This window comes from Falco peregrinus, chromosome 7, assembly GCF_023634155.1.
Source record: "Falco peregrinus isolate bFalPer1 chromosome 7, bFalPer1.pri, whole genome shotgun sequence".
NCBI lineage: Eukaryota > Metazoa > Chordata > Aves > Falconiformes > Falconidae > Falco > Falco peregrinus.
The window spans coordinates 57,564,219-57,852,576 of record NC_073727.1 but is presented as its reverse complement, the minus strand read 5'-3'; the positions used below and the strand labels follow the sequence as shown (position 1 = coordinate 57,852,576).

The 288,358-nt window shown below is 42.2% G+C and overlaps 5 protein-coding genes and 1 long non-coding RNA gene across 13 annotated transcripts; all 6 read right to left on the bottom strand.

Moving 5' to 3' along the window:
• Positions 1-90,010: 90,010 nt before the first annotated feature.
• TTC32 (tetratricopeptide repeat domain 32) lies at positions 90,011-92,650 on the bottom strand. Its single transcript, XM_055810695.1, has 3 exons — positions 92,493-92,650; positions 92,256-92,416; positions 90,011-91,177 (listed from the first exon to the last, which is right to left on the bottom strand). Exons 1-3 carry the CDS (start codon positions 92,612-92,614, stop codon positions 91,050-91,052), a joined length of 411 nt encoding a protein of 136 aa, XP_055666670.1. The 5' UTR covers positions 92,615-92,650; the 3' UTR covers positions 90,011-91,049.
• Positions 92,651-92,684: 34 nt separating this feature from the next.
• On the bottom strand, positions 92,685-141,886 carry WDR35 (WD repeat domain 35). Of its 6 annotated transcripts, none has more exons than XM_027790925.2 (28): positions 141,685-141,885; positions 140,933-141,050; positions 140,114-140,185; positions 137,925-138,017; positions 136,366-136,494; positions 136,016-136,149; positions 134,411-134,576; positions 134,170-134,315; positions 132,102-132,227; positions 128,749-128,934; positions 128,139-128,171; positions 126,340-126,400; positions 117,091-117,235; positions 112,640-112,709; positions 111,856-111,909; positions 109,968-110,077; positions 108,184-108,394; positions 107,527-107,607; positions 107,257-107,393; positions 104,348-104,551; positions 102,295-102,441; positions 101,045-101,177; positions 99,961-100,071; positions 98,739-98,903; positions 97,609-97,749; positions 96,674-96,830; positions 95,007-95,247; positions 92,687-93,882 (listed from the first exon to the last, which is right to left on the bottom strand). In XM_027790925.2, the coding sequence occupies exons 1-28, from the start codon at positions 141,706-141,708 to the stop codon at positions 93,732-93,734; spliced, it is 3,546 nt and encodes a 1,181-aa protein (XP_027646726.2). In that variant the 5' UTR covers positions 141,709-141,885; the 3' UTR covers positions 92,687-93,731. The 6 variants fall into 6 exon arrangements, with proteins under 6 accessions (XP_027646729.2, XP_027646730.2, XP_027646726.2 ...); XM_005240381.4 differs by having other exon boundaries at positions 92,687-93,879; XM_027790928.2 differs by lacking the exon at positions 95,007-95,247 and having other exon boundaries at positions 92,685-93,882; positions 141,685-141,886.
• A 2,950-nt stretch (positions 141,887-144,836) lies between these two features.
• Positions 144,837-161,866, bottom strand: MATN3 (matrilin 3). Of its 2 annotated transcripts, XM_055811015.1 has the most exons (8): positions 161,672-161,859; positions 159,151-159,720; positions 155,398-155,520; positions 154,877-154,999; positions 153,538-153,660; positions 151,594-151,716; positions 147,226-147,333; positions 144,837-145,358 (listed from the first exon to the last, which is right to left on the bottom strand). In XM_055811015.1, exons 1-8 carry the CDS (start codon positions 161,808-161,810, stop codon positions 145,303-145,305), a joined length of 1,365 nt encoding a protein of 454 aa, XP_055666990.1. In that variant the 5' UTR covers positions 161,811-161,859; the 3' UTR covers positions 144,837-145,302. The 2 variants fall into 2 exon arrangements, with proteins under 2 accessions (XP_055666990.1, XP_055666991.1); XM_055811016.1 differs by lacking the exon at positions 155,398-155,520 and having other exon boundaries at positions 161,672-161,866.
• A 1,474-nt stretch (positions 161,867-163,340) lies between these two features.
• Positions 163,341-177,177, bottom strand: LAPTM4A (lysosomal protein transmembrane 4 alpha). The gene is made up of 7 exons (XM_027790909.2): positions 176,989-177,177; positions 169,896-170,016; positions 167,613-167,689; positions 167,399-167,521; positions 166,067-166,162; positions 164,617-164,715; positions 163,341-164,122 (listed from the first exon to the last, which is right to left on the bottom strand). The coding sequence occupies exons 1-7, from the start codon at positions 177,085-177,087 to the stop codon at positions 164,048-164,050; spliced, it is 690 nt and encodes a 229-aa protein (XP_027646710.2). The 5' UTR covers positions 177,088-177,177; the 3' UTR covers positions 163,341-164,047.
• Positions 177,178-184,447: 7,270 nt separating this feature from the next.
• Positions 184,448-215,239, bottom strand: LOC114012958 (protein LYRIC-like). Of its 2 annotated transcripts, XM_027790904.2 has the most exons (11): positions 214,726-215,239; positions 204,521-204,580; positions 203,402-203,492; positions 201,913-201,981; positions 200,044-200,259; positions 198,374-198,448; positions 196,700-196,798; positions 189,220-189,329; positions 188,388-188,507; positions 186,841-186,970; positions 184,448-186,367 (listed from the first exon to the last, which is right to left on the bottom strand). In XM_027790904.2, exons 1-11 carry the CDS (start codon positions 215,041-215,043, stop codon positions 186,312-186,314), a joined length of 1,344 nt encoding a protein of 447 aa, XP_027646705.2. In that variant the 5' UTR covers positions 215,044-215,239; the 3' UTR covers positions 184,448-186,311. The 2 variants fall into 2 exon arrangements, with proteins under 2 accessions (XP_027646705.2, XP_055666830.1); XM_055810855.1 differs by lacking the exon at positions 196,700-196,798.
• Positions 215,240-227,110: 11,871 nt separating this feature from the next.
• Positions 227,111-232,206, bottom strand: LOC114012963 (uncharacterized). Its single transcript, XR_003555765.2, has 3 exons — positions 232,028-232,206; positions 231,751-231,905; positions 227,111-229,834 (listed from the first exon to the last, which is right to left on the bottom strand). It is a non-coding gene; the product is annotated as an uncharacterized LOC114012963 (long non-coding RNA).
• Between the last annotated feature and the right edge of the window lie 56,152 nt (positions 232,207-288,358).

Here is a 288,358-nt window from a genome sequence, read left to right as displayed (position 1 = left end):
TGTCCCTTGACTGTACTAGCAGCTCTTGCACAGCTGAGGTAGCAAACTGCACTGGCTGTACCAGAAACATCCCTTATCTGAACGATGGCAAAACCTGCTAGCCTTGGAGCATTCCTCATCTGGAACATAACATCCCTAACAAGCCTGGTAACACTTTTTATTGTGACTCTGAGTGGTATGGTACCACTGTCACTGGAATTCTGAGGGAAAATTCCATTAACTATCACCTAGGATTGTGGCCAGCACAGAAAATTACCAATGACTAAAGTCAATCACATCTGAAGCTATAAATGAAGGTCCTAAGTGAGACCCTTAGAGCTACCCTAGACTGAAGCGGGCTGTGAACAGCATCTCCCTCTGAGTGGGACACCTCTCACAGCTCAGGAACTCCCAAGTCTGCGATACTAAGGGGACCACCACCAAAAGCTGATGATGGGCCCTGAGCTGATTCGCCTGCTTCTCAAGGCTCAGCCTTTCACTCATTGAGATATGCAAAGGCATCTGCCATATTTCACTGAACTCGAGGCAAATTTCTAACAGGTATACCTTTGTACATACATCCCTTTAATTTTAATCCTTTGTGTCTGTGTGTGTATTGATTTAGTAACTTCATAGTAAGTATAGTACAAGTATTGCCATTTTTTTAATCCATCGTTAACCCACTTTTATAAATTAAGTCAATCCCATCTGATTCACTTTGTAAACGATAAATTAGTCAAAGATTTAAGTGCTGCTAAAATTCTATGATCAACCTTAAACTGTGAATATTCCTTATATCCTTTAGACATATACTGTTGATCAGGTCTGAGCTTAAGATTGGACCTAGCTGCACCCGAGCTCTGTTAAGAGTTTAGAAAGCAAGGGGGTTCACTCTGAACTTCATGACTCAGTGGGAGGGTCCCCCTTAATCTCTTACATTTTTTCGTCTCTGTGTAAATCATTCCAACTTAATTTTAATTTGATTCTTCTTTGTGTGATTTATCTATGGGGTAAGTAATAGAATGAACCTTGCCATCGAACTTTGTGAAGTCACACTCCCACAAATTCCTATTAAAACTTTTTCGCTCATACCTTTGATGGCAGTTCTTTAAGCAACTTAACCTAAACCACTCATTCACGAGAATACTGCCATACACAAGGCTGAATTCTGCAATAAAACAGACACAGGGTATCTCAAGCATGGCATTTAAATTTTGGTATATGTTTTACCTTGGTGCCTCCAAGATTTTGTGATACTGCTGCCCTGTACCTGAAAGGGACATGGGAAGACGATTAACTCTCCTAAAGTTTGGATTATATGAAGCCCCAGATTTTAAAGTCATGGTCAGGATAGAAAATACCATGAGGAAATTAATAATTCTGACTTCATGGTTTGAACAGATATTTAGTTATATGATAAGGAATAATTGTTCCCTAAGTCAGTAACATCCATTCCTTCCCCTAAAAGTGGCAACGGTCCCACTGAAAGAAAACATACTGGACCATGCAATTAGTGACTGTATCATATGCACATGAGATTTTAATTCACATTGCATGGATGAGCAATTTCCGAACATTTGAGTATTTGACATCACAACCGGAGTAATATCTTTTTCATATACCTTTGGGCAGTTAATTTGCATTTGAAGACTCTGGAGCATTTGGGAAAATGATCGATTGACACATTGGTTAGGCTTTTCCTTTGATGAGTGGAATTTTATTTTCTAGTACCTACAGATTTAGTACTATGCTAGCATTTATTTTTCATTTCTCCATACTTACACTTTCATGTCAAGCCACTTTTAAATTTATTTCCAGAGGAAAGCAGCCCAAAGTTCAACCAGAGCAAGCTTTATGAAAAAATTGTGGAAAGCAGAAATTAATTCTGACACATCTGATCAGCAATTTGTGGCATCATTCATCTCAAACTCCCCAGACAACTGAAACCAACAAAAGATGATAATCATTTTTAAGTACAATCTTCAACTGGAAATAATTTTCTATCTTCCCCAGCTCCTCTACTTCCCGCCCCCAAAATACAAAGCATTTTACACAGTAACATCTTTAATCTTTTCTTTTGTCTCCCTAGCACATAACACAGATGGGCTGTGATAGGAAAACCTGGCCACGGTCCACTTCTCTCATAAAGAATGAGAAACAAAAACCGATTGAAACTAACCCAACCTGTTCAGTCCTAGTTTCAAAAGAAAAGAATACAAAATATTACCTTTCTATTTTTTGGCTGTCTTTGTTTATGTGTTATTTTTACTTTTGCTATTCACATTATAATAATTTAGGGCCCTGAAACAGATCACAACGGCTTCAGGCTAGTCACTGTGGGAGAGAGGCTGCCCTCCCCTCAAAGAAATGTGATATACTATAGTCCAGCCAAAGACATCTTGTAATCACATTCACATTATGGAAATGGAGAGCGTGCAGGTGAGAGCGGTGGAGGAGGGGGAGGAGGAGGAGAGGGTAAGGAGGGGTGATGCAGGGGAAAAGTACCTATTTCTTTCCCTTCAGGTTAAATGGATGGAGGGTGACAAACTGGACATAGCTATATACTGCTAAATTCTGAAAACAAGTGGGATTCACAGTGCCTTCTCAATATTTTGTAAAGGATATGTGATGAAATTACAAATTAAAACAAGTAAATCAACCACTTGGCAACAATAAGTGAATTTCAGAAAGGGCACAATCCCTGATGAATATAACAAAGTACATTGGTTTTATCTACATTTAAATTTATCTGCATTCTGATAAAGGGCTCTTTTTATACTGAGCTATTCTTTTCCTCTTGATAGATAGCACAACGATTAACATTCCTTGGCAGATCTTAGAGAAGTTCTGGTGTCAATAAAGTCTTGCTAAATTGAGTTGCGTTCAGTTGATAAATGTCTCATTCTTTTGTACCCCAGCTCCATTATCAATCAGGCAAAACTACAGTTGGCAAACAACTTATCTCAGGTTAAAACACCCACTTCTCCAGCTCCTTTCCCGTCAGAACAGACTGCATGGTAATGTAAGTGAACTTACCCCAAAACATTGGGATACCTGGTTACTACACACAACCTCCAAGTTTTAATGTGGCTTACGTAGCATAGCCCAGTTGTACAAACAAGCAAGTAAGATTTAAAACATATTCTATTTTGAATACCACGGTTTCCTTAAGGGCAGTTTAATGCAGCATATTTTTCAGATTTCCTGTGTGTTGCATGCCACTGTGATGTAATCTAGTGAGATGCTCCAAACTGTGACAGACATTTTCAAATGTGAAAAACATGTTTCAAAAAAAAAAGGTTGCTATCACATCAGGCTTCAACAACCAAGAAAAGCTGGGCTGACAGGTTTGAACTACACGTTATTCCATCTCAAACCTCTAAGGGCATGTAACTCTGGTAATATGTGTGATATAAGAACTTAAATGTAGTCCAACAGAGACAAATGAACATTCTGAAGAGATCATACTCTCTATTTTTAAAAACAGCGGTCACTATCTAAATGAACACCTTCTGAAAGGTCAGGTATCAAAAGGAATACATTTAAAATTTAAGCAATACTTCATTCAGCCTTAACAAGACTTTAGCTAGTGCACTACTTTGGAGCACTCTGAGGAAAGCCAAGCCTATTGAAAAGGACTGAGCAGAGGTCAAGGAGCCATCATCTAGAAGGGAAGATTGCCAGAACTATCATGGCTTAGTAGAGGAAAGTTTGAAGAAGTGACCAACTTAAGATATTGGAAAGGCTCAGACAAAAAGGACAATAATAATCTGCTCTCCCTGTCTTCAAGGATGAGAAGTAATGGACTTAACTGCATTGAGGAAGACTCACACCAGATATTACGGAAAATTCTCTAATGGTAGCACTAGAATAGATTTTCTAGGGAAGCTATAGGATCTCTGGAGGATTTTAACAGCAGGTTAGGTAAACGTCTGGCAGGTATGACATAAGATTAGTTGATTCTGCCCTGAGTTGCAGGACAAGATGACCCCTGGAGGTTCATCCTTTTATTTTCTATGTATCTGTGTTTTGGAGACCTGCAACAGAAGGCATCCAATATACCAGGTTTCAAATAACATTTCTCTTCATGCAGAACCTGGTCTTGGGTCTTTGGGTTATCCATAACGTTTTCATTTCAGTTTTCATTGCCTCTTTGAGTTGCATGGCTAAAAGGGGCAACTTGACTATGATACATAAAAAACATGGTGAAGAAAACCAGCAGGTTTTAAAAAACTACTTTAACATAAGAATTTCATAAGAGTCAACAGTTGGATGCAAGAGGCAGATCTTTGCGAAGTGGAAGAAAAATCTATCTTACTAAAAGTGTGAATCAATGGTCATTGAAATTATCTGTTAAGGAAAATTAAAGGATTAGTCCCTCTTGAAGACATTGACTTAAAACTGACTATATTTCCAGAAGCTAAACTTTAGTTATATATACTATTGATTTCAATATAGAAATAATAAGTAAAATTACTATGGCTGTGTTGTACAAAAATTCAGCTTTTTGTCATGTAAATAATTCTTTTCATCTTTCTCTCCCTGTACTTTATTCTTGTTTGATATTATTCATATTCCACAATCAAGTCATATCTCTCTTACATAATAGAACAATGTTTTTCTGATCTACAAGGTTTTTGTAAAAACAGTTATCTTTCCCATCTAAGCTATTCAAAATACTCACAAGTAAAATTCTGAGAACACTAAGATTTTCATAATTCTTTGGACTTTTGGATTCTTAGATGGGAAGAATATACCACTTTCTGTTTTTATAACTGCCTATTACTAGAATTAGCTTACATTTCAGAACATTTAAAAACAGTTATCTTTCCCATCTAAGCTATTCAAAATACTCACAAGTAAAATTCTGAGAACACTAAGATTTTCATAATTCTTTGGACTTTTGGATTCTTAGATGGGAAGAATATACCACTTTCTGTTTTTATAACTGCCTATTACTAGAATTAGCTTACATTTCAGAACAATGAGCCATTTTAAAGAATAAAAATGGCCTTTAAGGTTTCAAAAATGTTAATATGAATTATATCAACATGTTCAAAATACCTTTCTGAAGATTCTGCCAAATAAAAGAAATCAGTCAAGTAAAAGAAAAATTAACAGAGCTTTGATTCCACAAAGCAGCTTTTTCCAATAAATTATCTATTGTTAAATGTTCCCATCCCACTTCAACTTTAATCTATTTTAAAAATCAAATAAACTGTTCTTTTACTTAAATTCTGTCACCAAAAGTCTTTTTCTCCACCGTGCTTATGGCTTGGGGATTTTGGTGTTTTTTTCAAAATCTCCAACTCATTATTTTCCTTTTCAGAAACAACAGGCTGGTACTAAGCAGAACAAAAAGAACAAAACACTTAGAATGCTAAGAACAAAAAGAAAAAATATATTCCTGTCTCTGAGTCAATTAAACATATTATTTTTTATTGGACCAAAGGATCTGGATTACCCTTTGTGATTTACATAAGAAATCACTTCAACAGTATTTGTGTCTTTCACAAACATTGGCAGCAATAGGTCCATGCTTACCTCCACAGCGTTGAGGGAGATTTTACATGGCTTTGGAGCCAGAAGCCACCATTGTGGAGTTCTACTGAAAGCATTTCTATGTAGTGAAGGTATCCACTGACAGGTCTTCCAAAGTTTGTCAGATGGATCATAATAGACTCAAAGTTCACCTGATTGACACCATGCAGTGCTGATTCTGTAGTCAGCACTTGGTACAGATTAACACACTAACACACACTCTGTCTGTGCTGTTACCAAAATCAGTTTAATTTGTCATTTCAAAAAGTAAAACCCAGCTTATTTCCCTAAACCTTTTGTTCAGACTTTGGTTACATTCATGTCAAAATTAATTTCTTATTAATTGAATTCAGTACCAGACTGTCCATTATTTGACTGGAAGGTGATGCCAGGTAAACCAGCCTACAACTGGCTAGATCAGCTCACTTCTGCTATTTGATTGCTGGCACAATATTGCAGTTCTTCCTCTGTTCTGGAGATTCCCCAAGATTTCAGGACTTAGTAAAAATGAACATCTGTGAAACAGAGATGTCCTCAGCCAACTCTTTCAGGATTCGTAAGTGCAAGTTCGCCAAGACAGATGATATAAAAATGTTTACCTCTAGCAGATCTCTATTGTTTTCCTTTGGTACTGATGAGCTAGGAAGAAGATAAAGTATGTCACAATATACATTTCCAAATGGAGATGAGAAATCCTTATTACTCCTGTCTTTTTTACTTCATCACTGTCAGTTTTGTCTAGCTCCTCCAGCATTAAGCTTATGTCTTCCTGAAGGTTTCCTCTGTTCCTCATATCCCTATCCTGTCACTAGGGATTCTATAATAGGTTTAATTTCTCTTAAGAATGAGGTTTAATGTTTTTTAACAATTTCACAATTTCTACTTTATATGAGATGTTTTCAACTTTCTCTCTTTTTTTCCTATATGTCAGATATTTGGGGATGATTATAGCCTCGTTTCTCCACTGGACTAGAATTTATTTTAGCAAATTACATCCTCTGAATGCGAAATCAAGACTTACTAGCCAAACAATAAACTCTTGCTGAGGAATTCCCTGTTTTCATTCAGATTTTTCCATCTCCAGTTTTCCTCTGAGGCAAATTTATTCATCACTTCTCCCTAACTTCCACAAAATTTATTCATCGCTTCTCCCTAACTTCCACAAATGCGCTAGTTGTTGGGACTGTTCTTTTTTAATATATTAGGTATAAGTTACATATTACTTGCAATCAGATCATGATCATCAGACCCATAGCCACTAAAGGCTGCTGCACAGCGTTTAATTCATCTATATCCATCAGAACAAGATCCAGCATAAAATTACTCATTGTCAAACTCAGTATGTTTTGCGTTAGAAAACCATCATCTATCATCTATCATTTTTAGGAGCTTTACTACCTTTTGCATGAAGTAGAGCTTCCATCGCTGCATCCTGGACTCAAGTCTCTCATGACAATTATTCTTTATATATATTAAAGACAGGTGTTGCTTTGGCTGGATTCAGTGGGCTGTAACTAACTTGCATTAGTGCATGGTCCTGGCCATTGTTAATTAGTTTGTAGATTCATAGGCATTCGAGACCACATATTTCAGGTTTCCCTGTAGCCTCCCAGATTTCAGAACTTCAACTCACCACTTTTAGCCTTTTTACTATTTACATTTTTTCCTATATTTTTCATGTAGTGCTATAGACAGCTTTAATCTGAGAGAAAGGAAGATAACTTTTTCTTGCATTAATGAAAAACATACACGGAAATTAGCCTTTAACTATGAAAATACACCTTTTACACCTTTGAATGGGTTACTTTTAACACACTTCCATTTATAATCTTTGAGACCTTGAAGAACTTTTAAGATTCTCCATCCAACCTGCTGAATAACACAGCCTGTTAAACTCCACTACCTATTCTTCTTTGGATGAAGTTCATTCCTGACTGAAATATTATAAAGGTACTGATGATCCTGGTATTGGTAATGAATGTATTGTACCAACTTTATCTCCATTCTGACATGAAATCAGACAAGAGATCATGTTGTGGAAGCTTGGCATCCTTGTTTTAACATTATATCAACTAAAAGCCTACCTGATTATTGTAGTCCAGAGTTTCCCCTCTAAGAAGCCTCTGTAACTAGTTTAGATTAAAGTTATCTGTCATCCATACATGATTCTAAGTGTGAACCATAAATTCTACCTACATTATGCTGAGGAATTCATCTGCTAATACTATGATGATGGACAGCAAAGGAGTTCCTTTGTAAATGAGTAATACTATCAAATACAACTTATGAGAATAATTTCTCATAAAATCCCTTTAGTGTTTCTTAACTGGAATTACCATAATTCACGTGAGTATTATTTTAATCATAATGTAATTGTGAAGTGAAAACCTTATATCCCTACATTCAAAAGAACTTATTTTTTTAAATGCCATGGATTTGTACATTGGAACAGCATACATCTTTGACAGCCTTTTAATTAAAAAAGCCTGCAAGGCTCCACCATTTCACAAGCCGAAGAGCAATTTTCATAATTATAATTACACAGAAGCATGAACATAAACTTGGCAATCCCCAATCTAAGCAACTAGCTCAGACTAAACTCTAAATTGTTAATGCTCCTTTGCATTGAACCAAGCCAAAGAGAGCTGCGAGACCCAGTTTTGCTAACAAAGGTGATTATCTGAGGTAACACCCGCTAAACTGCCAACTTTTGTTGCAGCTACAACATTCATTACGGGCAAGAATATATGAAACAAATCTGTAGAAACAGCATTGCTTACAACCATTTTCCCTGTTGGAAACTGTTATGCCTCCTCTGCAGACAACGTACCCAGACCCTTTAAGCCCAAGTTAGTACCACCGATGAAGCAGCAAGAAGTCATCTTGCTCTTGCTGACAGCAAGCAGTGGGGCTGAACCAACCACCATGAGCTGGAGCAACGTTAAGGTGTTCATGTCATGAACACATGCCCAACTTGTGCTGGCCAAGAACAGGGAAAAGAATGACACTGGACACTCCACGCCAGCGCTCCGTGTCTGAAAGCATGGACTATGCTGAGATGGGCCCAGATACGCTGGCTTGAGAGCCAGACTGTACTACAGGTTCAGCACAAAACATCCAGAGCACCCCAGGGAGTCTGGCTGCAGTTATCCTGTTATGGGACTGAATCCAAGCCCTAATGCTATCCACACTCGTGCTGAGGGTAGAAGCACGCACTCCCTGCCCACTCCTCCCTGCTAGAATAGGTCAAGTCAAAACCTAAACATTTGCAAAGCTCCAAAGCTCTTTAAAGCTCCAAAGTTTTGGTGTAAATTAAGTTTAAACTGTTGCTTCTGCATAATGACATGAGGCAGAAGTTTTTGGTAGTGATAGACTTCAGGTCTGACCCTCTGCTCTAGCACCAGTTCATGTTACTCCCATCATCTATGTGGTATCAATGAAACGTGAAAGCCCCTAGTACCAAGAGGTCACAAGATATGCAGGTACAAGGCTATCACAATATGTCAAATATGCTGTTCACCCTGAATAATTACATTTTAATTTCCCTTCTCACCCATGCAAGGAGTCTGACTTGGCTCCCTTAGTCTCTAAATTTCCAGTGAACTGAAAAAAAAAAAAAACCTAAGTTAGATTTTCAGAAAAAAAATCACAGCTCTCATTTGTACCCTGCAAGCAGAGCAAATCAAGGTCATGGAGCACTGCCAAATGACATTTTTTCCTTTTTCAAGTTAGAATGGGTTTCAGCACTGATCTTGGGAGGAAAAAGGCTACCAATGAACCAAACTGATGCCAGAACTCAAATATGAAAGCAAAAGATCCTAAACTACAGTACATGAACTGTACTACCACAGAGGATGTCCCAGCCAGATTCTCTCCATAATAGGACAATCCTCCTAGATGCTTTTCTGACCCATATCCATGACACACCATATCTACTCCTTTGCTTTGCATTGTCTTACTTCTGGAGCAGACAGCCCACCTTTCAAGCAGCTAAATTATATTTAAAAAAACCCAACCAACACTTGTGTATGCTGTTTAGTTTTATGGTTGCAGGGTGGTATGGGGCTCGTTTCTAACTTGTAAGTCTTCAGATGCTTTGCAGTGTGAGTAACCACTGACGAAACGGATTATCTTAGAATACTGGTGTTAGTATATTTCTTACACAAATATATAGGAGTTAACATATTTTAATGACTTGTATGGTTTTCAATACCTGGAATATTTGCATAATACCTCAGTTAAAGCTGTACAGTAAACTTTTTGAAGCAGATTGTCAAGGGATTTTTTTGACTTGAAGTAATCAAGTCAATCAAGAAAAGAGTCATTTGGATTTCTGAAACACTAGCTATTATCAATAGCTCAGCAAGAGCTCGCTCATTTTTAAGGCATTCCCCAAAGACTGAATCATTCTGCAAGAATCTCTCCGCTCTCAGACATGCAGTTCTGCTCAGTGGGGTCAGATCTTCTAGGCTAGCAAGGAGTCATCATGCTGGTTAACATGCAGCTGTGCTGCAGAAAGGCTGGAGTGGAATAAAAAGAAAACCTATCATATGTTCACCTATCACAAACATGCAACAGTGTCATGGGAACCCAAAGCTGGGTGCAGCTGGTGCTGCTTGACCTATCCAAGACTCCCCTGCATTTCACTGGACTGTTCTGAAGGATGCATGGGTCAAGATCTGGCTTATAAAGTGGTAAAATTCTCGAGAATCTTTCAAAATGGACCATGCACCTGAAACGCAGCAGCAGCATCCTAATCCTACACATGACCTAGCTGAGTGATTTCTATTTGTGGTGATTTAAATTAAATTCAGAGCAACTGTAATTTGTATTTTTTGCAGCAGGTTTATGGGGATTGCAGAAATAAGCCTTCCAAAATTGGATAAAACAATTCTGAAATCTGTTTCTAGTAAATTAATGTGTCTCATTGCATGAAAAAGACGTTTTAGAAGTTCATGAAGACAGAACTCATTGCAATGCACTGTTGGCTGACCTTCATATGCTTCTTCTATCCTGTGCCCCAAAAGGCATTATACGCATGTAATTTCCAATATGGGAACAATTTGAGTTGTAATTAGGCAAATCTCAGAAGGTTCCGCCACTGATTTGTTCATTCTTTCAATATTATTCTATAGGACACACCAAAAACATTACATTAGGTTCAAGCAGGGGACAATTAAGAAAACTTTAATCCTGTTACAAGGGTATGTAAACATATCATCACTTCATAATGGTGTTATTATACTTTACATATTGGGCAGATGAGTTGTATTGGTGTTCTGGCATTTAGTATTGCACATGCTGTCTCCAAATATAACTTGCTATATTAACAGACACATTTCCTATTATCAGACCTGTAGGATGATAGTTTTCTGCTAGAAACTGTAATAACAAATATGTATCTGTCAAAAGAAGTAGTGACAAAGTTAAAGATTGGGACAACTTATTTTCAATATGCCTTTTGTTATGATGAAAAAAGGCAACAGAGTAATACTATATTGAGAACACTAGAAAATTTTTATTTTAAACATCCTTTCTATGATGAGGGGAAAGTGTCATTTGCCTCCTTTGATATGCAATTTTTTTTTCATTTTCTTTTCACATTTGCAATTTATATAGGATTTCTGTACCACTCAAATACATACAGTGTGTGTATAAAAAATATGTTCATGTGCTTACACACCTGAATGTCATATGTGTGCATAAGTTGAAGGATATATAGGATACATTACTATATGTACTGGTTGAAGACTAGTTGCAAGTCAGATCTTTTGTATATTGGTTAACATAGTTGAATTTAGCTTAAAGATATTGTGAAGTCTTACAACATTTACTCAACATCCATTATGGTAGAATGTTTTCTCCAAACTCAACAAGACAATTTCTTCTTCAAATGACATTGGCAATGTTAGGTGAAGCAGTACTCCAAACTGGAGTCCGAAATGTTCTACTTGATGTAACTTCAATGCCAATTTACATTCACTGTTGTGCTCATGGTCTTCATTTTGCAAGAAGAGCACAAACATTCATCTGGGTCTGTGACTGGCAGAGGGTGACTAGGCAAGTGCAGAACAACAGGGGAAACGAATCTTGATGACTCTTGGCATTTCTGTCCTGCTGACAGTAATCAGAGGCATTAAGGATTTCCTAAACCAGAGATTATTTCTTCATGTTATTAGACTTTTTTTCCATGGATTCATCAAATTGCTTTTTTAAATTCACATACATTTCTAGGATTATAAGCGCCACAGTTTAACTATGCACTGTTTATTTTGAACTTGCCATCCCATAACCTTCTTATAAACCCTTCATGCTTTGCTTTTTGATAAGCAGTGAATAGTCATTCCCTGTTCACTAAAATCATGCCACTTCTGATTCCTAACGTCTTCTACTCTCCTCAGTCAACCAGCACACTAAATTAGAAAAACTGTGCGCTAAGAGGACTTGAATACATTAAAGTCTTAAAATTAACATTCACTGACTACTTAATTAGATCATCATTTGAAGTGAAAAGTATTTATCCTTCTTTGAAAGAAATACATGTTTTTTCTAGGTTGTTGTCTAAAAAGACGTGACTTTTCTTGGGGCTGTGCTTGAGGATCAAACTTCTGAGCAAACTGACAGCAAAGACAATTAATAGCACCACAGTGTGGTTATAATTCAAAGTTTATAAGGCAAACTTCAGCTCATTTATACGGCACAGGTGTGTGTGTGACAACTGTCAAAAACGCTTCTTTAGAAAGACAAGAGGTTGTGTAGATTTAGCAGGTGAAACCTCCTCTGTAACAGGCATCCTTCAGGCATAAACCAGGCAGCAATTTGAACAAACCATTCTCCTCCTCCGCAAAGTGAATCATATCACATAGCTGGTATTTGGGCACCACTAGTTAAAATGCGTCTGTTTTTCCAGCTGAACCTGTCAAAGTGAACGCGATGGTAGCATTCAGAGACTGGAGCCAGCACAAAATGGTGAGAACAAAAGAACATGTCCTCCTTACCAACCAAAGCAAAACACAAACAAACAAACAAAAACCTGTTACTCATTAGGCTGGTGCATGATTCCCAGCTTGGAAAAAAAAAAACCAACCTCCAATTTTCATTGCTAAACTCTGACATGGACTGTCATGTACAATTACACTCTGTAGGTGTTTGACTGAGCATTATTGCTTTCTGCAAAAAGAAAACACTTACTAGCTTTGCCAGCCAGCCTTTGAACGGGCTTCATGGCTTCCCACTTTTTTTCTCTTTAACACAAACTCCAACTTAAATGTATTTAAGAGAAAAGTCATCTGTTGCATTGATTTATTTTCAAATGAGCTCAGGCTAAACCCTTGACTGGAGCAGACACAGTATGGAAGTGATTAAACTTTCGCTCTTATTCAGGTCTGTGGCAGAACGCTATGTTGAATTACCATCTTTGAAGAGCAGAAGCAGAAGGGAAAACCGTTATTCCCTGAACTGATCAGGACCGGGGCCCCATGGGTGTCATGGAAAAGATGTGCTCTGAACTCTGGAATAGCAGTAGCTTCCTTTGGGCTCTGCTTTGAGTCAGCTGGTGTGAGCAGAGAATGTGGACGCATGAGATGAACTCTCCCAGAGAAGACATTTGCTGGGGGTCACCCATGCGTTCCTGCAGCCCAGACAGCACCTCAGACATGTCTCCTTTCTCCTTCTGTGGCTCCACGTGCCAGAGGTGCTTCCTGGCCTGAAACTTCATAAACCAACCAGCATCTCCTAGCCACTTGGGAGCCACTCTGTCCCAAGAGTGTGCAATGTAATAAATCTCAAGCCCAGGAAGGTGATCCCTCCATAGATGCAATATAATGATGTCAACCCTGTCTTCTCAGCAGTCTCAACACCCACAGTGTGGCCCCCACAAAAACACACAGGATCCATTGCATAAGTTTTCACACACACTGGAAGAAAAGCAGTCTCAGTCAAATGAGTAGGGAATGCTGGTGGGAAGAAGGACAAGTTCTGGCAAACCAGACTGCAGCCTGCTCAGGAACTGCTGTCCAGGGCAAGAAGATGTGGGAAGGAAAGGGAGGGCTTAGAAGCACCATCCAAAGTTTCAAACTCTGAGAAACTATTATAACTTCTACCTGCCTTCCAGTCTTTAAAAAAAAAAGAGAAGAGGCTTTGTTTTATGTTATTTAAATGTGAAAGCACAAAGTGACCTTAGAATCATAGAATCATAGAATCATTTTTCAAAAGACCATTGAGATCATCGGGTCTAACTGTTAATCCAGAACTGCCAAGTCCATCCATCACTAAACCATGTCCCTAAGCACCACATCTATGTGTTTTTCAAACACCTCCAGGCATAGTGATTCCACCACCTCCCTGGGCAGCTTGTTCCAGTGCTTCACCACCATTTCAATGAAGACATTTTTCCTACTATCCAATCTAAACCTCCCCTGGTGTAACTTGAGGATGTTTCATCTTGTCCTCTTGATAGTTATCTGGAAGAACAAACCTACCCCTGCCTGCCTACAACCTCCTTTCAGGTAGTTGTACAGCGCAGTAAGGTCTCCCCTGAATCTCCTCCAGACTAAACAACTCCAGTTCCCTCAGCTGCTCCTCATAAGGCTTGTACTCTAGACCTTTCACCAGCTTCATTGCCCTTCTCTGGACACGCTCCAGCACCTCTGTGTCCCTCTTGCAGCGAGGAGCCCAAAGCCGAAGACAGTATTCGAGGTGCGGCATCACCAGTGTCAAGCACAGGGGAATGATCACCGCCCTAGTCTTGCTGGCCACACTGTTTCTGATACAAGCCAGGATGCTGTTGGCCTTCTTGGCCACCTGGACACACTGCTGGATCATGTTCAGCGGGCCGCCAGCCAGCACCCCCAGGTCCTTTTCCACTAAGCAGCTTTCCAGCCACTCTACCCCAAGCCTGTAGTGTTCTGTGGGGTTGTTGTGGTCCAAGTGCAGGACCTGGCACTCAGTCTTGATGAACATCACACAACTGGCCTTGGCCCACCAATCCAGCCTATCCAGATCCCTCTGCAGAGCCTTCCAACCCTCAAGCAGATCAACACTCCCACGCAGCTTGGTGTCATCTGCAAACTTACCGAGGGGGCACTCAATCCCTTTTTCTAGGTTGTCAGTAAAGATATTGAACAGAACTGGTCCCAACACTGAGCCCTGGGGAACACCACCCGTGACCAGCCGCTAGTGGGATTTAAGTCCATTCTCCACCACTCTTTGGGCTCAGCGGCCAGCCTGAGTTCTAGCTGGGCTTTTGCTTCTCTAATCTTCACCCTGCATAGCCCTGCAACATCCTTATAGTCCTCCAGAGCTGCCTGCCCCTTCTTCCAAAGGTGGTAAAGTCTCCTTTTTTCCCTGAGTTCCAGCCAAAGATCTTTGACATGTATAGACCCCACACCCAGCCTGACAGAGATCCCACAGTCCAAAACCAAGGTCATATCCAGTTCCCAACACTCCGCTATTGTCACAGAAGAAAAAATGTATAAATCAGAGATACTTCTCTGCCAGTTACCCATTTAATGTCCAAATTCTCAGTAACTGACCTTATGATGGCTATACCTTTGACACTGTCAGAGTAACACAGTGGTCAAGTTTTACAACAAAAGTTGAGCTATACAGCAATGACCTAGTTACTAGAGTATTTTGGTCAACACAAATGTTCTTCCACCAATAGTCACAGGCAGCTGCAAAAGCACTGTTTTCTCAGGGCACAGAAGTGAAGTCATTTTGGGTTTTTTTCAGATAACTGAGTATAAAACTATGTGTTATATACACATAGAGCTTGAGGAACAGAGGCATACACTGGATACAGTTCTTAATTAGGATTATGCAGAGTGTGAGATTAAAAAATGCAGAGGATTTAATGAAACTGTAATATCAAAATGCTACTCATTTAATCTTCAAAGAGTTAAAAATTACCTGGAGTGCCACAACAAATATAAGAACAGTCCTTAAACATGTACTGGGCCCAGTTCAGCAGTGTGTCCCATCAATACGATATTAGATGAACTCTGAATTAGTGGCTTTACTGGCGGAAGACAGTACACAAACAGTGAAACCCAGGAATGAATAAATTTTGGATTAACACTTTTAGGCAGGTTCACATGAATATGGGCAACACATTAATTTGTAAAACTGACCTGAAACTGCAGAAGATGTTCCAGATCTAGTTTATTGAACATGTAGACATTCATACATGGACTTTCTGTTGTTTCTAATTCTCTGCAGCTTTCTTAATTTTTTCTACACATGCAAAATTTAAAATGTCTAATATATTATGTCTGCCTTTCTTTTGAGTTGCTCTAACCTCTAAATGTCTCTGCATTGCTTGCTAGTTAGCAGAAATGTAACTTTTAAAGAACCGTCCTTTTAAAAAATGTTGTCAGGGCCTGGCTTGATCTTATTTCATCTGCTCTTTGCATCACAGTAGAAGAAACAAGAGCCTCACAATTGCAGGAGGATCTCAGACACAATGATTGCATCCCCACCAATATATCAGGCAGCTCCAGGCCCCGTTCTCTGGCCCTGGGAGCAGAAGCATGCTGTCATAACATGGCCACATGCATTTATTAAACTCTCGTGGCCTCTAAAATAGGGCAACCACATTCAAACTGCCTTTTTGATGGTCCCTGGCCCAGGCTAACTCATGCACCATGACCAGGAATAGTACAAGAGGCTTTCAGTAAGCCCAAGCCAAAACCATGCCAAGGATGGCTTTAACAATTTAATGACAGGAACAACAAAATTCAGGGCCGAGGCAAGACTGCTGGCACTGCTAATTTGTTACTATAGAGACCACAAAGGTATGGCTAATTGCCCAAGAAAGATAGGTGATTCTTGGCCATACCCTGCAGCCAACACTAACACAAGCAGCCTCTTGAGCATGGTGCAGGCTCCCCTGGGAGCACTGTACTGGGGACCCAGGGATTCCTCTGCCCTCAGCGTGCTGCACCCTTATTCCCGCCTCAAGTGTGCTGTTATGCACTCTTTTAAGGAGTTTATAACAGCACCACAACCTCGCTACTGTCTTGTTTTATCTCTTGGTGGGACCTGCTGCTGCTCCCCCTTTTCTCCACAGTGCGCCCCAGCCCATGCTATTACCTGCAGTGCTTTTCCAGCATCTCTGAGCCTAAAAATGCAAGCTAATGGAGACCTAGCACTGTACAAAGATTAACAAGGCTGAGGATATTCACAGCATGTGGGCACGTGTCCCACTGAAGCCAAGAAGAACTACAGGAAAACAACCAAAGAAAGAATTCACTCCAGCAAGATTTGGATCTGCAGCATACTCTATTATGGCAACATCATGAGATTATGTTACTAACAGTGCCTGAAATATCTGCTGCTGAAAGATAGATTCATATTAACAGCATGTGCCGTTTGTTGGGAGCATTGTGATAAAAACAGCTATCATATTGCTAGAAGTTTGATGCTTTAAAAAGGCTATGTATCATGCAGTGGTCTTGTATCATCAGTGAGAGAGACTGAAATGATACTTCTTGGCTTCAGAGAGGAAAGTCTAGCACTTAAACTGGAAAAGATACAAAGTCCCAGCACTTCACAATGCAATATCTACATTTTTGACTTTATTCTCCTGTCTTCCCCTGTCTGCTGGTGACACTTGTCCTTTACCAGATCACAAGGCCACTCCTGATGAGGTTGAGGTGGACAAACTCGTCATTACTGTCACTTAGGGGTATCACAAGTCTTGCCAAGTGTCTGATGTATATGTATAGCCTCACCCCCACTCCTTCCACCTGGGGGCCATCACCACTTGTGCTAACATGACAACTGACTTGAGTCCTACAGCCCAATTCACACCCAGGCATCTCAGAGAGGCAGTACTTCATTTTGGGGCAACTGCCTATGTGGACTAATGTGTGTGACTCTCCAGCTCTGTAAGCAGGGCATTTGTGCAAAAGACAAGTGAGTTCTAGGTCCTGTCCACTGCTTGTGAACTTCAGCACAAACCACTGCAACAGCCCATGGAAGAGCAGGGTGCACCACCTGCTTTCTCTAACCCTCTTTAAGCTTTTCATGTTCAGTCCTGCATTATTTTTTTTTTGCCTCTAGGAGCAATCTCAAAACCAGGGAGAAGTATGACTTTCTTCTCTTTTTCTCCTTTTGCAAGCAGCCTGACAGGCAAGACATTTTCAAGGAATGGAGATGTAGGATCCTTCTGAAGGAAGAGGTCATGAATCCCCAGTCACCCACAGCCTGGATAACTGCTCTCATTGCTCATAAATAAGGAGTAATAGACAGCATCACTTGTATTGTGTATTCTTCAGTTGAACAACTGTAAGGTTTTTCTGGCAGCTTATGCCCAGACTGTTTTGAGCATGCCTACAGGAACAAGCATGGCCAGAGAATCTGGGCTGAACTTAGGCTTCACTGGGCTACTCTGGCATCTGCAGGATGAGAAATGTAGGTGCATATGAGCTTTACTTTTCAAAGCCAGGTCAGGTACCCACCCACAAACATTAGACACCCATCTATTTCAGTAGCGGCTTTGAGGCTCACACTTCTAAACTGGGATCCATACTTTCTGGCAAGTCCCACTCTCTGTGCCCAAGGTCATTGGTACTTCTGGCCAAATTTAGACAAAGAGGGCAGCAGTTCATTTACTTATTTTTAAATAAAGTATTGCTCAGGTGAGGAATTGGATATTTACCTAACAAAATCTTTCAGACAAGTCTAATTTTGGCTGCTAAAATATTTCCCCACATTAAAGGAAATCTTCCTCTTTTCTACTAAGACATCATATTCATATTTATTTTGCTAGTAATAAATAATAATTCCAGCCTCATCGCTAAATTATTTTGTTTGCTATTCTAGCAGATTGCTCACAGGATTATTAAGTAGCACTGTAGGTTTTTTCATACAGCAAATCACTTCTCCAGGAGTGACCATTTTAGGACTATGTTCTCCATAAGAACAGGGCAGATATAAAGCTTAACTCACTACAATGACTCCAGCTGGGTTTGGATGAAGAACAAACAACCCTCACAGCAGTGTGATCGGGGAGGCAATCTACTGAGATAAGTGCTTTCAAATTAAGTGTCCTCCCAAGAACTGAAAAGAAGTGCCCAGCAAGTTTCTCCAGAGCTACCAAAAAGCTACTATTGGCAATGAAAAGCAGTAAGATGGAGCACTTATCCAGAATAAACCAGAACTGCCTAATCCCTAAAAGCCCTTAAATTTTTGGTTCCGTTCGTCAGGTCAGATATTTTCCTGTTCTTCTGTTTGGCACATCTCAGAACCTCAGTTCTGATTGTTGTTCTTTGCCATGCCACAGCTCTGTGCCATACACGATTTCACGGTCCTTTTCCCGTAATTAACATAATACCAAAGGGCAAGGAGGGGTTGTGGCTGAAAATTAATATTATAAGCAAAGGCCCATTAATCATGGCTTTCTGCAAGCCAAATTAACTACAGAAGGTAGTGCTGATAACATGACAAAAACTGACTACAGAAAGCTGCTAAAAATATGTAAATACAGCCTAAGCCTTTGGAATTTTTGCCTTAAAAAAAGATTTTTAAAGAACAAAACAATTATTTTAGTTATAGAAACCAACTTGTCAACTTTTTTTTCTATGCAGTATTAGAAACAGAAGATCAGCTCAACAGTATTTTAGGGGATTTTATTTTCTGTTTATTGGTTTCTAACCAGGATCTAATCTGTGAAAGAAAAAAAATGCTTTCATTTCTAATATAATCCTGTTGCCTACATATGTGCATTTATTAATGAAAAATTATTGACTGATAGATATATGAAGCCAGAGGAGGGAAAAAAAACTTTCCCAATATAATTAACTGCACCACTTTTCAGTTAAAAATCACAATGTCCTTAACATTTGACAACAGCTTTTATCTTCTGAATAATGGAAAAATTTACTTTTGAGTTTTCATGACAAAAAAAAAAATGCTAAACACTTTTGACCGTAATTCAGAAGTCATTGAAGTCAATGGAAAGACTTGGACTTTGGATGATGTTGCAACTTCTCCCGGGAGAGGTATACCTCCTCCTGAGGTGGAAGAAAGTAACCACCATGTTTAAAATTCACTTGTGGAGTAGGCATAAAGAGAGTGTTCTTATCTCTGAAAAGAAACCACATGAGGCACAAAGGATCTTTAGTTTGCAATTTTGTGTTTGCAAGAATTTCATATAGTAAATAAATAAACCAACTCATTTTGTCAGGTGGAATATATAAGCTGATTCTCCCAGGAAGCCAATTAACAGTTCCAAGAACTTTGTGTAGGACTCATCTGCCATAGCTTACACATCTGACATTTAGATCTCTAAGCATGAACTAATCCCCAGGTTCCCTTCAGGGTCAGTGAAGCAGCCACCTCTGAGAACCTATTTATCTTACCCTATGGTAGACGCAGCAGTCAGGGCTATATGCTGGAGATGCCTAATTCTCTGTCTAGGAGCTGCAGGTGAATATTTTAATTTTCAGATACAACTTGGGCTGGGCTTGATGACTTTCACTGTTAAGAGCACTGATGCTTAGATCAATAAACCATACAAGAATATATCAGCCAACATATAACAGACCTGTGCTTGTCATCAGCACACAAAGTGAATAAGAAACTCTGCTTTAGCTCAAAACCTAAAAAATCCCACTGGGATGCTCACTATTTTAATAGACTACTGCAGGGAAAACTATGGTGAAAAATGTAGAGAGGAAAGGGAAAAAAATCGAGAAAAAGGCAAGATTTTCTACAGAACATTTTTACTTTCAGAGTGAAACTCAGTAAAAGTCAATTCTCCACTGAAATTAATTTCATTAGGCAAAAAAACAAACCAACTGGAGACATTTAATCAAAAAAAGTGTTCCTTCAACTCTTCAGACACATTAACTTAAAGCTAATTTCTTAAGTGGACCAAAACATTTTTTATAAAATTTCTTCAAATTTAAAAAAAGTTTTGACATAAAAGTTTCTGAAATCCAAAGCAGATATTCTCTGCCTATGTACGTGTGTGAGAGAGAGAGGAAGAGAGAGACAGTCCATCAGTCTTATCAAAAATTATGTGAGAAATTCAAATCAGGCTCTGACATGTGAGGCAAAAACAGATGTTTCAACTCACAAAAAGCTTTTCATAAAATGCTTGAGGTTTTGTTTTTCTTCCAAAGCAAAAATGAAAATAAATAGTCATATCTTGAGATTTTTGGGAGGTAAACAGAATCCACCAGAAAGGGGTTTTTTAGCCTGAATTGTTCTGGTTATATCACAGGCACTTAGATCCTCACAACCACAGGAACGGCGAATGGTGGAGACAAGTGACCGTCACTAGAACCAGTACATCATTTAACACTTTTTTCCCAAAGTTTTCAAATGCAAACAGTGAAAGAAGGAAGAGGAAGCGGGAAAGAGCCTGGCAGAGCCTGCCGCCACTGACCCTGGTGCGAATGCAGAACAGCTCTTCTGCCCTCGGAAACATTCCTCTGGATTTACACTGGAGTAAATTAAAGAAGAATTCACTGCAATAATATAAAACTGTTTACAGTTTTAATAGGAAAGAAGGTTAAAAATACAAAGGGAACAGTGAAGCATCTTTTTCACATTACCAGTGTTTTTAAAACTTTATCAGACTCAAATTTAGCTTTTAAATGTAGGTCAGAATCAGAACCAGGTTTCCAGTTCACCAACCCACCCATGTTTTGTGCTTTCTGTTACAAAGAGGGGTAAGTTTATTAAATCAAAGTTCATGGAACTGGAATCTATAAACCCAAACTTACATATCCTGGTCATTGTTCAGTGTTGATGTTTTGTGATGATTTAGAATCACCACAAGGCAAAACAGTGTCTGAAAAGAAGCACTGGGGAAAAGAAAGAAAAAGGAAAGAACTTCTTAGTACACCCAAATGCTTCAGGAGAAGAAATGTGCAGAAATGTATCTAACTCTGAGAAAGCTTATTAGTCCTTAGAGAAGGGAACACAAGTGCTATATTCCTGTAAAATTTGGAGGTGACTGAATAACCTCATGCTGGACCAAATACAGGCCCATTAAAATCACTGGGAATCTCTCCATTGACTACAATAGGCTTTGGATCAGGTCTCTTTTCCTTTTTTAGGCAAGGCAACACAAGATGGGGTGAAATCCTATCCCCACTGAAGTCAATGGGAGTTTTGCCACTGACTTCATTTGGACCAGGATTTCACTCCTCCTCTGTTATCAGAATATAAAGTGTGTTTTCCGGATCTAATCTGCCGGTTGTAAAAGAAGACAGGAACAAAAAAAAAAAAGCAACACCATCCAAAACACAGCATACATCATGAAATGACAGCATTACCATGTTTCCAAGTGGTGTGAGATACTCAAAAGAAAAATGGCAATAGAACATGAAGCAGCACGAGCGCATACTAGAGGCTAAATTACACAAATTACCTGTCAATATTTCTTCATATTGCAAACTGTGACACAGAAATTTTGCAGCAAGCAAAAAAATCAGGAGTCGCATTTCTAAAAAGACTGACTTACCTACCCAGTCCTTCTGGCATTTCTGTGGTTGGTTACCTTGTTAAAGTTACACAAAAGATCTCAGAAACAAAATGTTTGTGTTTGACTTTCCATGCTTGATCTTCACTCTCCATGCCCAAATGAAAAAAACATAATCTTCCACCCAAATCCTTTTTCTTTAAGCTGTTCTTAGGTGGGGATACATAAAAAAGAAAAACACTGAGTGGATGCCCATCCAGTTTTGCTGGTTGTTAGGTCTAGTGCTTTTGCGGAGTAACTGTAGGGTTTTGTTTCTTTCAGAGCAGCCTTTGAACTGGCTTATCATAGGGTCACATAGCTATCGGTCTGGGATGAGGGATGCAGGGATTGTGAGTGCATCTTTTGGAGCTCACCCCCATCAGTGTAATGCTCTTGTGAAAACACGGCTCCAGGTTGGATCCAAGCGCTGTTATGAAGAGCTGAGGTGAAGCAGTGCCTGCCCCAGAGGACACCTCTCTTGATCTCCCAAATGAGTTTGAACCTGCTCTGCTCATTCACTAGGAGCCTACCTGAGAAACACACTGGAAAGTGGAAAAGGCATGTAGCAAAATGAAACATCTGAAACCTCTCGTGGTCCAGAGGCAGGCACACAAAAAAGGAAACAATAAGGAGTGCTGTCTTTTTCAGCACAGATTGCAGATCAGAGCCTCAAGACTGGGCCCCAGATGAGAGCGGCAGGATGCAGCTGACAATGTACTGACTCATGTATCCACTGACAAGTAGCAGTATTAAAACAGGGCGTAAAGATGCCACAACTCTGCATGAGTGATTCGTCAGCCAAGACAGACACAAGTGAGAGCGTTAGCAAAGCCAGCGGTTCCCAACTGGTAAGGCACGAGCCTAGAGCAGATGCAGGGTTGTGTTGAGACCAGGGCTATCTCTGTACCAGTAAAATAAATCAGGGCTTTGGCTGTCCCCACCAAACTGTGCCTAGGAGAGAGGGCTGACATGTGCCAGGAATCACGCTGGCAGTTTCACAGAAGGGGTTCACCATGAACCAGATGGTCACAGTCCCCTGAAGCCCTCCTGACTCCCTCCCAGGCCACCACCTCACTGCTACGATCACCAAATTGAATGGTAATTCCTCAGGCTAAGGGCAAAAGCAGCATAAACAGGGACAGTGGTAAAGCTCCCTGAGATGCAGGACACAGAGACTTTCTGAAAGGACAGTTGATTGCAGCAAGTCTGGGAAACACTGAGCAAAATCAGGAGAGCAGAGTGGAGAGGCCAAAACAAGACACTAGGCAAGAGGATGAGGAGGGATGTGAAGTCCAAGAGGTAGCTTGGGGGCACCTGCAATGTGTCCTGAAAACAGAGTCATTTTGAAGTGATTTCAGGAGTCGAGCACAAAGCCAGAGAGTCCCCAGGGTGTGGTGGTGACTTCAGTTGCTTTGCTGTGACATCTGGACCCTCAGGGCTCACAGCAAACACAGACTGAAAAAAAATCTGTAGGGGAAAAAGTATGAAATATTTCAACTTGAGATGGCACGTGGTACTAGGACAGGACACGTCAAAATGAAAAAGGGGACAAACCATACTGTTTGTCAGAGTTATGTCTTCACAGAAAAACAGCCAATGGTTTAAATACTGAGGGCCAGAATATCAAGGGCAAGTTTCAGACACCACCAGCAGCCACGTGACAGCAGGCACAGTTTTGCAAGTGCTTTAAACTGCATCAGGCACTTAAGTCCCCAGGCTTAAGCATGATACCCTGTAGCACCTCAGTTAGGAACAAGACAGGCATAAAGCAGACCTGGCTGGAACAGGAACACAGGCAGGCAGTACAGGGGACAGCTGAGAAAGCTGCCAGCACCTCATCCCATCACCGCCACACCAGCAGACGCACTGCAGAGCCCTCAGCTAACTGTGGCAGCACTGCATTTCAGCAGCTCCCAAGCTGGGTAAGATGTAGGCAGCCAGGTCGCAGCGCTGGGCTGTGCCTCCCACCTGTCCCACATCCCGGGCTCTGACAAGGGGAATGCGAGCCGATGCACAAGTGTCTGAGGGACACAGAGGGCTGCAGAAGTCCATCCAAGGATGAACAGCAGTTTGCCAGTATCCGTGATTGTGGATTGACAAATGTTCAGGCCAGTCTGAAAGCTTTTTCCCCCACACACACTTTTTTCCTGGATGTGATTTTGGCAGCTAGTTCCCTGGTAATCAGATCTCTTAGTCACTGTCTGTCACTATTCAGCCAGTGTTCTTACATGCTGTAATTGCATCCCATATGTAAAGTTACTCCTAAAAGCTGCCTTTGATAATTGCTTTTTCTTCTTTGTATCAGGCAATCATTAAAGATGCAGGCACAAGTGAAACAATACTGTTAGGATTTCTTTCTGACGCACTCATGTGGATGGGATCCAGTTGGCCATTCACAGTACTTTAAAGACAGTGTATATTTACCCACCCAGCTCAGCTCCAAGGTAAGCACCTAAGCTCATTGCTAGAGTGGTGACAGGCTTTGTTTATTTTTGCTGTAATGAAGTGAATTCTGCCACAAAAACGACCTTTGTTAACTGCAGGGGTATGCACAGGAGAAAGATTGACATTGCAGAAGTGGACTGTGGATCACAAGGATCATGATATGGCAGAAAAATGCAGGGGAAAAATCACTTTAATTCCATGCTAAAAATAGTAATGCTTTGGGTTAAACATAGCAGTATTGCCTCCACACATGGTTTGGTAAGAACCCTCTGCAATGTGTCCAGCTCTGCAATTCACATTTTAAAAGAGACTAAAAGTTGGAAAGGTTCTGGAAAACACATCTTCTAACAAGTAATGCAAAAAGTTCGAACAGTTTAGGGCCCAAAGAAACAGAAACCAGTTTTTAAAGCTTCTGAAGTAGAGAGGCTTGATATAAGCAACTCCTGAACTGTATCAAAGAAAGGCCCTACAAGATCAGTTGGCTGAAAGTGCAAAGTAGAAAAATGTAAACTGAAAATAGGGCACAAGTTCCTTACAGTGAGAGAGTAATCAATCACTGGAACATATTACCCAGGAAAGTGGTAAATTCATTATCTGCTGGAGCCTTTAAATGCAGATTGGACGTTTAAGTGATGTGCTCTGGTAGTTCAACAGCAAGTTAGCAGCCACAGTATCACTCACTTGTCTAAGTGTAAAATAATTCCAGTTCCTTGCACTGCAAAACCTGCTGCCTGGAATTAGGTAGCCCTTGTCACACAGTAGATCAGAAATGGACAGTGGCCCTTTTCAGCCCCAAAATCTCTGAACCCCATATCTCATTAATCTGTGAGCATTTAAATGGTTTTGTTTGTCCATTGATCTCTAACTTGGTTACGTTACACATCATGCACCTTTATTATGTTACAGCGATGCTGCAAGTACAGTTTGCAGGTAAAGAGAAACTTGAAAAGAAAATACACATGTGCAGGCAACAGAGTTAATTTGCAACAACAATTTGAACTCTGGAATGTCTTACCTTCTGAGCACCAGCTGCTCAGTCTTAGCACTTTAGTAATTAATTACAGGAAGTTTTTGTTTACCTTATTTTTTAAACCTATGAATCATTTGTTAGTGAATTCATAAATCTCACTGTTTCAGCCAGTAAAATATAAAGGTTTCTGTACTTTGTTAATCAGAAAGACCCAACAGGCTTAACAGAGACATCTTAAATTTAGCTTTCCCTAGTTGACTGAGTACATTGCCTTAAATGGGAATTTTCAATCTGTGGAGCTGCAGTCCCTATTGACCACACCAGAATAAAGTCATTTTATAATGGAAGTATTGCTGATAATATTATAAAATAAATCAGAAAATATTATAAAATAAATTAGATAAATAGTTAACTCAGATCTCTGATAGCTCATGATTGAGTTTTGGTATGTCAGAAGTGCAGGATCCTGAACATTGATGGGTCAATGAAATGAGCAAGATCCAAAAGAAGTTTTTGAGGACAGAGGGCAGAATGCTGTGAGCCATCAGAAATGTCAAAGGAAAAAAGGGAATGATGAAGCAGCTGCCTGTCAAAAGGAAAAAAATCCATGAGGTATTCACATGTGGTAACTCTTTATGAAGGATAAAGGTGAATTGAATTCTGAACAGCAAAACCGTACTTGATCAGGAATTGCAGATCATGATCAGTTTCTATTTATTTCTTATAGGGAAACACGGTACAGTCCAAACAACAAAAATATTTGGGCATTACCAAATAGTTACATTCTGACATTGGGAAAATATAAGAGAAATTTGCTAATAGGAAGAAAGTAGACAAAAAATATGAAAGACAGTGGAGAAAGCTTGCCTCAGTTCAGTGATATACTGAATGCTTGGAATTTCAGAAATGCTGTTCAAAAAATGACAAAAGATATCAAACACAAGCCAAACTGTACAGATTAGCAGTTGTAAAGGCTAGAAGGTGTATAAAAAGGGCAAAATATCCTAAAGGAAAAAGTCATGGTTGGCAAAACTGGTTATCAGAAGTTTAAATGTACTGAGACCTAAGAAAATGAAGGCAGATTTTTCAGTGCCAAAGGCGAAATTCTTAATGAAGACAAATAAAAATTAAATAAATAACTGTTTTCTGTTTGACCATGTTGTATTTTAATGACCTAAGTATGATTAGACATTTTTTTTTATTTCAAAGAGGGAAAAAAAGAGTCCAGAAGAGGGCATTAGGTAATAACTACTAAGGATGTGCATTTTAAAGCCGTCAGCCTGGACAACTTGAACTCGGGAGTCCTAAAGGACTTGCCTAAAGAAATCACTGCTCACTTGTTGCTTACTTTTACTACATCCCAGAATACCAAAGAAGTCTGAAAACAGCAGATGAATGATCACTTTGTGCAAACATTTAAGAGGGGCAAACTGTACCTACCAGAGTTACAATACTGATTATCTTGACATCAACCTCAAACAAAAGAAAAAAAAAAACACATATGGAATTTAACTGATAACAAAATAAAGGAGAATAATATAATGAATACCAGACAACATTAAATGCTTTATGGAAAATAGTGTTGCTTAAACAAACTTGAGTTCATTCTCTAAGAAGTTTTTTTTGGATAAATGTAACTGCGTAGCTGTAATAAAATTTTATAGGGTGTTTGACTTGGTACCACACAACATTCTGATACAAAAATCAGCAGTATATGGTACTAAGAAACTGCATACAAAATATATTGAGAATTAGCTAACTGATATACCCCAAAGTATTTGTGAGTAATGTCAATAAATAGGGCTGTTTCTAGGATGGTCACAAAAATGATGGCTATAAACCTGAGACTTACACCATACTGTCCTCAAATATTTGAAAGGAAATACAAGATTACTGCTGATAATTCTTGTGGATGATGTAAAGACAGTTGGAATGGCAGACGAAAGTGGGGAGAGGACAACCAGAGTGAACTGAACTGCTAGGTAATCTGGGTCTACTGAAAGAAAAGGCTTTTCATAAATTCATATGTCTAAGGAGAAAAAAATGGGCTGTTCCTATAAAACAGGAATGGTCTTCTGAAAAGTAGCACTTCTGAGATGGATTTTAAACCTGGCATGGGCCATGCTGAGGTCCCAGCATCAAGCTGTGGCAAAAAAAAAGAAATGCTGCAGCCCTGAGAAACCTGTTAAGGAGATGTTTTCTAAGAAGATTAAATTCCTCCTGTATCTTTGGTGGAGCCAAAGCCACTACACTGAATAAAACTCACATTTTTGGACAACATTGCACTACCCTTTTCCCCACGCCTCCCACATCCAACAAGCACAGGCAGAGACTGAAGAACTCTGCTGCATAGACCATCAATATAGTATTAATGATCATTATAGTGTTGGTTATTTGATGATGGTATACCACAACTACCGCCAATAGCTATAGCAAAACAGATTTTCAGTTAAATACTTAATTAATTTTAATGTCTCATAGATTGAACAAGAGAAGAAACACCACATGACAAAGATAAACTGCCTGACAGCAAAGTTTAGGTGCTTTAGTGCTATCTGCGATTCAGCCAATCGTCACTTTTCAGCTCGCAAAGGGGTTAACTGAGTTGTACGTAGAGGCCAAACTAGATGATCTCATGGTCTCTGCTGACTTTAAACACTATGGAAAAGGGCTTTGCAGTTGGAATGAGATGTTCTCAGATGGGCAATCCCAAACTGAGGCATTAAAAACACATCACTGGAGAGGTTCTAATAAGTACATGAAAAGCTGTTGAATTTAAACTTTTGTAACTTCAAAATTACCGATCCAAATTTCTTAGATTTTTGTCAGTTTATATTATATTCCCTTTGAGGCAGGATTATTTCTTGCCTATCTATAAAATACCTCATGCTGAAGCTACTTGGAATTTTCCTTTCTCACCACGGAAAATTCTGACTTTTTATCAAAAAAATGAAAAATGAAAAAAAATCCATTTTCAGCCAAAACGTTATTTTTCAGGGGAAACTTTTTTCCAAGAGTGATCATTTTTTCACCAAAATAAATTGCTCTGTCAAAAGCAAAACTTTCATCCAAAACCAATTTTGACAGAACATTTTCAACCCACCATATCTACAATACTGGTGGTGCTATAAATAAACAGACCAAAACCACATTCACTTTAATCAGTTACATGCCAGATAATATTAATTATTCCTTCACTTTACTCTCAAAATTATTAAGTTTGAGTTGTGTGGGATGGTTTAAAAAAAATAAAGGTTATCGCTGGTTTGTAGTCTGTAGCTATGAAACTGAATCACCTTTTTATCTCCTGTCTGTCTACAATGGTGATTGATATCAGGACTTTAGGTTAATCTAAAAAAAAAGTAAATGTGATTCATGGCCTACACAGAGAAAAACTAAATAATCTAAGTGTCCAGATCTCAGCTGTGATATCTTACCGCTATTGATGGAGCAGTGGGTTTCCTGGGGAGCAGCAAAGGGATTTGAGGATGTATTCCATATCATGTGGATGACCACACAACTCGGTGCCAACCAGAGGTTACCCTTGCCGGCACTGACATCAAACGCATTCACTGAGCCAGTCTGTTGTGAAATACATTGCAGGTTAAAAGTATCTGTAGTCACCTCCAGTTTGGAAAGAACTGGATTAAATTCCTCTACACCAATTTCCAACTTCGATTTCTAATTATCTTGCTCTGACTAATTTGCGTCAGAACTCATGTTGTTTACTCTATGGTCAGTCTTTCTTTTCAGTTGCTGCTGAATGAGTAACACCTTTATTCTGCCAATTATCTGGTGACTGCACAGTGTATTTCCAGCTCATTGTGTTTATAATCATAACTTTACTCCTGCTAAACAACACAAGTTGCCTCATGACCTTTTTTAATATGTAACAAAAGCCTTTTCAACTGAAGAGTGGCAAGAATTTTCTAGGACAGCAGCTCCTTATCTTAAGGTCATACATTTTAGCCATGCAAGTGAAAATAAAATAAGCACACATGTCACATGTAGCATAGTGCAGTGCACACAACTGTCACCTGTTAGAAGTCACTTGACCATCATCCCTCCAAAGCAGTCTGCATCCCACTTTTTGTTCCTGCAGCGCAAAATTCAGTGCCGGTCTAAGAGTGATGGTTCCAGGCTCCAAGAAAAACCTACAGAAAAAAGAATGAGAACCACGTGTAGACATTTCTGAGAGAACATGCAGAAAGAAAAAGTGCTGTTAGGTCTCGTTCAATAAGACTATTACAGTTGGCTGGCAGAAAGAAGAAATTAGGTTTTGCCACTCCTGTAACTAAAAGTAAATAACAACACTGGTGGAAACACAGCTCTTTTTCTAAAGTTAGTCATACCAGAGCACAGTTTGTCCTTCAGTGACATGTAATGTCAGGTTATTTAAAATAAATTTCTAATTGGCCAGGAGGAAATAGGTCTGGGCCCAGGATTTTCAGAGTCTAGTGTGGAGAGGTGGAGGACCAAACCCTACCTCGGAGGTAAGTCAGTCCTACAGATGAAGGTCATGGATCCTGTGATGGATGACAGCAGGCAAGCTCAAAGGGACTCTGGGACAACTGTGCTCCCTGAATAGGTGGCTCTGAGCTCTGTCTTTTTCTTTTTTATCCTCCTTCTCTGTCTTTTCTACACTATTTCCAAACATCTCATATTTTCCAATAGGTGTCCATTGCAGGGGATCCATAAGCCGGCATGTTACGCTGCAGAAATTATTGATATTCCAGACCAGGCTCTTGTTGGCAGCATTGGTTTTAAAAGTTAGCTACCCATAGCTACAGCTATACATGCAGCACTCCATGAAGGCAGAGTCCACATCCCACCCACAAATTTAAGCATCCCTGAAAGGGAAAAGTTTTGGAGAAGCAGCAGAGAAAGGGTTTCTGAAAGGAGGAGAAAGTATGAAGGGTGAAATCTTGGCTTTTTCATAGTGGGAGCTTTGCTACTAGTTTCAGCTCTTTCCTGGGCTGCAGTGAGTAATGCTTGCTGAGCCTTTGTTCTTTTGAAGAAGCAGCTGCTCGCAGATGAGTGTTGAAGACCTCAGAAAATCTGGTCGCACTGCTCGTCCTGACTGTTTTTCCAGGTGGTAATTTATTCTTCATGAAAGACAAGATCCTGAGGACACAGACATCCAAGGGCTCCAAACAGTGCACAGGACAGTGACAAGCGACACAGGAAGGTGAAGAGTGTATGGCAATAAGTAACTGAAGTGTTTAGGACATGGGATGGCAAAGCAAGAAGCCACACTTGCAGTGATGCAGCTGGTCAACCTCACTCCATGTGCACTCCTTGGCCATCACCATCTGGCTATAGGCCCACCATACTCCCCTGAAATTCAGACTTTCAGTGTAAATTCAGAGAACAAAGCATTCCCCGTCACCAACCATGAGAATTCAACAGCTAGGATAGAAACCTCAGCGTTACCACTGATGGCTGTGCAAAGGCTCGGATAGGTGTTTTCAAACCAACCCACATCTGTCCTTCACAAGTAACTTTCACTGACAGCCCAGACTCTCTGAAACAACACTCTTCTTGGCTTCTGTCAGGGATTTCTTTGCCTGGAGAAACCAGGGTAAACTCCTCAAAGTTTTCTCTGTAGTTACTCATTCTACTGCCAGTTCATGCTCAGTACAAATTGCAGACCTCAAAATTCTGGATGAATCCTACTACAAAGTCAAAGGGGGAAAAATAAAGTTCTGGCAACCATCCAGTCACCAATGGAACTGGAGGAAACCCTATCATATGAATCATTTAAAAATAAGATCAGTCTGGACACGGCACTGGAAAATGTACCGTGGGGAACAGACTTGTATTGGCGGGGGAATGAACAGGATGAGCTAATCCTGTAGGTCTCTTCCATCTCTAGTTTCTGAGGGCCCAGTCCTCAAGGGACCTTGCAGGTTGGGCTCATGCCACATCAGACTGCCTCAAAGAGCACCAATACAAGAGCTATGATAATGCTAGGGCCGCATTATCACAGATTTACTGTTTAACTTGACGCAGTAAGCACCTCTGCAAAGGTCTCCCAGGCAATAAGACCTGGTCTAAAAGGTCAGAGTAATTTTGAAAACACTTGATGAAGGGTATTTGAGAAAGCATCTCTTCTTTGACCAGACAGAGATCCAAGGCTCAAAATCCGTATCTGATACTGCGCCTTTTTGGAGCTGGGATTTTGGTCCAAGGTATCATTATAGACAAGGCCCAGCTGTGAAGCTTGGAGCTGGAGTCAGTCTACTATAGTATCTGTTTACATCCAGAAATTTGGTTTGGGACATTATCTAGTCAGAATATACTGGCAACCTGCCTCATCCTATTCAAAACAAATGCCCTGGATATTGCTAAGTCCAAACATCAATAAGATATCTTTTGGGGAGAAAACGATGGAGTAGAAAAAGAATCGGCCTTCTTCCCAGTCACCCACTTCAATAAACTGAAGTGTCAACAGATTGCTGTGATCAGTATCAAAACCTCAGATCTGCCCTTCTCTTCTCTGCTCGTTTTCAGCTCCCTGTGTATAAATTTGAGTGGAGAGGTGAGAAGAGGCTTTTATCTACAAAGGCCATGAAATGAGTTAGGAGATGTGAGTTTTGTGTCTGGTTCTAGTCATCACTTGCTTTCGCTCCCAGCTCCCTAACTTCTTTTTGCAATGGTTGTAAAGTACGCAATAGTGTCTACTTTTTGCAAAATGCTTTTGAATTCTCAGCTGACTGGTGCTTTAGCAGTACGGAGTGCTAGTGTTGCTAGTGAGGAGGTAAGAGAGGAACTGTTGAGGGTGGTGCAAGTAATGGGACAAAATTAGCAAAGGGATATTTTAGGCTGGAAATCAGGAAAAAATTAACAATGAAGCCCATTAGACTGTGGAATAGGCTCCCAGAGGGAACTGCTGGCAGATCCACCATTTGAGTCATTTCAAATAAGACTGGACAAAGCACTAGAAAATACACTGTAGGGAACAGCCCTGGGCTGACCTTCAGGGAGTGGAGGGGGGGCAGGAGGGAATGGACTGCATGACCTAACAGGTCTTTTCCATCCCTAACTTCTATGAATCTGTTACTGGCTAGTGAAAAATGTGATGTAAGGGCAGCCTGCAGTGATTGGCAGACTAAATGAAGGTCAGGAGTAATTTTTTGGATGCCTTGAGCACAGTGCGTGTCCCAAGCACTGACCACACTCACTCGGCATGTTTAGCCACCTGGCAGCTCCGCTGTAGCCAACCCAAATAGTTCATATAAAACTGAAGCGAAATAGCAAACAACCATCATTCTCAGAAATGTTCACTTTTCCTGGGATTTCTTTTTCTCTCTTTTTTTTTTTCCCCCAGACAAACCAAAAACAAGTGATTGAGTTGAGGTACTTGCTGAGTGAACTCAACCTGGTCAAGGCTGACTGGTGTCTGGTGGAACCGTTGTTGGAAACAAATAAGCATTTACAAGAGGGAAGTCCACCTTCTGTATTTGGATACCATGTCAGGCTATTCCTGGGGCAGCAGACTGATCCTTGAACGTGATCGATAGTCCATTGTAAACATGGGCTAGAAATCACACTTGCCCCCCTGTAGACACACGTGCATCACCCTAGGCTGCCCGTGTTCCCTCCTCAGTGTCTTCTTTTCACAGAGCCCTTGGAAATAAGCACATGGAAAGCCCTGATTAGATCTCATTTCCCTACACTGCCAAAACCACTCTGTCTCCCAAGATTATGAGTTGTCTTCTGTTCCTGGGGCCAGACTTTGGTGGCAAAACCGTTTACTGATTCACATCCGCTAGTTTTGTGTGCTTCACCGGTGGTTTTGGATTGCCATTCCTGATCTTGCCTTGGCCTCTTCCAGGCTAGTCTGCTTGAAGGAGGCAAGATGGCTGTTGGTCGTTGCCAATGAAGAGAGCAATCTAACTGGCAAAGGACCTTGGTAAGGCACCGGTGGAAAGATGGGATGAAAAAAATTGGGCAAGAGGAGGTGGGGGAAGCAGAATCAGCCAATAGAAGAAAAGGAGGCATGACTAACTGGGGTAAGTAGAGAGGAAAGAGCAGAAAATTGCCAATGAAAGGAGAATCTAGTGAAGCAGTGAAAAAGCCAGAGGTGTAGAGTTAATGCACCAGTGGTCACACGCAGCTGAAATGCAGCTCTTCAGCTCAGGAGGATTTGCTCTGCCCTTACTTTGGAAGGTTGCCCAAATTTTGTGCCAATTTTTATGAAGGCATTTTTATTGACTCCAAGCAGTAAAAAGCTCACCGTACTGGAAGCACTCAGCATTGAGGGCATGACCTGAGGGACCTGCATGACCCCTGTGTATAGCCTGTCAGGCCCTTGGCGTGTGCTGGAGCCACTGTGCATGGAGAGCAACTTCAGGAAGAAGCATCAACCCTAAGGACAATCAGGAATGCAGCCCCCACTCCGCTCCCCACCAAAAGCAAACATCACAGCTGGCTCCACATCATCTCGGGAAGCTGAGGTCCCTCTCTTTGATAGAACCTTTCTATGGTCCTCGAATATAGGCAGGGCAGTGAATGTTGCCCCCTTTGACTATATGTCATAAGGTGCTTCACTGGATTACAGCCCTCTGAAAGTTTCCTTTTCAGTTACAAGAACAGGAAAGCAGGGAACAGGGCAGCTTTACTTTCCTCCTTTGCTTACCTGGCAAAGTATCCACAGGTTTATTTTTCTTACCTGTGGTTTTATTTGTCAGTCCAAGCATATCAAATCAAACATAGGTTTTGGTCAGGATGGATCTTGAAGGAAAAATGATACTTTCTCTCAATATTTTTTAGACCGGAGGAAATTAAACAATGGCTGTAATTTCAGTGGTATAAGCAGCAAGTGATGTGGGAAGAGGGATTAGATGATGACAGACAAAATTAATTATGTGCAACAAGACCAATAGATGAGAGGCTGCTATGGGAAAGAATGAGCCAATTTGCACTGCAACCTACATGAAACAGAAAGCATACTCTAAAAATTTAGCAGTGGGAAAAAGCAACATTGCCTTTTCATAGATGGATTCTTCAGAAAAAATACATAGAGGGGCAGTGTGTCTGAGTCTTGTCCACCACCTGCCAATGTTTTTGTTTTAACTATTTGCTTGTCAGAGAGGAGCCAAAACAACTCAAGTCCACAGGAAGTCATGACCTAAAGTATATTTAGTCATTGCCTAATATTAAAAATGCCAGGGTAGATTCATGCTGTTAGTCTGTTCAATTTACCGAAAAAGACTTTTTACCATTACTCACAGGGACAGAGGATGAAGATTCCTGTTTCCATTTGGGTCTGTCTTTTATACTTATGCTTCTGAAGTACAAAAGGAGAAGTCTACAACAACACTGGTGGTTTTCAAGCTGTTGTGTCTTGGAGATCCCTAAAACTTTCCCAGCAAAGGAATCGATCTCATCTAGAAAATATATACTTAATGTGTCACCTGTTGCAATCTGCAGAGAGGATGCTGAAAACCACTGTGCTTTACAGTTGAGAAAGGCAGGAGCTGTCTCCTCACCAAAGTGTGTTTCCTGGGTGAGAACATCCAAATACTGCAGTCAGGTTTATTGCTATTCCCAAGCTTCATCTTTTTGTCAGACAATGTCAACATCTTCGGCCCATACCTCAGAAAGCAGCTTACACCTGCTTTCACGGCAGACATGGTTGGACCATCTGAGCTCAGGGCTCCAGGGAGCTCATTTGGCACCAGCCTCGGCCCTGCTATTAACTTTCCACATAGTTCCAGTCAAATCACATCATCTCAATATCCCCCTCTGCAGAAACAAGGATATGATTTCTCCTGTTGTTCATATCTCTCATCAGCATCTCTAACAAACTCCTCTTCACAAAAAACCCTCCCTGGACCAAGGCTTCTCAAAAAAAGGCCAGCTTTCAGTGGAGAAGCCCTTGGGTCCTTTTCCCACTGGTCAGCATGCCCTCCCTTTGCACACACCTGCAGTTTGCTGCTCCTGAGCAGTTTCCAAGCAAGAATCAAATGCTGTTTCTGTCAGGCCAAGTGCAGGATATGAGACGAAACATGATTCGTCTGCCCAAGATTTAACAAGCAATTCAGTTTAAAATTTATTGAATATCAAAAGGGCAGAGGAAGAGGTTGCTAAGCTTTTTCCCATGGTGTTCTCTCTCTACCTGAAGACAAGGCTCATAGACATTTTGATAGCAAAACTCCTCTTTTTCTTTTTCAGTCAACTAAATGTAAGTCTCTTGCTCATCAGTGAACTATGTCGGAGCAGGCTGTTTTGCATTTGATAATGAATTGCATACCATCTTTAGATAGAGATCTTTTGGACTCATTTTTGGCATCTCTGAGGAAATATGCTCTCCACCTGCTGCTCTGTCCCATGCAAACACCATCCCCACGGCGCGTTTCGCTGCTGCGGGCAGACCCTGCCACCTAGTGCATCCAGATGTGTACTGGCCCCACGGCACACCCCAAACAGCTGGTCGCACCCCTGCTCCTCACCTGGGATGACCTGACTTCACAACGGCTTTTCCTTTAGTCGCTGAAGGAAACACACCACCAGCAGCAGCGGTTTTCCTGGGAGATGGAGCTGTGCAAATATTCTCCCAGGACCTGGATCAGTTCTCAAAAAAAAGCCATTTTGATCTTCATTTCCATTTAGAAAATGACATGTCTGCATTTCTCTGCTAGTAATAAACCAGGTAAGCAGACACAGGGGCATCCTATTTTGTTCTATACTTCTTAGGTTATACCCTTTTGCTCTGGCTGGCTCAGACCAGCATCCAACAAGCAATAGTGCTGTCTAGCTTCAGTCTCTTCTTGCCCTCCTGTTCTGTGGGGTTTGCTCTGTCATGGAATGAATGGTCCTTCAGAAAGCCCTCAATGCACTTTGCTTCCAGTCATAGGTGGAGCAGCATGGCTAGTGAAAAAGGAGGGTACCCAGCCAATGACTGTATTAGAGGTTGTCAGCAAACAAAATTGGACCTAGGTGTCCATGTGTGACCTGACTCCCCTCCACAAGACTGAGATGCTCCCCATGTGTGCTACGCACAACATACCGACTTTCTCTGAAAAATCAGGTCTGGGTCAGTGTCAGGGAGGGAATACCAAGCTGGACACAAAAGATATGATATTTGACAGATTCTGTTTATCAAAACAAAATTCTCCTTTCTTTTGACAAGAATATTTTATAAATATTCATTCCAGGTGTGAAAGTCTTAACTCTTCCATACTTTCCCCCTCACAGAGCCAACGATCCTGTTTTCCAACAGGACAACCATCAACTTTTTGTACTCTGCACTGAACAAATATCCACTTCTTTCCTCATCTCTTCATCTCTGGGAGGAAGGTATTAATTTTTCTCTACAATAGCAATATAATAAATTGCTAAAATCCTTCGTTAGCTGCCTAATCCAATTCATGTCAGCTTTTTCTCTTTTCTGCTGCCCTGTGTTTCTAACCTTCTGTCTACAGAAAAGCCCTCTTCGCCATCCATTTTTCCAGCAGTTGACCAGCCTTGCCAAAATTTGCACTTTTCTGCTGCTCCACTTCTTTCGCTCCCATGCTTCTGACGGTGAACAGATTCAAAATAGTAAAGTGGTGTACGTTTTTCACAGCACTCACTGGAATTACTTAAGAGCCTTGGTAGACTCTCCACCACTTTTGTGACTTTCATTTAATATCAGAGCCATATCACAGCAGCAGATGAGCAGGGTTAAGCCCCAAGCAGTAGGAAGGGGGGGATCCACAAGCCGCCTTCTCATACAGTGCCAGACAAGGTGTGGGGGGGCGGGGGTCCCTGCAAGCCACAGCACAGCTCAGTCAGATGCCAGGGTAATGCTCTGATCCAGACCCAAAGGATGGATTGGGGTTGGTGGTGGGACACAGCTGGAGGGGGAAGCAGCTTATGCCTCATCCTGAAGCTCCCAGCAGCAGAAGCAGAAAGGACCACTCCCAAGGTGTCCCCTCCAGCCCCACACCTGCCTGCAGCCCTCCCCCCGTCCATTTGCTTTAGTCCCCTGAGGCACAGTAGGACAAATAGGAATTGCACAAATAGGGGTATGTTTCTCACCTGGGAGGGGTCGGCTGCTGTGTGAAGCATAGTTGGGGCTGTGGGGCTCCTACCCCTCCAAAGTGGGGGAGCTGTAAGGGAAGTCCAGAGGGAAAGGAGTCAGATGGGGTAAGGAGGGAATCAGAGGGATCCCTACCTCAAAAGACAGTCCCCTCAAATTTCCCATGTCTCTCAAATCCCTTCTGCTCCCAACTCAGACCTCTCCCAAAATTTTCACCTCTTTCAACCCCTCTCTGGAAACCATGACCTTTCTTCTCCATCTCCTACCTGAGAAGCTTCTACCTCAAACCACCTGGCCCTGTGACCTCTTCCTGAACCACACGCCTGCCAAAAAATAACCTTAATTGCCTCCATACCTTCTCTGCAGTCCTCCATGATTTTTCCTAAGCCTGTTTGACACTTATGATCTCCAAAAGCTCGTTGATCTCACACTTGCTTACTGGAGTTCTCCTGACCAGTTATAGCTTCCTCACCCCTATCTCCTGAAATCCCCTGGCCCCTTCCAGCCCTTCTCTTGCAACCCATCCTGCTGCTGCCCTGAAAAAAAAAAAATTGCCTACACTGCCAAAAAGCCTTCAGCCATCTCTGGTCATGATGGAAAACTTTCTTCAAGTACTTTCTCTCCCAGCTGCAGGAAACCCTGTGGGAGCTATTCAGTGACCTCCATAATGAAATAGGTCAGATTAGATAACCACAATAAGCTTTCTGGCCCTGAAGGCTTCTTGCAAAACAAATGGCGTGATCCAGCACATGTAAGAACATGGAACAACGGGGAGGTCAAGCCCCATGTTCCTATAGCCTCTGAAACTACAGATGCCAACAGCAGTCTAAATCTATAGGTCTAAAGAGAGAGGCAAACAAGTGTAAATGCAAAGGAACGATCTTTGTAGTCCTGATAATACCAGTATTACACCGATATCATTTGTTTTGTGTTAGACAAGTTACACAGACATCCCGTATTCCCCAGTTTGAACTAGCAAAATGCCAATGGACAAGGAAAAAAACCTCAAAAGTTTATTTTTGTAGGAATAATGCGATGACACATTTTCAGCAATATATACTATATCGTCAAGACCTCATTAGACAAGCCAAATATTTTTGTGTAATTTCTGCAATAAAATATGAAAGCAGCAACATTCAGACAGAGAGGCTGGCTTTTGTTAAAGTGGGGCTCCAAGAATAACAGCTTGTGAATTATCGACACCATTGTTTGGAGGAAGAAAGTCGCTTGATATTAACAAATTCATTAAGCTAAAACTGACATGCCTGTTAAACCAGCCATTAGCAGTTGCAATCTTTATGGACTTGTGTCCCAAACATACCAAACAACACCAGTCGTGGGTGTTGTGTCAAGTGCTCTGACAGAGTAACCTACAACTGCTGGGGCACAGATATGTTTTCCAGCAGATGTTAATGATGATTTATGAGTCACATTTCTTCCATGTGCTATGGCATTCATACAACTCATTTGTGTTACATGCTTGCAAGAGTCATTTCACCCAATCATAATACTAGTGAAATGCAACTGCCTCTGAGGAAAAAGGCACGCGAGGGTTGGAGCTATTACAGTAGTAACACACAGGTGTCTAGAACAGGGGATGAGGAAGACTTTCGTCTGCTAAGGTCCAACTTACCAAAGAGTCTTTGAGCTTCTTTGTAATCAATTCCCTGATCACCGATCCCAAGTTACCAGCCCGGTGGACAGCCAACCTGCAGAGCATGTCAATGCAGCCTTTCTCAGACAGGGACCACGCACAGAGACAGGGGATGAGCCCAGACCTAAGTGCAGTAAGGGCCTCAGAACATGGTAAATCTTTTTTCTTTCTCCAGTAGAAACTGCCAAGAGGATTTAGGAAGAAGGATAACAATTTGCCCAGGAGAAATTTGGCATGGATGTCAGCGTGTTCCAACCCCTCTGATAAATTTTTATGATATTACAGCTTTAGGTACACAGTATCAGTGTCTGACTACGTGAGTGCAAAGTTTATTTATTTATTGCTATATCTATTGTTTTTTCTAATCTGCCTCCTTTTCTCCATATCTTTGAGAGATCTGATGCCGAATAACATGAGGAAAAAATGGCTTCTTCAGAATTATCAAGGCAAATTACAGCAAAACACGTGGGAATCTGTATCTGAAACACTTACATTGCTGAACATCAATTTTCTTTTTTATTCACTCCTTTTTCAAAGGAAATGCTTTGGTCTTCAGCCTCAGTTGAAACTCCCATTAGCACAGGACACTTCAGAAATCTCGGTTTTGCTGCATAAGGCTATTATATTAAACAGTCAGATTTGGATCTGGAAGGTCACAAACTTGAGCGAACATCAAAATATGACACTATTATGGTGGAAATGCTCTTCCCATTCCTTAAAATTGTAGGAACTTCAATAGATACAAAACCATTAACAGATCAAAGCTTTTACAGATGCCTCTAATGGAAGTAAACCATTTAAGGTTCAGGTTAGCCCAGGTTTAGCCCAGTTAACCAAGAAATCTTTCTTGAATCCCAGATAAATTTGTTTTAAACAAGGATCATCCTAATTTTCACCTTCTTACCTGTCCACACACATTTCATTTCTGTCAGAAATAACACTTCATTGTCAACAGAAATCCCATGAGTAATGTGGAGATTTGCAACTCCCATCGTAGATAACTGGCATCCCACAACACCATTTATGGAGCACTGTCATCTAGAAGCGCTCCAGTTCCCTGCAGTAGTTTATGGCTTATATAGAAGAAAAATGTCAAGTCTAGAGTGACAGACACTTTTAAGTAAGAAAAAAACTCAGGGTTTAATCCCTAGGTCGCTGGGAAACTCAGCTGCCAAATATCTGTCCTACCCAACAAAGAAAACCAAAGAAGTTTTACTCCTACATGTCACTGTCTTTTACCAGTCAAACAGAGCTAAGCTTTAGATGGATTAAAGCAAAACTGTACAAAGCACCAGAGACACATTATCAAACAAACCCTTAGACAGCATGGAGACTACCATGGCAGGATCAGATAGGAAAGACAGATCAGTGCATTACATTTTTGTGTAACCAAAGAGTAGTACGAAGTAGTAGCAAATCTTCTGTGTTATTCCTCCGCCCTCCTGAGGGAATGCATGTCCTGATGAATCTAAATCCACTTCTTCTGCAAATCTTTCAAACAGCCAGCAGAAAACCTGTTTCCCTTGTGCTCTGTCATCAGTGACATAACCTGACAGCCAAGCTCCACTCCCCCCGCAGCTTGCGGTAACAGCAGTAGACAAGAAACAGGAACAGGACACCGATATCTGTCATATTAAGCCCGCCCTATACCAATACTGATTGATAACCCATGTGATGTGCTTGTGATCTGTATACAGATCCCAGTGCCCACAAAAAATCAGCACTGTAATTACAACTTCTGCTGTCACTGTCAAAAGAACGCCATGGGACCAATGACCAAACCACAGTAGCCACTGTTAAAATATGATTACATTTTTTCAAGAAATGGTCTGTTGCAACTGAGAACAGAAGAGTGAGTAGATAACAAGTCGCAGTTCCTTATGCTAAGTTACACAGACAAACACAGGAAAATATTGGCATGGAAGGAAGCTCAGGCTACCACCATCCCTTTATTGCACTTGTTCTGTGTGTTTATTAAAGCTTATGGCACACAGGATGCTTGCTTTAGCATACCTCACCAACATAAAATCCTGCAAAATAACACTATCAGTTACAGTCATACCAGAAAACAAATGAGCAAATTAATTGCATAATAGGGAAGCTTGTTATGAAAGGACTGAAGACGATGCTCTAGAACTTCTCAAGGGCATAGGCTTTGTGGCACTGAGCTGAAACAACCCCAGAAATCTTTGCTATTTGCAAATGTGGGTAGAGTTCCTCGTTTGTCTCCCGCTTTACTGATTCCCTCCATTTACTCACTCTCTCTGGTTTTGGTCCCATGTGTAGCTGCTGAGTTCTGGCACCTCCTCCAAGTCTCCCCATCCTGGGAATACCGAACCCATTGGTTCTGGAATCAGAATGACCACACGACTCTTATAACATTTCCAGACAGACATAAATACACAGATTAGTCTTTTCTGCATTTTTCCTCATAAAAACAACAGCAGCTTCGAAGCACATTGGCACAAGCACTGAAATTAAGTATTGCAACCTGCTATTGTTGGCAGGGTTGCTCTGGCTTCTTCTGCTTTCCCCACCTCCTTGTAATCCTCTCTCCTCTTGGAGAGCAGTTAAATGCTATGTCCATTCATGTCACCACGGAGTAGTCTTGGCAGATGCATGCCCCAAGGCTGGGATGTTTTTACGAGAACCGTTTTCATATTTCACTGTTTGCCTGGCTGATCCTTTATCTGTTCTAGCAGTTATACAACTAAACATACTGAACCTTCTGTCAGATGATTACATATTCCATGCTGAATTGCAGGATATGGAAATACTGCCAAACACAGTCCTGGTCTAACTCTTGTTGACTTCAGTGCACAGCTAAGACTGAATTCAGCCCTTAAACTCCTTCACGTTGGTCTTTGAGAATAAATAGAAGCAAATAATCAGTAATATGTCTTGTATTTTGTGCACCTATGCCTTTCTAAACCCGAAAGCCTCTGTGGATACCCTCTAGGTATGAGTGATGGGTTTGTATACACTACCCCTCTGCTCAGAGGGATGTCTTTAGGATGTTAGAACACACCAATTTAAAGCTGAAGGCATTTGAGTCTAGAAGCAATGGTTGTCAGGCTCCTAACAAAAAAAAAAAAGAAAGATGATGGCGGATGGAGCTCTTCCCTCCACTCCCCACTGTTGACCTGGCAGGGCTGGGAGGGAGGTGGAGGTGAGGGAGGCATGAGCAGAGGGAAGCTCCTTTCCCTCCTCCACTCAACAGCAGCTTCCCTGCGCTGCCTGCTCCCGGCTACACAGCAAGAGCTCTCCGTCCTGGCAGCAGCTGCCTGCAAGCAGTCATTTTGCTTTTGCAGAAAAATTCAGGGGATTTTTCAGGTTGCTTTTAAACATCCCCAAGCCCAAGGAAAACATGGGGTGTTTTCTTCTGCAGAAGTTTTCGTTACTTTTTAAACTCCTGATTCCCTAGAGAACTGTTTCAGGAGAAAAATCTTGATCTGATCTATTCCCATATCATCCAGCTATTGCTACTGTATCAAGCTATTAATATAGCTCGAGGGTCTGGTTTGCACATGATCAGAAGTGAAGCAGAAAACAGATTATTATAGCAAGAGTTCAGGAAGGGATTTTCTCCACAGGAGAATCCTAAAAGAGAATAGACACATGGAAAGAAGGAAAAGCAAATGCACTCTTCATATGTTTCAAAAATAGCTATCAAAATGTTCTATACCTTGGGTTTCAAGGTGTTTTCAAAGAGTCTCTGAGTCCTCCTACTAATATTGCCACCTGGACACCTCCAAGCCATTTTAGCCAGTTTTATCATGCATTTACCTGCTGTTTTCAGTGCTGTTACTCTGATCACAGCTGCCCACATGCAACTAGCATTCTTTTGTATTAAACGCCTGGAAGTTTTATTTATTTAATCATGTGTTTTGACAAGAGTGGCAGCCCCACCTCCTACTAGTGAACAAAACAACATAAAAGAGGCCAAAGCAAAGGAAAACACAACCATAAAAAGGTAGGAAGGAAAGTTTTCAGCAGGAAAGCACTTCACAAGTGTCAAGAAGAGCGGCTGAATATCGTCCTTAGCATCCCTGGGTCACTCACAAACTGAATTGCTAAAAAAAAGAAAGGCAGGTGCTTCTGATATTAGGGTTTCAGTTCCTCAGTCCCCAAAGATGTGGACCACGGAACAGTTCCTCTCCTCAAATAATTTTTACCCTGTCTGACTTCTGTCCAGCCCCTCACTATCCTGGCTTCTCTGGACCCTAACAATAATTTCTGTGCGCAGCAGATTTAATGAGGACTGCATGTTTCTGGCCATTTAGTCGGCTGTAGCTATAATTAGACAGCTGACACAGACTAGCTTGTTGTGTGCTCTTTTTTTCTCTGATTACATATCATATTTGGTCTATGTGCAAGAAGGAAAATTATTTTTCTTCTTTGTCACTCTCCAAACTCCTCAAGGGAGTTGATAACTGTATTGGCTGCTTTTTGCCACTTACCTCACTACTAGCAATAAGACATTGTCATCATTTCTAAGCTGATGTGTTGAAGTGACATGTTGTGGAATTCAGTCAGCCTCCTACCTACACCAGTGTTTTTCCCCCTTTTTGCTAAGTGTTGCTTTTTTTTTGGGGGGTGGGGGGGGGCGGAACTGATAAACAAATATGTTAGTTTGGAAATGTTATGCTGCTTGTTTCATGATAATAGTTGGTTGAATTGCACCTCCTGAGTGATGCCCTCACAGCAAACAGAAGCAGTGCGAGGTGGGAATCCTGTGACTACAGCAAGACACAGAGGGGGTCAGGCCCATATAAGAAAGTGAGGGCATGAGGGTGGCCCAACATGGCACTTTCATGAGGTTTTTCACCTGCAATATTTCCTGGGTTTACTCAAATCTTTGCATTTTTCATGTGGAATACCCAATTTTTCTATTAAATTAGAGTCTTTTAAGGAAAAAGTCAATGAAAATGTTTTCAAACAGACCATGCCATTAAAACATTTGTTAGTTCACTAAAATAAACACATTGTCTTTAGTAATCACTGACAGTAATAACTTAGACTCAAAACCATCCCAGAGCAGATATTTTGAGTGAGAAGACAGTATTTCCAAGACCATTACTTTTCTGACCATTGTTCAGGACCATACCAACAACAGGCTCTGAAAACTATCCATAGAAGTACGTAAAGCCATTCTTCATCTTCAGTTCACTGAGAAGGGCTAGCAGAGTATTGTTAACAAGATAAATGAGTAAAATGCCTGAAAAATAAAGCTCAATTTAAAGGAAAAAAATAAGCTAGAAAAGACTTTTAATCCCTAGCCAGTGAAATCTTTCAATGAAAGCAATGGAAATTATACTCATTTTAGCACAAGGTTTCTACCCTACCACAAAGGGCCATAAATAAAGAAAAAGATCAGGTGACAGATGCTTGCACTCCTCACAACCTGGAGCTGCTGCAGATCACACCACACCTCTCCAACCAGAACCTGCCCAGGAAATGGTGGAAGGACTTTTTCTCGCGAGAGAAGCAAATAAAACCTCTATAAGCTTCCCACCCAGATGTATGGAATTAAAAGGTAACATCCCTGTGGACACTAGCCGGAAACTGCACCATTGACACTAGGTTTTATTTCGTGGCATCAGAGGGTTAGTGGAGGAATGGCAGACAAGCCTAGAAGGTTGCAAGAAAAGCTGCATCATAATTTCGCTCTGACAAACCAAACTTAAGTTGTGACATATTTTCTATCAGGTTGCTGCTGGCAAGCAAGCAACAGCAGGTAACGGTCATTCTAGCAGCTGCCACCGGTTTCTACCTTTCTTCCTCTGGCTATAGCTTCGATAGCATGTGGAAAGCTTTCCCACTGTCTCTCCTGCGTCCTTCCCCTTTTCTGTAATTCAGCACAGCCCAAGCACCTTGTAACACTCAGAAATTATACCCTAGAGTATAATTCCTAGCACCTTCCCAGCCCTCCCACCAGCTGCCCCCACTTGCCTTTTGGGCAGACGTCCTCGCAAGTCAAGCGGGTTGGTAAAAATAGTTCTCCCTGTCTGCCCCACTTCTGATTCATGGTCCACTTAGGTAACGTCTCTTTCAGTTACATGGAATGGCTGGGGCCTCCTGGACCCCAGGGACATTACATCTTCATAAATAAGGAGATTTATTTACAGCTATAAATCAAGACACAACGTTTAGAACATGCTACAGGGAAACAGTAAAATACAAGGAGAAGGAAAAAAGAATAATCAAAAGTCAAGGATTCTGGCCAAATTCTTCTTAAAATAGCTCTTCCAAGACATAGTGAACATTGTATCAAACTCACAGAGGATCTCTAGCCAGCATCTTGGCTTCTTTCATGACTCATTTTGCTCAGGCTGGGGAGTAACAATTTCCTCCCTAGCCACTGACTAACATGGCTAAGACTAGGTAGAAGAGAGCTCAACCCATTGTGATTGATCAGGTCCCTCTTTAGGGGAAACGATGCATTTCATCAAACGCTACTGTACATCAAAATGTCAGCATCAAGGAAATCATCCTCTTTCACACACAGCCCCACACACCCACACACACACATCCGTGCACACTCAGCCCGGTGGTCAGATCATCACCTGCTAGTGTTAACATGCACGCAAGCAATTACAGAGCAGACATCTGTTCAGGATGTTGCTCATTGGATTAGTATCTTTGCGCTGAGATGTCTGCAAGTGTTTGAAGCATTTATATTCTAAGTCTGTGCTGTCTACTAGCGCACGATGGTTTGTCTGTAAACGTTCCTCGTCCTGGCGCAGCATTCATTGGCATGAATTATTCTGGTTCAGCGCTAAAGCAATGATGCTAATAAGGAAAAGTCAGCCTTGTGCAGACAGACGAGATGAAGCCCGCTTCTTTCAATTATTGCTAAGTGGAATTATGGGGTCCTACATGGGTCCCCTGCATGAGAGAAGGTTTTCCAGATTTTCCTATAAACAATAAGTAAACAACGTATGTACCACATTCTGTTTGGCAAGGTGGTCACCATTTCAGAGAAATCAAATAATGATTTGGAAATTACAAAAGCCCCACAAGTCAGTTACAGGGTCTCATCTCAATTATCCTAAAGTTTTAAAATGTTCCTCAGAACAAATGCCAAAGCAAAGTTTGAATTTTCACTGTGATTTCTGAATACAGGCTGATGCAACTCCCTTTGAGGGCATTGGTAATATCTTGAGATTGGCCTCAGTGGTAATTAAAAATTAAACTGGACAGTGGTTGCCAAGAGGTGGTAAATGCCCTGGCCAAGTCCCTGGTCCTCTGTTCCCATGCGCTGGTAGCACAGGAACGCAGGCGTGGCCAGGACACTGCAGAGGTCATCATGTCCGGATGTCTGCGACTGCGCACCATCACACTCACAGATGCCAATTCTCCCTGTGCCCATCAGCTTTAAAAAAAAATGGAAAGAAACACATTTGAAATACATGTGAGCTAGATGTTTCTCTGGACTTCACAACACCACACCTCTGGTGGGCATGAATAACCCACAGGGATCACAGCATCTTCATATGTTCAGCCTGGTGGCCCCGTCTCATGTAAGCTGAGCCAGGCAGATTCCTGTGATTTTCAGGACAGCGTGTGCTATATGTCAGACTTGGACCCCTTCTCCGCGCCACTGCCACTGTGCTGCCTGGGTGCCTTTGGGGATGTCTCTTTGGGTGCACAGAAGATGTCGCAAAGAAGGGAGACAGATTGGGAGAGAGGAAAGGAAGAAGGGGGTGGTGGTGCAGGGCAGAAGGAGAGAGAGAACAGATACACATATCTAATACACACACAACAGATTTTATACCTACTGCTCTGTCTAACGCTGCCCATGCCAGGGGCTGCAGTGTGCGCTGGCGCTGGACACAGCAGGGGGCTGCTCACCCCTGCAGCACAGCCCCTGGTGGCACAGCTGGCAGCGGCGCCTGTGCCAGGCAGACCGGGCAGCACCACGTCCAGCCAGCTGGCAAGGGACCCACCGGAGGACCCAGACGTCCCCAGGCTACCCCAAGGGAAAGCCTGATCGCCGCAAATTCTTGAAGCCATTGAGCCCATGCATGGGAGGCCATACAGCACAGCGTGTGATTAGCACACGTGTTTGCTCCACGTTGAGACGGAGGCAAGATCTGCAGAAAGCACGAGGGCAGCTGAGACAGCTGCTGCTTATTGTCCATGCTGGATTTTTATGCTGAGCAGATACCTCGTGCTTCCTAGCCACGGCCCTTGCACTGTGGTGGCTGTGGTTTGCAGGTCGCTGGGCTGCCGCGGAGCCGGCAGCGCGGTGGGAGGAGGGAGGGATGGCCAACGCTTCATTCAGTGATTGCAGGCCTCCTCCAAGGCTCAGACTTTGAAACAAGACATTGGCAGGCCTGTTTAGAAAAATGATTTCATCCATGTATGAATTAAGCCAAAGAACACAGTACTTGTCCCTTTGGTGTTTATTTTAAAATAATTATTACATGTTCCCTTTTCTTTCAGGAACATTAAACACAATGCTGCACATGATTTTTTTCAGGAGGGTTGCAGATGGCTGTGATGAGGGAAAGTCAGTGGCAAATACTGACATATGCACGATGGCTAGCACTCAAAAATGAACTTGTCATTCCCTTCAGCCTGAGGAATGCTGAAGTCCAATACCATTTTTGGGGAAGTTAAGATCAATAACAGCTAGTTGATTTATTTGGTTGTTGATTTTTCTAGTGCTGGGCCACCAGTCCTGTTGCATTTCTACTCTTTAAATCGAGTGCAGACCTTCACAACAAAGTGCCAGCATTTGGTAGCAAGAGAGGCTTCCCTGAAGCAGCTGTCCTCTGTAAAACATGCAGTGGTTTGAAAATGTGGTTGCAAAATGTGGACAATGTGCACAGGAGTTACTAATGTTCGCAGGAAAATGTGCTGCTTCATCTCCATTACAGTCATTAACCACAGCTGTGGTTTTGCAAGTGAGGAAATCTGCTCTCATTCTCAGGGCTCAGATTTGGACATTCACAAGCAGAGACACAGGTAGTCGCTAGAATTCCTTTCCCAGCTACAGTAAGAACATACACAGACACTGGAAAAAGACTTCCCTTTATGTTAATAGACCTAGCACACAAACTGCAGAAGGAATTTAAAACAAGGCTTTACTGTCAGATGTTTCATATGGACGACATTTCTCACAGTGAAAAGGGAATAAAAAAATATATATATTTAAAAAAAAAAAAAAAAAAAAAAAGACAATACACTGTCCAGGAAAACAAAGCAAGCCAGCCAGCTCTACAACCATTTGACTAGGAGACAGCTCCAGAGACGTTCCAGTACTGGCAGTACAGCTAAGCCAGAGTTCTCCTATAAGCCAGATGACACAGTTGGAAAAATATATTCTAGAGCTTGTTATCCATCCTCCGGACCTGCCAAATTTGCCCATGTGGGACCACAGGTGATGGCTCAACCCATGGAGGAAAAGGATGGAAAAAGGCAGCAAGATGAAGAATATCAAGAACTTAAGCAGTATCATCAAGCCAGAGCTGAAGTTGCTACAAGTGCCAATTGCTGGTGAGAGGACTGTGGTCTTCATAAAGTCCAGTCCAGGTAAGAGGGTGCTTTTAGACACATACATGGGCAGGTATTTAAAATTCCAACATGTAACTTGCAAATCCTGCCTGGGACACTGAATTTTTGGACATGTATGAAAGCAGCAGTTGTCAAACATTTGCGGGCACAGCTTGCTAGAAAGCACAGCCGTCAGCTTCAGTTGCAAAGGGCCACTTTTTGGCAGTTAACAATGAAGAACAAATTCCCCAAGCACCATTAAGATACGCCTGCTTACAGTGGTGCAGACAGGCCAACACACCCTACCCCAAATTCCAAGCTGGCCAGATGCAACCCAGCTCCTGTCTGGAAGTGTATATCTGTGTTAGTGTAGCAGAGCACCCAAACTACCAAGCTGAAAAGCAAGATATATAAACCAGAGAGCATTGCTGTGTTAACATGGCTGTGTGGCTTCTGGAGCTGAAACCAAAGAAGCTGATGTTTCTCCAGATCACACCGATGTAACCAGGGAGGAATTTGCTTAGCACCTGCACAAGTCAGATCTTCCTTCCAAGTGAACACACTAGAGCAGAGTTGTCCTTGACTCAGTGCAACATACCTGGACTGCAATTCCACAGGCTGGCCTGAGGCTGCTGGCTGCAGATTAGACAAATCCCAAGCAGTGCACAGATCAGCACTGTATTTGTCATTGGGAACCAAGCATGGGAACTTCAGCATCAAAAGTACAAAAGCCCAGCACTTGAACAGGAACAGCATCTCTCACGTTGCCAGCTTGAGCCATCCAAAAGTTACAGACAGGTTCCCATACTCATGAACTTGGCCTTAAATAAAAATCACACCACAAGATATGATTTTAGTAACACTTTTGGGGTTGATTGCACTTACTGTCTAGGGTTTTAATCACTGGGGTCCACTTCCAAACACTTTCACAACAGGAAGGCTCAGGATATGTTATTTTATATTGTTTTTTCAAGTGAAAGCTGAGGTTCTTATGCATTCATCTTTAATCCAGGAGCTGTGTTTTTTAAGGCACACACCAAATGTCAAGGGACTCACAATAAAATCACAAGAATTGGCAAGACTGCCTTCGTTGGCTTTGGGGAATGAGCAGGTTGTTGTTGGAGCCACACATTAGAGGGAGACATACTCGCATGTTTTTAACCAGTGAATTATGCACAGAGGTATAATGGCAATCTGCCCAGCACTGACATACAGCAACAAGAACAGGATGCACAATATTCCCAGGCCTCTTAAGCTAATGGAGAAGCTTTGTTAGTTTCCCTAACAAGGGAACCAATGACATAACCTGTCATAAACATGTTGGGACCATTATATACAGAGATATGAGATATATTTAAACTATAAAAATCCATTTAATAACCAAAAAGACAGCTGTGTAATCTGCACATTACACTCACAAAAAGGAAATAAAAGTAAAATGAACCGGAACACGTGTGTCTGGAGAGAAAAGGGGTGAGAGAGGCCTAAAAACTTCTCAGAGAAATCTTCTAGGATCTGCTTCAGCAGGAAGGCACTCTTATCCTCCATCCTCTGCGACGCCCTATAGGAGACGTACTTTTACAGCTTTTCTTAAAAAAATAATAATAATAATAATTTAATTACCCATACACGCTAACAATGGGACAATTTTCAAGTAAGGGGACGAAGCTGGGAGCAGGACATCATCTTCTCCATCGACAGGGGAAACTGAATGCATGTGCATCTCTGTGTTCGAACTAGCTTGGTACCATCACCTGAGATCAAGACAAAATACAATGAAGCCAGTGGACTGGTCCTTATTTTTCTTGCATTGAAGTGCAAACACTGAAGTGGCAGGTACCATATGGCAGAAAAGAGGACTCTGCAGTCTTCATCTCTCTCTGCCTATGGTCTTAAAGACATTGTAGATTTATGTGCGACGTGAAAACTGACTCAAACCTATTTAACTAGGACTATGCTCACAATGTATTTGGGGAGGGAGTACTATGGGGTACGGAGGTTTTTATAAATCATATCACTTACGTTTTGCCATTTCTATGGAGGACATGTTCAGCTGCATAATAACTCATTGAGGTTTTGTCAGGATCAATTCACATTTGTCAGATGCTCTGCAGTCTTCAAACAAAAGCCATAAATTATGGCACTGCACCAGTATTTCATCTTTTTAAATGTTATGATTTATACCCCATAGAACAGGAAGAACAGGCAATGGAGTGATGTATTTCTCTTCCAGCTGCAAGCACTGATCTTCTCAAGAGAGGAACCAATGTACAAAACTCAGCAACATCTATCCCTAATACCAAAATAGAGATTGAAAAACCCCTCCAAGGTGCCTAAATGTCTGTATCTAATTTATGGGTAATTTACAATGGAAATAGACTATATAAAAATGTATACAAATTTGTAGGCTTGCACATCAGGGCAGATAGTTTAACTACAAAATAATGAACATGAAGTGTCTCTTGTGAGCTGCCAGGTAGACATTTTGATTGCCCAGATTTCATTAAACTCAAACCAGAGAGAGCTTGAAGTCTTCCAAACATTCTTTAACTCTATCAAGTGTGTCGGTGCTCTACAGCCGATGACAATATATTTCACCAGAGTTGCCAAAAAATTGTTTAATTTTAAGCGATGCCTGCATTGCATTACTTTTTACAAGTTGAGCCAGCAAGTAGGGCACGATCAACTTTGTAGAAGAATAAGCCCATTGCCAATGCTTCCTTTGCATCTGAAAAAACAATTTCACATAACCATTCCTTAAAACAAGGAGAAAGGCAACAGAAACAACAATAAATGCCCTGTTGTGTCCTTCTGTCCTCTAGCCCTCAAGTCAGGTTTGCTTTTCCCAACTTTGCCAATCAGGCTCAAGTGAGTGAAGAGTTACAGAGAACGTCTGTGCTGCCAAGAGCTATTTCCAGTGGACTTTGATCAAATGATGCTGTAATCCCTAATGGGAAGCATACTTCATTTATAAGGTATTCTTTGGTGTCATTCCCAAGGAGCAGGCATAAAGTTTTTGAGCAGAAAAGCTCTTTCTCTACAGAAAGCGCAACATTTGTGAGAGGGTAGCACTACCATGTTTGAGGTGGGTGTACAGGCCTGCCTAGACAAGTGGGCTTTCAGCCTTAGTCATTGCTACGGTCAGAAAAGGCAGAGGTGGCCAGAGACTAAATCTTAGCACTAGAATTTCTTCGGCCACAGTCCTTTGCCCAACAGCAACGACTAACACACAGCAGTGCTTTTTGATTTTGTCATGTCCAGTGAGGAACACAACAGCAGGCTGTTCTGACATTTGCACTTTGCTGCAACTTTGTTGAACTTGAGAGGCTCGGGTTGTTCAGAACAGTATTTTATTTTGACTGAAGTTTTATTCCAAGACCAAGGACAATTAGCTCACATTTTAACAAGGAAGCAATTAAAGAGTATGACGTTCATAAAAATGATTTATTGTGCTATTAAATTAGGATGAAAATCATCAAAGTTCATAATAGCCAAAGAAAAACAAATATAAATTATCTTCATACTCAGTGTGTACCCCGATGCTTATCAGCACGAAACGCGTGTATTTATTCTCCAGTGCTGCTGTGCAATTTCTGTCATTGTATCTTGCTGTTTGGAAAACTCATCATTTTCATTCCGTGCTGAATAGCAGCCTTTTGAACTGAAAAGGTTTAAACAGTGCTTATCTGCTTAAAACTTCCTCCAAAAATAGGGTGAGCTTCCAGAGTAAAGGCACTTTGGGCACCTCCAGGCAGACCTGCTGGAGGCAAATGTCCCACTGGACACAAGGAGAACCCCTTGTCCTCCAAAACCCTCTGCTTCTTCCATCTCTCAGTTGCCTATGCATTTATAGAATCATAGATCGATAGAATCATTTAGGTTGGAAAAGACCTTTAAGGTCATCAAGCCCAACTGTTAACCCAGGACTGCCAAGTTGTCTGCTCTCATAAATACTAAAAACTTTATTATTTGTTGTGCTTTCACTTTTTTCATTAACCTTACCACTGTTTTTACACACAAACCAAAAAGATTAAGATGCTTTTACTGAAACAGCAGTTTCAAACTGACATGCTCTGCTCCCATTTTCTACCCTAGTATATCACAAAATAATATAGGTATCTATTTATTATGAGATATAAATATGTTAATAACACCACAAGAAAAGAAGAAGCAATGAGAACATGTCCCAGTGGTAGCAGTATAGAACCAGAGATCAGGAGTCGTTCTATCACTGGCTGCCTCTGTGATACTAGGAAAAAAAACGTAGTTTTATTAGTGAAATAACAACACATTAACTCCTTCATAGGACTCTCATCTGCAAACATTTGGGTACTATGTCCTAAAAGGAATTATGTCCTCTTAGGCAAGTTTTCCAAATAATCAGGGTTTTCCTTTCACACGAACACACAGAAGCCCCTTTTAGCAGCCTTCTGTTCCTCACTAGCATCTTTCATAAAAATCCTTCCTGCATCTCGCTGCCAGCCCCTCAGATAAAGAGCAGCCTTCAAGGTCTGGCAAAAGCTGCATCCCTGCAAAAGGTCCAGTTTCATGAAGTTCAGGGACACTGCCATGCCATCAGAGGTTGCAAGCCTGCTAGCCTTCCTTGATTTTACAAGGTGATATGAAGATCCACCTGACTGAGAATTGCAAATAAGGCCTCCTGAGCAGTAAAGCATCAGGTAAAATCTATCCCTCAAGTTAATAGGTAAGAGCCAGTTGAGATAACCTGCACTCCTATCCAGGACCTAAATTGGAAGCATGTGGGAAAGCAGGTCTCTGAAAGTGAGTGCCTTACTTATTAATCGCTGGAAAGATTCCTGTTTTAGATGTCTGAACTTCATGGCAGCGATGGAGTTCGTTATACATTTAATTTAAGGGAATTGTTCATCTACTAACTACATGTTAAATTGATTTGCTGAACTGGGACCTGTGTTTTAAAGTCATAATAGATCTCTGTTATCCCGGACACTGTTTCTTTTACTGTAACTTGGTAAACATTTATTTATTAAAAATTTGAACTTTACAATTTGCAAGTAATCTTAAAAGGTTCCTTCATGACTTGGAAAGCATCATGCATTATCACATCAGTGCAATGAAAGTATAGACTAGTACATCTGTTTTTTAGAAAATAAAATTAAAAAAAAGAAAAACTGTTTCAATTTCCCATTTCCTTAGTAAATCATCCTTACTTATTTGAAAAAGGAAAGCATTAAATTTTCTGCCTCTATGATGAGTTTTAAATAGATATTTTCAATGAATTATCCTAATTGAGCTGCCTGTCAAGATAATGGAATAAATTGCTCCTTCAATCTACATTTACAAACTGATTTGAACAGCTTCAGTAAAGACCCAGAAAAAAGTTAAAGGAAACTGATGTAAATCAACAATGAGATTAGTGTTCAGATTGCCCTTAACAGGACAGGCTGTGCTGCAGCTGAACAGACTCATGTTTCAGTTTCTTTTCTGTTTTGCTATGATTTCCCTATTTCAACTCTGTTTAAATTTTAAAAGTATGAATGACAGTCTAGAAAGAGTGCTCTGAAACAGATAATGAAACATTTCCAGAACCTCAGGTACTGTGTCTTAAAAACTTGCATTCACTGAATGAAGGACTGAACCGTACATGCAGAAATATGTTCAAATGTTGAAAAGCCCGAAAAATCAGGATTTTAAAGAATGGGGATTTTTGAATACTTTACAAGTGATACAGACTTAAAAAGCAAAAGTATTATTGATCTTATTAACAAACCTCAATCTCATATAGAAAATGTTATTTTTAGCTTTTCACCTCCCTGCTATAAAAAAATATTTTTCTTGCTGTGTTTAGTTTACTTTTTAAATCACTTGGTCATTATAGTACTCACCTTTTTACTTTGTAGTTAAGAGGATTTAGGTGTTCTAGTACCTTTTAACAGCATGTTTCAATACTGGTTTACCTTTCAATTACTTTACAGTCATTTTTAGAAGAAAAAGGAACAATGATAATTGGATATAAATTTGCAGTATTCATGTTCTGAAAAATTATTAGAAGCTTTGAAAAATGTTGACATACCTCACTATTCTGTTTTGCTCTGGTTTAAATATCAGTGTATTTATTAAAGCTGGTTGGAAAATTTAATCATATATAATATTTTTGGTTTTCATCAGATTTGAATTCTTTCCAGGTTTTTCAGGACTCTCATTTTTCTACACGTCTCAGAAAATCTGTATTAAATGAGGTAGGATTTATTCCAAGTTATCCAGTGCATATCTTCAAAGAAATATGTTATGTATATATCTTTTACAATAACTTATTATGTAAATAGTTATTAATACAGAATAGTTGGGAAAAGATTACTTTAAAAAATGTTAGTGTCTTAAAATGCTGCGTGAGAAAGACTCCAATGAATGTAGTTAATATCTTGAGTTACAGTTCATGCAGTATTTTGTATTCATCAAATTTAACTCTTGGGGTTATTTTCTACTGTTTTGTTGTGGATACATATTATCTGTTATTTTCCAGAGCTAGAAATTATTTCCTGAAGGGCAAGATTTTTGCCTTTTTAACTTGCTGCGTGATACATGATTCTTCACTGAAAATAATCTGGTTCGTACGTGTAGTGCAAAACCATCCGCGTGGAGAATGTGGATGCTCAGACTCTGATCTCACAGCTCTGGGCACAGAGGACAGACGGCTGCAGTCACCCGGCTGCAGTCACCCACAGCCCTGCTTGAGCCCGTGGCTCTGGTTCAGGATCCATGCAAGGAGCTGCAGCAGGAGTAAGACCAGTTCGGTAACCTTGAACAACCAGCTGAAAGGCAGGGGGAGTGTTGGGTACAGGTGCTTTAGTGATAACTTTATAGGTGGTTCTTAGACATTAAGACCTGAAGGCATCTCCTTCTGCTCCCAGCTTTAGGGACTTAAACAAGGCTAGTTTTGGAGCCCAGTCACTGTAAATTCCCAGTATGGTCCCGGAAGAAAGGCAAGCTTCATCTCCACTTCCAGAGCAAAACTGAGCTGAGATGGGACACGATGTCTGGAGGAGCTGATCGCTCTCTGCTGACTGCTGTGGGTGTGTGACCTGAGGAGGTGCTTACTTAGGCACTTCAAGAAATTTCCTACAGCTCGGCAGAACTGATGCAGGAATAGAAGCACTGCAAGAAAAGTGGCACAGCTGGTCATGGGTTTTGCCAAAGATGCTTATTATAAGAGTGTTTATATAATTTAAGCCTGGAATGAAACCCTGCTAGACATATGCTTCATGCTTATTTTTTACCCTCTGAACAGATTTCCCATTAATCTCCGCAGTGGTAACCCACAGTATAGCGTGGTTAAGCACTGCATGTAAACACACATAAGCTGAGGCACACAAGCAGCCCTTCTGGAGTCAGTGGGCTTGGCTTGTTCAAGTGGGAAGATCTGGCAGGTGCTTAATGAGCAGAACTTCAAAATGGTGATGCACAAAGGCCAAAGGCTTTGAAAGGTACAAGGCAGGAGACAGTAGCAGTTTGGATCCTCTAGGTGAGAGTGAGTAACAGTTGTAATTACTGCTTGAAACTGTTCTTTCTAACCATGGAGCTGCTAACTACCTGTCACTGCCCAAAACTGCCCAAATCCCAGAGATAAGGGAGACCATGGCCAGTAATTATAGTGATTTCTCACTTGCCAAGGGAACTCAGCTGCTGCAGCTTCACATGGGCTCACTCCAGCAGAGAGAATATTCTCAAACTTGTCAAAAAATTGCTTTGAAATTTTGGTTTATCCTGGTTTGGGGGGGATTAGTGGGGGATAGGGCAAATTGTGCAAGAGCAAAGAAAAACAGCCTCAAACAACAAGCCAGTTCCAGAGGTGCAAAGAAGGAAGCAATGATTATCAAGGTCTCAAAGTCTGGCCAGCACAGATGAAACAGTTTTGATGCAGATCTTGGATTCAACGTGATATTAAGTGCAAGTAAGGGCAGCCTTGACCGAGCTAGTGTTAATTCCAGCTTTAGGCACTGCTGCTTCCAAATCCATTTTCCCCAGGTTGTGCCACATCACCAGTTCCTAGGGTGGTTTATCCCTGAGTGTAGACTAGGCTCATCCTAGTAAAGCCTGCCTCCTTTTTTTTCCTATGTTTTAGTATTTAGATTACAGTATACTGAATATTCCACTTCACATCTATTTATTGGTCTCTTTTCTTCATGTATGTCACCTTTGCCCTTTCAGCAGCACAACTGTCTGGGACACAACAACAACAGGAAAAACACTGCTGACAGATTGCTGTTTTCATCTGTGATTTAACATCAGTCCTGACTAGGCTCTGAACCATTTCACATTGCTCAGGAGCCTAAATCAACTCACTAGGCGATCCCGCCTCGCCCAGCAGCAGGCAGCCTCCTTGCTCGGGGCAACAGGAGAACGTGCTTAAGCACACCAAGGGGGACATACTGAAGTGTTTCTCTGATTTGCAGCCTGAGGAAAATAACTTTACTGTAGCAACACTGTTCTGCCTACTACTTTGGTCAGTCCAGAATCAGTGGTGAAAATGAGGTCAGACACGGCAGGAGTAATGAGTGTGTTAAGAGGTGAAGCAAGGTGATGACTGAAGAATACAGGGAAAGCCTGTAAGTTGAGGACATGATCTAAACCCCATCCAAGGGACAGGTTGGGGCAAAGCCAAGTACCAGAGAGAAAGTGGGATCAATGCGGAATGCATTGGGCAGGGACCCACTGCGGGATGGGAGCAGGCAGGGCTGAAACCAGCTGGTGAGAAAGCAGAGGTCAAGGAAGACATGATCAAAGCTGAGGATGAGATCTAAGGCACAGGGACAAGTAGGGCTAGAAGCCAAGCGCAGGAATGTATTTACAGTAGTAAACTTAAGCTTTCTCTGGTTGTATCCATACTATTAAACACTCTTAGCTCTCACTGCAGATCTCCTACCTGCCTTTACTAACTCTCAGGCTGTACCTGGGAAATGTGAAGCGCACAAATTTGCCTGTGCTAGAAGTGTGCAAGTGACCTCCCTGTGCTCTAGCACAGTTCAAAACACCAATATAGATGTACTCAGAGACCCCTTACCCAAGCACCTGTTCACTAACCATTTGCTGTGGTACCAGATTTATCCAGACCAGGCTCCATTTCCCATGTACACAGGAGTCAATGACAGTTAGGCATGTCCTTGTTCATACTAATGAGAGAACATAGTTAATATTCCATCACTGTCAGAGTTTTACTTTGCAGCCTATGCCTTTATTCTGCATTTGCAGAATATTATTCTTCTAATACAAAAATCTTCAGGCCATATAGAAATCACCTCATCAATGCACTTTTCTGGCAGCAGCACTTGACAAGCTGCACTTGTTTGCAGCACCTCGGTACTGAAACGTGAGTTGGGGTCACGGGGGCGGAAGCCCATCAGGGACAGATCCCATCTCAAGGCTACCATCACCTTTTAGCAGTAATTACAGTTTCCTAACTCCACCTTTCTCAAGCCTGAGGAAGGAAACTCAGCTTGACAAGTATGTTTCTCATCAAGCCATTGGGGTGTTTGCGAAGTAACAAAACCAAACAATCCTTTTTCATGGAGGGCTGTGTTGAAAAGGGACTTTCCTTTTATAAACTGGTCCGAGTCTCTCTCAGTCATGTCTGTTTTCTATGTGTGATCATTGTAGGGGAGGGAGGGGAGTCAAAGTGATTCAGCGCTTGGAGCTTCATCCAGGACTCTGCACAGCTTGGATCACCATCATGTTGGGAAGCAGGAGGATGACAGGAGACTCTGCTAGCAGAATGCCTCAGATTGTTTGTCCTTGCACTTAATCCACTTTATGCTTCCTTTCATGCCAACACTAGCAGCAACCAGCCACTTTGAGACACTGGAGGTTTTGTGTAGCTCTTGCACATTATTGTGCTTCAATTTTTCCTCTCAGAGTTGGACTTTTTTTTTCTCTTTTGTGATATATGTGGTGGTTATAAAAGGTGTGCCTGTGAAAACAATACTGACAAAGGATTCAGTTCAGTTCGCTGGGGAACACAGCAGGAATTATATCGAAGGTATCCAGCTATTGTAGGGTTATGGAATAAATTAGGTTGGAAGAGACCTCTGGAAGTCATCTGGTCAAAACTTGTGCTCAGAGCTTCAAAGTTAGATCAGGTTGCTCAGGGCTATGTTCAGTCATGTTTTGAAAACCTTCAGGGATGGAGATTGCACAGCCTCTCTGGGCAATTATGTCAGTGGTTAACCACTGATTGTGAAATTTTTTTGCCTTATATTCAGTCAGGATTCCCCTTGCTGCAGATTGTGACTATTGCCTCCTGTCCTTTTGCTACAAACATCTGAGAAGAGTCCAGTTCTACCTGCTCTGCAACCCTCCTTTAGGCAGCTGGACAAAACAGTGAGATATCCCTTCTGCCCGTTCCTCGGGCTGGGCAAACCCAGGTCTCTCAGCCTCTCCCTCTACCTCATCATGTGCTCCACCCCCAGCCAGCTTGGTGCCCTTGGTTGAACTCATTTGAGTTTGTCCATGTCTTTCATGTACCAAGGGGCCAAAACAGGACACTGTACTACAGCCAGCAACAACCAGAAAGGAATAATCATTTCCCTCAACTATGCTTTGGCTGATGCAGCCTAGTGCACAGTAGCCTCATTTCCACAGGGGCACACTGTGGACTTCTGTACCATTCAATGTCCACCAGGACCCCTAGGTCCTTTTCTGCAAAGCTTCTTCCTAGCAGTCAGTCCCCAGCCGGGACCAGTGCATGGACTACTCCATCCCAGATGCAGGATTTTGCATTCTTTTTTGTTAAACCTCTGGAGGTTCCCATAGGCCAACTTCTTCAGCTTGCTGCATCTCTCTGGACAGCAGTCAAATCTCCAGTGCACTCAGTGCTCCCCTCAGCTTGGTATCATCCACAGAGGTGCCTGCCATGCCATCACCCGGGGCACTGGTGGAGATGTTGAACACTACCCATCACAGCACCAGCAGCTGAGGGATGCCACTCACCACGGACCACCAGCCAGACATCAGCTCATTAACCACTCTCCTCCAAGCCCAGCAGTCCAGCCGGCTTTTCAGCCACCTTGTATTTCACATCTCCTGGGCTTGGCTATGGCTATGTTACCTCTCTTGTCTGTGGACTTTAATGTTACTCTGTGGTGGAGGAAGCAATTGCAAAAATTTGAGCACAGAGATCAGAGGCAGGAGAGCTGGGCTGTTTCCCAGTCTCTGCTGTGTGACCTCTGGTAAGTCACCCAAGCCACTGAGACCAGATGCTACATGTTGTTTAAATAAGTCAACCTATCCCAAAGTTTATAGATGCAGCTGCATCTGGGGCAGAACTCCGCTTGTGTGACAGCTGAACTAACAGCACAGCCAACAGCAGGAGCCCGTGCCCAGAATTAGTATATAAATATAAATGAAAATAAAGGTTTTTAAAAGACTTCTGTAAAGATTTTCCACTCCAGCACCTAAATCTTAGCACAGTGACTCGGTTTCAAGCCTAAGTCCTCCTCTCTACAACATGGTGACAAGGTGACCTGAATTTGTATGCTGCAGGAGTGCCAGTGGTGCCACTTCAGCACTGCATGTGACTTAAGAATAAAATAATGTAATCAGCTAGAAAAATTCTAGTGCCATAAAAATTCCATGCAAGGTGATGTGCAGCTGAGGAGCAAGCCACCGCAGTGACTGGGTGAGCTCTCTGAATGATGCAGCATGCAGGGTGCTGCATTGCCACTGCCTTCATGACCTGCTGTATTTTGAGCACCAAAGGATATTGGGTCAGCAGAAACTTGTGTCCAGTGTCAAGACGTGCAAAACTTGAATAGTTTTAAATAGCTGCATGGAATGTCACAGAGGCTGCACATGGGCCAAACCGATTAGAGCAGAAGCAGGATCAGAAATCAGCTGAAGAAAGAGAAGCAAAAGCCTTGCAGCCATGCCATTCGTGAAAGAGCCTTTTTCTCTCCACATAAAGGTTCAGGAATACCACTCCCAGAGGTTCACATTAGGATTCGGGGAGGTGGGCAGCCACCTTTGTGCATAGCTTTCTGCCAGGTGCCCCTCTTCACATGTGTTTTCTTCAGGTATTTGTAACATAGGGGGAAATCCTAGGTCCAAACAGGGATCGCGTATGGTACCTGCGGCAAGGCAGCAGCCCTTTTCCCACGGTACCGGCCCGCTTTCCCACCACCAGGAAAGCTGGGCTCAGCCTGAAACTGCACGGGGGTGGGTTTGATGGAGCTGCGGAGCAAGTTATATGACTTCTCAGCAGTCTGCCACTGGCTGCACCCAGATGTGCCTCCCCCTGGGCAGGGATGCTGCGTGCCCGACGGGCGGCGAGCCCCGCGGGGCGCGCTGCGGCGGCCGGGGGCGGGGACGGCGGGACGGGGGCACACAGCCCTGCACGGAGCCGCCGCCGGCGGGGTCCCGCTCCCTCGCCCCGCCAAGGAAATTTCCTGCGCAGAGATTTCGAAGCAAAATCCGGGAAGGTGGCCCGAGCCAGGCGTTCCGTCCCAAAGGCGAAGGAGGGACGCGGCTGCGCGCCCCGGCTCAGGGCAGCGCGGGAGCGAGCAGCGCGGGGGCGCGCCCGGCGCCGGGCGCTCCGTGCGGAGGCCAAGGGGGACACCTAATGGGAACGGGCGGGAAAAGCACCCACGGCACAAGGGCGGCAGGGCCGGGAAGGCGCGGGTGGGGGCGAAGGAGCTGCTGCGTGGCCTGCGGTGGCGCGGGGAGGTGCGATGGCACCGGGGCCGGAGCGCAGCGCCGCACAGGCTGTGTGCCGGCAGCCGGCGCCCACCCTGCCGCTGCAGCCGCGCTCCGCCGGCAGCCCAGCTGCTGTTTCCAGGGCAGAGGCGCCCCTCGCCCGCTGCAGACGTGGAGCCCAGCCCTGCGTGCCGCCCTCCCCACACCCAGCTCCTTGGCACGGCTCCGGGGAGCAGCCCAGGGCCCGCGGGCAGGGGGCTTGTCGGCAGCCGGAGCCCACGCCGTGGATGGCCGCCCCGGCCGGCTGGGGGGCAGCACTGCTGCTGGGGCACTGCCGCCCCGCTCGGGGGTCCCAGCCACGCCGTGGCTGCGCTGCCAGGAGAGCAAAGAGCGGGTAAAGGACTCTCAAAGTCGTGGGGAGCTATTGCTCGTAATCTACTCCCTGAAATACGGCCAGCCGAGGCAGCTGTTGTCCTACCACTACACCAAAAAGGTCACAGCTGCCGGTGACAGCAGCACTATGCTTCAGGTCAGCCTGGAAGGCTGGGGACAATTGGCATCAAAATTGTTTCCGACAGCAACCAGACTCTCAAGGGAACAAAAGAGGACACTGCGCCTTGCTCTCCCCCTCGCTAGGCCCTACTGAGAGGAAGGCAAGCCTGACAAGTCCCATGAAACACAGGCAAAGACGCAATTTCTCTAGTGCAGCACCAATTCAATTCACCAGTTTCTGCCTGTAGAAAGGGCACATAAGCTGCTGGTAATATGAGGCAGTGACTCCACAGATCATCTCCCCAAACAGAGCTCTACTCACAGGGAGACTGAGTTACAGCTCCTCTCAAGTCACCCTGCATATATTCACTGCTAATCCTTCATAGCCATCCCGGGAATCAAGCACTGTTCCCATTTTACAGATTTTACATCCCCCGAGGGGGTATGTGGGGGGCTACAGCTCATGACACTGATGGAAACAACACATTCGCCCCCCAAGAGCGAAATGCCGACAACAATTAACCAGTGAAGCCGAGTAGTAGATCACCTCCACAGCCAAACAGGCAAGTGTGGAGATCTCACCAAAGAGAGCAGCCGTGCAAACCACCAAGTGAAACTGGGAAGAAACCTCACAGATCACTGTTAATGACAGCTGCTCAGCAAGGAACAAAGTGCTTCATACTGGTCATGGGTCGAAGCCCATGGTTGTCCACGCTGGCCGTCATCTGTACAGACAGATGTACAGTATTAGCTTGCCAGGGATTTCAAGCTTTTGTAGTCCTAACCCGTGTTGCGGTAACCCGAGATAGGAAATAAAAAGCAACTTCTTGCCAGCATTCCTGGATGCGCTTCAGGGTGAAAGCTGTCTGCTCCTCTCCGGCCAAGCAGTGCCTATAACTGCGCAACTCTCAGGAAGCACATGAGCGTTTTTGTGGTGAAAATGTGACTCAGCAAGTTCTGCACTCAGCTGGATCTTGGAGGCAGCCGTTGGTGTCTGAGACGGAGGTGAAATACCACCAACCGGCTGATGATAGCTGGGCTCCGTGGGAGGCAGCCGCCCGGGGTTGCAGCCAGCGCCAGTGTGGGTACCTGTCAGGAGCAGGATGGGGGATGCTGCTGTGCAAAGCAGTGACAGAGCAGAGATGCTGTGGAAAGAAGTGGAGATGAATAATATGAGTATTACAGGCTAGTCAGGGAAAAGGGTACAAGAAAGGAAAGAGCACAGGGTTCCTCTGCAGGAGAAAAGGAGAGGGAAAGGACACATTACGATGGGGCACCTTAAGAGGGAGCAGGAAAGTTACACTGATAATAGGTCAATATCTGTTGTGGCACAGACCGCAATAAGCGTATCAACAAAATATCTATTTTTTTAACAGCCAAGCTTTTTATCTTGGTTCTTGCCAGTGAAACACCTGGCATCCTTGGCACAGGGCACCAGAGGTAGGAGGAAAGGGAGAAGCAGGTCTGGGCTCTGCATGCCCAGGGTCTGGAAAGGGTTTACTTGTGTTTAAATCTTACTGAAATAAATAAGATTTAAGCAAAGACTTAACTGCTGCGCTCAATAGAGGTGCTTCCTTGAATCAGGTCCTTCATCAAGAAATGTTAGTTAGATGTATTTCCTCCCTAAGACATCTGCCTGTGAGGACAATTTCATCATCTCTGAAGTGCTCAAGTATGTTAGTGACAAGGCTACGTAACCATCTGGGCAGGGGGAGCACTGAACCTCTCAGACCCCCTTTCTGCCACTGGTGCTCATGACAAATAGTATATTTTTTTTCTCTGAAATAACCTCCAGCTACTTCAGCAAAACTGCTGCCGGATGCAGGACTGCTCATCACAAGAAAGCCAGTCGACTCCCATCTACTGCCAAATCCCTCATAGCAGGACTTTACAGATAACTCTGAAGACCACCATCGTGTGAGCATCAAGGGCACTACAGAAACATGCAGTGGGTGCTCCACCTCTTCCACCTGCCCAAAAAGAAAGTCATGTGCCTTTGGCAGAAAATAAACCCATGCAGTCAAATACCAGAGCGAGGTGGGGGAAGAGTCAGGCAAATTAAATAGATGGATCAGATTCCAGCATGCCCCAAAGGTCACTCCATGCAGGGTCTGCTGGGGGAAGGTGAGAGCAGTGTCACTCCTCCAGGGAGGGTGCTAAGCTACCAGCCTCTTGTCAATTAATCCTAGGGAGCAGGAGGCAGTGGAGAACACCCTGCCAATTGTAAATGTGGTGATGGGGCATTGGGGGCATATATATGCATCATTAGTCATCCACAAGAATTTTGTTTTTGTAACCTCTGCATTTTTATCTGTCACTTCGAGCAATAAATATGCACTCCTGCCAGTGATTTGACATTACACTTGCTTTGGATGGTTGCCTTTCCCAAATATTAATAGTAACTCATTGTGGACACAGCATTGGTATTTAGTTAGATCAGACCAGCTTCTTTTAAAAAACAACTTCTCGTATAAAGAGAACAGATGTTTTTAATTTACACAAAGAACAAAAACAAAGTTCTATTGTTCGGTTACAGTGAACACAAACATTACATACACACAGAAATTAACACCAATAGCACGTTAAAAAAAATTAAAAGCCCATCATTATACAGGTCTGCTTATTTGCACCTTTTCCACCACTTTAACGATTTAGTGGCATGCAATGATAGCAAGTGTCGCTTTTGGGGATCCATACGTATTTAATTGTGGGACATTTTAAAGAAAAAAATGGCATAAACACGAGGACACTTTCTAAACACATATTATACAGACAATAATAATAACAATAATAATAATAGATTTATAATAACAAACAAGGAATGTAAACTCACAGTCCAGGGCATAAGCCAACTACTAGCTCAGGGGATAGGAAGAAATTGCCTCTTTGAGCGATTATTCTATAGTTGTTCCTTACAGAGTATATTTTCCCCTGCACCCTCTGCACACAACCGTAAGGCCTCAGCCCTCTGAAACACAATGCGTAAATGGGCAGAGCATTTTAGTTGCATCAGTGAGGTTATCTTCTGGTATAGTACAAAGTTAAACCAGAACTATCGCTATATGCTATTTGTCCCTGAGTATTTAAAACCCCTTTGAATGCACTTACAAGCTCCGGGTGCATGCAGGTGGGAGGAGAGCTCAGGCACGCATCCATGCCAGGGTGATCAAGCCCTCTCCAGAACTGGAGTGCTGCCCTGCAGGTGGAGGTCACTTGCACCTCTCTGCATCTCACAGACACACAGTCTGAGAAAACATTTCTCAGAGATAAAGCTTGACTTCATTCCCACATCTCACCCACTGGACCCACAACTTGGATATCTAATTCCCATCTTACTCCAAGGCATAGCTCTTCCCATGGAGAAGCATCTCCTCTAGCATATCCTTCCTGAAGATTTCCTAGTAGCTCTCTCTAGTTGGTTGTCACGTCTTCAGCCACCTCCTTGAGCAGCTATTTCTAGGTTTAGAAATACTGACATACCAATATTTCTATCACCTCTATTTCAGATTTGCTAGTCCTGCAGCTGCAAAAGGTCAAGGAGGGCAGGGATCCCTTATCTTGGCTTATCCCAAATGTATATAAGCAAAGAGTCTGCTTTTGGTACATTTAAACCAGACTTCACCCCATTTCCTTTCCCACTGTTCATTAGTAGCGGGGGAGTTGTCCAAGAATGGGTGCCATTTTACTCTATCCCACACTTGGACTAAGCATCAAACTATGAGGCTTACTTAAGATCATCACGTGAGACCTAGTGGAAAAAAACCCCACCAAACAAAACGTTCCTTGCATTTTAACCAGTTAGATAAATGAAATTATAAGTAAAAGACTCGGGACAGAAAAACGGGAAAATCTTTTGCTGTAGCATTCAGGTAACCTGGGGATTTCAGTGCCACAGAACAACAGAAAGGCAAACACCATGACTCAAAGGGCTGGAGCCTTTTTCCACCACTAAAAGCAAGCCTCGCTGGAAGAGGTGCTGTATGCATGCTGCTCCAAGTGGCCGGTTTTAAACTTTCAATCACATTATGTAACACAAACCCCAGTTCCAGACCCATTTAGGAAAAAAAGAGAAACCAAAACATTACATTCATACAGTACCTTTCAGCTTGGAAGAACCCAAGCCATGAATCATCTTATCCACCATAGAATGCCATCACCTCAACGTCGAAACACGGCAGCTGTTTATCACCCTACAAGAACATTAAGATGGGTGCTCTTACGCAGCCAAAACAGCAAGGAAAACCGAGCAGACAAATATAATAATCTGGAATGTACAAGCTTATCCTCCCTACCTTTATAATGAGTACCAGAGGGACTTTAGGGACCACAAACAGCCAATGCTTCCAGCCGCTCAATGCTAACAGTGCTTTCTATAGCACTTAAGCGATCCTTGGAAGCCAAAGGCATTTGACCTGGACTTGCTTTGCTTTGCTTGGTTGACTGCAAGGCCAAGAGCTGGCTATTGCACACTGACCACAATTGCTATGTCACATCCAAAGTCGTTTCTGCCACATTTAGAACCACAATTGATGCCAGAAACAGTAATCGCGATGCTCTGAGTTGTCCAAAGATTGGAAATACATCTCCTCGCTGCTTGTGCAAAGAAAGCAGCTAACTGCAGTCATGTACCTGTCGGGATGGTTGGCTGTTCATTAATAAATTGCAATCACGCTCTCTCAAACATGGCTCCCTTGGACCTTGACTCTCAGTATCTCGGAGAGATGCTGCATGGCTCTTGGAAGTGGCTTATCAAAATTGGAACCGTTTGCTATCCAAATATACTGAAGTTTTCACTCAAAATTCAAAATCTCGTTACACCACACTCATCACTGTGGTATCTGAGTACCGCCATTTCCAGCCGAATTCCAGCCCCAGCTGGATTCAATGAAGAGTCACTCTGAGTCCGGGGAGGCAGAGTTAACACAGGCCAGGATCATGCAATGAGTCCTGCGTGGGCTCATGAGAGGTTTGTTGCAGAATTTGGACTTCGGCTCCGCTGAATGAGAAAGGGTCTTGTGGCCAAACAACGTTAATTAGGAGATTGCTCAAGCCCCAGGGCTCCACTCCAGAGTGCTCCCACAAGCGTGCCACCAGCTCCCTGCTGCATAAAGGGAGCATGTCAGGCAGGGCAGTGGTGTGGGTTCTTCTGCTGTTACTGCAGAGGTCCTCTGGGAGAGGAGGACAGAGGAGGAGATGACACTGATTGCACTGTGTCCTGTGAGTGGACGTGCCCACTAGCTTTTGTTTACCCCAAAGCAGTGTGAAGCATACTGTAAAAACCATCTAATTTCTATAGCAGAGCTCTGCTCATGCACGTGAACAAAAGTAAGGTTAAGAATGGCTGAGTAACGCCCCAAAACGGGGACTAAAAGGAGATTGAGACCTGGGCTTCAATGGCTAAAATGTCAACCTAAATGTCCTGTACTTCTCACCCCACCATAGCTCATCCATGTCACACCAGCTGTGTTTTTAGCTCACCAAAACTCTCAGCCTTTCTGCTTCCCCAGGCACTTGCAGTCCCAGAGCCACAGCTCCCACCCACCAGGCGCAATGACTTTCTTTTCCCAGGCAGTATGTTTGGCCATTTTCAGACCTGCACATGGTCTGACTGATCCAGAGATATCAGAGCACTTCTAAATACAAGATGTTTTCACCAAAACACTCTCCGATAATCAAACAAATCAAAGGGCAACCTAACTGGATCCACACAAGCAAAACGTGTAGCTGCCAAAGAACTGCTGTTATCTCTGGCATGGCTGGGTCACTGGGACATTTCACAGAAACAAAAATTTATTTCCTGTATAGACCCAATTAAAATACCTCCGGGGAAATGTTTCATGTGCTTGTAAGACCTGCAGCCAAAGCTACCCAACTGGCTTGTAAGGAATAAGACTACTTCCCAGGGGCTGATGGAAAGCACCGAGCACCCTCTGCTGCACTCATTAAAATCAGGCTCAGCAGCAGCATTTGACCTTGTAAACACCTGGCAGAAGGGTGCTCTGCCCTCCCAGCGAGAGGGAGGCTGCCTCCCACTGCCAGCAGCTCCGATAACGTCAGAGGGCACTGCAGAATTTAGCCCAGGTGTCTCCCCATGACAGAAGCCACCAGCCTCTCTTGATTCACACGCACAGTTTGGAGAAGACAGCACGATCTCTGTTGTAAAAGGTCAGCTGCGCTTTTCCTCCTGGGTCTGACCAAGTTCCCTCTCTGCAGCTGGGTCAGCTTTCTTCAAAGGGAGGAGGACTTTGCTGCCCATGCACAGGTCTCTGGGGGCAGATGGAGGCTGTGGGTTACTCGCTGTGCAGGTAATGAGACTTTGGTTGCTGCCTCATTCATCTTCCATCTTGATCTTTGTTCTCTGTTCACCCCATCATTTGTTCATGTACTTGTACTGCAGGATTTGGCTGCTTTTCTCACTGTTCTGGCTGGGACAAGGGAGGCAGATGGCTCCCCCAGGTCGGTGAAACATCGTAGAAGGATAGTGGGGAGAGGCAAGGATGAGAACTTGACTATTTTGCTTTTAACAAGATGTGCCTTTTCTCTACCCTCCAGTCCCACTGGCTCATCTGCTCTGTATATGTTCCCACCAGATTTTGTAGAGAGCAGTTGCCGCTCCAGGATTTTTTGGATGAAACTGAATAAACTCTTACTCCAGGGAAAGTTCTTTCAGCTGGAAATCAATGGTGAGTCACAAGTGGCTGCCCTGAGTACCATGAGGCTGGGGAATCACCTAAGCAATCAGGATGCTGCTGCCATCTACGTGAAAATTGGTAACTGACCCCAAAGAACTTGCAGAACATCCTTACCGCCTAGACCTGGCCTCTTGCATCTTAATTTGGCCAACATCCCTACAGATGAGCAAAGCTTGTGTCTACAGCCACAGTCCCCCTTGCCCCTTACAACTAACATGCTGGGGAAAGGAGAAAGGATGGTCTGAGGAGGAAAGACTGACATTTGGCTTTCATTCTTTCCTCTGCTAAGCCATTACACACATCTAGCAAGGAAAACAAAGGCGGTATTGCAGCCTGGATACATCCTGGGCAGCACAAGTGACAACAGCAGTGTAGGCTGGTAATACCCAGAAATTACACTCACGAGTGCTGAGTGAGTTCTGCAGCAAATAAAGGCTTTTCTTTCAAATTTCCTTTTTATTCAACATGACAATGGCAGTTAAGTGCCCTATTTCAGATTGAACAAAGGGTTTCCATTTTGCTGAGAAAAACAAAAATCTACTTAACCAAAATGAAAACCAGAAAATGTTCACATCAGATTGAAAAGAGTATGTGATTTCACCCCAAACCAGATTTCTTTCAGTTGAGATCAGTCCCCTTTTTTCTGGGTTTTGGGTTTTTTCAATTGATTTGGAGGCAGAACTGAAAAAGCCAAGTACAGCAAGGGTGTGGGGAGAAGTGATAGCATTTATGAGAGCAACTGATATCACTGGAAAAAACAGACCAACCTTCAGGCACAAAAAGGTTGTTTGTTTCTTCCAGCTCTATCAGTTGGTCTCATAAAAGCTATTCCCACTTCTTCCAAAATTCTTCTCACTTATCTCCTTAGTCTATCCTGGCTGCAAGAACACATCTACTGAAACAGCAGTTATTAGTACCGTTCGACATATAAAGATGACAGACAAATCTAGAAATTACAATGACTGCTAGTTAAACCCTATCTATTTGTACAAATTCTTGTGTCTAACCCAAGACTAAAATAGTTCCATAATCAGAGGGCAGATAATTAACAAAATATGGCTTTATTAACTCTACCAGCATCAAAAGCTGAGCGCAGCCAGCTCCCATTGTGCCTGTTACTTGGCTCCCCTGCAGGTTTCACGGCACGCAGTGCCTTGCCGAGCAGAGATGAGCAGCAAGCTTGACCAATCTGTAGAAGTGCCCATCCAAAATAGGTCTGTGATAGCATCCTTTTACCAGAATGAGCAGCAGATTGTCACAGCTTCAGGACTTTTAGAAATGGATGAGCTTTGCAGCCCATAACTCTTTTCCAGAGAGTAAAATCAGGGAGAGAGAAATGTCTGTGATATGCCTCAGAGAAACTCTCCATAATAATACTTCAAGGTGGCTGTGGCACCAGCTTTTGGACACAAAGAAACAGGCATTAAAGTGAACATAATGTGTGTGAGCTTGAGACATGCCAGACTCTCATGCACTCTAACATGTATCTGCACAGCTTCACCAACTCCTTAACAGCACAAATCCCTGGAAAGCTCCCAGCCCAGCTGGACCTCTTTTCAGAGGAGAGCTGCGGGAGGAGGCTTCAGCACCACTCTGCCCCGTGACTTGCCCTGAGCTTTCCATCCCACATGTTGTTCCCTTTTTCTGCAGATCCTTATGCTGGCCCTGTTCTGCTGGATGAGAAACTAGCCTCTCGCTGTGGCTATGTCCTTTCAGAAGATGTGTGGGGCAACCCCGTGTTCCGCGCGTCAGTGCTTGGTTGTCATGTGGTCAACAAGGTAAGACCCAGAGACAGGCTTGAAAACAACTCGGACAGTAACAGTATATCCTCTCCAAAAAGACAAGACTGAGATATTATATGGCATTCTAATGGCACGTTTTGCAAACTCAAGAAATAGTGAACTCAAGGAGTTAGTGCTGGTGGTGCATAGCAATGAATAGGCAATGGCTCTCCAGTATGAGGTTTGCTCAGTGTGACTGACATGGGATTTCCTCTCTTCACAAAATGACACTTAGCCTAATGCTGCTGACTAGCTGCCAGTTCTCAAGCATATCTTTGTAGCTGCTGATTTGCCAGAGAGTTTCTTGAAAGCCTCTCTGGAAAGAAGTAGGCATCTGCTTGAAAAAGCAACATTTGCAGTGTGATTCTGGCAGACCATTTCCTGGCTTAATTTGTGTGGTAATGTGCCTGTTAGCACATGCCTAGGAACGTAGATCACACACATCTATTAGACCCAGATTCATCTCACGTAACTTTAGCCATCTAAAAGATAATGTCTAGTCTAAACTAGTTGTTTATGCTTCCACAATAGTCAATGGAGAGGAATGGGCATCTCGGGAAGGTTATTCACCCCTTCCTAAAATATGTGTGAAAGTCTAGCCTGGGTTTCTAATTTCTAAACCTTAGTTGAGATGAAATGTACCTAGAAACAGAACATATCAGAGTGGAAACTTCATTGCTTGTCCGTGTTTAGTCTGGTTGGTCCTGGAAGCCCCACAGAAAAAATAAGGTAAAACTTTATGGGCAGAGGTTATGCTAACAGGAACCGGGGGTGTACAGTGTGCTGTGCAATGACCAGGATTTCCAGAATGGAAATTTCTCTGGAAAGGTTCTGCCTTTTTCTGCAAAAAAATACACATCCATGTCAGATACAAGCACAGTCCATGGCTTCATGCATGGCTCCTGCAGAGCAGGAGGACCAAAAGGAGCTCTTATTGAAGCTAGTTAGGATAGACACTAAACAGCATTTGTAAGATAGACCTGAACTACCTAACCAAACGGAAAGCTCCAGTACTTTCTCTCCATGAGGAAGCACATAGCAGTCATGAATGGGGGGAATGTGAACCCACGGCAAGGTAGGTCAGGTTTTCCTCTGACTGGCTGCTCTGTAATACTGTGGCAAGAATAGTGCTGAGATGTGATCTGAGGCAAAGGCTGTAAGTACTGAAGTGATGTCTCTGGCTCAGAAAGCCCCTGCACACAAAGCACTGAAGGCAGAGTGGCATGTTGGAGGAACTGTATCTACAGCTCTCAGCCTGTTCTTATCTTTACCAAACACTCAGAAACAGGACACTGGGCTGGATGGTCCCATGCTCCTGGGACCTTCCACATTATCCGCTGAATTGCCTGTTTTTCTTCCCAGGCAGATGAGCTGTTTTCACTGACTGTGAACATCAAGGTCTCCTCCTTTTCAAGCATGAGGGCAGCTGTGACCTACACGTACCCTATGTACTGCTCATACTCTTCCTGGGCATCAAGAGAAATTGTGTGTGAAGAAAACTACATGGAGGTAAAAGCTTTCCCACAGAAGGCGAAGCTACATCCAAGCTCCCTGCCAGGCACAACAGCCTCCACAAATTCCAGTCAGAAGTCAATTTTACACTGTGCACCAGAAGTAATAGCAACCTGCTGATACTCAGCAGAGGATGTAACTATAGATGCTTATTAGTAACACATTTACATGTCATAGGTATTTTGAATGCAGCAAAAATTCAGTTAACTGTACAGATAATGTAAGTCAAGCCGCTGGAAGTGAATCAGCAGCCAGGCAGGCCACCCGGTTTAGCTCAGGATAGTAACACCTTTGTGTTACAAAGTGCTGCAGCATCTGTGAGAATGTCATCCCCACATGTGAAATAGTAGAACCCAGAGTTTGCAGAGCTGCACCCCTGCTGCATCACACAGTCCTCGGGACATTATTGTGAGACAGAACCTGTCTCCTGCTGGGTGATAACGATTTGGTTGTCCAGCCTGCTACCAGCATCTGCACACCAAGGTAGAAATAAGGCACTGAACAAAAACTTCACTGCCTTTTGTACGCACCTATTGTAGGCAGGACAAAGCATATTTCTCCTGTTAGGACATGAATCTGTGCAGTGATGTCTGGGTGCTGCAACACACTTAAATCATGGTACAGATGTCTGAGGCAAACACCGACTCCTAACTCAGTGTCCAGAAGTTGCTTCCCTCTGCAGCACATGCTGGCAAGATTCACACCCTAGCATTTAGTTACGTATTAGGGATCCTGCATTTTCAGGTGTTCAGCCTGCATGGGAAGAGGGAACAAGTCCTGCTAAAGCAAATAGCCTGCTTCCCTACATCACAAGTGCCCCTGAAAGTCTCCAGAGCGGGATCTGGTTTACAGTTTACCAGATATTAAACAGGACTTTTGCTTTACCTGGTTATACACAAAGTATTCCCTCTGCTGGACATGCACCACCATAAATAACTTTAACTTTCATTTTAAGGCCACAGAAATTACCGCCATCAAGAACCTCTTTGGAAACACTTTAATTACTTCCAGTGAATGTAAATTGCTAAATACCAACAGACACTGGAGAAGAAATCTGAAAGCCTTCCCTCTGCTCCCCATGCCTGTAATAATGCTGAAGATTTGTTTGTTCCCAAAGAATCTCCTCTCTGTCCCCAGGTATCAGTGAAGACTGATGTCCCTGCAGTTTCAAATGACTACACCGTAGCATGGATGTCGGCACTGCCAGAGGTAGGAAGGGGAGACTTACCTAACCGTTCCTAGCCTGTCTCGTCTCACTAGTCTCATGAGTCATTCTTGGGACATAGCTCCATCTCTGTCAAAAAAAAAAAAGGAGATGGCAAAGATGCCATGAAGTACTGAAAAATCTCTCAAGTTTTCTTAGCGCTCTAGACTGCAAAAAGACATTTAGGTGGGAGAGAGAGCCATATGCTTGTTACGTTAGTGGAAACTGAGTTCAAGACAAACAAAGGTAGGTGATTCTTCACACAATGGGTAGTGAATCTGTCAAACTCCTTGCCAAAAGATGTTGTGGCTGCTAAAAGCTTGCTTGATCTCAAGGAGAGTCTGGAAAAGCTGACTGAAGAGAAATGCAATAAGACACACAAAATACAAAAAAGCTACAGATAGCTCAGGAGTCCCGGAGCTGAAAATTATTTGAGGCTGTAAAGTGTTAAGGGGAAATGTATACATTTATCTGATTTTTCTCTTGTCTTACTGGCTCCTTCTGCCCATTTTTCCTTTTGACTATCCTCTCATATGCTTATCATTTCAGGATACTCTGTTCTAGACCAGTACACACATTCCTCTCTTCTTATGTTTGGCACAGCATGGCTACACACTATAAAAGGTAGTCTGTCATTTGGCCTCTGCACTGCTCCAGCAATCTACAGAGATGAAGGCAATCAGTTTTTAACAGCACAGGCATTTTGTCCAAGGGGATTTGTTCTAGGCCACCAGCCTATGCTTCTTCCAGGGCTGCCATAAGACTATCTCTAAAGATGGCTTAAAGAGCTATAGAATGCCTTATCTTTATATATATCGAGGGTATTTCTTGGGGTGAACTAGTAGTGTCCAGTGTCATTCCTGTTTCTTCAGCTTCTAACAGGAAAATAGGTGCCACAATATCGCAGGTTTTTAAGAGATTTTGGTAGACTTAGATCTGATGCAGCTCATCTCTCTCTTGCAGACTCAGAATGTTGCATACCAGCTATGGCAACTGATGTTTGTTTCTCCATCAGGGAGAAAGAGAATAACAGTAAGCGATGCAACAAAACTGGGCTACAGCTTCAATAATACGCTGTCCCGAGTGTACCTCCGTGCTCCCTATCACAGCAACGAGTCTGACACCAGCATGGTGAGTGGTTGCCCTCCATCAGACACAAAACTGTGATGTTCCCGCTGCCTCTCTAGAACACCAGTTCGCTTTTTCTGCCTGCATCCCAACAGGTCAGTGGTGTAAATATGAATATGGTCACTTCCACTTCCATGTACAGGCAGCGGTGGCTGCTTTTGCTGATTGACACGACTGTCTCCTGTCCTGTTGGTAAGGATTTCTTCCTTCTTCACCAAAAATAACCACCTAAGCAGCTAGTAGAAAACATGGTCTCCCCATTTCCTCGTGGCCTACTCTGTAAGAGAAGTTTACAAGCTGCCCTCGGAGCAACATGAGCTAAGAGTCCATGGCTTTAGTCCCAGACAAACACGTTCCCTGCTGTGACGCTACATTACTTGTGTTTCCAGTGCACTGTTGTGCTTTGCCTGTCATTTCTCCAACCCCCATGTTAGATGCAGGGAACTGGAGACAAGTAAAACTGCTGCAGAAGGGCCAGGGAGCATCCCCTGGACTAATCCCACAGCCTTGACTCTCCCCTGTCATATAACTCCACACAGGGGATGCTCTTCTGCATCCTTGGGACTCACCTAGTCCTTTTCTCTGGAAAGGCAGAACTAGCCCAGCTTTTTGCAAAACAGTTGTGGCTGCACCTTCTGTCCCTCACAGAATGGTATTAACATGAACAATTGATGGGGAAGCAGGAGGTTTTGAGTTGTCATGATCTCAAAGCAAATACTTCAAGGAGAAGGTCCAAACAGGAGCCTCTTTGCCCCATTCCTTTTGCCAGTAAGGCAAAACTCCTGGGACCAGAAGGACAACAGAGTGGGTAGGATAACTGTCATTTCTTCTGAATTAATTAATTAGTCACCTGAAACCAGTGGTTCAAGTCTACTTGGAGCACCAGGGTTTCTGTGACAAAATAGCCATCTGTTGCCAAATATCCTACAAGGTGTTTTATCAGTGAAAGTTGTAAAGGTACCCTGGTGAAAAGGAAAAGACAGCTGTTGCAGAGTGAAGACTGACTGGTAACTCCGAACCACCCAGTCTTCTGAGACCTTCTATCTAACTCAACAGATGGCATCAGTTTCACTGATACTGCGCTAACATGGACTGTGCCGAGGGTTATCCCCACATTAGTGGTTCAAGAATCCACCTTTCTGTCTAAAACCATTTTAATGGGAGTTGATGATCAAGTCATAGTAAACCTCAAGGAGAAGAACTACTTATTGGAGTACAACGAGACACACATCAGAGTAACTGTCCCTATTGGAGCAGAAGGAGGCAGGCTAAAGGTTAGTACAAACCTGTCACACACTAACACATTTGAGGGCCTGCACCATGGAAGATGTTTCTAAATCATGATAATACCAAATCATTCCAGACAGTGATTGATTGATGCTTAAAATCCTTAGATACAAGAAATATCTGAAGACCTAGATTCTCCTTCTCTGTGTTCTGAAAGCACTTACTCAGAAACTAAGTATCCATGATTACAAAACATGATTGAAGCATAATAATCTGTAAGGCATACTGTTCAATTAAGAGTGAAAGGATTCCTGGGCACTGGAGTTCAATCGTCTATGTTATTACATTATGAAACTGGTCCTGGTAAACTTTTGGCCTGGATCAAGGAGTAATTTCTCAGACATTTTCCATTCAGACAGCTTGAGTTAGCATGGAACGAGTTCCCAGCACGTAGTGTGAGTGCAGCCACCTGCTTTGGATATACTATATTCCTTATTGTCCTGGTTTCAGCTGGGATAGAGTTAATTTTCTTCCTAGCAGCTGGTACAGTGCCATGTTTTGGACTGAATATGAGAACCATGTTGATAGTACACTGATGTTTTAGTTGTTGCTAAGTAGTCCTTACCCTAAATCAAGGACTTCTTAGTTCTCCATGCTCTGCCAGTGAGGAGGTGCACAAGAAGCCAGGAGGGAGCAGAGCCTGAACAGCTGACTCAGACTAGCCAAAGGGGTATTCCATACCATAGACCAGGGGTCCTCAAACTATGGCCCACAGACCAGATACGCCCCCCCCGGGGTCCTCAATCCGGCCCCCGGTATTTACAGACCCCCCTGCTCCCCCCCTGCCGGGGGTTGGGGGGGGGGGAAACCAAGCAGCCGCAGATGGCCTCTGCCACTTCATCCGCGCGCCGGCCCCCTGGTTACAAAGTTTGAGGACCCCTGCCATAGAACAACATTCTCAGCGTATAAACCCGGGGCGGGGGGTGGGGCTGGCCAGGAGGGGCCGGTCGCTGCTTGGGGACTGGCTGAGCATGGGTCAGCAGGTGGTGAGCAATTGCATTGTGCATCACTTGCCTGTCTCGGGTTTTATTCCTCTCTCTTTTTTTTATCTCCCTTTTCATCATCATCGTCATAATCATTATTGTTATTATTATTATTATTTACTTTATGTTAATTATTAAACTGTTCTTATCTCAGCCCATGGGTTCTACCTTTTTCCAATTCTCCCCATCCCACCGCGAGGGTGGGGGAGGGGGGGACAGTGAGCAAGTGGCTGTGTGGTACTTAGTTGCCAGCTGAGGTTAAACTATGACACTTGTCAATCTATAGTTTACAGGTACAGAGGCGAGGTCAAAAGAAATGTTCAGTAGAACAGAATAGAATGGTTTGGGTGTGACGGCATCTTTAAAGATTACCTAGTCCACCCCCCCTGCATGGGCAGGAACATCTTTCACTAGATCAGATTGCTCAAAACTCCATCCAACCTGACCTTGAAGACTTAGAAAGGAGCTGGTCTTTACCAGTACTATTTGTGAAGATGACAGCGGTGTGATTTTGACCTGTCCCCTTCAGAAATTCACTTTTTCTGTGTATCAGTGGACACTTAGATCAGTATATGTATTGTAACACCAGACAGGCTTGGTCTGAAGAACTGTGGGAACCACTGACAAACTTTCAGAATGAACTGGGAAGAAAGAGAGACATGACTGGTAATCCAGAGATTGTAAAAAAATAAATGCAAATATGTTTACTTACTAAACTTAATGAGGACACACACACACCCTCAAAACCTGATACTTCCTTATTGAGAATCCTGGCAGTATCTGAGCCAAACAGGGACCAGACAAATGGGCCAAGCAAACAAAGAAACAAACTCCCTACAAAATCCATCCCAAACTGTACTAGAATACCATTTGCTCTTCCTAGTGTAAGAATTTTAACTATATTCAGTTGTTCCTCTATTAAACTGTTGAGAATTGAAACTTAATCACAAATTTTACCTCCTAGAGCTCCATATCTGGTGGTGTATATGGAGTCATTTACAGTATTGACTTGTTTTTGGAGCACACGTGGACAGATGCAGATTGGCAAACCACGAAGTACACTGTCATCAAATCCATCACCACACCTTTCATGCCACAGATACCAACTGTTATCAACAGTAAGTCATTTCTCTCATTGACTTTTACCAATCTCTTGCTTTTGTTGTGTTATACATTGCTCATTTGACCTCTGCCACACACCTACACTCACCAGAATGTTCTCCGCTCCCACTTCCAATTTGCTAGCTAAAGTCAAGATTCAGAGCATTACAAAAAAACCCAAAACTTTAGCCTTAATGGATGTACCATTTATGCCCATCACTAAGGGATGAGAAATGAAAATTATACGCTGCTGTAAGAAGGTAAACATTTCTTTCACACTAACATCCAGATTTTTCCAGTGAGCACTGGGACCCTAGAATAAAGATGTTGTGTTGCACAATTATCACATAAGGACAGCGTTCATTGATGATGTTTCCTCACCCAGACTGCCTGCATTTGTTATCTTGGGAACATACTGAAATCCCCGTGCCATCCAGTGGTGCAGTAATTTTGTTTTAATTAGATTTTCCAGTGCATTAAGACACTAAGCATCTTTAGAGCTGTCTGAATAACTGATATAGAAAGAAAAAAGCCTCTTAGCATACATTATGATAGTTTTTCTTTTATGTGGCTAAACTGGATTCTAGATTTCTTTATAGGAAAGTCATTGCACATCTTAGTGCACCTCTAGAAAGTTACTAAACCCACTTTCTATAAAGTTGTATGTATTTGTTGTTAATCTCCTGCAGCTTGAAGCAATTCTCATGTACTCAGAGTATTTCAGATCTGACTAGAACACAAACACTCATTAATCAGAGCCATTAAAGAGATGGCTGTTGGCTAAATTTCCTGGAACTTGAATGGGAGGCCACCCCAACTGTCTTCATTACTTGATCCACTTCAGCAGTAATTTGATGTTCTCTCCCTACAGATACTCTGCCAGAGGAAAGGCTATTTAATGTTGCATTTGGACACTTTCTTCCTGATGTCTCTCTGGTGGCAATCACAATAGGAAATGTGCCATTTACCCTGAGGGAAGCACAGTACCATGGGTTTAAGATTTATGAAACTCCTTTTCCTAATAGAACGAAAGGATTTATCTTGGAAATATCTTTTGATGATCCGTATGTTCTAAAGGAGGTAAGATACAGCAGGTCGCTTCAGCAGCTGAGTGGGGGAGGTAGGGCAGTCCCTTTTCAGAACATAGCCTGGCTTTTATTAACCAACAACTGTTCCTTGACCATCAAGGTGCCAATGAGTCTGAGCTCATTCAAATTAGGATGAGAGGCTTGTACATCCCCACCTTGCCCTCCCTAGCTCTCTGGGAGACATGCAGCATCAGGTGTGATTAGCTGGTATGAAATATGACTTCCTTTAGTGTCTGTCAGCATGGCTAATGTCCAAGCACATGCCCAGCAGGAAGAGGTTTGTCAAATCTCTGTTAAATGTTGTCCCTTGAAACAGGGGTGCTTTGGAAAAATAAATCAGTTATTGCAATCCTGCAAACACCAGTTACCAACATCCAGTAATTCTTGAACCTACTGTTTATGCAGAGCCATCTGACTGCTGGCACAGGCCATGTACCATACGAGCATCTACAGGCAGGCCCAGACTATTCTAAATGTGATTTTGTTAAGCTTCAGACCATTTGTAATCTAAATATTTGTAAAAAGTATAAACTCACAGAGGGAATTCAACCTCTCATTTCAGTGGGAAGGATGCATAACTGCAAGTCCTCTACCCCTGTTTCAACCAGATCCCACGGATCTGTGGTGCTATTTTCTGTTACAAGGAACATCATCGTGAACGCACAGGATCAGGATTTGCACAAATATTTTCAGGCTGCAGTCAAACTACAGTTAAATTGCATTAATGATCAAAGCAACCAAAAAAATTTCAGAAGTATGTCTTTCAGGGTGAACAGCAGGTTTTGCTTTGGGAGCGCTTTTAGTGAAGTAAATGAGGATATTGAGAGGGATCTCTTATAGCATCTCCTCACACCTTCTGTTTTACTGATGACCTACTCTCCTGGGTCAGCCCACACTCTGAGTAAAGAAGAATGAGGATCTGGACCCAGATCTTCCTGCACGAGCTCTTTCACCAGTGGGCTACAGAGGAAACACCGCTGTGTTCACTTCTGCCTCCATTTTCTGAGCAGGCCCTACATTCTCCACATTTACATTTGGCTGAAAGAGCTTTTGAATCCAGTCCAGATTTCTGAATAGTTTTAGGCCAACTGAAGCGATGTTTTGGAGACTGAGCTATTTGCAGGGGAGAGAAGGGTGTTGGAATAATTATTTAGTGCTGCTCGGGATATACATGCCTGTCTGTACTGGAAGCCATTGCTACTGCAGCCTTACGCTTCTCTCTCTTTCAGTATGTGAACAGAAATGAAACAAAATACACTCTCCTCGTTAACTACACTGTAAGCGTAGGTATGGAGATGACACTCTATCATCATTCGGCAGAGGTGGAGTGTGTGATCGCCGATATCAGTAAGCTTCCCCGTGATATTAACTGGTTTGCATCAACAGCATGGATGAGATTTTCATTGAATTCAGTGAGAATGGCATTAGACTGAGGATGAGAGCTTTTGGGAAAACCCCACCCTTCAATAGCTCATTATTGGTAACACAGCCAACTTGCTGCTTTTCTGATGGCAGCTCTTCTGCATACTGGCAAGACAGTCTGCCCTCGAGACACTGAGAGCAATAAAAACGTGTGTAGAAGTTGGCTTGCAAACTCAGCGAACAAGATGCCTCATAACTTGAACATACATCTACTGGCAAAACTTTCAGACATTGCTACAAGTTTCAGTTTGTCCTCAAATGCAATTCTGCCTCTGCGTCCAGGGCAGAACTCAACAGACTCAAATAAATTGCTGTGAACTCTAAAGACAGCACTTCCGTAAGGAGACAGTCGTCCCCTAAGAGCTGTACTTAGCAGGTTATTGAAACAGTCAGGAGGTCTGGTATTTGCTCAGATCTTACGTTTTGGATGCCACAAAGATGACTGTCTCCTCACTGTCCTTTTTATTTTTGAAATAGCTCTTGGTTCATCCCTAGAGAAGGCTGACCAGAAAAATCTATTTACATATACAGCTCGGCTTGCCTTACTGAAGCAGGGAGTAGCCCTGGAAGCAAGCTGGCAGGCCATCACTAAAGCGTGAGGATTCCCAATCCCACTGATTGTGAGCTGCTAGACCCATAGCACAGCCAAAGCCCTGCAGACGATGCCAGTATGCACAGCACTGCTGCTGCAGTGCCAGTGCAAAACTTACCCGTGCTAGAAATCCCTGCCTGGGCCAAACATCATTGCTCAAACCTTCCTTCATTGCTAGCTCTTCATCCCACCTTCTTCCTGCAGAACTACCAGAAGCAGCTGGTTACTGTGATGAAGAAAACCTGTATCTAGCCATCTCTGCTTTTGGCTTGCACCAGTATTGGAACCTGTATCTTGGTAATAAGCTGCTGAACCAGCACGTTGTGCTTACCAATGGGTATCTTGCAGCTACCAATTCTACACACCTGGTCTTGCAAATACCTCTGTTTGCTGTGGGAGTTATCTACGAGGTACGTGAACTGTAGAGCAATACCTTCTTTAAAACATGTAGAACTGGTCTTACAGCCACAGCCCTACGGTCACAGTTTGTAGTGCTGTGGTATTACACATATTGGAAAACCTCCAGAGGGAGCGACTCTAAGCCAGTACAAGTAGGACAAGAGGTATTGGACATGGACCCTTCTGGTAATGCCATGTATTATGTAGTCTGCAGTGCTAAGTTGCCTCTAAAAGATAGGCAGCAAGTCTTCAAAAACAAACTCCTCAGTATTTTTAGTAAGATGAGGCAAAATGTCCCATCCGCACTGAGCCAGAAACAATATTTCAATATTGCTTTTATGAAAGAAGCTCTTTTAAAGTAATATTTTGTAGAAATGGTAAGACATAGCAGGGGAAAACTGATGCTGTAATAAACATCTGAACTATTCTACAATAATCAGCCAAAATTTATCTCTGTGACAGTGACCAATTGATTTGTGCGAGAAAACTTCTGCCCCTATGTTGCATCAGGCTCGAGTCTTCACACTGATTTAACCCTTGTGACTTGTTAGTATTCAAGAGGCACAAGCTAAAGAGCAGAACTTTGTACATATGGATCACGTGCCTTAACGGGAGACCTCTTCCATCACCTCCTTCACAGGAAGTGTTCTTTCAGAAAATTAAAGCAAGGTTTGATGTTGCCCTAAGGAAAGTGAGAACTATGGAGACCTTACAGATGTTCTCCGTTAGCTGCAGTTTTAATCCTTCAGCATTTATGAGTAAGTTATACAACTGATCAATCCATAAAAAGATCTGTGATTCTTTCCTTGTGTTTATAACCAACTCTGATTTTCTCAGTATGCCACCCAGACGGTACCATAACGGTATCTGCCCAAATGAAGACAGTTCCTGCCATTGATATGAGTAAAACCAGACTAAGGGATAGCTCTTGCAAGCCTAGAGAATATAATGAAGGACATGCCTTCTTCAAGTTCCATGTCACTACTTGTGGCACTTCAGTAAGGGTAAGCCCATGGCTGAAGCAGATACATCTGCTGGAAGTCTCTGTCTCTCTTGCATTTTCTCTTTTGTTCCCCTGCCCCAGCTCCAGGCAAGATTTAATTTTTAATGAACTTCCCATATGCACAGTTTGAAGGTGACCACATTATTTACGAAAATGAAATTTCTTATGAGAAAGAAACTCTTTCAGGACAGAGCACAGTGACAATCACAAGAGATCCAGACTACAGGTAGGAGCTACTGCTCACAGATACTGCTCACTTTGGGACAGCTGCTGAAAAGTGAAAGTGAACATAAAAATTACCCTTTCTCCTATTACAGACTAACACTCTTGTGCTACTATCGAGCAAAAGAGACCCTAGTACTTGGTGCCTTCACTAGTGATCCAGCCACATCACCTCCCTTTGGCTCCGGCACAATGGTACCAAGATCAAATATTGCAGGTAGGCAATTCTCTTCCTCCATTTGTAATCTTCTGTGGCTCTTTCAGCTGTAAGTTCCTTTGTTAAGACATGCTCTGCTTTCTGCTAAAGAACCTCACTAACATTTCCTTTTCCGCAGTATACAGAAGGATAAGACAAGCTCTGAATGTAGTTTCAAGAGTGTCCAAAGGTAAGTCTCCTCCTAAGAAAATCAGAAAAATTTTAATGTTTTAATTTAAATAAAATTCAGCAAGAACAACATCCCCTGATGTTTTCTTGAGATGAATCTTTCATGGAATTCTATGAGTCCAACATGGCAATACTCAAGCGACCTGTGGAGCCTGTGTTTCTTGAGGTGGAGCTGAAAGACGAGAGCCCCGATGCTAAGTTATACCTGGAAAACTGCTGGGTAACCAGGTCTCCAGACTTTAACAGCATCCCAAGATGGAACATCACTGTGAATGGGCAAGTAGTTATTGAATGACCAATGTGCTCATCAGCAAAACCCTAATTTCTTCAAGGTCTGTTGTTCTGTTTTCTCAAATAGGTGTGAGATCAATGGCAGTGAGTACGCTGCAGAGTTCTGTCCTGTAGCTGTTAGCCCCAGGGTAAGGCACCCATCTCATTTTAAAAGGCTAGCAGTAAGGACCCTGGCACGTCGACCGGAACAGGTAAGATCAAGTGAAAGGCTCACCTCCCACTCGTGAACCCTGTCGTCTGAACTTCTTAAGACCATTTAAAAAATAGCTGATTGAAACACCTCACAAATTTAAGACCTAGCCAGCATTCAACCCAAGTAGCCTGACTGGTGCACAGATTTAATTCAGTTCTCTTCTCAAATCTGCCTGCAACACAGTTTCAGTGAATTGAGATGGGACTGGCTGGAGTAAACAAAATAGTTTGGTATGTAAATATGACTTTTATATGGTGTTTCTGACTTTTTATAGAGTCAGATTCATAGCACCAGCTCAAACAGTCTAGAAGAGAAAAGTAATTTTATACACCATGACATCTACATGAAGTTCAGCTCTGTTGTCTCCCATATGTCCCAGCCAGTCAACCCTCTCCTCGGAAGCTAGCCCAACGGGCAGGGAAGCAGAGGCATGTGGGTTTAGCCTTACATTTTGAGGTTCTGTCCTCTAACAGTTCTAAGAAAAGCAAAGAAAACCCCAGGACAGTCACCGGAGGGTGTTTTGCTCCTAGTGCACCCAGTTGAGTGGACATTAGCACAGGTACTGATATGAGCCCTGGCAGTACCTCTGCCTGGGCAGCCTAAGTAGCCACATAATTTTTCGGCTTGGCCTTGCATAAGCAGTTCAACTCGTGAACTTCCTAGAAATGAACACGATGCCATTCTGGCCTGTGCTGCTTCCTAAGTGTGCAGCTGCATCTAGCACTAGATTAAGTTTCTGTCTAGCTTTTAAACGTAGCCTCACTGCAGCTCATGAGGTTTTAACTTCTCCTGCCTCAGCCTCTCAGTTACCAAACTGCCTGAGGGCTCCTTTGACACCAAATTTGAAATTCAAGGCAGGTTCAGCTACAAAGTGCCGCATGCAAGCGTTCAGGCAAGACTAAGTATAGAAGGGGGACAAAAGACAAAACGATGCTCTGCAAAGCAGGATTTGATATGGACCAAGTGGTACTTTTTCTTCTTGTCAGGTGTATGTGCACTGTTTGGTGGCTGTGTGCTCTCCTACCCACATCCTACCTGGCGGCCCCTGCAGAGGACAGCACACCTCAAGCAGGGAGAGGAAAGGTAGGTGTTCAGCAGAAAAAGAGCCATTGCAAAGCACTCCTGCCCTGATGTTTTTAAGGGATCTCGGACCTCCAGTGTTGGCATCTCGAGTGCCTCAAATGCGAACTATGTAACACTACCTTTAGTTCATACCTTAATACATCAGCACTTCACGTGCAGCAGGTACGTATTCTTTAAAAACTACACAAATACACTGTGTATTGTTCTCAACCTTTCCAGGTCCCTGTTCAGCCAATCTCCAGGGCTACATACTTGCTGGGCCAGTCTGGATTGTTGATTCAGATCTAAGATGAAGCATGTAAACTGAATTTGGTAAGAACACCAGGCCCTGCATCCTCACCTAGAGAGGTCACCATGCTTTGCGGCACAAGTGACGCATAGCCTAAGGTCTTTCAAGACCTTAGAACTCTTAAGTGCTGGGACAAGAACAAGGGAACAGGCAGGGTTTGCCAGTCTCCTGGTCTAAGCTTGAGCCCATAACAGAGGGAAGAAAGAGAGCTACCTGCCAAGCCCAATACAGGTGGCATAGCTCTGGTGAAGATGCCAGCAGTAGAGCAGGGCACATTGGCGCTGGGTTGTAGCAGTTTGGGAACCAGGTGTTATTTCAACAGGTTTTCACCTGGATCATCCCAGTTTGAAGGAAAATGGACCTGAAATTTTAGAAACAAACACTAAGGCACAAATCACTACCATACTCCAATTTCTTCTGAAGGGTCCAAATCCTCCAAACTGTTAGGATTTACCTTATAGCTTCATCTGCCCTTGGAGAACCAAATCATCTGTGTGCTCCAGCCTCATTCCTTGCTTCACTGTGTATGTGTCTCCAACAGCACCTGAAGGCTCTGCTGTGCTGGCTGCTTTCTAAACGGTGCAACTAGACACGGGAGCTACCTCTTTCAGTGACCACCAGCACCATCTTGCTTGAAGCGAACAGATCAGGCAGTGGGACTCAGAACAGTACCACAACACTGGAAAGTGCTAGGATCAGCTAACAGGATTAGTAAATGTTGCCGCTCTATTGCCTCTCTGAAGTGGCTAGAAAACCAGAAAACAACCCAAGGTTGCAAAACTACACCTTGTTTCTTCCAGCTGTCGAAACAGGCATTTGCAGGCCACTAAAATTATTCCAGCCCTGATTACAGCCACTTCTTGTACTATTTCATAAAGCAAATGCCAATCCTCCCATGTGAATGTAAAATGCAGATCTGAAAAGTCAAATAAAAATACATATGAAGTAGTGTAAGTGCAGAACATCTCCTTGCTGATGTACACCAGTAACCAGCTGGTGTACCAACATTGGCTTCAAAGGGCCAAGCGTTCAGCTACTTAGGGCCTCTTCCACATGCAACACAATGGCATACTTTTTTTTCCCATTAACGCAGATTTTTGTCTGTAACATTGCATTGACCTGAGCATCTTGGAAACCTGTTAGTTCCTTACTTTCCTCTCACCTGCCCTAGTAAGGAAAAGGCTAAATCTACAAAATGGGATGAGATGGATGCTCTAACATGAGTAAAAAGGACAACTTACCTGGTATTTTGTTTTCCATGCCCACAGAAAACACTTTTTTTATTATTATTTTCCAGAGATCGAGGACAAACCAGACATGTGACCACCTGTAATCACTCTCGGGATGTGCCTACACTATAACTGAAGGTGTGCCTGCAGCACGAGTAGGTGTTCAACCACAGCGAGGAGGGGGCAATCGCACCGATGCCAATGCAGGCTAACATCCGCGCGTGTGCAGCCTCCAGTGGGTTTGCGCAGCTCCGGGCAGCCTCGATCCTCACAGGGTGGCTGGTTACACACGCTGGTTAGTGCACGTCCGTGGCACGCTTCCCAAAAGCTGCAGTCATGCCTGTAATGATTGCTGAATAAATGTGGTCTTAAAGCTGTATCTACCGAAGGACTAAGTTTTGTTAAAAGGAATCGGAGGGTACTGGGATCCCGAGACCCCCTTCAGCCGCAGCCTGGGACACCTTCCCCTCTGCTGTATCAGCAGCGCACTCTACTGTCCGGAGCGAGCACTGCAGAGTCAAGCAACCTCGCTACATCCACACGTTCTCCAGGAGAGTTACGTTCCCCATTTTTAACGTTAACAGTAACAGACTCATCAGTTCAGGTTAACTCTTAATCTAAAAAATAGTCCTTTTGAAATACGTCAGATGAGAAGGTGGCTAAATAACGATGACTAAATGCTAGCTCTTCTTTTCCCACTGCTCACGGGACACTGTCAAGTTCCACGCAGATGAGCATCAGCTCTGGTGGTGCATCACTAAAGTTTGCTCACTGCAGTCTTGCGGAGTAGGTTCAGCTAAACTCATCTGCAGCCAGTGGGATATCCCAGATCCTTCCCTTTTGCCCTGGAAAGCCAGGAAAGGGTCCACCAGTGCTCCATACCCATCCACCCACTACCTGGCAGATGGGGAAACCTTCCTCTTCCACATATGTTGGGAGGGAAAGGGAGAAGGTGAGACAAACCCGCTTTCCCATTTCAACAGGATTTCAGGTTCCCATATTCTCACCGACAAGCCAGAGAAATTCCACATCCTTGGTTTCCTCCTCCTACCTTGGTTGCTGTTCACGGCAGATAAGGGTTTTTTTACACTGAATCACACAAGCCTGTTAGGGTTAGGCATTCACTGTTCAGCTTTGAGGGTGTCTTTCCAAAGATAAAATTCAGGCATGCTATTTCATAATGTATTGCTCTGCATCTAGGCTCCCCTGGGCTTACTGCCCCCCTCTCAGGTGCTGCAGGTGGAACTTCAGCACCTAACTCATGTCCTAGATGGCAGTTTTCAGGCCTATGGGATCAAACTCTTCCTTGGATTAGGCTTTCCACACCACTCCGGTCATACCGCCATAGGTGAACAAGCCTTCACGCAACAGCCAGTGTGGGGAAAATGAACTGGGAAGGTGCAAGAGAGAGGTTAAATGGACAGATACAGGCACACAGGAGTCCCCATACAGGTCTGGAAAGCACTGAACTTCAGATCAGCCTCTTCCATAATAATAGGAGTTAGGTTGAAACCTGCTGTTGTGATGTCTATGCCAGGGTTGTTCCAGCTGTCCCTTGCTGGGAGACGAAGGTATTCTTCAGGTGCATTTCGCAACCTTACCGTACAACAGAGACACGAGTGATGAAAAACCTGATGGTCATGGGCTGTAGGAAGCCATGCTGTGGACTCCATCCAATCCCCCCCTGCTCATGGACTAAAGGGATCCTACAAGTCTTGGAATCAGTTAATCTTCAGAAGCAGATGGGAGTTCAACTCAAATGATCACAACATGCTACTATGTGGGCCTCCACCTTGACCAGATCTCGAAGCACATTTTTTTCATAAAAAGCAACCAGTCCTTCCATCATGCATGACAGCCACAGGCTGAGGTTGAATCCGTTCTACTGATCCAATCTCGCCTCTAATAAAAGAATTAGGTAGACCAACAATAATCTGCTAACATCTAAGAACACAGGGTATTATCCTTCTGCTAGCAATCCTCAGTTTCAAACACAGTTTTTGCCTGTTTCTGAATGCTTCCCTTGCTGATAGTCAGGGGAGAGCACAACCTGCATATCTGAGCTTGATTGTTAAAGGTATTCATTCCCCACAAAATTTGAATAGTGCACAGTTCACTATTAATTTACTTTTTAACAAGGTTACCTACTAAATGGGACAGTGCACAGCGCAGTTCTGTTTAACAGCAAAAGATTTTTGGGGTTTTAATACTGACTTACCTCTGTTGTCCACTTGGAGGGAAAGCACATGGAAGAGGAACATATTCTGGCCACTTGATGACCTAGCCCTTTCCTCTCCATGTGCTGCAGCTTTCCCTTCAGAATGGCCCTCCTTGTTCCCCACACTGCATCTCACATTAAACGTATATGAAACACTTCTCATACTGCGCTGTGCCCTGCTAACCTGGGATTTTGTCATCTTTTCCGACCCTTCTGCAAAAGCAAGCAAAAGGCCTTCCAACACTGCAAGGTGTGTGACAACTCCTCCTCCTGTGTTTCAGTAGAAGGACAAATAAGAGCACTAGGGGAAAGCATCGGGTGGTGTCACCCTTTGCCTTGTTTTCTGAGGAAGTAAGACCTAAAAGATGTTGTTCCAGATACTGAAGGAAAAAAAACCCAAACATTCTATAACATATGAGGAAACCAAGTATTTTTTGTAAGTTTAGAGGTAAATCACCAGGTGAGAAAACTGTTACTTTATCCAAATTAATCCCAGCTACGGGAAACAAACTGAACAGAGGGGCTGCCAGTGAAGGCTGCGTCAAGAGTCAAGGGCTTTTGGAGAGTAGGTTTATAGGTAGGAAACCCCGGGAAAGCGGCTGTGAATTATTCACGTCTGAAACATTTCTGGCCAGCGTAAAGACACAAGTCAACGCACATTAGCAGCAACCACCTGTTGGACTTACTGGTCCAGTGCCATTACTTTGACTAGCAACTGCTTCGCAAGGGTGATGGAGTAGGCAGACAGGATTGGCCCGGACGCTCTACAGAGGTTTTTAATTTTCAAGCAGAGGCAACCCCTAAAGCCCGGGAAAGGCATGAAGCCACAGTACTCCGCATTGTGAAGCATCCAAAGCACACAAGCCCTGCCCTTTTTACAAGCTGAAAGGTTGTCTGAATTTCACGTGGAAACACTACATAAAAAGAATTTTACTGCTCTCCATTAGACTTTTAATTCTTAAAGGATTATGAACAGGAAACCTTGCAGGACAAGGGCAGTTACTAAAAGCACATCCTTCTTTTCAAGATTTTAATTATTTTTTTTAATATCGATAATGGTGGTTTATACCCTTTCAAGCAGCCCGAGTAAAACACCACACACTACTTAATAATTTCAGACTAAAAATCCCAGTTAGTCTTGTGATGTAAAGCCAGAGAACTAAGTGACTCATGTGTGCATGTGAAAGGGGAAAATATGAGAACCTTACTGGCAAAAACGACTTGAAAGAACTCCAAATTATGCTGAAATGCATCATGACGGTTCATCCTTTTACAGGAGAGAGAAGGAAATTTTGTGGAGAATCTGCAACAAAATTGCTCCCGGTCCAGTGAAACATTTCTGTGCCAATAACTAATGCATTAATAGTAATTAAGCCACATTCACAAAACAAGCTGGGAAGTATAAGGGATATTACCACTAGCATCTTTGTTTTCCAAGATACTTTTCTGCTGTTAATCTTTATTTTTATCTGTATTCTGTCACTTAGAGTGTTCTGTGCATAACTGCATCTGTGATCTCTCTCAAAGTAAAGTTCATAGGTCAAATTCAACTGTTCATACTGCCTCTTTAATTTCCTTGGTATGGCAAGTCAGGAACAGGTTTAGTTCTAGCTCACCTTCTCAACATCAATGAACAGTTGGTATGATTTTTCAATTTTTGAGACTGAGGTGGCATGAAACATGCCAAGTCCTTAAATTGCCAATGTTTTGGAGATCACAAAGATATAAAAATGGAAGCAAAGCACATGCCTAGTATATCCAGAAAAGTCAAAAATTAAACTTTTGCAAAAAATGGTCAGTTATGACATCACAGCCTGCTTTCCAAAGCCTAAATGGTTACATCCTGCTAACACACATTGTATTTATAAAACTTCAAAATGGCTGCTGTCAAGTGCACGAGGGGTAAATACAGCATTTTCTCAGCCCCGTACTTGAAATTTGCTCATTGGGTCTGTTTCAGTTTCATCCCAAAGCTGAAAACAATCTCAGTAAGGCTGCTGAGGAAGATGGTCAGAGCATCAAGTCTTCTCATGAGCCACCCAAAGACTGCCACCATCTTCAGTGAGCCCAGCACTTCTGCAGGCTCCAGGATCATCCATGGAGAAACACCATAAGAAGCAGAACTGTCATTAGCATAACATAGAAAAAAAAAATCCTCATACTCTTTTGATTGCCCACATGAGCATTTCTTTTATTAGAACTTGTATTGCTACGAACATGCAAGGATGTTTCTTGTGATGATTTACAGATTTCAGTAATAGTCCTTGCCCTCGTTTGAGAAACAAAACTGCCTGGGTATTTCAGACAGTTCAATCAGAGAGATGTCACATATTTTTCAAGCAATTGACAAGGAGAAAGCCACAATTCCTACTGTGAATAGCCAAACTACATTCTCTATGACAAGATCTTTATCTCATGACTGTCTGTAAGAACTACATCTTCACTTTTATTCGTTCAATTATTAATGTCTCAAATACTTTCACAATAGGATTATTAAAAATAGGTATGCTCTGTTCCTACCTGTTCAGGTAACGTAAAACTACCCCTAAGAATAAGCGAACATACAAAAGTGACTGCATACTTATACCACATTCCTCATGCAAGGTACAGATGGTGTTACCTAAAAAGATCTCATTGTTTCTGTTAAGTGTTTCTTAATACAGAAAACACTCTAAGAAGAAAATCAGTTATCATAGCATCTCAATGACAACACCTCGTAACTGTTGTAACAATTGCACTTTTAGCATAAATCACGCTGACATTTAAAAGTGGACAAACACTATCAGTATTAAACCACTGTACTTCTCACAAGCTCCAATCTCAAGTATTTAAATGTTTTATATAGTTTGATTTTTCCTCCCCATGAACGACTATTTAAAACCATCTGTGAAAGAGTACAGGAACACAGTTTTAATAAAACTACAGATTTCATTTGCTGTTACTGAGCTTTCAACCTCTTTATGAAGTACTTCTATACAAAGTCTGTACAAGCATCTCACAGCCTTCCAGCATTATGCTTTTCCTCAACACTAACAATAGCCAAAAATAGTTTATTTCACAACCGTTACCCATTTTTAACTTATTTACCAAAGAATGAGGTTTCTTCAGTAGGTCATAACAGATGCAAGTGATCTTGTGTTTCATCCATTAATGAGAAAAATAACGTCTAGAAAAACATTTTCATACCACTAGCCACATTTTCAATAACCTCGCTTTTGTTTTTCTTCTTTATCAAGAATAGCCTGTTTTAGACTCAATGCAGCATCTTCAAACTGGGGGTTTAATTCTAATGCTTTCCTGAAATCTTTCATGGCCTCATCAAAGCATCCTGTCCCAAAAAAAAAAAAAAGGAAGAAGAATTATCTTTCTGTAACTGCTCAAAGTCACAAACCACAACTGAATACCTCCTAATACTTTCACTAACAAAAAGTAGCAGCTGAACTTACTAGACCCACAATTGGATTCTCCAGAGGCCTAAGTGGGAGTCAGCGGTCTTCAGAGCAAGTAGCAGTGTGGTTCTGAACCTACAACAGGCTTAAGGCTCAAATCAGCCAGCTTATTCCCAGAGAAGCCCAAAGGCCCACATCACTAGCCAGATTGCCTTAAACCTGGAATACAGGCATACAGCTTCCCAGCTGATGCCTTGGTCAGGCTCCACTCTCCTAGTGTTCTCGCTAGTCCCTCACCTTCTGGATCTTAACTTTGCGCAGCCAAGCTCCAAGAAAAGGCACAATTTTCTTACGGTATATTCAAAACTTGGGCAGCAAACTCCCCAGAAATGGCTGACAGCCCACTGCAAGTTGAGAAGGCTGCGCTCACTATGGCTGCACCTGCTTCAGAGATGCTTCATTTGGTTTAACGACATTGTTTGGAATTGGCTAGTTTTACCCCCAATGCAAATTTTTCCAAAACTGAAACTGCACCTTTCCCTCTTGGTTTTCCCAGAATAGCAGCATTTCAAATGACACAGCCGCACACCCGCAAGCTGGGATATCTAACTGCATACACAGGGCAGACTCACAGCTGAAACGTCCTGTGATTACTTGACAAAAACATTTTCCTGTCTGCACCCCCTGTTCCTGGTGTCACCTCTTACCCTCTCCCCCCCCACCCCCCATGCCAGGCAGGTGCCTCCATCTGCAAAACCGAGGGAATTACTCTCGGGCTCCCGGTGAACCCTGGGATAAACCAGCGCTCCGGGCTGCTCCCCGCCTCCGGGAGGGCTCCCTGCGGGGCGGGCGGCCCAGGCGGGAGGTGCGGGGGGCAGGCGGCGGACAGGCCGCGCCGGGCGAAGGGCCGCCGCTCGGCCAGCGGGGCCGCCCGGGTCGCTCTGCCCCGCCCCGGGTCAGCCGGGCCAAGGGCCCCGGGCCGCACGGCGCTGGCGTGCCCGACTGCGCGGCCCGTACCCAGCCGGTAGAGCACCAGGCCGCGGTTGTAGTAGGGCACTTCGAAGCCGGGCTGGCACTCGATGGCGGCCGTGTAGTCCTCGATGGCGGCGCCGAACTCCACCCGCAAGTACTTGATCTGGCCGCGGTCGTTGAGGGCCGTGGCGAGGTGGCGGCCGGCGCTGCGCGGGGACAGAGGGAGAGCGGCCGTTAGGGCGGGGCGGGCGCCAGCCTCGCGCCCCCCGCCCCGGCACGTACCCGGCGGCGGGCCCCGCGCAGCGGGCAATGAGGCAGCTGTAGAGCTCCTCCGCCGCCGCCAGCCGCCGCGCCGCCAGCTGCGCCTGCGCCGCCGCCAGCAGCTCCGCCGCCTCCCGCTCCATGGCGGCGCGGCGGCGGCGTCACGCGGGGCGGGCGCGGCCTCACGTCACGGCGTCACGTCACGGCGGCGGCCGGAAGGGCAGCGCGGGGGGACGGAGGGCCGCGGCGGGCCTGCCAGGGAGCGCGAAGCGCGCGGGGCGCACGGCGCGCCAGCGGACACGGCTGGGAAGGAGAAAGCAGCTCAAATACTGGGGGGAAAACCCCTTTAGTGATATTAAACCTTTTCTTCACAGAACGGGGCTCACTGGTACCTGGGCCACGCGTAGCCGGGGCCCGGCGCCAGGGCAGAGACTCGGCTCCAGTAGTGCCACGGGACAGCGCAGCTCTAAGCGAAACATTCCTTAAACCTCCGTGTGTAGCAAGGAGACAGTTCAGCTCCTGAAATCTGCTGAACAGATGGCAGCTGCTCTCTTCGAGCTACTTGGGGGAAAAAAAAAACCCCACCCACACACAACAGCTTAATACCACATTCCAGCGCAAAGGCTCGTAGATGTTGTTAGTTGCAGTCCTCACCGGAGCTGAGGGACCCACAGGCAGACGGCGGCAAGGATGGGTAGATGTTTGCAAGCCCTTTATTGCTTGGCAAAAGAAAACTGCACAAATGTATGCCTAAACTAGTGTTACCACTCAATAGTACAAAACCATATACAACAATATTACCAGAAACACCGTGGCATTATTTCAACTTACAAATTACTTCCTTCAGAAAACATGGAATTTTGAGAAAACCCAGTAATTTCCTATGGACTTACCTTTTACTTTGAGCAAGCTCCACCTTTTTTGTATTAAGATTAACCTACATTCAATTTGCATGGTTTTGAAACTAGGCTCAATTTACAGTTAGAAGACAATGCTTTTACCTTAAGCCCTTGTAAAAAAAATTAACAAAAAGATCAAATTCATTAACACAGTCCTTTCTTCGCATAAAGGGAACCACTGAAGGTTTTCACTTGTGGCCTTTTCTGTTTTGTTTTTTTAAATGTTTCTCTAATAGTGGTACTGCCTGTTAGCATACACCACACTTGTGATGTATTTTAAAATACAAGTACATTGGTAACATTGTATTTTTAGGAGGCATAACAGATAACGAAGATAATCAGTCCTTTATCCTGTGCTATATTATATTGTGCTGTGGCACAGAGGACAGAAGTTATAATTGCTTGCTTCTTTGGCTTTCATACAGTGCTTACACACACTGCACATCCAGAATCGATACTCCAGGATAGGGTCTCCCGTTGCAACACATATAGGAAGTTTCCCATCACCACTGCTGGGGGGGGGCGGGGGCAGAGAAAAGAAAAGAAAGACACAGAAGAGTAAATAAAGCTGAAAGAATAAAAACACAGTCTTAAAACAGCAACAAACACTTGTTTTGTAGAAATTTGCAAAACAGCATAAATAGCAAATTGTGTGTCTACAGCTAGTTACACAACTTGTGGTGCTCTTTTGTAAAAGACTGGTTCACTATTCAAATGTGTGCCACTTTTTGCTTAGTAGTTATTAAATCACTTAACACCCCACTTAACACAGCCACATATGTAAATCTTCACACAATAAAATGTACACCCCCAGAACCACAGGGTTAACAAATCAGGACCAGCAGAACCAAAAGATAAGTGAAAAGAAGCTGTGAAGGTCATATTAAGGTCCAATTAGATGCCTGCACTATGATTACATTTACTCCTCTGAAGAGTCAACATGAAAACTGCTAGTGAGACTCTATACACCTGCACAGTAAAATCAAACAATACTGGTTAAAACCCTATTCATTAAAAAGAAAATTAATTACAAAGAAAATTTCATAATAAATTTCCATACAAATTCCGTGCTGTTAGCAGGAAACATGTCAGACGCTATTATAGGCACAGCCAACACAAGGACTTAAAGCGTGCCCTTCATATTCTGATTCTTTCACTTCACAAATCTGTATGGTGTGGAAAGATTAGTATGTGTAATTCAGAAAACAGTGGAGACTTAGTGGTTAATGATAGTTAAACATTCACTTGTTGATATTTGCATCATATCAGGATGGTGATGCAAACGGCAACATCATTATTTTAACGGCATGGGACACCTTATCAGAAGTCTTAAAACTCCTGTGCTCTGTCTGCATGCATTTCAGATTAAGATGAAGTTATATCTTTACGGCAGTTCCTCAAATACATTCAGTGTCTATTCTCCCAAATAAAAACAGTCACTGTCTATTCTCCCAAATAAAATTGTGGTGTATTTCTGCACACTGGCTAATACCTGCATCATTCTGGCCTAGTATCTGGGTTGAGCAACAAAGCACCTTATTAACGTGGTCACACAGAACTTGCTAAAACGCAAAATACACACAATAGCAGAAAAAACTGCTAGTATTAGTACAGTATCACATAAATACAAACCCACCTCTCAAGCACATCATCCAGATCAGATTTTTTGTTATACTTTGAACTATGTCTCGTGAATATCTCTAGAGCAAGGTCTTCAAACTGTTGCCGCTGCTCTGGCCTAAGAGTTTCCAAGGATTCTAGTTTAACAAAGGCTTTTGAACAAATATCAAATGCTCTGTTTGCACATGCACAGAGTGCCAAAAGGGAATAGATTTCAACTGCAGGGATAATGTCTTCATAATCCTGCAAATGAAGAGCTAAGAAATAAAGGGGGGGGGGGGGGGGGGGGGGGAAGAAAAAGAGTCCAAGGAAGTTATTGCATATCTTCCAAGAAGTGCAGACATGTGTATGAAATATTTACTACTAGCTGAATCATAGGATGGCTTGGGTTGGAAGGGACCTTCTAGATCACCTACAGTTCCAATCCCCCTGCCATGAACAGGGTCACCTTCCACTAGACCAGGTTGCTCAAAGCCCCATCCAGCCTGGCCTTGAGCACTGCCAGGGATGGGGCACCCACAGCTTCGCTGGGCAACATGTGCCACTGCCCTTGCCACCCTTGGAATTTCTTCCTAATACCTAATCTAAATCTGCCCTCTTTCATCTTAAAACCGTTATGCCCCTTGTCTTATCACTACATGCCCTTCTAAAAAGTCCCTCTCCAGCTTTCTTGCAGGCCCCCTTTAGGTACTGGAAGGCTGCTATAAGGTGTCCCTGGAGCCTTCTTTTCTCCGCAGTGAACAACCCCAACTCTCTCAGCCTGTCTTCATAGGAGAAGTGCCCAGCCCTCTGATTGTCTTTCTGGCCCCACTGTGAACTCACTCCAACAGGTCCATATCCTTCTTATGTTGGGGGCCCTAGAGCTGGATGCAGTACTCTAGGCGGGGTGTCGTGAGAGCAGAGTCAAGGGGAAGATTCACCTCCCTCAACCTGCTGGCCCTGTTTCTTTTGATGCAGCCCAGGGTACGGTTGGCTGTCTGGGCTGCAAGCACACATTGCCGGCTCATGCTAAGCTTCTCATCCACCAACACCCCCAAGTAATTCTCCCCAGAGCTGCTCTCAACCCTTTCTCCACCCAGCCTGTATTTGTGCTTGGGATTGCCACAACCCATGTGCACAACCTTGCATTTGGGAGACAGTATTAATCTTACAAATTGGACACAATGAACAAAAGTCTTTTCATTGACATGACTACAAATCATGCATGGTTCAACACTTTTCAAAAATAAATAAAAATAAGGAGATATGACTGGGAAATTCAAGTGTCTTTTTGAGACACTTTTTTTAAAAAAATATGTTAGAAGTATTTGAAATGGACCTTCATTACTTGGACAAAGAATTATTTGCTTCTCTGACTCCCACAAGTTTTTTTATGAAGCTCTCCAGGGAGCCCTTATGTGAATTCAGGCATGCATGCCTTATGATTTAAAGACAAACGAAACAGTCAGCAGAACATCTACAGATATTGCCCAGTTTAACCTAACTAATAAGTTAGATTTGCATTGTACTCCAAGACCTTCCAGGTATCTTGACTGCAGCCATATTTAATGCATTATATGGTTGTTTTGAATTCCATGGATCTAGCAAGAATAGAATAATGTACCAACTATAAATGAAATTATGTGCTGTGCAGGTCTGTAAAATTAGAACACTTTCTTTACAAGGTTAAAAATTAAGCCCTACCTGTTTTAAGTGCTGCATCTACAGAACCTTTATAGAGCTGTCTTTGTGCAAGTATGAAAAAATGGTAAGCCTCAGCTCCTCGCCAAGCATTGTCTGCAAAGCGATTAGTTGAAGAAAGAACATCTTCTTCCAGCAAACCAGCCAAAGCTGAAGCAGTCTGAAAACAAAGTGGTATCACAAGTAATTTTTATATGAAACAGATTCAGCAGGAAATGGGGATATATGAAAAGAACTTTTCTGTACTTGGTGATTACACCACTGTGTGTGTTAACTAGGGAAAATATAAATACAGGGACCTAAAGTGAACATTGTTAGACATTTTATACAATGCATAGGCAGAACATATGGTGCAGATTGTCAAAGATAAATATCATATACATGTGTACAAATATATTCTGTGCACATCTGCAGACTCGTTCATAGTTTGGATTAATATTGCATTTCAACACCAGGTTTCTTAAAACTTTGTTTAAACTATTTAATTTGTACATAAGAACATAAAAGTGTGACCAGGAAAAAAAAAAATATCTTCCATTCGCTTTCCCCATATCTGAGCCATCTCCCCTGCTAAATTAGAGCCAACATAATCTCATCACAGATCTCTCTTTGGGATTGATACTTCTAAATGGGGGGAGGGGGGGAATATCTGGAGTTTTAGTATGATTTTCACTGTTTAGTGAAAATATTAAGAACACCACATTAAACTTAGGAAGAAAAAAATATGTAAATACATATTATTTAAATCTCTTAAAACAATACTTCAAACATGATGTTTTCATGGAAAACTTGCTTTAATGAAAGCTTTGTTCTTAGCAGGAAAAAGGGTTATTAAAAAAACATAATAGCCGCACATGAAGATAGCTTTATTTATTCTGATTAGGTAGCACATAACAGAATTCAGAAAGAAAAAAAAAAAAAAAAAAAGACACTCTTACCTCTGAACTTTTTTCTTTAACTCTTCCCCTTTGTGCATTTTGCATTTGTTCATGACACTGTTCTATAAGTAAGGCTGATAATACGTAAAGCTTTTTAACTCGTAAAGGCTTTGTCCTTTTCTTTGATTCTTCATCTGCAATCTTAAAAACAAAACCAAGGAATTTAATGTAGATTTAAAAACCGAAAAAAATATTAAAAGAGCTGCTTCATTTTCTTGGACAATTGCATGTTGGTACAGACCTAGGAAATCATGCCAAAAGCGATTCTGCATTTGAATGTAATAATTTAGACTGCGAGCAAAACTATAAATGAAAACGTCAAAGTGAAGTATGCACATTATTCTATATTTATTTAGCTAACAAGTATATAGAGCCATATTCTTGGGAAGGATAAATCAGTGTAACCACGTATAAAGTCTATTGACTTAATATAAAAATAAACTAAAAAATAGCAATTTTGAAACACTGAAGTTTCAGAAATACATAGCTTTCAATAAGGTCTGGTGGTTTTCCTGGAAAAAATGGCTTTTGAAAGCAATATATATAATTTACTATAAAAATTACATACCAGTTACAGACTTCAAGTGCTACGTATAGAAATCTCTGTAGCCAAACCAAACCTGAGCAACTTCTTTATCTTAAAAGCGTATCACAGCAGTTTGTTGAAGGTATCAATTGAAGAAATACAAAAATTTAACTTCTAGTTAATGACGCTGCAATTTTTAAAAATAAAGGAGATAAAACTAATCCACACAACATATAAAATAATGTGGACATTGCACCCAGGCCAGTCTACGTTACTTGTTTACTAGGCAATGGAGGGCAACAGGACATTTTCTGTGGTCCAGTTCATCTCATTCTGAAGTGAAAGTCTCAAAATTAATCAGAGGGCTTGTGTCCTGAAAGTCTCCTCTCCCCTGCCCACACAGTACATCCAGGGTAGCTATTTAAGATAGAGATACCTGAATTTAGGAGTTGGATTAATCTTTGCAGTATCCTGTATAATGGCATCTGCTTATTGCCTGGACTTTGTTAACACTAAAATAACCCCAGGAAAATAAAAGTAGCATGGAAATAATAAGAGCTAGTCCAAAAACCCAGTTTTAACACAAAAATAAAACCTGCAATACCTTGAACATGAGTTTAGCAGCTTCAAAGAAATAATTGGCTTTACGATAGAGTTCTATAGCATCAAGGATTTTATTCTTTTCCAATAAATGACTTGCATATCTGGCTAACAAGGATCCAATCTCTTTCATATTGTGATTTTTAGCCAGCTCCACAGCTTTATTCCACTAGAAACAAAAGCAGACAATTATCAACCTCATTTTTTCAAATACATTCTCAGAACAAGCTGGTTATCTGTGAATAGGTTGCAACATTTGTTTGCAATACTTCATCACCATTTAGAACCAGGCTACTAAAAAATGAAAAGTAAAAAGCAGGAGAATACAAATGCTAACATCATTGCCAGTCATGTGATACAGCAGGCCTGTGAGACAAATGCTGAACCTCTGTCCAAAACCACATATAAAGCAGTTGCTTCTGCTTTGGTAAAAGCTTTGCAAAATCACTTCACAGCTGCTCGTAAGTGGACACGTGGATTTCAATACTTCTGGTATTCCCAAAACCCAGACTCTCAAAAGCATGTCTAAAAGAGGACTTCAGCCCATAAGCTTAAGGCAAAAACAGTAACAATTTACTTACCCTTCTATACACCTCATTTTGTCTGTGAGTTTTCCTGATCTTCAACAGTTTGGCTACTGTGTTTGCCCCAATCAGAAGTCTGTCAGGACTGAGAAACTTGGCTGAATCTGACACCTAATAGCCCTTCAGATCCATAAACTAGGAAACTGTTCACATAAATCCAGCACCAGGCAGACCTGCCATTCCCATACATCAAGTTCCTCATAGCCATCCTCATTTCTCTCTTATTCGTGTTGACACAGTTGCACAGGTGAGTCACACTGGGGAACAGCTCTAGCCGTAAACATACCGATTGTTTTTCAGATTGGTTCTTTTCCAGCTACATCCTAATGCAGCCACAAATGTATTTGCATCAGTACAAGGAAAGAGGGGGATGTGGAAAATGAACAGCCAGAAGCTCTCCAGTCTTCCTCCCATTCCATCAGGAGGCAGCACGGCCTGGCTCTACAAAGGCCACAAATATCTGTATGCTGAGCATGCTTACCACACACAGACATACTGGCTTAAGCCCTGAAGTATGTGTTTTCCAGAAATCACAACAAATCATCAGACACTTAACAAGGGCTTCTATTTAACCAGGCACCAGGATAGAAATGTCACTATTAAATTGGTATCAGTAAAGCAGATTATCTATTGCTGTTTTACCTGGTTGAGATGTACACAGGTATCCACCGCATCCTTTGGTCGATTACATTTCAGAAAGGCTGACACAGCTTGTTCACACATCCCCACTCTTACAAACATATAAGCTATATCCTGCAAAAAGCATCAGCACCATGTTAAATTCACTTCCAGATTTTTAGTACTTTGTGTAGCAACTGCAATACTATTAAATTCTCGTTTAATTTAATTCCATGAAGTTGGGGGAAAAGGGTTGTTTGCTTCATGGATTCTGTGACAACACCACACACAGTTGTAAATCTTAGAACAGTGTGCTACTTTCACACACTGCCTCTAAACATAAAAAAACCCAAAAGATACTTAAGTTGGGGTTTTTTTCAAATCAAATCATACCAGAAGGACTGTGCTCTTATTATTTAGAATATTTTAAGAAATTTCACTATTATAAAGAGGTTTAAAAGAAAGTGCCATGTCTTGCTTTGTTCAAACAACTGGAAATGGCTTTAAGTAAGCATGTTTTGCATCCTTCAAGCATTTTGGAATAATCGTATCATAGTTTTAAATTAGCTACTACTTAGTAGGTCATTTCAGGCTATACCACCTACTTTCCCTCCTTTCAGCAGAGTATCTTCTATTTTCCTTGTACATTAGCATTCCCACCAGAGCTACCATGTAAGAAATTAAACCAGAAATAGCAACCAGGAAGAATTTGGGGAAAACAAACCCCAGTGCAGACAAGAGGACAAAAGCAAATCTAAAGTAAGTATCCAGCCATAAGGAGTGACTTCTCAGTAAAGCATAGCTATTAGAGAGAAATGCCACAATTTGGGGAGGAAAGCAGTAAATTATGACTTAGCCATGTGGCCATAAACTGTGATGAATAATCAGGTCTTTCTGGGAACCTGGACAATTGGGGAAAGGAAGAATGGTGGAATATGAAAACAACAGTAATACTGGTGATCAATACCAAAGTAACACCATTATGCTTAAGTGAGTATGTCTTATATTGCATTCTTTTTCTCCTTCTTTCTTAACCCTCCCAAGACGGGAAATTTTAAATAAATAGTTGAACATAAGACAATGAAAAATAAAGGTACTTTTTGCTTACAGGGAGCAATTTATTATTCTCTGGAAGCGAGTTAGCTAGATTCTCCAGTCCTTGGTAGTCCTCTAGCATGTAGTAACATTCAGCTAAACGTTCCTGGTTTCGTCCTTGCACATAGTACTGTACAGCATTTAACCTAATAAGAAAAAAAATAATAATATGGCAGCTTGTGATATATAAAAACATAGGTAACTTTGCTTGAAAAAGCTTTCGTAGCTAGACTTTCACTTTTTCTGAAATGGACTAAAATTTTCAGAGATCATTATATTGGAGTGATAACAAGATTGATTCTCTGACTAGCATAAGGTTAGGAAATCAAGGAATCTTAAAATGGTATTCCCACATCTGCACAGATCATAGCTGATAATGGACAACAACTTACAACTAAACTTTCACAAAAGGGCTTTAATGTCATGCCTCCATATTTTAAAAATGCAAGCACTAAGATCTCCAAGACCATTCTCCAAAGTTACCTAAAGCATCTAAAAATCAACTTTCAAAATCTAATCACAAGTTTGCAACCGCTTTCGGACCCAAGTTCTTTGTGTTAATATAGTCTGGGTAATTGCAATTCATAGGAGAGCTATGGAACTCTATAAGGCAGAGCATTCCGGATGTTAAAAGTTTACATGGGCGTAGAAGGAAACAAGAAAGGGTCATGAAAGAAACTTTCTCTGCAAGTTGTTAACTATGAAGATGTCACTTCTGGCTCAGTCAGTACCTGACTGCAAGATGCATTCTTGAGAAATAATGTTACATGTGTGCACTGTTCTTAAAACCTTCCTTGGGTGCCTGGAGACAGATCCAGGTCAGAGAGAACTCCGGACCTTTCCAAATATTTGTAGGTTTAAGCATTCTAGAAAGCTTGTGGTTAGTTTTGAAATTCATTGATGTTTAATAATTCTCTCCTGCTCTTAATTGATTATTTTTTCTTTAATACTTTCTATAAACAGTCCAATACAACTGTATAGGTATTTCTTTTCCCCTCCTCTCCTTTGAAGAAGACAGACTTCTGGCAAAACTGAGATTAATCACATTCATTCTTTAGAGAGTTGATCAACAGCTATCTGTTTAAAGGTACATGCAGTGATAGAACCATAAAGGTCTGAGCTAAATCTCACAATTCCAAAGTTATCCCATATATTGCATCTTGACTTTCCTGATGTCTGTCCCTCATCATAATTTAAGGCTTGTCGTCATTTTTATGATTTCCTTTGTAATTTCCTTCTTACTAGTTCCCCTACAGAACATACCATTTCTGACGGTCTGCAAAATAATCTCCAATAGCATTGTGTGCTTGTTCAAGAAGGGCATCATCTGAATCACCTGAGCCAGTTTTCAATAGCTGCAGTACTCGAAACCAATCTCCCAGTTTTATCCGAAGTCCAATGGCAAGATCTCTAGTATAAACAGAACATAGCAGGAAAGTCAGACAGCAAAATAGCTAACAAAATCTTGAGAAAAGCATCCAAAAGTATTTTCATGTTCATAACCTACATTGCAGGTATCACAGTGATCATTGTTTACAATTTAAACAGTATTCCATAAAAGCAAATACTCAGAGAGCTCACAGGTTATACTATATGCATGCACTTCCCTATTAGCCATACTCCTGTATGAGCAGTTAAATGAACAGCCAGCAAGACAATGGGGCTGATGTTACTTCAGGTTTCCTCTTAATTTGGTATACCCTTTATCTTTCACTGCTGACCGCTACAATAGATGGCAGCAGCTACAGGAGGCTAAAAGTAGAAGGGAGATTGATGGAAAAGGCCAAGGAGCAAGGAATATAAATAATAAAGCTAAATCTGAGATGTAACAGAATGGATTTTAGAGACTTCTTTCAGATTCAAGATGACTTTGGATGACAGAGAAAGGACTCTGAAAAGTCTTTCCTTTTTATTATTCACGCATATATATGACCCACCATTTGTCTAGCATGGATTTTTTCACTATATAGAATAATTCTATAGTACTTCATAAAGAACTAATTTGCAGATGCATAAAAAATAAATGGGAGAGATCTATACACTTCTTTTAAAAATGCCCTAAACTTACAACTGAGTTAAGGAAGGCAGCAGCAAGACAGTGCAGTCAGCTAAGTAAGAGTATCTATGTAAAAAAATCTAAAATTGTATTTGAAAAATAAATCTATTTCAGCCTGATTTATGATATGTCATTATGAAGATTTTTCTAGTGGTGAGGAGACAGGTCAATACAGAATTCCCATATTCTTGTAGCTGGAGGATAACATGCTCTACTGTTCAAGAAACCAGTAAAAAATAAAATAGGAACTCTGACTTCGGCAACCCTACAGTGGTCAAATTTCTCTTCAGCATGTGGAAAAGAATATGCCATATCTACCAAAAAAAAAAAAAAATAAAATCAGTGTTGCAGTGTGACTGAAGCACTTACAAGGCAGTCCACCTCTACAAACTGGCATAATCCCATTGGCTAGTTAATTATGTGCAAGAAAGTTTTCCATTACCAAGCACTAACAGGCATCCTTCCCCAGCTCCTGCCTTCCCCCACCCCCCCTTACTGAGGAAGAGGAAGGTTCGTGATTCTTACAGCATGAAAGAGGAAATATTTTTTTCTCCATCACTCCGTACTTTTTTTCATGGCTTCTTTAATCAAAGCTTAGAAGTTTCACATGTGCGTAAGTGATACACGCTTCTCTATGTTTGACCACCACCTACAGGCCACATCGTACAACTGCCGCTTAGTATTTCTCGTCCTTTTTCAGTAGACAGTGCTCTAGCTAATTACTTAGTATTAATTTATATTTCCCAGTAATACTGTTAATTTTACTTTTAATTTTTTTTAATTTTTACTTTTTTTAATTCCTGAACAAAAATTGGTCCAGAATTTAAGCCAGAGTCCTTTCTGTTTCTCCAGAGATCACCATTCATTAAACACACTGTTGTTTGTATATGTAATTGGAAAGAACACATACTTGGCTACGAGCTAAAAGCAACAGTACATAAATTAAACGCTTGTTAAGATTATTTGTATTTTTGGAATCTCAGTTGAAATACTGACAAAATACTTGCAAGAAAAATATTTATGAAACACAGCACTACCTAGAGCAGCTGAGGTGTTGCAATCAGTATGGAATGCACTGATTTACATACAGAATTGGTTATCTATGGATATAACAAAATTCTCTCTATATGATGTTCTTCTGTCTTCCAGAAACTGATAAAAAGTCTTCAGTGCTAAAACAGCCACTCTTTATTAAGGCAAGCAGGGTTTTTTTCAGACTTTTTTCTTTTATTTGCTGCTGAGATAACTACATGCAATTACCTTCTGTCCATATCCAGATACATTCTTTCAGCTTCTTCGAATCTGCTAAAATAGGCTGCCACTTCTGCTTGCTTCATTGACTTGCTCTGCAGGTTGCCTAGACGCTTCACAAATTTAATACCTTGATAATCTTTGCATCGTACAAAAGCTTGTTCAGCAGTCTGCAGATCCAGCTTCTGAAGAGCAGCTTCAGCCAGGAGACGCCTGTATGAAAAACAAACATAACAGATGGAAAAGTAGCTATAAATTAAATTAAATTAGGATCCATTTAACTAGTAATTATTTAAAGAAGACATTCAAGTTACTGTGATTGTATTTTTTACTAACTAATCTTAATTCAGTTGTATGTTTATCCACAGTATGTTCTGTGATCTATCCAGTACAGGCTCAGTGACAGATGTTCAAATAACTGATAATATTATTTTGTTCAGCTGTAAAAATGGACACTGGCTTGGAAGGAACTGGCAGGGCTTGAGTATTACCATTGTCCTACATAAAATGTCTGGCTGGCCTCAATGCAATCCCATTTAGGTATTTCTACCTATACATATATCATAACTTTAAGCCTTGATGGCAACCTCAGTCTGAAGGCCTCCAACTAAACTGGCCATGAAGAATAAATTATCCTTCTCATGCATCTGGATGTTCCTTGTCCAGTTAGGACAGCAGACTGGGAAACCTTGTACTGGTACTGCCCCAGTGGCTAGTTCTGCAAACAGAATTTCAACCTTCAGGCCAACCTATGTCGATCAGGTGCTTGAATGTACTCTAGAATTTTATGCAAAAATAAGGCTAGGTAAATGTAGACTGGCTGATTGACACTGTGAAACAAAGTCAGCGCAGTAGAGCTCTGACAAAACCAATAATATTATCACTGTATTCAGTGCCCTAAGCCATACTTAGGCAGTATCAACTCAGTATTTTTTGAATCAGTTTGAGGTTAGTATCACTTCAACTCAGGTGCTCGTCACTGACATCAATGAAACCAAGAGAAAAACAGTACGGTAAATTCAATTGATCTGCAACATACATCATCCTCTTTGTTGCATTCTAGCAGTAAGGGCACTGTCCTGTTCTGATCTAGAATATATTTGCTTTATATCCAACACTTTTAATCCATCTCTTCTGTATCAATGTGACACATCATATATTTCCTTGCATAATGAAAATTAAGTTCATGGCAATTTTGGAGCAAGGTGAACATTTGATACATATTTTGTGATTTTACAATATAAAACTTTTCCAAGGTGCAGACTTTCAAAACTAATAGTCATTTTGTATTTAATAGATGGTATTAGTAAAAAGCATGAACAACTTCAACACTCCAAAACCCTTCAGATAGTTCAGGACATAGTAAAAATGAAGACTTGCAAAATTAACATTTTACTCTACATACTCAAACTAATAAAACTACAGTACTATTACAGAAACTTTCAACATGTAGCTATCACATCCCGGGTTTCAGAATGTACGTTCTGGAGACAAAAGCACAACTCGATAGGAAGGAATGCTTTTTGGCACAAACTTTTAAAGCAAGTTGTGTTGGCCAGTCTTTCAGCAATTCTAAATTCCCCTTTGAACTGTCAGAATTAACAGAGAACTCTCACCACACCTTGATGCAAGCCAAACGTCTAACACAAAGAAATCCATTAGCTTCAAAACAGCCAAAATTACTAAAGAAAGGTACAGATAAAGAAATAATCTCCAGAGAGTTAAAGAGAATTGGCATCATTCAACAAGTAACTTGTCAATGGAGTTTTAGTTTCTGCTACTGACTTCTCATTAAATTGTCTACTGAGGCATTTACTCTTCCAGCCCTTACAACACAGGATATTAAATAGATTTCCAGAACTCCTGTTTTCACAGGTTTACTCTTGCATGTTTGCTGTGCAGGCTTTTCAGGTTTAGTTTAATAGCTGAGTGCATGTTATGTTTAGTTTAACCAAACCAACATCTCCTTTTCTCAGATTACTTCTAAGAGGCTGCATCATAACATGATTGACATACCCAGACCTTCTCATTCCTGTCCTCCATAGCCTGTCCAAAATGCTACAAGGTTAATCAGCTGCTCTTATTATCATTCTAATGCATTCCCTTTACTGGGTTTTAAGCTCTTCATTATTAAGGTTCAATATAAAATACCTAAATAAATAAACACCTTCTCAACTTCTGACTATTTGAATTTTGATTTACACCAAAAGTTAGCTTTCTGCCAGCTTTTTAATTTCCTTTAGATTCACCCTAAAAGCATGGAGATTTGTTTTGGGGCTCATATAGCATAGAGCAAAAAGGTATCCTGAGTCTGCACCTTATACCAAATTACCATGGCACACAGCAAGTTTACATTCTAGGTAGTACAACATTTATAAAATTATAAGAGTTCCAATTTAAGAGCAGCCCACTTTTTTGGGTTCAAGAACTAGAAGCCTGGGGAAGAACTGGTCCCAAGTTCTTTTTTTCAGATGGCTGCTGAGGAGTCTTGAACACTTGCTCAGCATCTCCTGAAACATGAATTCTCAAATGCTTAGGAACAAAACCCACATCATCTTGCATTCGGGAAATCGTACTGCCACACAGCTTGAAACTGCCCAAACACACCAATTGAAAAAGAGGTGGGGAGCCAGGCTAGCCGGGGACTGCAAGGCTCTTTGGGCCTTCCCTCAACACTGTAAACTCCTTTGGATGTGATTCAGTCCAGTGAAGAGACATGCTCAGTTAGAACAGCAGCCCTTCAGACTGCAGTTGAGCATGGTTACCTTTTTTTTTTTTCTCTTTCCTGAATGATTCTGTTTAAAGCGTATCCTGCTTTTAATTTGAGGTTTTGTACTTTAATACTAGGTCTATCTGAACAGGAAAAGAATACAAAAGAACACAGATTTAAACAAAGTTGGCTTATAAAGAGATCTTACCAGAGTCTGGGATGTGGATTGTCTTCTATGAACTGGGAAGATTCCTCAATGCCAACTTTTTCAATCAGTGCTCGACTGTCTCGTAATGACCGAATCTCAAAATTGAGGATGTAATCTTTGTTAGGATGTTCAGGATTCTAACATAATGGATAAAGAAACATAATTTTATTCCACGTCACCTTTATTTTTACTCAACATAATAAATATCTACATTCAAATCATTAAGACTGACACCAACTTTTCCTACAAAAAAAAATTAGTTATACTTACCTTTAATATTTCATCCAGAAGAACAGATTTGATTTCTAAATCTTCAAAATTGCAAATATATCCAGAAGTTTGTATAGGTTCCTTGAAGTTAAATAAGTTACAAAGGAATTAACTTGTATTCTGCCTGATTAAATCCTAACAAAATCTGTTAGGTATACATAAAAAGACTTTCTTCTTCTCCAAACTAGACTTTAATTGCATTTCCAACAGGAAACAAATATTAAAAATCATTAACATTGCCAATTCCATATACACAGTCATAACTAAAAAATTTCATGTTTTCTGTAACTAAATTATGAGAGATAAAAGGAACACTGGCCAATATTTAGATTCAGCTGAACTGTTTTACAAATACCTTTACTGAAACTGTGTCTCTGTTTTCCAAAGTATACAAAAAAATATGCTCCTGAAAATATATCACATATTTAAGAAAAATACGACAGCACTTTTATCTTTCCAGGACTGATAGTTCATTTTACTTATTTGTTCCTAAACAACATTCCCACACTAGAGTTGACAAAATTTTGAGATTTCCAGAAGCAGATTTATTCATATAAAGACCTACCTAACTGAACAAAAAGCACAAGAATAATACTATTCAACATTAACTTATGAGCAAATTTGTAAAATTACTAATTTACATATGTTAATATTTACCTCTGGATCCAAGTTTCTGAAAACATACATTCTTGTTTTCTCCATCATTGCAAACAAATCTGGGTTATCTTTGGCCCATTTCATATCCCAGACATCTTTGCGTTCCAGTTTCAGCTGCTCACCTATCACTTGCTGTCCTGTACTGTCCACTACCCGTGCATCCAAGTCAAAGAAAGTCAAAACACCTGAAAGGTCTATGACAGCAACACGACTACAAAAAAAAAAAAAAAAAAAAAAAAAAGAAGAAAAAATAAGACAGCTAAGTAATATTATTCAAGGTTGTAAACCTGAAATCGTTCCCTAAATTGGCACACTCAGGACAAATTTCCCCTCTCATCTAATACTAGTATAATTCCATAGATGCAGTGAGATGCATGTGATTTTCATTTATCTGCACAGCAAAAAGAGACCAGAGACATGGAAATAAGTTTTTTATCTGCTCATACAGGACTTGGCCCTGGCAAAGGGTCTGAACTATGCCCATTTTTCATCCATCATTTTGAAGATCCTTAGTACTTCAAATATCAAGCTGAGTAAATTGCAGGTTCTGCCCCTCATCAAACTTTTCTTGACAGAGCCTAAAATTACCAATCAAACAGAATTGTTTTTTATTATTTACTAGAGGAAAATAAAGCAGATTCTTGAATTAAAGAGGCAGTGCAGTGGATGCAGGCTGTTAATATCTAAAACAGGATATCCTGTTTTTCTGCAAAGGGTATTCTTTAGGTTTTTTCCAGACAATATGAAGTATAATCCAATTACTCTTTGAAGTAATTGAAAACATGGGAAAAATATAATTTCTAAAGGTTTACATCTGAAAATTTTGAGTTACATTGGTGGTCAGTGAATCACAGTAGCCTGTATTTACTACGATGCCATTTTAAAAGCATTTCTAAATATTGAAAGGTATTTAAACACCCTTAATCCCTATTAAATTTTCAAAAGCAATTTATAAAATTAACTTCAAAATGCTTAGGGATCTGAGCCTTTTTCACTAGCACAAAGTCATTTAGGAAGGAAACAGCTTGGATTCAAAACCAAATTAATGTGGCTCTGACTAAACCACACTAAAGTGAAGCAATCTATTTTGGTATATACCTAAAAAGGTGAGTGATCTACACATGCATTATGAATTTCATTTGACATTTTTGATCACTTCAAAATAATTTTATAATGCCTTAGAAATCCTCTTTAATCAGTATATTTTTGCATTTTCTGCCAAGACTCTTGTGCTTTTTCTTGAAAAAAAAAAAAGAGCTGTTGAGTAGAAAACAACTTCAGTATTGGCACAGCTGAAGCTTAGGGAAACCAGTCTTGCCAGAAGCATTGCCACCAGCTACAGCTTGTAACAATGGAAAAGTAACATGGGATGAACAAAGGCATTAGAAGGTCACAGGAATAGAAAGAAGGCTTAGAGATGTTATGACATAATTTTTTGGTTCATGTCACAGCCACAGGAAGCTTACGTTTGGTTCACGTAATAAAACAAAGATACTTTCATATATATGTTTCCTTAAACTTCCCATACAGACTCTGAAGAGTTTAAAACATAAAGAGGGCTTTACTAACACAGTCTCTCAGAGCAATCTGATGACTGGCCAGATTTAATTAATTAGTAACAAATAAATAGTTAAGCAACCATTAACAACAACTAGAATAAATAGTTTATATTAAAATTAGTACAAAATTATTATAGAATCATAGAATTCATCGAATTAGTATTGTCACAAATTGTAGTGGTTTAAAAATCTGATACTTGCATTAAAAGCAAATCCATAACTTACCTGGAGTTGCAGTTCAAAGACAGCTGATATGCACGACAGTTTAGGGTATACTTCTGTACTATACTAACGCTAGGAAGACTGTATCTCTGAATCGTGCCAGATTCTCTTGCCTAGAGAAAAAGCAATGCTTGCTTTAGAAAGGTTTTATGTCTATGCTGTTCTAGACAAAGAAGTTTTTGCGTAAGTGACAGAGCAGGAGTGGAAAGAAGGAATGTCATCACCCTAAAAGTTCCAAATTCAACTGTTTACACAAGATACTTTAAGATGCTACAATTAAAATCCCTGATTTGAGCAGATTTGTAAAAATGAGCAGCCATAGTCCACATACAGCCCACAGAACAGTTTCAGAAGCCAAACAACTCCCCATGAACCTTCAGACATAATCTACATAACAAAAACAGATCAGTAAAAAGATCCTTGTCCCACACTGGTAAAACTGCTCAAACAGTTCCATATGACAGTATCAGCTCAGGTCTGAAAGCAGTACAGCTGTGTTCATGTAGTGTTGTCTGTGTGCTACAAACTCTCACCAATTACTTCAAGACCTGAGCTAGCTTTAAAAGTAAATGCTGTAAAATATACTGGTTATTCAAAGGCTTCAGCAACAGCAAACAGATCTAAGTACCAATGTGGTTTATTTTGCCGAATGGCACACTCCTGCCTTATGCTCAAGACACTATCAAGACACAGTCTAAAATTAGTTTGACGTCCCTGGACTGAAATGATCACTGCCACTATTTTCTCATGGTGTTTCTGTAGACCAAACAACAGATCCAGTTTGCTTTACCTACTGTTTAACCCTTATCCTGGAAATGAGTTCATATTAAACTTTAAGGTAATCCAAACTCTGTTGCTTTTTTTTTTCCTCCCCAAGGCCATCCCTAAGATCCTCAGCATAAATCACACCTTTCATCTTTGGCTTTTTCACAACTGTATACCCTATAAACTGAAAAGCAGATTTGGTCAGAAGTGTTAGAAAATCTGTAATATGCATTCAGCTTCAGCACATTTACCCAGATCTGGTCCCAAAGGCGTTTCCTCTCATTCCTTTCCTTTTAACCAAACTCACTGATTAATTATTCTCTTAACTTCATTTTTCTGATTTTTCAAGCACAAAGAGAATTCTATAGTCACCTACTAACCATCACACTTTTTTCTTTCATATTTTCTCCCCATGACCCACTGATTTCGTAAAACCCAGCCAAAAGATGTTAAAAAAAAAAAAAAAGTCACTGGAGCAGAAACATGGGAAAACAAACGTTCAAGATCTTTCTTGGGAAGGTGGATGAAATGAATACACAGTGCTCTTTTTCCATCTTTGTTCTGCTCTGCTAGTTTGTTTTAAAGCTGACCCATATTCATCTAGTTCATCTAGTGAGATCACTTTTCAGATTGGAAAAAAAAAATGCACCTGGTCTTTGGCATGATACGATACCTCATACATAATACGTATGTATAATCCATACATTTTTTATATATATATATATCATACTACAAACATGATATTATCTATCACCATATGTTATACCATTAATATGTAAATAGACAAACTTTGTAAATCTGTGTGCACTTACATACAGCCCAGAAAAGAATTCTGTAATCTGAGTTCTGGGAAGTAAGTCCTGACCTGGACTTCATTAAACCCTACGTCTAAGTATTAACTCAGGCAACTAGTCTGTACTTAAATTGTAAGCACTTGGTGAACCAGGTCTCCTAAAAAAGAGTCCAAGTTAATGGAAGTTCTTTGAGGACGTGTAGAAAGAGATTTCATCTGTGTAAGGTCTGAATTTAGACATGCTTTGAAATTATGACTACTTATGAATATATTGCAGAAAAATCTCCTGCCTACAAGCACAAGAGGCAGTTAGGAGTTAATCATGTAACTTACCACAAGTAGTATCTTATCAGATGCTGTTATTGCACAAATTGGATCTCTTGTTCCCTGAAAGTATACAAGTGATATCAGTATCAGTTTTAATGCAACAGTAAGAATGTACTGCTAAAAAAAGAAGTTTTATTTAAATATACAAGAATGTTGCCAAGCATCCACATGAAAAGGGGCTATATAACCTTGTCAGTATACAGTATATGGATGGTTTATGATATTAGTAGCCTTTGTTATGGGAATCATGATGACAGCAACTTTCTTCTCCTGCTCCTCCTCCAGAAAAATAAGAAACCCAAAATATAACAGGTGTTTAACAGAAAACACAAGGTAGCAACTATCCCTGACTCGTGAGGCTTGCAATTGATTTCAGGTACAGTGGTAAGCACAAAAGCAAGCACACACACACTCAAAAGTGAAAAAGGCTGATAATACTAGAAAAGATTATAAGGGTTACTGAGTTTCAACAGGCTTATACTTTGTTGAAGTAATGGGAGCTGCTTCTCACCAAGATAGCAGGTATCTACATACTGGACCCCAGCATATACTTTTTCTATGTTCCCTGCGGTTTGGTGTGTACTTCCAGTAATACATAATGACACAGTAACAACGCACTAACAAAAGGGAAGAAAAATAACACTTATGTCCAAAAGGTAGAACTAAAGGAAAGTTTAACTATGACCACTTCTACTAATGAAAATCTATGAACATAAATAAACCAATGCTAACTACTTTTCTTTCAAGCTACTAGGGATGCCACAATAAACTAGTTCAAAACATCACTCACTTCAATAGCTCTGCTGTAATCAAGGCGTCCATCTGCGGATCCTGAAGAGGCATCATCAATATGATAAATCCTGTAGAAAAGGAAAGTTAGAATGAAAAGCGAGTCCAAAGAAAGGATCATTTTTGATAGAATATAGGTATTTTCAATCCTTGGAGAAGAAAACATTGCAATTGGAAAAGAGAATAAAAGCTATGTCTGTTCTTATGTTCCAGTAGTATCCCCTTTGACAACCCTGGTTTATACTGATATATAGTACCTTCTTTTACTGTTACAGCCCGTATGCCAAGTCCACCACTAAACCATGTCCCTAACCACTGCATTTTTTTTAAACACCTCCAGGGATGGCGATTCCACCACCTCCCTGGGCAGCCTGTGGGCAGCCTGTTCCAATGTTTGACAACCCTTTTGGTGAAGACATTTTTCCTACTATCCAATCTATGCCATGATCAGCCAGAGTCTCCAGGAGAATGCTGTGGGAGATGGTGTCAAAGGCTTTACTAAGATCCAGGAAGACAACATCCACAGCCTTTCCCTCATCCACTAAGTGGGTCATCTTGTCATAGAAGGAGATCAGGTTCATCAAGCAGGACCTGTCTCTCACAAACCCAGGCTGGCTGGGCCTGATCACCCAGTTATCCCACACAAGCTGCATTGATGGTGCTCGGGATGAGCTGCTCCATAACCTTCCCTGGCACTGAGGTCAGGCTGACAGGCCTGTAGTTCCCTGGATCCTCCATCCTGCCCTTCTTGTAGGTGGGCATCACACTGGCTAACCTCCAGTCTGCTGGGACCTCCCCAGTTTGCCAGGACTATTGATAAATGATGGAGAGTGTCTTGGCAAGCTCCTCTGCCAACTCCCTCAGCACCCTCGGGTGGATCCCATCCAGCCCCATAGACTTGTGCATGTCTAAGTGGAGCAGCAGGTCACTGACCGTTTCCTCCTGGGCTGTGGGGACTTTATTCTGCTCCTCCTCATCCCTGTCTTCCAGCTCAGGGGGCTGAGTACCCAGAGGGAAGCTGGTCTTGCTATCAAAGACCGAGGCAAAGGAAGCATTGAGTACCTCAGCCTTTTCCTCATCCTTTGTGGCAATGTTCCCCATCACATCCAATAAAGGATGTGGATTATCCTTGGCCCTCCTTTTGTTTCTAATGCATTTGTAAAAACATTTTTTGTTATCTTTCATGGCAGTGGCCAGCCTGAGTCCTAGCTGGGCTTTCACCTCTCTAATTTTCACCCTGCATAACCTTGTGACATCTTTATAGTCCTCCAGAGTTGGCTGCCCCTTCTTCCAAAGGTGGTAAACTCTCCTTTTTTACCCCAAGTTCCAGCCAAATCTCTCTGTTCGGCCAGGCCAGCCTTCTCCCCCACTGGCTCATTTTCCAGCACATGGGGACAGCCTGCTCCTGTACCTTTAAGACTTCCTTCTTGAAGAAGGTCCAGCCTTCCTGGTCCTCTTGGCCCTTCAGAATTGTCTCCCAAGGCACTGTCAACCAGGCTCTCAAACAGGCCAAAGTCAGCCCTCCACAATTCCAACGCAGTGGTTCTGCAGACCCCCGTCCTTCCTTCCGAGAGCTGAAAAATCTGTTATCTCATGATTGCCATGCCCAAGATGTCCTCCAACCACCACATCACCCACCAGTCCTTCCCTGTTTGCAAACAGCAGGTCCAGCGGGGCATCTCCCCAGGTTGGCTCACTGACCAGCTGTGTCAGGCTGCTATCTTATGCTCCAGCAACTTCCTAGACCGTTTCCTCTCTGCTGTGTTATATTTCCAGTAGACATCTGGTAGGCTGAAGTCCCCCAGGAGAACAAGGGTTAGTGATCTTGAGACTTCTCCCAGCTGCTTGTAGAATGTTTCATCTGCCTTGTTGTCCTGGCTGGGTGGTCTATAACTGACTTCCACCAGGATACCCACCTTGTGGGCCCTCCCCCCGGTTCTTACCCTTAAACACTCAACCCTACTGTCACCATCATTGAGCTCTGGGCAGTTGAAACACTCCCTGACATACAGAGATACTCCACCGCCTCTCCCTCCTTGCCTATCCCTTCCAAAGAGTTTGTAGCCATCCATTGCATTACTCCAGTCATGCGAGTTATCCCACCATGTTTCCGTGATGGCAATCATGTCACAGCCTTCCTGCTGTATTATGGCTTCCAGCTCCTCCTGTTTGTTGTCCATGCTTCAGGCATTAGCACAGATGCACTTCAGCTGTGCTATTGATCTCACCTCCAACCCTGGCATGCTGCCCCCAGGCTCATCTCTAACAAGCTTGGTTTTATTCCCTTCCCCCTCAAATTTAGTGTAAAGCTCTCTGTGAGCCCTGCTAACTCCTGACCTAGAATGTTTTCCCACTTTAAGACATGTAAACCCCACTTGTTGCCATGTAAATTGACTCACGATCAAAAAGACTAAATTTAGCCATTGACAACAAGCCTGGAGCCAGGTATTGATCTGTGTGATCTTCTGATTACACACCCCATTGTTCCCTGCAACTGCCAGGATAGAGGAAAACACTGCTTGTGCTCCTGATCTCTCAACCAGTCATCCCAAAACCCTGACATCTATCTTGATTGCCCTCAGACTTGTTGTTTGGACTTCACTGCCAACTTGAAAGACCCATGATGGGTAGTAATCAGAGGGCCACACCAGACAAGGGAGTTTTCTAGTGACAGTCCTTACCCGCCCCGAGGAGGCAGCAGGCTTCCCTATGGGTTGGATCTGGTTGGCATATTGGGCTCCCCTTCCTCTCAGAGCAGTTGCCAATGACAACCACCACTCTCTTCTTTCTAGCAGAGCTGGTCATGGTGTGTGGGGTTGACTGTCCCTAGGTAATTCCTCCTACGTGGACAGGCTTTCATCCACATTATCATTTTCCTGGCCTTCAGCTTCCAGAGCCACTGGTATGGGAAGGTGAATCAGGCCAGGGGGGGTGATCCACCTGCTGCCCCAAGCAGGGGCCTGTTTCCATTCTCCCCATCACTTTAGACCCCTCCCATCTGCCTGGTGGTGAGCAGGTAAGGAAGCCTCCCCTTCTTGTGATGTGTCCATATGGTGCATTTGGCTCAGTGACAGCAGAGAGTGGCTCCACTAGTCTCTCCCTCTCACACTCCCTGATACTCCTTAACCTTTCTATTTCCCCTTTCAGCTCTGCCACCAGGCTGAGCAGACCTTCGTCCCCCCTGGTTGCACCTCACACAGGTGTTATCTCTGCTGCCCTCTGGTAGCAGTGACAGCCTGAGGCCCCCCTGCAGCCCATGACCTGGGCTGCTGCATGGTTACATGGGAGCTCCCGTCTGGGTCATCACATGCCTTCTGGCACTGGCTTTTGGCCGAGTGGAAACCATGGCTGGGTTTCTTCTGCAGGGGTGATGACCACTTCTGAAGCTCACCTTTTTGAGCAGTTAGAGGGATAGCACCCTTCCTGCAAACTGCCCTACGACATAACCTATAAAATTTTATTCTGCAACAAAAAGTTCCTGCAAACCATCAGCTGCCCCAACTGTCTCTTTTCAAACATGCACCTCCATAATTCCTCAGGCCCTTCTCCATACTTATGGAGAGCTTCACCTTGACATCCACAAAACTTACATATTACTGTATTCAATACTTCATCATACCTTCTCTTTTGCCTTAAAAAGCAGCATTAGGAAAGATTTTAGAATACTAAAACCCCCTAGTTTATGTTGAATTACAAGTATTTACTTTTTCAGTATTTCTGTCTAATTTACAATCTTGGCAAAGGCTGGGACATTGTAAGTTATTACACCACGTACATATATTTACTCATTATTACGGATATATGGTGGCAGAAGATGGTAGATTCATAGAGAAGCTATAGCATCTTTCTATAAAAGAAAACAAAATAAACAAAAGAAAATTATAACAAAGTTGCAAGCTTGTGGAGGTGACAGGAAAATTAATGCCACTAATGAGTGCCTGGGAAGGAAGTATTTTGGAGGCAAGATGATGTTGACTTTGGCCTGTTTAGTTTGAGAGGATAAAACACCATACAGGATTAGATGTCAAAGATACAATCAGACACAAGTGTACGTAGCAAACTAGCTAGGATTGACTATATCCTTATAGCCATTGACACACAAGAAGCAGTTAAAGTTATCAGAGGGAATATAGCTGCCTAGAAATTAAAAGTACAGAGGAAAAAAAGGAGGGGGCGGGGGAAGCTTCAAGACATACAGCTCTAAGGGAAGCAGGCAGCGAGTAAATGCAGACACTTAACAGGAACTAATCAAAAAAAGTCTACAAGACTTGGATCACACACACATTTGTTATGGAAAAACTATTCTTTAGTATTTAATCTTACAGGCCTAAAAGTCAACAAATCTAAATAAAAAAATGAAAAGACAGAGTTCACATTTTAAGCATAGGAGAATCCATCATTATCAATGACACCAATGCAAAGGAAGAAAAATGACAAAGCCTGAAGACAAACCTTTCCCTGCCTTCTTTTCTGGTCCGTGCTACCTGATTAATTTCCATGGCTGTGAGCTTCTTGGCCACACGGTACTGCCAGATGTAAAACGCTTCTTTTGAAGCTGCTATCACATGTGTTTTGGTCATTGTGACAAACAACGGCCCTGTTATGAAACCCAAATGGTTGTAAAATTAGAGCAGCAAGTATTGGACTGGATGCTGATTTATAAACTTTTTCCCAGGTGCATGAAACCACACCTCTATAGGTTAAAAGCAAAAATCAAACGAGAACAAAAAACACACCACACAACCTAGCAGCAGTTTTCATTAATTGCTAAGAAATTTCACTGGGGCCTTGTTCAGAAGAACAGAGAAATCCTGTAAAGAGTCCTGATTTTAAAATTAACACTTTTGTTCCTATTATTTCAGCAAGTTTCCGTGTGCTAATGCAGAAGACATCAAATACATATAGAAAAATTTTCAAGTTAATGACCAATTCAGGGATATCTCAAATCTCAAGATGATCTATAAAGTACCCCCATATCTGACATATTTGTAATTATTCAAATACAAGGAAGAACTCAAAAGTTGACGGTCTAGAAGAGTTTCTCTGATTGGTGCCACTTAGGAACAGTTAAGAAATTTTGAGTTAGAGAAGACCTAGACATGCTGTTGGTATCTTAAGGAATTGTTATTTGGCCCAGCTATTATCTGCATGGCAGCAAATTAAATACATAGCAAAGCATGCACTTAGTCTTACTTCTTTGCATCCAAAGATCAGTGTAGGAAGGCAGGAAATTGTCTTTACTTTAGCCCTAAGTCAATTTAGAATACGCAGGTAAATTGGGTATCTTGTTCCAGCTGTCAATGTTCGGTGAACAAAGGAAAAAAAGTGTGTATATATATATATGCACTCAAACCATTACATTATTCTTTGTGATACACTCTCTTGAATGTATTATGGCCTTTTGACAATTCTTTGTTTCAACTTTCTGAAAACCAGTGAACACATAAAAAGGCATAGAAAAATGTAGAAACCTATCAATTAAATCCCTCAATATCTTCAAATTCTACAAGTAAACCAGTACACTACCAGACAAAACAGGGAAATTCAAAAGAATTGTGTATCTCAGCCTGTTAGTGAAACATTGAGTCATACATATAACATGCTGTGCGCACAAAATCTAATTATTTTACAGTGAATCTCAATTTTTTCTGTATTTTAACACAGAACAGAACTCTGGAGGGAGCTATAAGCCTGCCATAAAGAAGAGCAGGGCTACGAGAGACAGACGGGAAGATTGGTTGAACAGATTTCATTTCTTTGAAACCAAGAGGATTACATAAGCTACCCAATGGCTGTATTATAATTTTTAGTATAAATGTAAATACCCTGTAAGAAGGCTTCGTGATGATGCTTAACATGTAAACAACTGTATTGCTCACATTATATACAACTCAGTATATTTTATATAATCACATTCATTTCAATAATTAGTCACATAGAACTGAAGGATACAGTCTCCCATTTCATTAACAGCATTAAACAAATCTATGTATTTCCTGTTTCTTTTATTACCTTGCAGCTGTACATGCCATAATAATCCACCCTTTTATCCTTTAAAAATGAAACATGAGAATCTCCTGACCTGTGAGGGAATAAGATTTCCTCTTGCTCAAATCACTCGATTTTAGTACTAAGCCTCACATTTGGACTCAGCTTAGTCAGCGTTTAAACCCTTTAGTCCAAGACAATGCTAAAGCAAGGCCATATCTGAAAGCCATGGGCATTCCTCAGACTCATTAGGTGACTTCCTTTTTGACCTACAGCTTCCATGAAGCCTAAACTTAGTCATTTGTGCACACACTGAAGTACCCCAATCTGGGAAAAAAAGGATGTTCATATAACTTCTGTTGTGATCCAGAAACAAGATGGCAACACATCTATGCTTTATCCAGAGGAATACAATCAATTAGGCATTTTATGAACATGCCTAAGACTTAAACTGATTGTTGCTGTCAAAAAAATCCCACACACCAACCCCTGATACATTTCCTTGGCACTTCTTCTATACCAGCTCTAGCAGTAGCTTGACCACAGAGTAAGTTGGAACAGGTCATTCATTTAACTGGCCTCAAAATTAAATAAATAAAAGATTAGTTTTAGTTGGATTAAAGAGAAAAATCACAAATGCTGGAGAGGGCAGGAATGAGCAGCCAGCATGGAGGGCAGGGCTAAATGATGATTGGATTTAAGCCAAATGTGAAATCGCATGGAAGGGGACACAGAGCATGCAGACACAGTCACCAGGATCAGATCCATTCAAAAACACATCTGGAAGAGCAGCAAGTATATGTGGGAACTGATGCTTTTACAAAATTGCCTATATAGCTTAAACAGTTGCATGAAAGTAGGACATACAGGATTTTTTCTAGAATTGCTTTAGCATTTTATACTGGACAGTTATTAAACAAGCAAACAAAAAATACAAACAAAAAAAATCTGTGGAAAAATAAACTAAAATCCAAGTCTAGACTGGAAATTAGGAAGCATTTCTTTACCAAGAGGGTGGTCAGACACTGGAACAGAGAGGTGGTGGATGCCCCAAGCCTGTCAGTGTTTAAGAAGCATTTGAAAAATACGCTTAACTATTGGTCAGCCCTGGCGTGGTCAGGCAGTTGAACTAGATGATCATTGTTAGCTCCCTTCCAACAAAGTATTCTGTTCTATTCCCCTTTCATCTCAGAGCCTTATTCACTGGGCTACACTCTGCTCCTAAAATGCTTTCCTTTTTGACTGTGTAACAGCATAGATTCAACATGAGGACAGGATGCCCCAGCCACTCCAAGTCTGGGCTGTTACTGAGGCAGAGAAGGAAGGAACAGGATTTGTCCTTTCTTGGGAAAGGAAAGGCTCCTTTCAATACCTTCAAGCTAAGATCTAGAATACCTTTCTAGGCAGCTGGTTTAGCTACTTAGTTTCCTTCAGTAAAGGGAGGTACTGTCATCTTATACAGTGGCCTTGATTGTAGCAGCAAGTGCAACTCGCTCGGGCATCTGTGCTTTTCCAAGAATTCATGTTCTGACTATTAAGCAAGCAGAAAAAAACGCACCTTAAGTGAGAAGGAGGCAAGAGATTTGGACACTCCTCTGCTCAGCATTTCTACTGCACAGCAGCTTTCTATGCTAAATACTGACTTCTTAGATTGCCTAGCTCTTCCCACTTATTTTGCAGCTAGCTACCTTCAGTATTAATGTCTTAATACTCAGTTTTCAGACCTTGAAAATATGTTAAACAGGTGACCTTTTAGCAATTACATACTGAAAAAGATTAAACATACCATCCCATCAAAACACCAACAACATGTGAAACAACTGCGCCTTCTAAGTTTTCCCTGGCCTTTTTTTTCTCTTCTCACCTCATTTCTCTTCACTGCTGCTTCATAAAACCTCCTCCCTTAAGGAGAGAAACTTAATTTCTTAAATATCCAGGAATCTCTAATAGCTTTCTGCAGTGTCTGCATTTCATCCACACTCACTCCATCTCACTCCAAAACAGACAGAACACACCTGCTTTCATGTCTAATCTTTACAAAATAGCAGATGGAAAACAAAATCCATGACTATTTTACTTAGCTGCATGAAAAAGCTGAGACACTTTCTAGTATATGAAACAGGATATACAAACACAAGAGAGAAAAGTAATCCCACCTAAATCTGATGGAGAGAAAGCAATCTGACAGACACAAGACTAAACTGTTACTAACAGTCTGTTACAGGGTGTTCCTGAGAAACTGGGACAAACTTTGTCTGATCAATAACATCTACCTCATTTTAGGGCTTGATTCAAATGGCTTTAGAATTGTTAGCTTATAAATAGAGGAGAACATCAGACAGCAGCAGGGACAACTGAACTGCACATGGGACAACTCGGGAATGACCACAGTTTACAGAAGAACAAATACTAAAAAATTATCAACTTTAAGTAACAGGAACAACTTTAAGTGCTGTTTCACAGGTAGGTCAGTCATTCTTGTTGGCATCCAGGAGGGAGGCAAGACACCTAGGCATGACTCCAGCACTCTGCCTTTAACCCACATGCACGCTGATCAGGCTGTTGTATTCCTTTCACTGGGCACGAACACACATGTGAAAGATAACTCAACACTTCATTATGTCAGCGCTCCTAAGCACATGTAAGAAGATGATATAATCCAGCCTAAGTGACATTTTCTTAGCAGATACCATCTGTTGTGTTTCCATTAAAAAGATATTATATAACAAGATATTTAACCTTCTGTAATTTATGTTTAGTTATTCATGAAAGAACTTTTGACAAAAAGCCTGTGAAACAAGCACAGAAGAAACTGTGTTGCTTCATTTTTGTACCTTAGTAGGATGGAACATAATAATGCTAGACAATGGAGAAAAGACTAATTTATGCACTAGCAAACACTAGCTATTGTAAAGGACCCTAAACACAAGGCACAGGAAGAAAAATGCCCTTGGACAAAAAAAGCAACATGAGGAAGAGCTTTAAGATGTTACCATCCATCAATGTCTAAAGAAAGTTGAAGTGATGGCCCTTCACCACATAATGACTGATTAATCCTCTTTGCCATCATAGCAGAGGCAAGTATTAGAAAGCTAATGACATAATTAAAAATTCAACAGAATAAAGGTAATAATCACTTTTTTTGAGAGAGAGACCTTGAACTATTGGCTTAGAGCCCAACAACATGAGATTTGCATCTTCTGGGGGCAAATCAAACATTGTGCACCATCCCAATTACTTTGTTGTTAGAACATTAATAGCACTTTGCTGAAACATTTTTATAAAATTATATAAACTGACAATTTGTACAAATTGTGCCCTAACACATTCTCAGATGCATTATTCAAAGGCTCCACCAGCTACTTTGCATCCCTAGATTAGCAGTCTTTTTTTTCCCCCCACTATCAATTTTCTACCAGGTCAGAGCCCAAGAGACCTGCAGGGCACCAGAGTCTCAAGGAGGAGTAAAATCTTTATGTTAAGTAGAGCACCAGGTGATTACAATTCCAACAAGGGGCAGTCTGGTAAAAAAAAAAAAAAGATGATGTGTGTTCAATTTGCAGTAATTACAGCCAGTCAAAAAAAAATTTAGTTTAAATTCATGGCAGTCATGAACACCCACTTAAGAATAGACAGAAGTACACAGATACCAAGCGGTCTGTTGAGGAACATCCTACTATACAAGGAGGCATTTTTCATAAGCACTTATGAAAATCAAATAAACTAACCATCTAAGTGTTTTTAAACCATTCTGAAAGATGGTACTTGGAAGTCTGAAACAAAAACAAGAGCTCAAAACAAAAATTACCTAAGTAAATTATTTCTGGAGAGAACTCAATGCAACAATTTATCACTTTACTAAAAGAATAGCCTGAAAAACTGTTTCAGTAGAAAGAAGAAAAAGAATTCCACATATATGACTATGTTTTTCATAAATCAGTAGCACTCCTCCAATTATTCTAAGAGATATGTTGATTTTACTTTTATATTGGTGCTATCTTAAACTATTAATGATTACTCTCAGCAGATAAATGAAAAATCAATTATAAACAGGACAAAGGGATCATGATTTTGTTAGAAATGGTGCACCAACTGGAATTTTTAAACAACTTACAGAAAGGTCTTCTGCCTTTAAGGTTTTACAAGGTCTTCTCTCTCTATTGACCTCAGCAAGGCCAGCCAGCTGCTTAAGCTCAGCACCCTGTCAAACTGGAACAATTATATTTTCTACTGCCAAGAAGCTCCAACTGTGATAATAAGCATGATATACTGTATATTAAGACCTTGAATGTGTACAGCTGTCTACACCTCGCACAAACTGACCTCACATTAGAAACATTTCAAGTTGTTCTATAAATCTGTATCTTCAAAAGTTACAAAAGAGGAAAGCAGCTATGATAAAACCAGCCCAGTATGTTCCAAAAGCATTTCATTTATAGGCGTTTGCTTTTCACTTTCACCCTCAATCTCATCCGTAAGTTTGGTGGGCTAACTTTAGTCTTATAGGACGCATATATTAAAAAAGGGTTGACTCTTTGGCTGTCTTTACTACACAGCAGCAATGAAAGACTTGCTTGTTATGTTTGAACTACTGAGACTACAGAAATTTTTCAGGACTAAAAAATGCAAATATTCCTAGCCTCAAGTATTTGCCTGTCTATGAGGCTGAAGGTTGCCTAGCATTTTCACAAATTAACTCACACTAGGAAAAAGCATGGTAAATCTATGCACTAAACTGAACCTCTGACACTGGAGGGAACCGCAGCAGAATTCAGAAAGCTTAGTTAAGCTAAAGGAAGAGAAGCTTCTTCCAGATTGTTTAATCTCTTCAACACAATTCAAATGCATTTGGAACAATAGCAGCATTTTCAGTTAAATAGCATTTCTCTTTAACTGTTTTCAGTCACTGAAGAAGATCCTTTTTTTGCGTAGACAGCTGTAGGGAGATGGGTCGTAATGGGGGAATTGTAAAGATACTGATAAATTTGCTTATAATGTAAATAAATAAAAATTCACAAATAGATTTAGAAAGCTCACACGTACAGAGCACTAGAAAAATGCAAAGGGAAGAGTTTAAATGTGGAGTTAGATGTGTACCCTATTTTTAGGCATCTCTGACAAAGACAAGCTGGTTGCCCTGGGCTTCTTTCTACCCAATGGAGAGCAAAAAGATCTCTTTCAGGAATGATTCATTGAACTTGTTTTAGATGTCAACTGTAGAAATAGATGAACTACTCCCTGTAAATCCCTGAATCCTCCTCCCACTGCCCCAAACCCACCTGTCAAGTAAATCCAGGAGACCAGTAGGCACACATAGTACAGACATCTGATCAGATGTGGGGACAGGACAGGGGGACACAACAGACACCCCACCCACACCACAACCACCCACCACATCTTACTTCAGTGCTCAGTTTTGGGTTGTTTTTGTTTGTTTTTTTCTCCATCCATTGTAAAATTCTTGGTATTGAATTTCCTGGGCACTTTATTCCTTAAGATTCTGATGTGCCATCCCTATTGTAAAAGGTGGCAAGAGGGTATCAAATTGACATAGACAGAAATTATGGGACTAAAAATGTACCACAATATTTCATACACATTCCATACAACAAAAGTCAAACTGATTCATCAGAGCAGGATACCCTTCATTTTAATTATGATCTACAATATAGGGCACGAATTTCATAATATATATTTGACTTACAGCTGATTTTCTCCTGCTATCACTGAAAAAATGAACAGTGTTATGACAGTTACAAACTCAGTTAATATATAAAAAAAACTGTTTAGTAGTATTGGTTGAGGAAAATAATAATATTTATGATCTCAACTAATCTGTTCTGGGGTGGGGGGTGAGGGAATCCTGCCTATATTCTGCTGTGAATTGTTGTTACTTCCTTGGTTTATAGTTCTTCACATTACTTTCCTCATCATTTCTATCTTACCAAAACTTTGCTAGTCACTTTCCCCATCTATTTTATCAGATAGAATGGCTGTTTGTTTATTGTTCAATTCTAACACCAAGTATTAGTACTACAGCTTGGAACTAACTTCTCTAGTAAGATTAATTTAGACAGAACAACTGGTTTTTGCAGAGAGGATGAAACAATGGCTCTAGGAGGCAATTTACATTGAAACAAGTTCATGAGGTTTCTTGTCAGGATAGCTACATCTCTTTTTGGCAAGGACAGGGAAAAGATTTTGGTTTGGTTTATTTAAAAATTAAACCCATCCAAAGCTACATACTACATATTAAATAGACACCTGTACATTAATAAAATAAGAGGAGAGGAATTTTTCCAGGTTTACAGTAAGCAATCTGGTTTTATCCATAACTTGTTCCAATATGGCTACGCTCCTCTGCTGTATCAACCATGCACAGAATTATCTCTTTTCAGAAGTATTTTAGTATGGTCACAGAGTGTTATACCACTGAGCACAGCAGTGCTATAGTGTATCCCACCTTTCTAATGTAGCCAAATCACATTAGATGTCTACTGCCAAATATACCTTCTAACAGGTAACTAAACTAAAGAAATTCTAAAAATAAGTACATACTTTTCATTTAAGTAACGATACTCTCTCATTCAAAAGCAAGTAATTATTTGTTAAAACTTCATTACAAATGACTTAGCCTTTCAACAAAACAGAAAAGTTAATCAAAGAATCGAGCTTCAAAAAGAAAATGCAAATGGGGTTCACAGTATCTACTTTGAATCCAAATCCAGATTCATTTGGATAACAAACCAAAAATAAAGCAAAAACCAGAATAAACAAAAGTGGATTAATTAATCAAAATGCTGATTAATTCGTCAGTTTACCTGCACTTCTTTCATCTGTGTGTGGGTGTGTGTGTGGAATCAATGACCTTTATTCTCCAGCAAAACTCCCAGAAAACAGTGGTTTGCAATTACTTGTCAATGTCCTGTTCCACACTTGCACCAAACAAGCAGTAGGGAAAGCCTGGAACTCAGATCTATTTAGGATTTGAGGGCATTTTTGTACTTCTATGATAATCCACCGATTTTTATAATTTTTTTATTTTTCGTTTATAATCTGAAACTATTTCGATAAAGCAATCATGAGGAAGGAAAATATATTATCAACACAAATATGATAAGTTGATCTTTAAGATATTTGGGAAGCAGCAACACATTATTTTCAAATGAAAGTCTAAATTAAACTATTTCAGTTGCTCTGAGCAACTAGACCCCCTTCCAGAAAGTATATTTTCTTAAAAAGGAGATTACGACTGTTGTGAATGAAAATCTGAATCACCAAGAACATCCATTAAAAAAAAAAAAAAAGGAAAAGTAATGATTTTTAAGAATTCTATTGTAAATAGTTTGCATGAACTACAAGAATCAGTTTAAATTTAGCCATTTCTAATAAGGAATAGGACTGGTTTTATAAGCCACTATTTTTATTAACAGAGTAATTAATGAGTCATTTCCAACACAAATTACAGTTCACAACATCGGAATCCCTGACTACGGAATCCCTAAATGTTTATTACATTCAGGGAGAGTCCAAGTAGAAGTGAGAAGCCAAGATAAAATCATAGTTACAACCACACATACAATACAAGATCACAACATTTAGATGCAAGGGCTGTTACCAGTGATTGCTCATTGAACGACAGACTTGCATAAGAAATTCATTATAAAGACGAGAAAAAAACCCAACAGAATAAGACTATTGCAGATTGCTTACCAATATCAATATATTTTGGGTCCAAGGGAGTGCCAATAGAATTGCAGAGAACCAGCACATACTGTACGGAAATAAAAACAAGTGTCGTTATTATCACGTTTTCTGTAAATTAGTAAACAGTACAAGGTTTTCTGTGAAGGTATATCTCATAACCCACGTTTCACACAATCCGATGCTGATCACCAACAGAAAACAGAGGGACCGTGACTGCAGTAAATATAAAGCACCATAAACATGAGAGTAATGAGATGTTTGCCAATTAGCACTATAACCAAAGCCAAGCATGAAACAGGAAAACGATCAGCTGTTTTAAGCGAAGGAGCAAATCTACCAGGCAAAATTACAATACGTAGGATGTACTGCCACAGGGTCTGCAGGTAACGTGGGCAAGACAGACTGTGTCTCACCCCTGCTACGTAAGGCACACACTGTACTGCGATTATTTACTAGTGTGATACACCAGCAATTTCTCAGTGACTCAACTCTCACCTAGCTGTTCGTGCAAAAGATAATCTAATAAACTGCATCAGACCCCCTGGCTAGCTCCCAGAAGTTAGGGCCCTTGTGTACCCTAGGACCTTTGCAGACGTCAATTTCCTTGAACCTCCAAGAGGGGTACAATGCGGGGAGGACTGTGAATAAAGGCTATCCCTCCGCCCTGCAGTACGACAGACACTACAAAATGAGTTTTGTTAGTTTTGCCCTTCTTGTGATCCTGCTCAGGAAGGCTTTGATAGCATAGATACCTCGGATTGGTCTGCTAAATTCAGGAAGATGCAAAAAAATAAAAATCGACCTAGACATCAATGCTTCATTCTTGTTGCTGATGTATGCTTTTTTCCAGACCCAAATCAAGAATTACATAGCTTTATGATGATTGCACAGGGAAATAAGAATGTCTTGAATGAGAAGTGTGGAAATCAAGTAGGAACTTTACAGTAAAAGTATTTAGGCTAAAAAAAAAAAGCCAGGGCTGCCAAAACTCAAAACTGGTTATCCTGACTCTCCAGGAAATGGAATATAATTAGTTCTTCATACCTCTTTTATCTCCAGAACAACTCATGTAATTGTGGTAGTAGACTACAGCAAGTGTACAGATTACCCCTTTCAACTGACAGACTGATAACTTATTAATCATGTGGGAATGGTATAATTTAGTTTTTTGTATGAACTTCATTCTTTCAAAGAAAAAGATCTGAACAAGGATTTATTTTAATTAATTTATTTATTTTTCTGGTTCTGCCACCGATAAACACCTCTCAAAAGTATTTTTCATAACTTCCTGACATTCACATCCACTTGCAATACCTTTAAATAGTTCCTGCTGAAATTAGTCTTTTTTGCCCCATCAGCTATTGCTGTACATTTTGCCATCTTGAAATCACAATTCTAATGAACAAAAGTATTGCAAAACAAACCTGTTTTTCAGAAAGCAACTGTAATGAACTGCTACCCAAAGGATAAGTTTGTTCATTTCCTAAAAGCTGACCCCCCACAGTGTTAATAATTACGCTGGAGTCATTTCAAAAGAATTGAAAGATGCTTATTATCTGTAATTTTCAGATTTAAAATTTAAAATTAAATTTAAAATAAAATTTCATTTTTGCTCAAGAAAGTTACACCAAGTCCCTCCACTGTTTGTTTCCTGCTTTAAAAATACAGCACAGAAAAATCTCATTTTATTGCACTCAATTTCACCAAATCATTTTGATCATGTATACCATATTTGCCATCTATATAACAGTACACCATTTATTGCACAATCAAGCAAAGCAGCACTAAAGAATTTTTTTCTTTACCGTTGCACCATTTGACTCCATCTCATGCTCTTCCTTTGTAAGCAATATACAAGCAATATAAGAAATAATTCACAGTGAACTCAGTAAGAAAAACCGTGTGTAACAGTTAACATCACACTAACAGAAAGTACATTAACCAAAGAATATATTTATCATATCATTTGTCACTACCTTTAAAATAAACAAACAAATGGAGCAGTTTGTGGTAACGTAATTTATACCACCTAAAAAATTCCCCCCTCCCTTTTTTCCCCCACTTCTGACTAATTAAATATTTGTTACCATTCTGATGCTCTCCTGCTTTTAACTTGTCTTTAGAAATACTTAGAACAAGTCTCTAGAAACATTAGTCTGGAAGGCTGCGGTTTCATTAAGTGACTAATGGCTACAAGGAGTTAAAAGCACACAGGCAGTTAATCAGTCTGCACATTTTCATTATTATGTTTGTTGAGGCTCTTTGTTTTTAAGCACCAAGCCCATTCAAGTGCCATTCTGTCAAATGACAACTGAATGACACACTCAGAATTTTACATTTCATCTTGTTCCAGCTATAAAGCACTGGCATGTGGAACAGAGCGTTTCAAATGAAAATTTAAGAAAAAGACTTTACCTGAGGTTGATTTTCATCTGCTTTAGTGGCTAGAACACAGAAGTCTCCATAAGTCGTTATGGAAATCAAGCTCTTGACATATTTCACATACTTCTCATTGTTTTTTGTGTCCCAAAAGACTACACAGTATTCTGGACGATCAGGTCGGGTATACGCGTAAACAACCGTATTGGAGCAGTAACCCCACTGCCAAGAGAGACAATTTTGATAAAACCTATCAGAAATTATAAAAATTTGATAATACATTTTTCACAGCTACAAAAGAAAGTGTTTATTTCATATACACAATCAGTATTCAATATACTTTATCTGTCAAGTGATGAACTGATACATTGAAAGTATGTGAACACAGCTCTGGTAATAAATTAGTTTCATACTATTAAACTGGCAAAAGAAGCCTTCCCATCACACAGAATAACATGTCACAATCAGACCTGGAGGATCAACCTCAAAATGTGACAAGATCTCACTTCTCCTTATTTCTTCCTTGTTCGGCAGGTACACAGGAAAACCCACTGTGATGATGGGGTTTGCCATGAAAATTCTTGCTCTATGACTACTGATTTGGAAACTCTAAGTTTGTTTCCAAGAATAAACACCTCAAACAGTGCAACTGCTGAAGCAGACAAAAAATAAGCAATTATATTAGAGCACTATATCAACTCACATCACCTTTTCCATATTAGTAACATGAGAAAAACCCTCCCTTCCCTGCCAGAACAATATAATTATTCATTAACGGGTGGGAGAAAAGGCAAAAAGGCAAAAGAAGAAATGGGATATCCAAACACTGCAAAAATCATGATGTATTTTATTGCAGTCCACTGATTTTAATTATAGAAATTAACAATGAAAACCCTCTCTAACACAGCAGAATCCAAAAATATCTCAGAAAGGAGGTGAAGCTGACAAATAAACAAGATATAAAGCAAACCACTTAAAGATGGTGATGCAACTGTAGAAAAAAATAACAGAATTCTCTGCATCAGCATTTAGTAGAAGGAGAAGAGAGAGCTTGTGAGAGAGCTGGCCAGAAGGGTTCCCACACTCCACAGGGAATGAAACCAAGATGATCAAGCATCAGCAAGAGAACTTTTAGAATAGATCTACAAACTGAATGGTAATAAATTGGCAGAACCCAAAGGTTTTCACTCAAGTACAGTTCTATGGGAATTCAAACACAATGCTGTGGAATATAGCCAGAGGAACAAGAGTGGGGAGATGTAAAAAGCATTATGGTTCTGGGAATCACAAATCAGTAAATCTAGCTTTCACACAAGGTAGAGATGTAAAAAAAAAAGAAGTAATAAATAATAGAATTAGAATGACATTGATATTAGACAGTCATGTTTTTAGCTCTGGAAGTTGTACCTCACTCATTTACTCTTATTTATTATCTTTCAGAGAAGCAACAGTCATGTGAACAGAGATGACCCAACTGATAAGACCTACTTGGATTTTCAAGAAAATCAAGCTCATTTTGGATACAGGAAGACAATAAAACGATTGGAATAAAGGTAGTTTTTGACAGCTGAGAGCACTACCCACAGGATCCTTTTCAGAGATGCAAACTGGAACTTACACTATTCTGAATATTCAAAATTTATACGAGAGGAATAAGTTACAAGGTAACAAGCCAGTAAACTGTAAACTGTTTGTCAAACCTAGAACTGATTTCAAGAAGTGGCAAAGGACCCCAGAATACTGTATGATAAGGATATAAAGTGAAATCAAATGTAGATTTGAACAATACAGCAGAAGAAATGCAACTAGCACTATAGACTCTAAATTGGTATTACAACTCCAAAAAGACACCATGTAAACTATGAATAGTTTAAAAAAGATCAGCTCAATTCATAGTTTTTACTGTCACATTAACTTTAAAACCCCTTTCTCTTAACACTTGAAAAATACACAAAACCGGATTATTCAGTGGATTGGTAATGTGATACTAACACTTCATCTCCAGGTCATTAATTCCAATCCAGTTTAAGTTAATGACAGTTTTGAATCACTACCATTTAATGACTGACACCTTTTACAGTATCTAGTTCCTAAAATGGAGTTACAGATATAATCACAAAGAACATAGTGGTAGCAATGTGTATTATTTATGGAAGGACAACACACCATAAAAATATTTGACATTGAAACAAGTATACTACTAACAGGTTAAGTGTTTATTTACTGCATAAATAAACAAATTTGAGCACATATTTTTCCACTATAAATATACAAAAAGGAGAGGGGAAAAAGTAACAAAGAGCAGTTTCTAAAACTAAAGTTTCAAAATCTTATTCATTTGCAAACTGTGCCAGATCCTGAAATACACATGGTCTTATAGATACTGATGAGTTTAAGAAACAGCAACAGGCCTCTCTTACAGCTGTTACATGTTTCCCAGAATAAACATTAGGTAGCATTTCCTGCAAGACTAATTACCAGCTCTAATTTCCAAAGTCTTTTCCAGCAGATTTACAACAAACAATTTGAGACTGCTTCTAACAGATTCGTGATTTTAACTCCCTGACCAATGACTTTTCACAACCAAGAGGAAGAATACATTTCAATATAGCAGCAGTATGTTCCTCATGTTACACACTCACTCTCTTTAATCACAGTAGTTACACACTGATGATTAAAAAACATACCTTGTGTTGGAAAAAAAAGGTACACAATACTGTACACTTAACAGTAATCGCTATTTTTTTTAAACTGTAAATTTACAGTTAAATAGTCCTAACTAAAAAAAAACAAAACAAAACACAAAAAACACCCATACAGTAGACAAGATCATTATTTAGAATTAGCTCAATACATATTTGTAAAAGGTATGTTGGAAACTGAAATATAAGTAGGAAGAACAGTTATCAGGTTGCATTCATTACTGCTGCTCAAGGTTCTACACAAACACTCCTGCTTTAAACTAGTAATTCACTACCAAAAAAAAAAAAAAAGGCAGTAAAAGTAAGGCTCAAGCAATTCCCATTGTATTGCTTAGCCCACTCAGTATAACCAAACAGCAATGAAAACACTGGAGCCTTACCTACATGACAGCCTCAATTACTACCAAATTTAGAATCATGCCCAATTCTGTTAATATTAACAAAGCTCACATTTCCCTATTACGAAAATAAAATCACAAATTCATATAAAAGCAATGGCTAAGTCATTCCATCACCAGAACAGACACACATATTCTACTAAAACTTCAGCTCAGTAGTGTTAGTCAAGTAGCAACCATAAGTTAAGCACTGATTTATGTATTAGAGAAAGCTACTTTTTCAACTCATTCAGAAAGAGAGTAAGAGGAAACCTGTATTAATACAGTTAGGTGCCACATTACTACATACCTTGTAATCTGGACGAATGTTTGCAAAATATATGTAAGAATCAACAGCTAGTGCAATTTTCAGTCCACTTCCCTCCCAAGACAGGGCAGATACCTGTTTGCCAGGAACTTTCAGTGTGCGCAAATGCTTGTTTAAAACAAGGAAAGAAAGAGTTCTGAATTTATCATAGGAAAACCACCCTAAAAATACATAAACAGTTCCAATAGTTGATAAAAACCAAACATAGAACTTCTTTACAGTACCCCATAATGACTCCAAATTACAATACACGTACAAACAAACAGGGATCTATTTAACACGCATTACCATAAAACTGCTTTTGCCTCAATTCTTTTTTTGTCAGACAGAAAAAACTAAACCACCTCAGCGACAGCTTAGAAAAATAACAGATGAAGAATGACAGTACAAGCATTTTTTCCTTTGGTTGACAATTTGAATCACCTTTTTAATTTCAGTAGCTACTAAAATAAACACAGTAATAGTACTGATATCTGACATGCCTCAGAAGTTTCATTTATGTTGGAAGTGTATTAGTCAGTTGATGTATAACACCCTTAACTACAGCTGTTAGTTTAAACAAAAGCATATAGCTAATCTATGCCAAGAGCATACAATGAATTAACCGCATAGGTACACAAATTGCAGTGAGGCAACAGACATTTTCCTCTTCTCTATTCCCTTTCATAAAAAAGTCTACAAAAGGCAGTTACATGTCTATTTACAATTAACAGCTAGCAAAGAAATAAGCTTTCCCTCTTTCTTGTATCTTTATTTTGCTGTAGAATTTGAACGCAACAATTGGAAAAAATGTTTTCAAAAACTATAACCTTAGTCCCACAGAGCACTTGTTTGCGGGAAACTTTTTGTTTGCCAATAATATAGACATATGTAATAAAGGATACATTAATCTACTATTTACTGCAAAATTTTGAATAATCTTAGGCTTTAAAAGAATACAATATTTTACTCAACAGAACACCAATACTTATGCTTAAGTCTAACTTTCCTTTTGAGGGCATAACTTTGTGCCTAAACAAAGTTTAGTTTGTGCCTAAACTACCTTTTTCATGCCTTTGATCTGATGTAAATATTAAGTCCCAATGCTGGTCACACATTTGTCAAAAGATACCATCTTCCAAAAAGTTAAGCCTGTACCTGAATATCAGAACTAGTACAAAACAACTCTAAACACTGAAGAATTTACTTCTAAACACTAGATACAGAGTCTGGAACCCCTATTTCAGTTGATCTGAAGCAGCAACCAGAGACATAACTATTGCCCAAAGTCTTCAGTTCCATTTAATTCTTTCAACTAAGGGAAAATCTACAGATGATGTTGCATCTTAACCCCTTTCGCAGCACAGGTCACAGCAATATGCTTACCACAGATACCCCCAGAGCCAACCAGTACTTCCTCTGTACAAGGGACAAACTTTCTCACACTCAGATACGTAAAACTAACTTACTGATTTCCTGATATATGCCTAGGAGGGAAAGTGAAATTATCTGAAATTACCTTGCAAGGCAAGAGTAGCACCATGAACAGAAATGTATAGGAAAGCGGTCTTTTAACATTTACAAGACAATATGCCCAACAGACAAATGAAGATTAGAAACAGTATTTTCTGAGGTTTCTGAGCCATTGCTTTTACTGGTACCAGAAGCTGTTTCTCAGTTTTACTGATGCCATAAAAATAGAGGGGAACATTCACTGTATTTGATACCCAGAGGTTAAGTTAGCATCTTACCTGCTGCCTAAGCATTCCAAATCGCTTACTGACTATAGTCTGAACTGAGGTATCCGAGTTAGATGTTCCAAGTTAGACACTATACATATCCCATCACTTTGCAATTGGGTTCTCGCACTGGCCACTAACTTGCGGTTCTAAAAGGGTACCTGGTCCCGTGTCATCTTTCCAGATCCAGGTAGATATCCTAGATACCTTAGAGCACATTAAACACACTAAACACCTACATTTTGGCATCCAAACTCCACCAGTAATGACCATACAGACAAAACATTCTAAGATTAAAAAAAACATTTAATATATATATTGAATATTTTTACCTCACCAAACGGAGTATAGAACTGCACAATGTTTACATCTTTTTCTTGAGAAGTTGCTTTTAGGGACCCTGCCACCGCCAATACGCTTCCACAGTGGTTCCACTGAATACATACTATATTCATACCAGTGTCAATCAAAACAGGATCTAGTTTTTAAGAAATAAACATCAAGAATATAAACACAAGTAGATGTTTTGGATCAAGAGCAGTTCAGTAATTAGCACACACATTTTGTACCTACTCTGGTCATTCTCATCTCTCATTATCTGGCATCTTCCATTGTCATAACAGACAGCAAGACAAGGACAATCTGGTTCAATGTAGCCTTCTGTACCATGATACCAGTGTATTCCAGCAATACTGAATGCTCCAGTTAAGTTCACCAAACAACTCAGTTTCATTTTCACCTAGACAAGAATGGTTAATCATTTAAAGTCATATACAAAATGTTATTTAGAAGAACAATTTATCTCTCTACTGATACCTTGCAGAAGACAAGATGTCTATGGAAAAAATTTTTCCTGTCCCAAGAAAAAATCTTCACACTTTCAAAATTTTAAGAGTTTGAAAGAATTCCTTATTCACAGACAGATCAGACAAATGAAGACATGTATTTTAACTACTAAGAAGTACTTTAATGTTGGTGTTTTCATTCTTTGAAAAGTAACTTAAAACCACAGAAAACGAAACAAACCCAAACAAACAAGAAGTCCCCACCACATGCACATACACATAAGGAACCCCACTGGCACTTTGCAAAAAACAAAAATAATTTCAAACCATTCCTGGCCAAAAGATTTAAAAAAAAAAAAACAAAACTTTGTCAGCTTTTTCTTGATAGAAGTGTCTTAAAAAAATATATAAAAATAATTGTAAAAAATAAGTGTCTGAACTAGAACACCAATTAAGGTAAGTTTACTTTTTTAATAATTAGCCCTGTACATCTGGTAACACAGGTAAGGGCTTTTTCTGAAAGAGTGCACCTGGATCACTTCTAGAAGGGCTACCAGGTAAATTATGGAAGGGGGGTGGGAGCACGGTGGGGCAGAGCACAACCATATATATTGTTGATAAAGGGGGATGGGGGGGGGGGGGCGGGCAGGGAAGTGACAACTTACTTAAAGAATTTCACTGATTTACAGCACATGCTGGAAATGCCATGACTCACACAGTGGTAAGAAAGATAGATACAGTGGGGAAGGTAAAGAAAAGAAAACAGGAAGGCAAAGGGACACAGGGAAAGAAAATTCACCATAATAGGCATCTAAAAAGTTAAGAATATGGTTCCAATTATGTTGCTCTTTTCAAAGATAGTGGTTTAGTTCTGTTTAGCATTTTGTCATAGTCATAGTCCAATACTCCAAGTAAGCAGATAAAAATAAATAACTAAACCAAAGTTGTAGGAATGCAGCAATATTATAATCACTTCCTTTCATTTTTCCACTTATCAGGTTTTCTCTGAAGCACGTAACATTCCTTATGGAATAAAGAATGACAGAGGCAATAAGAAAATAAACTATTGCTTTAGTCTAAAAAGCATGCTAGTCCTTTTAACGTGAATTTAATTTAATTAGTATCACCAAATGTATTTTTACAATTTCAGTAACTATTGCAAGGCAAAAAGGCATTAGTTGATGCAATATTCATTTAGCTCCCAAGAAAGAAATAACTATATTAAAAAGTTGCAGCTGCATAAAACTTGAGCAACAACTTCATGCACAAGACCCTGTCCAGTTCTCAGTACTGAAATCCACCAACTAAACAAACAAACATGAAATAAATTAAGAGGAAGTAAGGATTTATGCTTGCTGAAGTTAATACCTTTATTATACCACCATGAACTTACAATAAAATTTCCCTGATTGTCATAAATGTGAATCTCTCCATTTGCCATTCCAAAGAGTAAGACTTTGCTATCAGAGGACCAGGCCACGTGGCACAGGTGAGTACCTTTCAAGTCTTTTCCCCAAATGCGATTGCCTGTAATAGAACACCGACTGTACTTAATAAACATACTACAAAATCAAAAATAGGATGCAAGTTACCAATGTAAAAAATAAAACAGCTTAAGCAAGTCAAAGCAACAATTAAAAAGTAACTATCAATTGTATTTATCTAGAGAAACAGAGCCACTATGTACATAATACTGAAAACAAAAGCTATGTAACACCACAATTAGTAGAGCTTAAATTTTACCATCCACTGATCCAACAATCACAGCTCCATCTTCATATACAATACAAATCTTTTGTCCATCAGCATTCCAGCTCATACTTCGAACAACAGATTTATTTCTATTGTTAATCATCTCTTCATACCAAGCACCTATTAGTAGTGAATGAAAAACTGAGTTATACTTCTGATTTGATAATCCTCTAGTGGAGTCAAGGTACATGCTAATCACTGAACTCAAAGAGAAAAATTACTCTCTAATTAGAAAGAGACGCAAATAGGACTGTAATGAGATTTCTTAGCAATATGAATTCCTGACGTTGTTTTAAAAAAGCCCAAATACAGCACACAAAGTTTATGAGTTACCAAGCAATCAAATTTGGTCTTCAATGAAACAAGAGAAACCTGGGCTGCTTATAAGTAAACGTGAGACAGTAGGTTACATACGACTCTGCAGTGTCATATACAACAAAGAGCTACAGTAGCAGTAAGTTTTGGAAAGGAATTAAAAACAACATTCTGCCCTTCCCATAAAACTCTAGCAAGACTATGCTACAGTGTCCCCCAGACTACACAGATGTAATTGTTGTGAAACCTAGTGTTCAGGTGTGAGCTACTTTCAGAGACAGGAGCCAAAGACAGGAGAGACCCTACAGGAAGAGATCTGTGCTTGCGTAATCTCAGAACTGGCAAGAATACACTAGGAAACATAAATGGAGGGAAGAACAGTCTTTGATAGGAATACATATTAAATAATTTACTGGTTCTTTTCCAAAATTAAGAGATTATTTCTGTGACAGTAGCCACCACATATCAGGCAGAAAGATCAATCAAGTGATATTCTTTATTCTTGAAATGAGAATCTGAGCTGAGATTTTATTTCTTTCCATTTTTCATTAAACAAAAATCCCCAAGAGAAAAAGAAAACCCTTTACTTTCATTCCCATATGTTGGAAAGTGTGTAATTTCCCTGTGAGGTTTGCTGGCTTTCAAATGAATTTAAACATACCAGAGAAGTATACGGATGTGTGAAAAGGTCAAGAACAATAAAAGCCAATTACAGCAATACACTGGTTAGTCGTAATGGTTCACTGCCTTAATTAAACATTTCTAGAGATTGTTTTTATGAAAGTATTTAATTGATGTTCTAAGCAGGGTTGCTAAGTTCTTGTAGTTTTACAAACATGTCTATGCTTCATGTACTTTGCAGAAGTATTTAAATATTACAAAGATATCCAGAACAGAACCTACACAAAGAAGCACTGCTTCCTGGGTATTTTTTGTTCAATATACTATATTCTTCCAAGGGAGGAACACAGATAATAAATTTAGAGCAGTTTACCAAGCATATGGCTAAGGTAGCTCTGGAGGACAAATGTCTTTTCATATGTAACTACACTATGAAAAATGTAGACAAGTATTACAATAAAAACTTGGAAATTGTTTTAAATCTATTTTGAGCCTTACAGTCTGCAAACTAAGAAGTCTGAAAAACAGTTAAAAAATTGCTGAAAAGGAAAATAGGAAAATGTTTTTTACAAGATGGAATATTATCCCCATCTCAAATTTAATCTGTAGAATACCTTTATACAGCATCCACACAATGATGAGTCCATTTTGATCACTAGTAGTCAGTTTTTGATACTGTTCATTCCATGTCACCACTTGCACGGAACCTAGAAAATGATATAACTTTTTTTTTTATTTACATCATTTAAATACATTAATAAAAACCACCACATCCAGCTTAATCAACCTGGAGCCTATCAGAAATCTGCACTGCTGACTTTGATTTAGTTTTAGGCATTCTTCCTGTATCACTCATTTCTTCTTTCAAAATTCAGCTAATGGGCTCCTTTTGCTTCCGTATTCACCCACTTGAGTAACATCCTCTCCAAATTCTGTTCAGAATGTTCCTTCAGTACATAAACCCCAAATCACAGTTTTGCGGTTTCTGACGGCCTCTGACACATTAATCTGGGAAGCTGACAAAACTTCTCGTTAAGTTTTGTTTCTTCCTTCCTCTTACTAACTTGATCTTCAGTAGGGTTGCACTTCTAAAACAAAATCTCCCAATCACCAAGAACAGCACTCTACAATCAATTCCTTCAGACCATGAAGTCTCATATGGGATCCTACTCATACATATTTGACTTGAAACATCCAAACTGTTTCTATGCAGCATCTTATTTAATCAGTTCAACACTGAATTGCCAACTTCAAGCATCACATTCTTTCATGCCCTCACCACTAGCCATCCATTTCCTCTGAGTTTTTTCCATTTTTTCAGCATTTCCATCATTTATCAACAGATGCGATCGAAGATATCCTGAATGAATTTTTCAAAGTAACAGTAATCTACTTCAGAATTGAAGACGTCTGTTCAAAGTATCCACTAAATCAACTTGTCACAATTAATTTTTTAGATCATTTTTAACCAGGTCCCTAAAAATAACCTGACTGTTGGCAGGTTTCAACTGCAAATCCTCAGTAAAAAAACATTTTGTCAAATAGCATAAGGATTTTACCATTCTCTTCATATCCCATTATCCATAGATGGTGACAACATTTCTCACATGAGAGTTTAATTCCTCCCCATCCAATTTCCCTGCATTCAATTTTTACTTTCACACACTATCCTTCTCTAGCCTGTTTTCTAACCTCTCTAAACTTTGTCTGTATACTATACTGCAGTCTATGTATATACACATTCTGTAATTTGTCAATAAATGGAAAATGAAGATATATTTAAGACAGAAATCAGGTTTACTGAACTACCTTTGATTTCTTCAGAAGGGAATGTAAAGCTACCATAACATATAAGCAAATCTTACAGACACTATAAAAAAAAAGGCTTATCCACATGTATCACTAGAAAAAACAAGGCTTTTAGTCTCATTTCTGATTTAACCTATTGTACAGAGTTTAAAACTTTGTATATACAGTGTATACAGTGTAAAAGAAAATTGTTCTTTTTTTTTAAACCACAGTAGAACATCATTGTTTAACTCAGCAATTCCAGCATCAACTGCTCATTAGTTTAGCTTTTCTCTTCTGCTATAAAGCACTCTTTATCTGTCATCTACCAAAGCAGTATGTGAACAAATGTATAATGATCTTTTATGTAAATACCTAAAAATATATTCTAGTCCCATGCAACTAAGTAGCATTTCCAGATTAACCATGCTGAAGTCTGAGATAACAATTACTATACCAGTAGCACTGCCTGATTTTTTTTTTTTAAAAAAAGGTCCCTCTGTAATATAACACATACAATAGCATCATCCACTGAAACAGAAACCAGTATTTCCTTCTCAGGATAATAATTGGGAAGCAAATAATTTGGAAAAAGCAAGGCCTGATGTAAATACAAAACAAGTTACACTGTAATTTCAAAGTTCACAGACTTAATCTTGCAAAATACATAAGCAAACTTTAAATTGTAACAGGCAGAGCAGAGCTTGGTTTATGCAGCTTCCATTCCATGTCACACATACAGTATCAGCCAGGAGAACTGAGGTAAGGCTAGGTAAGTTTCATTCTCAACCCAGTAATTCACTGTCAAATCATGAAAGATTTACTGTAGGTCTTTCATCAGATAACTTCGTAAAAATAGATAGCCAAGCTGTTATATACCTGAGTTGAATATTGATAATCTTTATTTCAAGCTTATAATAAAAAGATACAGCAAAATTATTCTATCAACTTCACAAAATCTTGTATTTTTTCTTTATTCTAATCAAAAGTATTTTAAATGCTCAAATACACTTACCACTATGACCTTCAAGAGTTTGATTCACAGAAAGATTGCTGGGAGCTGCAAGTCCCTTTATTTTTGCTTCATCTAAAAATAACAAAAATAGCTACAAAATAATTCTAATAAAGCATACATACTACTGTGCCTCTATCAATACTGCCCATCTAATCACTATTTACACAGATAAAATTATTCACCTATAAGTAAATTCTAACCACAGGATTAATTTTCCACCCCTCAATTCAACATGTTTGCTAGTCATACCATACTCAACCAAGTTCATATGTTCTTTATGGCCTAGCGTTTTTTCAAGAAAAAAACAACAAAACAAACAAAAAACCCACAACAACTATGGCTATCACATTTTGTTACCTTCAGAATAAGGTTTAAAAGGTTTTGAAAATATACTGGATTTTACTTTTCTTGGAACATATTTATATAAAAGTAAAAAACCCCAGAGCTTACTCCCTAAAATAATGAAGATGGTAGAGAACATCCAAACAAAATCAAGAAATAACAAAATCAGTTCAAAAATAAACTGGAAGCCTATACAAACAAGAAAGAAATATGCCCTGAAAAGAAGCAGCACTGAAGAATACTTCAGGAGATACAACAGGTTGACAAACTACATGTGTGCCATGTAAGACAAGCTGGAAGAAAAGTGTTCAAAAGAAAGTGACAGCACATTTGATGTTTATACAAATGTATGTACAGATTTAAATATACACAATATAAAATATTGTCAAGTAACTTGTGGAAGTACTTATGCTTTCTGAAGTATGGTGGGTTTTGTTCTTAAAAAAACCAAAACAAAACAAAACAACCCTCATTTACCTGTCTGTGTTTCCAATTTTAAAACTTTGAGTAATCCATCCTCTCCACCACAGGCTATGAAGCCTTGATCCTTATTCCAGGAAATACATCTTAATCGAACATTACCAGGAATTGCAATCTATAAAAGAAATATTTTGTTTCCCTACACAGTTGTAAGAATCATGTTTTAAAATACTCTATTAGAAACACCTCAAAGACACCTATGATAGCACACAAGATAAAATTATTTCTTCAGCACATGCAAAAAGGGACAGAAGACAATTAAAGCTACAAGCACTAGTGACACCGTGCAACACAACACTTGCAAAAATGGAAATTAACGCATGCAGTAAGTAATAAGAGGGCATCTTCAAAGGCGTGCACGGAAGGTGCAACAAAACAGGTGAGAGGTATCACGCAGCGCGCAGGGCTTTGCCACGAGCTGGTCTCCAGTTGGAATTATGTCCAAGGTCTCCTGGGGGGTGCAGTTGCTCAGGAGCCAGCTGAAGACCAACGAAACCCCAAGCCCCAAACCCAGGCCGAGAGGGAGCGAGAAGGGCAGAGCAGGGCACGCTCCGGGCAGGGACCAAGCCCACGGCCGCCACCAGCGCTAGCGGAGCCGCAGCAGCCGCAGGCAGCGGGAGGGAGCCCCCAGGGTTCCCCCAGCGCCCCGAGGCCCCGGCCGAAGCGGGCAGGGGGAGCGGGGATCTCCGCCTGCCCTAGGGCTGCCTGCCCCCCCACCACCGCGACTTTCCGCCGTGCCCCGGGAGCACCTTCTTGCAGAGGTAGATGAACATCCCGGCGGAGCGAGGCGGGACGCACACGGCGCCTCACGGCAGCGCGGCGCAGCGGGCCCAGCGCGGCCTCCTCGCTAACCGCGTCACCCTGGCAACCGCCGCCGGAAGCCCGCCCGGGCCGCGCGCTCCGCTGTTTCCGGCAGCGGGAGACGAGAGACGCCATTAACGCGCCGCCACCCGCCCCACGACATCAGGCGCTAGCGCTGCCGCTGCTTTGGGCCGGGGCCGAGCCCTGCCCCCACCCCCTGAGGCGCCGGCTGAGGCGGCGGCAGCGCCGGGGGCACCGTGGCGGCCTGCGCAGGCCGCTGCCAGCCGCCGGCGGGTGGGCCCCTGAGCTGGGAGGTGGGCTGGGGGCTTGCCCGCCCCGCCACAGCCATTGACGGTCGTACTCCAGTTGGGTAGAAGGCACTTGGTAATTCGTTAATAAAGCGCACTCTGCTTTTACATGTAGGAAAACCTTGAAGCTTGCGAATCCCAAAGTGTTTGCACATAGTGTTTTCAGTGGTGTAGCTCACATCAAAACGTCCACAGAGTTATCCCAGCCGCAGGGCTGCCCCAGGCCTTGCTGTTACCTGAGGTAACTGGTGGCTGTGGCTGAGGCCACAGGTGTTGGATACCATTCCCGATCCTGGGAAGGTGCTGCCTGCACCCACTGCCAGGTCTGGTCAGTCAGTTCCTCACGTACACAGATGAATAATGCCTTGGTTCAGGGGGTTAGAGAGGGTGGGCAAGCCCCATGGCTACTCTTACAAAGCTCTTGGACACTGAGCAGTGTAGGAAGCAGGGGAAGGATCAAGCCTGGATTTGTGCCCACATGAGGGGTGCGGAGGGCTTCAGGAGCAGCCTGGCTCTGCAGCACTGACTCCGGGCTAGGTTGGACCCAGCTGCAAAAGAAATATTTTCCATACCCAAGCTGTTTTGTAGCTGATTGACAGAAAAGGGGAACATGGGAGATGTACAGAAGACAGTCGGTCCCGTGTCTTCTGCATCATGCTGTAAAAACTCACCTGCCTGACATGGGAGAAATAGAAGTGCCATGTCTCCCAGGCCATCCTCCTCATTTTCCTACTGGCTAAGCACTCTACAGTGCAATTATCCACAACACAAACACTGAAATATAAGCAATTTGTTCAATATCAAAGGAGGATCATGACAAACCCAAGTTGTGAAACCTGCATCTTGTCAAGTTTAGTGCTGTTCCCCTCTTCTCAGAGAGGCTATCTGGAAACACAGAGAAATAGAATCAGCCACAGGTTATCATCACATCATTTTTTTGAAGTTACTGAACATGCAACAGTGAGGAGCACTGGACATCCAGCTTTTTGACTGATGCCAACTTAGAAGCACATACATGAGATAGACCCATAACACAAAGCTGGTTGAACCCCTGTAAGCATTTTAGAGCTGAATAAGACAGCTAAAAGTAATTTGGCAAATGCCTGTGGCCAGGCACTTGGACTAGTTGATCATTGTAGGTCCCTTCCAACTGAAATATTCCACTCTATTCTATTCTATTCTACTCTATTCAGAATAAAAATAAATCTAAAATACCGTGCAAAAGACGAAATTTTGGGTTTTTTTCATAACCATTCTCTACATTAAAGTTCTACTGCCCCAATAATTAAAACAGCATAATTACTCATTCCATATCAACAAGTACATAAAATGTTCAGTGAATAGGACATACTGGTATGTTCTATTTTAAAGAAATCGCTTATATGACCTTGGAATTTTGCCTGGTGCTCACAAACAGAAAGTGAGACAAGATAATTGCTCAGAGGAATTGAACACTATCATTTGCAACATAAAATGGAGCTATGACTACTAATGCATGAAACAAAGCCTGGCCAGCTAACAGCTTGCAAGACACATCTGGCCTGCAGGACAATTTTCCACTATCATATAAAATCATACTTCTTATCTGACAGCTGGCTTTAATGTAAATGGGACTGTTGTCATCCACTCCCAATTGCCAAGAAGTTGAAAAGTCTTGCATTAGATATACAACTTGTTTATTCTTACCAATTATGGAGGCCAAGGCATACTTCTGGCCCTATAAATCCTGGTATAATACCCGTGTCTAAGCAGAGGATGTGAAAGTAAGCAAAGTGCTGAATATAAAACTCCATGACTTACAGAAAAAATATGCATACATAGCACTTTGAGGAAGCAAGTGTAGCATAGCTAGGTTGGCCCATGCTAACTTTAATTGAACTACAGCAAATTAATATCAGTGCGGTCACATCACAAAATATCAACCATAGACCAATCCAGCAGTCTTGGAGAGTTTATAGTCACATTTTTAGCCCTTGATGAAGCTGTGCCCCATGTTCAACTGTGCTAGCTAGTGTTATATTATAACTTAACATTACTATATAGACATACCTAAAGTCTCACTCGCATGTGCAATGAACATGATAACTGAACTTCTGCCCACCAATTTTCCTTGCAATTATTGGTATCAAATACATGCAGGGCATGAAGCAAGCACAGGTGGTGTTATAATATGTCCTCAGCATACTAGCTACTGATAGAATACTTTGTGTAATTAAATTGCAAAGCTTTACAAATACGTTGGATTTTTCAATTCTAAATAAATAAATAAATAAATAAATCATAGTTTTGACTCCATCTTCAAATTTATCTAAATACAGTTTCTAAAACATTTGGCTGATTATAAATGCCAAGTGTGCAAAATGAGTGGATTCCTTCAATAATTAAATGTTTGAATTGTTAGCTTTTGTGTTTATCCTACAAGTCCAACTGACATAAGTAGTCTCAGTAAAGTCTGTGGTATGACAGCAGGAATGACTGACTAATCACATAAGGAAATCTTGCAAGATAAAAACCTTAAACTGGAGGACATCTTTCATCCTTTGGAGTATTAAACAACATTATTAATACTTGAAATTACTATCAAACCTTTTATTTATATTAACAAGGACTTCTAGGTTTTAAAATCAAACGGTTCTTTTTCCAAGTATGTGACTTGGGGGTAGTATCCTGTTTATTTCTGTGGATTTCCTCCATTTTTGCCTCCTTTATCTCTGAGGTTTTGTTTCCTTGTTTTCATTAAACTTTTTTTCATAACACATATTCCTGAAGTTGTATAGAATAAAACTTCCAACATCAGTGTGCATATCATACTTTATTTTATTGAAACAAGTTAGAAGACCCCAATTTACTTTCTCATTAATGGACAGAAGATATGGTCACATTTTTAGTCTGCCTTGCCATTTCACAGTTTTATATAATGTGATATACTGTGTCTATTCATTTTTTCTGTACTTACTTTTAAATAAGAGAATAAAAATGCAGTTACTGCAGAAAAGCAGTACCTGCTGTACTACTTGTAGTACAAAAGTGAAGCCACAGCAGGTATAGGTAGCCTTATGGTTATAAAGTGACTGTACATGAAAATCCTCAGGGTCACTATATTTTCAAGACTGTGGTCTTCCTGGAGTCTTCCTGGCATTTGCCAATAGTAACAAACCAACTGCTGTTTTGTAAGCTGTGCAACAAAATAAAGCTTGCTGAATGCAGTAAAAAGGATTGATTCTGAAAGATTATTTTAAAACTAAGTAGAATGATAGCTCAGACAACCTGCTGTCTGCCTTGATATGCCTGCAGCTTCTCAGACACTTCATCTAGTGGTCAGTTGTTAAGGGCAATAAGATAGATGGCTATAAGGTTTGTTTTATTCACAATCTTTCCCATTGCTGCATTTTCAACAAACAATCTCTCTTCTAGATGAGGTCAATACATGCTTGAACCAGAGGTTGCAAAACATGTTAGAGATCTGTCAAGGTCTGGCAATTTCCAAAATGGTCTCAACAACTTTAATTTCTTGGAAGTTGGACCAAGTGACACTCAGGGCTCAGGAGCAGCACAGGTCATTGTCTCTTCCTTCTTTTTCCAGGTTGCCTTGAAAGGATGCTAGGGATACAAATTGCCCACCAAAGAACAACTTTGAAAGAAAGCCTCAGTTCTTTGTAACAAAGTATATTCCTAACTTGAAACCACTGCATTTTCTGGCTTAACATTAGCTCTCTGGGGCAGAAAGACTGATCTCTGAAGGACATGCTACTATTGAGACGTCATTACAGGTTTAATTATCTTGGTGTTCAGTTTTAACTACTTAGATTCCCTGGAATTACATATTATAATCCAAGGAAAATCAGTCTTCCCTTCACCTTTCCCAGGCAGATAAACTGAACTCCAAGGACACTACAGGAAGAGGGATTCGCAATTAGAGCTTACAAAAATCACTTTGTATTTATACAAGAACTGTGAAAGTCTTGTGCCCTTGGCAGAAATTTTCATTTGACTTTCAGAAGCTTTGGGAAACTGAAAAAATCATTTATCTGTATAAATGACAAGTTCATGTTTAAAACTCTACTAGTTTTCTCTCCTCCTTTGATTAATCCTAAATACCCCACTCTTCCTTGATTTTGAAGCCCCAGGGGTCAGGATGAAAACCACAGTGCTCCTCTAAATCAAATCCTATTTGAACAAGAGCACCTTTTACAGAAAAAAAAAAGTATGCAGTCTCAAAAATTTCCACTGATGAAAATCTACCACAATCCTTGGTAAATTGTAAGAGTGATCAACCACTGTAACTTCTAAAAATTGTGCCTTATGATGAATCACAGCTTGCCCAACTTTATCTTCCAGTTATTAGTTCCTGCTGTGCCATCTGAGGGCATTTATTCCAGCATTCAGGTTTGCTGGGGTACCACAGAGTTCACCACTTTCTCTTTTTTTTGGGGGGTGGGGGTATTTTTGTTGGTTTTTTGTTTTTTCTCTCCCACATGTTTGTGAAATGTCTAATCTGGGGGCTGACTACATTTCTTTTCACTGCCACAGGCGCCGCACTGCAGCAAATGAAGCCAGCAAATTCCAGCACAGCATAGCTGGCACCCACCAGCCTGCACTTCAGATACTGCGTGGACCCAAATCTTGCCTAGTGGCTTCAGCCTCAGCACCCTACCTTGCAGCTCTCCCATGCTTGTATACCCTGGCAGCTGGATATTCATACGCTAGCACATTTTCATGGAAAAGAAAGTGGTGGTTGAAAATTGCTTGTGACAGCACCTGCCTGTGGAGGGATGCAGAGGAATACCACAGCGAATGGGACTGTTGTTGCACTGCCTCTGAAGTTGTCTTGAAAATTTGGGGACATAAGAGGAGGGCTCAAAACTGAGCATTTGCTATTCAGTAAAAGTCATCTGGAAGAATTATGAATAGAGCAGTGCTTGATGTTCCACACAGCATATATAGTGTAGGACATGTGGCATATGCATTTTATCTGCATCTTGATAATAAAGCCCCTCAGTGAAATGTGAAAACATAGTGGTATTTGCAACAACCAAGATTTTGCTCCATAACATTTCTAAAATCACCACGAAAATGCTTTCTATTTTGAGCAATGTTCCTTCCCTAGCTTATATCAAAACAGCTGCCTCTAAAATAACAGTAAAGAGATGAATGTATAAGATCATGTAAGAAAAAGGATATATTTTGTGGACAGAGCTTCAAGGCGTGAAGTGACTGAGTCTTGCAGGGCAGCTATGGCTTCACACTTACAGGACTCTTCAGTTGTTACGAGACTGCTTGTTATGGCTCCTAAGAAAGAAAACAGCATTTAGAATATTTATGACTATTATCAAACACTTATATCCCAGGAAAATCCTTGATTTTTCAACAGGAGTTGAACTCATGCTGTGAGACTACAGCAAGCACCAGGGCAGCCAGGAAGGAGGGACAGCAGTGAACAGGGACCAGTGTGTAGCCAGAGACAAGTGTCATAGTTCAGAAATGGGACAGGCAAGAGAGAGCTTGACTCTAACCAAGGAGGAGGCAGAACAGGGCGTTCCTCGCCTGCCTACCTGGATCCTCCGCACTCATTAAATTTGACGATTATTGAGCAAAATATAAGAAGAGGTCTGAGTGCAGGGGCCAACCAGCCTCCCCCATCAACTCTAATTGCTGGAAAGAACCTTCCCTTCACCTGTTACCTGTCCCTCTCATCCAGAATATCTCCCATCCCAAAAGGTAGGGCACCCTGGGAAAGAGGAGGAGGGTGTTCAGGTGATGCAGACTGAACCTGCGGTCCAGGTCTTCATCTTGTGAGTAGTACTTTGACCATCAGACTATCCATACAGGAAGGCCACTGGCATCACTGTAAACAGAATCTATTCAATTAGATGTATTTAAGGCCATGACTAACTTGTTGGGCTTCTCTTCAGAAGAATGATAGAATCATAAAATGGTTTGTGTTGGGAGGGACCTTCAAAGATCATCTTGTCCAAAACCCCTGCCATGGGCAGGGACACCTTCCACTAGACCAGGCTGCTCAAAGCCCCATCCACCCTGGCCTTCAACACTTCCACAACTTCTCTGGGCAACCTGTTCCATTGTCTTGCCATCCTCACTGTGAAAAATTTATTCCTCATATCTAAATGTATCTAAATAGAATCTAAATTCTACTTATCTATACAAAATCAGGGTTGCTGTCCTGTCAAAGCTGGATTGTAATGACATTTGGGGTACCCATCACTCCCAATCACAGAACTTCTGAGAATGCATTAGTCCCAAGTTAAGCCTCCAGGAGTTTTGCAAGCCAAGGAGGAAGGCACATAGTGATTTTCGGGACATAAAACCAGCCAGTGTCAGAAGTTCATCTGTTTGCATCGGTTTCTGAGATGTGGGTGGAATTTAGATACCTAAGTCTCAGCCTGGGAAGAAATTAGAAGAATTTAATTTACCACTTGGTAAATAACACAAAAATGAAAGCAGGAACACATGTATTAATTTTAAATATGAAGCAATAGAGGTTCAGCTAAATCATCAATGTGTATCACCCCACAAGTATTCTTCACCTGTAACACTGGCAATATGCATACATAGGGATTATAATTTTTTATTCAAGAGGTGTGAACATGAGTCCATCCCAATGTCACATGAATATGGATGGAGGGAATAACAATATGCAAATAGGCCCAAACGAATTTAAAATGTAGTAGAAAGGTACAGCAATATATTAATGGAGGTGCTGGTTAGTATGACAGAGAAGTCATCAATCTCAAACATCGCCATACTCCACAGTGGTTCCATTGGATCTGTTCCTAGGGCTTGCCCTCAGTCTTCCAGACTCACAGGGGACCAGCCTCAGCTGTTCCTAAAAATTCCTTTTTTTCCATAATCTACCACAAAACCAGGGATGATCACAAAGGGCTCAGAAAGATCATAATTTCATTGTGTTATAATAACATCAGGCATCAGCTGATGGTTCTGAGTTCTCAGCTACATGAAAGGCAATTTAATCTCACCTACTAGAAAGTAAGAGTTATGGCAAGCTGTACCACTTGTTGCAGGCCAAGAACAAACATATCAACAAGTTTTCTAGAGGTATTACTTGTATGTAATACCTGTCTCTTTGTACATGTTTTTTTACATTGCTTGCAAAGGTGTTGACTGCAGATTATTCAATTATTTTTTCCATAGATATATAAACACATAGCTAATGAATGCCAACAAATTATGTGAGCATTGTAACAGAAAAACAATAGAAATATTATACCTGGATACAAATTTTCTTTTTTTTCTGAATTGTTTTGGTTTCTTTTTTTGTTTATCAATCATGCCATTGATATATCCATATTACAGGGAAACTGCAAAAACTATGAACAGATTCAGTTCTAGCAGTGCAGAAATTTGTTTGTCTTACAGCCAATGTTGAAACTGGTGTCTCCTTGATTCCACTGAGCCTGTATTTGTTCAGCTCCCTCCTTTGGAACATTCCACCAGCTTTATGGTCAACGTAGAAAAAAGAGCTGTTCAAAAGTCAGCTGGAGGAAGGCCAGTTCAAAATATCACACCAACACAGTTGGTTTCCAACCAACTGCCAGTTAATTTTTTATGTTTGCATTTAAATTCTCCAATGACAGATACAGATCCTCCTTGGATTATGACTATTTTAACAAAATTACTTTTCCAACCAGCTTTGGCAACTTCCCAAGTGTACCCTGAAGTTTTCTAGTCCTTCTGTGAAATCTAGAGTCTTCCAGTATCTGATATTCAAAATCCTGGACACTCACGTTGCCACTGGGATGCCCAACAATTCATACAAAACATGCTAGAGCTGTGTTTTTGCACTGCATTTATATTTATGTCCAGACCTACAAAAAAATTACTATTTTTGCTGATGGTGTTTGGCTATATCCACCAGTTTCATAACTTTGCTCTTACACAGGGTCCTTAGCCACTTGATGAAATGGCAAATTATTCCTGCTCTGAATCAGAGATAGGATTACGTACCTCTTGAGGTCCCTTCCAACCCAATTTTACTTTGATTCTACATCAAATGGTGCAGAGGTTCTGCCAAGAGTTGATGCCATTATTGCCCATCTGAAGGCGAGTCAGCTGGTGAGCTCACATCTGCCCCACTCAGCTTGGAGGAGCGGACAAGAACATATGGTTTAGCATTGCTGTGGTTCTTCTAGTACCAGTTCTGTTCCCCTCTGGCTCCCCACCATCCTCCAAGTGGTGGTACACAATTAAGTCCCATGCTCTGGAGACATATGCCCCAGAACCCTGTCTTGCTAATCCTCCCAATTACTCCCATTTGATAAAGAAATGCAGATTATAACAGATTTATTTTTTTTTTTAAAACCAGTGAAGCCCTTAAATGTGTCATGATAAGTAAGAGTCAACTGCAGTTTTAAATACAGTAACTGCTATAATTAAACAAGAAGGACCAAAATAGCTCAAAATGTAGTGGAAACAGGAAGGAAAGAATGGAAAAGGATGATATTTACAGGGAGTCTGTGAGCTGATGGAATGTTTCTCAAACAGATTAAAAGGATTTAACATATTAAAGAGAGGCACTTCATTAAATAAATTCAGTAAAAAACACAATAAATTATTACTTGAGCATGTTTTCTCATCTGGATTTAAGGTGAAGCCTTCATAGCAGTCACAGGTGTATGACCCACCATTACTCACACAGACCTGCTCACAGCCAGGGGCTCCTGGTGCAAACACATCAGTTCCTACAGAACGCATTTTGGAGACACAGTTACCCGAAAACAAGGTAACTTTTTTTTAATGCTTCCCAACAGCAATGCTTTTCCATGCTGGGAGCCTCTCTTATGTGAATTTTTCCAGGAACTACTGAGATGTGTAACTGGTCTTGCCTTGGAGCAGCAAGACAAACTAATTGCCTTACTGGCGTCTCCCTCAGTCCGTACTTTGTACAGTCTGTGCTCACTCTGACTGCAGCTGCCTGACCTCACCAGCCGTGAGGTTCCAGACCACCTCCAAACGTATGCTAGGAAAAGTTTCCAGTACACAATAGCTTTACAGTTTGGAGGCCGGGAAAGAAAGAAACACTTCTAAAATTATTACATTTTCACTATAACGCAAAGTCAATGGGAAGCTAAAGAAGCAAACAGCAATATGAAATTCAGCCCGAGGGGAGGACATCACCTCAAACTGTCTCCTGCATGGTAGTATGCAGATTCCACAGTATTGCAAAGTGTGTGACTAGCCCCAGCTCTTCTCTCTTCAATTATTTCTCAGTTTGGGTTTGCTGAATATTGCATGATTTTTTAAAATGCAGTGAAGGCCTTAGTTATAACATAATAAAGAAAGACCAAATGGTAAGCAGTTACTAGCATTGTTGCATATAAAGTGCTTTGTATCTCTGAATGTTGCTCGAAGTGGAAAAGGCAGAGTGGCATAGAACTGTCTTGTAACACTTGCACGCATGTGAAAGTTTCTCAAAGAGATCTAAATAAATTAACCTGCTAATGAGAGCTATTTCAATACATGTACTTAGCTGGGGAGGGTGTGGGGGAACAGGGAACAGCAAGCTGCTCTTACTTGAGCAAGTCTTCTTGTCTGGATTCAGGGTGTAGCCTTGGTAGCAGTCACAAGTATAGAACAGATCATCTCTCACGCAGACCTGCTCGCAGTCATGCCTTCCAGGTGCACACATATCGACAGCTGAGGAAGGCATTTGAGAAGAGAAGAATATTAATCAATACCCAAACTTCAGCCTTTTTAGTTGGTGTTGGTAATTTCCACTTGCAAACATATCTTCATTTGGATTCAAACCAGGATGTTTTTATTGCATGTCAGCATGCTATTAGCTATAGTAGGGTATACACAGTCCGCTGTAGTGTGGCTATCAACATCACAAAAATAATACAATTTTTGGAATACTGGTAACACTTTTTTTGCAGTTGTAACAGATTGCAAAAGGAACTGAACTAGCAGTGGCCCAGTTACAAATGAATTATCCAAAGGAATATCAGAGAATAAATAACTGGATTTTAAGAGACTATTTGGCCTTATTTCAGCTGTAATTGAGTTGGATAAGACACTGTTTTATGGAATGAAAAGACCATAAACAGAAGAGTATAAATGGCTGCTAAAAAAAAAGAGAGATGTGGCACCTGCTGCCGGTTACAAAGTGAGGTGCGAGGTTGATGTTTTCTGCCAAATTTAACACATCACCTCTGAAAGGACAAGCTGAGAAGGAGTTCCTATGTTTGGATATCTTTGCAGGAAGGGAAGGGAAGGGAAGGGAGGGGAGGGGAGGGGAGGGGAGGGGAGGGGAGGGGAGGGGAGGGGAGGGGAGGGGAGGGGAGGGGAGGGGAGGGGAGGACCCCCATTTGGACCTAGATGATTTTTATTAAATCACAAAGACCTGGATGGCTGAGAACTCATTAGCAGCATACTGCAAAATGAGATTCAAAAGGAAAAATAAGCAAGCATATTGGGGAAATAATCTGGAATTTGACTATGCAGGGGGAGAATCAGTGTTATGAAAGGAGGTTTAGAATTGGACGCCCAAAGGAAGATGCCTAGCTGTATTCACATTGCCTCACAGATATTTATGGTCTTTATATAATGCCAGGTAAAAGTCCATTTTAGGAACTATATTTACAAAATCAGCTCCTAAACTAGGCAAGAAGAAATACTGAGGCCCTCTAGCTTCACTTCTTCGAGATGCGAGACCTGTAACTTAGTTGGAGAGATTTGCCTAGGAACTCCTGGAATTGAAAGCCTTGGTTCAGCACTTTGTCACACAAAATGTAGTAAGGAAAGGGATTATGAAGGAAGTGGAAAAAAGGATTTTACATAACTAAGTCATTAATGAGACAATCAAAGAGATGAACAGTGAAGTTCAAATCCCAATCAAGGAAAATTAATATAGAATACATATTAATTTGTAGGTACTATACTTACACATACATGTTTAACTACCAACTAAATCTACACTCCTACCCTCTCAGACATCAGCACTGGGGAATAACACTTCCCTTCACCCTCTAGAGCTCTAAGGCTGGAGTATTTTTTAAGATTCAAACACACCCACCAGAGTGATCATACTTATGATGATACAGAATGTAATCTCTCTCCCAGCACAGTCCTTGCTCTTCTTCATCTTTCCCTTGTGCTGCTTGGCTGAAGAGTTTTCTGACACAGGTAGTACCCACCACATCTTCCCAGCAAATATATTATCCTTCTCTCTCAGGTGGATATGGCAATTCATGCTTCATGGATGTGAAAATACTGTGAAGTCCTCAGGGAAATGCCATATGGTATTTTAATTATACCAATTACAAGCTTCACACAACTGAAGAAAGCCATGGATCTCAAATTATTACAGGACATAGGAAAAAATAAAAGTTGTACTGTGTTTTCAGGAGTAGTACAGAAATTCTTGGACAGCTTATCAGAAAAATAACATAAATTAACCTGATTTTTAAAACCTACTTGCTTGTAGCTGAACACCGTATTTCCTTAATCAGGTCTTACCTGAGCAAGTCTTCTTATCTGGATTCAGAGTGTATCCTTCATAGCAGTTACAGCTGTAGGATCCACCATTACTCAGACAGACTTGTGCACAATCATGCCTTCCAGGTGCACATATGTCCGTGGCTGTGGTGAACCACATTTTGAAAAAGAAACCAATTAATGCCTCCAAGACAGTCAAATGTTTAAAATGCTTCAACATTTATAATTACATTTTAATTAGGATTCAGCCGGTGCCCTACTGTATCATTATATTATGCTGCAGACAACTGAATTCAATTACTAATTATTTAATGGAGGAGGCAGATACTGGGACTGCAAGACATTACTATGCCACATCTCACGTAATTCTGATTTTCGTCAGCAATTCTAACAGTCCTGAATATCCCCAGGAGGACTGAAGCTAAAACACCATACTGAAATGAGCCATAACCCACCACGTGTCAAGGCAGAGTTGTTTCTTGCAATATTAGCAGTACCTATGGTGAATTCAAATTTAAATTCATATTTTCATCCATGAGCTGAAGACAGGCACAAAAAGCCAGACATGATATCTAGAAATGCTATTAAATGGCAAAGAGATATAAAGCCTAGTGAGAAAAAACCCAACAAACAAACAAGCAGGAGCACTGGAATGTTATGTTCTCTCTTCAGAAATGAGTAGAAACTTCAGTGAGAAGAATGTTTATGTGCTCTCAGAGGGAGGAATGCACTTACCAGTTATAAAATAGCTACCCTAAGGTTGGTGCTGCTCAAAACTTCCCATTTAAAGAAATAACTCCAGAGAAGTATTTGGGGGGAAAAGTGTTTATAGTAGGCTCACTTTTCAGGATGCCAGTGCAAGGAATAGGAAAGAAAGAAGCTGCTGCCAGTGTAAGACCGGGGTCGCTATATAGCACAGCCCTGCACAACTTCGGAAGCAGAAGCAGTAAGCTGCAAAACCCCCTGCATTTCAACAGGAGAGATGGAGACCACGTGGAATAATCATCGGGTTTTAAGATCTCTATGGACTAGTGCCACCACTCTCCAGTGGAGATACAGTGCTGGTGGGCATCTCCAAAATAGGTTCATCCTCCCCCAGGGACTAAGTGATGTTTATGAAGTATAGTGAGGACCACAAAATGGTTAGGTAAGTGCCAAACTGCAGTTTTTTAATCAACACATTTAAAGAAAAATGTAATTTTATTGTTATTGGAACCAAGTGGAAAGGCTACAGGTAAATTATATTTTAAGAGTTGATGTCTGTAAGTGATTTTTCAACTAGAAATAATGAGGGTAACTCACAGAAAACATGTCCATGTCTCCATGAGTTTCATATATTAAAGTAGCCTTTAGTTCTTACCTGAGCAAGTCTTCTTATCTGGATTCAGGGTGTAGCCTTCATAGCATTCACAGACATAGGATGTGTTGTTACTCACACAGATCTGATCACACTCATGCCTTCCAGGTGCACACACGTCCACAGCTGCAAGATGCATGTTAGAGAAACAACTCATTATTAATAAAAAGTAGTTTGGGATGGAGTGCATATTTACATTTTTAAATGTATTTCTATTTGGAATCAGCTCAGAAATGGCAATAGTAACTGAAGGCATTAGAATAAGTGGTAGGAGAAAATGTCTATACAGTGTCTAGATCTGAAGACTTTGTTTTGGCATCTGGCCCTAATGAAGGATGGTGATGGAAACAAACTACTTCTCACCAGTACTTGCAGCAGACTTTGATTTATTATTGGAGTTATTATTGAAGAAGATACAGATGTTCACTGTTTCAACAGAAGTACACAAGTAGCTTCTCAGATCCAGTTATGGTATTAAAAAGTGATTTTTTTCTAGCTGAACACATTTACCAAAGGAGTAATACCTGAGCAGGTTCTCTTATCTGGATTCAGAGTGTAGCCTTCATAGCAATCACAAAGGTAGGTTCCGCCGTTACTCACACAGACCTGCTCGCAGTCATGGGTCCCAAGTGCACACACATTCACAGCTAAAAAGGGCATTTACAGCAAAGGTATTTCAGTCATCCCAAAGGAAAGAAAAAGTAATTAATGCTTACAAAAGTACATCTTGCACTGTTTGCTGGATCAGTAGTAGTAAATGTCACTGCTATGTCACTCACAGAAGGTTACAGGCAGCTTTTGCACCATTCTGTAGCCAGAAGAAAGAAGTCATAAATGACACCGGAACAACTACAGTGAAATAATTCACCACCTGAGGTGGCAGAAAGACAAGATGAATTGAAAAGTGTGCAAGGGAAAGATTGTAAGCATTTAGTAACATTACACTGGAGACAAGAACTTGGCAATGAAAATGACCTTCTGGCTTTTTGTATCCAGTCCCTTTCTATCACAGACAACCAGTTGAAATAATCTCAAAATCTGTCAGTCACATTCTCTGGCAGTTTACTAACTTCTGCTCACTGGCATACAATTTATGGATTCCTGCTGCACTGTAAAAAAAACTCCCATATAAACTGAAAAGCAACAGACGCAAAATGAAATTAAATAAAATAAACCAAACCAAACCAAAATAAAATAAAATCAAAGTGCAACAGAAACAGCGTCAAGACCAGGAGGAAGAGAAAAATTACTCAGAGGCACTGGGATAACACACTGCCTTCTCAGGGATGAAAAGAGTTATCTGTGTAACTATGGTCCAGATGTATCAGCCAGCAAAGAAACCCATCACTGCAAGATGAGTATGTGAGCACTGCAGCTGCCTTGATCTATTGGATTTAAAAAGTCAAGACCAAGAGAGGATATGGAGGAAGTTCCTACAGTGGGGTGGCTTTACAGACACATGAACTGCCTAATGGAAGGACAGTACAGAAATAATGTCCAAACCTCAGAGAACTGAGAAGCTGAAAACGTAAACTACAAATTGAGATTCAATTTTCAGGGACCGACTAATGCCTGAGCAAACAGTAAGGCTAGCTCATCAGACTGAGAAAACAGAAAACAGTGATAGGAAAAGCAGCATGATGGATGGCAGCTGACAGAAGTGTGTTGTGGTGACAGGGCAAATAAAATGACTGTTGTAATGCTGGGCTGTCTCTGAAATGCACTATATGTGCTGACAGTGTCTCCCTTCACATATGATCTAACTACATAACTAATTAACTTCCGACCAATTTTTCTCAAGTTTATTTAGCTTTGGATATGCTGCTTCTCTGGTTACCTCAAGATGCCCACTTCTCTCCACAGACTGTAAAGATACTCAATGAAGCTTAGATGATTTTTGGATGACTAAATTTAGATGAAGGAGAAAAGGGAAGGGGAGAGGGAATGAGGAAGAAAAAATGGTAGAGGAAAAAAGTGAGAAGGGGGAAAAGAAGAGGGAAAGGAAGGAAAGAAAGAAGGAGAAAATTAAAGGGAAAAGGAGAAAAATGAGAAGACAAGTCTGATATTACCTAAGATTTTACTTAGATGAGTAGTCACAATATGGATATGAAGTACCGGTAAAATCAAACTCCAAAGCAATAGTGGTGAGGTAAGAAATGAGAAGCAAGAGTGCTTGAATCTTCTCATGTATTTCTGAATGCAAGGCAACATTTCTCATTTTCTAAAACATGGGAGATTTAAATGTCCTCTAATAAGGTTGACAGAAAGGATGTCTTTTCTTTCCATTGGCAAAAACAAATCTCAAACTAAGGGAGTGTCTTTTCATTCTGCTGCACCCTTGGGAATAAGACAGAGAATACACCTCCATGGCTTATGAACAAAATCTGTGGGTGATATTTTCAAGCATAAGTGAGAAGCTCAAGACTCAAATGGTCAGATTTTTGTGGTAGGAAAGTCAGCCCTCCACCAACTTGGACACCAATCCAAGGCTAAGATTTTCCATCTCCAGGATGGTCTCATGTTGAATGATGCCCTCAATGCATCAAGAACTTGATCTTAGCCAACTATTTTGCCCCTGAACATTAGTATTCCTGTTTTCAGTTCACCCTACAAACACAGTTATTTGCCTTGGCCCAAAAAGAATCCTAATTGTTACTGGTGAGTCTAGATTTCTAACCAAAAAGCTGTAAAAGACCCAGTTTACCCACACTGTCTTACAAGACCCTTTTAGACTAATTTAGTTTGTAGGAACCTTTTTAAAAACCATTCCTTGTACCATGTTCTTGTTCCCACAGATTTCATAAATTCATAAACACCACAGATTCAGGCTAATTGCATGCAGGCAACTCGGAGTTACACTGGAAGTGTGTATACGTGAGCTCTTTTTTGGTTTATCCTCCAGCTTAGCAGGGTCGTAATTTCTATGATTCAGCACAATAAACAGTAGGGTTACTCTTATGAACAAGAGATTTTTCTTTGGTGCTATGAAAGGGCTTGCTTTGGTGAGAACATAGGTGGAAAATCCGTGCTGTGTTCACAGCAAACATACCAGTCCAGCTAGGTGGGCACTTGTACCCACCACCAGGTACCAGAGAGAGGATCTGGTCGCATCAGCAACACATCGTGATGTCAAGCCAAACCTCAAGGCATTTCCTGTGTTAATTACTGGGCAAAGTGTCCTGTTTGCAGATAGTCCTACACATTTATTTCATACCTAGAAAAAGAGGTCTATTCACTTTAAACATATTCAACAGTTATTATGGTAATTTTTACTAAGGCCGTGAAGTAACAAAGTAACACGTTGCCAACCAAGTTCCCAAGGCAATGGCTGTTATTTTAATTCTCTTACAATGTTCTTTACACCTGATTTTACCCATTATTTGCTGGAGATTTATTTTACAAGTAATTTCCTTAGAATCTTACTAGAAAAATCTACTTCAAGCTTTTTGATTGTCAAAAAGTTGTCATCTAATTTTTGTGGGTAGGCCTGTGTCATAGCTATCTATAGGCAGCTCTAAATACTCCAGATACATGAAGTTTTTTCCTCTAAATGACAGTAACAACCCATGCTGGCCTAGCATCATTAGTGGAGTTCTAGCCCAAAACGAATATACATCCAGCATTTTTCCAAGACCAGCCCCGAAAGACAAGCTAATTCAACCCATCCCACAGTTCCCTGTCTAAATCAAGTTGCAAGGAAAAAGAAAAGTGTGAGTCTGGCACACTGAAAAAGCCCAGCAGTGCCTGCAGAGTGAAAACCCATCCCGAGATGACCTGCTGTTATGCTTGGGCACTTCATCCTGCACCAAATTTCTCAAGCTAGCGTAGTGGTTCACCTGCCACACTGGTTTTCCTACTCTGAATCTACAAGGAGCCCTTCAGCGCCACACTTCCACCCTCCTTGCCTCCCAGTGAGATGGGAAAAAAATGAGCAGACTGCACATCTCCGGTGTACACTCTCAGTAAGTCAGTAAATATACGCCGCCGACTCCCAGCCAGACTGCCATGCTTTCTCTTGCACTGAATCAGACCAACTGCACAAGGAGGTCCACTGAAATCAGGTCTGTTACCTGCATGGTAAGGTCGCTATTCAAAATGGAAGGTCATTACTTGGCCTCCACTGAATAAAAGGGTTGCTTGTTTGCACAACCGATGGCAAAGGAAATATTGAGATGTGGTACATAACACTTCTGAAAAACTTCTTTCTTAGGGAGTGGAACCACAGTAGGAGCCAAAAGGAGCCAAATTACACTACTGTCTTGAACTGACCACCTTACCACAGAAAGTCTCTCTGAATTTGGATGTCAGCTTTTCAATCACACCATAGGTCTCCACATAGAAGACGTGTTCATCCAGTGGTTCGCTGGCCATTACCCTCAGGGACTGCATGTCTGCCCGGTCTACCCCAACGGCATAGATCTCAATGCCAGCTGTCCGGGCACTTGCTGCCACACCTTGAACCTGGTCTTGCGGCCGTCCGTCTGTCACAACAATGACCACCTTGGGGATATTGAAGGTTGCTGGCCGGGTGCCCATTTCCTCAGTGAAGACTTCATCCATGGCAGTTTGGATGGCAAGGCCGGTCATTGTGCCAGCAGACAAGGGCTTGATGTGAGATATCGCCTCCTTCATAGATGCTTTATCAAAGTAGGTCCGGAGGGGAAACTCTACCTTGACAGTGCTAGCATAATTCATGACTGCCACACGGGTTGTTCTTTCACCAACATCCAGAGTATCAATCATTTCTGACAAAAAGATTTTCACTTTCTCAAATTCTTCAGGTCGGACACTACGGGAACTGTCTATGATGAAGACAAGGTCCAGGGGCCGGTTCTTGCAGGCAGTGTCTGTCAAGAAGGAAGGAAAACATTTCAGTCATCTCCTACACAGGACTGCAGCTCTCCCCCTAAGGGCAATGAGAGCTGTCGTGGCAAACTACTACCAGTTAAATGTTGGCACTCTTGATTCTTTAGAAAGAGACTTAAAATTGTAGGAGTAACACATTAGAAATTCTTAAATACTAATTTTGACAAGTAATAAATAATTGAACTTTTCTAAGCATTAACAGATAGATCCACATGTGAGCTCACAAAAATCTGTAACTATCCTTGAAAAAAAAGGTTGTAGTTTGCATGTAACAGCCAACACAGAAATGTAGCAATGATGTATAAATGTACTTCCTTTTTATTTTTGTAAAGATAAACCCTGAATTACATTTTTATAAGTTACAGAAATAAAATGGTAAAACAACTGGATAGATTACATAGTGAACAGATCCTAACTATTTTTTAGGATAGTAACAATGCTGATTAGGAATTGTTTCTTGTTTGTAATTCGCAATCCAAAGCGCACAACAAGAAGAAATAAAGGCCAACAGGAAAAAGATGCAAATGATGCTGTTATAAAGGCTTCTTACAGTAGGGAAAGCCTACTTTAGTAGAGAAAAGTAGAGTAGAGAGTACTTTAGAGTACTGCACAGTAGAGAAAAAAATGAACTTAATTATGAAGTAATTTTACATGTGAAAATGAGTATTTACACACATATTTCTAGCTTCCAAAATTCCTCACTGACATATGAATCTAGACAGAAACAGAAAAGCCATTGCTCAGATCAAAGAGAAGCATCACTTCTAGGAAGACAAAAAATAATCAATACAGCAACAGCAGGGAAGCTGAATCTTACACTCTCTGTCCTGGTACCTTGACCTGACATTGATGATACCATGTACTTGGTTTACACCATCAAGGCATGGATTTGTGTAGTTGGTTTATGAAAAACAAGACAAGCCAAAAGAAAGCTCTTGTATAGAAGAGACATTCTGGCTCAACAGTGCATTAAATAACAAAATATGAGGTGTTCATTTTGATTATGCTCCCCAAGAGGTGTTTTGGGAACCTGACACACCTCTCCTGGCTATCAAGTTCACTTTTATTATTCCATTCCAATTGAAATAAAAAAAATATCCACAAATCTCTTAAAAGTAGAGGTGAAAACAGCACCTTTTTTTTTGTTTCAATGCGTTACTTTTTTTTTCTCTTGCGCAAGTGAAAAAACCAAATTGCATAGCTAGATCTTACTTCCATCAGGATACACAGTAGCAGAGTTGATTTTGCCTTTGAACAGAGTAACCCACCAGATGAATCTAGGACCCCATTCAGGTACATTACACATAATTCTACAGGTATCCCTTAACTCAGATTTTGCGAAAGGATTTAGAAGAATAGCTTTGTGCCCTTCGGGAAGTTGAGAAAACATGAAGAAATGTTTGCGTGTGCATGCGTAGCTTAAGGTATGAAAGACAAAACACACAAGTGTTTGTCCTCAAAAAAACCCCCAAAAAAACCCAAAAAACCCACACAACCAAATCCAGGATTTGTAAGCAGAACAATTCCCTTTTATAGATTAGGGAGAAAAAAAAACAAAAAACCACCCACCAACAAAACAAAACTTTTCAGCAACCTGATCCTTCTGTGCGTCTGAAAAGATGTTTCCAGAAAGGAACACACGTAGGGAAGTGATGCAAGTTTTAGAGATTAGCAAGGCCGGCTTTGCATAAAAAAAAGTAGCCGGTGCTCCTGCCTGGGAGCGGACGGCCGGCGGAGCGCTGCCGCTGGAGCCGGACGCCCCCGGGGCACAGCCCTCCCGCAGCCGTCAGTGGGACACCCTGCGAGCAGAGCGGCAGGCGGCAGCGGCGCGGCCGGGCAGCGGCGAGCGAAGCGGGCAGGGAGCGAGGCGGCGGGCACGGCCCCTGGAAAGGCCGCCCGGGGGGCGCGCAGCCGGCCGCGGGTGTACGGTACCTGCCGCGGCGAGGCTCCCGGAGCGGCCGCCGGGCTGCAGGCGCGGGCGGTGCGGGGAGGCCCCCGCCGCGGGCAGCAGCAGCGGCGGCAGCAGCAGCAGCGCCCAGCAGCAGCCCCAGGTGCCGAGCGCCCGCCGCATGGTGCCGCCGCATGCCCCGCCGCCCACCCCACCGCCTTTAAAGCCGCCGGCCGCGCTCGGAGGCGGAGGGAGGGGGGTACGGGGGATGCCCGGGGTGGTATCGGCCCCCGCGCCGCCTCCCCGCGGGGGCTGGCGGCCCGCCCTCGCAGCCTGGCAAAGAGGGAAGGGCTGCAAGGGCTGGGGCTGAATTCGAGGAACTTAGGGCACAGTCAGACAGGGTTCCAGCGTGGAGGCAGGGGGAGTTGGAACAGAAACTCACCCTTTCTCCCTCCCCTGGAATGATTTGATCCACATCTGGTACCTTTGCACTTCCAGTCTCAGGGCTTTATCTCCAGTGCAGTATTTGCAAAGAACGGGAGAAAAAGCTGGCACAAGCAGCTGCCTTCCGCGCTGCCAGAGCTCGCAGAGGGTGTTTTGCCTGGTGCCCACCACTGCAAATCCTGCCGGCTCCTATGGGAAGCTGCAGCAGGCTTTAAGGGCAAGCCCGGTGTAGAACACATCCGCTACCATCTCCAGCACAGTGTTCTAGAAGACACCTTTGCCGAAGCTGCAGTTGGTGTGTTGGACTGCAGGCCCATCTTTTTTCCCCCTTCACCTCCGTAAGGGAAACATGAAGCCCAGATTTAGAACAGGAACCACGACACCCCCTCGCAAAACACCAGCAGTGTAGTCTCAGGCAGGTATTGACTCACTCAGAAAGTACCAGGTTAACTGCACAATGAGGCCACCATCACAGTCACAAAGCCTGCCAATAAAATCAGGGAAGAGGGAACACCACCCTCTGTAAAGAGGAAAGCCACAGGACAGGGGTGAAGGGGAGTACAATGGCTTTCATCTAGATTGGGCTGCAGCTCCGAGCTATGACAACACATGCACACACCCCCCACGCAAACCTACAGCAGTGCCTGCTGCTGCCTAACACCACACACCCCTACGATCACCCACCCATATTTCAGGAAGCCTCAACACCCACCCCCGGGGCCAGGGCGCTCTGCCCGTATCCACCACTTCCAAGTTCCTCCAATGCCCACTCACAACGGTCATACAACTAATGAAGGACCAGGTTTTTGGCTTTGTTTTGTAACACAGCCTGAATCTCCCTCAGTGTAGATGGATCCAGGCCAGATCTGTGCTCTGGGGTCAGTATTTTCGGATGTAAATTTTCCAATGTAAATAATGTTGCAGTCCTACTGAGTGTCTGTCCTACTCTTAATACCTGAGCTCATCAGGCATCAAGTTTGCCCTGAAAGCTAGAAGCTTCAAGCTTCCAGTACAATTCCCTTTACCCAGCGTATACACGAGTAGCAATCAGAGAAGTAGAAGACAACCAAGTGCTTCAACTGCAAAGGCTGCAACACAAGCTTATTATACGTTAAAGGAAATTCATTTTCTCCACCAACAGGAGGCCTTTTGCTGAAGAACACAGATCAACCACTAAACAACCTGTAGGAAGCTGGTGTCCACTAAAATGCATGTACATGGGACTATCTGCAGTACACTTAGAAAAGCAACAAACAAATCAACCGCGGCTACTAGTAAACATTTCGTAAAAGATTTATTTAAGTATCATTTATCACAAAGAAGAAAATACATTTAAGATTAGAAGCATGCAACCATCTTCCACATTTCTATTTACTTTTCTTGCATTTGCAGCACATTGTAATAGAACACCTGTGCCACCCTCAGTTCTTGAAACTTATGTTTCAAGACATAGGATAACCAAAAAAACACAATAAAAGGTAAGATAACATGAGAAAAGTGCAAAGTAAAAAAAAAGTCACGTATATACCACATTCAAACCCCCTCCCCCTCCAAAAAATGGATAAAGGCAAACCATCATTTTGCTGCATGATCAGATTGTCTTTATGAACTACTTTACAAAAAAATTAATATAAATTAAGGGCACGATCCTGCAGACACTTATAATTGTAGCTAACTTCAATCATAGATTGGCTCAGTAGTTATTATTAAAAGCCACAAGTTAGTCACATGCATAAGTTCTTGCAGTACAAGGCCCTAAGGCAATAAAATGTTTTAGAGCATTAAGGAGAACAAAAATTAAAGCAAACGAAATCACTCCCAGATGTGTTTTGCTTAGTAAGTTTATATCAAACATTTTAAACAGAACAGTTTGCTCCTAAAGCCCTGAATATTTTTATTACTTAAGCAGTTTTGCAAGATTAAAAGACAAAACCCCCAGGAAGCTGGTACAGATGTTAATCAACATAAAAATTGCTTCAGGCAGGTATGTAGGGAGGTGGAGGTTCCTTCTCAGGCATCTTCACTGCCATTTCATATGTTGGCAGAACATACTAAAGAGAAGACATTTTGAGGAGATTAATGCACAAGGTTTAGAAAAAAAAAAAACAGAACAAAAACATACATGCCCCATCAGCATCTTAATCCTCCATTGCAGGCAAATGTTTTTTTAAGAACTTACTACTGTTTCTAGTAAGCTAGCAAGAAGTGCAACAGCAGTATACTGCTCTGCTGAACCTAACCCTAGAACATTCATGCCACCCCACTGTCTCCTGGTTTTGCAAAATGGCATGGAAGGTTTTGACTGGTGCAATCCAAAAGCTTCAGCCTTTGAATGTTTTTCTTGTAGTAGACTTTTTGCTCTATAAAACCTCCTATTCTATGCACTAAAAGAGTATAACTAAGAAATAACCCACTGTAAAGTTAGTTGCTTTAATCTTCCCAGTCTTTTAGAAAGCTGGACAAGGCTTGTAAACATACATGATACGGTGGTTTTCTACTTCAAAATTAAGCTATGCTGGTTCCTTTTATTTTAAAGAGGCTTTACCTGTGGAGGAGCTTCAAAAGCAGGGTACACAGCTATCTCTGGCAAATTTCTGTTACTGATGTATTTATAGCAGTTCCATACACAGTTAATAAGATATGCCTGAAAGAAGAGAGATTTCTCTTTTTACAGACCTCATATGCATTAGTGATTCAGAAATTAGATGCTGAATTACATTCATATGACACATAAATCACATAAATCAACTTAGTTGATACCTATCTGTGGAATGGTTGCTACTTCACAGATTTAGCCACATGCCTATGCTGTTCCCCGTTTAGCTTTGCTATCATAGTGACTCAGAGGATGAACCACACAGGTTTTACCAAAAGAATTCACAGATCCATTCAACTAATGTCTCTATCTGCCTCAGCAGTGCTAATCAAATTAATCCCCAACCAGTTTATGGATCTCAGCCCAAACTTGCCAGCAAGAGGAGGAGGACAGGCCAAGAGCACAGTCTCACTCATCCCTGAGTTAGGATTACTATTTGTCCAACCACCAGCGCGAAGGAGAGGGCACAAGGACACAACTGGGGTGGCAAGGAGAATATGGTAGAGCAAAGTAGCCTGGACTTTAAGTCAACATTAACTGCTGTAGAAAGACATATTATGATCTGATAAGGATTAGATTTTTTATTATTAATCTGTACAACATTAATCTCTCAGATTTTTTTGTTGGCAAGTTAGCACATGATTATACATAAGGATTTCCCAATCAATAAAAAAATTTAATCTACTGTATTAGGCTTTCACTCTCCCCTGCCAGAAAGCATAGAAAATTAGTAAAATTCTTTCTCATTATTTCATTTTTTCTTAAATTCAATCTGAATGCAACAAAGGAATATTGTCATGGCCAATGTTATCAACTCATTTCTCCAATATGCTTTGTCTGCAGAACAGTTTTTGTAATTCAAAACGAATGCCTCTCTATTTAGATCTCCAAAAAGAAAATAAATGGTAATAAAACCCTTCAGCAGGAAGAAAGATGCAGCTCTGAATTAACCTATGCACTTCCATCTTTCATCATCTTCCTTCCAAAACATGCACCCTGGTTTGTTAGGCACAGCGAGAGATTTTAAAAGTTCTGTTTAGAAAACTTGTATGCAGTAAACTCAACTTTGCTGCAAGCTTAATTACAAATATCAAATTTATCTCCACATATGCAAAAAGGTGGTATTTGGTCTTTATGCATTCCCACTTCCTACTCAGGAAGGACAGAGCTGCATAAATATGCCCCACTGCATACAAACAAGTTAGTTGAAGACTCCACTGCACCAAATGACTTAAGTCATACTGTCATTGAACACCCTAACAATTCTGCCCAAGTAAGTTCTTAACTCAGCATTAAGAAGGCAGCTGAGTTCTTACTTCAGCATTGAAAATTAACTCACATTGATACTATCTCAATATAGTAACTCATGAAACAGACATACACTTCAGTTTTAACTTACCTTTAGAATGATAAATAAAGCAAAGAACACCAGAACAATAAACAAAAGACAGCTGGAGTCCAAGGCAAGGAGATCATCTTTGTAAGGGAAATCCGGCTATTTAAGAAAATTAAGGAAGGGAGAGAAAAGGAGGAGATAAGCATGAACACTGCACAGTCACAAATACGACAGAAGGACATCCAAACTTCACACCAAATGAAATGAACTCTTGCATGCATAAACAACTCTCCCAGAAACAACAAGTTCTATTTCTCACTAGTTTCTTCTTTATTCTCCCACAAAGTACAGTATTTATCCTGCCTCTGTCCTGCAAGAGCAGGTCACCACAGGAAACTGCTACATAGACAGAAGCCTTGTACTGTCCATGTCCCTAGTCACTTCCTCAATCTCATGCTAATACAGATATCCATGAAATTTCGTTTTTAACAGCTGCAGCAGAGCATTTGTATTTACGGTCCTCTACAATTCTTTAATGACTTAGTATTAATTACCTCCTATCAGTCCAACCAGTAATATAAATGTGGGCAGAGAAGAACAGAAGAACAAAGTTGCCCCAAGCTTCTGAAGAGCCAAAACTAAGAGCCTCTGGTAATTTCACTCTTCTCTTTCCCTGATCACAGCAACAAAGCTTCTTTCCAATACCAATCAAATTTTCTCTCCAATTTCAAAAGGATTTTATTTTTTTAAAAACATCTATTTTAACAGATCTAAAGACCAGAGAGAAAGAGCTTGTGATCCCCATTAACTGACAGTGAATTCTATCCACTAAGTCTTGCAGTTAAAACACAGGCAGTGTTAATAAAAATTCCATTAGTAGTCTTAGAAGGTATTGTTGAAAATGAGAAAAGCCATACAGAACACAAAAAGAACCCTCAGAATCTCAGATCCCATTCCATAATACTGTAAGACCTCATATCACATCAATCCCTTCCTGTAATCTTCCTCCCCCTCCCCACCAAATAAGGGTCAACACATTTTTAACCTGTCTGAACCTCACAACTAGCAAACCTGCCACAGAACCACATTGTTTAAAGGGTTAAAAACAACTTTGTTTCGAGTACAAATGTAGCTAAGAGTTGTAACCAACTATTCCCATCAGAATTCTTTCATTCCTCTTCCTGGCTTTCCTTTCAGGCAGCAATGACACCTTTGGTCCTTCCACCTCTGAAGAGTTCTCATTCCTAGAACCACTCTAGCAGTCACTCCCTGTGGCTGCTGCAACTTGAGTTCCTCTCTCCCAGGTACAGGAAGATAACTATAGCTCAGTCACTTACCCAATTAAACAAAAGTTTAATTTCAAATGTAAAACACCAACTTGAGCTGAACACTTACCAACTGATCCAGGTAATCCTTGATTCTGGGCAAGTAGGTTAGAGAACTGATGGCAACCAGACAACTGAGCACAAAGTCAAAGAGCTGATAACAGAAAAATGGGATCAACCAGCCCACACGATGCTAAGAAGAAAAAGAAAAGCAGCAGCCTGTAAGGTATTTAGTTAAAAATTCAAGTAGCAAGTTTAAAATCATGGACTATAAATATACTTACAGCAATTGCACCATACACCATCATTGCACTGATCGTGAACATGAGAAGGGAGATAGCAAACAGAACACAGGCATTTTCTGCATTAAAAGAAAAAAAAAAAAAAGCATCACTTTTCCTGAAGTTGTCACACTGTAGCTGACAGGTACCCCAGCTCTACCCACTACTATGAACTTTTCTCAACTGTTTCATACGTGCAAACTAGCAGCATCAGAATTAACTCTGATTTCTCCTAATGGAAAGGGATCTGGTTCAAGAATGCCAGCAGGCATTTTGAAAAAACCCTCTCACTTAAGAGCCTGAATAAAGCTCAGACACACCAATTAGAAGCCTGACATAGTTTGATAGTAATGCAACATAATCATGCTGATTTGCAATATATGTCAGTGCTAGAAGTATGTGGATGATGAACTTTACAACTAGAAAGAATTTTAAGTGAAGCTAGCACAGTATCAACCTTTACACTTCAAAATGGTTTTATTATATAATTTGGTCATTGGCACTGTGAGCAACATTGCTCCTTCAGCATAGCACTAAGGAAAACAGGAAATCACTCTGTGGAAGGTATCCCATTATTTACAAACAAAAGCCAAGTTGAACAGGAGCCAAATGGTAGCAGAATCCAGGATGCTCATGGAAACTGAATGATAAAGATTCTCCTTGTGCATCACTGTTGACACTGGTGACAGAAGCACAGCTGCTTTCCATGAGTTGGATTATACTCGTTCTCCTACAGCAAGCACAATTTACATTTTTAAACACAGAAAAAGAAAACAGCTTCAGAGTTTATAGATGTGGTAAGTTAATGTTTTTAGCAATACTGAAGCCAAAATTTTGTGGTTCCTGTGCTTGAAAGAGATGATCTGAGAATCGTAACTTTCTAGTCTGCAACTGATTTGAAAGGATACACTCTAGAAGCACTTACATACCCAATTCAGTACAAGATAGTATCTAGATACACAGATGGCATCAAGGAGGCAGCCCTCCCAGGACTGAAATGCTTTGCATTGTTCTGAGAGCCCTAAGTACTCAGCAATAACCAACATGTGTTGTTTTCTTCTGAGAATCTGTTACTCAATATCCACAAGCACAATCAAAATTGTTGTATCTTTTCATGTACACAAAACCTCTCTAGCCTGTATCCCAACATGGGAAATGAAAATCTTCAAGTCAAAAGCATGTAACAGCCATTTTACACTGAAAGGGGGAGAAAGCACCTTCAGCTTGAGAAGCATCTCTCAGTCACATAAACTTAAGGCTACCAAGTACATTAACACTTATTACAAAACATATGACTTTTTACTGATATCTGCTGTAATTTTACTTAGTATCTCTGCTTCATGAAGATCTGTTCCTTATTCTCACGCTCATTTCATTACTAACAAACACAAATTACAGTGAGAGGTCAGACTTGACAGATCCTCAATTTGGGTCATGAACAATTAACAGGAAGACCCCAAACCAGAACTCTTCAAACCCCAGATCTGTGCTGCACTATTTATCTTTGCTCCAGACTGGATCTGACCCTAAATTTTAGTGTAATACAAACTGATACAAGTCACATTAGAAATGCCACGCTGAACATGTTTCTGCACATTTAAAAACAAGAAAAAGAAAGCATGCACACAAGTTTCAAGTCATATGACAATTGAAAAGCTTGGTCATTACAGATGGAAGTCTAACACCAATTACACTTGCACACATCATGCACTTAATCTTTAACACAAGAGTGGAAAATAGGTTTAATTCTGCTCATGATGCTTTCTCTTCTGTTTCTTCTGCACATCAAACTGTGTAGACAAATACATTCACCCAAGTACTTGGTATCCCAATTCTTCCCCTCTTCTTAGATGACATGATTTTCCTCTTAGAAAACTCATATACAATAGCTGAAAGCTCTTTCCTTAAATCTATGAGGATCACTAAAAATTCCCAAAGAAGTCTTTAAAAATAGTTTTCTGCTTTTTGTTTTACTGACACAGCAAGGATAGTAAATGTTTATGGAGAAAGTGAATTGGAGATGTTCCACACATACTTCAGCACTCAAAGTATTAGAATGCCAAGAAATCTTTAGAAATCTTATCATTTAAGATGCTTAGAAGTAAACATAGTATTCCATAAAAGTTTTTTTTTATTCTTGTAGAACAACTCAATCCTAGAATAATTAAAGAGAAATCCAGAAAACAAGACAATATGCATGTATTACATACACACTAGTGGTAAGGCAAATACACCATGATACTGCATGCTTTAAATTCTAATCAGACAGCAGAGTAAAACACCTACCAGCCATTCTCTCAGAAGCATAGTAATTGCCGATGACTTCATACTGGATATCAACAGTTGGCACTATATTTGGATGAGTCACTTCTACTGTCAACAAGATGCCCATCAGCAAGTTCACCACCTGAGAAAGATGACAGTTACCTAAAGGTTATTTACACTGCAACAGCTATGATCTTTTTAAGGACACACTAATAAATCTTTTATTTCAGTTCAAAACAAACTCTGCTTTGCCTATAGCTTGGGGGGGGTGGGGGGTGTAGAACCCAAGTTATGATTAAATTTCAAGCTGATTTAGTTAAGCTACTACCAAAACAACCAGAAAAGCACTGGCCACTTGCTCGTTTTAATGAATCACAACTAAGTAACACTGCAAATTAAGAGGATAGATAGGGTTTGTAGGGATTCAAACGACAATTAAATAGATGCTGTGTGATGAACAAACAGATTTGTGAACCAGAAAACTAAACTGGAAACAGCTAAAAGAGGTCAAGAAGGAAGAGGTACAACAACCGACACGAGAAACATTTGGGAAGAGTTCCCGCTTACTACAACAAATTGAAAGGCAGTGTTAATTTAATGCAGAAATAAGGTACTGCACCCTCCTCAAAGAGTGCTGGGAGCCAAGCAGTACAAGGGGATGTGCAAGCATCACACAGTAAATACTGAGCATATGAAAGAAAACTTCCACTACAGCTCTAATCCTCAGATGTAGCTTACTTCTTGGTTTCTCCCATGTTACAGCTTTCATACAAGCAGGGAAGAAGACACTCTCCCTTTCCTCACTTATTAAAACCTCATCAGTCCTTATCAGAAAGGCTACATAAACACAGGTGCAGTTAAAAATTACCACACAAAGACTGAACCCCTACATTTGTAATCATTCAGCATTGGCTATGTGCTTAACAGCCCTTCTCACTTAACACTGCCATTGAAGACTACTTCTGTTTCCCCATTTTGGTACATACCAGAAATGCTTTCAGTAACAGTAAGAGCTCAAAGAGTCAGAAAGTAGCTTAAGCCTTTGCAAAACTGCCTTCACAGCATTTATATCCTATTCAAGATTTACAGGGGCATAGTTTCTGTTAGTAGTATCTGGAGAGGTGCCACAAAAAAAAAAAAGGGGGGTGGGGGTAGAGGGGTGCGTTGTGTAACAAAGAAAGTCACGATGGTATTTTCAAGCTGCAGTCGTTTTCCAATCAGTATTCAGTACGGGCACCACCACCAGGCAGGATCTTTTACAATTAGCCTCAAAAGAAAGAAACAAACTTGTCTGTAGTTCTCACAACAACGACATTTGCCAGATATTTCTTCTTTTACTAGTCTTGTCCCAGGAGTGAATGATAATAATAATAGTGCAAATCTATGCACATTTACTGAAGGTTTCAAGCAAGAAAAAACGCTTTTGAACATTTAAAAGGAGTTCTACATTTTAAGGGTCAGTTCCTGCAAGCTTTTTTTGTTTGTTTTGTTACTAGTTTTGTTGAGTTTTTTCTCCACCCCCACCCCACCCCCCAGGGTTCAGACATACCATGGCGATAAGCTCGATTACACTTTCTGCTAAAAAGAACCCTTTAGTGAAAACAAAGCTGATCTTTTTGTGGAAGTGCTATCACATCACAATGTATTATACAAACGTATTAGAAATGCCAGCTACTTTCAGCCGACTGCATCTTCCATTTTATGCCTTGGAATGTAAAATATAATAACTAGTACAGCTGGCAGTAAAGAACTAAGTTTAGCTACCAATATCTTTAGCCTTGAAATGAATAGATTTTCCCCCTTGCCAGACATTTCCAACAGGGCAAACAGTCACGTTGCTCATCTACCACTTGTCCAAATCTTACTTTGCTTCACCATGGTTCAAATGTATAGAATACTATATTCCTCACCACTCCCATTTCATCCTTCTCCGCTCTAGCTTTCTGTTCTCAATGTATTTTCAAGCCTTGTACTTCCTCCTCTTTGAGTGAGCCCAGAGTATCAACTTGTACTTTGGAAAATAACTACCTGCCCTATACTTGTTTTAAAAACCCTGTGTCAGGGTTCATATCTCTAGCAGTTGAAGCATTGATTTCTACTTCAGAAAATAGAGACAGAGACATATTTGATTATAGCTATACCATTTACTGTTTAAACACAGTCATAATTTCAGTTTAAATAGTGATAAACTAGTATTTTTCTTTTGTCCTGAACTTTAATACTGAGTCTAGCTGCTATGACAGGCTATCTACCTCAGGATAAAGAGGCAAGCAGCACTTGAATTAATATAAAAATACTGAAGAACTTGAATGCCTTGGAATTGTGAGACTGTGATCCTACATCTGTCACTTTTATTTTCATCCTATCCATGGTCCTAATTTAGCATACAGAAGTCCTCAGTAATTTCACTAGTTACTAAGCACAGTTCAAGGTATCAAAGCTTTATTTTCTCAACCTGAAATGGCATGCAAGGAAAATAGGAAGTTAAGAGTCATTCAAACTCCAATCTGTTAGGATCAGTGAGACAAAAACCCCAGAACCATAGTAATTTAAAAAAACCAAACAACAACAAACGCAAACCTCTGCCAGTTAAGACCCCAGGGTTTCCAGTACTCCATTACTGCTATTTGTGAATTATATCGCAGCACCGAGCAATTCATTATATTCAACATATGGATTTCAATTAAGAGTTATCAACAACTCCACAAACTAGGAGTCCTTTTAAGCACAAAGCCAGAGTCTGCGTTTTAGCTATTCTTCTTTCACATAAGCTTGATAACAGCAAGACCACAAGGCTTGTTTGAACTTGATAGTCAATGTGACTGGCAGCAAGAATATGGTTTAGATTGCAAGGCATCATCAGAGTTTGAAAGAATATACTCACAGCAAATAAAATATATGTTCACAAATGGTCTACATGAAGAATTAGTCAGAAAAAGCATAGCACAGGTGAGTCTTGGTGTTATTAGAAGATTAAAACCACTCGATACCCAAAAAACACCCTACCAACCCTGACAAGCCAGCACCCAATGGATAGTGCACCATTCTGAGGTAATACCTCAGAAACTCCAGCAGTCCCCATCCTAGTCTTTTTTTGTTAGGAAATCAAAAAATTACAAAATGCAGTTCAAATTCTTATTCAAAAGATGGTTCCATTAAGATAAACTAACACAAAACTAAACTAAGGGTTTGTTGTTTGTTGTTTTTTTTTTAAGTAATGTATTTTACTCTTATAATGGGGATAACTTGAGCTTAATGGAAGTCTGGTGTAGCTTATATCAAAATTTAAAAAAAAAATCCAACAGCTGGTATTCAAGTAAAAAGTTAGTACTTATTACAAACTGGTAAGAGGAAGTATTAGTTCCCCATATGATCAAAACTCAAAAGACTGTGGGACCATAACAAGCATTAGCTTTTTAATTAGTTAATTTTTACCTCCTTTAGTGCCTAATCATGCAAGTGCTTCATCTCTCTGGAGGCCTGCATCTAAGTTTCCCCAAGCACTTTAAGTAACTAGAAGTCCTGGACATAAACAAGAATTCTTACTTATCATTTACTTAGTTCCTTTTATGTGTGGGAAAAAGAGAGGGAAACTCCCTTGCACTACTACACTTTCTCATCCTCCTCTCACTTTTCCAGTATTTTTCCTTAAACATGTTCCTGGAAAAAAAAGAAAAAAAAAAAAAGATGGGTTTTTTTGTTTGAAATTTTTATTACTATACTGAAATAATAACCACCCCAAAAATAATAATTTTAAATAGGTTATTTCAGAGCTTCTAGCACTGTTAAGGTTAGATTGAGACCAGTTATACACCTTCATTTCTGGAAATCGTGAACAAACTACTCCAGAGATCATCCTCACCCTCCTGCTAACCAGTAGCAATTGCATCATTTTGACTCCATCGCTGAAGTCTGCTGCCAGAATGAAACAGTCACTCCCTCCAAAACAATGCTATTACTTTTAGACTGTTTATTGAACTCTGATCTGATTTTTGCTAGTGCAGTGCTCATGCTTCCGGTTTCTGGAAAGCACTGTGCCTAATAAACTTTACAGGAAGAAACAAACTTCAAAGCCACACATTTGCAATTATGGGGCTAGGAATAGAAGGTTTCTTTTTCCTTCCTACACAGAGCAGTAGTGGGTGTTGCAGAGTAAACCAAACTGTATTAGTCCCGCAGCTCAAGTACGAGTCCGCTAGAAACGTTCTTAACTCATCTTTTTGCAAATACAGTTTTATCTATTTATCAGAAACGGTAGCAGCATACTGAGTGAAGCATGCTTAGAAGTTTGATCTTACAGTAGACATTTTAGAAGATAACATCCTTGCTCTCTCTAGACTCACAGAAGTACACGAGGACAGCGATGTAACTGTCTTAGTCAGGACAAAAGTTAATTAGATGCAAGATTTAAGAGTATACATACAAATAAGCAAGGAATAGGAAAAATACTAAAGAAATGTACATAAGAGTAATGCACATTTATTAAATAGCCAAAACTCTTATCTTACTGAAACATCTGGAGTACATTGCTATGAGACTCCATTTTATACTTCGTATCAAATTCCTTCAGGACTGCACAGCATGAGAACACAGTCTATCCAGTAAATACAGACCGACCAAGACTTTCAGTAACACAAAGCTATTGCTGAACTAAGCATTCTCCCCCACCAAAAAGCTACCTCCCTTGCAAAATAAAATAAAAGAAAAACCCCAAAACCCAAACAACAAAAAAACTCACCCCTCACAGGAAGTTACTACTATTTATCCTACTGTAACTTACAAGCACAGGTAACTAAATTGACTTAGAAATACTTATCAAAAGCTAGTGTCTGAAAGACTGGTGTTATCGATATACTTAAACAGTGCATTAATTAACATGTCTAAACAACCTGACATACCCTAGGCTATTTAATTTTTTTTTTAAGTTTGTCAGCAGAAAGGTAAGTTTAATTTTCACTGACTAAATTGTACTTTACCATCAAAAGTTACAAAGTATAGTTGAATTCTGATTTGAAGCATTAGGCAAGACCACCTAAGACTTCATGGTAAGACTATTTCAGCTCAAACAGTTAACAAAGTTGTCAAACTTATCACCTTTTGCCAGCTGTCAGCTGGGAAGAACTGGATAAAAGTCTTCAATGCATAGCTTAACAATGCGTTTCATACAGTTTATAGAAAAACACAACTATGAAGTACTTTGCAGGCACCCTGCTACCCTGAGCTCTACCACATTCTCCCCCCTCTAGCAGCCTGACTCCGTTGCAGTTACACAAGATCAAAGCAACACTTTGCTTCAGACACCACTCCACCTCTGAAGCCATCAGACTCATTAATGACCAGCATACTTTCCACCATCCATAAGCACTACGGATATTTGCACACAGATTCAGAAAGGATGAAGATGCACTGCATCCAGGGCAACAAGGTGAAACAGAACGACAGCAAGACAGGTAGAAGCTGGAAGTGGTCCGTGGCCAACCCTGCTCACCAACCCCCACCAAGTTCCTGAGTTTCTAGATACTCCAGTGAACAGGAAACGAAAGTGGTGAAAGCAGTAAGGTGCTTTTGTTTCATAACAAAGATTAGCAGCCTCTTTAGCGTTAACAATGTATACTTTTACTTGAGGTACCAGAAGCATATTCTTGATCTCCTGTCAGCACAAGCTAAAAGTTCTGGAGGTTTTGCAGGTTTCCAGAACAAGTCCAGTGTTCAATACTGCAATGGACCTCACTTTTCTATTTTACATGAACAGTAAAGCTTAAACAGCAGCAAGACATTTTTTCCAAATTATTTTTTAAAAAGAAAAAAATCTATTTCCTAGAGTCTTGTTACACTTCCCAGTCCCCTGTATTGCTTCTTCATTCCTTTCTCCTCCTATTTTATTGTCTGCCTATTTTGTCAACGGAAGAGGCAAGGAAAAAAAAAGAAAACCTAAAAAAACCCTCCCCATACTTGCTGAAAATAAGCCATAACTCTCCAAACTTAAATCCTCATGCCTGTAAAAGCAGTTTCTGTGCACAGCTCCTTTGCACCAAGACATAAAAACTCAGCACTCTCTATTTTTACAGTCTGCGGAAGGGTAAAGGAGAATACAGGCTTTGGTTAGAGCTTCAGGAGAAGAGCTATGAAGTAACGTTTTTAAACTATTCTCACATTTTTACTGCCCATGAGGGTAAGGGGAAGGAAAGTGAGGAAATGACTTCAACAAAAGGGGAATGCAGTTCCCTTTTGAAGAGAACTAAGGGAAGTTAAGGCTCCAGGCCTTAACTTGCTGGTATTGTTTTCACATTTCTACTTCACTGTAGTTCAAAACTATCCCTAACATTTCAGCTTCACCACCACAACTTGCTCTCAGAGAAAAGGCACCCACCAGTCAGAAAACAGAGTGCTTCGGGAACTAAAATCTGTATGCATTGTTCCTAAACCGTTGTGTTGAGAACAGAGTACTAAACAACTGGGAACTATCCTTTCCACAAAGTTCTTCAACAAGAAGCCATACTCATTTTGAAGTCCCTCAACTTCCTCTCAGACGTTACACACTACGCAGCAGAACACACCTTATCCTGTTCTCAACAGGCCCCAAATTCCAGGCTCCCCAAACGTTACTTCTCCTCGCTTACCAAGGACACACCGAGTACTGTTCAGTCTCTAACCTTCCAAGAAACGAAGTAGTAACTGTACCCCTCAAAGACCCAGATTAAAATGCCCTGAACTTTTGCCTCATTTTCTTTTTCGGGAAGCCGCCGAGGGGCAACTGGGTTTGGGAAACCTGCGCCAGACCCCGAGAAGGACGAGGGGCCCGACTCACGCCGGGTGACTCCAGGGAAGCCTTCCCCTGCACGCAGCAGCACAGGGGACAGTCGCGATAGCTGGCACAACGACAGCTGACTCCGCACGGGGAGCGGGCGCCCAAGCGAAGGAAGAGGGAAGCCCGCTGCACCCACCACTGCCGGGGCCCCCTCAGAGCCCCCGCCCGGGCCCGCCAGCCACGCATGCGCGCAGCCCACCCCGCGCCCCGGCTGGGCCCCGGCCAAACCCCGCGCATGCGCGCCGCGCATAACCCCAATCACCGCCCCCTCAGAGCCGCCGGCCGCCCCCCGCACCGCACTCTCACCATGTACCAGGTACCCAGGATGATGGTGCCCGTCCGCACATGGCAGCAGCCGCAGCAACGGGTACTGTAGAAGCGGTCTCGGCTCCGCTTGAACGTCATGGCGGTGGCAGCAGCGACGCCAACCTCCCGCCTCCCAGCCCGCCGCTCGCCCTCTCCAGCCACTTCCCCTCCAGCTGAGGGCCGCTAAACCCCCGCGCGCGCGTCACTGCCGCTCTGCCCAATCAGCCGCCGACAGCGGGGGCGCGGGGGTGTGCCTGCGGGAGGGCGTACGCATTGCCACGGGAACAGGCGATTGGCGGCGCCGCGGGCCAATCACAGCACCCCTGGGTGCGACGCCCTGTCGTTTACCTGCGGCGGCGGGCTGGCACTTACCTAAGGCGAGGGGTGCCCGCGGCACGGGGTGTCCCCTCTGTCCGCCATGTTGGAGCGGGGCCCCTGCCCTCTGCCGCAGTCTTATCAGGGCTGGTGCTACTCCGCATGGTGGATCCCGCAGCAGCAGGCCCCTAGCCGAGCTCGCCTGGTGTTTGGGGAGCAGGTCGTGGTGCCTCCCAGCACAGTGTCGGTGAACGTTGACTCGGCCTCTGAGGCAGGCAACTAAAACCCTACGGGGAAAACCGTGTTTTTCAGCGATAACCCTTTCTTCCTAGAAAAACTGGAGTAATTTTCTCCTTAGTAGAGCCTGAAGTGGCCTGTTTTGGTATACTACCACCATCCCATGGCTTTCACTGAAATTCAGCCAGTACTGTAGGGGGTTTAATTTGCTTATTATTTTCTGTTAATTCCTTGGATTAAGTTACTAATAGCATGTGTTGCATGCTAAAAGGGTGTGTGATGAGAGGTGAATTTAGTCCACAGGGATGCTTTCCTTTTCTGTAAGTCAAAAGTCCCTGTTTCTGAGTGGTTAATAATACTACTTCATTAGTCCCACTGAAAATTGCAGGTGCTGCCAGGTGCATGTGTTAATTAGAAATAATGTGTATAAACCCAAGAGCAGCCTTCATACCTGTATGTGATAAGAGGTTGCTCCACCTCTTAACACAAGGTCTCCTGTTCCCATATGAAGCGGGACCTATAAACATCCTCTGACCCAAGGGCAGGCAGTGGTTTCTGCAGACCTAGGCTGTTGATACAGATAGGCATAGTTTATTTTAACCCTGGTGCAGCTGCAAATATTTCCTTTTTGGCCAATTTGAGTCACTCATAGAACCATAAATATTTGCTGTGCGTATATACACCAAGGCGTACGTCATATGTCAGTGTTAACACTGAGGTTTTTCACTCTGAACAATGAGAAGGTAATGAGGGTGACTGAACTTGTCCTTTTGATATATTCCAGATCCTACAATTAACACGTTTTATTGTTTTAGCTACTCTAGTATACTTTTAAACATGAGCTGTTTCTGAGTTGTTTGAAATGATTTACTTAAAGGCTTTAAAACTGACCTTTTTATTTTAAATCCCCTGTGTTCCATAACTGGTGGTTTTCTTCCCCAGGGCATATTTCATTTTTGAATAAACATGTTGTAAGTGCTGCTAAGACTGCTCTAATGATCCTATTATAAACTATTGCTTGTTTCTTTAGTGATCCTAATGTTGTCGGCCCTGTGCACAGATGCTTAATTATCAACACTGATTTAATGTAGCAAAACTGGACTAATTTCAATCAATATACATGCATGCATGTAAATAAATAGAAAAGGAATGTGCATTTTGTTGTAATCAGTCATTGAAAAAATCAGTTTTCTCACAGATGGCACCTTGGGAAGCCTAAGACAACTGTTTCTGCACCATGCACGCCTGAATTGATTACATTGTTCCTGTGGAGCTGAGAGTCCCTCCTGTTGATCTGCCCCTGTACAACAGAGGAATTCACAGGACTAGAGTGAGTCAGAAGACAAAGCAGGAGCCACTTGCTTGAGCTTGGGCATCTACTTGGAAACACCTAGATTCGATTTGCAATTCAAATGATTTGTGAGGGCAAGTGTTCCAACTATGTCTTGCAGTTGGACACTTTTCCTTCACTAGTATCACTGGCAGCTCTCATGTCAGGCTCAGATCTTCAGGGCTATTTTCATTAAATGAAAGAAATCTTAATTAAGTGTTCATATCTTTGTCAGCCAGGCTCAGAATAAAAATTGATGTGATTCCCTTGAGCTTCGCTGCTTGTTATACCCTGCAGACAACAAAGATACTGGGAAGAGTAATGTGAATGTCATTTAACATCACAAAGCAGTTTTCCACAGCAGGATAGGCTCATGTGGAACTATTGAGTAGGCATAGAAAAACCGCTCCACTTTCTCCTCCTCTCTCTCTCTCTCAAAAAAAAAAAAAAAAAAAAAAAAGAGCATTTTGAGAATGATTACATTGTTTCGTGTACTTGGGGAAGAGAGAATAGGTTAATGATTTCAGTCCTACCCTCGATGAAAGATTCCGTTTCTTCCATGCCACAAGCAGCCCAGATGACCTCAGGCAAGATACTTCCTTCTCTCTAAGCCTTAATTCTCTCCCATTTGCTAGTTCAAAGAGGATTTGTGAGGCTAAATATATTGAAAATTCTGAAGCTCAGCTTATGGGCAGTAGCCAGGGCAAAATCTCCAAGAGACAGAAAGTACTGGTGATAAACTTTTCTTCCCAAATACCAAAAAGACCTTGACATTGTGGGAGCAAATTGTCCACTTCCACAACACTAAGAGCAGAAAGCCCTACACTTATCTGCAAGTCAGAAGCAGCTGCAGAAGAATGATTCAGATTACCAGCATGACACTTAACTCCTTCCCTCTCAGCAGGCAGAGAGGGAAGGAGTTTTGTTCCTTATTAGCCAAACTAGTTTTAGGTCTTTCAAAATCCATGTCTAGACAAGAGATTTGAACTTCTGTCTTGAGAGGGCCTGACAATGTTTTACCAAACACAACATGTTTTTGAATAATCATATTTGAAAAGAAAACATGGGACAGCAGAATGGCTAGGATCAGGTAAATGCGAGGCCAGGTTGCATTCCTCTTCATCCGCTTGAAAATACTAAGTCCAACACCTGCAAGATGTCAAAACAGGCAGCACTAACACTGTTTTATGTTGATTTTTGTAATTCCACAGTCTCTCCCTTTTGTGCCATTCTACAGTCTATCCTGGCTAAACGTTGTTGGTTTAGACTTACACTGTAACCATTACTTCTCCTTTGCATGCACTGAACTATTGCCAGGTTGCTTATGAAAGATGAGGTGTTATTCTGCTTCAGCATTTACTCTATATGCGTGTGTGAAGGGAACCTACCAACCATAAGTTGATAATTGCACGTAACCTTCACAGGCAGAGTTCATATCACTTTATAATGAAAATATCGTCCTGCTTGGGGTTGGGGAAACTAAGGCACAGTGAAATGAACTTATTTTACCACAAAGGCTAGTGAAAGCGACAGGAATATCAAGCAAGTCTCCTGTCCAGTGGCTTCTTTGCCTTGAAATAAAAGGTGCAGTGCAGGACATGTTGGAGTTCTTCCATCCCAAATAGCCTTGACTATAAGGGTAGTAACAAGCTACCTCTATAATTTTTTTCTATAATTTTTTTTTCTCTATGCATGTGTCTGCTACTCTACATTATAAAATATAAAAAGAAAAAGAGGAAAGGTGGCTTTGTTTTTCAGACTTGGTTATTTTCAACACTGATCAAGCATTTTTAAATTAAAAAAAAGCTGTTTTTCAACATCACAGAGAGACTAATGTCTTTACATCAATACTGCAGTATATAACACAGATCCCTTCAACAGAATTTTAAAAAATCAATAGAACTGGTGCAGAAGATGTGAAAAATATCTGGGCTGGAAGCATGAACTGGCTTTTTGCTTCCTTAAAAATGATAAGAACGTATTGGAGTAAAAGCAAAGCATTAACATATCCATGAAGGGAAAAAAAACATAAAAATAAATTAGTCAGGAGGGAAACTTCCCTGTTGGTGACTCATGCTGTGAAATCCTGGATATCCTGAAGTCAGCATTAACAAATTTTACCAGCCTTTTTCTCCAAGATGGATTCTGATAGAAGAAAACAAGTTGATTCAGAGTTCAGTGGTTTCTTGATAAAGAGATAAAAAAGTAATAAGAATGTATCACGATGAGTTTTGGGGTTATTGGATTTTACTTTTGTTTATTGAATTAATCAACATCACTTCGGGATTCCTAATCTAATGTTCCAAGCTTCTGTACTTTTTGTTCTAGCTGATTGCTGTTAACAATATGAATTATCTTCTACCAGCAAGAGTCAGTTTAACTCAGTTCCAAACCTTTTTACTCATAACAGATGGATCAGAAAGTCAGGGTTAGAAAAGCAGCTAAAATATGACGGCATGATGTAAATCTTTTATTAGCAAAGACCGCATTTCTGTGTTACTTGCTGTATGCTCAGGTTTTCTGAATATCAAACACTGAATAAAAATTGTATTCATTTAGAGAATCAAAATCTGCTAAACTAAAAGAGCCATCGTTCATTTATAGCAGCCTTCGTACAGCTGAGGAGCTATAAAAATGTCTAAAAATAATGTAATCTAAAATTGTACTTTCATTACATTTCAGATTTCAGGTATCTCAGTACTTTCACATGAGCAAAACTGAGCGCTGGAAACAGGAAATGTCCTGTATCTACTGGCAGTTTCTCCCTTCCAGCCCTCAGCCTGGGCTTGCCTCTCCATGAATCTTGGCAGGGTGAACAGGAGGAGCCTGAGGACCTGAACACTACCTGCTCAGGAAAGTAGGAAGAGTTACCTTCAGGTCATTTTTCTTTACACATTGTCTCTTTGAATGGGTTTGCAGTTCAGGACGTTAGCAAAGATTTCCAGGAGGAACACAGTGGCAGACAACTGATGCTGTCAAAAGTTCTCGATAAAGTTATTTATCATATCTCTGCAACTTGTGCTACACAGAACCACCACCAAAGGAAAATAGTGGATGCAAAGAGAAATCAAAGTTCAACAGGAAATAAAGTTTAACAAGTTTCTAATAGTCTTTTGATAAGATGATACAAGGGTCAATTACTGTTACATTGGCTTTTTCTCAAGAAGACACAGGGAGTTTGTTTGTGAGACCAGTGCATTACAGTGTCCTTTCAGTATGGGAGGATGTTTCCTTCGCAGATGAGAGCATCTGTCAAGCTGAATGTCAGGGATGGCACATACTGGAAATTTGCCTTGAAAAGACCCTGGAGTGTGGTTCAGTACAATCACAGAAGGACAGGACTTCCTATATCTGATCTTTGTAGCCCATGACTTAAAAACCTTCTCTCTTCACAGGCAGCCAGCCACCCTTGGAAAATCTGCAGTATAATGAAGCAGGCCTGTGTTGTTAGCACAGTAAATAATTACATTCTGTCAAGCAATTAGCATGTCTGATATTCCGCTCGTGCAGATATGTCAGCTGTGCCACTCATCAGATTGGGTGGAACCTTCATAATTACTGACAATGATCAGTTACAGATAATTACAGAACAGCAGGCCGAATTCCTCTCTGTGGTTGCCCCACTTAGCCCTGATGGTGTTACACCATGGTTTGAGGGTGAAGCAAAGCTTCAGCCTCTGCGTCCCCATACTGCAGTCTGCCTGTGAGTAAACACAGCTTTGTAGGTCAGGAGTTCATCAATTACAGCATCAACCACATCTTAATGCCTGAGATACTCACAGACCCATCGCTTACGGATGTGGCCCTGTTAGTAGGGGTATAGCCAACCTTCCACCTTCAAAAGGCTTCCCACAAGAAAGAGCTTCATTACAAAAATGGAGCAGACTGAGTTTAAGAGAAAGTTGAGCAGTGTATTTCATTGTTTGCAGCTGCTGCTGTAACAATTAATTGCTTGCTCCTAACAAGATCGTATTTTTATAGCTACACTTTATCCCACCTCCCATGCTGTGGCTGCACCAGGGGCTTGATTTCTAGCTGCTGGGCTGTCTGAAGTGCAGGGAGAGCTTTTGGCTGTTCCTGAGGCATGTGCTGCTCAAGCAACTAATAAGTTGCTTAGGGAGAAGGCAGGGAGAGCCAGCTGGATCTGGCCCATGAACTGGCAATTAGACTACACTGGGTTGATGAATGACCATAGAGACTACTCTAGATTTACCCTTCTAAGGGATAAGTTACATGGAGAATAAAAACATTCAGCTATAGCACAAGCAATGCTACAAGTTGCTGGAGGGATGCTGAATCTCCTGAGGATTTACACCAGTCTCCAGCTAGTAAAGATCAGAGACTAGGAGGATGAGCATATCTAGCACATTCATTTAATGCTCCTGGTGCCAGAAGCAGCATAACAGGCTGATGATCTGTGCAGAATGGTTAATTCCCACAGAAGAGAAGGAGAAACACCTTAAAAACATGGAAACCAGGAAATAGCCTGAACATGCAGTGATGAAAGGAAGGGGAATTTCCTAAGGGATGCAAAGGTCTGCTCTTCAAAGGCACTGGCCATCTGCAAAGACAATTTGTTAAGCTGAGTGATGTTTTTTCAGCCTCTGAAGACTAGTAAGTGGAAGTTAGCAGCAGTTGCTAAGTGCTTTGTGTTTTGGTTTGGTTGTTTTTTTAAACTCAGCCCTTTCGCTGAGGTACCAGACCCTCAGCACACTTTCCCATCCCCAGGAGCCTGTGTAGCAGCAGTGCTGGGGGATGCAGCGCTGAAAGGCTCCAGGCACTACCCCAGCCCTATCAACCAAACGGTACCCAACATACCCTACCTCACTGCTCTCAGCAATGGTACCCATACAGCAGATGAATCACACAAACAGTACACTGCCACCAAATTTGCCCTGAAGACAGCTTTGCAATTATTTAGGGAAGCCTACAACCAACAGTATTTAGTTGTGGGAGTGTATTTTCTTTGCCTACATTAGAATGGGGTTTTAAATAATGTGCTGCTATAAACTACTGAGCCCATCTGTATTACAGTGATGACTTCCCATCTATGAAACTGGAGCCAGAACAGAAATACAGCTCTCCTGATACTGCTGATTTCAGTAAGAGTGGTACTGATGAATTTGACAGAAAAACTGGGGATTTTAATTTGCTGCTGCTTGTCATCAGCACTGCAGTCAACGTGTCAGTGTTACAGGTCTTGATTGTTCTTTTACCCCAACACGAGAAGAACGTCACGAGGATTTCCTAACCATAAAAGGGTTCAGATTACGGAAATCTCTTAAAGAACATTTACAGTACCTTGAAAAAGCTTGAAAATGAAATGGTTTTAGCCAAACCCATGTGCTCTTACTCACACACATATAAACTAATTAAATAAAACTGCTCATGAGTGCTGTGATTCAGGCAAAGTTTTTATTTTTTATTATAAAAACAATGAACATTTGAAATACTGTAACGTTGAAATAAAACAAAATTACACAGACATCAAAAAGTTTGCAAGCAGATATAGAGAAAAAAAGCAGAAGAAATCTGGAGTCAACAGATCTTGTGAGCTTTATCTCCTTCATTCTTCTATTCTTTTTTTTTTTTTTTCCTCTTTTTTGAACAACAGAGGTTATCTTCAATGCTAAACAAAGACCTTGGGAAACATCCTGGCCCCAATGAGGTCAATGAATGTTTTCCATTGGCTTCAGAGATAGCAGAACTTTACTCATTACCCACATACCCATTAACACATCTTCTACATCTTTGAACTTGCTGTACTTGTTTCTCCAGTGAGGCCATATATTTTCTTGTTATGCATCTGCTCCAAACCACTTACTTTTCAGGTAACAGCTCTTTGGTCTATTCAGCCCTTTCAATTTCAGGGCACACTGTACAGCTAGCTACCCCAAAAACCACAGCACAAGAGAACTGCCCTTTAAGATACAGTAGCTAAACTCCAAACACAAATACATTACTGCAATTAATTGCTTCTCTGAAGGATACAGCTGCTTTGTCAGCTATGCAACAGATGAAGAGTATCAGGTGAAAGCACTGAGCTGCAGGTAAAGCTCAGACAAGCCGGCATCAGGGACTGGGTGGCTGCGATGGCAGAAGCAGAGAGGTCTCTAGCTCAATGATGCAAACAGGAGTGCTGCTGTAGTGGTGTAAAGCCATTAACACCCCTGGCTACTCAGTGTCCTAGATGAAATGAGTTTCCCAGCATCAGCCCGATGCCTATGAACGTGCATATGTTCATCTGTGTTACTAATCTTCCCACACAATCTCCAAAGGCACAAAGTTGAATGCAGATGGAGATTTGACAATCACTACCTCATCCTTCGAGGCAGCACTTCTAGGATGGGTGGAGGCACAGTCTCAGGACCGTCTGAAGAAACCCTCACAGCTACCACCAAAGCTGCAACTCCTCTAGGGATAAAGAGCTTCAGCTTTCGCTGGTGTCAGCTTGGTGCTGTTTATAAACTGCAATATTCATTTGTAACACATTCCCTCCTCCATACTATACGTCCTCTGACAATGAGAAATACACACTCTTCAGTAAATACTAAAATTACATTTGTAAAAATTTCATTCACAAATTTAGTTTATATTAGAATATTTAAGTAGCAAAATAATAAAAACTTCCAAACATCAGATTAAGAAAAATTATTTTCAAAAGTTACTTCAGTCTACTATAAGTACAAATACAACATGCTTTGGACATACAGACTTTAAACTTTAGCCCACCATGAAATCTGAGGAGAAAGAAAGGGTTTAGACCATCTTTCCAAATAAGTTTAAAACATCCTATAGAAATTTTCCCTTGTGGAGCAAGCTAGCCTGATGTGGCGTGAAACGTATAAATATGTCAAAGTATGAGGCAAAAGTCTGACTGTAGCAGACAACATGGATTTAGAAGATTTAGAAGGTTTGAGAATGATCCATGTTACTCTCCCTTTCTCTCCGAACAGTGCTTGCTTCTGTACGTTACTAGCCTGTCGATGAGCACCTCTGCAAAAATGCCAGAGGAGACCAGACTAGCTGGTGGATCCTCCACGGGACTGAAGTACAATCACAGTCAGGTACGTTCCGACCATTTCTACAATGGCATATAACATATACAAGCTGACAAACAACATGACTGAAAAAACTGAAAAGACTTAATGCAACCAGTCAAACCCCATTCAACATCTTTTAATCAAGGGCAGCAGTTTGTAGTGAACAGCCACTCTGTTTCAACACCACCTCCTGTGCACAGCGTGCTCATTCTCTCTGTTCTCTCACACACTCACGCTCTCTGGCTCACTGCTCCTCTTCTCCTTTTCCTCTCGCTGGGAGGTCTCCTAGAGCCTCTCTTGACTTGGGGCTCAGTGCAGCATCTCAGAAAGCAGAATCCTTGCAGCTCACTGGCATGCCTGCCCCATTGGGTTGTCACTCTGGCAGCTGCGCAGCTCCCTCAAGTCTCTTTCTTCATTTTCTTCCTCTTCCTCCTCTCCTTTTTTCCAGGTACACCTGCCATATAAACAACAGGGCTCAGTGCACAAACCTTCTATGTGCAATTGTGTCCCTGGGAACTGCGGTTTTTCACCTGAAGAAGGGTATTTTGGGGTTCTTAGAGGTGTTTTACAAGGGCTGCCTACTTCCAAGGGTAATCCAAAGTCATGAGAAGGGCTCTGGATGTTTTTAGTGGGCTCTGACTCACTCACACATACATTTGCTTCCGGTTCACATTTAAAAGCACTGTGCAAAAACTGCTCCCACTAAATGCAATAGTTTTGGTTATTAACTCTGACAGGAGCTGGAAGCCATTTGTCATAGATAAACCTCTAAGTATTACAGAGCCTCTCTAAGAACTAATACATACAGCTAAAGGAGAAGCATTTCACATATTCACTTAAAAATGCAGTTGTGAACACTTCTCACTTCTCAGATTACATGTTATTCTGAAACCAAAGTTCATCAGATATGCAAAAACAATCACTTACCATTATTGGGTGAATTATTAGCAACATCCAAGGGTTTTTTGAAGGAAGTACAGACTGCATCACTGCTACGTTCCATAGATACCAAGTCCCTTGGGCCTTCTTCCATTCTTGCTTCCAAACCTTGCTGCAGCTTAATTGAAACAATATGCTTCACTAAGGTTATGAGTTAAACGAAGCATATACAAGTATAAAATATGAGAGAAAATGTCATTATTGAAGGGAATTAGGGTATTTAAAGAAACTGCAGGACAAATTAGTTTTTAAATTATTAGAATATTCTGGCATGTCATCTACTTACCTCCTGTTTATTTGTTTTATAAGGGATTAAAATGTTGAAATAGTCTTTCATTACCACCTTTCCCCTTGTTTTCTCCAGTGAACAGAAGAACAAGATATACTGAGGTGGAAGTACTGTAATTGTATAGTGAGACTTAAGACTAAGATGCACCCAGTGACTGACCACAGTTTGCAGAAACACTGCAGGTAGCACAAGGAGTGTGATGAGCAACTTTGTATATCTGGCTTTGTAAGCAATTTCATTTTTTTCTGTCCATCTCTGAAGGATGAGCTTGTACAGCAGCAGACACCAGCATTTGGGGCTGACGTGCAATACGAACTCCTTCTGGCCCATCATAAACATGGCAGAAGAAACAATGCTGTCCTAAGGAGTCTGAACAGCACTATTAATACTATTCATTAAGGTACATACAAAGCTAAAGCAACTAATTGGATGTGCAAGAGAGAGAGTGGCCTGGCAGCATTCTGGTAACTGATGGGCTGTCCTAATGATCATGTGGATTGTGGTCATTGAGTTAGTTAAAAGCTCTTCCCTTAAAATGGGAGCATCAGGAGTTCAGGGAGCAAAATTATCCTAAGGATCAGAAGAGACCACAGTGGGTGTGAGGGGAACACAAATGATACTATACAGCCATATGAGTTCAGAGCAACATATTAAGCAGCAAGTGAATTAGGATGTTTTTGGGGGTATCCCCCCTCATTTCTCATTTCACTGAGCAGCAAAGACATCACGGCCCAGGACTGGTCCAAAACCCAGTCAATACTCTGTTCCTTTGTACTTCCCATCCCAAATGAGCTGACATTTTCCACAGCCTTTCTCTGTTGCACTCAGACATTTTATCTCAGTAAACTTTTCACTGGTATAATGTTGGTCTCGCTTTATCTTCACTGGCTTTTGGGAGCCACCTTTGCATTACTGTTAATATCTCCAGGTGACCTTCTGCTGTAAATAAAATACAGCCCAGTTGTATGCTAAACTTGGAGTGCATCTGACCAAGAAAGTTTTGGTTTTTTTCCCATGATTAAAACCATCTGCTCCTCTTTGCATTGCAAAATGAAACTTCTGTAAACAAGTTAGGGAATACCACGTTGCAAAAACGCACTGGTTACTATGCTCACCCTTCTCTTATGGGAGGCAGGGAGAAAAAAGGAGAGGAAGCCAGAAGATGAAGAGAACGAAAAGCCCCCCTTAGGCCACATCATCCTGCTCTTGGAAAATGAGAGCTACTCTGGGAATGCAAAATACTCACATGCCTCAGTCCAGCTCCACCCCTTGCTTCCTTCACTTCCATTTTCTTCTTCTTCCGCTGTGTTTTGCTTTCGAGTCCAGAAAGGCAGAAGCGAATGCCTGCTTTGCCTTTTGGCAAATCCTGAAAGCATCAAAGATTTTATAAGTGGAGGCCTGGGACAGCTGATTCATAGCTTTTTCAGGAAAACTTTTTTACCTCCAGGAGTGTGTGCTGACAGCATACAAGCAGGGCATCTCTCTGGATAAGGTGCACACCTCAGCTTAAGACAGCTATTTGCAAAAAGCTCAGTACACTCTTCCCACTGCTGCCAAAAAGGGACATTTCCCTGGACTTCTAGAAAGCATTTACACAGCGAGCATTCTGCTTCTACCTCTCCATCCAAGCTATGACTGTTTCACTTTCAGCAAACCCTCTCACTTAAATAAATAAATATGTCCCAGCCACCTGAGATGGTGTGAAAATTAGTGTCAGCTGTGGACTCAACACCTCTTTTCAGTACTGAGGAAGCTCAGCAGCAGTAGAAAGAGTTCATTCACGCCGTGTGGTGAACACCCAATATTTGCCACTCAGGACAGCAATGCCACCCAGATGATGAACTCCCACAACCAGCCAACTCCCCCCAAACCATCTCACATGTCCTGCAGGTGTGTCCACCAGCTCCAGCTATCTCAGACAGGTCAGTGGAGTGACCACGCCAAGCATCTCCTTCCAGTGTGAGAAATCCCCCATGACCAGAGGAGCTTGGCTCCAGCACTGAACTGGACACTCCAGTCTGGCTGAGACTGACCCTGTTGGAGTAGGTCTCCCCGGGTCATCAACGCCACTGACTCACCTTCTTCTTCTCGTCCTCCATCTGATGCTTCTCCTCATCTCCTGTCCAGTTTCCCCACTCTTCCGTGGGAGCCTTCCAGTCAGAGTCCAGGTCAATTGCTGAAGGATTATCTATTTGGACAAGCACATGAATGAGTTATGTTGAAATCCATACTACTTCCTAGTGTTACAGAAGGGTTAAAGTTTAATCGTAAGAACTTAGAAGTACTCGTGCACCCTACGTTTGAACAGTTGGTATACCTTGATTGTTTGAAACTAATCTTTGTATACTCGTAAGCAATAAATTCACGTTCTCACAAAGAGATAGCACTGAAGGATGAAGGAAAACCGGCCCAAGGCCAGCAATTCCAGGCCAAGAAAGAGTAAAGAGACCGAGATGACCTGGTTTAAGACCATATATGGGGACCTCAAAGGAGAACTCTAGCCCACTGAATAGAGGAGTGGGCAGATCTGCAGACCCTTGAGACCACCAAAGACACCTGCCCTGGACAACTGGGCATGCACGAGGGGGAGGGCAAATACTATAATTAGTATTGGGTAATCTCATTAATATGTATGCATTTTCTGGGAAATTTGTTAAATATGTATACATGTACTGCATAGTAAGAGCCACCTGAGAGGAGGAAGCTATGCACGTTAGGTGGAGTGATCCCTGCATCCAGCACTGCAATAAAGAATACCTGCTTCTTAATGCTACATTGGTGTTAAGGAGTTTCATATTCCCGAACAAAGTCCTTCCAGCTTGCACTTCAAGAAAACAAGCTTTACAAAATTAATAGCATAGCTTCTCAAACATTTTCTTTTAATTTCATGGAGAAGGATTCAGGCACGTACAGAAACACCGACAGACACAGCAGGCTCTTCTACTCACTGCAACACACCATCCTTACAGGAATTATTTGTATAGAAGAGTAATATTAGCAAAGGATTTGTGTGTTCGTTAATGTTCTCATTGGTGTTTTATTTCCTATAAAAAACAGAACCAAGTACATTTTTGACCTCATCTCCCTCTTCCATTTTCTTTTCCTGAATGTAAGCCAGAAAGGCACCATCACGGCATAATTTCCAAAGCTCCCTAACATGCAACTCTAAATATGCATGAAATAGGTAACACCTAGCCTGCATCAATTCTGATCGTTTCATGGGATCTAGGCAAAAAACTTCTGAAAATCTTTTAGGTTTCTGTATCTGCCAGCTTCTGGTACCTTTGAAAATCTGGCCACAAGTTGTCAGCTGCCTCTCTGCAAAGCACTGGCAAATGACCCTCAGGCAAGAAGGCAAAACAGACCAGCCTAATTCCTTTGCCCAAACTGAATGACGTGCAAAAAACCAGATAAATCAGCATAAGATGTTGAAAGGACTACTTGATTATTTTTTAATAGCTTGACTGTAACAATCTTAAGCCGTATCCTAACAGGGAGAAAGACTTGGAAAACAAAACATATAATAATAACTCTTAGCTGATCATGCCTCTTAAAATAAAAACAAACATAAAAAAATCCTAAACTAGATGGAAAAACTTTTAGTTGAAGCAGGGCCAAACCAAAAGCATGCTGGGGATGATAAAAGAAAACTGTTTCCAAAAAGTTCCTCTGTCCAGTTTGCTGCCAAATGTTATAAACATGATTATAAACATTGCTCAAGTTTCTCAGTTTAAAATCCATGCCCTGTACATAGACAGTATTTCTTTCCTTCTTCAAAAGGGATAGGAATAAGTATTTTGGAATGCATTCCCCAGTCTTTTAGGCAAATGAATGCACCTAGATTTGAGAGATGCACAATACACATGAATGAGTTAGATGTCTGAAGAACAGTTTGTGTAAGCTGTAGCATGGGATACCACCACCAAAATGCTTCTGCCACTTCTCCCCGGTTAGGCTACCTGAGGGTCTGGCTCACAAATTCTGGACAATTTATCTGTCATGGTTGAAGGCAATACCAGCCTGCACTCCCCACCCCATAACTACGCCACAAGGTACATCAGGGTGAGGACACAGCAAGTCCCAGCTTCTCAGCCCATGTGGTGCACACTCTGCCTCTGCACTAATATACCACAAGTGTGTCTTGGCAGCAAAAAGTTAAAAGCAAAACTGTGGTGCTACTGCTAGTGAGGAGACAAATTCTGGCTACCAGGAAGGTACACAGCATGATGCAGGGACTGGTGAAATGGCACCGAGACTTCCAGAATGACAGTTCCTCCCGAGCTGCACGGCAGCAGCTCTGCCGATGGATGCTCTCATGGGTGTGCAAGCAAAATGGACTGTAACTTAAGGAAGACACACTGGAAGCCACCACTCTCATCTTCACTTATTTAACCTCTGATCTCTCAAAAAGTACATTTATGTACTTATTTTTAAGCATGAAAATCGTTTTAATGGCTAACTTCCTGCAATGGGCTTACGTTCATGCTTCGTCCTTGTCATGCAGGTAGGCATGAAGCTCAGGCAGGCAGCAGTGAGTCTGCCTCATCTCAGAATTACTCTTCCCAAAGCATTATGTGCCAGGGGTGTTTAAAATCAACCCAGAGTAAAATCAAGGGTAATATAAGATTCTTCACAATTTGCTGGATTTGATAGGAAAATTGGATTAAACCTACTTATCCTAGAGCACTGGTTTAAAACCTTTCCTCTTGTGTGGCATATTTCCCTTCTACAGTGACATCTCCTGGAATGTCTTTAAACTTTGAATATTCTCTGGTATTTTTGTATCAGCAACTGGTTCCTCTTGAGTCATAAATCTTCTCACAGGCTAAACCAGTCAGTATTTCCTTCAGTATGAGAAAACCACAAACACAAAAAGGGATGTGCAGCAGCATGTACTCCTGCTCACCTGGTGGGTTTAGCACTAACGGAGGTAATCTCTCCCCACACATCTACAGACCAACATCTTGATAATTCCTGCTGTTCATTTCTACAAAAGCAGTCCTGTAAAATGCCATTTTCCAACTAGCTTCTTACTTGCCACCCACCTCAGTCCCCCAGCAGCCCTACCCAGACAAAGCTGTACTTCCCTGTTCCCTGCTGGCAGCAAACACGTCCCATATAAAGCATGCATTTCAGGGCCAAGGTCATTTCCACATACCCCATGTAATGAAGATACTTTAAGGTCCTGAAGGGCACTATGTTGAAGGTGTCTTCAGAGATCAGGGAGGCTGCCCCTGCAGGCAGGAAGTCCATCCCAGCACCGACCACCCGAATGCCCTTGGTCTCCAGCTGTCCGGGCAATGCCAGTGAGCAGCTGGCTGCACCCTGGGAGGGGTCACAGAGCAGGCAAACAGGGTCCTGCAGCAGCAGGGTTTGGTCAAAAGGGACAGTCACCAGGTTCTCCACAACATCTAATAGATAAGGGTAGAGTACTCTATAGGCTGAGCCTAATTACCTGGATGGAAAACAAAACGGGAAAGTATTGCAGCAAAACTCAAGTCTGTGCCACTGAGAAGGAGAAAACTGTAGTTTTGGATCCTGTGCTATCAGCAGGCCTCTGGCATGCTCTCTCCCAATACGCTCAACAAAAACTTAAGAGAGAGCAACCCTTCATCTGGCCGGGCAAAATTCTCAGTGGATTGCATATTGTCCATGGCACTAAGTCCTTATGTGGCTGCTGTAGAAAACCCATCCCTTTGCAAAGGGCAGCTGGCTGTGTAAAGAGCCCAGTTCTAACCAAATAATTTCTAAGCCCTCACTTGTTGACCAAGTGGAATCCATTCAGTGCAAATGGATAGACAATTTCCAGTCTAAAGCTTACATTTATATGTTACAGGTCAAAATTATGGCTACCACCAGCTGGGTGTAGGAGTCCCTCATTTGGCACCTTCCTCTAGCATAAATCAGTAGATGCAAAAATAAGTCCCAGACTGAAGACTGCTTTTAATTGAAAGAGGCTTCCTAATCCCAAGACACAAAAGAATTAAAATTAATTTTAACCCCAGGACAAAGGGAAGGATGGGAGTCACGAGACATGGGAGCTTTCTGAAGGTTCCAGGGAAAATCTGCCTTGGCAATCAAGAAGGATTCATTGGGAAGATGCCAAGTCACAGGTAAAAAGACAGCCCTCATGGTCGTGAGACGTGCTGCATTTGTGAAGCAGAACATGAGTCTTCTGAGACTGCCTTGCACTGCTGCCTAAAACAGGTCCACTGCACTCAGAAGCAGACGCATGGGATAAAATTAGCATTTGCTTGCCTTGGAACCAGACACAAGTGCTCTAAAACAGCCCAGCCAGCTGCACTGTGTGGGTTACACATTTTGTAAGAGGAAAACCAGCCACAGCTTATAACGTGTTTTTTAAGACAGCTAAGATTAATTACATAAATATCACCAAAGGGGCAGCAGCAGACGCATGGTATAGGTGCACAAAGGCAGTATTGGGAAATACATGCTAGCAGTAAAGCCGTTGGAAGTACAGCTCGGGAGGCAGAGCAGGAGGATCCAGAACAACGCTGCAGAACAAGTGAGAAAAGCGCCTAGCAAAACCAGAGCAGTTCCCAGGCTCAAAAATAAAGTGAATTATACCAGAAGCAGAAGAGATTCACCTCCCTTTCTTTTCTCTTTGTGGCAGGGATGAAAAGTATACAAACACTAAAGATGAGCAGGAAAAAATGAAGATGAAAGAAGCTGCCCACTTTGGGGCCCCCTTCTCTCATGGAGGAGTCCTAGCCACCTCAGCCGCCTGGTGGGACTGCAGGGACTGCAGCCATTACTGCTAACCATGTGGCTTCAGCTCCAAGACACTGAATACCCCTAGCTAACGAAGGCTTAGATGGCTGAGGATTCATTGTTTTAATATGCAGACAATGACTGATGACAGAATGAGAATTACAGAATTCCTGAGGTTGGAAGGGGCCTCTAGAGACCGTCTAGTCCCACCCACTGCTCACAGCAGGCACAGCTACAGCGGGTTGTTCAGGGATGCAGCCACCTGGGTTTTGAATATCTCCAAGGGCGGAGACTCCACCACCTCTCTGGGAAACCGGTTCTGCTGCCTGACCACCCTCACCGTAACAAAAAGCTTTTTCTTATGTATAAGTGGAATTTCCCGTACTTCATACCTGTTGCCTCTTGCCCACTCTCCGTGCAGACCAGGGGCAACCACCCCATCAGGTGTTCGTACACATGGGTCGACCGTGCTGGATCTGCTCCAGTATGTCCATGCCTGTCTTGTACTGGGGAGCCCAGAAATGGGCACAGCACTCCAGATGTGACAATGATTAAGAATGAACCATCAGCAGCGTGTATCATTAATGAATGCCAGCCTGGCAGTGTGTTGTTTTGAAACCTGCCTGATTTATCAGTCTTTTAAACGCTCCCATAGCACTTTTAAACACACCGATAGTGAATACTCAGGTCCCTAACTAACTCCCCCTCTCCCTCTGTGTATATATGCTTTCACTTGTGACAACACTTAAGCCTCAAACCTTCTGTGAGTTGGGGCGTTATTGCTGGTGCTGCACAGAAAGATAACCCGACACGGAGCGGGGAGCCAGCCAAGGCTGCTCCGTGAGCTGGGGCAGAGGCAGGAGTCCAGCATCCAGCTCCTTCTTCTGTACCAGCCCAGCACGGAACAAAGAAACTCATTAAATGCACTGGTCTGGATTTGATAAAATGACCCCAGCTCATATTCAGGTTATGAATGGCATTTTTTTCAGTTCACAGGCCTGCAAGAGCTAACAGGCCTTGTTTAACTGTCAAAGAGCTCATTTTGCCTGCAGTGCAGACCTTAACGCCAACCATTACCTCATCTGCGCTCAGGGAATACATGTTCGCGACACTCCCCTCTGCATCAATATCAAGGCTGACGAGTCAAAGGAAAAAAACTACTATTACTAAGAATCAAGCCGTAAGGCAGGCAGAAATCCTTCCGTTTCTGCTTTCAATCAAAATGTTTCTGCTCCAATGTTCCCAAGAGCAAGCTGCTGAATTTGCTCCTATCTGTTCTGCTCTCAGACGGACATGGCACCAAAAAAGTAGATCTCTGGCCTGGCTTTGCAACCGCAGATCAAAGCCAGAGTGTGCCAAGCGTGACATGCTAAATGCAACGCAATGGAAGGCAGCTGAAGAGCTACCGACGTCGCCTCCCTCCTTCCCACACGCACCGGGCAAGCCTGGGCTCAGAAGGTACAAAGGGCCAGGCGCTCACCAGCAGACACGTGGGGCTAAACAAACAGCACTAAGGGAAGGGAGTGCTTGGGGCTGTTATTTTTTTGTTTGTTTGTTTTGTTAAGCAAACGATGCTATTTATAAAATCTTCTGATGGCCAAACTGATGCATCTGCTGCAGAGTCTCAGTTACGACTGGGCAGAGAAGCAAGATGACCAAGGCCTTTTCTCCTCCATGTATTCAAACCAGTCTGGGTTTTTCTGTAAGGCAGTCAGAGCTGCTAGAGCAAGAAGGGGTCTGCTCGGCTTGTCAGCCATCATTCCTGCAAAAGCAGGGTAAGGCTTCCCAACAACAGGAGTATAAATAGATACTTCACTGGATCCTGACCAAAAGGTCAAGAGAAAAGGCCATCTAATACTCACACTGCTCATGCCAAATTATTCCAGCAACTCAGGACCCACACGGCCTTTCTAGCAGATTTTAGAAGTGAAAACCCCAACATCACCAGTCTTAAAAAGACTGAAATCCTGACTGCCAGAGTCCACTGGAGCTGGATTCTGCATCTGGATTCTGGGTATTACAGACAAAGTTTCAAGTCTTGGCAAAGGTACCCCACGCTCTAGCAGTGCCCTGTCCTCTCTGCAGCTCTTCCCCAGCCAGCCCACCGAGCCTGAGCTGGGGGCTGCCTGGAAAGGGGCCACTCAGCTCTACCCTCCCTACCCAACTGTGGGTGGGAGGGAAACAGGATGGATACTGCAGTTATGAAAACCAAACCCAACTTTGAACTTATTTCACAAATTTAGTAATCTGAGATGACTACAAACATTTGGGGTTTTTTTTGAAGCACAGCACCCATACTGTTGCCTCTGGTTCAGGAAGCCCCTGACCCACTCTCTCCTGGGTGTGGGGAGGGATCACCCTATGCTTGCCCTGCTCCTGTGCTTATCTGGCAGCAGCTGCTATATACAACTGCTGGAGAGAGGACAGTGGACTACAGGAACCTTCAGCCAGCCTCCCTACAGCTGGTCTTGCTGCCCAGAAGCTCTAATTACACTTTGCACAGCAGTATGTGTGCACCAAACAAGACCATACCTACTGCATCCTTTTTTTGTCACCTTCTAAATAAAAACATAAATAAAATGCACATTCTCACCCTTTTCAAGGGTCCCACACAGGGTGTCTGCTGCTCTGACCAAGCTCACAGCAGCTCTGGGCACCTGCCCGCAACCAGACCCACACTGAATTTCTCCCTTACCCCTACCAGCATTGTGCAAATGAGTCACATAGTAAGTGGACCCTGTTTTTTGAGGCTTAGGAAACAGACTGAAAAGGGTTATCAGCATTAGTACTCTAGTGTTTCAATAGAAAAAGAGCAAAGAGACGTACCCTGCCCCTGCCATGCATCATCTGTGGGGAGGAAAGTCGAGCTGGCATGCCAACAGTATCTGGAAGGACTGGCCTCAGATGATTTACTCTTCACATTATCTGCATACAGGAAAGCGTCTTTTAAAAAAAAAATAAAAACAAACAACACCCCCCCTCCAACCTAAAAGATAATCACATAGGTATATTCACATTATTAAAAACAATTAATCATGCCTTTATCTGCTTGCTATGTCACGACGCCTGGATGTTATGTAATTTAAGCCAGACATTAATCTATGCTGCTCATTGCAGTGGATTTATTAACGAAAGCTGGACGAGGACACTACATGCACGATTTATTAAAAACGACCCACTCAGGAGTGGCTACACTAACAATATCCAGAGATGTAAACTTCCAACACATCTCTGTTGGGGACATAAAAAGGCATATAGTTCCTGCAGAACAAAGGCCATATCCAGTGTATCCAGCTCCAATTCCCACTGCCTTCAGTGAGAAGGCTTCTGCTCATTCTGACAGAAATCCATAATTACCAAATGAATTACTCCAAGAAAAAGCACAGATGAGAGGGAGCTGCTGGTGGAAAAAGAAGATTTAAAGGGGGTTTTATGATTCTTTTCAACAAGTAAAGCAACCAGTAGGATTCATATGCCTCCCTCAATGACTCCCCTCATCCCCTTTCTAAGGCCTGCACATAGTGTTTTCTTCATTTCTTTCATAACCAGATCTTTTTCACATCTTTTCCTTGCTTCCTTTCACCTACAGAACTCCCTTGTTTACACAGTTTTGTTCTGTATTGGCTTGATTTTTTGCTGCATAAATGCAGATGTTAACAAATATTTCTCCCTGTTGAGTACTTGTACAGTAGGAATTGCTTCAATCCAAATGATACAGTGTTGGAAAACACATGATTAAATATGGCATGTTTTAAATGTCTAGCTTTAGAAGCTATTTTCAGTGCTCTGGCTTACACTGCACATGCTGTTTTGTGCATGGATGTCTATCTATATATATCTGTGTTTGCCTTCAGCATCTCTAAAAGATTCAGGACCAGACTTTGCATTCATCAGCCAATTGGACCTCCAGACAAATTTGAGTAGGTAGAGAGTGTATGAACCAGGAGTGCTCAGAGCCAGGCAGTGGAAAGGACTGAGAGTCACAGAGAGGCCAAGTGAAAGCCAGAAATGAGGCTCAACTTAATGCAAAACCAGGAGATGCTCCACCCTTCACAAGGCCATGCACGGAGAAGTTCCAGCTGAAAATCCCTCACTGTGCTGGAAAGGAAGCTGCTGGCTAGGCAGCCTCTAAAGAGCTGGGCGTTTGCTCCCTCCCTCGGTCTGAAATTCTCTGAATTTTGTTGGCCATCAGAACATAACAAAAACCTTCTGTGCAAGCAAATCTAAAAGAAAGAATTTGCTGCGGAGGCAATGGGGTTTTTTTTATTTATTCCAAGATGAGACACGACTTTGGAAAGCACTCAATAGAACATTCTGATGTCACCCCTTAAAATGCTGGTGTGCTGGATTGCAGATGCAAGCAAGCTCTACAAGAGGGAGTGACTAATGAAATGTGGCTCCAAGGGAAAAGACCCATATGTGAGCAATGAGAGTACTTTTAAGCTAAGCATCTATTAAGATAGAAGAACTCAGACAGAAGTCCAAAGAGATACCACTCACCTATCTCCCTGGACAGCTCTGATAACGTCCCAAAGGTCACAGGACAGGATTTTACTTCTGCAATATCCCACGTTCCTGCATTTAAAAAGCAAACAAACAGTAACCCAAAATGTGATGATGATACATTCACAGCTGGCAAATGCAGTTTCTGCCTGAGTCTCCCAGTCTCATTACAGTCCTTTCATGTTCTCTCCATCCCAAGCCTGCAGCCTCTGTTGCCGGAGAAGAATCAAGCACGGAGAAATTATCTTCTATGGACAGAGAAAGTCCAGCCCAGTCACCATGTACACCTTCTCAGCCCTTCAAAACCCATGTCACACCAGCAAAGCACTTCTCAAGCATTGGAACAGGCTGCCCAGGGAGGTGATGGAATCACCATCCCTGGAGGTGTTTAAAAAACATAGATGTGGTGCTTAGGGACATGGTTTAGTGATGGACTGGGCAGTCCTGGGTTAACAGTTGGACCTGATGATCTTAAAGGTTTTTTCCAACCTAAACAATTCTATGATTCTCTGGACTTAATAAAATTCCTCACTCATCTGAACGGATGTCCCCTTTATGCACAACTGGCAGAAGTTGTCATCGCTTATCAGCTTGGAATCTGGCCTTTTGAAAGCACTCAGAGTAAAAGGTGGTACTAATGTCACCCACCCCCATCAACCCTATACTTTGTGAAAAAAGGAGTCTAGCAGACAAAGCAATTCAGGTAAGGCAACAGACCATTTTCTGAATCAGCAGAGTACTCGACTACTGCTACTGATGGTGAGTCATCACACAGACTTCAAGCTCCAATCAATCAAGCCAACAAGCTCAATTAAGCAGTGACATTGGCTTCTGAAAATCAACCAAAAAGCAGTATTAACCCCTTTAACTTTTAACTCATAACTCTCCTGCTCCACCAAGAAGTCAGGAAGAGAGACACAAAGAGGCCCAATTACCACCTTGTTATTAATTATTCGTATTGCTCTAGAATCTACAGTATCACCCACAGTAGAATTAAAATGTAAGTCATAACTCTGCCATAAAAATTAAACCACGATGGAAACAAAAAGTCATCAAATACCAGTGAGACAGCTGTTATCAGAGGCTCCTAATTTTTAGCCTAATGGCCTGGCTGTTCATCCCTTCTCTGCTTTAAAGGTATCTGAGGTTACACAGAGAATGTCGCAGCACAACTGAGACCCAAAGCAGCTCTAAATGACCTTGGCTGGACACCAACAAGGGGTGAATCAGCTGGGAAGCCGGGCAAACTGTGTAGGTACAACACAGCACTGACATGAACAAAGTACTTCCAACTGTCAAATACCCAAACTGATTTGGGAAAGCCCTGCCTCATACTGCTTTGAAATGCACAGATAGACCCTGAAGCCTAATGCTGAGCATGTGTGAGCATCCTCAGAAGGAAAAGCTTTGGTTGCAAAGGAACCAAACACTAAATACCCGTGGATAGAAACCAACTTGCACCCAACAAGTAGTCTGCAACACAGAAGACATTCCTGCCATAAAGACCCCACTTTTCACATTGCTGGAAAATAAAAGCCAGCTAGCAGTGTTCAAAGGGGGTGGACAACACTGCCTGCAGGCAGGACAAATGCTGGTGGGGATGTACACTGCTGGATGTAGTAATTCATGAAACTTTCCCTCTGCAACGTTTGAATGTCAACACTCACCTACATTGGAAAAAACATCCTCTTCTGACTGGGAGGGCACAGATTCTTCCCGTATGGCTCCTGAGACCTTCAGCACAGTCCCACACTCTGCCTTGGCAATGAAAGCACCTTTTACACTGCCACTGGTGTCCTCTGTGAGCGACCACACAGCTCCCTTCTCATCCCAGTCAAAGGATGGCTCAGCTGCTGAGCTACCCAGGGATGGTCTGTTGGGGTCTTCAAGGGAATAAACATCACAGGGTCATCAGTATTTTTAATTACAACAAAGAGTTTGTACAGGGGAAACAACAAAGCAAAGCCTGACCTAAACTCATCAGATCTAATGGCTATATTCCAACTGAAATTATTTGCAGATAAAATAACAGTAACGCAGAGCCCCTGGGACGGGTCACTGAAGCAGCAAATGCGAAGGCCATGTGAGAAGGAAGGCACCACATAGTCCAGCAATGAGTCCCACAGGAGATGACGCCGCACTGCAGAGGCCTTGGGCATCCCTTCCTGACTGCAAGGTGGCTCAAGGCCTGCAGAGTCCAGCTGGGGACCCAGAGCAGTAAAGGGAGAGAAAGAGAACAGCATGACCTCCAAGGAAAAAGAAAGCAAACCTCTTGGATGTTGTAGTTCAAGGCTGCCAGAGAAATCACTGCCAGGCATATGGATATTATAAATAATGAAAATTATCTCCAACATCCTTTGTTCCAAAAGACTCCTAAAGCACTTTATGACTCTAGCCTTCAGAATAGCAAAGCATTTTCCTGGGGCTGTGGTGGGGACGGGACCACTGCTGACATCAACCCCACCTTCACACACCTTAATGCTGCTGCTGCTGCTTCTTCCCTGCTAGGAAACAGCAGTCAGCACTCGGCAGGATTAGGGCTTCTTCCCAGAAGACCACATTTCAGTGCTCTGTAAATATCCATACTAAACAGGACCACCATGATCACCTGGTTCAGCCTGCAGCACAACCCAGGCTCCAGGATCACACCAAGGACTTCAGGTGCTTCAAATGCGACTTGGTCTGCTGAGCTCCCTTCCCCTGGGTCAGCAAAGCATTTAATGCCTGCACCAGCTTAGTGTTAAACCATGCGTGGTTAACCTTCTGCACATGCAGCTGGCACCACCCATGCCAACAGGCCAACTTACATGAAGCAAGCCAAATGTAGACCCATCTACTTTGTTAGAGAGCAAACAGAGATGTCAGGACCTTAAGCCCTTAGAGACTGTCAAGCAGATATTTAACTCTTGATAATCCAAAATTTAAAAATCCAAACTCTTGATATTTAACTCTACTTAATCCAAATGGCAGAGAAAGAGGTCTCAAAATATCTGTGTATTTTGAGATTAAAATTTGCTGTTCACTTGTGCTTCAGTTTTAGTAGAGCATCTGAGAGCACTTTAAAGTAGTCCTATTGCAGACAGTGCAGAAACACCCACATTTATCCAGCTATGTTTCCCAATTCCAAACTTTATCTTAGCTTCTAAGTTACTCTAATAAATTACTCTGGGTAGGCCTGGATTAAAGAACACAATTGGAACTGAGCAAATTACACAGGTTTTTGTATACCCATTATCAGAAAACAACTTCCGTCAAGTCACACAGAAGTAACTAATCTGTATTACATCAAGCCTTTAGCAGGTCTCGGTTCTAGCAGACATTTGCTTTCAAAGTCCTATGGGTAATGATATGTATTTTACTGAAAGCCTGGAGTAAAAGCAAGCTCCCAAAGCTGCCTTTTCCTAAGTAAACAGCCTAAGTGCGTGCAAAGATGTTTCTGCTGAATGGTGAATAGAGCAAACAGAAAGATGCTGGGAAGTGAGAAGGGGTGACAAGCCCAGCCAGATCAGGTGTGTGAACTGAGCCTGTGCATTTACCTTTTTGTTTCAGCCTTTCCTTCCTCAAGTGTCGCTTTTCTCGGCTGCTGATCTTGGTCTGCCAGACTCCTACAACGCAGAGCAAAGTTCATTTTGAAGCTAACAAGAAACTTCCTTTATTGCCTTTATTGCTTAGCACCAATATAAACAGCATCTGATAGTTTCTGATGCTGGCTGTAAAAGTGGCACCGGGGCAGCAAGTGCTGCCCCAGTCTCGTGCAGCTTCTGCCCTGTGTGCGTCTCTGCAGAAATGCGTTACATAAGAAATCCCCATCACAAACCTTTCTGTCATGTCTCCTGACTCATGTAACTGTACATACTCTTCTGTCCTTTGTGTCAGCCTGATGTGACACCCCTTTCCCTCGGGGGATATGTCACAACAGAGCATCAACTGCCTTGTATGTCTGACAGGTGAAAGAAGATCATGAAAATCTTCAGTCAGACAAGGTTTCAATTTACTGGCTTTCTCTAGCCTTGAACATACTCTGTCCTGCTATGTGGAGACCCTCTGCCACACAGCTGATTTCCACACGCATTCATTCACACAGATAGTGCCACATTTTGCCTCCATCCATGTTCTCCATGACCAAGAAGTCAGGGGAGAGAATGACATAAATGGTTAATAAAAGGAAAAGCACAGTCCCTGGATTTCACCGAGACTTTTGCTCTCCGAAGCATCCCCAAATAATGTGTGAAAACAGTTCAGCTGGCTCATCCGTTCAAAAAATTAAACATCCATTTGAAGAGAGCTGCTGCTGCTTCCCCTTCTCCGCCAGCAGCCTTGCTGTGCTCCTGACCCACGGGCCCACAGGAGGACTCCGGTCCAACAGCAGCGAGGGCTTCTCTTGCTCTCACCACCACACTAATGACATTATAATCTTTTAAGCCCAGAAAAGCTTAGAATTTGTTTTTTTCAATATGACCCTTGGTGGGGTGAGGTGGAGAGGGGCTCATGGGATGCAGTGTATTTTCCAGTGAAATTCCAGCTGCTTGAGCCTTGCTAACCTCTGCCAGATTTCTCCACAGATTTGCCTGCAACCAAAGATCTTGGCTCTGTTCATGGGCATGCTAGAAATTGGCTGTGTATTGCCGCAGCGCCTTTACCAGTCGCAATCATGAGCACAACAAAACACGGCCTGAGAAGACCGCAGCTTCACGGCAAGGGCCACAGGATTAGAGTAAGAGCATGAAGACAAGACCCCACTACCCAGTGGACCTCTGGCCACTTCAGAGAGGCTTCCTCATCTGCAGATCTGCCATCCCTGTGAATGCGGTAGGGACCTGAGAAGTGTGGCAGGAAAGCTCATGGTCCTTGTCCGCACAGTTACACGCAGTAAGGAGCAGATAGAAATGGCTCTCAAACTGGCAGTTTTTCTCAGTAACGCAGAACACTAGAGTAGTAGAGAAGACCTTCCTTTTGAAATATTTCATCCCATGTTATTATTTGGTAATATCAATCGGATAACAGGAGAACCAGATCTTTTGTTACCTTCTTCCTCTTGCAGTTTGTCTTTTTCCACAGAAAGAAGATCTTTTGGCACCTCCTTGTCTGAGCATTGAGCCTTCCTCTTCTTCTTAGGCTATGGTATACAGGAGATACATGGCAGAAAGATAAAACAGGTATTTGCTGCATTTCATCATGAAGGAAAAAAGAGTCAGGGCAATAGTTTTGAAACAGAGACCATGCAGTAGTACTCAGAGAGAGCAGCAGTCGGTGGTCTCGGTGAAGTCTTTAAATGGGGGCAAAAGCCTTCCTGAGCAGATTTTATTGCAAACTCCAAAGCAATGAATGCTATAGCTTTTGGCCTACAAAATCTGACTTATCTGCTACGTTACAAAGCTCACATTTTAGTTCAGCCACCTACTCTATTAGTAAAATTTGCATTCATCATTCCTAAGTCCTAATTTTCTTCCTATAAAGGAGAAAAACCTAAAATTATTTACCCCCTTTACAGTCAGCAATGCTGAAATCAAAAGTTAGGACCCTGCCTATACTTAACCAAAAGAAACTCCACGGAACAGCCTATTTTAATGAATGTTTAATGAACATATCTGTAGTTTGCACTAATCTGAAAGGGCACAGCAGTGGCTGAGGCCATTTTCATATAGCTTGATGAAACAGTAGAGCTAACCTTAAACCTTCACTGTTGAGTGCTCTAGTTTTAACACAGTGGTTCTTGACTCTTCCGAGGCATGATACCCCCACCAGGAACACCAGGCTGGGGGGCTGCTCCGCACTTGGAAGTGTCTGTAAAGCACAGACACTTTCCTCCACACCCACCAGTACAAGTGCTTAATGCTCACAATAAAACCCTTGGCCAGATCCAAGAAAACGTCCCATGTCAGCTCTGGAACTGAAACACAGGAAATCCCAGCTCCCACTTCTGGGCTTGGGCCATGAGGCTACCCCACTTGTGATGGCAGTGACAGGCACTACAGTGTGACTGTGCCAGAGTTACTTGGTCTTACATTCCTAAGTCACCTCTTAAGTGCTCCAACAACGGGAAAAGCAAATTATCTTTAAAAAGAACTACCAAACAGGGAACATTCTTAAAACAAGTATGTGTCTTGAAAGACGACATATAAACTCTAAAGCTCTTGCAGGTACCTTGAGGAGCTTTTTCTCTCTGATGTTGACTGATGTTAGAAGCTGGCCATTCACTGGAACCTAGAAGATGGACAATAAATACATTATGGAATATATAAGTGCATGTGTGTGTATGTAAATATACATGTGAATACAATTATTTGAATGCCTTCCTATAATACATAAAATAGGCTGAAAGACACAGATAAATAACCCCCCATATAAATCTGGGCTAGAATTCGTGGCTTTGTTCCAATTCGAGTTAATTTATTCCAAATTAATTAGTGCTAGCTAAGCCTTTATGAATGTAAATCCAGAAACTCTACATAGATTTATTCCAAAGCAGACATATTTGTGGTTTATCCTAAGATGTGTCTAGGATCAAAGTTGTTTTTCAAATAGGGTAAGCCTGTCTTAAAAAAGCAGCGTAGACAGAAGAAGGCTTATTTTAATTCTTGTTTACTGGTTGGGGTGGACCTTATGTTCCCCCTCAAGTCTATGTGACCAACTGAAAAAATAGCTTTCATCCTACTTAGATCCTGTGAAGTAAACCATGAAAATTAAGGACTTTTCAAATTATGGTTTGGTTAATGTCTTGGCTGTTTCAGGATTCACTGGCAACAACCAACCTCCAGCTACGGCGGGGGAGGGTGTAAATCTGCAGCTGAGCTGGCAAGGGCTGTGCCAGCAAGGGCCACTGCACATGACGCAGAAGCAGCAGCAACCAAGAGAAGGCAGGCTCCTGTTCTCCAGGTGCCTGTTTCCCACCCGACAAGCCCAGGAGCATGTTGCTGAGTGTATGGCACTCCTCCCACCTGCCTGTGCTGCTCTCCTTGTGCAATGCAATCCTCATTCAATGCTGCCCAGGTTTCCTTCAGTTCCATCAGACCTGTTGGGCTGCCCAGCTAAACCCAAAGCTCAGCAAGGAGCCTGATCCAGGCTGTCACCTGGGCGCTGATCCCTCCTCCACCTCTGCCCAGGGCAAGGGGTGATCGGGAGCCCAGACGCCAGGCAGGTGAAGGGAGCCCTGCAGGGAGCAACACCCCTGGCTGCAGCCCAGGGCTGTCCCCCTTGGCATCAGGAGACAGTGGGCACCCTCTCACAAGCTGGTGATGAAGGGGCTTCAGGTCCTCTTGGGGAAGGGAAGAGAGCTGATGCGTTCCACCCTCTACTTCTCCTCCCTTCCCTCACAAGTGACCTCTGTCCCCCAGACACTGTGGCAGAGTTTAACCACATGCATGCTGGAAGACAAAATCTGCTCGATTCAGCTGCAGAGGAGTGGTACCCGCTCTGCACTGCCACAGATGCTGTTGCAGGGCCGAAGAATAACAAGTGCCATAAATGAAAAAGAGAGACAGAAATGACACACACTGCAAAACGCTGCACAGTAAATCAGGAAAGCTAAAATCTGGTAGGTTTTTTAGAAAAAAAAGCTCACTGGGTGGCCCCATCCCTTTAGGTGATAGGGACACCATTGCGGCTGGGAGAAGCAAAGACCCAGAGCCACCTTCTGATGGGCGAGATTACAGCTCTCTCAGGGCCACATGGAGATGGAAGGGAACTCTTTTCCACAGAGCAACAAGGTTTTGTGTGCTATCCCAAAGGCACTTGGAAACATCATCAGCACCTGAAGCAGCTTCTTCTGAGAGACGAACCAATTATTAATTAGACACCAAAAAAGTAAGCTCTGCTGACGTTTGCGATGATTAGTTACTAGCAAATAAAACCCTGTGGGTGATTGCCCACACCTGTCCCCAACAAACCCAGTGGGGCTGCAGTCCTTCAGCCTCTTAGTGCTTAGTTCTTTGGTATATTGGAGATTTTAGAGCTATTTCCCCCCAAGTCTCAGAAAGGTCTGATTTGAAGTGCATGTTAAAACCAGCAAGACAGGCACCTGCATGCTGGCAAATGCTTCATCCCTGGAGGTGCTTGCTTGAAACCTGGACCAGTGACAAGCTTGTGGTAGACAACGGTGTAGCATGGACCTAGCTGGCTGGTGTTCCACTGACACACTGCAGTTATTAGGAGGGGAAACCCCAAAATTGCCAACTTTGCAACATACCACTCTGAACACACAGGCATCACTGATTCTGAGTCTTCCAGTAAAATATCACAGTAACAGGAGCCAAAATCCCTGCCCGATTACATCAGTAATTCCACCAGCTTCAAATTATAAGCTTAAACCAAGTGGTTCGCAACTCTTTTGTTTCCCTTTGCTGTCAATTGCAAACAATATAATTGTTTACAATTATATTCTTCTGAACATTCACTAGCAAAGTAATTATTTCTGTTAAAAGCCAGCCACATTTTGTAATAATTAGCAAGGCCATCTTTGGTTTGTCCCACAGGCAGTCATCTCTCTTCTGAGACTCTCAGGTTAATTTACTTGAAGTTACATTTACTCCGTAAGTCCCACCACAAAACAAACCATTTTCCACATCCTGCTCTGCTCAAAGGAAAAAACCCACTCTGCCTGCAGCAGGGAAGGAAGCAGCCTTAACAGACATAAAATACAACACCAGAGGAATTCTGGTGAAAATTTGAACCACTTAGATATGAAAGACCTTGAGCTTACACCATTCTTTCTCAGCATATGCTCCTGTCTGCTGTGTGAAAATACAAACAGATCATGTCTCAGTGAAAAATTCCTATGCAATATAACTTGTTGGGGGTGGAGGGCTGTGACTTTCCACTATATGGCACAGGACTTCAGGAACACTGAATTTTATGGGATGAACACAAGAAGGGATGACTGGGGGAAGCCATTCAATGTGTAAACACAGTATTCCTTCCCAATCTCGGCAAACTCTGGTGATTTCCCAGGTCTCATAACAAAATCTTCACTGTTTTCTAAAGGCTTTGCAATTGCAACTCCCAAAAAAAAGCGCTTCCAGCAAGACTGCCACCATCAGCAACAAAAACAGCAGGGCCAACTTAAAAGGCAAGGAGGAGGATGCTTTTTTGCCTTCTTTCAGACACACACAGAGGATAAGAGACATCCCACCTCCTCTTAGCTGCTCTTTACATCAAGATGCTTCTGCAAGCATGAGCGACTACACAGAGACAAGGAGGCGTCAAGATTAAGGACATGCAACTGTCTTCCTCCCCCAGGCTGCCATGAGTGAGCACAGCCCAAGGCTGTACAGAGCCCTCACAGAGGCAGGGAGAACTCCAGAGGGAAAACGTTGAGTGTGACAGAGAATGAGGGAAGATGCAAACTACATTGACTCTGACAGACTTGTCTCAGCTGGGGCAGGATCATGTTCCTGGACCTTCTCTCCATACAAAATGACAGCAATCAAGAAGCTGGAAAAATTGCAGTACTGCATTTTAATGTTTTGTCAGTCTGACTGCTGTATACTTTTACTAGACAAGCACAACATTTGCTACTTAAATGATATTTCATCTGCTAGGCAAACATCCCCCTCTCTATCACTGACTAAAAGGTTAAAAATACATTGGTGACAGTCACTTACTATATCCCAGGGGTCTTCAGGATGAATGACTGGCTATTCAGCCCTAAGTACCCACCTGCACTCCTGAACCTTGTTGCATCCTTCCTCATGAGCAGCTGAGTGCAAGAAAAATACCAAACCTGACCACTGACTGGTGATTACCAAACAGCTCACTACTCAGGCGATGATCTTCTTTCAAACCTGAAATATCTGCTGCTTGTCCACCATCCTTCAGTAATCGCAGCAGCTCCCTTCCTTTCATCACCAAGTATTTTTATAAGTTCAACTTCATTTTAGTGGAAAGGTACTACTCTAGCCCGACCTTTTGTATGAAATCCTGCCTTTACCCAAGCCCTTCTCAGGCAGTAAACCGGCTGTACCAACCCCACCCTACCCTATTCTTCCCTTCCTAAGCCCTTCGCATACAGGATTAGTCATGCCTCTTTACCATGCCGTTTGGCTGTTCTGAAAAAGAAAAAGGAATTTTCATTATTTTATTGTGAATTTTCATTATTTTATTGAGCTTAACCTAATGGACTCATTAAAGGGAAATGAATTTGTCAGGGTAATTTTTTCCTTAATGAAAAATGTAGTTTTGTACAGGGACAACACATCTAAACCCTCTGCATTAAGTGGCTGTCTAAAGTTATCAGTGCAATTCCAAATACATTAAATATATGCAGAGAAACAGAATCCGGACTTTTAGTGGAATCAGACTTAGCATATTAATTTCTACTCACATTCTGTGGAACAATAGAAAGATTATTTTTAGTTCATGGCCATTTGGTTCATGACCCAGTGGAACAGGATTTCCCCCCCACCCCCTGCCTTTTTTTTCTGTAACCTAAGGTTATATTTCTGATGATTGCTCTGAAACCTTTATTCCCTTGAGCTAGCATTTAATCTATTTTTACTGTTAATATAGTTCTACATAAAGTCACAAAGAAAGGAGGCAAAGACTAGGTCTTCAAATGTTAAAAAATACGGGTTTAATCATTAATACATAAACTGTGTACTCCAAGCCATAAAACTGTACCCCTAGATGCTTACCTTTATGCATTTCAATACTTTCACAGGACTGGTCATTTTTACAGAGCCAAACACCTTTGTAAGTGTCTATCCGATCAGGAAGCCTGCTTTCAAATTGCAGTGCCACCAACTGGTTACAGAATTAATTAAAAATTATGTGAACATTAGCTTCAGGTTCGCTAACCGCCCTTTGTCCCACTTGGGGAAGGTGCTTAAAACTGCATTCCCTAAGGAAGTCATGCAAAGGTTTCCCCAGAAGAGGGATACTAGGACAAAATAAACTCAGCACATGAAACCCAAGGGGAGCTATTATATGCTTCACACATTGGAAATCTAGGAATTCATTTAAGAACATGAATAAAGATTCAGAAAAATTGTTTTCAGCTACCACTTTCAAAAAACTTTAATTAAATGGGCTGGACACTGGAAATGAACAGAAGCAAAACCATCCCATTCTTGCAGGGGGTCTGTGAACACAAAACCATTTCCAGATTTAAGAAATACTCCAATTAAATTGTTTCCTAGTGCTTATTTCCAGTGCAGAAACTATTTTTTGTTCCACCTTATGTTATACCACAAGATAAATGTGGTGGACTTAGGCCAAAAGGCTGCATTGGTACAGCAAAAGCAGCACCAACATGTGCTAAATTAAAAGAAAAAGAAAGGTTTGTGTGTGTTTAGGAACAAAAAGAAATGGACTTTATAACCAGGGCATTAAATAACCTCCCTGAAACATGCTGTGTTACTACTGAACAAAATATCACCGCAATCCTCAGCTTTCTCAGTAGACCTTCAACAAGCTGAAAACTGAGCAGGAGCCTTCATCTCTCTCAGCACCCTCTGGAATGTCTGGTCTTTGCTCCCCACATGGCACACTGTGAGTTGGGTATTTGCAACGCCACTTGCAGTCCACTGTTTGCTCTCTGAGGATGGGTTCTTCCCTCCCGTGCGCAGAAGCACTGGCTCAGCCACAGGGTAGGCGAACCAAAGCACCAAAGCGCTGCTGCTGCTGGGCCAGCCAGCAATTTGTATTGATTGCTCCATCAGCAGACAATGAGCAATCTGCATGAAAATGTGTTGGGAAATAAAAGCAGCACTGAGTTTCATTAATTCTGAATCAGATTTTCATAAATGGAAGCAGACATCCTGGCCAGTCCGGCTTTGCCATGTGGTCCTGTGGGACTTTAACCTGGAAGACTTATTTCCTAAACCAATGGGAACCAGGTGAATGGGAAAGGACAAGCCTGCATTTGTCAAAGAAAGGATGGGGTTTAAACAAAGCAAGAGTGGCCAGGGAGACAGGAAAGCACCAGCTTCAAAGAAAATTACTCAGTCCTAATAGCTAGAGAAAGGGTAACACAATGGCAGTTTGTGCTAAGGTGACAATGGGAAGCCACAAAAACATACTGGGTTCCTTAGCAAAAGAAACTCAGAGGCTTTTGATGCATGGCAGAACATAAAAGAACTTCTTTGGGCCATGCCTGCTCACACCACTAGACACACGTACCTGCAAAGGGGAGGGAAAAGAGAGCAGGATCTTGGGTTTTGATCAATACTGTAAATATTAATCATATTAACAGCTATTACTGATATGTGTTAATACAATGTTTTCCCTGACAGAATCACTTCAGACAAATAGATTCCCAGTAGGAAAAAAGAATCTGTTGGAAGGGAAAATTATACAGGAAACACATGCAACAGACAGAATTGTCTGGGAAACCTACTGGGAATACATGAAATTTTCCCCTTCATTTGAGGCACCCGGTAGAGGAAAGAAAGAGATGGTGCTACCATCAAAAGGATGCTCCAAGAACCTCGTGGAAAAGAATGTGGGCCATCAGCACAGAAAATTTGTTCCTTTGCACATATTCACAGGGATGAAGTTGCCTGTAGGGACCCCTTGAGCACTGAAAGGTAACAAATACAGACTGATGACAAGAAGCAGGAGCCAGAACTACAGCTGTAGCCATTCATATCTGAAGGTAATTCCAAGAGAAAAATTAGAGAAGCAGCTCTGAGATGCTATGTATTGTAATATGTAATGCCTACATTACATACCCTCCCACTGGCCAGCCTTACCAGGACGCACAAGAGGCCAGAGAAGCCATATACAGCAGCTATAAATTCGGGGAGCTGACAGGTACTTTCCTCAGCTCAGCTGCTCTTATCATCTGATGAGACGTCTGGGGAAAGACAAAAGAGTTTCCCCAGCATGAGTGGATTAAAACCACTGTTGCAAGGAGGGATGAAGAAATCAGTTTCCTGGGATTTACTATTCTAATTAATCAGAGCAGCATTACATCAAGGGATCAAGTCTCCATTTTAAGAAGGCAATTACCAAACCCCAACACCTTCCAGGATACTTACAAAATCAATTCTCATCCAAGACTGCTGTATGAAAATAATTGTGGAACAGTGTTGCATTGGCATGAAAAATACAGTATAACCAGAAAAGGTAGGAAAAAAAGATCTATCTGCATACCTCTGGAGCTGAGGAGACTGATCTTTAGTTCTGGTGTTGTTAAGCAATCCCCACAAGAGGCAAAAAGTATCTCCGGTTTCTAAAGACACTTCTGAAAAGCAGAAAGCTTTCTTTTGGGATGTATCAGATAATACATATTTTTAGAAGTTGCCTAAGAAAGATGATATCACCGCATTTGTACAAAAAGCTCTTCTTTTGGACTGACCAATTTACAGAACAACCTAAAACCTATGAATAAACACAAACCCCGAAACTCAACAGCAATCTTGTTCAGATCAGTTGGCTTCCAGCAAGCCTCGTTAGCAGTTTCCTAAAAGACTCTTTATTAGGGAAAAGGTTATCTTGAAAAAGACTGAACACCCTCTAGCATCATTTCTGGAGATTTTTTTTGTGTATGACAGCAGCCAGAATGTAACTTGTTATGTGTGATGCATAGTAAGATCACATTCAAAATGTGCTTTTACGGTTGTGTTGGGGCCGTGCACCCATTTGAACAAAGTTTGTTCAACAGCCTTATCTCATAGGGGCTGTGAAAGCAATTTAGAGCAGGTCTTAGAGCGTGCAGCCTGCTCAGAGGCTAGTAATCACCGCATCCTGTTACTCTGCTATACACCAAGTAAACAAGTAGTGAGATGAAAGGATTGAAAGCTGCCTGCCAGCAGGACTGGCATTGTGAGAGACAAACGTAGTTGTGCACTGTTGCATTTTAGTGACTTGGACCTGGGAAGGATTTGGATGGAGGTGGCTGGGAGGGCTGGTCTGTGGCTGGGAGCTGCAGGCTGGGAAGGAGCCCTGGGGATTGCTGAGGGCGCGCTACACCCTCCAGCAAAGGCACCCTGGGCAGGCTCTGGCTGTCTATTGCTATGGGGCATAGGGGCATGCAGAAGAAAGGAGATTGGTCCTACATCAGAGGAACTGCAGCCCTGTAAGGGCAGATTCCCCAGGGAAGGCAGTCTTGCAGCCCACCCATGGGGCAGCGGCTGGGAATCACCAGCAAACACACATTCCCAAACCGAAAAAATAATTAACTGCCTAGTTTCTTTTAATTAAGATCTTGGCTTATCCCCCACTCCAGGATATGCAGATGTTTGGCTGCTGGGATGTATCAACACACCTGAGCACCGGAGGCAATTCGTCTCTTAGCTTCATACCTCAGCAGGCAGCAGAGAGTGGCTCCCACCCTGCAATACCTGCGCGCCCCAGCTTATGGCATTGGCCACGTCTACAGATGGAAGACTTTGTTATTAATAATATCTCTGATGCTGCCTTGGTAGAGATTTTCATATGCAAATTTCGGCATATTAAAGGTGTTCTGCTGTTCTGGCATCCTTGCATCAGCTAAGTGCCAAAGCAGCATGGAGCATTTTACACTTACGTAAGGAGATAAAGTTTTTGCCTCAAGGATATGATGTTCCAAAGCCAGAGATAACATGATGGGAAATGACAAGGAGCCGTGGAGAAGGGGGGTAGGGAAAAGAAAACGAGACAAACAGAGAAGAGAAAGGGCTGGCTACTGTCATGGGAGGACAAGCCTGATTTTTTCATTTCAGCATGTAAGATATTTTCCCCAGGTTATCTTTCCTTAGGATCTTTTAAGTTATTTTTCTTGATCATCCCCTTCTCATCCTCCATGTCCTTAGGACCATATTCTGCCTCTTCTGCACTTACAGAATAATCAGTGGGTCTGACATAAAGGATGATTCTACCCTGTGTAAACGCAACTGCTAGAGCCCAGCCCCTAAAGAGCAGGAAACCCCCAGTGCAGCAAAAGATGAGAATAATGATAGAAACTGCAGATGACTGTAAACAAATTTATCCCTTCAGTTTATCTCTTTCTGCTCTTCTTTGGTTTCTGCTACCCAGGCCTGTGAGGTACAGCATCGCTGACCAGAAAATATCTATTTGAAGCAGTGTCTTCAGCTTAAACTAGTAAATCCACCACCATTGCAGCACCGGGCCTGTCTCTGACAACAGCATATGGAGGTCCCGCTCTTTCTGTCCCACACTGCCTCCAATAATTGGTGGCTCTGCAAAATTTTAATTTGTCCTGTAGCCATCTAGTCTACTGAAGTCATCTAGTATCGATGATTATAATGCTATAATAAAATTCTTACTGAAGTCACCCTTGACATGGGCAGTTCTGTTTGGATTGCTTTTTGATTTAATTGTTCTTTACTAATTTAGGGATACCTATGCTGCTGGGCCAAGATTCTGCTCTTACTGATGAAAGACAAAATACCTTAAAATGGAACAACCTATTAAAAGCTAATACAACTAAAAGTTAAAACTTCCACAGCAAATAATAAACCACTGAAAACTAGTGTTATGATGGACAGCCTGATATATTTATATTCATGAAGAAAAAACCCACTTATTTTACAGCCTACCTCACAGAGCTTCCACCCCCACCCCCCCAAACGGGTTTAGTTTATCTTTCTCAGAAGTGAGACCTAGGAGATACTAGTCAGATAAACATGTTCAGAAATGCTTGATGTATTAATTTTAAGTACATACTTACTTATGTTCAGTATGTTCTCCTGGGAGTTTTACTTTCCATACTGCAATACCTTGGTGAAACGGTTTTCTGTAATTTATCCTCAGATTTTCTGCTACAGACAGCTTACAGCAAGTCAAAGCGACACAATCATGATGATGTCATACAGAAACTTCATCGCAGTGCATCATATCAAACTCAAACATATATTCAACAAGGTGGCCGTGGTCATCAGCTCTCAGCTACCAGCATGTATTAACGCAATAATAATGAAGCTTTGCTTCGAAGTAAATATACATTATTAGGACATTGTATAAACACCACAGCTTGCATCCTCCCTCTTAATATGATGGACATTAAGTGGAGTTACCTTAATTCCCTGCACTCGGGATCAAGCCCATATGGAGCTATGGTGTTAGACAACGTGGCAGAAGAAATGCCAAACCCAGCAATCCCAGGCCAGGTGCTCTGGCAACCTGCTGCCTTGCCCTGTAACCCTGATGCCACCACGGGGCTCGCAGAGGAACGCTGAGTCCCTGACCCCTAAACCACCCAGAGAGGTTTGGGGCGCAGCATCTCCAGACAGGACGGGCTGCCCGGGAGCGCGGGATGGGGGGTGGCCGTAGCAGAGGGGGCACCCCGGGCTGCCCGGCGGGTCTGCAGGGAGCAAGGCAGGCAGGAGGAGAAGATGCTGGGGAGGAGGGAGGGAAGGGTGCTTGTCCCGGGCAGACCCCGGGCAGGGAGCGAACCCCCCCGCCGCCCTTACCTGCGCCGTGCGCCTTTGTTCCTCGGGCTGCCGCGCCGGCAGCGCCCCAGCCGCCCGGCCGCCGGCCCCCGCGGGGCCATCCTCCTCCTCCTCCTCCTCCTCCTCCTCCTCCTCCTCCTCCTCCTGCGCCTCCCCGGCGGCGCGGCGCGGGTGCCCCGGCGCGGCCCGGCCGCCTCGCAGCCCCCGCAGGACCAGCAGCGCCGCCGCCGCCGCCGCCAGCACCAGCGCCGGCCAGAGCAGGGCCATCAGCCGGCCCGGCAGCCCCGCCGGCCCCAGCTCCCCCGCGCCCAGCGCCAGCCGCACGGCCGGCCCCAGCATGGCCGCCCCGGGGCCGCCGCTGCCCCCGCGGGGGACGCTCCGCGCCGCGCACGGAAAGTTGGTGCCGGAGCCGCGCTGGCTGCCGCAGCCGGGAGCGGGCACCAGCGCGGCTGCGGAGCCGTGCCGGGCGGGGGGACCGGCTGGTCGAAGCGGAGGATGGGGGGAAGCGGGGGGGACGCGGACACGTCTGTGCTTGCGGGAGGGGACTCTGGTTGCGAAGGGTTCGGTCGTGAGAGCGGTTGCGCGGTGCGTGGATTGGGGGGGGGAGCGCGGGCGCTGCCGGGGGCGGTGTGGGGGGCTATGCCGGGGCTGGGGGAAGGAGTTAATGCACTGAACGAACGCGATGCGGTTCAAAGCAGCGGAGCCGCGGACATGAGGATTAATTTGAGAGCAGATGCGTGGTCGAGGATCAGGATACGCAGGGATGTCCACAAGTGATGCATTTTTGCAAAATTCTCCTGTCTAGACAGAAGAGGTTTTAGGAATGTACTTCTGTTCTCAGGCACCGTTACAAATAATGTCATTATCAAGCAACATCCCTGTGATAATTAAAAGAATTGCCTATGTAATGCAAGGCACGATGTGTTCCCGTCTAGTGCTGATCCTCAGGGAAATGCCACCACTAGCAGAACCCTGGGCAGCGTGCCTCAAACCACAAACCTCTTACTTTGCTGGATGGAAAATTTCTCCACCCACCTGATGAATAAGTGCAGGTGATGCTCTCAGAAAGTCTTTTTTCAAAGTCATAGAGCTTCTTTAAAAGTGGCAAGTTGTGTTTTATCCTGGCCTATCTAGAGGGACAACCTCTGAGAAATAAACGGAGGGAAGGAGCGAGCCCCTAATTTAGACGCGTGTCTCTCCATGTGGTCATGTCACACCTGGCACAAACTCAGGGACTCACCAGGGCTAGAGGGCACTACTGCAAAGAAGGTAGGGAGTAAAGCTTAAATAGACCTGTATTAAAAGTCATGTTTGTAGTAAACCCAGCGCAGAGAAGGGGTTTGGTAAGAAAATGGTCTTTCTCTGTCCTGGCTTTATTTCACACCCAGTGGGGACTGCTCTCTCCTAGGTGCAGATCCAAGTGCTGGAGCTGAAACCCAAACACACACCCTTGCAAGAGGCAGCAATGGGGAAGGCTCATTATCCATCCTTCCGTTGGATTGACAGCTCTTCAGGGGGGAAAGATTTATTAATCCTGTGTCCTGGGCCTAATTCTTATTCATGCTGAACAATGATATGTTTTGAAAGCACAATAAGGTGTCATAGGACTGTAGAAATGTCCAGACAAAATACAGGAGGATCGTCAATAAAATGATGTGTTGAACGGCTTTATGGGGAGAAGAAGGTTTTAGGAGGGAGGGAGAAATGCTGAATACTCAGGAGAGGGCCACAGGGATATGGTGGTACCTTGAATGTTGTTATTTGGATGGGAAGTTTCCATTTAAACACGGATCCCACAAATTATCTGTTTTCTGTTCATCTGTCTCAGCCTCCTTATCTTCAAAGTTCAGCACTGAGTAATCTTGTGGTCTGAAACCTCAGAAACTGGTGTTTCTGTTCCTAGCTCTGATACTGATTTCTTTTGAGTATATGCCTATCTTGTACCTACCTGGAGCCCTAAGGTGGTAACTGAATAGTCATGTGCAAATGTCAGAGACGGGGGGGACTTCCCCTGAAGTTAAAAAATGGCAGCTATGTGATTGGTTTTATGACATTTTAGTTTGATACTTGTCTTTTATTTTTTCCCCGCCTTGATACCTGTGTTCATAAAATGAATCTCTCCAGGTCTGAGCTGTTAAAACGGATACAACCTGTATCTCGGATCATAAATATCACTGCTTTCAGGTCCTCTAAATTAGTTTGCTTTTCTTTTTCCCAGGGAAACATAAGCTGAAAGACATTTCAGGAGTCAGCATTGCTTAATTGACTATGAGATTACTGCTATGCAACATTCCTTTCAATTTCTTTTTTTCCCTCTACGAAATAAAGGCAGTTACTGTGGCTGGCCTGTAATGGTATTAATTTTCTAAGATAAGCATCACCACATTAGACCTTTTTCTAGTATTAATACAGGCTTATTTAACAGCATATCACTTGCAGTATTGGTCTATGAAATTAGCATAAATTATCATGATGTCACGTTATATGGAAAGCCTGATTTTTTTTGTCAAGTGCAAGAAGGTATTTTTCTATTTCGGTGACATAAAGTAATTACAAATGTCTGATGGGGAGTTGTTCTCTATTCAGAGTCAGAATGGGAGTCTAGTAATCAGGAGCTGGAACCATCTATTTGGTATGGATCAAAATGCAGTTCATGTACACTGACAAAATAGTGCAGTCGCTAGTGCCTGACGGGCCTTATTCGAACCTGTCTGCTTCTGCCTGCAGAGTTAGTCATTGGAGATGCTGAAATGATGAAGGTAGCCTTTGGGAGCTTTTCTGGGGACAAATTCAGTCTTATTGGTGTTTAAATGTTTCATGCAAACAGTTTGATTTTGACAAAACAAGGTTGCAATTGAAAAAAAAGAAAAGCAAAAATCCTGTTTTGGGCAGTTACTATGGCAAAAGGAAACCAGAGTTTTCTAGCTGAAATGAAAGCATTAACTTTTATTTAAATTTTCTATTGGATTGTTAGAAAATGAAATTTTCTGGAAAAGTAGGGAACTAAATTTTTTAATAACACTTCACAGAAATTGTAACATCTTGACCTGCTGTATTAGCAATAGACTTAAGGATTCACCCACGGAAGCTAAGAGAAGTACCCTACTCTGACACTGCTTGTGTTTAATCAGCAGCAGCAGATGTGGTAGAAAAATCAGTGATTTCAAGTCAGAGGTGTAAAGAGAAAGCTTTTAAACTGCCTCAGCAAAGAACGCCTTTTGAGAGGCGGCGAAAAGACATCTTGGTAGTATTTAATACTCTTTAATCAGCTTCCCTCAACTGGGAGTTCAGAAAACTATAGCTGAAACAAGGCAGGCGAGTTTTGTTTCTAACAGCTGCTCAGAAAGCCTTGAGTAAGGGGAGAGAATGAGCTGTGTCTCATTCAACCTACAAGCAATGGTTGTTCAGAGCAGACACTTCTCAAAATTACAAGGCTTTGTCCTCCCTCTCTGAGACTACGGGAATTTGGGCTAACTACATGGAAAACCATGGGGGTTTGCACTGCTTTGAGTGACACGGAGCAGCTCTCCTTTTGGTAGCTGGTTTCTGTGCTCTGAGTCGGGAGCTGTTTCTGGCAAGCCCTGTGCAGAGGCAGGTAGGAGGATGTTCAGACACAGCTGAGTTCAATGCAGAAGTCTCCATTTCAGGCGGTCGTGGGTAATGAAACACTGAGCGAGAACATGTGCCCTGGGCAGCGACTCCTGCCATGGGGCCCTGCTTCTGGCTGCGACCCTCTTGCTCTGCTGTAATGAAGCTATTTTACAGGCTGAGATGGTCTCACAACCCGTCGCTTATTTACAGGCTCAAAAGGATGTTTGCACCAAATCCTGAAGTTCACCTGCTAATATGCAGGAGATGTATTCATAACATGTTGATGTAATTCACAAACTTTTCCCATTTTTTCTCCTGTCTGAAGCCCTGGTGCACTAGGGACTTTCCATGGACATGTGAAGCTGGTGAGCTACTAAGCTCATTTTGCCTATCGATGAGGAAACAGCAATGTGCTAGCTGCACGTCTGGCAAAAGCATGACAATAAGCAGTACTAAGAGAGGAGTACTCCATCTGTTCATGCTATTCAGCTCTTTGCATGGCTGCCCACATGGCCAGGTATTTGCCATTAAATATGATGATTAATTCCTTGACAAGTTGGTATCTGGCCTAGCAGTCCAGCATTTCCTTTTGGCATCTGTGGCTGCCTTGAGGAATGCAGCTTTATAAATTTTCACTAATTATCTAATAGCTTTTGAATCTCTTGTTTCAGTATGTGGAACTGGTGTTAATTGCAGATCTTCAACATACCATTCTTAACTGATTGCCCTAGTAAATATGTTTAACACTAGCCTTGGTTTCCTGTACATGATTCATTCAGTTGGTAAGTGATCCGTCTTTGTTTGCTGTCAAAGTCTTTGAGTTGGAAGAGGACTTTAATCATGTTACTTGGCTTTTCTGAATAGGGAGAAGAAATGGAGTCAAATAAGCACACAATGGTCATGCAGTCAAAGATGAACCATGGCCTGGGTTTTTTTCACAACAAAGAAGTTGTGTAAGCTTCAATTTCCCTTTCATTTTCATAAAGAACATATTGGAAACATCTATTCCGCCAAAGACATGAAATTAAACCAAAGAAACAAAAACATCTTGGAAGGAGGAAAGAAGGCACTTTCCCAGCTTATGCGTTAATTAAGACCAGTCAAAGAAAACTGCTTCAAAAGGAAGGAGGAAGCCAGCAGTAAGCACGGCTGCAACTGCTTTTAATAGGCTATAGCAATGGCATGCATGGTAGACAAAATCATAGCAGGCATTAATGCAACAATGTCAGTTCAAAGGGTACAGCAAAAAAGTTGGAGGCAAGACTGAAGTTACTGAATGGTAAAATTTTTTCATGAGCATATTTGTCAGCAGCAGTATGGGACAAAGGAACTTGTTTAGCAGAACACAATCATCTTGAGAACTATAAACACTGCTGGTTTAAAGATAAAATCAAAGGCCTTGAAAGCAAAGCAGAAGCAGACATAAAAATATGCATAGTTGGCTTTCCTGAAGGTGAAGAGGTTTGCATCCCTGTTAATTCAGAAAGAAGCTGTTAAGTGCCCCAAGTTGCTCTTGTACCCTTAGCACCCGCTCTGCTCTTCCCCTGGATGAAAGCCTGTGCAGAGCTGCAGGAATATACAGCAGCAGTGGCAGGTTTTCTGTGCATCCCATCAGCAGTGGAGATCTGGGAATCTGGAGGGAGAATTTATTCCCTTACCCTCTACAAAAAAGCTGAGTGCAACCTACAACATACTATTGTAAATATTTTATACCATAAAAAATTGATTTGTCTAGCAGCAGAGGACAGGACTGTTACTATGTTCCTTACATGCATATTTGTTCTCAGTGCTGTTCAGCCTGTGCCTCTGATCCAAATGTCTGGGAAAACAGATGGTAATTTTCTATGTCTTTTGACAGGCTGTTCAAGCTCTTGCTTTAAAAACTTCCTAGGTCTCTTCATCAGTGATCAGCAGCACATGTGCATATTTTCCATATAATGATGACTACAAGGAAATTTCCTAAAATCACGATAAATGTCTGTCCTTGCTGTGTTCCAAACTGGCATACGACACAGCAAACACAAAGTAAATTACTGATGACACACTGTTTATTGCTATAAAAAACAACATTCAGAGAGATGCAGCTGACACACTGGAGGGAAGCGATCATTACCTTCAGGGAGGCTTTAATGTCAAAAATGTATGAATATGTATACACAGATAAAAGTGTGACTTATGCTACAGCGTTCAGACAATATCATTCTCATGTGATCGAGGTATCAAAGGCCACAGAATTTTCCCTAGATAGGCTTACATGACCTCTGTATCTGAAGAGGATTTTCCACTCTGATTTGGAGACTTGACAGTTTGAAAAATGTACTGCATCCACCACATCCGTCATGGTTTCTTCTCATGTTTAGTCATCCTCCACGTGAAAAAAGCTACATGTTGTTGCTAACTTAATATCTAGTTTCCCACCACTGATTTCGGTGGCTATCTCTGACAGAGATATCCCTCTTGTTGCTGCTGTACTCTTCCTGAGAAAGTACTTCAGTGTCACAAGTTACATCTTAAACTCACTTCTGATAAACACAGATATTAAATCTCTTCAGAGTTGTCACCAAAAGGCACTTCCAGCAGGTCTCACACTATTCAGGGGGTGGTGGTGGTCCTATTTTGCACATCCCCTTGACCTCCTCTGTGTTGTCATATGGAGAGGTAATATTCAGCCTCTTTAACCTATTCACTTGTTCCTAGCATATACACTGTGGGATCATTTTAGCTCTTTCCAGCACCAATGCATTAGGGGCACCAGTGGAGCTGCCTGCTCGTGTTTTTCCTGCTTCCTAGCCAGTTTACTAATTTCCATTTGGAAATATTTATTGGATTACTAGAGTAAATGACATCTACAAACTAGCAGGACTTGTTGGTTGCTAGCAGTGACCTTTATGTGGTATCCTTCCTCTGCAAAGGAGAAATGATGTTTCTACACCCCTTGGCCTGTTTTGTCAGCTCAGGCTAAGCTCATCACAATGTTGGGAAGAAGAAAAAGTTTAATCCTTTTGTAATTAACAGGGAATCTGGAGCACTTACAAATAGATCTTTTTGAGGATACTGTAGGAGAGGTTTATGGTCGTTGTGTAGGCTGTTAGCCTTGGTCAGTATCACATTAGCAGACAAAACCCTGATGCATTAGTGTTGCTTTCAGGTGGTCTGTCACATCCTATCTGTCCGGCCGGTGTGGTCAGTGGATTAAAATTTGCTTCTGCACTGTTTGCACTACCACTTTCTGTTATGAAGGATTATTATAAATGCATTTGATTCCTTATATTCCTGGCATACCTCCTGAGAGTAAAAGTAGCTTATGGAGGCTGTATTTACATGGTGCTCTGTAGGTATATGCCTGTTTGCTCTGCCCACAGTATACATGCATCTGGTTGCTCAGACCTGGCTTGTATTCAGTGTTTTCACATTTGAGGCAGAGAAATTGTGAGCCTGGCTGTAAAAGACCACAGCGAAGTAGCCAGAGCTGGCCCAGCACCAGAGCTTGTGCTCCAGAGGGATGGTGAGGAGAGCTGGGGCAAATCTTCTCCGCACGGGGAGTCAGACCTGAGACTTATGGGGCTGCTGCCCCCCAGATGTAACCTGATCATAGATGATTTATTGGTTTATCTTCTCTACCTTCAATCCCAGGTCTCCATATACCTGAAGGAGATCATCCTTCTTGGGCACTGCTGTTGAGAAAACCCCCAAAAATTCAGATGTTGTGGATTGCTGTGGTCTCCTGGACCCACAGAAATGAGTGACCAGTTCTTAAGTGTCGTGTGTGTGAACCCTGTAGTCCCAGGGAGCTTGCTGGCCCTTGCATAAGAGAAAATGCGTGACCCTGGTTCCTTCAAAGGAGATGTCATACCAAAGGCCTGAGTCTCCTCCATGGCTGGTAGGTGCCTGGGATGTGAGTGTTAGCACAAAGGTTTGTTTTATTGAAGGCTCTGTCCTGTGAGCAGCCAGGTTGAAGACCTGGAGTCACCACAAAGAAGCTTCTGGATCTGGCTCTGCAGAAGAAATCTTTGTCTATAAAAATTTTTAATAAAAGTAAAAGTTTGTAAAAAACTTTGTAATAAAAGAAGTCTTTTATAAGTGACTGAGCCCTGAGGTTTTTCAAATTGCTCTTTTGTCTAGATCCCAGACTTGTGTCCCTGAGTTGTGCCCTGAGGATCCAGCCAGAGTCAGAGCAACCTGCAAGATTCATTGGGGTTGCTGCTCCTCTGCTGACCCTGCCCCAAAAATGCAGCCTTTTGGGATGAACCCCGCAATTTTTGTCTCCTTCCATAACCCAGGGAGCTGTGATTTCACCATAAGGCATGTGACAATGCAAGCAATGAGGGCAGTCATTTTCCATTTTATAATAGCCATAGCAACTATGTAAATTAGACCGGCAACATTTAATTTTGGGGGTTGTCTCTCTTAATTTATATAATTAAGCATTCGAAGCCAACTCACCACCCTGTTCTCATGCCACCTTGCCAGCCACGCCATACAAAATTTTGTTGCAGCAGCAGTGTTGGAGACTCCCATGCATAAGGTTGCTTGTTCCTCCACATTTCTTCCCAAACGCAGTGTTTCAGAAGGGAAGGCTGTGTTTGGCAGATGATTTTTAAAAGGGAGTATCTTGTAATTTTCTGAGTCTCTTTGGGAGTGCATGTTTAAGCCAAGCTCAAGTTCTTTAGCTCTTCCATACACCCCAGGTTCCTTTCACGTAACATTTTCCTAAGTTTAGTGTATTGAGCTTAAGTTCACTGTATAAAGCATCTCCAGAGAGACGATGGCTCTTTTTTCAGCTGTCAATAACTGTGCTGCCTGCAGCTTGCTGTGGTCTTTAGATACCATGCAAAACATGCAATTCAACACATGCAAACCAGGAAAATGAAAACTGTTTACCCAGCATGGATCAGAGGCAGTCCTATTTTTAAGCCTAGCTCGGGAATGTGTGCAGCAAAGTGTCTCAGGAGGAGGAAATCCAGGCTGGAAATGGTAGGCAACCACGGCAAGGCAGGACAAGACTTTTGCCTGAGCCGTGCTTCTGCTGGGCAGTGTGGGTGGCCTCAGGGCAGGCAGGAGAGGGGCAGGCAGCCCTGCGCCCAGGTCCATCTGCTGGAGAGAAATCAGCAGCCACAGCCGGACCTGAGGCTTCTCTCCAAGAGGAGCTTGCTTCTCATCACAGCTCATTCTCACTGTGGTTGAAAAGTCACAGCTAATTCTGCCTCCTGCTTTCAGCGCTCCTGTTTCATTTGTAGTCCTGCTGTTTGATCCCAGGCCTGCTCTGAAACCTCCTGAAGTCAGGGAAACTGGGAAAGGTCTTCAACATCACCACATAACCTTTTAACAACTCCTTTCTAATTAGCCTCAGGTTACAGGCGGCACGAAGGGAAGGCAGCTCCCACAGAAAAAGGGATTGGAGTGGATGACATCTCCTGTGGGAAAAGCTCAGACCCTGGAAGGAAATGCTGGCCATCATTATGTCAAGGGTCTCTGCTGACACTTAATCACGTTTCTATTTGAAAATGAATCATTTGATGCTACAAGCAAGTTCTAAGATGATTAAATGAAGCGCAGGAGGGACAGCAATATTAGCCACATTTTCAGTCTGCAAAGGGTTGGGTTTGTTTGATGTTCTTGATATTTTCCATTTTACTTCTCAACTAGAAAACATGACCCGGTTTACATGCCCCTCAGGGGCCATGTTCACCTCCCAGCTCTGCTGGGTAACCCTGGCCAAGCCATTTTGGCTCAGGAGTTAATGGCTTTGCTTTCACATCTTTCATCTGCTTGTCTCCTCAAATCAGTGTTCTCCAAACTCCACTGGCCTGTGGGCTACAAGAGGTAACAAGTTTTCCAGGCAACACCAACCCTGGCTCTCCCTGTGAGCCTTGGTTTTAACTTCTGAATTTGCTCTGCCTGTGAATAGCACCAGGGCAGGTTCCCGAGCCGTGGGCTGGTGTAGCCAGCGGGGTGACGTATCAGTGAAGGAGCTGTTGATGTTAGGACGGGCACCTAAAGCTTTGTGGCCAGGTACTTGAGGGACCACTGGTGTCACGCCAACTGTGAGTATTAATAATGCCTATTGATCTGGGAGTTCTTCATGCTGTAGAGAAAAACAAACCTTAAAAACTGCCTAAATCCTGAAGCAGAATGGGATCTAAGGCATATGTCTCTGTATTTCTAACTAGCTTGTTTAAACAACCTCGTGTGGTGTGCTGGCCTTTTTTGGTTTGATGCCTGGGCATATAACCTGCCCCCCCTCGCCCCCCACCTTAAACAGTCTAGATGCTAAAGATGCCAGGTCCTACAACTCTCAATAAAAAAATGCTATTAACGAACTGCTAACATAAGTCTGTGCCTAAAACTTCAGGCATTTCCTTTCTTAATAGTGTCAGTAGAGAAACATCCTAGTGATGTGAGGCAGTCGGATGCAATTATAACAGGAACCAGGAGTGGGATTAAAAAGTTCCAGGTCAGTTGTGTCTCTTGAAATACGACTTTGTCCCCCTGGAGAGCTTGTCTGTACACCGATCACGTGATTTCCTGACCTGCCATCGATGGATATGGAGCACAGCGTGCCTGTTCTTCAGTGACTGCCAGGAAGATGCCCCTTGTTGAAAATTTAAAACTGAAAATATCTTTGGGATTATTTCCCTGACCAGTCCTCCCTGGTGGACCTTTGAGCTCAGAAATGCTCCTGCAGATGATATGGGTTACTCTTGTGAGGAATCTGACTCCTCAAATGCACAGTTGTTTTCAGTTTTCCCAAAGTGGTATTGCTTTCATGTTGTCAGATAAGAGATAGTTGTGGTTAAGAGTGTAATGGAGTTTCAGTAATAAACATCTCTATTGTTCAGTCTACTTTTTTAATAGCTCTGTGATGCCACTAGCATGTAAACAACAGGAACTAAAGTACAATACCAGGCAGTGGTCAGAGTTCATTCCTTGTTCTGGATCCTCTTATTCCCATGCAAAGCAGCCCTCTGAGATGCCAATCTACAAATGGTGAGTCTTCAACAAGCTCCAGGAACAGAAAATAGTACTGTGTTTCAATTCTCAGCAGCTAATTTTAGACTCATTTATCACACTGCTGACCAAAGCACCACTGCCGAGTTAGCACTTAGGGGAGGGCACTTGGCTGTGGTAGACATGGCACCAGTCTAAGCCCCAACTAAGGTAATACACACCTGAGCAGAGTGTTTATTTCAAGAACTAATTTTTCAGAAAACTGATGGCTTTCTGAACTTTGCTAGCACTTTTTGCTGGGAATTCAGCATGCCCTGATGGTCCAATTCTGCTGTGTGCTGGCTGTGTCCAAGCCCTGATAAAAATGCTGGTTCCCAGTGGAGGACATTAGGTTCGTGTCTCAGCCACATGGTTCATTGCTGTGTTAAAGCTATCACAGCTTGCTCCAAATGTACAAATGTGGGGTCTATGCAGGAGGGTGAAATGCTGACCTGAGATACTGGACAGGTACTTCTTACTGTACAACAGTACCCGCTCTGCACAATATTGAGAGTAGCCCTGAGGAGAAGGACTTCTTGGCTGGTGAGAAGCTCAACATGAGCTGGCAATGTGCACTCACAGCCCAGAAAGCCAACCAAATTCTGGACTGCATCAAAAGAAGCATGGCCTTCTTTTAAAGGGTCAAGGGAGGTGATTCTCCCCCTCTACCCTGCTCTCGTGAGACCCCACCTGGAGTACTGTGCTCAGCTCTGGGGCCCCCAGTATAAGAAGGACATGGACCTGTTGGAGCCTTGTGCCATAGGGACCAGGCATGTGATGCATTCAATGCTTGGAGCTGTGCGAATGCACAATGAGGGATCAGCGCATCACAGGCTCTTAAGGCCATTGCAAGAGTCAGGAAATAACTCTTTGCAAGATCAGACCTTGAAAGCAAAGCATCTCCTGCAGCCCCAGTCCTCTTGCCCAGAAGAGCCCAAACAACAGCCCTAAGTCAGATTTTCTGTTAAAATTTAATATTGCAGGATATGGCCCTGCATCCTCTGTGTGTGATACCACCTTTGATAAAGTTACTTCTGAGCAACAGGCGCAAATGGAGGCCCTTACATGTCTGTGCCAAAGCAAAGCCCTTCAAAACAGTAGAATAAAACGATCCTGGGAAGGTTGAAGCTTCTGACAGGGATGGCAGACAGTTACCCTGCAACATCTGTCCCTCACATGGGAACAAAACTGAGTCATGCGTGGCCAGACCGTGTAAGCTGGCGGTTGCAGGCTGTGCAGACCCAGGGAAATCTGCAATTCCAACAGCAGATGGCACAGTCCTAAAACTAAAATCAGCCGGCAGGTCAGCACGGGGGAACACTGCCTGGGCTAGAAATCTGAAAGCTCCTGCAAAAGGATCCTGTGGAGTGAGTCTAATGATTTGTCAACGTAAACAAACTTTTTGACAATAACGTGTTACCTCTTTAGGAGAAGTATTTTATAAAAGAAACCGCATATATGAGACAATCTGGTAGCTGCAGAGTTTAGTTTAAGACTCTCAAGTACATCTGACATCTTCAATGTAATTATATTTTTTTGACATCCATGCCTCATAAAGCGCTCTTTTAATTATCTTTCTATAATCTAGAAACAATTTATAGTAGCCATGGGTACAAAAAAATTCTTTTTACTAGAAGGAAAGTGAAACTCCAGAGTGATTTAATTGAACAGTGATGTCTTAAATTTGCTTTCATGCAGACCTAATCCTTTTGTGTTTCTTAGCCACCATCCAGAATCTTATAGAATTAGGCATAAACCCCATGTTCTGTTATGTCTGGAATTTTATGAACTAAATGAGTTCCACCACCCCACCCCCACCCCCGCCCTGTACATAAGAGAAAAGCAGTGCAGCAGACTTGGCACTTTGGTTCCATTAGCATCAACAAGGTTGTTGGGCAAATACACTTATTTTGCCACTGTTTCTACAAACCTGCAGAATAAAACCTAGAGATTTTCCCTCAGGAGGCAGTATGTATAAGGTAGTATGTATAAGCCTGGATGTATAATCCAGGACAACCATTTAATGATGTTTAAGGAATTAAGAAGCTAATCCATCCTTCTGATGCGCTAAGGAATTGCTAGAGGAATTGTCTAGTGGTCAAATCAGGAAACTGTGAGTCAAGGCATCTGTTCCCCCTTTTGTCGGTGAATCATTTCCTCTTCTTTGAGTCCCACAAAACACCCAGACAGAATCTGCCCCCAAGTAAAATAAACCCTTTATCAGATTCAGTCCCCATATATCTCCCAGGCTGCTGCTTGTGGTAGAAGCTCTAATGTGTGTTAGAATCAGAAAGCTTTAAACATCAAAAGAGAAAGATGTGTTGTGGTCCTGTAAATTAATTTTCCCTTTGCAGGTTTCACAGAGTCCAGAGCTCTGTTATCAGCTGCCCTGTGACAGCACAAAGAAGCAGCAATCTCAGCCTGTTCCTCATTTTGGTAGGTATGAAAGTGCAGAGAAAAAAGATTTTTCCAGTGCTAAGGAGTACATGTTTTATGTTAGTAACATTCAAGGACTGGACTATCCACCTCATTTAAGGATCTGGTGACTTTCTTGAAGTTAGAAAGAGGCTGCTGTATACAGAGAAGGATGCAACCCACAAATTTTAAATCTTTTCCTTGGGATAGGATGAATTGGTTTCTGGAGCTGTCTGTCTCCACCATTCATAGAAGTAAATGTCAAGTGATTTTACTCCTAACTTACTGCCTCAGTTTAGTTCTTGAATGGGTGTTCTTGACTCCTGCTGTAGGCATTGGACCACATTAAGCACCAACTGCTTAAGCTTAACAAAAGTGTATTTGCTGCTCTGTTATACTTTCAGCAACTGCAGTCTCGGCTGCTGGTTTTGCAGTTGCCACACAATGCCTGACACCACCACCACTGCACACCAAGTATTGCTGCTGCTCTTCTGTTCCATGCTGTTTGCTCAGGAACCAGCATCTTCCCAGAGGCAGTCTGGGGCAGGGGAACAGAGAAACAGCGTGATGCTTTACTGCCCAACATATTAATCGGTCATCCTCTCCCACTGCTGATCAAGCAAACAAAAATATGTGCTCTCAGAGATAACAAGGATTAAAGGTTTTGCAATTATTTCCCACAGGGATTCCAGGCATTCCCATATTTGCAGTAATTCCCAGAAGTTTACATCCCAGTTGCCTATGCAGGGAGAGCAGCAGTTTTCAACGTTCAGAGAAACACAAGTTCTCAGTTGAATAATTCTGCAGAAATAGCTTGAATTTTTGGGATTCCTGCTCTAAAAATATCTGTCTGATGCAAGAGGAGGTAAACCTTACCTAGCTGCAGCTTTCTAAAAGTGAGGCTGGTGCGCAGGAACCCTCAGTAAGCAATGGAGCGCAGAGGAGCTAGTTCAGACAATGAAAGTATGAAAGAAATAATGCTTAAACAAGGGAATAATGACGGTCTGTTCTTTTCTTCCACTGTTTGTCTTTAAAGCAATTAAAACTTTAACTTTCTCACTGAAAAAAATAATTTTTGGCTTCATTGCTCTGTAAAAATTCAGTTTGCATTTGCCTGATTCCATCCAATTGGTATGTTTATTTCTACTTATCTGTCATCGGAAGTTGTTGCGGTTCAGGTATATGATTGTAGGTACCCGGATTGTAGGTGTTTACATCTGATCTAGGTATTTTAAGCTCCTCTTGCAAACATTTCTACTGAATGGTATTTCTCATTCCAAGGTAGAGTAGGCCTTATGAATAGCAGCTCAGAAATGCTTATTTCTCCTCATTAATAATGAGCAAAGCCTGGGGTCGCTACCTCTGGTGTAGATATCTGCACTGCAAACATCTAAAATTAGGTGGGATAAATCTCATGCAATAAGCTTGATACTTTAAGCCCCTGTTCAGCAAAGCACTTACTGACAGCACAAAATGAAGCCTGAGCTTAAATGCTTTGCTGAACTGAAGCCTCAATTACTTAAGGAATGAGAAGACAGTCATGGGAGATCATAGCAATTAGACTTGCGCAAGGCTTATGTTGGATTTCCACCATGCAGTCCTACGTACTGGTCTGTTCCCCTACAGAAAACACTTTTCCTCCTCCAAACACATTTATTTCTGACCCCTCCCAGTGCTCACTCTCCCTGGCTGAGTCACACACGCAGCAGGGTAACCCAGAGCTGGGGCAGGCAAGCAAGAGGCACTGCAGGCACTGCAGGCTGCCGGGATTCGCAGCTCTTTGCCACTGACTCTTACCCCTTTATAATTTTTCTTTTCCCCCTTCAGCGTTAAGCATCAACTTCTTCACTGCTTGGCTGAAAACTTTGCTTGAGAGTGGCGAGACTGCATAAATGTGCGGTGGTGGGATGGGCAAGCTTCGTGTAATTTGGGGCTTGGTTTGTAAACTGCTTGGGGTAGGTGGCTGGGGCGGAAAGCCTGGTCTCATCAAGCATGTTTGCTTGCACTAGCAAACTCCCCGCTTGCAGGGCGCAGGTCTGAGCGCAGGTGCCAGTACCCCTGTTGTGATGCTGGCCTGGGCCACCATGCTGTCCCGTGTGGCACCGGGGTACATCCAGCTCCCAAAGGAGCTCGTGTCCTGTCACACAAATAACAACACAATGTAACTGAGAATTTGGTTAAGTCCGGACGGGGAAGGTGACTATGTAAAAGGACACGGGAGGCTGGGGTCAGCATTACTTGAAATAATCAGCAGTTTTCTGGGCCAAAGTACATTATGTTGCTTTCCATAGCTCCCCAGATCTGACTTCCATACCCTTGTGCTGAGTGCTTATGCCATGTTTACAAATGGAAGCATGAGTCATTATCAAATGCATTTTCACTTGTTTTTCTTGTGGCATTTTCTATAAAATGAATGATTGCAGATGTCTGTGTAAAAAAATTCAAAACACTGTGTCTTCCCCTCCATTAGTGCTGAACAGCTTTGGAAGATAACGAGGCATACTTAAGTTTCTGTTTTTCCCTTTTGATGACACATTTAGAAATTTTAAATGTGCAAAAAATAGTTTTTTCTTCCAATTAATCCATGTGTTATTTTCTATTATCAGATTTTTATACATTTAGCAATATTATATTTTTACCTTTCCCTCACCTTTTTTTTACAAGAAACTATGTCAGCATTCCAAGTAAACTGCAGGCTGGAAAACACATGAGTGTGTATTATATCTTTCTGAAATGTTCTTTGATAACATAAATAAATATGTTTGGAGTTTTTCAGAGTGGGAGAACCTTTCTAGCGGAAGTAAAAATGCTGTTACATGGTTGCTGACAAATATTTATTTAATCTCTTTGACAAGTTTTCAGGAAGAAATGAGTGAATAAGATTTTTGTTTGTTTGTTTTTCTCTTTCATTGTATTATACATGAATAAAAATATTACTGTAAAATAACCTGTACAGATAGGTTTAACTTCCCATTACTCTAAAAGCAGTATCGAGGGCAAATCTACCTGCAGTTCGTTTCTGATTTTCAACCGCTCAAAAGGTAATGAGTAATTAAAAGCTACTAGCAGTGCAAACCCCCCTATAAATACAATAAAAGTAATTAAACTCCCTCCTTGCATAATTCACAAGGTTTCACAATTCTCTAGCTTTTCTCTTTTATATAAGACAACAACTGAGTCAGAGACTTCAACACATTTTGTTACAAGCTCATTCGGTGCACAGGCCCTGTTCACTTTCTGACTATGGTCATAAGATGATCTACATCCAATTAAATCTCTCGGTCTGTGAGTTAGATATTCATTACACACCCCTGATGACTGTGTACAACAAAATTGCATAATGTCTTTGTAAATCTTATTTGAATGGATGAGTCGTTGAATTAAAAAATTATGTAAAGCGTAGTCCTGCCCTTTCATATGTTATACCTCACTACATACTTTCAAGAATTAGCATCTGGGGAGGTGAGACTTTGCTTTCCCCATGACACCCAGGGAGGTAACGACCAAGCATTCAGGGTCATACTCTGACTCAGTGGTTATTACACAAGCAAGGCACCAGTTAAGGAGCCAGAATTTAGGCAGTTTATATTGAAGCCTATATTCCCATGGCATTTATTTTGGTTTCATAGTATTTATTTTGGGAGCAATAAGGTCTCTGCCCACAGAAGGAAACTGTCATAAAATCTAAAAATGCAATCGTATGCATGGCAACATCCTGGCCCTATAAATATAGGGAAAGTGTATTTTTTGTGTCAATTTATGGCACGTGCATTGGCTGTGAAACTGGGATTCCCATGTGTATCAGTGCATCACGCTGCTATCAAAAACCAGCGTGCCTGATGCTGAAATCGTGTGAAAGTTTTTGTTTCTATGATACTGTAGAGGCAGGAGTGCGCTTTTAATAAAGCAACCTTGCTTCTTCCTGCTAGTCTAAATCACAAGGTCCAGTAAATTGCCCGCAGAGTGCTGTACCACATTACTGCATTACATAAAGTCTCGTCTCTGGCGTTTCTCAGTACATTTCCAAGGGAAGGGAAAATAATGCTCACTGACCTGCCTTTGGGTGTGAACTGTGCTGAAAGTGGTTACAGCTGTTGACAATGAGCCCTTGAAAACCTGTCCTGCTCGAAAACCTGTCCCTTGCTTTTCACAAGAGCAAACAGGCAGAACAGATAAGGGCCACGATTTCAGCTTGCCATCCTCTAAGCCTGCAGGAGTGGTGAAATAGTCATAATCAGGCTGGTATTACTCACAGTAGTGTAACTGAGATCTGGCTCAAGGAATCAAACACGCATTTACCTACAGGTACGTGCCCTCATACTTAGCTCACCAAAAGTTGTTAGTGGGTTTTTTTTCCTCTTCCTTGGACAGTAAGACCCTCAAACCTGGAAGGTAATTTTGTCCTGCTTTCCTCTGGAATTCATCCACAAGAGACTTTGTCACTGTTTTAGGCAATTCCTTTGCCACCTCTTTCTCTGTCAGCAGCCTGGTGAGATGCCAGAGGACTGGGAAGTGCACGTGGACTTGCTGACAGAGTTCCTGCTCCTGTGCCTTGGTCAGACATTTAATGGGAAAGTTTTGCAATGGAGTTCACTGCCCCCTGGGAGACAGGGCACTGCCTGGCAAGAGAAAGTAATCAGCCAGAAAACTGATCTCTTGTTTCACCACAGGAGGAAACCACTTTTTTTAGAGATGAAAAAAGAATATGAGTGAGGGAGAAGCTCCTCGCCTACTCCAGTGTAGCCAAGTAGTCACGGTCCTGATTCCAGCTGTGGTGAGAGAACATGGAAGCTTACATTTAATTTTACAAATAATACCTTTTTTTCCTGTAAGAAAAACCCCCACCTTTAGAAAGACCAAATATATTTATAGATCTGGGTTTAGTTTGGCCAAAAATATTGACCCTCAAAATGGAGGCATATATTTTGAAAATATTACTTTGTATTTCTTCTTGGCATTTGCCAAACATAACTTTTCACTTCTCATTGCAGAAAGGCATCTTTTAAAATTTTGACATTATCCGGAATTTACAGAAGAAAGCCTTTGAAGGGTTAAGTTCTATCTACCCAAAAGTCTTAAAACATTTTGGTTTAGATCAAAAATACCTTAGATGGTAACAAAAGTATTTCTCTTCTCCAGAAACCCAAATTTGTTTCTAGGTTCAACCCAAGCCAAAATTTCCCCTCTAACTGTTCATTCAACCACTGACAAAACAGGAAATGTTTTTCTTATACTCACATCTCAGATTTTTTTATACTCAGGGTTTTTTTATATCTCAGATCTATACAGTAAATGAAAAGTTGAGTCCCTGCCATGTCCAGCTGTTTATAGAGAGGACATTTGAACTCTGGTCTGGACAAAGGTCCCTGACACTGACCTGTTAGCTGCCTTTGTAGAATAAATTTCTCCTGTGTTAGGCAAAAAATCTCTCCCTTTTTTTCCCCCCTCTAAAGCAGATAAACATGTTCTAGCAAATAATTTTGGTTCCTATTAACCAAAATCTTCAGATACAGAAGGTTTCTGGAGGAAGCTTTTAACCCTGTCTAGCTGCTGTGGTACTTGTGGAGTAATTTCTTTTACTTTCACATTTCACCAAGGCAAGAAGGTGTCACAGAGGTCGTAAATGAAGAAATTGCTCCCCAAAAAGCAGCTGTGCTGGGGCAGGCAGGGATTCACGCCACCTTGACCCCATGAGAAGGGGGCAGAGGGGCAGCCTTGGCAGGGACAACACGTCAACCCTCTGTCTTCGCAGCAATGCAATCAGGACTGGTAGGGAGCAGGGTACCTTAAAGTTCCTGTAATTTTAAAAAAGCACTTGACAATAGGTATCCCCATGGGAGCATTTTCCAGAGGTAGCACAATGTGGGAGTTAGGGAACTGATACAGCAATAACATGTTATATTTCTTAAAGGTTTTGAGAAGCAGTGGGAGATGCAGAAGACAACCTAGGTGGAAGTTAAACCATTTATGGCAAAACACCCTTACAATTAAAAAAAGGCATTAATTGCCTCACAACCAGAAAGGATGAAGATCTCACTTGCTTTCCTCCTACACAGATAATGAAGAGAAATCAGGAAATGAGAATCTGAGAAAGAAATGGCTATAATGCTAATTTTATTTCACTAAGTTGTTTGTTACTAACTTTAAGCAATGCAGATCCAGTGCATGAGTGAGCACATCACAGTCATTTTTAGAAGGGAGAGAGGTAGGATCTACCCAGAGTGGTTCTTCTGGTATAAAGAAGCAGATTTAAATAGGATTTACTTAATGAAGAAGCTGCATTGAAACAGGAGCCCAAACTGCCAGATTGATGTTGCAAACTCCCAAAATCTCATCTCCACCTAAGGAGAGGAGGGGAGGGAAGCCTTTTCACTGCATACCCCGGGTGGGGTTTTTGTGTTGTTGTTTTTCTGTTTTGTTTTTTTTTTTTAAAGGCATTATCTTTAATGCAATACACCTGAATTCTTGGGTGCTTTGCCCTTCTCTATAAAGCAAGGATGAGTACAGATCAGCTGTATGTGGTACAAAGAGGACAGATGATGGGAAAAGAAAGACAAGACATCCCTCTCCAGCCATGAGGAGGGCTGCTCAGAAATCACACAGAAGTTGTAACAGAGCCAAGCTATGCATGCAGTAGCAGACTGATTTATTTTTTATATGAACCAGGGCTTTTCCACAGGGAAAATCTGTTTCACCCCATGACTTCTCATTATCAGCTTGCAGGGAAGATGGCACTGTTGCTCCAGCATCAAGCTTGATACTTCTTGGGTTGCCAGCATGACCCAGGCCTGAGGATGGCCTCCACCAGTATCAGATGCTGAGTGCTGTTGTTCTCGTTCTTGTCTCACATCATCCCCAGCACCACTCAGTTGTTTCTCTTCTCCAGTAAAACACCTCTGGTTGTTCCTTTGCTCTGAGGAACGCACAATGTATGAGCAACTGCCTGCAGGACATGAAAGCCAAAGCTTTTTTTGTTAGAAGAAGGTGGGGAGAATGTCAGATATTTCACAATTCCCTTGATTACTGGATCTCCATGAATCACATCTTTAGGAGTGAGGCATCCTGGCAGGGGGGCACTGGGAGATGGGGGTTCACAGGGTCCTGCTGCCATGGCTTTCACATCCCAACATCTCTCACACTCCGCTATTGTACCCAGCAGAGGCATTTCTCCGCTCCCGGGCTGAGCCAGCACTGCTGCCTGCAATTCAGCTGCAGCTGAGGCAGCCCAGCCTAAACTTTGTACTATGTCACTCATGTCTGCCACCCACAGCGTGCTCCTGCTCTGTGCCTCTGTATGGGAGGAAACATGCTGAAAGCTACAATGCCCATAGCCCATTTTTCAAAAATTTGAATGCTGTGAACAGCTCAGTTAACCCTGTACGTGCTGCTCAGTGCACACGGGGAGGGGAGACAGCTCAAAGGGAGTTTCTGTAACATGTAAGAAGAGGGAGCGTATATTCTGGTACCTGGTAGGAAAGCTTTGGAGAAATACAAATATGGATTCTAACAGCACTTGGCAAACCTGAACCAAATGCAGTTCATTCCTGATGTAAGGACCTTCAAGGCTAATATCACTGCCAAAGCGTGCTGAGGGAGGAGGAGGAGAGGTACCAGCTAGAAACAGGGATCCCCAGGCTCTTTTGGATGTCGCTAGCACTGGTGCCATTGTGGCTGTCCAGGCAGGAGGTGTCCTGGTCTGCAGTGCTCTGGACACAGCGTGTGCCAGTAGTGAAGACTTGAAGGGAGAGAACGAAGAGAGGGGCTATCCTCAGGGAAGATGGAACATTGCGGGTAGTGAACACCATGTCTCAGGTCAGCTGTTTCTCTGCCTCATTCTGCTCTCCTGCCCCACCTCACATCATGTGCTCTGTTCATCCTTTCCCCCCCTTGCTGTTCCCTGTGTTTCCTTTCCTTACCTTCCTTTTGCATCATGCCTCATCCTGTAACTGAGCACACATCCTTCTGCTTGGGCATCAGAGGGGTGACGGTTATCAACCACATTCTCCACTGCAAAGAGGCCAGTGCTTCACCAGTTTGCTATCTACACTGGTTTTTTTAGCCCACCTCCCTGTTTGCTCTCCCATCACTTTTGGCCAGTTGGTAGAGTTATAATCCTCTTGTGGCCCATGTAGTATTATATTATTGAAACCACTGTTGTTAATTGTTACTTACATTAGTAATAGCTAGAAACTTTACATTTTTTGGCCTTGGCACAGTGAAAACACACAGTAGGAGACAGCTGCTGCACCCAGAAGGCTTGTAAACATGATGGCTGGTCATCTTAAAAGATGTGGAGTACACTGGTGAGCTTTGGAAAGGGTCACCCCCAGCTTCTCAAGGGACCTCTGGGTGGATGGCCCTGAGAAGGCAAGGAGGTGGCCTGAGAGAGTGATGACTGCAGACAGGAGCAGATCCCTGGCTGTAAGCAAGAGGTGGTACTGTATGAGCCACAGCAGTCCAGCAGCCCATGGTAAAACCTGTGGCATGGAGGCTACTGGGCACCAGTCTGGGGCATCTGGGAGAATCTACCTAGCCTAAGGACTCCATGGGGACTTCCTTCACCAACAGCGAGGCTGGGAGCATTGTCCATGAGATACTCAGAGCCCTGGAAATGGCCTGACCAGTCACCCCACTGAACCATCCTGAGCACAAACACACTTCAAGGGGAATGGGACCAGGGAGAAGGGCAGCAGCTGTCCCTTTGGCACTGTCATGACTGCAAGCAGAAAGCTGGGGCCAGGCTAATTCCTTAATAACTACACTGAGGAGCAAGGCTGTGGGTCACTGACTGTTAATTCAGGTTTCCCAGACTAATGCTTCCTTCTGTTTCCTTCCCTCCCTTCCCTCTAATAAAATTCTGCTCATTTAAAACACTTTGTTAGAGCTTGCTACTGTGGCTAGGAAAACACTACTTAATCCAGGGTGCACAGAGAGAATAATTTAGTCTTCCAAGTTTCTGAATGGGAGGTTGAGACAGGCTTGCTCCAGTTTTCAAGGAGGCATAGCTCAAAACTGGACCCCAACTTAGCAGCACATGCTGAACGTGTTATAAAAGTAAGCGGACAAGATAAAAAAAATGGGATGACAATGATGAAGTGAGGGATGCTCCCAGGACCCCTCACCAACTCAAGATGTTCTATGATTCTATGACCCCAACTATGGGTCCCTTCCAACTTCAGATATTCTATGATTCTATGATCCAGCAGACCATCAACAGCAGGGTGGAGAAAAGATCTTTGAGTCAGGCTCCTCTGCCTGACATGTCCATTACAAGACTGAGCATACAGTGGACATGGACACATCCTGACAGATGCTAGGTCATGTGTTTGGGCTCAGCTTGGCAAGTCTGAATATGCCCTGTAAAGTTTCTTACTCAACTATTTGCCAAGCCTCTTTCTTATTGCTATTACCCCTTAGTTTCTTCTGCTGGAAGTTCTCACACTGCAAGCACCTCCGTCCAAGAAGGCTCACTGTCACCATCATAGAGGGGGTGGCAGCAGGGTAGATATGTCCTGGGAATTTATTACCTCCTTTCCTTTCTACGTTCTATAAAAATATTAAAAAAAAATGTTAGAGACCAGTGCTGCATCCACAGATGGGATCCATCCATGACTTTCTCTAAAAATACAATGCCATCTGACATAGAAAAAGTTTCAGTACCTAGAATGCCAGAATGAAGAGTAATATAAAGTGTGGAAATCAACACTTGATATCTGTACCTCTCTATGCTTTGCACAGAGCAAATAAGAGTAGTAGTATGATTTTTTCTTTATAATCATCTTAATTAAGACCTATATATGAATTTGTTTTCTGTCTTTTAAAAGTAATGGAATTTATTATGAATGTAAAGGTTAATCCTTCAGAAAGTTGGAGCAGGTTTCAGCTCCGTATTAAGACTCCCAGACTTCAGTGTCTACATGCAAACCCCACCTACTATGCATTTTACATATGAGACCATCGTGGTCAGTGGAGAGCTTGTCAGTACAGTCAACGGAGACCAGCAGGCAATTCAGGTCACCAGTCCCCAAGGCTGTGGGCTCAGCAGTGTTGCCCAGACACGTGTCCTGGGGTACACAAGACTTCTGGGTGGTGCTGTGAGAAATGACACAGCACAGAAAAGACTGCATGTCTTTTGCATTGCTGTCCAAAAGCCAGAGAGGGCACCAGGTGATAAAAACTGAACTGCTCCTTTGCCTCATGTGTTGGCACCTAGATGTAAACACCTCAGCTTAGTGTCCTAAATTGAATCTTGACTTTTTTACAGTAACACTGCCTCCTGCTGAGTCCTGATGTCTGAAGTGCTGCGGAAATCCTCATTTGCTCTTGTTCTCTCACATCCTGGCAAGATAAATCCTAAGGCGGTACCATTGTGAATGAAAAATACTTCAAAGACTGCTTTCTGCCCCATGGTCTGGAGCGGTGGCACGCCTCATGGCCACATAGGTAAACAACCTTCTGCTGCAAAACTGAGTGGCTACATCCAGAATGCCTGTGGGCAATGATCCAGCTCCTGAAAACCATGCCTGAGCTGTGACTCCAAGGGTGTAAACTGGCCTGGGTTGGGGTTAAGTGATGGCCAACCCATGGGTCTCTCTACACTTTGCTAGTACATTTGTATCCTCTGTTCAGAGTGCTGCTTTTCTGTGTTATATCCACTTTTTATGACTGCATAATTTTTTAAGGCCAGGATGAAATGTTACCGAAATTTTCTAAAATATGGGTGTTCTATATAAGCAAGGGAAAATCACAACCACAGTGTTGCTTCACTTAAACCAGAAGCTTTTCATGGATACCCTGCAAATGACAGCTTTACTCAGCTAAGGCAAGCTTGCAAAGCCCAGAAGTGCCAGGTTTTCTGAGAGCTGACTCGGTTTTGCCCTTTCATCCCACCTTGGCTTCACATTGTAAAAATGCAGATGCTTAGGAAATTGCCTCCAGGTGTTGAGTGATCTGAGTTTCACAAAAATAACAAACCTTGATCTGAGATAGATGACCTTTTTGTCAGCATAGGATCTTTAGGCTTTCAGAAGAGAATTGAAAGGGGTCTTTCTGCATTCCCTTGCTGCAGCTGTAGCACTCTTTTGATAAGTCTCAGAAAGTCTCAGAATTGCTCAGTTTTCTTGGGCAAGAGAGTCTTGCGATACATACAGAGCACAAGGCCGGTTTGGGTGTTTTGTGGAGATACGTGAACTAATGCTAAACTCCCTTATTCCAATATTGTTTGTTGAATTAGTGTGCTTGCTTTGGCTGGGATAGAGTTGATTTTCTTCATAGCAGCTAGTATGGGGCTGTGTTTTGATTTGTGCTGAAAACAATGCTGATAATACAGAGATGTTTTCATTATTGCTGAGCAGTGCCTACACGGAGCCAAGGCCTTTTCTGCTCCTCACCCCAGCCCACCAGCAAGGAGGCTGGGGGTGCACAAGAAGCTGGGAGGGGGCACAGATGGGACAGGTGACCCCAACTGGCCAAAGGGATACTCCATACCATGTGGCATCATGCTCAGCATATAAAGCTGGCAGAAGAACTTGTAAAGGGGGGGCATTTAGAATGACGGCATTTGTCTTCCCAAGTAACTGTTATGTGTGATGGAGCTCTGCTTTCCTGGCGATGGCTTGGTGGGAAATGGTGAATGGATTTCTTGTTTTGCCTAGCTTATGTGTGCGGCTTTTGCTTTATCTATTAAACTGTGTTTATCTCATGATAAACGCATGAGTTTTCTCACATTCACCCTCCCGATGCACTCCCACATCCCACTGGGGGAAGTGAGCACTGGCTGTGTGGTATTTAGTTGCTGCCTGGAGTTAAACTACGACAGTTAGTCCTGGCACTGTGGTACTCAGTGTGGAGGAAAACATTTGTTTTGGAGGTATGCAGCGCTCATAAAGCTACATGGTATCTCTGCACAGAGGCCCTTCAGTTCTCTTTGGATGTCTTGTGAACCAAAAGCATCTAGCCTTTTTGTCTTGATTTCTTCAACTAGAAGAAAGGATAATACTATTTCATTTTCTCTTGGGGGTTCTGTGTTGGTTGATTTATGAATGGAGATGAATTCTGGAAGTCTTTACATAGAGGCTCACTCTAATGCCAGTCTTTTGTCCCATGTCTCCCAACAGACCAAACTATGCATTTAGGGACATCTGATGCACAGTGGTAGCAACTACTGCCCAACTGTCTTTATGGCCCATGCAATATTTACTGTGCTGCCAGGTTCAGCAGTGCTGGAAAACACATACTGTAGATGTAATTTCACTGTAGAAATTGCTTTGGAGCCTGCTAAAGCTTTAGTCAGAGTAGATGGGATTTTTTTTCTTCTGTAAAAAGCCTGAGGCTTAGTATCTGTGTAACATTCAAGAGGCAAGAAATGCTTCCAGTACTTGGAAACAGTGAAGAGCATCCTTCTGGGATCCCTGAGATGAGATACTAAATCTTGTAATGAACTTGCACTCCTTGTTTTCCTATTACAGCAGACATCGAAGGGTAGCAGTTGGGTCCCTGTATATCATCACTGTCACCAACAAAAAACATAACTCAGTGCTGCTAACAAGCACCAAGTAAGCACTGGAATAGGAAGCTATGTTGACATTTAAAAGATATCCGTGTTGCCTAATTGTGAGGGCTGTGTGGGAAGCACTGCTTCAATGTCTCTATCTAGTATGGACATGACCAGCAGGAATACACTACTCTTATGGAATGTCAGTTACTGCAGGAAACAATTACCCTTTCTAAATATTCAAAATATGTCAAAACATTCTTCCTTTTTCCCTTTTAGGGCTCATCAAAGCTGTGAGTGTGTCAACATCATTCCACCTACTGGGAGGCAGCTCTGGAATATCTGATTCACCAGTGTTTCTCTTGCTTGGCATTGAACCTTGTGCGATCATAGCCAACTCAAGCCTTTGCAAATAATACAGGCAAAAATGGATTTTGCCAACCAAGGGGTGGTCTGGTCAGCATGTATCACCATTACATTCCTTTCCTCTCCTCTCCAAAACAGGGTGCCCATGTCCAAATTTCCTGTAGCCCTAGACTATGCTCATTCCCAAACTCTGCTAAGTGTGTCTGGCAGAGGACTAGTTGACCCAGGCCAACGGCACATGAGGGACTAGCCTAACAATTTAATAGCATAAGTGATCATGTTCTAGAGTCTGGGCCTGGGTCCTGACACTTTAATTTACTAGCAGAGAGAGAACCAGTAGGTTGTAACAACAGGATCATCCAGTCAACTGGTCTGATAGTATATCATAGACTATTATGTCTCACCTTGCTTCCCTTTTATAGGGGTTTGCCTAGGGCATCTCTACTAGGAAGACATCCAATCTTGATCTGAAAACATCAAGAGACAGAGAATCCAACCCTACTTTTGGTAAGTAGTTCCCAGGATTAATTGCTCTTACTATTAATAATGCATGCCTGGGTTTCTTTGTGTGAATTTGTTTGGCTTCAGCTTCTAGTTGTTGATTCCTGCTATGCTTTCTCCACTAGATGAAGGAGATCTTTTGCATACAGTATTATCTTGTTGTGGTGGTACTTGTGCACTTTAATCAAGTCATGTCTCCATCTTTTTGATAAGGTAAGCAGAGAGATCCCTTACAGGCTTTCAGTAGAGAGAGACTTTTTCTCTCATCCTCTCCCTGACCTGTCTCCGACTTTCCCATTTAAAATACAGGCACCAGAACTTTTTTGCAGTATGCCAATATTAGTCTTACAAGAGCGGTAGGGAGAGATAAGATCAGCTCCCCACTCCTACTCGCTACTTCCTTGTTCATACATCCATGAATCACATTATCCCCTTTTGCTTTACACTAAGAGCTCGTGTTGCCACCCTTAAATTGTCTGCAGTCCTTGTTCTCCATGGCTGCTTGCTATCTACACAATAGGCTCCATTCTCTGCTCTTGTAGGAGCTGCCTATACTAAGACACATCTTTAAAATTAAGTCTTCTGCACTCTCTGTGTTATAATGTCCTGGGAGTGTGTTGCAAAGTTAAATCCCTGAGCTGCTCAGGTAAGATCCTTGGGCATAGAATAAAGAAAAGAAATAAGAATTGTTCCTTAGAAAATGAATGACAAAATTCCTCTTAATGTCAATAGAAGTGGGATCTGCTCATGGCATTTCTTCACCAATATGAACCTGTAACTAAATTCTCCAGGTCTACAAAAGGTGAAGTCCCTGCTGCTCTAATCCTTTTTTCATATAAAAGATCTTGTAACTGCTGTAACCAGTGAATGCATGTTGACTCCTTCCCACTGCTACTGACAGTATTTTCTCATCTTAAAAAAAAATAATAATCAAGTCTAACCTGTCTTTTCAACAAAGATTTTCTGCTCATTAAAATCTGAAAACTGCTGCATGGATTTCAGCTTGACAGGCAGAAAGTATCTCATTCATCCCAAAGGCAAGTGTAGTCTATGTGGCAAAGCCAACATTACAAAGTTTTTTAAGTCAAATCACAGCTATTCTTTGAAGGACTGTGATTGTGCAATCATCAAGGCATTTTTCATGCTCCAAGAAAAAACTCAAAGCAAACTGATCTGATGCATTTTAACAGGTATTTTTCAGATATGTAGATTGAAAGAACAGCCCTGGAACTTTTATGTGAGTGATCCTTGCATCTTTTGTCCTACTGATTTTGATGAGAGTTTCTGCTCAGGAAAGGGTTTCAGGATTCGAGGTCTCATTGAAGTCATAACACCAAGAAATCACTCTTGTGGGCTCATTAACAGGGGACAAGCATATGAAAATCTACAGGTTTTTGTGGCTAGCCAAGGATTACAGTATAAACCCAACCGTAATACATATTGATGCATTGAAGAAGAAAGTACATTTAAGTTCATGCGAAGCTGTTGATTCCCATGCACAATACATTTTATATTATAGTGCAAGAGCTCACAAACTGCCATTGAAACAGGACTCGGTGATTCTGAGGAATGCTATAATGTGTGCCTGAAACTACTTTTAGAAACTATCTCTGATTAGTGTTAGTGTAGCTGTCATTGTTAGATGTTCACATGAAATGGTATGGTTATTATTGCCGAAGAGCCGGGACGCACACCGCAGCACTCAGGGGGAGGGACGCTTGCACAGGCCCCATGAGGTGGTGACTCTTGGTGAGGGCTGAGCATAAGGCTGGGATGTTTGTGGAGACTTGTACCTTTGCAATATGCATCTCATTGTGGTTTTTTTGTGCTGTCCCAGGTCCCTGTAGCACACCCAGTATGTGAATGCCTCTCAGTGATGTATTAAACTCATCAACTACATGTCACATGCATTTTAGATGCAGTCTTGCCGTCAAAAAGGAGAATCCATCCCTCTTTGATGGCCAGTCCAGCATGTTCCCGTGCAGGTGTGTTCTCTCTGCATTCCCTAAAAGTTTTAAACAAGCAAGTAAAGTCAATTCTGTTTTATATAAACTCAGGAAGAACGTGAACATGAAAATCTGTTAATAATAGTCTGGCCACCAGGTATTCTATAAGCAAAGGGTGTTTTTTTTTCTGTCAATGCAGTCAGAGCTGTCCTGGTGGCTGGGTGGCAGTAAGGTGTGTTAGCTGTGGGAAATCTGACCCGGGGAGTTCCCAGGCAGGTGAGTGAAATGAGGCCACGCTGCATGGGTATCTGTTGGGAGACTGGTCATATACATCACTCTGCCAAATACTAACCTCCAAAGTACTTGTGTTCTGCTCAGGGTTTAGAAAACAGTTAGAAATATTGGCTGGATTCCTCAGTTGCTTAAAAACTTGGTGTAATTCCTCCACTGTGAGAAGAATCAAAATAGCCATATGCAAAGTATCACCTACCAGCCTCTGCCACGCCTGGGAAGCCAGCATGTGGTGTTCTGTAAATGGATCCTGTAAAGAAACTAGAAAAACCTGGCCAGCAGAGGTCAGATATGGATTTGAACAGCTTGAGAGCAAAACTCGTTCAGAGTTCAGACATACTAATTTGGTTTGATTTTGTTTCTCAGTATTTGGGGATGGAATGTTTGGTGCTAGTGTGCAGAGTGGGTCTGTCCGACCTTGGGCCATTACAGTTTACTGCTGTCTGTGATTATAGTATTTGCTGTGCTTCACTTCCTTAAGTACATTTTTAATGTCAAATCGTGTATTTTGACTCAGTGATGAAAATTAGGCTATGTAGAAGGTCATAAACAAGTTGTATAAATTTTCCTCCTTTCCTCTGTTCTTCCTTTTTTCTTTTTTTTCGGGGGGGGGGGGGGGTGTCTTTTTCTTTTTTCTCCTTTTTTTTCCTGTTTCCTTCCTTTCCACTGATCTTTGTCTTTCTCCTTTGTCTGTCTGTCTTTCCTCCTGTCTTTTCTCACTTCTTTCTCTCCTCTCTTTTGTTCTTTTTTTCTCTCTGTCTTTATGTTTTTCTGCCCTTTTTTCTCAGGCTCATAGGCCTGTTTTGTGAACTTGGGTACACTGGATGACATAGTTACACCCACAGATTCACCCTCCCTAAAACCACTCATAGTTAGACTTGCCGCTGCATGTTTCTCTCCTTTCTGAAGCTGAACAAATTGCACAGAAAGAATTGAAACAACTTAGATTTCCTTTCTAGAACCTTTCGGCTGCCACAATAGCTGAGAATGAGTTATTCATGACTTATGTATTCTGCAGATACAGGCAGCAGCATACATTGCATGGAGATGGGAAACTAGGGTGAGTTAGTTGCAAGTGATAAATACCCTGTACCTGGTCAGGAGGGGCCGGGCACCAAACCGGGTGACACTTACATGCTGGCCAGGGCTGGGCATCCACCAGCAGCGTGCAGCCACAGCTGCTCAGCCTTTGGCCTTGTGGTGCTTCTCAAAGCTTTGCTTGAAAGTAGCCATTGAGAAAATGAAGGCAATGTCCAAGCCTAACCATCCGTTTTCATAGTTATGTGGCAGGTCCTGGTAAATATTGTAGCTGGAAGCCAAAGTCGTTTACTTCTTGTACCCTAATGACAGAAGTGAAAATCCTTCTGATCCACGGGGTGGCTTCCTTTACATTAACTTCTATCATATCTGCAGTTCTTTGTAGTTATATCTACCAGAAATAGTTTTAAAAATCATATGGCACATTTGTATGGCAGCTATTTCCTTCCTACTTCAGAGTCAGCATCTTTCATAAGGCTGTATGTGAACTGTTTTTTTAGAAGGGTACTCAGGCCAGGAAAGAAAGCAGCCCAGGATGAAGGGCTACCCTTGACAGCTGTTTGTAGTTTTCATCATGAGCATCCTAATGAAAAAGATATTTGTTCAGTTTAAGTTTCCCCTTTAAACCATTTTTGTTTGTGTTATATAATTTCCTGACCTCAAGAATTAGAAGAATTAAGAGGAATTAATCTGGAAGAGTAGATCTCCTGTGAGGTTTTTTTTCCCTGCTGTGAGTCACACTTTCAGAGAGAGAGCACCCAGAGTTTTGTCTCTCAGGAAGTAAGGCTCAACAGAACTAGGAATACCGTATCTTGATGCTGAAGACCTGTAGCAAGGTCAAGGTGAGAGTGCAAAAAAGAATGACAAGACTTGTTGGCTCCTGGTAGATTGGTAAGCAGCTCCCATTGCAGGGAGCTTAGAGAGGAAAAGGAGGTAATTCCCTCTTCCAAAAATCTTGTTATTCCTCTGGAAAATTTATATTATGTATATATTAGACTGCTGCCCACAGATCTCAATCTACATTGGGACTACTTTGTGTGAGTGAGAGTCCCTCTTCTGGACAGCTTGCAGTCCAGATAGACAGAGGGATGAAGGCTAAGGGAGGAAGCAGAGTCATCAGCAAAGTGATGTGCTCGTCAGCTGGGGCAACCCTGCTCTTCCACACTTCCAGGCTGGTCTTATGTAGGCCATGCCTGAAGAACATGCGAGGTCCAATGGACCTGGCTAGTAATTGACAACTCCTGGTTGCATGTAAAGGTCTGAAAATTGCATTTCTAATAAATGTTTAAATTGCTGGCTTTACTAGTCCAGCATTTTAAACACAAATTGAATATTTCAGTAGGGTTTACAACAGTGCTTTATGCCTCCACTAACAAAGGCTGTATGTGTGAAAAACAGGTAATATAATTTGCAGAAGGAAACATCTCAGTAAATGTCTGATTATACTATTTAAACTGTGCTTGGTGGAGCCCTGGGCTATACTCCACTGCTTGAATTTTTGTAAATCCCTGACATTACAGCTGCTTAAATCCAGCCAGGAGCAACATTCGATCTATCAACCAGAGAGGAAGGCTTCATTGTGCAAAATTAAAGATGCGTGAAGCCTCAGATAGCTTTTCACCTTCAGCTGTTCTGTTTCAGTGTTGGAGAGCCTGCGTGAGAGATCCAAAGCCCAGATGGAGGATCATACCTTTTACTTATGTAGTATGTATGATAGGTATCACTAGTACAGCATGTCTGGGTCATGCAGATACAGCAAAAAGCTACCCTGATTGTGATTTTCTTTGTGCTTTGAGGGCTCTGGAGCAAGTCCTGCACCCTGAATAAATCAGTGAAGCCCTGCCAGCCCAGGCTAGTGTCTCAGTTTCAAAAAAATTGATTGCAAAAGTTTCCAGTTCTCTGCTAGATGTGTTATCTGTATAATCGTGCAGATCTCCTTTGTAGTGAACCTCTCAACATAATTCTGGCTCTTTAACACAACTAGAAGAACAGCTTCTTTTCATGGTTAGATAAATACTCTTAAGATACCTTCAAGGTGGGAATATTTTCCTGAAAATTATCACATGGGAATGACTATTCTACCTTAGTTTTGGAGAAAAAAAAATTCATTGCAGAGAAGGTGATCAAATAATGTATCGACAAGAGAGTCAGAAATAGGCATAAACAAAAGTAGTTTTGTCCAGTTCTCTACATAAACTCTTTCACCTTCTCTGCATTTTTAGAGACATTAGGAAAGAAATAAAATTCAGAGAATTTTTTTCAGTACTCCTGTTAAATTGTGCTTTCTCAGTCAAAACACTTGCTTGTTCAGTTTATCAAAATTGAGCTGAAAAGTAAATATTGCTCCTTCCATGAGACTTGCAATGGTAGGCCTTTGCTTTGGTGGTCCTGAAACAAAATAATCAAATATACTTGGACACTGAAGATACCTTAGTGTATTTTCTTCAGAAGAGACACAGTATTTTGAGGATGCAAAGTAATTTCAACTGTCTTCCTAGAATTTCTTGCAGATAGAGAGTAATGATAAACCTCTCCACTTCCTTGCATGGTTTAGGGTTGCTGTGTGCTGTTTGAACAGCTGCACTTGTCCCATCCCTGAAGGTGGCTGCAAGTCAGTGGATGAGGAAGCAATTCAAGTATATATCATTCTAAAGTGATGGACAGGATGAGTTATTGGAATTTTTTTCCACTGATAAATCTCTTGTTTCTATTAGTGATACTCAATATGCTGTCATGACTGAAGACTTTCAGCAACTCATAGTAGTGCTTTGTGCATCTGTCGTGTAACAGAAGCGTTTCTTTTCCTGTCCTGGCTCAAATTTCCTAATGTACAAATCTCTCTAAAACTCCCTTTAAGCCCCCCCAAAGGTGCATCTCATGGAGCAAATTCCACTGCTCTGTGGCTTGGGCAGCTTAGTAGTTACAGCTTTCCTGCTGTTTCCTAACTGGAGAATTCCTACAAAATCATTCTGTCAATACGTGATATCTAGCCCCTTCTTAGAGGGCTTGCATAGAGTAAAACCTGTATATTTATAATTTCTTCCCCATATTTTGTAGCCTTAAAGTTGTAATGTTCAAAGCCATTATTTATTGCCAAATTCCTCAAGCCATCCAAGAAAGCATGATTTCTTACAAGAGAGGGAAGTCGTGTTGCTACGGGACTGAAGAGTGGGTAATTCCTCACAAAGTGAACACGCCTTTGTGCTGAATACTCTTGCAGAGGAACCTCTAAAACACACCAGGAGACCTTACTGATTGACAATGAACATCTCTGCGGAGCTGTGTTTGGTTCGATCTGTGACTGGCATGTGACAGTGAATTTAAGTGAGTTTGGTTGGGTCTGTTGTGGTGCCACTGATCTGGTCAACATCTCCATGTTTGGACACCTCCCAGCCTGCTGTGCTGAATCTCAGCTCACTGCTCACTGGCTTTCAGCTCTGCTGTTCCTCACTAGGACTACTCCTGGGACACATCAGGCACAGACCCCAGGTGGAATCAGCTTCACTTACATGTCAATATTTACAAGTTGGGTTTAGGCTCTCTCTGCCATCTCTGGTGTCAAAGGAGCACTCTGAGGGCGTATTTTTCCTGTTCAAAGGGAAATATCAATGTTAGATAAGAAGAAAAATTTCTTGAAACTTCCTATTTCACCTCTAATGTCTTTAGAGGACACCCAGAAAAGCAGCTGGGACTTAGGCGACATATTTTACAGATCTATATTTAAGTGGTAGGAGATCCATAATCTCTGTGGATTGTGGAACAGTGGCTCACAAGCCCATTCTGCTGGCCCTTATGACACAGCTCCCAGGCAGGACACCTTAATTTAAATACAGAGAGCTATCCACGGAAGGTGGTGAGTTTGTGGAGCCACAGTATGCATTTACAGGAGCACGTGGCAAGTTAGCACTTACACACAGAAACAGCCAGGCTTTGTGTGGGTTCTGTGGCTTTTCATCTCAAAGACTGAAAAAAAAAAAAGAGGTTCAGATGGTTTAGGAAACATAAACATCTCCACCAGCTCATCTGCTGGAGGCCAGCAGATACAACAGTCCCAGGTGAGAGCAGTTCTTGTCGTTCCCTCTCTGCTTCTCCTTGATGAGCTCCAAGAGGCAATCACAGCCCCTTCCCTCCCAGTTCTCTCACAGAAGTTCACATCTGAAGAACTAGTTTTCACCAGGCACTGAACACCTTTTCTCTCATGGCCCCTTCTTTTAAAACTGCAGAAGGTCAGCAATCCCTGAGGCTGGTCCCATGCCATCACATTTTCCCTACTCCTGGAAATCTAGCTCAAAACCAAAGATAAAAAGTGGCAAAGCCTCCCCTTGCCTTATTTTTATAAAGTGGCATTTGTGATGTAGAGTTTGTAGACTCCAAGATTGGTTCCACCAGCTGAAGGAACAGAAGGACCTGCACAGACTCTGGGGAGGAAGGTGAGCTAGAGGGATAGACATCGCGCCACAGTATTTGCTGTCTTCTGGGGGCAATATGCACTACTGAATCCTGGTTTTAATAGAGTCATCTGAAAACCTGCAGAAAAGTCATTTTTCTGTAAAACCCCTTTGGTCAGATATAAATTGCATTTTCTACATGTATAATGAATATTTCTTCAGTTTAAAGAAACTGAGTGTATAGGCTACAGAGGAGGACATGCAGAGTCTTTACCCTAAAAACTTATCTAAGGGTCACAAAAAAAAAGAGAAAAGTTGTAGTTTTAAGAAAAAAATTAAAATAAGATAACAATACAGCTGTGCAGTCTGTTTTACAGTACATTTTACGTATTTTCAAAGTCCATGTCAACCTAACAAGTCTCCAAAGACTTCAAAGCCATCTGTGGTGTACCCTGCTAAGTACTGGCAGGGTAAATATGGACATTTAGTTCCTGGCACAGTAATTTGGATATTGGATCTTAAATGAATGGAAATTCTTAATCAAAACCCTTAATTCAATCACATCTGCATTTCAAACATTTTTAAAATCTGCATCTGGATTCAGATCTGCAGTATACCACTATACCACCAGAATGGACTTGCTACAACTCCCAGCATAAATGCAAATACATTTTGAAATATATTGTGATTTAAATCAGCAATTAGAAAGTAAAACTAAGGGTATTTCACAAATTACTAATGTAGATAATTTGATGCATTTTATATGAAGAGATAAATCCTTTTATCCTATTTTGCAATATTTTATTTATTTAGCAAGTAAAAAGCTATTTTGCATCATAAAAGAAAGCTAAAAAGACAAAACTAACCAGAGCTGACCAAAGCTGAAAAACAGGAAAGCCACTGGGGAAAGAGAAAAAAGGAATTCTAGTTATTTTACATAACAGATGGCAGCATAACAGAGAGCAGCTGATGTTAGTAGCCTAAGGGAATTTTCCCGTGTCAGAAGAAAAATAAAATTTAGGATATACAGAACCCCCCACTGAATGAGTTTCGTAATAAAAGTGTTGTATTTACATATACATATATTTATTGCTCCTTTCTTTGGAGCACCTATTTGCTCTCCTTCTCTACAAAATTCAGCCTTTCCCTTCTCCCCACCAGGATTCTCTGCATTTTCATCTATATATTCATTTGGGTTCACACTTCCCTGTACTCCCTCCCACCTCCATTTTATTCTGCCACTGCATCCTGTGTCCCACATATGTTACATCCTTCCAACACTTTCCTAAAACCTTTTTCCACATTGGTCTCCTTCCTGGGAATACAGCTTGCCCTGGAAAGCAAATCTCACCAGTCTGCGGATCCCACCAAGCCTGCTAGGGCAGATCTATCAAACAAGAAGTGCTGCGCCTCATCTCTCCGAGCTGCCTCTGCATACACAGGGAGCTTTCAGTGTGATTTGTGTTGCTTGTTCAGACCAGAGATACTTAATGTATGACCTTTGGCATCTGTATATCTTTCCTGGGCAATTAATCCACTTTATGGTTCACTCTCAGTGGCCTGTTTTCCCATGAATGGTGGATGAAGTATTCCCAGCAGTGGCGTCCCACTCCCACTCTGTATGTTCCCAGCTGTCTTGTCCCACTACGCCCCATACACACCCATCACACTAGGCTTAAGGTTTATGACAGGGATAGATGAAACCACTGAGGCAACCAACTTGATTTGCCTCACCAGAAGGTCCTATGGAGCTAAGTACCATAAAAGCTAACAAAGCTATCTGAATCTGAAAATCTTTTTTGAACAAGGTGTGCAATGTACAAAGAAAAATGAGTTGCAATGAGGAAGCCCTGAAACGGGACAGCACAGAAGAAAGGAGAACATGAATAATTTCATGCAACAGCATGGACTAGTGCTGCTTGGGGGTTGATGGGCTCAAGTAATTTTGGGGTATATACATACGAATGTCTGTCCCTGTGTGCAAGAGATTTCTGGGCTGCCGTTTGGAGTATAAAGAAGAAGCTGATCCAGTACCACTTGACCTAACACTGAACATACCTCTGTTATAACTGTTAATGTAATAAGTAGTAATTATTTCTTCTGAGTACATCATTGCACCAAAAGAGAAAAGTGATTTATTTTGACTAGATTCATTGTTCGCTAAAAGCTACATGGAAGAATTTCCCATGCACCAGCCTAACTCCACTCCTATTGAATCAATGTGCTGTATTTTTCCACCAGTTCAACTAGAAGGAACTCAAGGCCTGAGATCTTTGGAAACATGCAGCCAAAGAAGGAAGCTTTGCCTCGTTGAGAATTATTTTCCTAAGACTTTGAAAAAAAAGATTAATTTTTAGCAGCCTCAGAAGGAAATAGATGGGATCAGCATAAAAATCTTGATGCCAGCACTCCTAAATGGTAAGTTCTTCCATCCAAGTCCTAAGAAGTGGTTTGTTGAATGCTGTGCTTGGTGTCATTTTATTCCCAAAAGAGATTTTGACTGTGTAAATCTCATCCAAGATCTTTCCCGTTACTGAGATGAGAAGGGTACAGGTAGCTGTTGTAGCTGGCCGTTTCCAGGTAGAAATGCTCTGTTGCGATGGTGCCTGGCCCCAGTGCCTCTTTTACAATTACAAGGCTACACTGGCTCAAAGCTGATGTAGCAGAGCAGAAAACCTGACAACTATTTTATAGTGGGACTTTTTTTCTCAGCAGTTGATTTTTTCACTCACTTTTCTCCTCTTTTATTTCACCTGTTCACTCTGTTATTTTGGTTTGGTTATTTTCGGTTCAACTGATATTAATGGAAAACCACTTGGAAACCACATTTTGGTTGGTTTTTAATTGTATTGTTGTGTTTATCCTGGAAACTAGCAATTCCACTAAATTTTACTCAATTAGTAGGTTGTGACCAACGAAGTGATCATATACAGGACTCAGGGATTTTTAATTAGTGTAACCTAAAAGTTCAGTTGTGGGTCAAAGACAGCCAAAATCACGTTGACACACTATACCTAAGTGTACATTTCCAACACCCTTTCTTCTTACCAGCTCCACAAAATCTTCCTCAAGGCATTTTCCATGACAAAGACCAAGACGATATCCAAGGAAGCCCTGTGAAGACCACTGAGGAGCAGGCAGGCCAGACCCATTCTGTGCAAGATGCTTAGACTGTTTCTGAGCTTGTATTAGCCTGGTACAGGGTGGTGGTCTTCAGGGGCTTTTGTTCAGACTCACCTTTGGGATAGACAAAGAAGGCAATGACAAGGAACTCCTGGGTTATTATGAAACCATGACAATCTATATTACCTCAGTATTCAAAATTGTAGGAAAGTTGGATGAAAATGGTGTTAATTTTCTAGAAAGGAGGAGAAAAAGAAAGTATAGGATGGACAATTTTTAAAGGTCTCACAAAAGAACTAGTGAATTGATTTGCTTAAAAATGTTGAGGATCAAATTCTGCTCTTAACATACAATATAATCACACTTCCTTGGTACAGTAGTTTATGGTGATGGGAGTTGGTAAGAGACAACACCAGATGTACTTGTGGAAGTCCTTGAGAAGCCATTTTTTTTGTGAAAGAGGAAAAGCAGAGACCAAGTGGAGCCATAGAACATTTAGGAAAAGAGAAGGCACATATGAGAAAGGAAAAGGAAAAGAAAACCAAAGAGTGCATCCATGGATGACAGACTCTGAGGGTGTATGTGTGTGCACTATTAGTGTTATTGATCCTGGACTCCTCAGCTAAGTAAGCTGGAGGGCTCCTGAGCAGCGCTGATACAGAAGTGAGACATTATCCCTCCTCAGCATATCCTCATCAGAGGATCTGCTGTGTTTGCTCCAGGCACTATTTATTTAGCAGGGTACTGGTTTCTAATGGTGATGCTGCACACCTAGTGCAAAAATCACAGACTCCTCCAGCACAGATATGATCACCTCTGGTGTGTGATGAATCTGAGGAAATGGGGCCAGCTTGCTGATGGTTCACCAGCACCCATCATCTCAGGTAACCCTGGGGAGTGTGGGACTAAATATAAGCAAAGGAACTCAAAGCAAGAAACATGGTGAAGACATCCCAATGGCTCTAGATTTTTCCCTTTATAAAAACCAAAGATTGCTAACTTCATAAAACTGTGTGACAAGCTCAGTAGAGGATTTACATTTTCATATCACCTGAAATATTGGCCAGCCAGCCTGCTGGTTCACCCCTCAGAAGACTCACCTACCACATATGCTGATGTGGGCCATGGCCATTCAACTTCTATGCAAGTAAATCAGACCATTTATATTTAATTAGACATATTAAGCTAGTAAATGCCTAGGACCTTTCAATGCCACAAGATCAACAGCATGGGATAGCCCACATCCATCCTATTAGCCTCTTAACCACTAAAAGAAGGTGTCACAACTGAACTTCCAGCTGGGTATGGTCCTTGGCCCATACTGACTCCTGTGTTATGGGCCTGGCCAAAGCCACACCACAGACCATTTGAACAGTTTCATGAAGAGATATTCCCTGGAACTGTCTGTTTACTCATACAGATTTAGCCTCTCTCTCTGTCCAATTATCACATCAGATTCTAACTTCACCCCACATTCCTGCTCACTAAGGGGCATTAGGTAATTCATTTTTCCAGAGTATGTACCACACATGAACCTCTTAAGGTGCAAAGTCAGTAGGTTGTTCTCTGCAAGTCGTATATGTGGATTTACAATTAGTGCATCTCAGCTGACAGAGGATCACATGCAGAATTCAGTGTGATGCTGCATGGATTTCTGACTCCTGGGAAACTGGTCCATAAATCAGTGCAGGACTTAGACCTTTCCATGTGAGCAGTTTTATTTCTGACATTTAGTGCAGCACAATTCAGACATGTACTTTGCTTCAGCCTTCAGCTGTTCCAGAAAGTGCAGTCAGGAACAAATTGGTGGGTTGATCTTCTGTGAGATGGGAAGGTGAAGCACTTTCTGCATAGTAACGGGAGAACTGTTCAGATGTTGCATATCTAAGGCAGCAAACCACCACTGCAGTAAGAGACATGCTAGCAAATGCAGACGTAACTGTAAGTAAATATGCACTGATGAGCTCTGTGGTCTCCATTCTGCCCTTAAAGCAATCTCCTGCAAAACATGAGAGCTAGAACAAATACGTGAAGCTTAAATGAAGCCAATGGATCTGATTCTACCCCAGATTTTCCATGCTGTTTTAGGCTGTTTCACAGAATCATAGAATCGCTGGAGCTGGAAGGGACCTCTGGAGACCATCTGGTACAACATTTCTGCTCAGAGCAGGGTCAGGATTTCCTCATCTGAGCTGCATGTTCAATGTTTATTTGCTTCAGCAGTTCACTGATGTCCACAAAGATCCTTGAAAGGAAAGTGCTATATAAATGAAAGGTATGTGACAACTATCTAGATATTTACCTATGCAACTTTGGTACCTGCAGGTTGCTGTTATTATTCATTTGTGCTACCACAGTAGAGTTCTAGGTTACAGAGTTAAGCTCACTTCTTTACTCCTGCTGGATCTTCAGTGCTTGTCATCCTATATACCTTTGGGTATCCCAAAATCTCTAAGTAAAGGGGCACCTTCTCCTCTTCCCTACTCCACAGATCCCCTCGCTCATGGGGAAGGATGCCATGAGTCCTAGATGCAGCCTGGGTGAATTAGGTATAGCCTGAATACCCTGCTGGTTTGGGCAAATAAATACACACAGATGACAGACCTTAATGAAAATAAGCTTAGGCAATAGCACAGTGCCTGTCATCTCGCACTGGGGAGCAGCTGAGCAGCTGAAAGACCTTTTGCTCAGGTACCTCAGGGATGTGGGGCTCAGGGATGTGGGGCTCTAGCACTGTGTTAGGCTGTCTGAGACACTGAATTGCTCAGTAATCTGCAGGAACCAGCCTCTGGAACAGAGATAACTAAAGTCTTTATAAGCTCGGACCCAAGATTTGGTGATGTAGCCTAGTACCTAGAGAGAATGAGGTCCACATTTTCATGCGTGCCATTTCATTTGGCCCCATGCAGGCGCAGACAGGTCCTGAAGCTGGGCCATAGGGCAATATTTATACAAGGCACTGTGATGTTTGGGTCACATTTTTATTTAATTTCTAAAAAGATACTGGGAACCTGACCTCTGTGTAGGAATGGACCAGATACTGACCATTTTAACAGCGAACATGTTTGGAAATGACACCCACAGCCAGATCTGCAGACCTGCACACCCTGGTCTGCAAAAAAAAAATCATAACGCAGGGCACAGACCTTTACAGAATGCAGCAGTAAGTTGGGATGTACTTTACTTTTTTATTTACGTTTTCTCATGAACTAAAGATTGAAACATACCCTTACACTGAGTGAATCAGGCCAGCTGAGCAAGTTTAGTTTAGCGAACACCATTCGATGTGGTTCCTAAAGAAAATCTCCTCTAAATATATTGAAGAGCTGCAGAAATAAATGTTGTAAAGGCTGCCATCTGGCCATAGTGGTCCACACGTGTGTATTTGAATGGGATGGGAGAAGAATGAATATTGTTTTCCTGGGTTACTGCAGAAGCTTTAAACAGTTTCAGTTCTCACATTGTATGCTCCAGCTGCCATCACGGCTGTGGTGCAACATCTGTAGCACCATCAATCACAAGGAATCACAAATAATCCCTGAAATGAGGAGCACAGTAAATAAAACCAGCACTAGAAAGCATTCAAAACATAATAATCCTGCCTACTCTACACATATATTAATGAGGCCACTTGGGACAGCAATCTGTGCCACTGTGGAGGAGCTGGTGTCTGTGATACTGCTGGACATACAGGCAAAACGAAAGCAAGAATGCAAGGAGAAGGGCAAACAAGTGACAAAAACCTTCCAACTGGGAAGGTGTTTGAGGGTGAAGGTTTCCAAATCCATTCAGCAGATCGCTGACAGAGCTATCACACGAACTCAGTTGAACCAAGTGGTCTTGATTCCAGTTTTAGTGAAAGGCTTGATGAGAAGTTCGTTGTGAAAGAGCCATGGCTGACTCTGCTAAGCCAATGCAGTACAGCTGGAGCCTGTTTTCGGGGTAATGAGCTAAGGAATGGCAGGGAAGACAGAAACTATGTCTGATTCTGAAGCAACAACAGCTCTTTCTCTCCTGCCACTGTGTCATCTTCTTCCTGACCTCTCTGTTCCATTTCCCATTGCTCAGCCTTAATGAGTGATGCTGAGTTGTTTCTACTATGTCACAACTGTCACAAGTGTTGTCTTCCACTTTGTTTCTCATTTCTGCTATTACACCCACTATTAACATGCATTGGAATGGCTGCTCAGATAAAACTCTTGCAACTTTCTGTATAGATTAGATACTGTAATCCTTGTTTTATTTAACATATTTAGACATATCTATGTTCCTTAAATATATTTTATCTGCTTCCTGATAAATCACACTACAACATTTTAATCTCCTAATAAAAGATCTGTTCCATCAGATTAAGCAAACAGCACTGAAAGCACTGAAAACTGGAGGGAGTGGATTTATCCTGCATGGAAAGTGGAGATGGTGAGCTAACTGTCCTTCACAATTTCTAATTTTAATGTGAAATCTGAATTCTCATTTCACATGTCACTTCCAGTGCTCCCCATCTGGAGACTGTTCTCAGAAACAGAAGCTGTGCAGGCAGAAAAGCAGAGACGACAGAAACTTCTTGATTTCAAAATTTTATAAATAGCTGAACCCCTCTCCCCGCCCCCCCTACGGATGAGATGAGCAAAAAATAGATAATGCTCTCCCTATGACCATAATTTCTCTGCTCTGATAATGTCATAATAAAGCCTAGTCATCAGCTTCCACTAGTGATTCCAAACCCCCTTGGGAATGGACAGTGCCATCTGGTAGATTTTCTGCTGTCACTTGGGGTTATGTACTTGGTCATCTCATATTGGACCTCTCTGTGGCTAGTCACCCAATGCCAAAATCCCCAAAGTTACCGTTTAAGCCTGTATTTCAGCCTACGCTTCAGTCACTTGAGACATCCTGTGAGGTTTAAGCCAGGATGAGTAACTCAGATGTCTCTGCATCCTGCCTCTGCTTTGGCACAGTGTTTCTGAAAACATCCCTCCCCTCAGAAGCCATCGCCCTGGGGCACACAGCCCGAGGGCAGCAGGTCTGACATGCTGGCACTTAACTGGAGCTCCTTGCTGCAAGTGTGGCTGTCACGTTCCCCCTCCTCCAAAAAGCAGGGCACACTTTTGGAACAGCAGTATGTTAAAGCAAAATATGAGAAAGCGTGGTCATCCCTTAAAACCATACAACCTCACACTGTTTGGTTTATTCCCAGCCAGGAGCATAAGCAAAGCAAAGTTACATCTTGAACACCTTGCTTGTATTTGGATGCAAACATACCCATTCATATTGCTACCAGGCAGGTGACCAGTACCTCCTCTTAGCTTCCACCAGAGAAACCTGGATTACTGAAGTCCCTCTTGTCAGACTTCTCCTTTCCTCTCTCCCCTGCTCCTGCTTTTTTGCTCACACTCCGCTATTTCAAGGCCTCATGCGTAGGTTTGCTTTTCAGCAGCTGCACTTCATTATTGGTTTTGTTTTGATAGAACCCAAACTCCTGGCCACAGACAAGGTCTCTGCTGTCACAAAATGCTTCACTGGTTTTTCATTTCCAGGACTTATTGGGCACTGGGCGGGCTTGATGATCTACAGGGTTCCTGAAAGAAACAGTCATGAACCCCAGGATGACACCAGCTTTTTCTGTATTTTGCATAAGCTTATAAAATCTGTGTCAGATGAAATTATTTACAGTCCTGGGCACCGCTCACTTTTCATTTGGACCCAGTCCTTCCAGTTTGCCTCTGCCATAAGGTTTGGTGGTTTGAGCATAACTTAAGAGCCAGAGCTTTCTGATCCCAGCTGTGCTACTAATCCCTTGTGTGGCCCTGGGTGAAGCAATGAACCTCTGCCTGTGTCAGCCTCCCCATCAGAGAAGGCACTCTGTGCTTTGTAAGTGCTAAATGTGATTGGGATGATTAGGACCATCTATGGAGCTTGTGCATGAGGTAGTTACTTGAAATACTTTGGGAAAGAGAAAAAGGTGACAAACATGCAGCAAAAAAGCAACCTCTTGGAAAAAAAAGACAGACTAGGGGCAGCTCCCCAGGGCAGCAACCCAGAGCCATTTGAGGGCCTTTCAGCCCCAAAACTTCCTTGCCCACAGGCTCTGGGCACAGACCCAGTGCTTGCACACATACAAATTACTCCTGTGGTTAGAGGCAAAAGGAGTAACTGGAGAGGCTCTGGGGCTGGCCCAGGAGGTGTCCGAGCATACCTGGAATGGGGACGGTGTGCACCCCTTGCCTGTGGCAGAGCAGCAGACTTGGATTTCATGGAGGCTGTAATTTTGCCTGCTGCCGCTGCTAGATCCTAATAACCAAACCAAGAAGGGAATTTTTACGCCATCCGAGGCATTCCTGATCCCCCTCCGCATCTAGTGAAAACTTAATAGCGTGAGAAAATGCCTTCCTGTAGCATATTGTAAACCACATGCAGAACAGGAGCAGATGGAGGGGGCCTGTCCTCCACCCGATGGAGGGGCTCCACCAAGATGCTCCCTGCCAAAGGGTGGAAGCAGAAAAAAATAGCACCCTTGCAGGGTGCAATCTTCAGTCGATGAGGGCGAAGCCAGCAGAAATTGCTGAGGCCATAGGGTAATAACTCTTGGTGCTTGGAGGAATGTAAGTAAAGGCGAGGGAGAGCTGCTTTTCTGAAGCCTTTCACCCGTACAGATGGTAGCAGTTAAGATTCCTGCAGGAGCCAGGAGCTGCAAAGTTAACACATCTGGAAGTTTCCTGATGCCTGAAGTCAGGCCGTGGCAAACAATGCTTGCTGGGCTGAGCAGGCTCTGCTTGGGTGCTTTTATTGCACTTGGACTCATTTCAAGCTCTGCTCTATGATTAATTGCACTTTTAAAAATAAAGTTCAAAACACTTCCCAGGAAGTTTGAGGAAGGCAGAGGGCTTCAGTGGCACCAGAAGCTCAGTGCTCAGTGCAGTTTTCATTACGGTGGTCCCAGAAACAGCTTGCATTAGCAACAGCTTCATTTGACATAGGATCTTGCAATCTCATTTCTCCGTGGAGAGGGTGCTGAGCAATGTTGTGTCTCTCCTCCTCCCAGGCCTCTCCAGTGTCTGCCAGACACAGCAGCGTGGTAGCAGGTGCTGGCCAGGCTCTCTCTCCACATCTTATTTGTGCTGTTAAGGTTGGGGCCAGGCCAGGACTGTAACTGTCATATGCTCATGGAAATTATGATAAGGAAGAGTTTGCACCTTCCCAGTGTGCTCCTGCCCATCTGTCCCAGGGCCAGCCTCAGTCTAACCCACAATTAAAAAAACCCAAGAGAATCTTTTGGGAAGGCAGAGGGGCAAATTAGAAGAGCACATACTTGGGAGGCAAAAGACATTTCTGAGGGCTGAAGCTACAGTATGAGACGTTCTTGTTGCCATATAATGATGGTGAAGAGGCCAGAGGTAAAACTGAGAAAAGGCGGACAGTAGGTACTTTTCATCTTCTTACTAGGATAGAAGAAGGCATGATGTCTTTGCTGTAAAAACAAGTATGTGTTTGTGGTAGAGAAATGGCCAGCTGCTCAAGGTGCTGTTACTAACGGTGGAGGTGCACAACTTACACTGCCTGAGAGGAACTGGTGTGAATTGAACAGAGATCTGGAAACCAGGGTCATGGTAACTCATTAACACGTAAGGAAAGGGTCTGTGAAGGGCCATTACACATCTCCTACAATGCCTCTGGCGCATCCGCATAAGTGTGGACTAAAATTCACCTGTCCACAAAAAAGTCCCCCTGCAGCCAGTCATGCAAGGTGCACACAAGGCTGTTTAGCACTCTGTTAGCACCCAAGGTTGTGCCACGAGCTGGTGAGGTACCTGTTAGCTCTGTGCAAGTGTCCTCTGAAAGACAGGTTGTTTTTTATAAAAAGGTCAGCAACATAAACAACAGAAGACGTGCTGAACCACTGGAAATTTTCACAGGCAGGCAGCAAGAAAGGGAGCAGGGGGCTGCAGGCACCATGTGCTCGTCTTGGCAGTCACTGCAAACAAGACAGCGCTGCACGCATGAGCTTCCAGGTTGGGTGGCACTGACACAACACAAACCCCATGGTGCCCTGCCACCACGAGGCACTGCTGCACACCATGCGCTGAAATGGAAAAGAGCTTGCAGATGTACGAGAACCAGACAGCAGACTGGTCATCCTGTGGGCTTGTGGTGAGCTCTCTGTATCCCTGGGCTTCTGGCATTTATCTCCTCTATCTGGTATGTCTGAAAAAACACTGGGATTGGTAATCATTAACTCAGGCACGCTGTTGGTTTATTTTCTAACACATCTGGAGTGCTTCTCCCTTTCTCCTCCACCCGCTTCGTTTCCTCTCCTAGACTGACTTTGCATCTTGTCTCATGTTAGTACCTGATTCAGAAAATAATCTAACTACTTGCTTAATTTTAATACACTGCAAGTCATTGTGTTGCAATCACAGCTTGCTGCATGTAAAGCTCATCACATGTGCCAGCACTGGCAGAAGGGTTGCATGCTCTGAAACGCTGGGACAGGGGCAGTGCCTCTCCTGCAGGAGCTGCTTGAGAGTGGTGGCTTCCAAGGTTCTGCCTCCAATGCTTTATTGGCTGTGACAACACCTAGCGAGCGATTCAGCTGGGGGAGCTCTGGGCTGCTGTTTGCAATGCTACTGTATTATTTCAGGGTTTATTTGCACCTCCAGTCTATTTTGTAATCTGAGTTTGGCTCATTGCTTCATCTGCAAGCTCTTTGCTCCATTTTTATAGGGCACCAAGCACCCCGGGGCTGGGCGCAGGGCTGGTGTCCCGGCGGGTACCTGCATGTCAGTGCAGCTGACTGAAATACCATCGAGAGAGCATGCCTCATCCTGGCAATTGAATGGCACAGCGTAGATGGCAGGCTGTGTGGTCACTGCTTGCAAATAATAGTTTCCTCATTACAGAGCAGTTTATTTTTGGCTATTTATCCACCATGCACAGATGCCTTATCGAGGTGAGGTCTGGAGTGTACAGACTCTTGGGTGGACAATGCTCCTTCAAAAATGCTCTCCTGCTGCAAGGGGTCCAGTCAAGGAGACTTACAGTGGGACTGACTGACCCTATTCAGTGCTGCTGAAGGGCCTGGATCCCATTACCCTTTGAAAATCGCTCGGCTGAGGTTTTGCGTGCTTGTCCAGCAGCAGGGCTGCACCACCGAGGGATGCCCGCCAGCATGTGCCTGCTCTGTGTAGGTACAACACCACGCACAGCTGAGCCTGTGGGTGCTACCACAGTGCTGGTAGTTGTGGCAAAAATAACATCAGGGACTGCTCTGAAACCAGGGTGCTCTGCTGTTAGCTTATTTCTCTCTCTCTTGTTCATCCCTTTGAATCACAGAATCATAGAACCATTTAGGTTGGAAAAGACCTTTAAGATCATGGAGTCCAACTGTTACCCCAACACTGCCAAGACCACCACTAAACAGGTCCCTTAGTGCCACATCTTTTAAATACCTCCAGGGATGGTGACTCAACAACATCCCTGGAGGCATGAGTCTCTTTGGACTGAGGCTATATTGTATGCTGCTTTACATATATATCAAATAATAAATTATCAAGGAAGGGATTTTCCTGAGACAAATCAAGCTTCTTACCAGAGGCATATATCAGCAATCACTGTACACATGTAAAATTGTAAGTGGAGCAAGCCTGCACATGGAAATACCACTCTTTGCAAGCAAGAAATTACCATGCTGTTTTGTTTTTCTGTTTCACTTTCTTCCTAGGAATTTCTTTCTGCTTCCATGCTTTATCTTCTGACCAAATTTCATAGTGCATGGAGCAGAGGAATGTGTGTGGGAAACACTTGGCTGGCTGAGCTCCTGGCTCTACCACACAACCTCCCCTCCTGCCACCCAAGCATGAAACCTTTCCCACTGCTCACCAAAGTCGCTGTCACACATTTCACCTGTGAGTCACTAATATGCCTGGCTGTTCATGTTGTGGCTTGTAAGCGATTAGTGCTTGTTCAGGTAGCTTTTTTTCTTTTCCCTTTTCCTTGCTCCTTCTGATTCAGCTGATTTAGATAGCCGATGGCCTCTTTGCTTGCTCACACTGCCATTAGTCACAGCCCTGCTGTTAATTCACCATCCTTCCAGGGGTTGGGAAAGGACAAACAGATGGAGGCATGTTTGGTAATCAAGGATGGGCAAGCTGCTCTAGGGGGTAGTCAATCACCATGTGATTTCATGGCACCTCAGAAGGGAGCTCAAGCCCTGCTGGTAGTATCTGCCTAAGTATTTCACACAGGAGGTGCTAAAAAGGGATCCTAGAGCTTTAGGGGTAAGCGTGAGTTGTAAGTGAGCACCAACACACCAGAGAAGCAGGCTCTGCTAGCTGTGTTGGAAGGTGAGGAGCTACTAAGCAGAAGACGTTCATGCAGCTCTTTGAGAAATAAAGTTCTGTTTCTTCAGCTGATTGGAGAGAGCTTCTGCCTCTTACCATATCGTGTCCCTCAGATGCATGGGTCTGGCGTGGCTGTGGGTATCTGTGGCATGGGAAGATGCTGTTCCTGGTCTGTTTGCTGAGGGCTGGCTGCGGTAGGGAGAGAAGACAGGCAGCAGGGCTTATTCAGTCTCTGTCTGGGGCTTCTATGGCCAACCCCTGGGCATGGCGAAGAGGTTGTTGAAGGGCTGCATTGGGCAAGACAGCATCCCTTTCCCTAGAAGGGACCAAATCACCCAGGGGAGGGTCCAAAAGTAGAGAAAAGACAGCATTGCCCATCAGTCCCCATTGCAAATGGTTTGCATCTCTGGGATTCACCATGCCATGAGGGGGGTTCTCTGTACTTAACCAAATTCAAGGCATTCAGGAACCCTGCTTCAGCGGCAGGAGCTGCCTGCATGCATATACAGGCCATGCTAGGAGGGCCCCATGTTGACCGACACCGACCCTAAAAAAAACCCCAGACATCCACTAATACTTTTCTCATCTCTTGTTTTCAGGAAGCTGTACTGCCTTCTTACTGACACCAATGAGAGTCCTTCCACCGCACCACACAGAAACAAGATACCCCAACCAGGCGCTTGGATTTTTTTCTTGTTTACCTGGGACTGCAGCCAGATGGGCAGTGAAAACTGGTTTCTGAGACCAGAATTTGGGGCAGCGATAATCTAATCTGGCCTCCTGTGTAACCCAGGTCAGGGAGTTTAACATGGTAATTCCTGCAAGGGAAGGAATTAGTCTTCCTGCCTATGCTGCAAACTCCACTTAGCCCAGCAATTTGTGGTTGAGTTAGGTATATTCAGTCTCGGGTCTGAAGCAATGATGAGTTTTTGTCTCCCTTGGTGGAGAAAGGCCTAGTCTGTTGCATTAGATTTTCTCCCAGCTGCTTCCGAGAGATATTTGACAGTTAAATTAGATCAGAGAAACTATATCCCACATGACAGAGGTATAATTTGGATGTGTATAAACATACTGGGCCACTAATAGTTTAAGCCTGCAAATTCTTGAGTAAAAAGGACAATGATTACAACTGTGGTGATTTCCTGTAGATGACTGTGAGTTATTTGTGCACAGTTGTGATTCAGAGGCTGCAGGAGTTAGGTGCACATAATACAAAAGGAAGTTTATGACTTCCCCCTTCACTTCACCCCTCTGACCCTCCTTCTCTCCTGCCTCCACTTTTGATATTATTTTGGTTATATGAAGACTTGTGAGGGGATGCTGGCCATGTTTCATGGGGTATCCACTTGTGAAAACTGAGTCATATTCTCCCACAAGAAGTGTTTTTATCGGAGTACCTCATCTCTTGCATAATATGAGAAAGAAAGGCAGGTGGGATGGAGAAAGGAAAAGGCTAAATGTTCAAAGCCTCAGAGATCTCAATCTGACCCCACCACTTGTTAAATGACCAAAGAGAGATCACTCTTGCCTGGAGTCTTTCCAGCAGAAAGCTGCTCCAAACACTGTTCCTTGCCTGCCTCTCAAGATAAATGAGTTCATGTGGAAATACATCACCTTGAGTATACAGTCACATCTGCATGTTTTGTATATATCTACAAGTATACTCACTTGAATAATATATACAAACAGATCCCTGCATAGACTGAGGTACTTCGGTTTGAACTAAGAGCTATCAGTGCCTCATAGCTTCCAGCAGAGGTGATACATAGGAATACACACACACACACATGCGCGCATCAGCTTTCCCTGTTTTCCTTGCCACAGACGGGGATCCCTCCATGCCCTGTGTCTTTAAGCAGCAGGGAACAGGCATTTCCATCATGTTGGGGCTGGATAGACCAGAGAGAGGCACAGGTATAAAACAAAGCTGTCCTAATTGGGAAGGAGGAAAATCTCTACTTAAGCAAATATACACACAGAGTCCAAGACTGACCTTAGTACTACTGTGCACTCTTTCTGTGTCACTGGCAGAATTTAGTCCATAGAGTGAGCTGGTGTATTTTTGTCTGGTCTTCTCTAGCTGCAGATTCAGTCACTTACCTGTGCAAAACTCCTCTGCTTCCCATAAAACCATGGCTGCATTCTACCCAGCAGGTCAGTAGTGTTCAATCTGTGGCCTCCAGCATCTGTGCAAGCATCTGAGAAAACAAGCCTATCACCAGTTATTTTAAAGTACTAAAGCAGAATTTTTCCCTCCACCAAGGCCAGCAAGCTGAAAATGGCTGAAGCCCTCCAGAATGGTTTTAAACTTACAGGTCAAAGAGCCAGAGAAAGAGCCTGCAACATAAACCAGGCAAAGAATTAACAGAGATGCCTTCTACTTTTACATTTATTCTCTTACTCCTTTTTCTATTTCTTCATCTCATTTCTTTTTCCATGGGCAAATGGGGTGAGTGGGTCTCAGGTCATCTGTGTCTAACAGAGTACAAGGAAATCCTGGTACAACTTGTATCACTTATGGTATAGTTTGGTTGTGCAGGTTTTGAGACATTCAAGGAAGGAACCGTTGTTTTATCAACAGCTGAAATATACTAAATAAAACTAGGCTGTGCTTTCTCCCTGCAGTCACTGCTTGTGGCTGACTGAATAAGAAGCTCTCCTTTAAATGACAAGCTCAGCCTGGAGGCTTGTGATCAACTGGAATGGGTGGAAATCAAAACAAGGCTGTTGTTTTGGGGTAATTCTTTTTTCTTGGCACCTGATCAATTTGCCCCTATGTAGAATAATGCAGAGCCAAGATTTTTTTCCAGAGTTCTGGGATCACTACTTTGCCTCTTCATACATTTTCTTTTCTTAACAGGCTTTTACTTTTCATGATATCAAACCAATAAGCAAGGAGCTTGTGGAGACCTGCTCACAGGCTGAACCTGGAGAACGGAGGGGAAAACCCCAAACCAGTATTGCTGCATCGTTAATGGCTCAGATAACAACTATGGCTGCTGGATATTTAGGCTCTGCATTTAACCCACCTTTCCTGGCTCCCTTTACAGCTCTCCTTTAAACAACAAGCACTTTCTCTTTCTCAAGGCTTTTCCTTAATTAGATTTTTGTTGTGTGGTTGTTTTTTTTTCTTCTCATCTGTGGCTTAAGAAACTGTAAAAAAAGCTGCACAGAGGAACCAAAAAACGCCCCAGCACTTCAGAGAATTTAAGGCAGGAATTACACAGCTTTCCTAAAAAGCCATTTTGCCTCTTACTAATGGGATGGGAAGTGAGACAGGAGGTGTTTTGTTCTGCACGAGTTCATGATGAACATGAAATGCAAGTTTAAATCAGGACTTGGGGCCAATTTCCTTGCTGAAATCAACACCCGAGGAGGTGGGCCAATACTGCTATCCCAGCTTTATATATAGATGTGTAATGAAGTACTTCTGATAAAGGAAAGGGCTTTGGGAAGGGGCTAACTCTTATACTCTATTTGCCTTGTACTTGTTTTTCCTGGGGCCTTGCTGGTCCCACAGGGTAGCAGAGCTGGGATTGGCACAGAGACTTCTTGACTCCTGTTGCCATTTCTGATGCTGAGCCACCACTGTCCACAATAACTCCACTGCTGTGGGTTAGACTGTGGTCTTCACACCAGACTGTAGCACTTTATCTCATGAACAGCCATGTCACCTGCAGCAGTGGGCACTGCCCTGCTCAAAAGGGGAGGGTGAGCACAACGGTGACCACAACCCCCTTAACGCAGCATCCCTCCTCCTCATCAACCCATGCCTGCTTTTATACCCAGTCTAGAGGAGAAAAAAATGAGAGGGTCATTATGTAGCATGCTTCCTTCAGCTGCAAACCAGGTTTAGAAGGTTGTGCTCCACCACCCTCCTGCTTGTTCATCTTTGCTGTCTCCTCCAGGGTGGCAGTCAGGCTGCAAGGCTGTGCTTATCTACAGCATCACTGAAAGCATCCCTACTGGAAATAAAAACGTCCTTTCCTGCATCTGCACAGCTGAAGTGGTGGTGAGCTGTGGCAGAAGGTGAGCACAAACGGGGTAGGGTGCACATGAAGGGCCGTTCTGAAGGCAAACAAGCAGTGCCTAGGTGCTCACTGCAGTTAGAGTAGACCCCTGCAATAACCCTTCAGTCAAGAAATAAGTTTCAAAAAATATGGTGGGCAGCTGGATACTGGACATGAGGAAAAAGGAGGATATTTTGCACCTCATTGCACTGCAAGATTTCTTGATATGGGTCTCCAAGGGGGAGTTACAAACTGTTCACACCCTGCTTGTTACCAGTTCCCACGGCAGTATGTCCTACAGAGGTCCTTCCATAAAATGAAGAATTTAGCCTTTTTCAAGAGAACTGCTGACAGGCACTGTGTATAGTCTTGCCCCTCCAAGATTTTCACGGTCTTGTTCCCATAGGCTCACAAATGTATATGTACATTGATCCCCATAGCACAAATGCTTCTGAAAAAGCAAAAGCAGGGCTTGTTCTGCTATCATATAGTTTTGCCAGTTTTCAAATGCATTGGTCACCAATTACCATCTTTCTGAAGAAGCATTCACTCATGGGCCTTGAGTCAGAAATGCTGCAGACGCGCTGATAAAGGGATGGTGAGATATTTCTGAAGCCATGCCAGTCACTGCGAAGTCAGCTGGATCCAGGCCTGAACTCCTGGTTTTGGGATTGCAGCAGCACCCCTCTACATAAATAACAACAGTGACTCTGCAGGCATCCTGAAGTCACTCGGTGCTGAAGGGTTTTCTTCTTCCTTCTTTCCAGAAGATTGCAGCATTGTGCTGTATCAGAGTTGCAGCCACCCTCATTAGCTAAGGGTAGGACTGCTGAAAGAGATCTGGAGACAGGCTGATTTCCACTCCACTCTTCTGGACTTTGTTACCCTATAAAAGAAGTGATCAGCTTTCTTGCAAGGGACAGGGCTTTGCATTGTTGCAGCATTTTTCACTTCCAAATCACTTTACAAACATCAAATGCTGCATCCTCCCAACACACCTCCAGGGAGCTGTGTATATGTTTTATCTTAATTTTATAGCCATATTTAATCAAGCAAACACAAAAGTAGTTTCTCATCAGATCTTCATTTTCTGGCCCTCAGGTTAGACCCATAGGCACAGACCCGTGTTCTGTCTGGCTTGGGACTGGTCTTTAATCACTCTGGGATGGCATTGCTTCAGAAAAACAGCCCAGAGAATAATCTGGGGCAAGCAGCAAAAGCCAGTGCAGGCTGCAGAATGATTGCATGTCATAGTTTTACCTTCAAGTATAAATGTTTAAGCTCTTGGGCATCTGCAGCCTTCTCCTCTCAGCCCTACACACAGTGCATGGCATTTTGCAACCACAGCGCATCTTCTCTGACCAAACAGCTTGTTTTAAAGACATCTATTCCCTCTAGCTTATAACCACACATGCCAACACAAAATGACCTGGTGATAAAACATGGTTGTATTAATGTCTCCAAAAGCATATTTTCAGGCCTCATTAACTGTGTGTAGTCAACAGCGAACAACAGGTACAGACATCAGGGAAGAAGCAGCCGGAAGGGTGAACCGACCCCCTAGCCCCAGAGGAGAGGAAAATGTCCTGTGCACTGCCAGGCAGCTGCTGGAAGCCTGGTCCTCCTACCCCTTCATCCAGGGCAGATTTCACACTCTTCAGAGGACCTACATAATTTTTATTGACCACACTGTGTCTTCTCACATGCCCATCCTGCATCAGCATATTCACATGTCCATATGCAAAGCTTTTTTAAATTTTAGTTCTTTTAATTTTAGTGAATAAAATATAGCCATTTGATCACTATCTGAAGCTCACAAATAGCCTTATTTTTGACCAAGCACATTCACTTTTTACATTGTGGTGCACTATGATTTTCATGGTGGTTAGAAAGCTAAATGAATCACCAAGGATACAGCTTTTGAGTCCTGTCCTGGTTGTTCATACCTCCTGGTCAGGATACACTGCAGCAAAACACTCTGGGCTCATTTTCATATTGCATTTTCCCAGAGGTTCTGTGTAAATAAAAGGCTGTGAAAGCCCCCTGACTGTTCCCAGTGCTTTCATGAGGGCACAACCCAGGAAGTTAAAATGGTTGTTCCCTGTGCTTTGCATGTCGATAGGTTTTTAACATGAGATTTTGTAAAAGGCCAATGACTCAATTCAAAGGAAAATCCCACCGTGGGATGGTAGTTCCTGACTGTCAGGGACTTTTTAATCTGAACATCATGGTGCATCTGCTGAGAGTCCATGAATACTGTCCAGGTTTCTATTTAACATTCAGAGGCCAAACATCACATCTGAAAACATGATACTGCTGTTCTCCTTCCCCCTGTACCAGCCTACATGATTAACACATCCGTATGTGTTTATACAGCACATAAGACAAATAAAGGCTGGATTTCCTAAACTGCAGCCACAGCAGAGTCAATGAACTTACAAACATCAGTGGAAAACTTCTCCACATCAGTGGATTCCTTGCTTATGGAAGATCACTTGCATGCCTGAATTTCCTAGCACTATTAAGAATCATGTCTGTAATCCTACATGAATGTTTTTTTTAGCGTTTTAACTGCAGCTAACCATCAGGTGGGCAAGATAGCGCAAGCCGCGTGGACTGAGCTAGTCTGTGATCTCACTCCATTACACAATAGTTTTCGGAGCCCCAGTGGTGTAACATTGCACAGGACAAGCTCAAAGGAATTTGGGGGTTATAGACAGTCCCAAGGAATTAATCGATGTCATGGGAGAGAGAAATGGGAATGAAGGGGAGTTCAAAGTCCGGATATCCATAAGGCCAGCAAAACACATTCTTATAGCTTGCAAGTTATGAAGACATCATACTTGGCTCATTTCCTTTTCTCTTGCCTGTAGCAGCCACAGCTTCAGCCCTGCTTTATTTGTACTACACCAATGTCTCAATAAAACGTGACGGTGGGGCCTGATCCTCACCTAGCAGGTAGCTCTCCTGAAGCTGGTGTATCTGTGTGATCGCCCGCCAGTGCTCAGGTCCCCAGCTCTCTCCTGGGCAGGGAAACACTATTTCCATTACAGCCACTCTTCCGTTTATCAGTGATTTTTTTCCCCTCAAAGGCATTTACATTTTAGCCATGAAATGCTCAGTTTCAAACTTTTTCAGGAGCAGGTAGCCTCCAAAAAGTTAATATTTTACGTTTCTATTCAATTTTCCCATAGAATTGTTATGTCTGTAGGAAAGCACTATGAAGGGTAGATTGGGCTTAAATCTGCCAGATTCAGTTTGGATTTACATCAGCACCGAATGTCTGCCGAGGGGTGAGGCTATGACAGGCTGAAGGCCAAGGGAAGAACCAGAAACCTTGGGGAGATGGGGTGACACAGAAAGAATAATAGAGAAAACAGGGCTCTGTAAAATGTGGTTCCCACCTTAGTAACAGGAAGGTGCAGAAGGAAACGGCACTTTTAACCTATCCCTCTCAGGGGTCTGCTACCCAAGACACACAGAAGATATTTCACTTTCTGAGCCTTTGCCAGTCCCTGTGTATCAGAGCTCCTCTGCCGCTTCAGGGCTGACCCTCCCTGCTGCAGGGGACTGGGCTGGCTTGGATGCCCTGGCCAGCGCCTGCACTTACCTCTGCTGCCTCTGCACATCATGTGCTTCCTCTGTGAAATGTCTGGTCAAAAAGAGCCAGCTTGCTGCAGTCCCACGGTGTAAACTCTTAAAATTCCTGCTACTAAAACCCATTGAGGAGCAATTACCCAAACACATGAGCAAGCTGGACTGACAGCACAGGTCCTTAAAACCTTGGGGAAAAAAAACCCCTGAAGAGTTTTAAGAAATCACATTCTTCTTAACAGTTCAGGTTTAAAAAAAATACTGATGCCAGATTTGCTGTTGTGCCCAAAGCATTGACAGAAAGACTAACCCACTGGTCAGGAGGAAAGCTCATTGTAAACCAGCCAGGAGCCCACATATATTTTTCCTACCAAAACAGCTGCTCCAGCATTTTAAGCAATTGCCATTTCGGGATCCGATAGGCTACCACCAAAGATTACTTCTATCTACTGCATAATATCTCCATTTTTTATGCCATTTGACTGGATTTTTGATGATGTCTCATATTTTTACTGGGCTTTGCTCTCTGCTGTGGTGAGCACAGTCTTTAAAAGAAACCTCACTCCCATCTGTGTGCACAGTGCCTTGCAGAGCTTTCGTGTTTACCAAAACATATCCTTATGTCCCTTCTGTACCTCCCTAGAAGCTTTTGTGCAGCATTCTCCTGTGGTTGTTTTAGTTATCTGTATACATTTCTCCTTGAACCAGATGACTTCTCCCTTCCTAGACAGATTACACAAACTTTCTTACCCAGACGCCATAAGTCTTTCCACCCCCAGAAATTGCCACACAGCTCCTTGCTGAGGCTTTTTCCATAAATAAGACATGACCAGATTTCTTAAATTCTTGGTCATCTTCCTTGATTTAGCTATGTGTCAATGACCTCTGTTATGACACCAATGCCATTTTGAACAAGTACATCGGCAACTGAATTCCATTTAATAATTTTTTTCCTGTTATATAAATAGAAATACATACTGTAGTCTTTCATGGGTGGAGCAGTGAAATTACTGTCATGGGTTTTGTCCCCCGTTAGCAGCTCTGACCTGACTTAACACAGGTCAGCTCACATAGCCTCTTACCCAAGGTTTTCCATGGATGGGGTGCAGGCAAGCCACATACACGGAGCTCATGGGTTTGTGTCATGTGCAATGAGACAGGAGAGGATGGGAGGGAATTAATGCCACCTAACTGAAGTGCTCTGGTTATAACCCTAATTACCCCGTCTGTTTCTCTAACCACTGTTTAACCTAACTCCCTTCCCTCTGTCAGAGGGACATGTTCCTTTTTCCCACATCACTCCCTAAAACTCTGATACAAGAACAGCTTCACTGTAAATGGGTGACTGGAGCAAAGGTAAGTGTATGAAATCATCTTTACAGTATGGATCATCTTCATGGGCATGGTAACAGAAGTGAGATTCCCATGCTCCACCCAGTGAAATCCAATCCATTGGAAACAATGAGATCAGGAGCAGAAGCACATGAGATTCAATCCAGCTTTACCAGTAAAGCATCAGTTACTGACTTAACGGTGTCCAGTTTTCTCCACAGAACAGTTCCCTCCACAAGGGGATCTCCTTTATGCCCATAATGACTTTGTTTCCAAAATGCCTCCCTCCCTGTGAAAAGGCAGCCTGTCTTGTGCTGCTTGTTATGGTCAATAATACACACACCCTTAAGAAGGAATCCATGCTTTTCACAGCTTCTTTATTCTTACTGGATCTGAGAACTGAAGCCTCCTCCCTGTGCTACGATGCATGCTACACCTACAAGGCAGTAGTGCTGTGTTTATAACCAGAGGTGGCTGCTTTGCCCAGTTTCTGCCTTCTGGAGTTTTGCTGTTGTCCCATGTCCTGACCTGCTCTGTTCCCACACACGTGAGCATCCTCCTTCCCCCATCCTCTCTCTGTGTGGGTAGTTTGTGGTCCTGCCACACTCCAGTGTTTGTCTTGCAACTTGTGTAGTTCATAGAATCATAGAAGAGTCCAGGTTGGAAGGGACCTCGAAAAATCATCTGGTCTAACCTTTTGTAGGAAAAAGAACCCAGATGAGACTACCTAGCACCCTGTTCAATAGCATCTTGAAAACCTCCAGCAATGGAGGCTCTACCACATCCCTGGGAAGGTTGTTCCAGTGATTAATTGTTCCCACTGTAAAATATTTCTTTCTTATATCATGATGAAACCTGTCCTGGTGCAACTCATGCATTTTGCCTCTTTTCTTTTGCATGTGGCTCCTTGTGAAAAAGAACCTCCATCCTCTTTGTAGCCACCCTATAGATACTAGAATACTGTGATGAGATCCCCCTTGAGTCTTCTCTTCTCCAGGGAGAAGGGACCCAACTCCTTCAGTCTTTCTGCAAAACTCCTGTCTTCACAGCATCTCCTGCCAGGCAGATCTTGTTTACACAGGATCTCCTTGCACAGCCCATGTTTGCTGCCATTCTCTCGTGTTTATGTTCTGTGGCCCGTATTTACATATTGTGACATCTGAGGTCCTGCTGCATGTTCATGTTTTTGTCTCCCAACATCTGCTGCTCAGTGCACCTTTGCTCTTGGGTTCAAAGTTTAAAATGAAATGTAGTCATAAGCAGAAGATAAAAAAAACCACAGGTGAAACAAGACACCTTTATCCTTGCTACTTCTGCTGCCGTCCTTGATATGAATTGATCTTTCCATTCCCCCTTGATATGCACCCAGTGGACCCTTTGTACTGTATGGGATGCAGAGATCAAAACAAGCACATTTAATGAGCTCATTTCTAACAATATTTTGAAGTTGTCTTTTTCTAGTGTATCTCCTAAATTCTCGCTGCCTATACTTTGCATTTCTCTTATTAGAAACATGTTCTTCCAGTTAGGCTGCCGACATTGCAGAGAAAGTTACTGCCCTCACTTGGAAGCTGAAATGTAATTTGAGGTACCTAAACTCACATTCACACACACACACACACACACACACACACAGAATTAAAACTCTCAAACATGCATTGGCTTTTTTAAGCCAAGCAGCTCACCAAAATTCAGGATCTTGTGAAACATTTCAGTTGCAGGAAGAAAACTACAGACAGGGTCAAACATTTTTATGCTGCCTGGTTTGTTGCAAGAAAAGTACAAAGTCCTACTTCCCTAAACACAGGAGCAGTAAGTTGCTGTTCATGAACAACTGGCTTTATTTTAAACCCAGTTCCCAAACTATTTGAGTTCTCCTCAGGTTTTCTGCCCTGTGCCCTTTCCCCACTAACATGTGGCTGTGGTTTCTCAGGCTGTCTGCCCACCTTTCCTGCAGCTTCAGAGCTGGGGCTCTCTACTGCTCAGCTTCAGTCTCACCCATTGCTCTCCTTGCACATCTAGAGTCCAAATGATCCAAAAGATTCTTCACTGGAATCTATCAAATTCCCGTGTTATCAGGGCCTTTCTCTGTGCTTACGTTGGGCTTTTGAGGTTCCTTGTTTCTTAAAAGACCTTAATGGCATCTTACAGTTAAATTAAACAAAGGCTGGGGAAGACATGCTGACTGGGAGCTATTGCTCAATATCCATCACAGCTTTCTGATTTCACAGCTGAGCTGCACAGGGCCATCCCCTTCCCTGTGCTGGGCACCCACTGGAGAGGCTGCAGCCAAGTCTCATCCAGCATCCCGTCACCCTGTGGATGGTGCCAGCCCTCCCAGAGATGCTACAGCAGGTTCTACTATACCTGCTCCCCCTCCTATTTCCCCTGAAGTTATAGTTTCTATTTCAGAGCTCTCAGTCTGGCTTTTGGGGGGCTGAAAGGAGGTTGAAACTGCTCACAGAAGAGGCAGATCTGATACAAGCCTCCCACAAGAAGGCTGGGCCAGGACAGGGCCAAATGGTTTCTGCAGCCACTGCGGTGGCTGGGAGGGATGCCCACAGCCCCGAGTACTCAGCAGAAAATGCCAGATTTCAAACAGACCCGCGCTGTAGCTGTAATGAAGATAAGGCCCCTACTTTAAAGAGCTTGAATTCATCAATATTTGGAGTGCGTTTGTGCTGTCAGACTAAATTATTACCGTTACGCATCATCCTGTTATTTGACCTAACTCACAATTTGTTTCTTTCCATCCCACAATGATCTGGAGCTATAAATAAGTCAAGTTTCATATGTGCATGAGGATGCATGCTCAGAGGCATCATGCACACTATGGGTTATGCATATCTCATGCCATCACTCACCTATCCCTCCTCTGAGCCCTGCAGCTCACACGTGGCTCCAGAGTGTCCACTGGGTGCACACACCACAGGTCATTACTTCCAAGGCTGCAGTACACATGCTGTTAGAAATGGGTCTTTTGTTTCCTCAAAATTTACCTGGATACAGAGTACAGCCATGGCTTGTATTATGGCTTTTTTTTTTTTTCTTCACATTGCATTTTTTGCAAAACAAATGCATGTACTGTAAACAGATCCCTTTCACTCTTGTTTTTGATAATTTGAGGAGATTGAGCTCGTATTTCTCATTGGAAGTGTTTTTTTCCCTAGTTCCCAACTAATTCCCATGACTCATTTCTTGACTTCTCCAGTTTGCCAATGTACTTTAAGAAGGACACCAGAACTGCAAGAATTTTTCCAGGATCAGCTTTACCCAATTAGAGAGGCAAAGTGTCTTTTCTGCTCCTACTGAACAACTCCTTTGGTTGTAAAGACAAAAATTGCTTTATCCTCTTCTGTCACCTTGGGAGCTCATGTTGGGTTGCTTGTCAGATAGGACCCCTAAATCCTTCCAGCGTTACTGCTTTACAGATGCAGCCTCATTCTGCAGATGGTCAGCTCTCTTTGCTATGAAATCTGTAATTTTTCATCTCTCTGATTTAAAACACAGGTTGTTTGAGTCAGCTCAGTTTAGTTCTGTCTCCAAATGATTCTAGATGACAGCCTTATCTTCATCATTATTTATGATTCTGTCAAACTGTGTCATCTACAGTAAATTATCTCAGCAGTGTTTCTTATATTTGCTTCCAGAACAGGGCAGGATACGTTTAATAGCCCTGAGTATATACTGACCCCTGAAGTTAATCATTAGATGATTCCCCATTGACAGTCACTTTTTGATACTTATCAATTAGTGTGCTCACGATCCAATTAATCTGTGCTTTATTGACATCGTATGCTGTTCTTTTTAATTGCAGTGCTACAGGAGTACCAAGCTCTAAAAAGCCGTATTTACCTCCACCACTCAACTCTGCAGTCCCCTCAATAATGAAATCAAACTAGTCTGAAAAAGACAGTGAACGGTGTGTCTGCCATTAATCATGTTCTTATTGTTTCCTTCTTTGCCAGCTGAATCTTGCTGATGGAAGTGTTCCCATTACCTTGTCTGAGAGTGGCAGGGTAGCTGGCCTGTAGTTACACAAATAATCTTGATTTCCATGTGTGACTGTCTTCATGTGGGCCCATTTCCAGCCCTCTTGAACTTTCCAGCTTTTCCAACGTTTATCACCAGTGTGCCAAGTCTCCCTCCCCTAACTCCTTTATGGCTCTGGAGTTCAAGTTACCTGGACCTGCTGATTCTCAAACATGTTCACCATTGTGCTGTTAATGGACTGGGAAGCCATAGAAACCCACTGTTCCCTTTCTTGCCAATACAGAAGTATTTATTGAATGTTTTCACTTTCTTCTGTGGAGCTCCCAAAAGGATGTTTCAGATTGCAGTTTTACAAGGAAGTTATGAAGTCTGAGCCCTGTGCCAAGTTCCTTGTTCATGTAGGGTGTTTTTATCTGCCTCAGCTCTATCTGGATATACGCATGTTGGCAAATAGGACTGGCAGAGACTTGCTGTGATATAATCTTGTGGTCTTATGATATAATCCTTTCCACAAACTGCTTAAGCTTAAAAGTGACTGGATCGCTTTTTTCTCTGAGAAAGGCTCAGAGAACCTCATTTCTCTGGAAGAAACGTCCTTCCAATTTCCAGCCTAACTTTATTCATGGTTAGCTTATAAGTATTTTGCTGTACCAACATTTTCCTTTTTCTTAAGCATCTTTTCCACCCCTTACATGTACTCCTGTGCTGTATAACAGTGATATTATACAGCACAGTCTTTGATGTGATCAGTTAAAGAGCCAAGGTGTTTTGGTTTCTCCAGGTCTAATAGATTCCCTGTTCTTCCAGCCATTCAAGCTATTCCTCTCTGAACTTGTTCCAGTTTGAATTCTTCTTTCCTGACCTTAGGATGACCAAATGATGTCTTACCAAGGCTTTGCATAACAGTACTGATATTTCCATTTTTTTGCTGGCAGTGCTTCATTCAATGCATCCCACTTCTCTCTCTTAAATGCCCTATTACATGTATACTTGCTTCTTGTTAGGGGGTGGAGACACTAAGGAGGTGCAAGAAAAGTAAAAATATAAATACTTGTAAAATAAATCATAGACTGTGATTTCCAAAATTTCCATGGTATCCTAGGCCCTAATCTCACTTCCATGGGTGTTTCAGCTCTAGCAAAGTTTTCTGTAATGCTTAGGCGTGTGAGATACATGCAGCCCTTAAATTCTGCTAAGACCCTACCTGCACCTTTAGGTCCCTAAAACATCTGACCTTAAGCACGTGGAGTACCTCTTGAAAAGGACTTCAGCTTGTTGGTCACTTAAACATTTTTTAAATGATTCCCTTAGAGGTCATACAGTGGGCATCGTGTGCAGCTCTAAGAGCATTATAAATGGGATGCATCAGTAGTGACTAATCATGACTGTATGGAAAGTCTTCAAGGTATTTGACTAATAAAAGCAACAGTAGAATTTTCCTTAAATAGTCTTATACCAGGAAAGAGCTAACAGGAGTTTTCCATTGAAGACTGAAGGGTAGATCACTGACAGACCTTGGCACAGAAAAGGAACATGGGTAGGATCTTCATTCTTCTCAGTTGCATCTAATCTGGGAGATGAGTGCTCAATATTTTTATGGTCTTGGCTTTCCTCTTCTTATGTCATGCTTACCACCTTACATCTTACAGAAAATTGTCCTCTCTCCCATTTGGCAAGGATTCAGATTCTCCTACACAGAAAGGGAATGCCCAAGAAGGTCAGCAAAGAAGAGTGGAGGCAGAGGACGGTCACTGCGTGAGGAAGACCTACATGTGCCTCAATTCATCTGCCAGAGGAGGCAGCTGCAGGCTTCAACATACATATGTGTAAAATCATGAAGAAAGAGGGTCAACTGAGAAGAATTGCTGCTTTTACTGTCAATACAAGCTCAAAACAAAGACAAGAGATATAAATTAAAAACACACAGAATGAAATACTTCTTTACACTGTGCCAGAGTCCCTAAGTTATGGACATGTGTAGGCTGATAGAGTACATAGGCCACGTGTCATTGTACATTTGCATTTTCCTTATATTTTTCCCTAGGTGTCCATTTTTGGTCTCTGTTGGAAATATTATAGGCTAGCTGAGCCTTTGGTCGGAGCTGGCATGAATGTTTTCTATTCTTGTGTGGTGTAGGTGCATGCCTGCTCCGCTTTGGCTGTGCTACACTGTCGAACACAGGCTGTTGACCTACATCTTTATAGTACTACATGAACAGAGAAACACGAGGGAGGTTTTGATGGAGCCGTTGTTGTGCCTGGCTCCAGTCCATGGCAAATCAATATTGCAGCAGGTCACCGAGATCAGCTGTGTTTCTGATCACAAGCAGTTTGTGTTGCCATTAATTGTGTTCTCTTTGATTGACTGTAGTGTGCCATGGTGGCTGCTGACTCCTCCTCCCCTCTGACAGCATGGCTTCATGTGGCAAACAAACCAGTTTTGGAAGTAGTTGGTGTTTTACACCATGCTCCTGCTTTGTTTTCTCGCAGTCCTTGGCTGCACAGTCTCTCCTCACCTCTCCCCTGCCCTGGCACTTACCTTACCCCACAGTAAGCTGGTTCAGGGATTCAGTCCCTCAGAAAGTATTCTTTATTTTGTGGGATTATTGTTCTCATGGGTTAGCACCATGAGCTCGTTCTCAATGAGGTCAGAATACTGTTACTGGTTCAAGGGAAACAGTGGATGAGGATGGGAAAGGGGAACAGGAGTACACTTTTCATGAGCTGTTGTTAATTTGGCTCTGCATCCCAGAAAACTCTGAATCTGTCTGGATGGAGAGTTAACAATTTTCTTCATACCCCTTCGCTGTGGGGTGAAGTTTGCTTAATACAGTCCTTTGAAAGATAATTTGGAAAAAAAGGTGGATCTTTTCCTGTGTTTTCAGCTCAGGCATTAATTTCTTAGAAACAAAGACCATTGTTAGTCATGTCTGCATGGAAGACAGAAAAAACAACGTAATTCTAACATATGACTATTCTTAAATTAATGGAGATAATTAGCCAGCTCATAATTAACTTTACGGTGATATTTTTCAAAACAGACAATCAAACCTTAACTATGCTTGCATTAAAATATTGATATAAAGCCTCTGCTCTAATAATGATAAGATATCTAATAGCAATTTCAAGCATTTAATTAGACTAGTTCTTCAGGTTAATAGATCAACTTGCACTTCAAATTATCTGTATGGTCTTTGCAAACAGCAATTAATTAAGCCTTATGCTACTCCAGCTTAATAGTATTATACCAGTGATAGGAGGTCCAAAGGAGTTTGACAGTTTTCCCCTCCCATCATGGTTCCCTGAGAAAGCAAAGGTGGCTCTGCTCTGACCTCATACACCTCTGCCTGGTGCTGAAAGTTAGATGACAGGGACCTGGGCCCAGGAGTAAGGTGCCCATATTATGATAAAAAAGTCATTGATGACAAGCTCAGTGTGTTTGGACTCAAGCAAGAAATAGGCTGGGTCAGTTTATATTGGGGAATTCGGTCACCTGCAGGTGGACACTGCTGGGACCTGGTGCGTTTCAGAAACACATAGGTACTTACTCTACTAACTGGTGTAAGACAGAAAATGGGAGTGGAAGCCAGACCAAGTAGAACAAGGCAAGGTCCAGACTGCTGGCGCTGGTGTCTGTGATGGGCTTGGGTAGGACTTGGCAGGTGCATGCCAATGTGCCAGCCTGGCATAGGCACCAACATGGTGGTATACTCCAGAATGCTCCACCTTTTCATACACCTGTTCCTTTGCCAGACAGAAAAAACTTATATGGGATTATGGATACAGTTAGCTATGCACTCTGTTGTTATCTTCAACAATTTCTCATTCCACGTCCTGTGTCTTCCCTCACCCTGCTCAGTTAGCCTCCTCTCAAGCCGCGGTCTACTTATGGGTCATTTGTTTGCAGTCCTAGCACAAGGCACAAAGGCTAGGAGACACTCCAGAGTAATCATGCCACAGCATTGGTGGCTTCCTCAACACTTGAGTGAGTGCAGAAACACCACAGCTTGGGGCAGAGCTGGCAGCACTCTCAGCAAGGGGTAAGCCAGCCTAGGTCTGACCTGGTCCACACTGTGAGCAAATGGAAAGGCATGTCTTTCCCTTGCCAGGAGCATCTTATATCATCCCAGCATTAGGCAAAGCATAAAGCTAGACCAGGAAGGCAAACCCAGGGCTCCTCGCCTGCAGCTGTGTGTCCTACAGTGCCCAGCTGCTGCTAACTCATTTCTTCCTCCTCCTAGCAGAACATCTCCTGTCTGGCAGCAGTGGGTAGCTGTAAGTTTGAGACTCCTCTGGGGAGGAGGAAGGCAGGTTGAACTCCAGTCCTTTGGCCTGTTGCAGTCAAGAAAAACAACTCTCACTCCCAGTTTCTCCACTGCCTACAATTTAAGCAGCATTACCTCTGTTCTGATAGTCATCCATGTCCTGGGGAGTGCCCTGCTCGGAAACCTGAATGCAAAATAAAAGGTTTTGAAGGTCAAAGCTCAGTATCTTCCACCTATCCTGACTCTATACTGGTTTGGGATAGTGTTAAAGAGGTCTGAATTATACACTTTTGACCCCCAAACAATCTTCTTGACCTCTTCAGCACCTGTAAGTGGATGACTCTGCTTTGCCAAATTACTCTGCAACTGGGTTGTGGCGGTGCTGCCAGACATTGTCGGAGTGGCACAGGATGTAATGAGTGCTTACAGAAAGTACAAAGATGATTTGATGGTGGGTACTTGAGAAGTATAAAGCGATATATAACCTGCAAAACAAGTGTAATGAAATGGTTTAAATCGCTGTGAGTTATGTAACCACATTAAAACAGTAGCATCGACACCAAATCACTGAAGAGAAGCTAGGACTTTCCAAGCTGGGATAGTCAACAAGTACCTAGAATTCAACCTCCTCATCCGTATTAGTACATATGCAGAGCACGGGGAATGAATTGTTGATTTTTCTGGTGAAACAGTCACTATAGTTGGTAATTACTCCATGTGTGGCTATTTATCTCAGCAAGGTGCACCAGACTCCCTGGGGCATGATTCTCCACCTTTTCTGCATCACAGAAAGGAGGAAGAGGATCAAGGAAGGTACCATCCCTCACCCCACTGACCTGGCTGAGCCAGAGCTTCCCCTCTTCCCGTAAATGAGGGACTGACTGAATGACCCCGTATCATATAAGTGACTCTAAACAGCCATACGGGATGACCTACACTTCTGCCCTAATTAGAAGTCCTCCCAACTAGCCGAGTTTTGCAATCTGTTCATCTCAATGGTATAATGTTTCCCTATTTGGATTAGACTGATTTGCATTGATGAGATATGAGATGATGGTGGATTTTAAAATTCCTTTTTGTGAAGTAACTTACTCACACAGGTCGTAGTCCAAATTTTGCTCTCATCTAAATCCACATTCTTTACTCTGATCAAAGCTTAACCTGAATGTCTTCCTACAAAAGACTGCTGATTTTCATCATTGCTAAAAAGTGGCAATGGCCAAATAAAATCAATTTGCCATACAGTGAGATATGGAAGGAGTCCTCATGTGCTGAAGCTACGGTCGAAGATGAGCCCTTTCTGCCCTGTGATAGTCTAATTTAGAAGCAGGAAATTCCTCAGAATAACCAGCTCCCAGTCCCAGCTGAGAGCTGGCTGATAAAAACTCTGTGAAATATTTAACTATGCATAGTAGCAGAAGATTGAGAACAGATGCGGTCTAGAAAATCAGCTACACCTAGAGCAAACACAAAGCTCCGTACAGCGTCCCTGGCTCCAGCAGCATCCACACGCCTATGCCTGGCTGGCAAGGGCTCTGCAGTGCCCGGGGCTGGGTGGCAGGCACCTCTGTGCCTTGTCGTGCTGGTGCTCTTTCCCTTCCAGCACAAGAAAAAAGCTGATATTCTCCTTTTTCTCAGGAGTTGCCTTTATATCTGATTGCCTGTGATATAAATGCTCTCAGTCAAGTCATAGTGCCTGAGAGCACAAAGAGGTGACAATACTGCAAGAGGCCATCCTGCTGTTGCTGTTATCATCTAAGGATACAGGAGGAGGAGGAGAATGTGTTGCATGGAGAGGTAATACTTGTTCTTAAACAAACTGATAGAGATGCAAAAACATAGCGCAGTCCTAGACCGCCTTTGCTACATCTCTTGAGGAGTCTCTAAGACTGAAGGTTTGCCTTCCTCGCTAGTTAAAAGGGGTTATTTAAAAGGCAGCAACCACAGAGTGGCTCAGCTAATATACAGAGTGGCATTTGAAAAGTGGCCAAGGCATGTCTGAGCTGCAGACTTGGCTTGGGTATTTGCTGTCCACAGCTGAGCACTCAGATTATCCTATTGTCCATGTGAACTACAGCACTTCATAGCAAGAAACTGTATTGGGGACATTTTGGTGCTAACTCAGGCTGTTGTGGGACTCCCTGTGAGCATTTCATGTGTGCAGTAATCATCTGGGCTGCTGCAGCACAGGATGGGGCTGAGCCCTGGGCACAAGATAGGGAGGCGGGTGGGACACAGACAGCCCCCCAGCTCAGCCTGTGGCTGGGTGCAGGACATGGTTGTCTGACCCATGTGAGAGCAGCCTCGTGCTTTTGTCTTCTGCTCCAGACCGAGCGGCTGAATTCAGATTTGCCCTGGTCAGAGGCTGCAGCACTCATGTGGAAGCTGGTAATGGCAACATCCAGCAGTCCCTGTTGTGATGAGGTATTTTCCTGCTACTGTCAGGGATGGTCCTGCTGTTGCAAGGGGAGAAGTGGGCTGGCAGCCATTCCTGTAGCTTTTTACTGCTCTTTATTTACCTGGAAATGCCCTAATCCTTGGCTTCATGTGAATATGAACTACCTCAAAGCTGGGAAGCATTTGGGATTAAAATATCAGTTGAGGATTGTTACAGGAACTGGGCAGAATGCAGGTGCATAAACCCACATTTAAGTTGCCCCAAAATCACAGCCCTACTTTCCAGGGTGCCAGTTGTCGGGGTTTTCCAGGTACTGACAGCTCAGAGCTTTCAGTGACCCAAGTTGTAGTTGTTCATTAGAACAGTTCTGACAGTTAAGTTTCTTTTATCTGCATGCCTTGAATAAGGTTTCAGGAGCGTAAATTTTGGTCCTGGAGTTTTTATTTCATCCAGTTGCAGTATTTCCTTGTTCCCTGGTTCTCATTGCAGGGCCTTATGCTTTGGATTTACATTACTTACCTTCTAAGCAGACTAAGTTTTGGTATCTTTTCAGTGTTACCCAGCAGATATTTTTATAAGATTTTATTTAGTTATAAATACCAAGTATTTTCATAATGAATTAAAGGAAAAGAAAATAATGAAAGTTTAATTTCTTTGCCCAGAGATTACAGCCACTCAAGCAATTCTCTGATTCCTTATGGCCCAGTGAATGGGATGTTTTTGATTGCTGTTCAGAGGTGGCTGGCTGGCTCTGACTCACAGCACGCAGTTTTACCTACAGCCCCTGAAATACTCTGAGTCACAAGGAGCAGCAGAGCAGCTGACACTGAGAGGAAATCATGCAAAGGATATTACAACCATGAAGACACTTCAGGCACAGTTCCTGGTGGACAGCAGAAGCAGGGCGCAAATATATCTGTGTAATTCTTAATTAACTACAAAAAGTAACTGGGTCCCTTTCCCCCCACTCTCCCTCTTATTTCCCAGACCATAAACCAAATCTTCAGCAGGTATAAACTGGCACAGGCTTTTTGACTTCAAAGGAGCTGCATCAGTTTGAACCAACAGAGATTCTGGCGCCATATGGCCCTAATTATGTTAATGTGAGGCCCAAAGGATGCAGTGCAATAATAAAAAGGAAATACTGTGTGATCCATCATAGCTTTGGCACTCAAGGCAGGACTTTCAAAGGTATTTAGGCACCAAAAGAAGCAGACAGGTGCGTGGGAGATTTTCTGTGTTCCATTTCCCCATGATAAAAATTTATTTCCTTTCTATCCCAAACCAGGTTTGAAAATCCCTGCAAAACTGCTTGCCTGAAGTGACCAGGGAGAGAAATTTTCTTTTTATCACCGTGGAAATAAGAGATATTTTCCAAGGTGGACCTCTAACTACTGTGTCTCTAGCCTTACTCCCCCTCTGAATGCTCAGTGGAGCACCAGTGCTTGCAGCCCAGGGTAGCACCTTGCCAGCACCTGCTGGCACCTACGAGGGTACGGGTAAGTCTGCTGCAAGGCATAGCTGGAGCAAAACTTTGGCAGTAGGTAAGGATCCCAGCAAGATGAATGATTCAAACCAGGCTCGCTCGCCCCAAGGAGTGTCTGCTGTGGTGTACAAAGCCATGCTGCCCCATTAACACAGCTCCTTGCAGTGCCATTCCGGTGCACAGAGCTGCAGGAGGATATTAGGAGGACAAGGGCAGCATATTCCTGTTCTTGGCAGATGGAAACCTACCGCACCCTGAGTTCCCCCAGGCCCATTGGTATGGAAACCTTCAACAACATGGAAACTTCCTTTGATTTTAAATCCAAACAACAAACCGCTGTTATTCTTGGACATTTATACTACATTTTCCTCATATTTTCCATCTGATGGATGATTAAAAACAAATTATTGCATTAAGGTGTGTGAAGTTAGGATGCTCTGTGGAGCACTTGTTTGTTTCTAAGTCCTTGTAAGGAATTTCCTGCTGATCTGGTTTTACCTAAAACAAATTTCTTTACCTAAAACAAATTTTCACCAGGGACTGAAATAGTCCTGAAATAGTTTAAAAAGGGTTCTCCCATCCCATCTCAGGCTGTTTTCTAAAAGCTTTGTAATCTTTGCTTTGCCAGGTAATGAAGCAAGATTGCTGAAAGCATACTCTGGTTGCCCTAAAGGAGTGGGAAACAGATTGCTTCATATGGCAAGAGTTACATCCCACATAATAATTTTCACTGTCATTTTTCATTGTTCTGATGCTCTTATATTGGTGCTCTCTTGTGGTATACTTAGGAATGATGCAACTCTGATGCTGTAATAACCTGGTAGGTAGCCGGATACATTCTCTTTAAGAAAAAGAGGTCACCATTTCATGAAGAGTTCCTAGCATGAAAACGTGTTTAGTGATTGGTTCTGTTTTGCATAATTCTGTTCTTTAGATACATTACTGTTAAGAATGCAATACCAGTACATGGATGTACTCGCTGTGCGGTGCTGCTGCTCTTCTAAAAAGCTTGCAGTACTGGATGCTTTTGCTTTGATTCCCAACACATACTAATGTGTCAGGAGTACACATTATCCTTGGGGCTACTCAGAAAATGTGGAAAGTGAAGAGTAAAGTAATCTAAAGAGTCAGGCTGTTCTGCCTGTATATGTAGAGAACAGGGTTTCAGTCTCTACTCTGCCTTAGCCAAACCAGTTAATGGAAATAGAGCTCCTGAAAGTTCGCAAACTCTCGTCTGCTCTGCTAGTCTGCAATGGGTCTCTCTGAATTTAATCAGATTTATTATATTTTTTTTTACTGTTAAAAGCAGCTGTCAAACTAGATTTAATCAAGCCCGTCATATTTGTAAAAAAATATTGGACTTTTTGCTTTGACATTGCCTGGTGAACAGAATTCTGTTGTTGAGATCCCAGACCAGTTGTGGGTAACTGCAATGAAACACAAGGGAGACTGAGTCAGACGGGTTATGCTGTATTCCTTCGTGCAGAAGGTACAAATAGTCCTGCCACCTGGTTGCAATAGAGCTGCCTCAATAACAAGCTATTAAATTACTGATGGCGCCCTATGAGATAAAATATCCCAAATGATATTGTCAAAATGTACACTGTTAATAGGATCGTGACCTCTTATGATTTTAATTTCAGCAAGTGAACACTTACAAGATAAAACCACAGTCCTGCACATTTTTGTGATTGTAACTAATGTTACATGTGTAAACAATGTTTCCCCTTTGACTCAAGTTATTTATTGGCATAAATATTTGCAAGATCAGAACATTAACACCTAACTAATGTGTTTTAGGAAAAATAGCAACAACCCATACGCAAGTCTCTATAGTTTCTGAATATTTCTATAAAGTACCTGAAGTTCCTATATACTGCACAGCAGGGAGTAACATACATCTGCCTTTAAAAATTCACAAGACTTGTTGACTTATACTCAACGGAGAAAAAATGTGAAAAAAAATATTTTTATAGCAAATTCCTCAAATATTTACCAGGTGAGCATCAATAACAAAACCTTAAATAGGCTCTTAATTCCACATTGAGGTCTTTAAACAGTGGTTTGATTTTCAGAAATGCTGGACAACAGCACTGCTTATTGACATCCTTTCTGAAGATTAAACCACAGGCTTAAGTTCTTACTATAGACCAAACCCCAATATTTAGGCATTAATTTGGAAAATTTTCATTGCTACTTCCCTTATGTGACTTTTCACCCTTGAGTTTCAGTAGATGCTCATCTAATTAGCACAAATGCTTTGCAATGCCCAGCTATTGTGTTCTCATTAATTCCCAAACCTTTTTGGGTTTGTAAAATGAAGACAAATACTGCACCGAATATTTACTGGGGACCTGGAATCCATTGTTACAGAGCATAAGTGTATGTAAAAGTCTCTTTTGCATTTCCCATATTTTGTAACCACTTACTTTTCTTCTTCTTATGTCATAGTCTCTGAAGAGAGCCTTGTAATGAAATCTTCAGTACAATTAAGATAAAGGATTCATTATGATTCATCCAGAATACGGATAACTGCATGGACTTAAGCTAAAACCAGAAGTTTTTTCCCTAGCATAGGCTTTTGTCAAAAATCAGACATTGCCTCCCCACTTGCCTCAAGACTCCTGAGATTTGTAAATCGTGTGGACAAGCGTGGGCCAAATTTCAGGTATCTCTAATCTCAGTGAGAGACTGAGGTTGAATCCAGATGAAACACAGGAGTTTCACTTTTGGCCCTGCTCCTGCAAAACCAAGAGATTTGAGCTTTATTTGATATGACATGGATCATGCCTTCTGACACTTCGAGAAAGGTGAGGGCTCTGGCTGAAGTGAGAAAAGAGGGCTGGGAGAAGTGTAAAGACGAGCAAATCCACATTATGCAACTTCCCTTACAAGTGTGTTCATTATCATGTTAAAATCAGCTGAAATTTTTTGCCCCCCACGGTCATGCTGGCACACTACAACAGACAGTAAGGATGGCTGCATGCAGCCAGATTGGTCCCTGTTTGGTCCAGGCAGGCAATGGGATGAGGGCAAACGCACAGCCAGCCTGCCCCAGTCATCTCCCAGTCCCTCACGCTCATGGCACAGGGCCTCCTGTGCCAGAGGTAATGACTTTGCATTTAATACCCACTGTGGACTTTTTTCTTGTATTAATTGGTTGAGCTACTTTTTTTGAAATCGTGTAAAGGCTTAATATCCATCAGGTCCCATGGAAATGTTCTTTTTCGGTTTAAATGCACCTTGTTCAACTACCTGCTGAGGGGCCCCTTCCACTTCTACAGCGTTCTTGGAAAAAATCAGGAAAGCTCTTCTTTGCGGATACCAAAAGGGAGTTTTTAAAGCTTCAAGCCATGATTTGTACATTTATAAGCCCCATGGAAAAGGCAAAAATAATCCTACCAGCATTGGAGGGAGACTGCAGAGCACCGTGAGGAGCCTGCTAGATGCCACCACATGAAGCTGCCGGGAGCTCATGGAAGAGCAGACACCCATTCAAGTCACCCGCTCCAGGTGAGCTGGGGCTGGCAGAGGATGCAGCGCCAGCCCAGACAGCTGTACAGGGAAAGGTGAGACCTGCCAAGTGGATGGCAACAGCAAAGCTTCTCAAATGGAGCAAATCAAAGGCTTGGTGAGGTCAGAAGGAGTTATTTAAGCTGGGGGGGTAATGTTAGCTGGGGAATTAATTGCTTTCAGACTGCTGTTGGACAATTGCTTTTTGGCTGCTCTTAAACCATTGCTTTTAGGTTGACCTCTCTGGGTTCATCTGGTGCTGTTCTGCCTTTTTATTAGTTACTATTAGTAATTGTAGCCTGCAGCTCTGGGGCAAAGGAGCACAGGGGAGAAATAAAATACGGGAAGAGGTAAGAGAGGGAAGGACTCTGCTCAGGAGGGTTTGCTGTAACATGGCCTTTGCCGAAATGTGGCTCATCCCTCTCTGCAGAGCAGGGACGTTGCAGACTGACCTGCGGTTGTGCCCAGAGCTGGGACCACCAGACTGGCAGGAAGGGCTGAGGTGATGCAGATTCACCATAAGCCACGAAGAGTAAACTGAGATGTTGGAGGTAGTCTAGGTGACTAAATGGCATCTTTGGAGAGCTCAGAGGACTCAGACCTGTGGCAGCAACAGCTGAGAGCCTTCTGTGGCTGTTTCTGCTGGGGCAGACATAAAGCCCTGGTTGCTCCCCTGGACCAGGCAGTGGACTGGACATTCCCCAGTGAATTTCAGCTTGTTTTCAACTTTCAGGCTTATTGTATGCATGTTGGTAAGTGCTCTAATCACCACCAAGATGGACACGTCATTTGGTTTCCCAGGTGTCTGCATATGTGTGTGAGGAACCTCTAGGCATTTGACCCTGGCCTGTCTGGATTGGGAAACAGCCCCTGCCAGAAGGATTTCATCATTCTAAGTTAATTTGATGTGCTGATGTGCCTCACTGCTGCATTTCATCCCTTTCTGATTTAGCAATGGAATCACAGACAGAGGCTTCTGCTGCAGGTGGCTCTGTGGGGAGAGGCTGGTACTGTCCCCAGTGGTTTGCAAGGCTCCCGCTGCTGGCCAGCATGTCTTCTGCTGGGCTGCTGGCACATGTAGTCCTCTGAGCTCCCCAGATGTGTGGGCTTGGTGACGGGTTGGTGTCATGAGCTGGCATGGCCAGCTTTGCCAGAAAGGGGCCGGGCAGCTCTCAGATAGCTCTCCAGGGGATGGCATGGTTCACAGGCTGCCCAGTGAGATGGGGACTCTAAGGCAACACACTGAAGGTTTGCAAAGCCATGCACAGCTTATGGAGCCAGCAGGGATAGATCCCTGGCTGCGTCTTTGAGCACAAGCCTGGCACCCAGTACACAGGAGCCAAGTTCAATACAGGTAAAAAGAGGTAATTTTTGGACTCAGTGAATAGCAGATGCGTGGCACTCCTTGCCAAAAGGTGCTGTGGAGCTTGCAGGGCTTCACAGAGAGGTTTGGAAAAGAACAGGCTTAGAAAATCCCTGATTTTGGAGTATCTGGAGGCTGGGAAAGTATTTGAAGCATTGTATACACTCACCCAATTTTTGCTCTTCCCTAGGTGTCTGCTTAAAACCACCATTCTTATTTTTACT

Bases quoted from the DNA above. Each gene is read 5' to 3' on its own strand.
- TTC32 (XM_055810695.1), bottom strand. From the start codon at position 92,614: ATGGAGCGGGAGGCGGCGGAGCTGCTGGCGGCGGCGCAGGCGCAGCTG. The intron at 92,417-92,492 runs GTACGTGCCGGG...GTCCCCGCGCAG, and splicing joins TGCGCGGGGCCCGCCGCCGG to CGCCGGCCGCCACCTCGCCA. The intron at 91,178-92,255 runs GTACGGGCCGCG...TTTTTGGGACAG, and splicing joins CCTGGTGCTCTACCGGCTGG to GATGCTTTGATGAGGCCATG.
- LOC114012958 (XM_027790904.2), bottom strand. From the start codon at position 215,043: ATGCTGGGGCCGGCCGTGCGGCTGGCGCTGGGCGCGGGGGAGCTGGGG. The intron at 203,493-204,520 runs GTACCTGCAAGA...TGTATACCATAG, and splicing joins GAGAGAAAAAGCTCCTCAAG to CCTAAGAAGAAGAGGAAGGC. The intron at 186,368-186,840 runs GTAAGTGATTGT...TTTATATGGCAG, and splicing joins TAATAATTCACCCAATAATG to GTGTACCTGGAAAAAAGGAG.
- WDR35 (XM_027790925.2), bottom strand. From the start codon at position 141,708: ATGTTCATCTACCTCTGCAAGAAG. The intron at 140,186-140,932 runs GTAAATGAGGGT...TGTTATTTTTAG, and splicing joins AAAATTGGAAACACAGACAG to ATGAAGCAAAAATAAAGGGA. The intron at 107,394-107,526 runs GTAAGTATAACT...CCATTATGTTAG, and splicing joins TTCTGGATGAAATATTAAAG to AATCCTGAACATCCTAACAA.
- MATN3 (XM_055811015.1), bottom strand. From the start codon at position 161,810: ATGCGGCGGGCGCTCGGCACCTGGGGCTGCTGCTGGGCGCTGCTGCTG. The intron at 147,334-151,593 runs GTAAGAGCAGCT...TTTCTTTCTTAG, and splicing joins AGACAAGAAGACTTGCTCAA to GAGCCATAACAAGCAGTCTC. The intron at 145,359-147,225 runs ATATCCTTTTTC...ACAACTGACCAC, and splicing joins TGAAGCTCTGTCCACAAAAT to TAGATGAAGTGTCTGAGAAG.
- LAPTM4A (XM_027790909.2), bottom strand. From the start codon at position 177,087: ATGACGTTCAAGCGGAGCCGAGACCGCTTCTACAGTACCCGTTGCTGC. The intron at 166,163-167,398 runs GTAAGTGTTCAG...TTTCTTAAATAG, and splicing joins AGGATTACCTGGATCAGTTG to CCGGATTTCCCTTACAAAGA. The intron at 164,123-164,616 runs GTAAAGCCTCTT...TCTTCTCTTTAG, and splicing joins CTTTTGAAGCTCCTCCACAG to TATGTTCTGCCAACATATGA.